Source organism: Planococcus citri, chromosome 5, assembly GCF_950023065.1.
Source record: "Planococcus citri chromosome 5, ihPlaCitr1.1, whole genome shotgun sequence".
NCBI classification, from domain to species: Eukaryota; Metazoa; Arthropoda; class Insecta; order Hemiptera; family Pseudococcidae; genus Planococcus; species Planococcus citri.
The window spans coordinates 14,903,657-15,192,014 of NC_088681.1; the positions used below are offsets into that span (position 1 = coordinate 14,903,657).

At 35.2% G+C, this 288,358-nt stretch overlaps 2 protein-coding genes across 5 annotated transcripts in view; both read right to left on the bottom strand.

Annotated features, from left to right (window-relative positions):
- LOC135848525 (phenoloxidase subunit 1-like) overlaps nt 1-9,282 on the bottom strand; it is a 9,362-nt gene extending 80 nt beyond the window's left edge. Inside the window, exons 1-13 of the mRNA XM_065368447.1 lie at nt 9,231-9,282; nt 8,812-8,887; nt 8,495-8,675; nt 8,170-8,408; nt 3,549-3,751; nt 3,312-3,462; nt 3,124-3,228; nt 2,874-3,047; nt 2,629-2,757; nt 1,789-2,031; nt 1,119-1,257; nt 593-855; nt 1-383 (exon numbers count right to left, since the gene is read on the bottom strand). The exon at nt 1-383 is cut by the window's left edge and continues 80 nt beyond it. Of these exons, the coding sequence (XP_065224519.1) occupies nt 57-383; nt 593-855; nt 1,119-1,257; nt 1,789-2,031; nt 2,629-2,757; nt 2,874-3,047; nt 3,124-3,228; nt 3,312-3,462; nt 3,549-3,751; nt 8,170-8,408; nt 8,495-8,675; nt 8,812-8,886 (2,229 nt within the window). The 5' untranslated portion in view covers nt 8,887; nt 9,231-9,282 and the 3' untranslated portion in view covers nt 1-56. The remainder of the gene's footprint in view (nt 384-592; nt 856-1,118; nt 1,258-1,788; nt 2,032-2,628; nt 2,758-2,873; nt 3,048-3,123; nt 3,229-3,311; nt 3,463-3,548; nt 3,752-8,169; nt 8,409-8,494; nt 8,676-8,811; nt 8,888-9,230) is intronic.
- A 16,370-nt stretch (nt 9,283-25,652) lies between these two features.
- Nucleotides 25,653-238,156, bottom strand: LOC135848818 (zinc finger protein basonuclin-2-like). 4 transcript variants are annotated; one of them, XM_065368850.1, is made up of 6 exons: nt 237,151-238,156; nt 210,487-210,590; nt 180,994-181,167; nt 117,386-117,488; nt 43,841-44,076; nt 25,653-33,099 (listed from the first exon to the last, which is right to left on the bottom strand). In XM_065368850.1, the coding sequence occupies exons 1-6, from the start codon at nt 237,200-237,202 to the stop codon at nt 29,506-29,508; spliced, it is 4,263 nt and encodes a 1,420-aa protein (XP_065224922.1). In that variant the 5' UTR covers nt 237,203-238,156; the 3' UTR covers nt 25,653-29,505. The 4 variants fall into 4 exon arrangements, with proteins under 4 accessions (XP_065224922.1, XP_065224921.1, XP_065224920.1 ...); XM_065368849.1 differs by having other exon boundaries at nt 210,484-210,590; XM_065368848.1 differs by lacking the exon at nt 237,151-238,156 and adding an exon at nt 228,660-229,887.
- Between the last annotated feature and the right edge of the window lie 50,202 nt (nt 238,157-288,358).

Below are 288,358 nucleotides of genomic sequence, written 5' to 3' on the forward strand. Positions count from 1 at the left end.
TGAACAATAATCGGAGCTAAGGGATCCTCATTCGGACGGCAGTTTTAAAAAACTGTTTACACGAAAATTTCTTCGTTAAATCCGGCATCCTTCAAGGTCTTGCCATATTTAGGATGGCCATCTTCATGTTTAACTCGAACTGGAACAACTATCATGTTAGATAATCTACCAGGAATTTCCATTTCAGGATCTTCCTTTTTCTGTCTTTCAAAATCTTCTTGTTTTTCAGTCATGAAATCGTTTATGGTGGCGTGTAAATTGGGGATAGCACGATCGAATGGGAATCCCATGGGTTTCTTGTCTGGGTACTTCTTGTTACGTACTCCACAATAGCTGAGGGATGCCTTGTCGCAACATTTCTGATGTAGTGGGCTTTCATCAACCTGCATTAGGGTTCAAAAAATTGTACATTTATTATGGGATGAAATCAAGAACTCGGCACCTACTTGATGGAGAAAATCATCAATTTTTTAAAAAATATTACCCACTCGATCAAATTCTGTACCTACTTTATGATTTTATTATTTGTTTTTTTTTTCAATTTACTTAATTTTACGCATAAGGTAAGAATTCCAAAATGTTACACACTCACTCGATCGTCTTCGTAATTCGTTATCATTACGAACAAATCACACTCGAGTCCTTTCCCAGGAAGTCCCTTTCCAACCAACAAATGATGCGGCCAACCGCAACCGCAGTACCCGTTCAGCGTTTTATTCCATTCATTGTTGGGTTTCTTATCATTTTTCGCCAGTTGTTGGACATCAGATAAAGTCATGAAAGTCTTTTCGAATGGAATTGTCACCGACGATTCGATGGATTTACGCTTGATATTGGTAATTTCTTTTGCAGGCACTGTGGGGGAGAAAAAGTCAGTAGATAGGTAGATAGATATGTGTCACTTTTTTCAGAAATTCAAACAGTTGAAAATTAATTTCTGTTCTATTTGAAATTTGCACAATTGACTTCGTCTCGTCTGAAACGTTACCTCCAAAATCTGAATTTGGACATTTTGAGTAATTCTGAGATCTTTGGTGGGATTTTGAATTTCCACAGAATTTTTAAATTTCTACAGCAAAAAGTGTTGACCTGATTTTTGAAGATCTGAATATACTTACATTTGGCTGTAAACTTGTCCATTTCCATGAACATTCTTCGTTGACCATTGAAAGTATCTTGAGATCCACTTTCATCGGCATGCGGAGCCAAGAAAATTCTCACAGTTCCAATCACATCGTGGGGGAGGGTGTTTTCAACCTGGAAATATGTATTACTTATAAATAAAACAACCGAGAGTCCGGGTCTCCGGGTAGGTGAATTTTTTGGTCGTTATCTGAGGGAAACAATTTTTCATTCTGGTTTTCTGTGATTTCAAGTAGATAGGTACACTTTTCACAGTAATTTAGAATAACTTTTGTAAGTAGGTATCTATTCATTCTGGGATTTTTTTTTTTTTCGGTAGCATAAAACTTGATTTTTTGCCACAAGTTTTGGTAAATTTTTTTTAGCCATTTTTCGATCAAATTTTTCGACAGTGATTCGCCTACTGACAATTTTATGTCTAATTCAGTGTTGAATTTTTTTGTAGTGGTATTGAATGAGTTTTTTCATATCAACATGTTTCAGTGTGGTGACTTCAAATTCAATGTTTTAGTTTTGATTTCTATCGAATCTTGTTTAGAAATTCTATTTTTTTTTTGTGTCAGTTTTCTGTCTCTATTTGCAAATATCCCCACCATGTGTACCAACTCACGTGATATATTTTTTTAAAAAGTAGGTAACACTTACTTTGATTTCGTATTCAAATTCTCTATGTTGTAAATGGGTGAAAACTGCGTAAATACGTTCATTTGTTTCATTCACATTTAGGCTGAGCAAACCTTGAGTAATATCAACTGCATCGTATTCCCAGTATGTTCTGAGGACATTGCTCACATGATGATGATCCACTTCATTTTCATTGTCATTGTCTGGCTTGGGTTCTTGGGATCGAATTTTTACGTCTTTGATTTCGATACCTTTAAATTGTCTCTGTAAACATTTCACCATGTTATACCCATACGTTTATTTACAGTACCTCAACATGCATTTTCATGTCAGTTCTAGTCAAAATAAAATCGACTATGATAAGTTGAAGACGATGAAAAAATGGTTTATAAAATATCGGATTTTGTCATAATAGGCTAGGAATATTAATGTTCTCTTAATTGCCAGAGTGGAAGATCAAGTATAGATGTGGATAAGTACATAAGTCATGTGTGATATCTATTTATGTGCATATTATGTAAGAAATTAAAATTTATAAGGGTTCTCTAAAATTTGGTTCAATGCCAACAAAAAAAAAATCAAAATCCCATAACATTGGAAAATACTCTGATAGTAACCTTCTAAATTTCTTGATAAAATTTTAATTTTCTGGATCAATGAAAGCAGACGAAAATTTCTTCAAAACTTTGATTCCCTCAATTCTCTATTCTATTCAATTCAAATTTGTTTGCTGTAATGTAAGGTAACCTAATAAATTTGATGAACTCATGTTTGTGACATTATTCTGCATATCATCAACTTTCAGAGGATACAACACTTAAAATTACTCCGAATGTACTTCAAACATAAATATCTGACAACCTGTTCAATGGTGTAAGGTGGAAGTGTTCTTTTATAATGTTGAAAAATATTGTCGATGAATGCGTGCCAACGATAAAATACAGGATCCCTCATAGAAGTCTCAGTAGTGGCCATAACACCGCTCTCTTCCTGTAAATGAAAAGTTCACTAACAAGAGTATGGCCATTGCTTATGCATACAGTCTCAGTCTGAGCATGATGGCTCTTGCAGAACTACAAATATTTAGGTCTATTTTAGATGTTAACCTGGAATCGGTGATCCGGATCGTGCACATATCCAAAGAATAAATGCCCTCTGTTGTGCAAATTACCGTAGTATTGATAATTCCAACTTAAACTTTCTACAGCTTCAACAGTGTTTGCTAATTCATCGATTCCAGTTTCGTCATCTATTTTCTTTATAATCTCGTTTTTGGTATGCTGGAAAAAGAATTCTCCGATAATTTTATTGAAATGGGAGAGAATATTGGATGAAAAAGTATAGGTATGTACCTACCGGATCTATGGCATTTGCGTATCCTAGATCAATAGCATCAAAAATTCTGTCCCTCCAACGCTCCATGGTGGAAATCTTAATGTAATAGATATCTCTATGAAGATTCTGTGGTGAAAAATGACAGATGAAAATAAGTCATTGTGTTATCTATAAAAGGAAAGATAACATAGCTCTCCAGTCTGACATACATCCCACTTGGAATTTGCTGGTCTGGAACTAAATAAGTTGGATCTAGCCGTTTGGTTCAATTTGGGGAAATAAGCTTCTTTTATGAGTCCCCTGAAATCTTCAAACGGTTCAACTCGAGGTAAACCGTTGCTGAATCTTTCAAAATTGTATCTATAAAGATACGAGTGAGATAAATAATCTATGAAAATTCTCAATTCATAGTGTATGATGTTGAGATGAAAATAAACATCATCTACCTGGCTTGAATCTGTTGGTGCATGTAATAGAACAATTCCCCTCGCCGATCTTTTTTCACGATGTAATCTGCTGCGTCGAAAGAATAAGCTTCATACCAGTGACGACGATGCAAATTTAATCCAATGTCTTCTCTGAAGTAGGCTACTTTATTTTCAGGATCAAGATTGGTGGCGGTGAAATTGTTAGTCATGTTTACAAATCTCTACAAAAAATAAAACAATGGAAATGCTGAATATTGCTAAGTTGTAATTAAACTGTAAAATTAAGTAAAATGAATCACATCCTTCCCAAAAAAAACAAAAACTCCCTCTCAGAGCTGTAGGACCGAAACAATCCAATACCACCTATAGTAGAAGGCCTGAGTGCTGAATTGTTATCTATCACCTTCTGACGTCACACCTAGTAGGGACTCCATTGTGTTTATCATTTGAATCTTAACGTATATTCAAATGGCGAGTTCGTGAAATTGAATAAAACTTTCGTTTAAAAAGTTATTAAAGTTATGATATTTTAATTAATATTCATTCTAAAATGTGGTATAGTGACGAAATATTGTTGTTTTCAACTATTGGCGGTGTTGGTTTACTTTCTTTTTGTATAAAAGTGAATTTTTTGCAATCTGTTTGTGTTGTGACTAATATGTGATTTGAATGTGTAGATCTACATAGGGTACTCTTATGAAGTGAATTAAAAAATGAAAACTGATGTGTACTAGTACCTGTGTTTTACTGGAATAACGTTGCAGTGAAATGAATAGTGAACCATATGTATAATCTACATTATCTACAATGCTTTTTGAATCTGCATCATGAATACAACCATCCAACTACAATGGATATCTAATCAAGAAACCATCAACATCTCAAACCAATTAGCTGAAAGTGTTCGAGTCATTAATTCATCACTTAAGTTGGTCAGTAAAATCAGAGAAATTGTTTTTATCAATCACATTGCTGCTGAAGAAACTAAACACCTGTCATATGTATGGTTTTTATAGAATACATACCTATATTGGAATAGAGTTTATATCAATTTATTTTAGTAGGATTTTGACAAGTTAACGAATATTCGACGATTATTTTATCACCAGTGAGTGTTGTGATTTCCTCCAGAAGGTATAATTTTGTCAAGTTTATGTATAACTTTCGTCTTTAATGTTGAAAAACAGTGTTGTTTATAACCTAATTTTTTCATTTTTAAATCATTCCTACGTGATCATAAATTTATTATTCATGTAAATAAAATATGAAAAATAAAATTTTCGCAGGATTTAATTCGTTTGAGTGCATTTTTCATTCATTTCTATAGTGTATTATGCATGATATGTTAGGTATGTAAGTATTAGCGAAGATGTCACAAAACAGCGCTCAGGCCTTCTACTATAGGTGGTATTGAACGATCCCGTAACTGGAACCAATTAAATCCAGATTCAAATCCAATCCCAAAACAAATCCCGAAACCGAAATCGTTATTTTTCTTGATCCCAAAACCAAAAAAATCCTGGAACTGATATAATTTTGAACCAGGAACAATCCCGAATTTGGGATTTAGATTTTTGCCTTTTTTCCTCGACTTTCTTTCGATAAATTGTCATTTTACATCATTTATCATCATTCATTCGGATTATAAGTATATAACCATCAGGTTCCCTACGTCGCATCGTATCCCATCTTCTTGATGTCCCATTTTTTAGATCCCTTGCAGGGTCCATTAAATAGTCAATTTGGGCTAAAAATTGGTTGAAATGAAAATCCCGAAACTGGAACTGATTTATCCCGGAACCAAAACAATTGTTTCAATCCCTAAACCAATCTCAAAACTTGAATAAATGTTTAAAAGAATAGAACCAAAACAAATCCAATTGTGGAGGGAGAAATCATCAATAAATTCGAAAATAAATTTAAAAACACCAAAAATTAAAACATTTTAGAGTTTTTGAATTTTGATTTCTTCGAAAGTGTAGAAATATGAACTAATCTACACCAACTTTGCCGTTCTGGATATCTGGTTATGCACTGGGTATTGGAATGATGAAATTGATATCTCTCTCCCGATCGATATGCTAGCTCATGAACTTCTCTGGGTCGCGCACAGTGGGACCTGAGCAAAATTCAGGAGGAAAAAAGTCAAATTGACGGATTCATCAGAAACCACTGTTTTCTACTTGAAAATACTTCAGAGTAACACATACAATCATTAAAAACTCGCCCACCCACTTTTCCTGGAATTACAGATAGGGGCACTTCAATATTCTAGGAATGTGAAAAATGGTGAAGGTAATGTTGATAAGTGCGCGGTGTTGTACATTTCATCAAGTTTGCATGTGTTAAATAGTAGGTAGGAAAATTCTGAAACATGGAAATGAAAGCTGAAGGGATGTATGTAGATTCTATTAATGTACTTAATTTTGAATTTACAATTATTTATAATGTGATTATAAGCTGTTGAAGTTGGAGGAAAAATTTGTAATTTTGAAATTTTCAAAAAAATAGTAAACTTGGCTTTCAAAAATTGGGGTGTAAGTTAAACAAATTTCAAATGCAAGAAAATGTGACACCAAATATAGGCTCGAAAATTTTTTACAACTGAGCTTTAGTTGGTTTGCAATATTTTTGGTTTTAGCAGCCAAAAACGTAGAAATATTGCAAAAAAAGGTGTTAAATGTAGAAATTTTTTTTTCTATCTAAAAATTTTTTCAGAAAAATGGTTTTGGGCTCAAAAGACGCAAAATTTCATGCTGTTTCCAAATCACCTCTTGTATACTTGATTTTTTCCATAAGTGTCCAAAAATCGTTTTTTTCTAGAGATTACATCAAAATTAGTGATTTTTTAAGTACCTGAATTTTCTAATTTCAAATTTTTTAGGGTGAATTCCGGCCGGGGTGTAATGATTTTGGTTTTGAAAGATGCTAAATTTGATACCTTCTCATAATTTGTTTCAACCAATGAGATAAGTTTGCAACTTCCCCCCTACGGTGGAATCAGAATGAAATGGAGGGGGTAGGAAACCTTTTTCTATGGTAATCCAGATTTTGAGGGGTACAAATTGTTTTTTTTTGTGCTGAATGCAAATTTCATGTCCGATTTGAAACATCGTACCCCTAAGGTAGTGATCTGCCACCCCCGCCCCTTTATGATCCAAAATTGAAAAAAAAATTATAATACCATGTGACGTGTGGTTTGTTATGTTTTTGGGGGCGCTGAGTCCGAATATCGACTTGGTTTTTTGATCTGGCTTTCTCTACCCTCTCCACCCCCTCCCCCCACTCTTTATGGTCCAAAATTTAAAAAATAATACCATGTGACATATCGTTTGTTATGTTTTTGGGGACGCTGAGTCCGAAGATGGACTTAGTTTTTCGATCTGGCCTTCTCTACCCTTTCCACCCCCTCCCCCACCCTTTATGATCCAAAATTGAAAAAAAAATAATACCATGTGACGTATCGTTTGTAATGTTGTTGGGGACGTTGAATCCGAATATGGGCTTAGTTTTTCGATTTGGGCTGCTCTATCCGTTCCACCTCCTCCCTTGTCCCTTCTTCAGTCAAAATTCAAAAAAAAAATTATAATAGCATGGAACATCCGATTACCATGGACAAAACCTAATATCGGATTCGGATTCAGCGCCTCAAAAAACGGATATGAGGATACCCATATTGGTTTATAAACTCATTTCATGATTTTGCCCCTTTCCTCCCCCTCTTTCCCACTCTCAAATGACCATAGACAAAAAAAAAACTAATATTGGATTCGGATTCAGCGCCTCAAAAAACGTATATGAGGATACCCATATTAGTTTTTAAACCCATTTCGTGATTTTACTCCCTCCCTCCCCCTCTCCCCCACCCCCTGATGACCATAGATAAAAAATACTATCGAATTCGGATTCAGCGCCTCAAAAAACATAAATGAGGATACCCATATTGGTTTTTAAGCCTATTTTCATGATTTCACCCCCTCCCGCCCCCTCTCCCCACCCCCTGATGACCATAGATAAAAACTACCATTGAATTCGGATTCAGCGCCTCAAAAAACATATATGAGGATACCCATATTGGTTATTAAGCCAATTTTCATGATTTTACCCCCTCCCCCACCCCCCTAATGCCCATAGTCAAAAATTGATATCATATTCAGATTAAGCGCTAAAAAATACTTCTAGTCAGACATATTCCAAAATTACTACATTCAAAGAGACTTTTTTCCTCCTAAATTCTGCTCAGGTCACACTGTGGGTCGTTATGATCGCGGACAAAATGAAGGGCTCCCTCTCCATGTTTAAAAAGTTATAATGTCGGTTGGAATGTCGAAGATTAACACAGCGGAATTGTTGAAATATTAATGAAAATCGACTATCTTCACAATATTAAATCGTAATTTCGAAATAATGATAACGTGAATATTCGATAATTAATGGTCGAAAGCTGGGTAATTTTCTCCCATCTACACAATCCCGAAATGAATAATTTTTATCCCGAAATCAAAACGCAATCCCAAAATCGTTTCAGACCCACAGCTCATGGTTTCCACAGTATACTAAGTATACTTATTATATAAATTTTAAAACAGAAGTGTTTTAGATTTTAGGATGTTTTGGTAGAAAAATTAGTCAAAATTACCTTTGGAACTTCGCCAGGCATAACTTGGTTTGCTTTTGAATTGAGCATATCATATTTAACGTTTTCCATATCGAAGTACATCCCAGGCTCTGTAGTTAGATGAGACGGCAGTTGGATATTGGCTTCGACGGCATCGTCACGATGGAGAAGTGCTACCGAAAGAGCATAATTCAATAATGAAATATTCACCTGCGTTTGAGCATATTCGACAGCTTCTTTTAATTTGTGTAACGGAATTCCTGCAAATAGACGCATTTTATGAGATTATAGTTGGTAGCCTGTATCCTCTGCATGTGAATTTCAGTCAGGAATTTCTTCAACATACCGTAGAAGATGTTGATCAAATATGAGGCGCATTTCTGATGAATAGGATTGAATGTTTCCATATGTACCCCTTTCCGTAACTTTGATGCAAACTTTACCGCCTCAAAGTACTGGTCTCTGAGTGGCCTGGTTAGTGGTGCTTTGACTGGTTCCGGTTCTTGCAAATTTTCAAATTGTGGCTTCTGTTTGCCAAACGAGAAGGATATTTTTAAATTCAAATTGCAGATAAAAGGGCAATCAAATGCAGTATTTTGAATTTTAGACTAAGTAAGTAAATTCTTTTCTTTCGCCATATTATTGCAGAGAGAAAACACTTACTTGGACATTTTGTCGAGCTGCAGTTTGTAACAAGCAGACTACATCCAATAATTGATCTGGAACGTTGGCAGACATTCTGTGAACATGAATTCGATATAGCCAAGTACCAATGAATTCATTTTTGATGGCGGACATTCGTATGTTTTTTAAAATATAATTCCAAAAAATAAGTATTGGCCTTGTGTCTTTGACGGTATACTACTTTTGAGAAGCCCTTCCATCCAAGAAAAGAAATCAATTGACTAAAGAATTCCAGCTTTTGCGATAAAATGTTTAAAAAAGAAGCTCATTTTAAAGGAAACTCTATAGGTAAGAACGATTTATAAAATTCAGAATGAAACCGATAAGGATATGTACATATTACATTAAACTCGATTGCGATTCATTTGAAAATAAAAGTAGCAAAGGATGGTACTTACTTGAGGTAGAAAATCGGTGCTTTGAAGCGTAGAATAACTCTGCAATGCACGATACTCGTATGTTCACATATGACGATGCTCAATGCTTATATAGGTATAGGTAATTACTAATTAGTTACGTAATTGCATGGTGTCAACTCTTTCTTGTTTCACGATCCGAATTTACTTCGTAAATGACAAAATTCTTACGAATCGTTAATAATTTCTTGATTCACTATCCGAATTTACTTCGTAAATGACAAAATTCTTACGAATCGTTGATAATTTTCAGATTCACGAGCGGTAATTATGAGTTATCAAGTGTTTGAAAATTTGATAACGTTTTCTCCTTTCCTAGAGGACGATGAATGCGTTTTTCTAACCAAATTTCTATGCATACATTACTATATTATTCCAGGTATAGATAATACAAGCAATATTATAGGTGTTTGAAAATTTCACAACTTTTTAAGGCAATCTACATAGGCCCCAAATGAAATTATTTGTGCTGAAGTTGATTTTTAGCCGGTCTACAGCAATTTCAAGTTTCTGGAGAAATGATAAAAAATCGCTGGAGGCTCCAGAATGACTGGAATTGAGGTTTTACGAATTTCGATAGTCGTATATGAGTTAGGGATGCCATCTGAACCACTTCCCGAGAAAGTTCTATTTTTCATCAATACCTATAGGTACATATTTTCTATTTTTGGTATTACTTAATTGATCATTTTTCGGATTTGTCAATTTTCAAAAATTCACCAAAAATCGATAAATCAACTACAGCACTTGAAATCTTGGGTTTGGGGTCCTGAGGTGGTCCCCTTTCGATCTAGATTTGATTCGTTCATTTTCGTTTCTGCCGGTTCAGGTACATAGTTCCCTTGTCAGTTGCATGAACTCAGATACTTACTGACATTATATTAAGTTACTTTTGATAACTTCTTCAAAATTTTACTTAATAAAAGTTACTTTTTTTTAAAAAATTTTTAAACATTCAATTTTTCCAAATCTTGGCCTTATATGTTTTGAAGGAAATAAAAAAGTTGAAAATACCACAAGTGAATAATTTATGTAACGTAAGTATTCACTTTATTATTCTTTTCGAACTAGGTACACTGCCTTTTCAGCGTTGCAGTTACAAAGCTTTGCTTTTAGCTAATGTTTCCCAAGTTTCGCTTTTTTGCTAAAACAGCAAAAAATCTCGGCTTTCGTCAAAATTTTCAAAAAGTGCTTATTTTTTCGAAAAGTTACTAAGAGTTGTTGCTTGCTTGCAAAAAATTCCAAATGTCACTTCCTTTCCAAAAATTGCCAAAAATTATTGAAAGTTTCAACTTTTTTGACAAAAGTTCCAAAAAGTCTTTATTTTTCAAAATTGTTCAACAGTCTCGCTTTTTTGACAAAAATTTCAAAAAGTTTATTTTTTTGAAAAATTGTTCAAAAGTCTTGCTTTTTTGGCAAAAATTATCAAAAATTCTCACTTCTATTACAAAAATTGGCGAATAGTCTTGCTTTGTTACCAAGAAAATGCAAAATAGTCTCTTTCCTGCGAAAAATTCAGAAAAAGTATCACTTTTCGCCAGTAAACGCTGAAAAGCCCTGCTTTTTGCTAAAATTGTCAATGTTTCGATCAAATTTCATAATTTCATGTCGACTTATTTTTTCGTTTTTTTTTACATTTGGTAATTGAAATGTTCCGGCTTTTTTTTATATATATATAATTATATTTTTGCATTGAAATGCTTTGGGAGGTCTAAAATAGTCCATAAACAAAATTTCAGGTTTCTATATTTGCGCATCAATCATCAAAAGTTTGAAATCTGTGCCAAAATCGTTTCGATTTTTGGTGAATTTTTGAAAATCGAATTTAGGCCAAAAATGAGGGAAAAAATCAAAATTTTACCAAATTGACCAAGAAAGCTGAAATTTGGGATATACCCTATTTTCGACATGCCAAATCGATTGGAAACGGTTTCAACCCGTTTAGAGCAGTTCTGGAGCCTCCAGCAGATTTTTGAAACTCGAAATTCCCATAAAATTCCATCAAATTGGAGCTGTAAAGCTAAAATTTATTCTAAAAACTAATTTCAATACGCTACGAAGTACTGCAGGTGAATTTCAAGTCGTTTTGAAGCCTCCAGCGACTTTTTAAAAATTCCTGATGCCTCCAGCAGATTTTTGAAACTTTAAATTTTCACAAAATTTCATCAAATAGAGATGGAAAGCTGAAATTTACTCTACGCTCCAATTTTAACACCCTCTGAAAACGACTTCTGGTGGGTTTCAAGTCATTTTAGAGCCTCCAACGACTTTTTTGAAAATTACTGGAGCCTCCAGTACATTTTTGAAACTAGAAATTTCCCTAAAATTTCATCAAACCAAGACATGCCAAATCGATTGGAAACTGTTTCAAACCGTTCTGAGCAGTTCTGGAGCCTCCAGCAGATTTTTGAAACTCGAAATTCTCACAAAATTTCACCAAAATGAAGTTGGAAAGCTGAAATTTATTCTGCAAACTAATTTCAATACGCTACGAAGTCAACTGCAGGGAAATTTCAAGTCGTTTTGGAGCATCCAGCGATTTTTTGAAAATTACTGGAGCCTCCAGTGGATTTTTGAACCTTTAAATTTTCACAAAATTTCATCAAACGGAGATGGAAAGTCAAAATTCATTCTGCAAGCTAATTTTAATACGCCACGAAGTCGTCTGCTGGGATTTTAAGTTGTTTTGGAGCCTCCAGCCACTTTTTGAGAGGTCGTATGGTGTTTTTTGGAAAATTGAAATTTCCAAGAAGCAGCTGGAAGCTTCAAAACCATTTGAAACCATTTGAAACCACCATGTAGTCGGCTTCATATCGAATTGAAATTAGTTTGCGAAGTAAATTTTAGCTTGTCAACTCCATTTGGTAAAATGTTCCAGGAATTTCAAGTTTCAAAAATCTACTAGAGACTCCAGTAATTTTCAAAAAGTCGCTGGAGGCTCCGAAATGACTTGAACCCACCTGAAGTCGTCTTCAGAGGGTGTTAAAATCGAAGTGTAAAGTAAATTTCAGCTTTCCATCTCCATTTCATGAAATTTTGTGAAAATTCAAAGTTTCAAAAATCTACTGGAGGCTCCAGTAATTTTCGAAAAATCGCTGGATGCTCCAAATCGACTTGAAATTCCCCTGCAGTTGACTTCGTAGCGTATTGAAATTAGTTTGCAGAATAAATTTCAGCTTTCCAACTTCATTTTGGTGAAATTTTGTGGGAATTTCGAGTTTCAAAAATCTGCTGGAGGCTCCAGAACTGCTCAAAACGGTTTGAAACAGTTTCCAATCGATTTGGCATGTCGAAAATAGGGTGTATCCCAAATTTCAGCTTTCTTGGTCAATTTGGTAACATTTTGATTTTTTCCCTCATTTTAAGCCTAAATTATTTGATTTTCAAAAATTCACCAAATGACCGAAAAAAGCACTTTAGCACTTGAAATTTTGACAGGTGATCAATTTTTGCTTGATCTTTTGATCTACCTTTGTACAGTTTGAAAAATGTTGTGCAAGTCCTATGTTGAAACGCAAAATCTGCGATTTCAGCTGACCTGTCAATCAAAATGGCCGCCATTTTGTAAGTAGGGCCACTTTTTTTTTTTGAGTACAAGGGCTAGAAATGTTCCTTAGGACTCCCCCTTAAAAAAAAATTGTCCCGGAGGATCGACGGGGGGGGGGGGTGCAATTTATCCTTAAGTGGGCTCCCTGACTAAGGAATTGCGGCGTCCTTCTTCAGCAAGTTCAGCTCCCTCCTCTCCCTGAGGCATTCTTATGATTTCTCTGTACATATTTCAAAAAATAAATGAGTAAATTCATTACTTCTTTATTTCTCTTCCCAAAGATAATTTTCAGGAAATTTTTCCATCGATAAAATCTTACGATAAAACATCGGTTTCTGTCGGTTCAGGTAGTTCCCTCGTGAGTTTGAGTCATGCAAATGTTCCCACAAACTTTGCATGAAGTACGAAACAAATTAAATTTCATTTCAAAAATGGATTTTATCTACATTTCGATGCACTTGAAAAGACATCGAAAATTCGAACGCAAGCTCAAAATAACATGGGATCCCCCCCCCCCCTCACAAACAATAAATAAAGAAAATACAAGCTGAAACATCCCAACCGAATAAGCAAGTACTCCTGAATTCCACCCATTGATCCGGGATCACCACAATTTTCCAATCTGACAATCTCGAGAAAGATGAAGGCAACACAAGATCCTCGTTATTGAACGATATTGGTCAGCATTTAGGTAGAAGCTGCCGGCGCTACAAGTATACAAGTAAGGTACAGTGGTCGGTATAATACAGCTTCAGTATGCGCGTCAAGTTGCTGTCCGACGAAGCTGATAGATAGGTACGGAGCATCCGGACTAGGAAGGTCGCGGAGATCAAGGAGAAAACAATCCAATTACCGGCCAGTTCATATATCTAATGTCTTTTACGAGAGGGAACCTGTCTCAGTCAGTATTACTGGCCGCGACCCGCGACTTTTTCTATCCGTATGTAATGTACAAATGTTTGTTTTAATGGCGACTGCTGCTGTGGCGAGCATAATTATCATCAGTATACGTATATTTTGAGTTATAGACGAGTATGGGTATTATTTTTTTCACGTACGAGTACATAACGATCGGTAACCTGGGGTGGGTGAATTTATCGATTATCAGCTGTCGTATGGGGTCCATTTTCGAAAGGCTGATTTCTGGATTAAATATATGTAGGTATTCGAGAGATGCGTACGAAAGGACGAATAAATTTTGTCGAGAGCAGATTTTGGAAAAGGATTGAGGAAATTGGAATCAGTGAACTATGGATGCTTCTCAAGATTTCCTACTCAATTGGTGGCAATTTTGCACCGTTCTGGAGCCTCCAGCTAATTTTCTAATTCTCCAGTTTTTGAAAAAACACTGTAATCAGGGTGTAAAGTTGGATTTACCATCTTTGTGACCGTTTCGATCGATTATGGCACATTTTCCAAGTCCTTTTGTGTCGATTTAAATCCAAAATTTCCAAATTTTATCAATTTTTTTTTCAAAATGTTCGTTGGAGAAAATTTTGAATTTTAGCAGCCCTAAAAAGAAGGTCCAAGCGAGAAAATTCACCGTTACATGAAACATTGTTCAACAAAAGCAACAGAGACGGGCAAAGAATGCACCAGGAATCTGAAAGAAGAAACCCCATAATTGTATGTCCACATATAGACCCCTCCACCCACGATCGTAGAACGAAAGGACACGTGTCGGGTACGGTGCGATTAGACCTTTGATATATACCCACAGACAACCCGCCTAGTGGCCGGGATCGGTATGCGGTATCTTCTCAAAAATTAGGTCGAAAATCGAAGCATTCTACGAGATGGAGGTGGTGCAAAGAAGAGGCATCAGTGCAGCGCCATCCCAAGACAGGGGGACGAGAGAAGGCGAAGCGGAAAAACGCACGGATCAATTATGAAAAGACAATGATGTATAGTGGTCATCTATTACGAGGAAAGGACGAGAGCGTTGCTATCTGCGGATATGACAAGAAGTTAATTTACTGTGTTTCGGATTGCGTTGCTTTGTACAGCCCACAAAAATATTGACTTACGACAACCGCTTAGCAAAGACGAGAGAGGCGGCCGACCAAAGAAGGGTATTTTCTTGTTGTTGTTGTTGTTTCTTCGGTGATAAGAAGATATTTGTTATTTTTTTCCCGATGTTGCTGCGGGTTGTGATTTATCCGTTGAATTATTACGTCGTCTAGTCGTACCACTGCTCGTGGTGATGATGGTGGTGAAATTAAAAGTACACTCGGACCACGAGCACGACAACCGACAACGTATTTATTATTTTTAAGCCGAAGAATGCGATTTTTCTTCTATTTATAGACGATGGTATTAGATGACATGGGACAATAAGAGAAACATAATACGTGTGAAAGTGTGGTTATAAAAAGGAAACCAGCCATGTTACTTCGCGAAACAGCAATTAAATCGTAAATTTTATTTGGGAAAAGGATACTTATAAATACCCACTGCCCAATATTGTGTATCTGTATACCTTCTAGCATGGTATAAGTTTCGTTTCGTTTTCGTTTAGTTATTAACGCATACTAGGTATATAAGATGGGTACCTCCTTATTATGGTTTTATTTTAATGGATGTTGAAAAGATGGAAAATAAAAGGGGTGAAGAGAACGGTTCATTTGTTATGTACACCCAAATGCCACAAGTCTGTGTAGCGCCAGCAATCCAGCATCGTGAGTTACACTCACATAATATACACGTAGACTGACCCTCTGGCAATAACACCATAACGTCGTTACGTCTTTTGCGAGAGAATGTTCGCCTCCTTCCCCTATATTACTAATCTGTGAGACTGATACAGTTTACAAGTTTACTTTTTTTTTCCAAGTCTTCCTTCGAGTTTGGCTAAAAGGTGGATGGTACTCCTCAAACCATATTTAAGGAATAGACACAGAAGTGGAAATATCGTACGTAATCGACGAGCTATTACTTTTCACTGGCTGATTGTGAACATTTATAGGACCTTGTGACTTATGAGATGATTAGAAAAATGGTTTCTTGGTGCTCGATTTTTTCGAGAAAAAAAAATGCTTCCAAAATTCAATTTTAATTACACATTTAAATTTTAATCATGTTTTTGAGTCCAGTATTATAACATATTTGGAGAACTGAGGGACGAGTCAATGACCTTAAAAAGACAAGGCAAACAGCCAGATAGACGACCTTGGAAAGCTAGACACTAGACAGGTACGCAGAACATCTTGAGAGACTAGACAGACGGGCAATCATGGGAGGCTAGACAGGAAGGTCATTAACCCTAAGAGGCCAGACAGGCAGACAGATCAATGACCTTAATAGGCCAGACAGGCAGACAGACGACCTTGAGAGACTAGATAGGTAGGTCAGTGACTTTGAGAGCCTAGACCCACGGGTCAATGACCCTGAGTGGACGGACATACATGCAAACGACATGAGAAAATCAAGACATATGGGTCAATGACCTTTTAAACGGCTCAACGGGAGACCTTGGAAAGTCTGCAGTGTCAGGCACGCAGAAAAACTTGAGATGTTAACAGACAGACATGAGAGGCTACTCAGTGACCTCATGAAGATGCCAGTCAGACGTATCAGTGACCTTAAGAAGACAAGACAAATAGCCAGATAGACGACCTTGGAAAGCTAAACAGGTACGCAGAACATCTTGAGAGGCTAGACAGACAGACAATCATGGGAGGCTAGACAGGAAGGTCATTGACTCTAAGAAGCCAGACATACAGACAGATCAATGACCTTAAGAGACCAGACAGGCAGACAGACGACCTTGAGAGACTAGATAGGTAGGTCAGTGACTTTGAGAGCCTAGACCCACGGGTCAATGACCTTGAGTGGACGGACAGACATGCAGACGACATGAAAAAATCAAGACATATGGTCAATGACCTTGAACGGCTCAACGGACGACCTTGGAAAGTCTGCAGTGTCAGGCACGCAGAAAATCTTGAGATGTTAACAGACAGACATGAGAGGCGAGAGGCTACTCAGTGACCTCATGAAGAGGCCAGGCAGACGTGTCAATGACCTTAAGAAGACAAGACAAATAGCCAGATAGACGACCTTGGAAAGCTAAACAGGTACGCAGAACATCTTGAGAGGCTAGACAGACAGACAATCATTGGAGGCTAGAGAGGAAGGTCATTGACCCTAGGAAGCCAGACATGCAGACAGATCAATGACCTTAAGAGGCCAGACAGGCAGATATACGACCTTGAGAGACTAGATAGGTAGGTCAGTGACTTTGAGAGCCTAGACCCACGGGTCAAAGACCTTGAGTGGACGGACAGACATGCAGACGACATGAGGAAGTCAAGACATGGGTCAATGACCTTAAGAGGCTCAACAGACGACATGAGGAAGTCAAGACATGGGTCAATGACCTTAAGAGGCTGAACAGACGACCTTGGAAAGTCTGACAGGTACGCAGAAAATCTTTAGATGTCAACAGACAAACATGAGAGGCTATTCAGTGACCTCATGAAGAGGTCAGGCAGACAAGTCCAGACCAGCAGACAAACGACATTGGAAAGACACATTGACGGGCCAATTACCTTGAAAGACCAGCTAAGCAAACAGACGACCTTAGCAGGCTGGAAAGGTAGGCCAGTGACCTTGAATGGCTAGATAGAAGAACCATGGGAAGCCATATTGACGGGCCAGTGTCCTTAATTTTGAAGCCAGACAGACGGGTCAATAACCTCAAGAGGTCAGACCTACGAGTCAATGACCTTAAGAAGACAGACAAACAGTTTTGGAAAATTGGATAAGTATCATGAAAAAAGTGGAAAAGAAATTCAATTTTGTTGCCTTTGTGACCTTTTCGACTGCGATATTATAAAATTTTCATAATCCATTTTTGCAGCAGACTCAAATCCAAAATTTTCTGTAGCGATCATTTTTGAAAAAAATGAAGAATTCCTTGCTTACGAAAGCATTAACTCAAGAAACTAAAGTTAGTTTTACATCCTATGTATTTTTGACCTTCAGAATCAAAAGCATTCGAAGTCTTCAATGCATTCTTGAAATTTCTGGTCGATACTTATCAAAATACAATAAAAAATGAAAAAAAAAGACTGAAAATATGGATTTCAATTTATGAAAACAGATTTTGAAAATTTGAACCCAAACTGGCTTGAGAAGTCAAAAAGGATGGTACATATATTTAAGTTTGAAAGCGCTGAATTTCATTTTGTCTCTTTTTACGCCAATTTTTCCTAAATTGGAAATCTAAAAATCTTTATAGGCTTCAAAATAACTTGAAACCATCACCAATCGTTTTGGTTATTTTCTGGTTACTTTTTTAAACTTTTTTGATTTTAAAAATAGTTGGAATTGAACTACTTACAAAAAAAAAAGAAACTTCCATTTTTTTTTGGAAAATTCTCTGATTTTGGTAAAATTCAGGCTTCTGTCTAAATTGAGATTAGAGCTGTAGTTTCCAAAATTTGCACTGGCAACTTGTCGTTACACTATCTCAAGGATACCCCCCCCCCTTCCAGCTCCTCCACAAGCCTTGGAAACTATGCAAAAATGATGGATTGTCTCCAAGTAAATATTTTAGTACGGATGATAATTTGCGATAAGTTCCCAATTAATTCAAAGAAAATAACGCCCCTCATTCGGTTCTCTTTTGCGCTCAGTCAGCGTTCAAAAATATCGCACAGTGAATGATGCGCCGACGATGACACTACAGTTTTCTTTTTTTCCTTCTCGTATTCACAATCCAACATCACTCTCGTACTATGTTGTACTATATGCTCTTAAAATACGAAGAGCTGATATTATATTATACGTGCGTTACGTATACCTAATGTGCGCCTGCATATAAAGACGTCGAACGATGATCCAACGTAGTATAAGATCGACGACGCTACGACGACGTACTATAAATTAATTTATTCGGATTCTATGCGCGGTGATGATGATGACGATGCGGCTTCGGCTGCAGCCAGAGCCACTGAAGCTGATGACGATGATGCGACCGACGTAGTTATAGAATACGAATCTATAATAAAGAGCAGAGAAGTGTTCGAATTGGAAATAATAAGGAGGAAAAAAAAGGGGGTGCCACTCTTCATATAGCTGCCATCTTTGAAACGGGTACATACATAAGGCGGCGGCGGTGGCTGCCACACGAAAGAATACTATATCATCAAGCTTTGTCATTTATTCTTCTTGTTGGCTGCTGGGTACTTATGATGTGTACGAGTACAAGAGCAGGAGGCAAGTTTCACTCACTCGTTCGTATTCCACAGCGCCCACAGATACGACCAGAGATGATGATTATGATGATGATGAGGATAGGTACATAGCAGACGAGGAACAAGAAGAGAAGGTGAAAACTGTCAAACTTAAAAATACGACTTATGCGGTTGTGTTAGTGCTGCATGTGTGTATATAGAGGAAGAGGTTGTTGTAGAGCACATGTACCATGGCCAAGAAGAGAAGTGCAGGAGTGAAAAAAAAAACAAAATGGCGATCGGTTCGTTTGATCATGATGTCGGAAAAATAAATAAAAACGTGATGTTACGTTTTGTTGTACAAACAAGCGAACGATGGTTCATGCGGCGATGTTCGATATGCTTTTACCCAATTCGAATGTATTAAGACGTTCGAGAATACGATAAATGTGGGATTTGTGCGGAGACGATTTTTTTTCTTTTCTTAGCTCGGTATAGGAACAAATTAATTTTTGAGTTGTTGATTTCTTTTCTTTCTTTTTTTTTTTTTTTTGTAAGCCCTCAGTGAGGATGTTCACAAAGGGTAGGGTAGCAGTTCAAGAACAGTAAATTTGTGAAGCTTCGGATACAAAGTATAGTAAGATAGTGGACAATAACGAGAATTACACTGAAAGGATGAATAGTTTCTTCCAAATTGATCAATTTCAGTCACAATTTCCCTCAAAAGAAACCACGAAAGTCAATTTCTCTAGGTACGATTCTTTCCTTAATATGAAAAAGAAGCAAGCATCAGAGTAGATCTTGGGAAATGCTGTGAAAAAATTCAAACTTTTTATGAAATCAGATGTAGTTACCTAAACCTATTCACCAAATGTCAATGATTTTTGATACATTTTACGAATACTTATACTTTCTCGTCAATTTGATTTACATTTTGCTGAATTTAATTCATTTTTGGAGCCTAATCTATTCATCGATTTCAGTTTCAATTTGACGTTTTAGAAAATCCACACAATTTTTGTCCATGTTTCAACAATTTTATTTTTGTTAGATTTCGCTGAGTTTTATTTTCGTTTTTAAGTCATATTCAACGAGTTTCATTTCCATTCACCTGCCAAATTTTTTCAAGCATTTGCGCCATTTTTGTGATTTTACAAGTTTTTCCAGATTTCTCTAAACTTCATTTACCTACTTTTTGAGTCTTAATTTACAGAGTGTCTAGCAGGTTCTTCTATAGACTTTTGGTCCTTTCGGTCAGGAAAAATTCGTTTTTTCTGCCCCCTAATGAACCTCATGTTTGAAAAAAAAGTCCTTCGTTTTTGTAAATTTTCAAATTGTCATTTTTAATTGAAATTGAGAAATGAGAAATTGAGAGATTTTTCATTTCTTAAACGTTATAACTACATAAGGGTACAGGCACCAAATATGGACCACTTTTTTTTGGAGGATTGCCACTTGAAAACTATAGGAGGTAGAAACCTCCACAAAGGCTTAAAATGAAGTTCCATCCTTCCACTAACACTGTACAAAACTTCAGGGGTGAAGGTCAACTTTAAGTATGTTTTTTTTTTTATTGTTGAGTGATGAGTGTCAAAATGACAGTTCGAAATTTTGGACGCCTAATATGGACCACCTATAAAATTTCAAAATAAACATACTTTCACATTTTTCAAAAGGTCATATTTATTTGTAGAAATGAACAAAAAAACTTATTCTAAGCAGTTCAGGTTAATTTTGAATATTTTTTTTCAAATTGTTGAATGACGAGTGTCAAAATGACAGTTCAAAATTTTGGACGCCTAATATGGACCACCCAAAGAATAATTTCAAAATAAACATATTTTTACGTTTCAAAACATCATATTTATTAGTAGAAATGAACAAAAAAAAGTATTTCAAGCATTCCCCTTTTCAGCGGCTGTAAAAAATGAGTAAAAAATTCAATATCACAGGTGGTCCATATTAGCGCACCCCATAAAAAAAACTTTGTACCAAAAATTTCTGTACATACCCTCATTTTTAGCAAAAACTGATCACTCCAGCAGAAACTACATCCTTGATAAAATCTCAAATGAATTCCATAACCTGGATACAAACAGTGGTTACCCATCCAAGAAAATTATAAATAGCCTGGGGTTCCCTCCAGTGACATGTTATGAGATTCAGACTGAGGTCTCAAGTCTCCTAAACAAACCATCTACAGGACATGATCACATTCCAGCAAAACTGTTTAAGGATAATTCTATTATTTTGGCACCAGTTATCGCTGACATTTTTAACAAATCAATAAATCAAGGGAAATTCCCGAAGTCTTTGAAAAAAGCCATTGTTATTCCTGTTCATAAGAACAAGAGTAAATTACTCATGGAACATTACAGGCCAATCTCCCTCCTTTCAGTACTATCAAAAATTTTTGAAAAAGTTATAAAAAATCGAATTTTAAATTTCCTTCATTCAAAAGATTTCTTTTCAAAACAGCAATACGGATTTTTGTCTGGGAAAAGTACTAGTGATGCCCTATTTGATCATATTACTGAGGTAGTTGATGGCCTGGATGCAGGTGATAGTGTTGCGGCGGCATACCTCGATCTCAGTAAGGCATTTGACACAGTTGATGTTGGGATTCTGTTACAGAAGCTGTGGAACTGTGGGATAAGGGGCGTGCAGCATGACTGGTTTGGATCCTACCTGGAGGGAAGAACTCAAGCTGTTAAAGTTGGGAATAAAATTGGGAATTTCTTGCCTGTAGTGCATGGGGTACCACAGGGCAGCATACTAGGTCCAATTCTCTTTTTAATTTACATTAATGACATCTTTGAACTGAAATTAAATGGTACATTATATGGATTTGCAGATGATACAACTTTAGTAAATAGGGCTAAAAGTCAAGATGATCTTATTAAGTTTATTAATGAAGATTTGAAAATATTGGGAGGCTGGTTCTGGCAACACAAATTAAAACCAAATTCGTCCAAATCAAAATTGTTAAGTTTTGGCTATAGGATTTCCCCTGACCTGGGGTCTAGGTGCTACTTGCATGAAAGCCCGGATTGTGGGGCTCTGTGTGGCTGCACTCCCCTGTCCCAAGTTGAGTCAACTCGGTACCTCGGAATAATGATTGATTCCAAATTGATTTGGAAAGAACAGAGCTTATACTTACAAACTAAACTTAGAAAACTAAACTATCTGATTCGTTTCCTGGCACAACATTTTGGCACTCAACACATGGTAAAAATTTATTATGCTCTTTATCAATCTGTGCTCCAGTATGGCCTGTTCATCTGGGGGGGAGCAGCGGACTGTCAATTAGAACCTATTCATATTTTACAAAAATGGGCAGTTAGGAGCATTGTTGGTAAAAAGAGGGGGGAAAGTACAAAAAATGATTTTCAGAAACTGAAAATTCTGCCTATTCAAAAACTCTATCAAGTCCAGGCAATTGACTATATACAAAGGAATAGGTCCAAATTTGGAGTTTATGTGAATCATAGGGGGAGGAAAATTGATAACACCGTTGCTCCCCTACCTAGGTACCGAAGAGAAAGATCAGGTGCTCAGGCCCCGTGGTGTGCGCCTAAGCTGTTTAATGCAGTGATGAGTAAAGGTTTGGGCTCTCGGCTGGCACTGGTCCGATGGCTCCTGGAGAGCGAAAACACCTTATAGTCCACTGAGTAGTACTACATCACATGTCTATTTCTATTTCTATATCTATTTTTATTTTTGTCTATTTTTGTTTTCTTCATATAACGTAGGGTCCTGTTGTTCCTTGGTAGATCCATCCATTCATTTCAGTTTTCACCAATGTGTTCCTTCACAATTTTCTAAATTATCTGATGTAATTATTTATATTTTTTAGCTTTGTTTTAAATTCATTTATATACTTAATTATTTACTTATCTATTTTTGTTTTGTTGTTTTTCTTCCCTCCTCCAATTTGTAAAATTTTATTTCAATATTTACTGTCGAACATTGTTACCATGGAGGCCTCCTCGCTCGCGCAATGGCGCATTGGGGGGGATATTTTACATTTTGTAATTTGAAATACTGTTTTAATAAATATAAAATAAAAAAAAAAAAATAAAAAAATATTATAAACATCAATGACATTTAGAAAATTACACCACATATATATTTTAATAAAAGTTGAAAAACACACTAAAATTTTTTTCTGTGTCTCAAAACAGTTTTTTGTAAATTTCTCAGCGAGTTTTGACTTTACAGTTGTAATTTTTGTCTCATTCGTTTTTTTTGATGAAAAATACATCAGAATACATTTTTTCCTGACAGATTGCGCTAATTACCAACGAGAACGGGCGCTGGTCCATATTGCGGACTGGTCCATCCTTAATAGCTTTTTTTGTGTTATTTTTTAAATGAATTTTTGAATATTGAAATTTTTTGCATGCTTGTTCTGATGATTTTATACTTGAACATTATCCTTTTATGGTGTGGGGGAGGGGGGGGGGGTGAGAAGTATTTGTCCGTTTTTAATTTTGAAAATGTGTTTGTGAACGTCCTTCTGAGGCCATTTTTTAAAATGTTTTATTTTGATATTTCGTCAGACACCTTTCATTTAACAAATTTTTCCAAACATTCGCGCGATTTTCGTGATTTTTCAAGTAATTTGTGTTGGATTTTGCTGAATTGTAAAAAATCTTACGTTTTACCGGATTTTTTCAAAGATTTGCGTAATTTTCGTTACTCTTCAGTTTTTTTTTTTTTTATTTTAGCAAATTTTACTTCATATTTAGCGATTTTCACGTGAGTTCCATTCAAGTTTTCCGAAATTGATCATTATTGCTCATTATGATATTAGTAAATTTTCGTTAAATTTTAACCTAATTTCACTAATTTTCATTGCATTTTGTGTATTTCTGTATTCTAATATTTTTACAGTGTTGTCAAGTTGTTAGCTTAGCGACTTTTTTTTGTTATTTTTGGTAATTTGATACTTATTTTGAGTAATTTTTGTTCATTTTCCTTTTTTTTGGAGGAGGGGGGGGGGGCAAAATGCTCAACTTGTTTTTAATATTTTTTTTCAAATTTTTTACTAAAAAGTTTCGAAAAGTTTTCAAGCATTTCGAACAATTTTTTCCAGCTTTAACAAATTGTGTGATTTTTTTGGTATTTTTTCGGGCTTGGGGTGGGGGGGGGGGGTTTCTGTTGGAAGTTATTTTGAACCATTTTTTTGTTCATTTCTAGGTTATTTTTTTTATCAATTCCAGCACATTATTCGCCCTTTTTCAACATTTTTTGTCTGTTATTTTCCCAAAATTTATTGTCTTTTTAGGTTTTAGAGCATGTTAAACAATTTTACAGTTTTTTTAATTGTGTAATTTCAGTGTTTAGGTTAACATTTTTTTTAGTTTTTTCCTGCTTAAAAATATTTTCAATCGTTTTAAACAATTTATGACATTTTTTTCTTGATTTACTTATTGTTGCTATTTCCATTTTTGAATTTTTTCTTAAAAATTCTATGAGCAGTTGGATATTTTTTCACTCTATTTTTCATAAAATTTTGATGCTATTTATTGTACTTACTTATATTTTTTCAAGTTCAACCTACTTTTTATGCGTTTTCATCAACTTTTGAGTGTTTTTACGAAATTTGTAAATTTGTGTTTTTTTTCTGTTTTGAAAGTGTTTTGAGCAAATTTTTCTTCTATGTAACACATTTGTGTCAAATCAGAGCTTTACACAACTTTTGGGATTTTTTCATTTTTTTTTTTGAAGATTTTTACAGCAAGTTGAGCAATTTTTTAAAGAAATTTTTATGATATTTCGAACAATATTCATAACATTTTAGTTGTGTATCATTAATTCGGCGTTATAAATAATTTTTTTACATGTCAAAGTTGTTTTTGCACGTGTTTTGTGCGATAAATTTTTTGTCATTCTCATCGGTTCTTTTTCAATATTGACGCAATTATTTTATCAATTTTTAATAAATTTTACTTACAATTTTCATCTCCCACAATTTTTTTTCCAGCATATAATGTGTTGAGCATTTCGATTGGAACAACTTAACTCAGATTTTCGTACTACAATGTTTACTCACAATTCTCAATTCTTTTCGCACCAATTTAATAATTTTTCAATCTGAAATAAATTTTTTGTTCAAACTGTTGTAGATCGACATTGGCTCCAAGTTGGAGGTATATTTTGAGTGATTTCTTACTTACCATTCCTTCATGAAACAATACTCAGAATGAAGAAAATAGGTTGACTCTTCCATTTCACGTCAAGTTTTTTTTTTTTTTAAAATATGGAATGTTGTGAAATGACTTTTTATAAATTTTTGTAACCTTTCCATGCGTAAATCCCCTTCTCAAAAATCACAGAATCTCTTTCTATCCTCTTACCATACCATTTTTTCAAAACGCCTCGAGCATTTCGTGTCGTTAATTCTAACCTAGCCGAATTTAAGGATAAAATAATCACCCGTATATAATGAATTGATCACTTGACGGATTCGATGTATAACCTTCGTATCGCATTTGGTCGCTCTTGCGATGCACGTTCATTTTTATTTGAAAATTATAGAGACCCGATCATCGAGTATTTTTCGATAAATTGATACCTATAGCGACCTATACCTATAATGACGACGAGTTATGCTTAAACGTTTTTCAAGTATGGGTAGGTACATCAAACACGCAAAATAAGAACAACAAAATATATTAACAGACAGCAAATATATATTCTTTTAATTTTTTTTTCAATCTAATTAAACATCACATTTCATTGAAACACCTAAGCTATATAATAATTAGGTAAATAATAAAATAGTAATCTTACCGTACGTAATCATCAAATAAAATAACTTAAAAAGTACAATAGCATTCTCGCGTAATATTTATCATATATACCTACAGTATGTATATATTGTAATCGCATTTGTATTTATAACCATCAAAATTTATAATACAAACAAAAAAAAAAGAAAAAGAAATAATAAACAAACAAGGGAGAAAAAAATAAAACAGGGCAAGAAAAAAAAAAATCAAATCCATAAGGTACGCGTAGGTATATCATTATTCATATTACTAAAATGTAACTTCGGTTCATTTTTAAAACTACGTTTACTATTTACTACCATCTACACAAACATATACATTTTTCTTTTTTTTTTCGTAATTTATTTAAAGGTGAAAGGGGCAAAGGGAGAAAAAAAACAAGGCAATTATGTACACAATGGAACTACACAAATTTATATCGGCGAAAATTCTTGCCAAATTGTTTTTTTTTCAAATTTTTTTGGTTTCCTTACAACGTATAAAATAATTATATCAGTAAAACAAAACAAAAAATCGTTTTACAATAACCAAGCTACTAAAACGAGTATTTTGAGGTACTGTTAAACAGACACAAATAAAAAGAGAGCGTTAAGCGACACAAAATAAAATGCCAACGAGTACTTATAACACATAGAATTTCTTTTTCTCTAAACAATACGCCAACTTGTCATACGATGCTGCGAAATTAGTATATTTCGAAACACGATCGTAAAATTATTAGATATCGAATTGGCATCGTGAAAATGCTTAAGTACACAATTTCGGAGATCAAAATTTTCCTCTCAGAACCGCGCTTGAGAGCGCGTCTGTCGAAAATAAATACGTTGAAAATTTTTTTAAAACATAACAACATTTCTTAAAGAATAAAATTTCAAAAGAGAAAAAAACTACAAACGAAGCATATTACTCGTGTGATGTGTATGCTTCAATCTACATACATACATGTAAGATGCACATCAGTCTAACGTCTAAGAAAAAACAAAAACAAAACGAGAAAGTACACACGTAAAATTAATAAAGAAAGTTTTTCAACCTATTTTGATTCTTTGAGTTTTTTTTTTACAATTGTACACATTAACAAAAAAAAAAAAAAAGAGAAAAAAACAACACGTATACGATATTAAATTATTACACAAAAAAAAAATCTCGTAAATATATACTTTTCAATGAATTAATTTCGTAGGTATATACGATGTAACGTAACACGTAACGTAACAATATAACACAACAATAGGTAAAATGAACAGAAAAAATCTTTACACGAACCAAAAATACAACCAACTAGGAATTTCAAATTTTTGTTTTTTTGATTAACAATATTTTGATTATTTTATCCTATTATAAAATAATTATGTACACGAAAAAAATAGAATAGAAAATAGAGAAAAGATGTTTGGGAAGGTAAAAAAAAGGCAAAAAAATTGTTTTATTACAAAAATTATTCAACCGAGTGAATGATATGTTAAATTGTTATCGATCATATTGCAAAGATTTGATGAAGCAAATATCCCTATTTTGTTGCATTTTCAAAAAAAAAAATTCTCATGTTTAGAAGAGTAAGAGGAGAGAGAAGTGGTTGAAATTTTTTAAAATTTAATCAGCACCAGTGGGAAAGACATCCTGTATGACCAATTTCCCCCTTTAAAAAGTCCAAAAATTGGTTTTGCTGTAAATACCAGTATTTAGGTACCCAAGATTTGTTGAAATTTTGGTATGTAATTACATATGTTAGATATTCAATTTTCAAATCCCTTTCAAATTCTTGTTTTCCCAGGTCACGGTAATTACTGGTAAGTAAATGTGATTCTCCAAATTTATTATAATCATCCCTAATTCGCCCAAATTGCCCCAATCAACATGTAAATTACATAAAATTTATAAAAATCATGGTATTTACTCAAAATTTGTTAAAATATTGGTAATTACCCAAAATTTACCCAAGTTTTGGTAATTACTTGAATTTCATTAAAATTTTTGAATTTTTCTGTAATTTATCAACATTTAAGTAATTACCTTCAACTCATTTTTTTTTTTTTGAAAATTTCAGGAATCAGATAATTTTTCAAAATTTTGGTAATTACCTGTAGTTTAACCAATTTTTGGGTAATTACCTGTAATTTAACCAATTTTTGGGTAATTATCTGTAATTTAATCAATTTTTGGGTAATTACTGGTAATTTACCAAAACTTGAATGAATACCAGTGATTTACAAAAATTTGGGTAGTTACCACAACATGAGTAAATTACTGGTATTTACTAAAAAATTTGCGTAATTACTGGTAATTTACCTAAATTTGAGTAATTACCAGTAATTAACCAAAATTAGGGTAATTATCGGTAATTTACCAACATTTGGACAATTATTGGCAATTTGAAAAAAATAGGGTATTTATCATTAGTTTACCAAAATTTGAGTAATTACCAAAAATTTTAAAAAACTGGGTAATTACCGGTAATTTACCAAAAGTTGGGTAAAAACCGGTAATTTACCAAAAGTTGGGTAAAAACCGGTAATTTACCAAAAGTTGGGTAAAAACCGGTAATTTACCAAAAGTTGGGTAAAAATCGGTAATTTACCAAAATTGGGTAATCATTATAGATTTACTAAAATTTGTGTAATTACCAGTAATTTACCCAAATTTTTGGTAATTACCAGTAATTCACCAAAAATTGGGTAAAAACCGGTAATTTACCAAAATTTGGGTAATTACCTGTAATTAACTCAAGTTTGGTAATGACCCGTCATGAACTGAAATTCTGGTAAATATCTGCTATCAGTAATTACCTGTAATTTACCGAAATACCACTCAGAATGCACGGTTTAGAGTAGTAATTACGTGTAATTCAGTAAAATTACGGTAATTACTTGTCACAAACGAGAAAAAGTAGGTACAGACTTAAACCTGAGGTATAAAATTAGCTGATGAGAATGAAAAATCTATTTATCATGAGGCTCGGATCAGAATGAGTTGAATTTTCAATTTTAAAAATTGAAGTAAAATGTGCAAATGAAAGTAACCGAGGGTTTTGTTAACTCAGAAATGTGAAATAAAAATACTTTGACAGGTATAAAAATAAAAGAATCTTCTTCCAAAAAATCTACTATAAATTTCCCTACGTATAGTAAATAAATGCAACATGCGAAGTATTGCACAATGCAATACATTCGACCAAGTAGGTACGAGTAAATAAAATGAATATTGGTATTTAAGCGTTTTAAAAAATAGAAACAAGAGTCATAAAAATAAACCGTATAAGAAAGAAGAGGACAATTGAAAAGAGAGAAGGAGAGAAAAAACAAGTATATCGTAACATAAAATCGAACAAAAAAGAGAGATTAAAACCGAACAAACGATTTTCAATTAAAGAATACTACGCTTTGGTTGTATACGTATGATCGCGGTGTACATATGTGATGTAACTATGTCTACCTGTAGACCTATGAACGTACAAATAATTAACCGTATAGATTATTTATTTACGAGCTTCACGTTTCTCGATGATTTTTCTTCGGGCTATTTGTTTTAATACAACGACGATGGAGATGATGGTCGAGGATGAGGAGAGATGTATTAGGTCTTGTACAGGTATTTTCTATATACTGAGAGGGTGGTCGATTTGGATTTTCGTCAATAAGCGTAGATATATAGCAAAAGTGAAGTTACACAGAGACAGATACACACGCACGTTCTATTTACCACCATTGGGGTGGCAATAGATAATAAGCGTTGGGTCATGACGCCGTCATCATTTCCTTACCGTGTATTAGTCTGTTTTCGCTATGGATATTGCGTTTGGTACGCGAACTGAAGACTCTGAAGCAGCCGGGCACCTTACATCGGTACATTTCGTTCAGATGGTTACGTTCGTAGTGATCTTTGAGCACCACGGTCTCGGTAAACGGTTTTGAGCAAAATCTACAATGAAATACGTTATCTTGATCAGGTGTCGGCATATCCTCTTCTATGTTATAGACGAGCAGACGAGGCGATTTGGACGGACTGTGACGCGAATCGTCGCCTCCGGCTGCTCCTCCATTGCCTGATTTGCCGTTCAGAACGGGCAAGTGGGCTGCAGCAGCTGCGGCGAATGGATTCAAGCCAGGGAATGGTAACGCTCCGAGTGGTGGTATCAGTAGCGATTGGTGAGCGGCGCTGAGGAGATCGCCGTTTGTTGTGGTGGTCGGAGGTGGAGGAGGTACCGGAGGTGCTCCGCAGTCGCTGTACAGTCTGGAGAGGAAATCGTTATGGAGGCCAGGATTGGATCCTACACCAGAGCCACTGAATGGAGGACTGTCGGGCAAGAATGGAGGTGTTTTGCTGTCCGTCGTCGAGAGCAGTTTACGATGCAGGTTGGAGTTATTGCTATGCCGATCCCGGCTGCGTTTCGAGGGGAAAGCGGCGTTGCAGCCTTCGATGACGCATTTGTGCATCAGCTTGAGGTGTACGTTTTGGAAATGCGTTTTGACGCCGAAATGGTTCTGAAAGACTTTACCGCAAGCTGTGCATTTGCGGGGGTTATCTTTATCCAAAGGGATATCCATCGAATTGAGGAAAGCACCGTCGTCTTCATCGTATTGACCGTAGACATGATTCTCGCTATTCTCATCGGCTGAGTCGCAGCTGGCGGTCGATGCCGAAGACTCGTGATTCGGCGATCGGCCCGGACTAGAGGGATCTTCGGTATCCATCGCGAAATTGAGCGGTTCTCGATCGTAGTTCTCGTTTTTGTCCGGCTCATCGCAGTATTTACGTTTACCTATGAACGAATCGGACGACGAACGACGGGATGATTTATCGGTCTCTGGTGCCGGAGATTCGCGTTTTATCGTCGTATCTGCTGATTTGTGATCCGGTGATTCTTCTCGTTCCGATTTACAAGACGTATCGTCTTGAGATAGTGGTTCTTTTTTGGTTTCTTTGGATTCGGAAACGGCAGAAGCGTCGATCACTACATCGCCCGATTCTTTACGAGAGTTTTTTCGACTCAAGTTGAGACATTCTGTGCCAGCGGTAGCGTCTTCGATGTCGTCAGCTTCTGGTTCGTCGAACTCTTCTTCGTCGCCTGATTGGTGTTTAGAGTTGTTCTCGATTTTAACGTTATTGTCGTCGAATGTGGTCGAATCGGTGGTCATTTCGGTATCGATGCTGGGTCGTGACTCGACGATTTCGGCAGGTTTGACTTTGACGGACGATTTACTCAGATCCCATTCTTTTTCTTGGTCTAGTTTCGGAGCCAGAGCCGCTGCTACGGCTGCTGCAGCTGCGGCGGCGTTAGCTCCGCCGAAAATCATCTCGTTGGAGTAGTCATCGGATAACATGTCGTCGTCGCTGGGAACAGTTCGAAGCGTGCAGCGAGTTGGTTTCTGACTTTTACGTTTGTGGACGTTTTTCGATGCTAGATCGTTTTCTTCTTTGACTGGCTGGTGATCGGATAAGGTGATGGATTCGTTGCTATCCGTATTGCTGACACCGTCTTCGTCCATATCGGATTCGGACATCTTGGTGCGTTTGGATTTGGTAGATCCGGCTTTGCCGTCGACTCCGCTGTTGGTTTCGGAATCGTTTTCGTCGTCGTCGACTCCGGCGCCGTCAACGACAATGCCGTCTTCGTCGTCATCGTCCATCATGTAGTCGTCTTGGTTATCGGAGGACATTTCGAACTTCATGTCCTTCATGCTACCGAACTCGAAGCCCTGTTTGAGGTCGAGGCCGCTGAGCGAATGCCTCAAATCGGGCGGAGTCAGCAACGGGAACGTGCCGAAGGTCAACGGATTCAGGCCAGCTTGCAGCGGCGGTATGAGGATCGGATGCGCTTGAGCGCTGCGGCCGTCGTGAGGCGAGATCTTGCGACGCAGATGAGGCGAATGCAGTTTCGGATTCGGATTGGCGCTGTGACGATTGCGCGAGCGACGCGAGCTGAACATCATGTTGCATCCTTCGACGGTGCACTTGTGCATTTCGCGAAGATGCACCGCGCTGAAATGTATCTTCAGCGCGCCTTTATCACAGAACGTTTTCAAGCACACGTTGCACTGGACGCGTTTCTTGCCAGTTTGCGGATTTATAAGCTGCGTGCCCAGATTCAGCGGCAGATTCGACGATCCCCACGAACGTTTGATCGGCGTCGATGTTTTCCTCGAATGAGGGTGACGTTGACGCGGCATACGATGATGGACACCGGCAGCTACTGCGGCTGCTGCAGCAGCGGCGGCGGCCGCGTCTTTACTCAGATTGAGCGCGCTTTGCGAGCTCTCCTCTTCGTCGTCTCCATCCTCGGAGCCGAATTCGCTGCTGCCTTTGCTGAGGAAATCGCTAGTTGCCGGCGATTTACATCCGGCTAGACCGGACGAACCGTACGTCGAGTTGATTCCCATGGTCGGCGGTATCGACAGAGATGCCGCAGACACGGATGACGGAGGCGGTGGTAATAATGGTGACGGACTAGTGACGCATAAATTCAATCCGGTTTGACTAGTATCTGAAGAAGCTTCCGACGGACGCCGACGTTCGGATCCGGACGACGCCACAGATGCGGGCGGCATCGACGGTTTCGTCGACGAAGGGAACACGCCGCTGGCGATTTTACGAAAATCGAAAGGCTGCATGTTCTGCAGCTTGTTCAACGGCGACATGTTGGCAACCGCGTTGGCAGTGCTGCTGGGCGGCGAAGACGATGGACCGTTTGACGACGATATCGGCGTACAAGTGAGACCGGTTTGAGGTAATTTTACAAAATTCAAAGAAGAAGAGTGTTTCGGCTGTGGCTGATGATGGTCTCGATGATCTCGATGGTCTCGTTGATCTCCTCGTTGCTGATGATCTCCTCGATCTCGATGCTGTTGATCTCGATGATGATGGTGGTGGTGTTGCGGCGACGACGACGGATGCGGTGGCGGAGGCGGCAACAGAGGGTATTTGCCTCCGAGATGCGGAGGCGGCGGTAACAACGAAGGAGACAAATTCGACGGCGGCGACGACTGATGGTTGCGAATCTTATTGGCAGACGAAGACGACGACGAGCTATGATGGGTGTTTTGAGAAGATGAAGATTTCGAAGACGAACGACCGTCTTCGTGATGATGATGGTGGTGGTGTTTGGACGAAGAAGACGAAGAAGAGGTTAAACCTTTCGATATGCTTTTCTCGACCATTTTCTTGAAATCGGCCTCGACTCGCGGCACGTGTCGCAGATCGCCTAAACCGTGTAGCAGCAGTTGTTGAGTGATGGCGCGAGTTTCGCCGAATCTTAGGAATTGTTGCAGCACCAGTGGTTCTTCTTCTTGACTGCAGATGTTCCAGCGGTCTAGCACGGCTCCGTGGGCTTCCTGCGAATTCAGAAAAATACATGCAGGGATTAGATGAAGAAATTTCAAATGATTTTAAATCTATTCAGTTCTACATATGTTGGAAACAAATAATTGGTATAAATAAATCGATTGTTTGATTCCTTTAGGACTAATCCCCCCCCCCCCCCGATGGACAACTATTTCTCAAAGGTGACATTCTAAGGGACATTTCAAAGCAAACTTGCCAAAAAAAAAAGTTGGCCTTACCAACAAAATGGGAGCCATTTGGATCCACAGGTTAATCAAAATCACAGATTTTGCTTTTCAAAATAGGACTCGTACAAAATTTTTTGAACTGGTCAAAACTAGATCAAAAGAGCGTACAAAAATTTATAGTCAACCAAAATTTCAAGTGCAAAAGTGCATTTTTTGATTTTAGGTGAATTTTTGAAATTCAAATGTAGGCCAAAAATGAGAAAAAAAATCAAAATTTTACCAAATTGACCCAGAAAGCTGAAATTTAGGATATACCCCATTTTTGACCTGACAGATTGATTAGAAACGGTTTCAAACCGTTTTGAGCAGTTCTGGAGCCTCCAGCAGATTTTTGAAACTTGAAATTTCCCTCAAAATTTTATCGAATGAACTTGGAAATGCGAAATTCACGTTGTACTCCAACTTAAACACGCGGTCAAGTTTAATTTGGAACTCCCAGCGACTTTTTGAAAATTCTTGGAGCCTCCAGTAAATGTTTGAAACTTGAAATTTCCACAAAATTTAATTGAAGTTAGAAATCGCAGATTTTGTTTTCTAAAATAAGACTCGTACGAAAATTTTCGAACTGGTCAAAGCTAGATCGAATAAGCATGCAAAAATTCATCACCAGCCAAAGTTTCTGTGGCTAAAGTGCATTTTTCGATTTTTGGAGAAGTTTTGAAAATCAAATGTAGGCCAAAAATGAGAAAAAAAATCAAAATTTTACCAAATTGACCCAGAAAGCTAAAATTTAGGATGTATCCTATTTTTGACCTGCCAAATCGATTAGAAACGGTTTCAACCCGTTTTGAGCAGTTCTGGAGCCTCCAGCAGATTTTTGAAACATGGAATTTCCACAAAATTTCATCAAATAAAATTGGAAATCCAAAATTCACGATGCACTGCAACTTGAACACGCTATTAAGTCGACTGCTGCTTGATTTAAGCCATTTTGGAGCCTCCAGCAACTTTTTGAAAATTCTTGGAGCCTCCAGTAAATTTTTGAAACTTGAAATTTCTACAAAATTCCAGAAAATAGAGTTGGAAAACCAAACTTTTACTCTGCAAACCAATTTTAACACGCTATGAAGTCGACTGGAGGTGGTTTCAAGTCGTTTTGAAGCTTTCAAATGGTTTCATTTAGTTCAAGTTTCGAAATGGAATACTCTGGTTACAGTCTCTCTCCACATTTCTCCCATTTACCTGAATTCGAACATCTCTCCTTTTTCCATATCCTCTCAAGTTGCCTCTCTAATATAATAAAGTGAAAAGTCGTACTATTACTCGTAACATGAGGCACATTTTCAAATAATATCACATGTTCTACTTTCTTTTCAGTCAAAAGAAACAAAATACCTTCCAAATGTACATACGAACACTTCTCGATATTATATGTACGCTAGCACGTCTCGTAAAAATAAACGCAGTACTACGTTTCTGGAAGTTCAAAAATAGCCAAAGAATACGCGGAGAGGAAAGAGTTAGGTATCCCGAAACTGACCGCAATATTGCACCAAAAGATACGTATACAGAAGCTCACCTCATCACCTCACACGCATCAGTACATTAGACACAATGTACGGTTTGAGCCAAATATCAACGACGACGGTGGCTATCAAGGTGAAGGGGGACGGGGAGGGGGAGGGTTGGGCAGATTCTGCGATATATATGGTACTATGAAAACACAACAACAAACTAACACAGCAAGCACGAGAAAAGGAAAGAAAGAAAAGAAGAAGTTTGGTCAACTTAACGTGCAACCAAAACACCCTACGGACATTTGTTTCTAAATACGCGCGGCTGCGGCATCGACATCGAAAGCGCGGGCGTATAGTGTTTGGAATCTATACACATGAAAGCAGAATATAGCATATCCGAGCTCCTGTACTGTATGTGAGGAGGTACAGACCGTCCGACCGTACGTTTGGTACGCCAGAGACGTGTTAATGGATGATTGAATTACAACGCCTCGTGGGAATTTGGAAAGGAAAACTGCAAACATCGCTCGATGCGTACTTTGCTGCTCCTGCTACTGCTGCTACTGCGTTTAGACGATAAGACGTGCTTGTCATTTTTACCAAGATCATATATTTAACCCTTTTTATTGTATAAATTGAAAGAGTACCTAAGCTACGTATCGTAAGTTTACGTTTATCGAAGCGTAGTGGACGTTAAATAAGCCTTTTGGTCGATTTTTCGATACTCGATGGTACTACACCACAATATATAAACTTATAAACTCACACTGGCTCTAATTAAAGTGTATATGGTACCGACTACCGATGTGTGGTGGAAATACAAGACGCAAATCGACAATAAAAGGGGAAATTTCAAGTCGACGTGAGGGTGATAACTGACGTGCAGAAAGTGACGGCAGAAAATAATACGTGAGAGATGGTGTTTTCTTGGATGAGGTGAGGCGTTGGAGGGAGGAGGGAGAATTGCAGATGTGAGTGAGTGTGTTAGTTTTTGAAAATTTGAAGCTCGTTCCATCATTTTTTAAAATTTTGAGAGTAAAATTACCAAGGTGGGAAATTTGAGAACTTCTGAAAGTCTGATTCTTCAAAAAGCTCAACCTCGGCTTCACTAATACTTGGAGCGATTTTGAAAGTCTTGGCCAGAAAATGTTGATGAGCTCTAAAGTGCAAAATTAGTAGCTAGCCAATTTTGTATTCAAAAATTTGTACACTGAATTTTTAGGGGGCGGGAGGGGGAGGAGATGATTATTGTAAAAGTAGGTCGGTTTGCATTAAAATGAAAAAAATTCTTTTTCACGTTTTACTACTATACTTATTTCCCTTCAAACCTAAAAAAATTTTGTGATAAAAATTTTCCACCTAAAAAACTTGAAAAACCACAAGTTTCATGGTCAAAAAAAGCCTCAAATTGCCTCCAATAGCGAATGAATTCGGCAATGAGGTCGAAATTGATTTTGACTCCTTCTGGAAAATTCAAAAATTGCGCTGGAGGCTCCAGAATAGCTGAAAGTTGTAAAATCTAGATTGAGGATAGGGGTGAGTTGGTTTTTTGGAAAAATCTAATCGTTGGTACAAATTTCCAAAATTTCTTTTCAAGTAAACAATTTTTGATTTTTCGAATTTCTCGATTTATAAATGCAGGTTAAAAAATAGACACTCAAAGCTCGAGATAGCCGCTTGAATATTCTTACCAATTGCAAATAAATTCGTTCGAGAGATCGAGAATAATCCAGAATTTGATCTTTAGCTACCCAAATCAATTTCTGCGTCTTCTGGAGAAATTCAAAAATTCTGGAAAAATTGAAAATCACGCTAGGGCTCCAGAATGACCGAAAATTATGAAATTGGGCCCATGGGGAGGGAGGGGGGTTAGTTTTACAAAAGATACGGTCATTTGCAAGAATTTCAAAAATTTGTTTATCAACTGAAAATTTATGATTTTTTGAATTTTTCGTCTGAAATAATAAATGCTAGTCGAAAAAACACACTCGAGATGTCTTCCTGGAAATCACCTAAATTGCAAATAAATTTTTAAAAATAGGATGTTAATGAGTCAGAAGTCGATTTTTAGCTGCCCGAATCAATTTCTGTGCCTTCTGGAGAAATCAAAAATCACGCTGGAGCTCCAAAATTGCCAGAAATGGAAACATTTGCATCTGATGAGTTCGTTTTAGGAAAGATTAGTCATTTGCACGAGTTTCAAAATTGCTTTGTGAACAGGAAACTTTTGAAAATAGGACGGCATATGACGATAGGAACAATTGCACCTTCCCCCTCCTCTCGGAAGTCCTCTGGTACAACTTTTTTCTAATAGAGGACATCCTAAGGAACTCTTTAAAGCAACTAGCAAAATGGTGGCCATTTTGATTGACAGGTAAGCCAAAATCGCAGAACTTTTTTTTGAACTGGACTAAGCTAGATCAAAAGAGCATGCAAAAATTTATCACGAGCCAAAATTTCAGGTGCTCGAGTGCATTTTTTGATTTTTGGTGAATTTTTGAAAATCAAATTTAGATCAAAAATGAGAAAAAAATCAAAATTTTACCTAATTGACTTAGAAAGCTGAAATTTGGGATATATCCTATTTTTGATCTGTCAAATCGATTGGAATCATTTGCAAACCATTTTGAGCAGTTCTGGAGCCTCCAGCAGATTTTTCAAACTTGGAATTTCTACAAAATTTCATCAAATAAAGTTGGAAATCCGAAATTCACACTGCTCTCAAACTTAAACACGTTATTATGATGACTGCTGGTGAGCTTGAGTCATTTTGGAGCCTCCGGCAACTTTTTGAAAATTCTTGGAACCTCCAGTGGATTTTTGAAACTTGAAATTTCCACAAAATTCCATAAAATGAATTTATAAAGTCAAAATTTACTTTGCAAATTAATTCTTGAAACGAAACAATTTAGCCATTGAGTGCAGATAAACTTTTATCTCTCGAAATAAGATTCGCCTTCATCCCCCCCCCCCGATTGATCTGGTTAGCATTCGTGGATTAATTAATGAAAATCATCGCAGATATTTGGAAAGATTTGGAAAACCTGGAAAAAATGGTTTGGGAAAAACAGCGGAAAAAGTCACCTCTGAAACACTAAACACCTTCACTCTTGGAATTTTATAGTCGTGACCAAAATTGATGAATTTCCAAAAAAAAATAACTAAGCTAAAAATTCAATTTTTGCTGCATTTTTGAGTTAACCCCCCCCCCCCTCTCTTCCAATTGTAAAAGCGTGGAATCTGAAAATTCCCATGAGACCTATTTCTTATATCAAACTCGAAATTACGCAACTATAGATTTTGCCCCTTCCTCACTACTGTCTTTATGTCTTTATATACGCATAGAGAGGTACATAAGTATACCTAGAGACCTCTCTCGCATGTAATTAAATCACCGAGACGCGTTTAAATTTTATCATATAAATATACGTATTCGAAATTATAACGATCACGCGTAAATTGGAGGACTTTGAAGAAGAAGAAGCAGAAAAAACGCACACTTGGTGATTAAAACGGCCGAAAAAGACATAATAATACGTTAGTTAAAATTTCCCAAAACGATTCTTCGAGAAATGGTTTCGAATAGTAAGTATCTCTAACTAAATGTTCGAGTATACACAAGAGGAAAAATTATTAAGCTTACACACGCGTGTGTTAAGCGTACTTCGAAGTATGGCGAAGACGCTTTAAAATATAAGGATGATATTTATACTTAATAGTGCCGCGGTGAGGTCTATAATAATTGTAAAATCGTTTTAATTTTCAACCTTTAAAAAAAAAAAACACGACGAAAGGGGGAAAATTTCCAAAGGAGTCAACCAGTGTTATGATTGATAAGGCGGTACCGCGCGTTTCGCATTCCATTTTAAGATCCAGAGAGACTATAGTTGGATATTCTCGAGCTGGGGTTTTTGGTGTACGTATTATCAACAACAACAACGGGGTCCGAGATAAATAATTATAGTAATCTTTGCGCTATATAGATTCACATGGCATGTTCGATTTTTTTTTTCGGAACGAGAGAGAAAAATGTACCTGTATATATATGGTCAATTAAGTAACCATAATATAAAAATGCTAAAAATCATGGATTGGAGTATTTGACTCGATGGTTTCGTATTTTGTTAAACGTTTCGTTCGTCCCCAAACGAGCGGAGATGCGACGATAATAGGGGACAGGGGGTACTGGGCAGAAGGCAGAGCATGTAGAAAAGAACTCTATCACGATATACAAGTTATAATTATTGACTGAGAGAAAGACAGCGTGAAAGGAGCAGGGGAATTAAATCGGGGTCCTTTATATGTATAAGCTGTGGATTGGTTGATAGTTTTTTTTCTTCTTGTATGTATTTTGATGGCGCTGTGATGATCGCATGGCATGGTATAGCTTGGTAAAGCATATACATACCTATATATAAGAGGTAGACTAGATAATACCTAGGTTTTGCTCGACTAACTGATAGCGCTATTAATTTGGGCGGAGTTTTAACCAAATTTAAAGACCGACGTCTATTGCGTGACATTTCAAGGTTTTACTTTATAGTATACCATACGACGACGATTAAATTCTATCCCTATGTTTGTCTCTTACCTAGGTATCCCCTCATGTCCCTCACAATGCTGGCCCCGAGATCGTCAGCTTGATACTGCACGTAAACTATACACTGAGGTGTGTATAGGTTAATAAATAGAAAAATTACTAGTTGACGATACCCTATAATCGTTTTTCTCCTAGTATGTTGTGAGAAGATTTGTTTGTACCGTAATAGCATTGCCTTCACGATGGCATGTTTGTGTGTGATTTTACACTTATCTGTGTGTATTATTATACGATTTATAGGTATTTAGACGAATTATACGATGAGCTCGAATGATTGGATGGGCGAGGGGATAATTGTATGGTTTTTAAAAAGATGGAAAAAAATTGGAGAGGTGATTTTTCTGGTATTTTTGAACTAGGGTTATGAAATTGTCGCGATTTATGAATTTTGAATGTGATCGTTTTCGTTTCTAAAGCCACGAAATGAAAAAATTGGTAATTTTTTGTACTCAAAGACGAACTGAACACTCTGCATACCTGAGAGTTACAGTTTCTCTTCTCTGCTCACTCTTCGTATCCGAATTGTGGCGTTATTAACTTATTAACTACCTACTAATTTTAATTAATGTCGAATGTACATGTGTACGTGATCGATTGGGCAACGTAGAATGTTTGTATGTTTGTAATAAGGTAACAGAAATCATTATAATATGTATAGACTGTATTGAGAAAGAGCGAGAAATACATCGGGTATTTTGTATACCTACTTAACACACGTAAACGACAAGAAGGGAAGAAAAGAAAAAAAAAAGAAATGACGCGATAAAATATTCTAAAATGATAATTTTTAATGTCGATTTGCGATAACCTTTCCGAATATTGTGTAACCTGACTATACACTGTGATGATGGTGATGATGATACTGACGTAAAAGTCGCAGGGAAACGTGTATTTTAAAAAAAAAAAAAAACGTATGTGTATAGTTGAAGCTTTAAGTAGGTATTGACAGTTTTTTTGGGTGCTGGGTTATCGTATTGTGTAATTATCGAGTTATGTGGTCAGATGAAAGGCTCGAGTGTGAAATTTTTTTATTTTTTGGTAATAATATGTCGACGTCGCCGTCACATTGTCTTGTTACAAAGGTTACAAAATGTGTGCGAGATTGTGAAAAAGAAAAAATGCGTATTTAATGAGGTGACAGTGGACAGCGATACCAGCATGGGTTATGATAAGAAGGCGTCTTTTTTGTGGGGTCAGATCAGGTCTTCTGGTCTCGTATGACAAGAAGAAAAGATGGAATTGGAGGAGGTATAGTGAGGGGAGAGGGGTCCGACTGGACTTCAATTCCGTGTGTGTGTGTTTTTTTTTTTTTTTTTTTTTTTTTTTACTGAAGATATACAAATGAAAAGCTGGGTATAAGACAATTTTTTTGAAAATTAATGAACTAGTTCGATAAGTAGGTATAACTGTGTTGGAATTCGATTTTTTTTTTCTCTAAAATTGTCACATTCTCTTTCAATTTGAAAAACAAAAGAAAAATTTCTCCATCTGGCCTTCAAAACCATCATGTTCGACTATTTTTCACTGTGAGGCAACTTTTCTTATTCCCCCCCCCCCCCCGTCGACAAAAAATATTCCAAACATGGAGCAGCAGACAAATTTTGGATAAAATGAAAAAAAAAATCCAAAAAATACATCACTAAGTCAAATTTTAATCGCTGATTGTAATTGAAGGGTTCCTTTCCAAGTCGGCCTAAGTCCATTTTTTTCGTTTCGAGAAAAACACAAATAAGTGTTTTTCTCGCCCTTCCGCTTCAATAATAAATGATGTGATTATATGGTTGTGAAGCTTGATCTTTCTGCTTTAAAGTACCGTATTGGTATTTTTTTAATTTTGCGTATTTTCAGCTCCAGAGCGTGTCAAACAGTCAGAAAAAGTGGACTTAGGCCCATTTGGAATTATCTGATGTTAAAAATTTCGAAAAAGAGCTGAAAAACGCGTTTTTTCAAAAAAAAATTCACGAATCATTAATTTAATACATTTCTGAAACAATTTCATTCGAAGCACCTTCAAATTTCGTCTCTCGAAAATCGTTGAAAAACTTGAAAAAAAACCGGCACAACCGCACTTGTATACAAATTCTTAAAAAATGTATGATTTAGGCCACTTTGGAATAATCAGCTGTTATTTCGAGCCGGCAAAACAGCGCTCCTGAGCGAAAAAAGTAACGCCAGGTGTTGGGACAAGGTGATAAAGGTGTTAACCGACCTGTACCAGCAGATGGCGCTGCTAACTCAAAAATGATAAAAATGGACTTAGGCCGACTTGGAAAGGAACCCTTCAATTTTTAAATTTTTGGCGAATTTTCTAAAATTCCATTTATAGCCTCAATGTGCAAAAAAAAAACAATCAAAATTTGGTAAAATTTAGATATAAACTGTAGTTTTGTTGATAAATACATAATTTTTGACCCTTCCAAATCGATTAATGGTGGTGTTCGGTCCTTTTGGAGCTTCCATGCACATTGTAGATTTTTTTATATTTTAGTACGTTGGAAAGATGCTGAATTTCATTTTGATTCCTTTTGCTGTAATTTTTTCAGAACTGGGCAATTTGAAAATCCATCGAAGAGGGCTCCAAAACCAAAACCCATGCCTCAATTTTATAAAATTTTGGTGTTTTTCATGAAAAATAGACTATATTTGAATTTTTTAAAATTCGCCAAAAATCGAAAAATGAAATTCAACTTTTAAAATTTGATTTGGTGGTGTATTTTTGAATGCTCTTTCAATGAAACAATATAAGTCACAACTTGAAAGATATTTTGTCATAATTTTGTTTATTTCAAAATAAACAAATCGCCCTCTTTTCGTTTTTTTTCTTCTTTTTTTTTAGCCAAAAATTCTCAAAATGATGCTCAAGGTGTCAACAATAAGGTTATCAAAGTCATCAAAAAATCATACTTTTTGAGAATACAGGTCATCAAAGTCGTCAAAAAGTCATTCTTTTGACCAAAAATTGAACGCAATTTCCAAAAATTAATCCAACATTATTAAAATTGAATGATACATTTTGTTCAAAAGGTAGAAATTATTATGAAAATTATTGTTCAATCGATCTCCAAGTCCAAGTTATTGAAAGTTGCCATTAATTGGTGAAAAAATCAATACACGTAATTGAGCAAAATTTTTCAAAAATTGTCTCAGAATTTGTTAAAATAGGCTGAAAATTGATGAAAAATTGCAAAAAAAAATTGAGAAAAATATTGCAAAAATACTCCATTGAGAACCTATTAAAGTTCAAGTTCCAATCTGCTTAGTTTTTAAAAAATTTCGGTGATCGAAAAGTCATCAAAAAAAGATCCATTTTTATTTTTTCGGCTTATTAGACACCTTGATATAATTTTTTATTGCCTGCTTACTTTTTCTTGAAATTAACCAGTAAAGCTTTCAAAATTGTTAAAATTAGGTATTGATGAATTCGAATTTCTTACACTTCAGCAACACGAGTAGGTACAATTTTTTGGAGGAAAAAAAAACAATTTTCAGATACTAAATTTTAATTTTTGAGAAGATTTTCGAGGGAAAAATTTTTTGAACCTCTCAGAAAAATCCAAAAATGATCAATGATCCAAACTTTTGCCTGGTTAAAGGCTTTGAGCTCATGAAAAAAATCAAAGAATTGTGTATTAGTTGTCGAAATTTCCATTTTTTTCCATCTTTTACATTATCGACTTTGAATATTTTATGGACGTTTGGAGGTCTTGTAGCAAAAGTGTTGCTTTTGGCTGCAAATAAAAATTTTTCTAAAAGTTTTACATCAGGAACAGTTTCCACTTTGGAAGTTCCAAAATATTCCAAAGAAAATTGTGAAAAATGTATTTTTTTAGTTTCAATATTTTTTTGACCAACGGTGCAGCAATATTTTAAGAAAAAAAATCAATAATTTCCCTTTCAAAAAATTAACGTTTTTTCACATTTTCAACATGCAACCCCCCCCCCCTCCTCCCTCCCATAAACAAAATAATATTATTTTTGTGGGAAAAAAATACACTGTCAAATTTCAGGAATTCTTTCAGAATTGAAAAACATCAATTTTTGAACTTATGAGATACTATAATTCGGAGAAAGAAGGGGCTAGGATCAATATTTTTGAAGGCAGAAACAGGGATTTTCTGGTCCATTGAGTCATGGCACATTTCTGATCGCTTTTTTGATCAACTTGGGTCATTTTTTTGAATTTCTTCAAATTTTCTCAATGTTTTGAAAATGATTGCAATGTTGCCAGCAGTGAAGTTGGAAGATGGGGGCAGGTGTATTTTTCCAAATGGAGAAGTCTCACTTCTGTGGTTTGAAATTTTGTCATACACTAGAAGTCTGAATTCTAATTACATGCCAGCTTTCTGAGGCCATCTCCCATAGGAATGATCAATATCTCGCGTTTATTCTACACTCAAAGATTTATATACTAGGACATATAATAGGTAACTCAAAGATGGAAACTTACTTGTAAAATATATCCTCTAACGTAATCTTCATGACTCCATCCAAACCCTCTTAAAATCTGCGTGACTTCATCTTTTTGTAAAACACTGAATAATCTGTCTAATAAAATTTTCAATCTGATCGGCAACGCTTGACAACCATAAAGGACTAGGCTGGCGATATCAAATGCCACATTTGGTTGCACTGGTTCTACCGGAGTTTGGCCGAAGATTGGTTGAAATCCAAGTTTATCTAGAGCTGTAACCAAAACAAATTGAGAAAAGAATGAATATTAGAAATTGGTATATGGTACGTAAAATTTCATATACAAAGAAATATAACCATAAGGTACCGTTGAATATTTGTATTACAAATACATATGTGATATTGTGCTCGATTTAACCACAAAATACATACGTATGTTGTATCTAAACTTATGGAAAGGAGGGATAGGAGTAAATTCATGGGCTCGTGCATACCCATAATTTGCAGCCATAATCTTCGTTCATGGTTTGTACTCGTATGTATCTAAGCTGTTATGAAATGTGGTAAATGTGAACTATCAAATTAGTTTGATATGTAGGTGAGGTAGCCCACTTTATAGGAACTAGGAAGGTATATGACACCGAAATATTATACTCGTACGAGTACAAAATATATGTATCGTGTATAGAAGGGCACGATGTAAAATTAATTTCACGTTGTCAATCCGTAGCAGGCCACAGTGGTTAGGATTGAAATACGCGGAAGAAATGGGTGATACGGATGCCTCGTACATTTAGCACCGTATCATCATCATCGTTGCTCTTCTGATCGGCTGTGTACGTATTTAAACCACTGAAAATGACACCACTTATCCCTATATCGAATATACCTTTACGTTGAATGATTTTTAGGTGAACTTAGCCCGCTAGGAATAGATATACGCGTAAACGTATACCGCAAATGTTATCGTAGCTGTCATTTTGCTGTACACACCTTTCTCTCGTACGTATACCTTGCTGTATTCAATACTTGAAAACTCGACGCCGAAATTTCCACAAACTCTCGGACGTCGAGCCTCTCTCTGATTCAATTTCAACGTGTATATTTGACAAGAAAGGTATTCCTCGTGTATTTTGCTGAAAATTTCTATTATCGTGGAGTGAGATGATGTAAAGATACCCATAGAATGATGCCAGCTTGGGAGAGATTTATTACGTATGGTGAAGCTTGGTTCATATCATATGCTTTTTGTCGATCTATACTCGTACAGTTTGGACCCAATTTCTGTCATTTTTTTCCAGAATTAGGAGCATGATACGATGCATAACATGGCCAAAAATATTACATCGAGGGAGCAGGGTAATTTCGCGTTCACATTACTGCCTTTTGGGGTCTCGTGTCATAGTTGTCAACCGTATAGTCGACGTCTGGATTGCGCGAAAGGGTAGCGCGACAGTTGACTGACAAGAGGTCGAGGGTTCGAATAAACGTACACAGTATAAAACGAAGGTATATGGAGAAGTCCTAGTACTACGTCTTGTACAAGCGTAATTTCGCCAGCTCGATAACGAAATTTAAATTAAATTACCAACTTTAAATATTAATAAGGTCGTGCAGCAGTATACGTTGTTGCTTGGAGTTTATACACCGTACAAATTATACTAATGCTTGGTCGTCCTCGTCTTCATGTCGATGTCGTGGTCGTCGTTGTCATGACATGTAATGCTAATAAAAGCCAAAAGGCACCACGATATGGGGTTGTCTACACAGCTGTAAGCCTAAGGAGACGAAGAGAGAGAGAGACGATGTTGTTTTGATTTAAATTCCTATCAGTTTTGATAGCTTGGCCAGCATGAATACGAGATTGAAGGTGTATATTTTGATGAAGTATTTGTGGTTTTTTCCATAATTGAAAATTATTGGGGAAATCGATCTCTGAGGGGTTTGAGGTTGAAAAGGTATAGCGGTGAATTGAAAAATTCGTGACGTGAAATTGACTTTGTAGAGTGGAATTTACAGGTGTAGTTTGATGAATTTTTGTCGATTTTTTCAGATTGGCACATCCCCTATTGCGATGAGTAGAATTATGAGATGATTACGTTATTAAAATATACTGATCTGAATTTTAATTTGTTTTTTTTGTTTCAGGTGAGTCCCTAATTGAATCTTCCCAGCTGATCACGTCTTAGAATGAGTAAGTCATATTATTAATAAATAACGTCAGATTCAGAACACTCTCGTAGCATGCAATGCTCAGCCGGAGAGTTGGCCAGGAGTCATCTTGGTGTCAGTTTTTCAGTCCCAATTAAAAGTTTCAAAACACCCAAAAAAATGTGTAATTTTTGATTATTTTACTCGATTTTTTGAAATCTGCGAAAATGACCAAAAAATTGGCACCACTGACTCTAAAATTACAGGACTCGTGCTCAATCCCCCCTCCCCCTCTCCAAAGAAAAAATAACTTTACTAATAAAAAAAAACGACAAAACACAAACACGTTCAAGTGTAGAGAAAAATTATCAAAAAAAACTTCTGCAACTTTTTGGCAATTTTTGATAACAAAGTGAACATTTTTGCAATTCCTGGCAAAAAAATAAATGAAAACAATTTTTGGCAAAAAAGCAAGACTTTGGCAATCTTAGCAAAAAGCAGGACTTTTTGGGAATTATTATCAAAAAAGTGATACTTTTTAGCAATTTCCGGCTAAAAAAATTCAGACATTTGGGTAGTTCTCAGGAAAAAAAAATACTGCATCAATTTTGCTAAAAAGTGATAATTTTTGCAAAAAAGCAAGAACAAGAGTGCAAGATTAAAAAATTTGATATATACTTTTTCGTAATTGGGCAGTTTTTGGAAAAATGTGACTTTTTGGAATTTTCTCAAAAAAATGGCTGCTAAGAAGGAAACATTTTTGCAATTTTTGAAAAAGCGAGCATTTTTTTCAATTTTTGGCAAAAAGCAAGACTTGACAATTTTATTCAAGAGCAAAACCTTCAGTTATTAGGTAATTAAGGTCCAAAAAATAATTATTTTCCCAGTTCCTGTCAAAAAAACGAGTCTGTTGTACAATTTATGAAAAAGACTGAGACTTTTTCGAATTTTCAGCAAAAATACGACAATTTTAGCCATTTTGCTAAAGAGCAAAAATTATTGTCATTTTAAAAAAAAAGCAAGACTTTGGAAGTTTTAATAGAAGTGAAGGATTTTTTTTGACATTTCTGCCAAAAAAATTGAACTTTTAAAAAATTAAAAAAAGATTTTTTTTGGAATTTTTGGAAAAAAGTGAAATTTTTTAGCAATTTTGCTAGAAATTGAGAGTTTTTGAAAAGACTGAGACTTTTTCGAATTTTCCACAAAAATACGACAATTTTAGCAATTTTGCTAAAGAGCAAAAATTATTACCATTTTTGAAAAAAAAAAGACTGAAATAAATTTTAGTAAAAGTGAAGGATTTTTTTTGACAATTTCAGGCGAAAAATTGAACTTTTCAAAAAAAAAGTTTAAAAAAGATTTTTTGGAATTTTTGGAAAAAAGTGAAATTTTTTTAGCAGGGTTTTTGTCAATTTTTGCCAAGAAATCAAAACTTTGACAATTTCAGCAAGGGGCAGGACTTACGGGAAATTATTGGTAAAAATATACTTTTTTGTAATTTTGATCAAAAAAGCGAGAATTTATGGGCAGTTTTAGAAAAAAAAAAATGGAATTTTCTGCAAATAACAAGGATACCTTTTGAACCCATTTATGCTCCGATTTGAACGAAACTAAGCTAGATCAGATCGAAAGAATATGTCCTAAAATCTCTGTAACCAAAATTTCAAAAGCTAAAATTTATTTTGAGATTTTTGAAGAATTTTTAAAAATTTAAAAAACTTGAAAAAGCTATTATTTTACATGTTTTGAGAACAATTTTAAAAATTTTTCATAAAATATAAATTTTTTGAGCAAAGTGAACCAATATGAGTAGGTATGTAGTTTCCTCAATTCAACTCCCAACACATCAAAACTACTGGTTTTAGACCATTCTGGAGCCTCCAGTTATTTTTTAATTCTCTCCAGAAATTTCAAAACGTCCTGGAAGGGCCCAATATGAACTTATTAGCTCGTATAAGTTTGATCGGTGCTTATTGGACACCTTCTCGACCATTTTAGACGTTTTTTTGAAAACTCAGAATTTTCAAAAATTCGTTAAAAATCCAAAAATGCACTTTAGTATTTGAAATTTTGGTAACGGGAGTTTTAGGACATGCTCTTTCGATCAAGCTTGATTTTGTTAAAATCAGTGGTGCCTATGGGTACTGTGTGATCAACAATTAGACCAAATTTCCATCTAATCACAACATTTTGCAGCTTGTTTCATTGTAAAGCACATTGAATTATTATTATTCGATCGAACATAAGGTCAAGCCAATTGTTCATCATATTTCAACGTCACATAACCCTCGCAATTATTTCAACCACGTGTATATCACGCAGTTAAACGATCTCTAATATACTTAGGTGTAATATACAGATAAACGCAGATGTCTCAAAAACCATTACCTATCACACATCAGGCATACACAACCAAAAGTGAAAAAAACTACCCCCACAGGCTCACACCTCACCATATTATGAACCACATAAAGGGTACATATTATCACCACTCTACCCACACACCCACAAAGCACAGGGTGTTATTTACCTGCTGCCCAACAATCATACTATATACTCTATACTAAAACAAAGCATTGGCCATCGTCCATCTTTAGCCAGTAGGCGTACCATCGAGTCACCTATCTAGTCGCAGACATCGCTCGCCACCGTGTACTTATTTAAATTCGAATAATAATAAGGCGAACTTGAGCGGAATGGCAGCAACCATCGAGACACCAAAACCCGTGAACGAGTCCAGTCGCCTGTGAAAAAATTTCCACCGTTCGCCAATTAAATCGGACAAAACTTTTTCGTATTACCTACTGTTGTAGTATAGTGTTAGAGTTGGAGATACGAGGACGTGGCACGGCGGCGTGGCGGTTACACTTATTACATTAAAATGTAAATTATCGTCAATTACAAACTCGGTATTTACATATTTACATGGCGTTGATTCGGGTTAAAAAGGATATACGCGACGAGGCGCTAGCTCTCTTCGCCTCTCACTTGGTCACCGCTACCTCGCGCCCGCACCTTCACAATAGGATGAAATAAGAACTTGGAAAATAATGATAAAAATCTTATTTCTACCGAGCTAATTTGCATTTAATTTGTAGACTATTGTAAGAGAATCATGCGATGACAGGAAGTCGGTTAAGACACGGAAATTCAAATGCAGAAAATGAATCGCAAAACAGTGCTACTAACACGTCAAATGTGTATATATCTCTCGGCGTAAGAATACCCCCCCCCCCCCTCCTCTGCTCACCCTCTACACTCTGAAATACCAACACGGCTGCAATGGTCGTAGATTAGTATACACACAAATACACAAGCTAGTACGCAAAAACAATGGAAAAATTAGAAAACTTGACAAGAGAGGGACGCATCTAGAGAGTCAGGTTGCTGTATGTAGGAAAACGCGCGCGATGGTCTCGCAAGAGGAAACGTTGGTAGGTATATGAGCTATAAACACACAATTCAACGTCATCACACTTACGCCATACAATTGTTTTTTTGTTCAATTTTTTGCATACCTTAGTGCATAAAATGCTAATGCAATCGTTCGATTTCACTTTTCGTAAGTTAGAGTAAATTAATTCGTTCGAAAAATTATCTTCGAGACCGAAAAAATTGAAATAATTGGATTGAATGTTTTTCTAGCTTTTTACTAAAAATTGTTTTTGTTTTTTTTTTGGGGCAGGAATGGCAGAAATTCTCACTTTTTCATCAAAAATTCCCAAAAAGTTTCGTTTTTTTATCAAAAAGTTGCAGAAGTTTTTTTTGATACTTTTTCTCTACACTTAAGTGTTTGTTTTTTGTCGTTCTTTTAAGTTACGTTTTCTTTGGAGGTGGTGGGGGGGGGGGGGGGGATTGAGCACGAGTCCTATAATTGTTTACGTAAAATTAAAATTAAAAAAAAAACATGTCAGTTTATTCGAATCCTGTCAGTTTTTTCAAAAAAATTTTCAAAAGGAGATGAGAGCAATATTATTACGAGTAATTCATGCATATTTTATTTGGCTTTCTCCTCTAAGCAAATTAATATAAGTCAATGTCGTAATTAGATATCAAATGTGTTGGAAAATTTTCAGTTTTTGTTTTGGTTTCGTTTTATGCATGAAAAGAATATTCAAATAGGTAACTGGTAATGTTCTAATTAAAGCCACGTTGATAATTACCAAGCAGGGATAATAATACCTTATTTTTTTCCGCAGTTTCATTATCGCAGATCGCAAATTTTTTAATTTGTTGAAATGTGTGTTAATTTTCTCAGCATAAAAACAATTGCCCCATAAAATCAATCATTATTATAATTTTTTTTTTCATAAAGTTCGTTACAAAGCAGATTGAATAATGAGATGATGAAAATAAGGAAATAAATGTAGTAATTGAAAGTGCAAATATAGTCACTTTTGGTGCCTAAACATGAGGGGGCTCTCAATCTCCAAAAAGTGAACAGAATGCTGTTCCTGATTTTTTTGTGGTGGGAGGGAGGGGGGAGTGGGCCCTCAGCCACCAATTCACTTCAATTTTTCTCTCTTCGTAGTACATACAGAAAAGATAAACTGCTTACAATTTAGTGCACGAATGCATCATATGATTTCGTTATCATCTCAAGTGAAATGTGATGTCATTGTATGACATCGTAGTCAGACCAAGGCTTCATAATAACTATCTGAATGGATATATATTTATATACCACTATGGTGGGCATTCGATTATCGATTCATGTACACAGTATATTGACTAGTTACCTCTATCTCGTATGTATAAAGCAACATGAACTAACATTTATCATTATCGTGTGGTGTACCCGGCAGCGAGATAATCGATAAAGAAAAGCCGTCAATCGGTCAAAGAGTACATAAATTTTTTAATTACATTCCTAATTAGGTTGATAAGGTAAATTAATGTACGACATAAACGAGTTCACTAATGTTAAAACAGATAACAGACCAAATAATCTCGTGAGATGAAAAGAGAGAATTGGACGAAAAAAATACTCGGATGAGAATTTTTATTTTTCTCTTCGATATTTTTTGTGATCTGTTAACTCGGTGTTGTCGTGTAACTATGGCAACAATGTTTGATTTGATTTGAAAAAAATTATTAAAAAAATTGAAGAAATATTCAAAATGGGACATTTTTAGATATGAACAGAAATTTTTCAACCAACCCAGTGGAAAGAAAGGCGAAGTAAACATGAACATTTTTTAGGTACACTTACAGCATATGGGAAATGGTTCCAGTAAAAGTTATCAGGGTTGAAAGGGAAGGGGGGAGGGTGTTGATGACCCAAAGAAGTAAAAGCAAAGGCTCCTTGCGAAGGAAAGTATCTCATCATCGTCGTCCTTGTTCTGAGAGTCGATCGAAGAGAGTATTCGCTCAATTATATGGTGGTCTCAGCGAACGACTTGATTTGGTGGAAATTCTGCGGTCTACGCGATACTTTAGGTACCTTGGCATGTATACTAATTAACTCAGATATATCTGCGTGGTTTGTTGGCTGCATTCTGGTGGGATATTACCGCACATATTCTACTGACCCGTACATCTATCCACGTACCTATACTAAAGGATCAGGCTGCCTTATAGACTGGAAGTATGTATTCTCCGTTTACTCGCTGGGGAAAATGAATGTAATTAAACGATTCGTTTGAGCGTTCTCTGTAGATATAGCAAATAGACATAAAACGCGAGCGAGCAAATATCTTGGTCACTGCAGCAAGTCTCATGAACGGTTTTCACCACCGTGGAGATTTTTTCCGCCGATTTCTCGGGGTATGGATGGATGAAGAGGATATTTCATTAAAATAAGAGTATACAACAGCCACGCATTTGTACGTATAATAGGCTGTACTGTACTCGTACAAACAAAGTAAACGATTCGAGGCGAGATTCGTGCCAGTAACATTGGCCAGCTTGATCGCGAGTACATCACGCAGAACAGGACGCGATCGTATTAATTATTATCATTATTACTCGAGCGAGGCTGTGAGTCGAGTTTTTTTTTTATTGCCTCCTTTCGCCGCGATAGGCTGTGCCAAGTGAAGCTGCAGACCGCGAAAAAGGAAAACGCTCGGTGGAACAGTAGCGTATAATTAGATAACAGTTGTCAGCGAGGCAGAGATGACGATCAATCGATGGCTTACTTTTGAAGTATTCGAAGAAGTGGCCTGAGAGTGGATTTTGATCAGGCTGAGGTAATCAAGTGCAGGTTTATGTGGATAGCTGAAGGGAGAGGAGGGGGTCAGCTGTCTGCAGTTATCATTCAAAGGCTCAAAAAGTCACCTGTACACTGGATATATTTGTTCGAGCAGGCCAAAAAAAAAACCTGAATCTCATTTTTCAGTCGTTGAAAATGATTAGACCTCTTTTTCGAAGGATTTTGAAAATTTGTCAGGTTGTGTAAGAGACTCAGAATTACTCGAATGATATGAAAAATTCATTATAAAAATATCAACTCGTTTGTATCTGGAATTTCATTGCAAATTTTGGTCCTTCGAGCCGGACCTTGAGAAAAAATCGATGTAGATGAACGGTCAAGAAACTTAGAAACACCATCAACTACAAATGCAGATGGATAATGTGCTTTGATCAACAAGTTTCGCGAATTTCATTGCAAATTTTGGTCCTCCGAGCCGGATTTTCAGTAAAACTTGATCTAGATGAACTTTGCAAAGACTCACAGCCACCATTAACTACAAATGCGGATGGATTATGTGCTTTGAGTCTTTGATCAACAAGACTGGCAAATTTCATTGCGAATTTTGGTCCTCCAAGCCGGATTTTCAGTAAAAATTGATCTAGATGAACTTTCAAAAGTCTCAAAACCACAGCTAACTACAACAAATGCATCTGAATGATGTGCTTTGATCAACAATTCTCGCGAATTTCATCGCAAATTTTGGTCCTTCGAGCCGGATATTGAGTAAAAAAGGATGAAGATGAATTTTCAAAAGACTCAAAAACACCACCAACATACAAATGCAGAAGAATTAGTGTGCTTCGATCACCAAACGAGATATTCAAAAATTAAAACGATACATTTCCCAATCAAAAGACCAAAAAAATCGATAAGAGACAACAACGATCTACCCAATCTGTTACATATTATACTTAACAGCAACGTTATCGAGAAATATGTATCAATTAGGCGATGATATATGTGTACATAGATACAAAATGTCGATTAGTTAAAATTCCTACTTAATTGGTACAACGGTCTTGTTCAAAGACTGTTGTGTGTAAAGAAGTACATAAAATATAGTCCATATCATGACAAGTTGCAAAATCTCGAAAACAAAATAAATCATGAATGGTCAGTATAGAAGAAATACAACAGCCCCTGTGTCAGACTGCGATATCCAAGTGCAACGTGCACATATCTCGTAAAATCCGAAGTTAATTAAGTTGCATACTGCGGCGTATTTACGGCGACGACTTCGTCGACAATGTTCGTTATGAAGAACTTCTTGGTCGAGTGGATTGGGTGTGGAGGGGGAAGAGGGTAGGTAGGTTCACCAGTAGGGTTTTCCGTCGTGCTACCACTGAAATCGATATACAAAGAAAGTGCTGTGTGCCCGGTCGACCTAGTATACATACGTAATATCTACTTCCTTCTATATCAAGTATTTGTAGTGTAAACGAGAAGTGTAAGGATTGAGAAGGGACGAGAGACAATGTACGAGTACAGTCGTTTTATGAGCTCTTGTACGATTATGTCATCGGGTTTAATAGTTAATCGACGTTTATATGACCCTTGAATCGAACTGCTACAATATTTTATATCTAGATATACTCGTAAGGTAGTTTATGATGAGAGTATAGGAAGGAGTGTCGGTCAATATATTGCAAGATTAAAGGATTTTGCAGCTTTAATCGAGGGAGCTTAATTGAAGACTAGGAAGCAGGCAACTAGTGCAGCATCCCAGACTTGAGCTATTAAAGGCTATACGAAGAAGTTTTCTTTACAGTCTGTGTAAAAGTGTAGGTACCTGTAACCTCTCTCTGCTGTATAGATAATTGTATATGTAGAAATATTTATATTATAACAAGAGAGGATGATGGCTATTATGGATTTTTTTCTGCGATACATTCGGCGCTATACTGACCCTTAATCCGATTACAATTGTGCGCGGATGATGAGAAAATGAGGTAACATGCTATGGCCCCCTCTCTTCGGTTCAGCTTGTTCGTATAGGCCTATATTGTAGAATAAGAATAGAGGAAGCGGATTCATTTACTCACAAACCCGATTGAAAATCACTTCGGCGTGTATAGAATCGATATCCTATACCGAGGGGTACTTTAATTAGACACGCTTTAACCGCGCAAGGCTATAAGCAAAGGGAGACTTTATCGTACTACCTGGCGCATATTTTAATATACCGCGAAATTTCGCCAGTCATTGTCATAATACATATGTGTACACGGGATTATATAAATTGGACGCCGGGCAGGAGCCATCGCATCGTATCGTCGGTTTCACAAATTATACGAAACGTGGAGGAGGTGGTGGTGGTATTGATCAATTATAGAAGTATGAGGAAGTGTAGTTTGAATAATACTGTATACGTGTATAGGCGAGGCTGTTTTGGATTATCTGAAGGAAGGGGGGGGGGGTGAAGACAATTTTCTGGAGAGAAGGGATAAGATGCATTTTTAAGGTATAACGAGAAGAATTGACTGATTTTTTGCAGAGTCCTACATACATCCCCCTCGCTTCTCAATAATCAAGTCTTCAAGTGTCTTCAAATTTTTAAAATTCTATATTTCTACACGATTTTTTGAGACATTTTTCTATGCGTAGTTAATAGAATTTCAAGATGTAGTCCCACTCGCTCCCCTCTCCCTTCCCCTCCCTCCTGGATTAAGAGAATTGTCGACAAAAATTTCACGTTATCTCATGTACAAGATTCGTACTCCTGTGAAATCTAGAATCAGACATTTTTGTTTCGATACAAAGACCTGCATTTTGAGTTCTTTTCTCGCTCAAGATTTCGTAAAACGATGTCAATATCAGAAGCCAAAGCGAAGCAAAAACAAAAGCTTTCAAAAATTTGTGGTAAGATAATTCAAAAAAACAGAAAGTTTTTTCTCCATTTTTTTTTGGTACATATTTTTCTACTTTTGGCAAACAATTTGAGGAAATAGAGGAAAAATTTGTAATTTTGGATAGATTAAGCATCTTTTCTGAAACTTCAAAAAATTTTTCCGAAAAGAAGTTCTCTCGAATAAAATGTTTCTTTCAGAAATAAAAACCTCATTTTTTGAAATTTTTCATTTTTTAAACTTCTTTATTTTTTTAGAAATTTTATTTATTTGAAGTTTTTTATTTTCAAAGTTTTCATTTTTGAAGTTTTCAAATTTGGAGTTTTCGTTTTCGAAGTTTTTAATTTTTTGAAGTCATCAAATTCGAAGTTTTCATTTTTTTGAAGTATTTTATTTTGCAAGTTTTCAAATTCGATGTTTTCGTTTTCGAAGTAATCATTTTCAAAGTTTTCATTTTTGAAGTTTTCAAATTCAAAGTTCTCATTTTCGAAGTTTTTCATTTTTTGAAGTAAGTATTTTATTTTTGAAGTATTTTACATTCGAAGTTTTCATTTTCGAAGTATTCAATTTTTTTGAAGTATTTTATTTTCGAAGTTTTCAAATTCGATGTTTTCATTTTCGAAGTATTCATTTTCAAAGTTTTCATTTTTGAAGTATTCAAATACAAAGTTTTCATTTTCGAAGTTTTTCATTTTTTGAAGTATTTTATTTTTGAAGTTTTCAATTTCGAAGTTTTCATTTTCAAAGTATTTCATTTTTTTGAAGTATTTTATTTTCGAAGTTTTCAAATTCGATGTTTTCGTTTTCGAAGCATTCATTTTCAAAGTTTTCATTTTCGAAGTTTTTCACTTTTTGAAGTAAGTATTTTATTTTTGAAGTTTTCAAATTCGAAGTTTTTCATTTTTCGAAGTATTTTATTTTTGAAGTTTTCATTTTCAAAGTATTTCATTTTTTTGAAGTATTTTATTTTCGAAGTTTTCATTTTCGAAATTTGAGCCCTACAACAAATTTTGTTTCAGAATAAACAATGTTTGCAGAGAAGTTTTTTCTCTTGTAAAGATGTTTTTTCTTTCAATTTTTCACAAACCATCATTTTCAAAGGAGTTTGCGGGGCAAGATGTTGTTTTTTAAAACACAGCATTTCAACTAATCAACTCTAATCCACCGGATTTTTGTTTATTTAAATTTTATTAGTTTTTACAGGCGTCGAAACATCTTGCCCCCCAGGCAAAAATCATCTTACCCCCACCTTGGGGGCAAGATGGTTTTTTGGAAATTTTTTTCAAAAAATTAATTTATGTCTTTAAAGGTGGGTAGTTTGGGGCTTGGGTACGTTTTATGGGCAAACCACTCGTAAACCATCATCTTGCCCCCTCTACTCTACTTCATATTTAAATCACTGAAGCTTTTTTCAAATCAGTCTTGGAATAACATGTCACATCGTCCTAAAAAAAATAGCTCAGTTATACCAACATTTAAAAATTGAAAAAATACAAGTGTATCGAATTTTACATCTGGGATAGCAGCAAGCAGCACATAGACGTTTTCTTCGCTAGAAAAAAAAATACAAAAAATGAACCCAATTAATATAAAACAAATTCTCATCAACAAACATCTTTAGACAAACGAGTTGGATTATTCATATCTCATATCTGCCACCATACACAGACAGGAAAAAAAACTCGTCTTTATTGCTGTCACCGCCCCCTCGCAAACGTATTTGTCACTCGTGATATATTCGCCATTCAATTCGACTCGTACTCGTATAAATTCTACCTGTATGACAGGTAAGGAGAAATAATCCATAACCTAGTGCGAGTATACACGTCTGCGCTGCCAAATTCTTATACCTATCCAGTATACTAGATACACAGTTAGTTGCCAGATGGGTACATACAGAGACACCAAAGTACACATTTATATATACCTGGACACATTTGTCATGTGCCAAGCAGCGCCATTTTGTACCACTCGCACACCTTAGAAAACGTTCGCATTTGTCCTTTCCATCGACCAAGGTGTAGTACAAGTTGGTTGTGCGGTGACATTTCTATAGTGTGTCGTTGTATGTATACGACGGCGCACTACCCGCATCCGTGAACTCGTCCACCATTGGTTGACATAAATGCACATTCATCCAATGACACAGTCGCGACCACCACCATACCTCAGCTGACCCATCTGTATTGAAAAATGTGTGTCGACTGGCGTTAACAATACACCTCACAGCAGTAACCTCTTGTCTCTTTTCTTTTATTTTTTTATTTACTCGTATACCTACCTACTATATGTACTTTGAATGATGCTCGACGCGATCGTTTTTATACTATAAATACATGCCACTAGAAGACATCACCATAGCATAGTTCGTTAAAGTACATCTGCGGACAGGCGGAGTGTATTAAAAAAAAAAGGTACACTGTCATCCTTTTTAAAAAGGGGACGGCTATACAGAATACAAAAGCGGACCGCGAATTTTTAAAGGGGAGATTAAACGCACAGAGGTATAGAAAAATGACAAAAGTGTATCAGCGCCAACCCACCGAACACGTTTGTTATGAGGAGAAAAATGAAAATACTTAATCAAAGAAGGAAAAAAAAGAACCAGAAGAGATGATATAATAGGTAGAGATTCTCTTCATCGTTCCTTTCTTTATACCTATACACACATATAGGCGCATCTCTATATATGAAAACAAATTAAAGCTAAAAACGCGCATTGTTATAATAAATTGCCGTCGAACGAGAAGAAATGCTTCTTCTGCACCCAGCACAACATCACAGAATGGAAAAACTAGAACAAGTGTCTTTTTATTATCGGTCCAGGGCCTTTTTTCTTCTTTTTTTTTTCATCATCGTCATCATCTTATATTTACACACAAGTATATTATATTGAACAATGAACCGACGAATGAGCATTTTCTCTTGTCCCCTGCTTCTCTTATCTTTTTCTTCAAACATGTTGTATAGGTAATAGGTTTACCAAATACCAGAAACGAGCTCTCATCAAGATACCTAAGTAGCATCGAGAATACATAAGGTGCATTTGTGGGCTCCTTAAGAGCAGGATGAAGGACGAGTCGAATGAAAAATTAAATTTCATTATTCTTTTTTCCAATACAATATAGGACGATGTATTCGATGACAATGAATATCGAAAAAACTGGAGGATCTTTGCGATGTGCGCACATTGTGAGTCTATATGAGATGATATTTGATTAAGGAATTAGATGAAGGAAACAGAATAAGGTGCCTTGATCATCTGATACTCTGATCTAATAAAATGAGTATGATTTTCAATAAAAATACAAACTAAAGGCGAAGAAAGTCCCTTTTATAGGTTGAGAGATGAGGTGATTTTCACCAGATCAAAAGGAACAAGCATAAGCAAGGTTCAAAAGACTTGGCAAAAGGGTGCCCGAAATGGTCTGATTTTGTGACAAATAATATTCTGAAAATTATTTTATTTACACAGAGAAAAATGTATCACACTTTTTACTATAAATAATGAGATTTTGGATGATGGATTCTTTTTTATTTTTACTATTTTAACAATTTTTTTTATAAATTATAGTAATTTTTGCAATTCACTTTTAGAGAAATTACTATATATCTATTCTTTTACACAAAAAATCAAAAATTTCTATAATTTATAGTAAAAATCGTCAAATTTTCAAGAGTCCATCCAAAATCTCATGATTTATAGTACAAATTCCAATGAAAATTTCTCTCAGTGTAGAAACAAAAATAGTTGAAAAATCTCGTATACCAAACAAAAACAGGCCCGTACCCGAGATCTCCTCTTTGAGAGGAGGGAGGGGGAGGGGGATAAATGAGTCAGAAACTTCGTATAATTTCCAAGGGACAAAAATCACAAAATTTCCTACTGACTCATTTTAGAGTTCTCAAATATCAAAAATATCGAGTAGGTAGTTAGGTACCTCTACGAAAGTACAGTTTAAAAACGTGTTGGTTTGCGTTAACTTTTCAAAATTTCTCCAGTAAATTTATTTTTTACATCAAAATTCATATGGGTCTTACCAAAGCAAGGGAAATATTTTTCAATCCAAGAGTTTTAAAAAACACCATTTCTGACTGTTAAATTGATTTTCTACAAAATAATTTTTTGGGAACAATGTCGAACAACGTTAATCTTTGCCAAAATAGTCAAGGAGTGTTCAAATGTCAATATTAAGTCAAAATTGTCAAAAAGTGTCAATTTTTGTCAGAAGTGTCAATTTTTATCAAAAGTGTCAAAAAGTGTCAATTTTTGTCATGGGTGTTGATTTTTATCAGAAGTGTCAATTTTTGTCAAAATTGTCAAAAAGTGTCAATTTTTGTCAAAAGTATCAAAAAGTGTCAATTTTTGTCAAAATTGTCAAAAAGTGTCAATTTTTGTCAAAAGTAGGTATCAATAAGTGTCAATTTTTATCAAAATTGTCAAAAAGTGTCAATTTTTGTCAAAAGTATCAAAAAGTGTCAATTTTTATCAAAATTGTCGATTTTTGTCATAAGTGTCAGAAAGTGTCAATTTTTGTCAAAAGTGTTAACAAGAGTTGAATTTGATCAAAAGCGTCAATTTTTGTCAAAATTGTCAAAAAAGTGTCTATTTTTGTCAAAAGTATCAGAAAGTGTCAATTTTTATCAAAATTGTCAAGGAGGGTCAATTTTTATCAAAAGTATCAAAAAGTGTCAATTTTTGTGAAAAGTGTCAAAAAAGCACCAATTTTTATCAAAATTGTCAACAATTTCTGTCAAAAGTATCAAAAAGTGTTAATTTTTATCAAAAGTGCACTTTTTGTCAAAATTGTCAAAAAAATGCCAATTTTCGTCAAAATTGTCAAAATGTGTTGATTTCTATCAAAATTGCCAAAAAGTGTCAATTTCTGTCAAAAGTGTCAAAAAGTGTTGATTTTCATCAAAAGTTGTATACGTCAAAATTATCAAAAAACGTTAATTTTTGTGAAAAGTGTCAAAAAAGTGTCAATTTTTATCAAATTTGTCAAAAAAGTGTCAATTTTTGTCAAATTTGTCAAAAAAGTGTCAATTTTTGTCAAATTTGTCAAAAAGTGTCAATTTTTATCAAATTTGTCAAAAAAGTGTCAATTTTTTTCAAAAAGTGTCCATTCTCCTTTCAATGATTAGATAAGTATGGCATCGCTGAATTGAAAATGAATCCTTTGATTGTTCATCTGAGGCCTGAAGATAAATCCAGTTGATTTGTGGTCTCCATTCAAGCTAGTGAGTTGAAATTTTTTGTTGATTTAAATGTTTGCACTGATAGTTTGATTTTTGTGTTTTCATTTTCACAATTTTGGATTTTGATTTCACATTTTTTATGAGTTCCTGGTCTGCGGAACAACTGTAGTAATATCCACATCCACAAAAATGTGATATTTTTTCAAATTTAATTTCCAAAATCCAAGCACTTCTCCAAATTAATAATCTTTTTACCTGGATTCTTCAACATTGACAATTGATGAGAAAAAATATTACTCGGTATGGCATTATAAAACTGATCCTTACAATTGTTACTAAAATCTTTCAAAACAGAATACAGAGCTATAAAAAATACTGAACCAAAATATTATCCGAAAAATCCACAACATTCTCACTGTTAGTCTAACGTATATCCTACATATTAATCTGCAACAAAAATGAAGTCCCATTCGCGTCCATTTTCAACTCAGCCATCAAGACCGAATTTCCCATTATCATTTGTGTGCCCATCATGTATCTACCTTTACGCGGCAACATCAATTCATCGAACATGATACTTGAACACAATAACCAAACATCCAGAAGGAGGAGCCGCTGTCGCCGCCCGAATTGTGAAAAATTCATCGCTAATATGGTCATTGTAAAAAAAAAAAAAAAAAAATACACAGACTGGTCCTGTACTTGTGCTCATATACGCGGAGATAATCATATTGTAAAACTGATTTATCATCGTTCGATGGTTACAGGCTCGCTTATATTATTGTGACCCCGGTCGCGTATTGATTTACCGAAATATAATTTGAGCGAGCTATTATCAGAGAGTTGAACTTGGGAGAAGTGCATAAGGAAAGGAAAACAGCAGAGAGTGAGAGACAGAGATGAAAAAAAAAACATCGAGGACCGCTGCTGGAAACCTATAATAAAAGTAACAATAGGAAGACGATTTTTATCATCGGGGTCCTGACAAAATGGCGCTTTGCAGCTGTCTTCCTGGCAGATGGTATTATCAACAGACGGCAGGGATCTTTTTCGGGGTACCATATCTGTCCTTTGAGTTACACCAAGAGCGAGTATAGATTTATTATATAATGAAAAAAAAAAAGGAGAAAATAAAAAAACAACGGGACTAATGCCGAACAAATTAAGGCATTACTAATATCAACACGAATACAATACGTTTAATATTATATTAAACGGCTGTAAACACGAATGACGAAGATACGAGCAGGGGTACCCTGCGGAATTCCATATTCGTGATGTGATCGGTCGCGAGGTGCTTGAAAGGGGGTGAAATGGTATGAAAAGGACGTTGGGTTATGACAATATGGGTTTAGATGGTGGAAATTGGCACTGTTTCGGGTGGAATGACGTGAAGTGAAATTTTTTCTGTGGATGAGGGAGGAAGGGTGATGAAAATTTGGAGGACATTTTCAGTTAATGAGTTCTCGAAAAGGAAAATTTTTTCATGATGACTTTGAAAGAGGAAATTCTCCAGGGTTCTCGATTTTTTCAATTTGAATATAAAATTTAAAAAATGCTGCTTCAATTTTCCCCCAATTATTCCATGTATTACTTCTTACATTTTTGGACCTTTTATTCAAAATTAATTCATTTTTGAGGGGAAGAGGGGAATTAATTATTTTTTTGTACCGTTTCATTTGGCTTCAGGTATAATTTGAATGGGCCCCATTCTCAAATAACACTATTTAGATTTCATCTAACGTACTTAATATGTCAATTTAAAACCATCGTTCGATTGAAAATAAGAATTCGGTACCTGCCACTACTTTGAATTTTCTTATCTCTGATGTCATTTCCAATACCTACCAGCAGATAGGCACAACTCACATATTACACCCTTCAAGAAAACAACCCTCGCCAGTACCTACATTTCGTCGAAATATTTCCGATTATTTTCTTAATTGAGGAACGAACTCGAGTGTTGCGTTATCGTGCGTTTGTCGAATAACTACAAGCGATAAAATTGCTCTCGCTATTGCGAGTTCGAGTATACCTTATACAAATACGTTTGTAAAACCGACGAAATAAGTTAATATTTTCACAAACAACACCCCAAATATTAGTACTTGTCACGTAACGCCATGCCAAGGTGTTATATATAGGCAATGACAAAAACCATTCAAACGTTGGAACTTGGAACGAACACCCTACCACCAATGCCACCCTTCATCATCTAAGGAAAATGAATTGTTTTCTAAATTATCGCGTCGAAAACGCGCCCGCGTTATGTAGGTGGCACAAGGCAAATTATACCTCGAGTATATAAGGTGAAAGCCTTTTCAAATGTAAATAACAGTCTATATAGGCTATATAATTCCCACAAACATGGAAATGAAACGCGATTTCCCTATATTCACGCATTTTCTTATAGGGTACGTCTCCACCCTTCTCTTCATCCAGAAATCTATATCCTGAAGAAGTTTAGGTATGTGTACCTACGTGTTGAGTAGCGTGTGCATATGTAGGTATGTTCAATTTTATGTGTAAGTATTATATTAGAATAATGAAGGGGTACGTATGTTGAACTTTCAACTGAAAAAAGTGGAATAAGTCAAATTAAGTGTGTCGAAAAGTTGGATTTTATTTCGAGGTTACCAATGGTACTCAAACGTGATGAATGTTGGGGGGTTGAGGCGGCAGCTGGCTCTTTTTGGAATGGAAAAATGACGAAGGAATTTTTTGGTCACTGAGTGAAGCATTTTGGTCATGTTTTTATCACAGCATGGGTCTGATGGAATGGAGTGGCTCTAAAAAATGGTTTTCAGCCGAACGAAAAATTGAGGTCTTGTAGGCTTTCAAACTTTCCAAAAAAGGTCTAAAAATTTCATAATTCTAAAAATGAAATGATTAGTGCAGTTGTTATTCTGAAAATCTAGTTTCTGGTCATACTTGAATTGAAATATTGTTCAGAGGCCCAAATTTGACAGAAGCGAAGGAAATTATTTTTTTTAGGACAAATTCAAAAATGTGGCAAAACGTCGAGACGTAGATTTTTTTACAACTATGTTAGAAATGGAGGTGTAGAAACACCCTAGTAATTTGAAAATTACCTAAAAAGAAAATTACGAGAGTTAGATGTCCAATATGCATATTTTGAGAATTTTGAATATGAGAGGCGTTTTGCGATAAGGGCCCTTGTGGTGATATTTCGATTTTTTCAGGAGAGAGAAAACATCGAATCGCTTCGATTTTTTCGATTTTATTTTTTTTTGATTTTCGGGTGCAGTGTTGTCTTGCGCATAGGTTGGATGGGAAATTTTGACGAAATTCGTTCAACATCGCCTGATATCCGTGATTTAGAAAAGGGACCTTGTGGTGAACAGCCGAATTTACACAACGTTACAGACTACCCCGCAAAAAAATACCGAGAAATTCGGATTTGCCATGAAATTTTATGTAGGTAACAACAATAAAATAATTTTTCCATCGACTTTTTTTTTCTTTTTTTTAAAATCAAAAACAAACGAAAAACTTTGTTTTTCGATTTCCCAAAAATGTGAGTTTTTGAGTATTCATGTTCAAGTAATTTTAAAACGAGAAGTTGATGAGATAGGCGAAATCTGATTGCACCATTCGATTTCTTGTGAAAAAGTAAGTCGGAATCGCCAATAAAAAAAAAAAAACATCGAATCACCACAAGGACCCATATCGCGAAACGCCTCTCATATATATTTTTTTAATTCGGGCTCAAAGAATACCATTCTTACTTAGTGGTCTTCAACTCAGGCTCAAAATTGAAATTGTTCTCACTTAGGGATCTTCAAAACACGTATGGGGTTGAAATATGATCTAGACTGAAGATTTTTAGAAGCTGCTCGAGCTGCTCGATTACACATTTCAATGTTCTTTGGATTTTTTTTTTGGTTTGGACCCAACATGCAAATTATTCTCACTTAGGTATCTTCAAAAGATGTCTGGGGCTGGAATAGTTATGAATGTTATGATTTAGAAAATAATAAGATTCGCAAAGTTGTAGCTGTCAAATATAATGCATTTTTCAAGTTTTTAATGTTTTTTTTTTTTTTTTTTTTTTTTTTTTTTTTTTTTTAAATTGGATTTAAACAAAACACAATTTTTTCACTTTAAGAGCATCAAGTTTCAATTTCATCTCAACTGACACCTCAACTGCCACCTTCCCGTTCCTTAAAAAAATGAAAGTGTCACATTACATTTTTGAAACTTTTTGTACTTTTTTTTTCAAAATTTGTAAGCTGAGAGCGCATTGAGGGAGAACAAATGAATATTTTGACCCAGAATCTCGGTAAATGACCACATTTTTGGAATTCTACATGCTCGTATAATTATTTTCTTTTTTAAAAGTCACTTCATTCTTCAAACTTTTTTGAATTTTCGGTCAAAATTGCATGCCCTTGTCCCCCCCCCCCTCCGAACCTGATTATTTTAGGAGACCATCGAAAGGAGCCTGAAAAAAAATGAATGAAATTGGAAGACGTGATGCTTCATTTTCTGGCGTGACGAATTGGAGGAGACATTTTTGACCTTCCTCCCCACCTCAAAAAAATCGAAATATCCAAAGACCTTTTTAAACAATGAACATTGGAATTTTGCCTCTCCCTCCTGAAAATAATCGTGAACTGCTTGAAAAAATATCCTGCCAAATGTCTGGTTAAAGTAAGTACTCTTTATTTTCAAATTTGACTACACGTTTTGATTTTGAAAATTCAGAACTCCAGGCAGGACCCCTTTTTCGTTTTAGTAGCTGAAAATTTTCAAAGCTGCACTGTAGGTTCCCATTCACTTGGGGAAAAGATTATCAAACTCACAGATCGTTGAGAGGAAAGTAGCTTGAACTTCGAGATTGCATTTGAAGGATAATGACGAATTTCAGAAAGCAAGAAGTGGACATGGATCACTCATCGATCTACAAATCAGATTTCAAGTCCAGTAAACCCAAACTTATAGATTTTATACTACACGAGCTCACGTGTACCAGGTACCTATGCTTTACGCTCACGTGAGTAAGTTAGGTGATAGCCGCCATATGAGCGGCAAGGGGCAGTACGAGGGGTTAAATTAATAACTTTAAATTGATGTACACAAACGTTATACGTATCGTATACTATAAGGAGAGAGACCTCCCGTGACGTAAACTACAATTCATTTGGCTTGTTTTCTGCACAGGACACCGTTGTCTTGCGGTTGCCTTTATTACTTATTTTTAGATTGTGACCCATCTATGCGGGAGGCAGACCTTTTGTTTGTTGCGCTTACACAAAAAAAGCCGCTTAACTGGCTTTCCTCATCTCTATCCTGCTTCACTCGGCTCATTTGTTGTCATCAGCAAAGGGGCGCAGGAGGAGACGCAGAGCTGAGGTGGTGAGCGGTACATGTTGGAAATTTAATAAGATTTTGTCACCAGGCATCGACGGACAAGAACCCGAAGGCGCCGCTAGCCGATTCGTTGTAGCGTGTTTAAATCTCGTCGGACGTGAGGAGATGAGGAGAGAAGGAGGACTGGTTTCGTGTATACGAGACGATTGGGAAAGGTCGCTCTTTTGGTTACCTAAAAATGATTTTGTTTTTGAATTATTATTGTGTAAAGATTTGGGTACTATTAACTTACAATACACGCGGTCTTATTACGCTTAAATAACTTCGCTAGAGTTGGTCTTCTTCTAAACTCATTATGAACAAGTTAACCGAACGTAAATCTTTTTTATTGGCTAAATTGGCCGTATGAAATGATTTTTGGCCTACCGGAGAGATGAATATAAATTTCAACCGAGGATGAAATTTTGATAATGACCTTTGTACCTAGAGTTACCTTGTATACCTTTTCGATATGCTCCTTAACGTAAGAGAGACTCGTTTGGGTGCGGAACGAACGGCCAAATTCTATTGTATGCGAATTAGATATAGATTTATAGTATAGAGAAATGATTTATGAATAAATGAAAGTGCTGTCGGTGGCGCCATCCAGTAAGCGCCGAGCTCGTTTACGCGACGATTCGCGAATTTGAAATAAATAAAAGTAATAACTGAGCCGCCTAGATCTGCTCCCTCATCACCGAGACCTCAAAGCAGCAGATACGATCACCCATCTAATAAATTAATCTTCCGTCGAACAGAAGCAAAATGGATCAATTCTGCATCAAAATACAGCATTCTGTATAGTTCTATCAGAATTTCAAATATCTAAACTAGCAACAGTATATACCGAAAGAATTTAAATATAAGGAAACGAGACAACACCACCACCGGGAATATGAAGTAGATTAAACGGTGTCATTTACATTTCTGCGTACAAAGCCCTTAAGGCAATACTCTGTGGCGCAAAGTCCCCCTTTTTTTACCATCTACCGTAGATTCGCTATAATATGCAATCCTTTTCATGAGTAATTACGCGCCACCCTTCTCGGCCTTGTTTCAATTTTCTCTCGTATCTATCTATACTAATCAACTGTCACATTGACGCAGATGCGCAACAAGCGTCTATATTGTGGGTTAAACGAACGAAAGAGCTGAGAAGAAGATTGAGGAGTAATTTTCATTGTCAACTGGAATCTAGTATATTCAAAGTCGAGGTGCTTGCGTCTCGAAATGCCTGCCTGATTGATCGATGCGTTTAATTTCACATTCTATATCGTCTCGTGTCACCTTTTTCACCCTTTTGAAGTGGCGCAAGTTGACCCTCGAGATCGAGTAACTCGCTGGGTAGTCTGGAATGAAAGATGTAGGAGATGGAAAATGGTGTTAAGGGGTTGTTTTTTTTTTTCGAAAGGAAAATATTGAAGTTTGAGTTCTTAGGTGAATTCGTGTACCTACTTGTAAAAAAATGCTTCTAGATTGAAGAAAAAAAACCTTTCAGAGTACCTCGCAGAATTTTTTTTTTAAAAGAAGCTCCTGAATTTTTATAACAAAAAGTTGAAAAAAAAATGGAAACATTTCAAACTTTTGGAAACAACACTTTAGAAGAGCTGGCTACATGAAATCTGCATGAAAATTCTCGGAAAATTAAATTAACAGAAAGCAAATAAATACTCTGTAATTTACCGAAAAACAAAAATAACTCACAAAAAAAATTACTTATACATATTTTAACAGAAGTTACCAGTAAATTACCAGAAATGTCCAAAAACGTATTAGAAATTTGGGTAATTTACCTAAAATCACCTGAAATTCGCCAGAAATTACCCGTAATTACCTGTAATTTACCAAAAATTACCTGTAATTTACCAAAAATTACCTGTAATTTACCAGAAATTACCTGTAATTACCTGTAATTACCTGTAATTTACCAAAAATTACCCGTGATTATCTGTAATTTACCAAAAGTTAACAGCAATTTACTAGAAATTATCTGTAATTTACTAAAAATTACCTGTAATTATCTGTAATTTACCAGAAATTATCGATAATTTACTAAAATGTAAGAACTTTGTATCAAATTGAAAAACTTGCTAATGTAATCACGGGGGCTAGGAGATTAGAAAATCGATGTATTAGGAATAAGCGAGACCTGATGGACTGGAAATGGTAGAAACTGGGCAGATAAAGACTATGAAATGATTTATGCTGGGAAATGACACACATGAACTATACCAGAATTAGCGATAAAATCAGTGCCATAATTCCAAAATCAGAGAGGATACTATCTTGTGAGATTGGAGGTCAAGCCAAAACCAATTGTGATAATTCAAGTTTATGCGCCAACAGCGGAAAGCAATACAGTGGAAATCAACAACTTCTACAATGACCTAGAAGAAAGGATCCGCAGCTCGAAAAACAAGGATGTGATGTTTTTGATGGGAGACTTCAATGCCAAAGTTGGGAACAATCATGGCAGCCAAGTTGTGGGGAGGTATGCACTTGGAGAGCAGAATGAAAGAGGTGAAATGCTTGTAGAGGGAAATCATTGGTTGCTTCGTCGATTATGAGAAAGCATTTGATCGTGTCAACCATGGGGAGAATCCAAGGAAGAACAAAAAGAGGGAGGAAATGATCAGAGCTGTTGATGACAAACTCACCGGCCAACTCTCCTGGTAAGACCCTGGAAGAAACTATCAGATACGCTAGAAACTGGCTAATGTAGATGGAAATATATGCAATCTCCTGTAAAGGTACGCAACTACGACAACAACAGCTAAATACCAGAAAATACCTATAATTTACCAAAAATTACCTGTAATTTACCAAAAATTACCTGTAATTTACCAAAAATTACCTGTAATTTACCAAAAATTACCTGTAATTTACCAAAAATTACCTGTAATTTACCAAAAATTACCTTAATTTACCAAAAATTACCTGTAATTTACCAAAAATTACCTGTAATTTACCAAAAATTACCTGTAATTTACCAGAAATTACCTGTAATTAACCAGAAATTACCTGTAATTAACCAGAAATTACCTGTAATTTACCAAAAGTTACCCGTGATTTACCAGAAATTACCAGTAATCTACCATGTAATTTCAAGATTTACAAGTAATTACCAACAATTACTGGTCATTTACCAAAAATTATCAGTTAAGTAGTAATTCATTGAAAATGAAAAGTACTCGTAATTTTCTTCCGAATTACTAGTAATTTACTAAAAATTACCAGTAATTACCAAAAAATTTCAAAAATACCTCAAAAAATGCCTGTTGGTTACCAAATTTGAAATTCCAATCAAGTTTTAGTAATTTTTTAGTATTTTTCAAGTTTTTAAATCAGATTAAATTTTGAATATTGATGAATTTTTGGTTTTTGAAAGCCTGTGAAAATGTAAAGAATTCATCGACAATTTTTTTCAAGTTTTCAAAAGTTGGACTTGATATTAAAGTATTTTAAGATTTAGTGGAAGGAAAGTGATGAGTTTTTTTTTCAAGTTCAAAAAAGTCTGGTAAAATACACATAATTATTGAGAACTTTGCAGGATTTTTCCAGGTTTTTTGGAAGTCAGGATCATAAATTTGGACTTGACCAACGCCTAAAAAGTATGTTTTCATCAAAAATTGATGCCTTATAATCGCTTTCAGCATCATCATTGGTGTATACCGATCAACCACACGATATCAGACGATTTCGAGAAAATAAGATATTACTCTTCTGCTTCACGGTCAATGACGAGTATCCGTACAAATTTAATCATCTACGAATGGTCGGATCGGCCTAATTGATGAGAAAACAATCAACCGGTTGTCGCATTCGGTCCAAGGAGCATCGCATCGAACTCACCGTAACACCTTTATTATCGTAGCGATATAATTCGGAGCACAAAATGAGAAAAAACTAATACGAAGTGGAAAAAAATGAACGAGAAAAAAAAACCATCTCATCTCGAGACGACTTCTTCACTCAGCTCAGAAGAGCACGCGGAATGAAACGTCGAATAAAAAAGTAATTACATTAAAGAAACAAATTGAATAAACCGATTACTTGCACTGAATTATCATCATCATAGTGTGAAAATGCTATACACAGAGATCGTATACACAAACCCTGCCCTGCTCCGCACTGCCCATGCTTTGGCTTGCTACATCGCGAACATCGAATGAAGAACGAGGAATACGTACTCGAGATTTAATAAAGATCGAGTGAGATGGAAAAAGATCCATGTACTATGAACTCGTACCTCGTACTCTTGGACTTGGAAGTAAAGAGTATTTTCATCTAGGAGGAAGGAGGGTTGCTGGCCTGGGCAGTCGCGCGGACGACCAACGGACGCAACAAACTATACAAGAAGAGTATATTCATACTATAAAACCGTATTAATAAATAATTAAAGGGTAATTCAGTATTGGATAGTTGACTACAATGTCGGCTCTTTTTTTCCCAACAAAGCATGCGACACGCACGATTTCATAAACAAATCAACCTTCAAATCGCGCTAAGCAAGACGATAAATTAAAACATTCATGCAACTATTTAAGCCCCAGCTCTCTCTCTCTCACTCTGTCTCTCGCTGGCTCTCGGAAATAGCTCGTTATTTATTTTCTTTTATTATGATTTTTTTTCCAAACCTTTTTGTCTCTCTCTAGCTTTCTTTCGCGGTCCGTCTTGGTTAAGCGGTCGCGCTTACGTGTGTTGCGTTTTGCTGCTCTTGTAACCCTTTCTATCGCTCTGTCTCTCTCGATTGCGCTGTCTTTGCCCTGTGCCTGTGCGCTTCTTCTTCGGCACATCATCGTGATCATTTCTTTTATATAAGTAGATACTATATATTTAGTTAAGCCTGTTTAGCCAAGTTTATACACCATAATTGTCAACATACGCTGGATCGTTTACACAGTTAGTTGCAATTTAAAAGTTCGCTCATGTAGCGTAACCGGTTAGATAGATATACGTATACTCGTAGTGCATTTTTTTCGTTCATTTTTTTTCACGACCAAATGATTTTCCGCTATTTTATATCTACTATCTGATGCTATCTCGGCCAGAAAAATATACGTGAGGTTGATTCACTTCCTTCTTTATTCGACCCCTTCTGAAATGTCTTGGTGGTCAATACAAACTGCCCTGTTTATTCTACTTTTCCTGCTATGTTCTGTTTTTTTTTTGCAATTTTTCAATCTGAAAATCGACATCCTTCCTTACAGGGGTTTAGAACTTTCAGAAATAAATTTCACTTTTGACGAAAAAAATCGTTGAAATTGTATTACTTAACATCGTAAAATGTTTTTGACATAGTGAAAATTTTGTAAAAATTTCTGAAAGTGATGGAAATTGTTTAAAAATGGAAATTGTTCTTAATTGCGTGACAACGTTTGAAACAGATGCAGAAGAAGTTCCATGTCAAAAAATTTGTGAAAAACATATTGTAAAAACTGTAAAAAATATTGTAAAAGTGATTGAAATATCGCCGACGTTGTCCAAATTATTGTGAAATCCGAATTTAATAATTTCATGTCATTTTAAGCCTCTAGCGTGATTTTTGATTCTCCAGGATTTTAAAATTTTAAAAAAAGCGAGATTTCTGTATAATTTTTTGTGCTAAAAAAACAAAAATTTGACAATTTCATTTTTTCAGAATACGTAAAAATTAAATCAAGCAGCTAAAAATTGAAAAGTTTTAGATTTTTTGAATTTTTTCTTCGTGAATTTCTAGTAAAAAAAATACACACTCGAATTTTTTAAAGAAAGACAGAAATTACCAAAAATGGTTAATTTTCCAAAATTTTCAAGAAATCGTAGAATAAATTTGGGCTGCTGATTTTTTTATTAGTGGGGAGGGAGGGGAGGGGAGGTTCAGACCTTGCGCTGGAATTTTTTTCAAAAGAAAGACAAAAGATTCAAATTATCAAAAATAGTCAATTTTGAATTTTTAAAAATTCGCTAGGAATTTAAAAATGAATGTAGGCTGCTGATTTCTTTTTTTTGGGGGGGGGGGAGGAGTGGAGGTTCAGACTATGCTCTGGAATTTAATCAAAGAGACTTAAATGATGGAAAATGATCAATTTTGAATTTTAAAAAATTCGCCACGAATCAAAAAATAAATGTAGGCTGCTGATTTCTTTTTTTTGGGGGGGGGTGGAGGTTCAAACTACTCTAGAATTTTTTTAAAAAAGATTTAAATTACGTATCAAAAATGGTCAATTTCGAATTTTCAAAAATTCGCCTGGAATCTAAAAATAAATTTAGGCTGCTGATTTTTTTTGGGGGGGAGGGAGGTTTACACCATCATCTGGAATTTTTTTAAAAGAAAGACTTGAATTACAGAAAATGGTCAATTTTCTAATTTCCATAATTTTCCAGAATCAATCACAGAATAAATTTGGGCTGATTTTTTTGTGGGGGGGGGGGGGGGGGTCAGACCATGCTTTTTCAAAAATTGTTGTTTCGTATAAATCGAAGGCGGACACTTCGTGAGGTACTCTTCCCAACTGCGAAATTGTGAAAAAAAAAATGGATTTTGGAATAACGATCTAAAAATGCAGATTACATGAATATTTTTCACTTCATTCATCTCTGATTGGAGGGAGGTGGAAAAAATTAGTACTGATATTGAATCGTAGATTTTCGAAAACGCTGAAAAACATTCCCTCATCAAAATCAGAACAACGGGGGGGGGGAAGAGGTCAAAAATTTGGAGAAATGCAATATAGATGTCAAAATCCACGTTTTCAAGGCTTTTGATTGTGGTTCCGATGACCATTTGCCCTCAATTTCAAAACTAAACCAATCAGGAGGATATTAGACCCAAAATTTTGAAATATATGAAAATCCAGCATTTTGAGAATTTCAGTTATTTCAAATTTGGAGCCAAATTGTTGAATCAGCGCCGTTTGGAGCACAGATTTGGGTGATCATTTGTTTTCAAATTTTCACCTCTAAAGAACTACGTGAATTTTTTTCAATTTACACACGTTTCAATCACTCGATTCATCTCAAATTCGCGACATATTTTATCCATTTCGTAACGTACTGTAGATAAAAATCAAGCAAAATCCTACAATATCATGACTTTCGACCATTCTCATGCTCACCTCGATAACATAGTATAGCTTCTTTAGACAAGAAAATTTTCACGCCACATTTTGAATGCACACCAGACAGGCGAGCTGACACGATAGCGCAAGTCGTCAAAGAGACACAAAGTGACCATCGTCGTCGTCGTCATCTCATCTACCTATATACCAAAAAAGACAAGAGGCACGAGAAAAAATATCAAGGGGGAAAATCATATAATAATAATAAAAAATGACGAAAAACGATATGGCTCGTATATATATAGGATAAGCGGCGTATAACGACGCGTATAAAGAGTTAGGTATTTGCCCTTCATCATTACTCGTCGGTTGTCAGTAAAAAATTATCACGCTTTAATAGCCACATCTGTACCCATAATAAATAAAAAGACATTTTTGTATATCATTTTCGACAATGTGCTGTTTCATTTAACGTTCGATATTATTCTAAAATATCGATTGTCATCTTTCTTTTCATTATTCGACTCGTGTATGTGTAAGTATTCGTTCCACAAGTATCACTGTGTGTGCAGTGTAGGTCTAGGTACTGTGAGCAACCTGTACGTCAGCATAATGTGCTTATAGAGGAGTTCATATGTGTGTGTGTGTAAGTGCATAGGTAGTACCAACTGCTAACATGGTATTTGTATTTATTTAAGTACCTGTAATCTGTATAAAGAAAGGTACAGTGCATAGGAGATGCAAGTAGTCCAACTGGCCCTGGCTATGCATGTGAGATGACAGGGAGTATATACGATAGAGAGCACGTCATTTATGATAGAGACAAATATCCCAGGTACCTATACGCAGCTAAAACCTATAAATACATAGTCAACTTCCTTCTACCGATACTCGGTAATTTAATAATTATACGTTGATATAATATTTTTTAAACAGACGTGATTACAGTCCGGCTATAGGAGTCATAAACTCTCACAGATTCAGTCTATTTTTCATATCGTGATATTCCGATGAAAAAGGCAAGACGATATCGAAATTATAGAGCACATATCGAGATACCCATTAATTACCTCTGCAACGAGTTCTTCATCTTTTTGTCGATGAGATTTTTATACAAATTTCAAATCGAATACCAATAGTGATGTCGAATATGTGAGAAGACAAATCCATATCGATGCCAATTCGAACTACAGCACAACCACAAACATGTCTATGCATGTGACAGAAAATCCACACAGAGCCAGGATAGGGCAGAGTGGATTTCAAATCGTATTATACAGAACAGATCAAGTCTGTCGTTGTCGTTGGTCGAGATCATCATCGTCGTATTATGCTTGACTTTGGGAATTACACTTATTTTTAGAATTCCGATTATCTTCACTATTAAATTGAGACCGAATAGCCATCGAAGAGATAAGCTTGTGTATCTGATCTGTCGCATTGTTCACTGAGTCGGCGTGACATATTCTCTCTGTTACATAACTGGTTTATCGTACATATAGCTGACATGACATGACAGTATACCTATATATCGTAACACACACAAAATCCAACCACCTTTTCTCCTACACATAGATAAACACCAGTATACTATGACAAAAATTACAGTATAGGATTTCTCGACCACGTCCATCGTCAACCTCACCTAGGTATTCCTAAAATCACAGTAGACCTACACGAAATCTATACAGGTATAATTTTATATGATCTGTCATACTTGTGCATGGATGCGACAATACCCCCTTTTTTTTCTTTTCATTTTTATACACACTTTTTTTCTAATTTTTTTTCCTCGTTCGCGATGCTTCTTCGATGTACCTACGAGTATTTATTATACACATAGACCGAACGGGAGCGCATTTTATGAAAGAATCGTGTGAGAACGTCACTTCACCGTGAAATATAATATCGTCGAGAGTCCGTAGAAGCTCGTCGAGAACCGATTTCCCGATCGAGTTTCAAGGTTTTTTTTCTTACTCGACTTTTTTTTTCATTTCGTGTTCATTTATCGAATCCGTGTAATGTATGATAATTTCTCAAAGCTTGAGTTTTCTTGTTCATCATATGTAAGTCTCTCGTGTACTGAAAAAAATCTCAATTTTCTGCGAAATACGCCTTTTTTTCACGTATTATCTAACGTCTGGGACGTGTACAATAAAAATAAGCTAATTAAAAGTGTAATTAAGACAATATACGACGAAACTCGCGTGTACAATGACTAATCGGAAATTCCCTCAACAGGTCATATCTATATAATACTCCGTTTCGCAAGGTATTTTGCACTCATTTATACGTCCGATAATTTCGCCATAATCATTCGACAACTAAACTTTTTCTTGATAAATGAACAGACGTTAGGATAAAATTCTGACGAATTTTATTCTGACAATATTTCACAAATGATAAGAAATCGAGTCAATGAGTAAGTAGTTCGAGAGATAATTTCGATCTAAAAATTTCAATGATATTCTGTGATTTCTGGCGAATTTTGGAAATTTTAAACTGACACACTCCGACTTGAATGAAACCGAGCTAGACCGAAATAGCACATCCTAAAACCCTCATAAACCAAAATTTCATGGGCTAAAATTCATTTTAGGATTTTTGAATTTTTTTTTGAAAATTCGAAAAATTCAAAAAAAAATGTTTTAGGATGATTTTCAAACTTTTTTATGAAGTACAAATGTTTTTAGCAAAATGAATCATTGTAAATGATTTTTTTCAAATTCAACTCTCATCTATTAACAAACTAGTAGTTTTGGATCATTCTGGAGCCTCCAAAGATTTTTCAGTTATCTCCAAAATTTCAAATCGCTCTGGAAAGACCAAAAAAAAAATAAACTTGAGCACCTATAACGCTGATCAATGCTTATTTCCCCCTCCATCTAGATTGTCCTAAGTGAATACAACGAAATTCCAGAAAGGAGAGTTCAAATGTGAATTTTCGACCAAATTGTAAATTTTAGAAAAAGTAAAAAAAATGAAGTTTTCAAAGAAGATTTTACAATTTGACCTTTTCAGAGCTTCTGGCGAGGTTTCAAATCTCTCCAAAAATTTTCTAATTGCTTTGGAAGGGCTTAAAATGAACTTTAGAATGAAATTTGAAATTCCTGGAGAAATTTGAGAACATGCTGGAGGCTCCAGAAAAGTCAAATTGCGATTGTTTTCGAATTAAGCGATCTTGTAGACCCACCAGACGACATATTGTTGAAAAAACCGCTCCTCATACACCCACTTTGAAAATTTGTTTTTTTTTCACATTTTCATGGAATTTACGAAGTGGTCAAAAATTCACTTTTGATCCCACACTCCTGGAATTTTGGAGATACCCAATAAGCATCACTCAAAGTTATACGTGCCAAAGTTCATTTTTGGCTTTTCCAGAGCGATTTGAAATCTCTGGAGAAATTTGAAAACTTGCTGGAGGCTCCAGAAAAGTCAAATTGCGATTGTTTTTGAATCAGGCAATCTTGAAGTGGAAAAATAGCTCTTCATACACCTTCTTCAAACTTTTTTTTTTTTTTTAAAAAACTCCACAATTTTCAAAAATTTCAAAATTTACTTTGAAAGTTCAAAATTTGGAGAGGGAGTCAAATTTCAGCCCTATTTGAGTCGATGAGTTGTGATGATTTCATCAGCCAGAAAGTTGAGCTGTGATTAAATTTTGAAATTGGTCCTGAGTATAAAATAATGAGTTCGGATTGGGAAAGTTTTGAGTATTTTTTTTTGTTCGAAATTGTGAAAGGGAGGAAAGAGGAGGTATATGAATTTCTCTGATGTGGAAGTTGAAACTTTTTTTATGAACTATTTTCTGTCAAAAAAGTCAGTGAAACTTTGTGATCTTTTAGGGTTTTTATGATTTGTCCAAGGTGATCTGTTAACTTGTCACCTTCTACGACAAATTAGCACTCTTAGGTGCTGTCAAATGCCCTTTCGCGTACAATTTCGGAAAAAAGTACGTCACTCCAACCAACAAAGGCGAAGAAAATCAGAATCCAATATGAAAATTGATCTAATCACGTTTTCTTCTGAAGCAGAGATCCGAATACCTGCACCAGATACTGGTAGGTAAGGTACATTAAAATGCTATACGAATCAAACGAGAATACGAAGAAGCGGCCACCAAATGAATCTCGCGGAGATAATGACAGTGTGAGAGTGATGATCGCGGACACCTGATCAAAAGTAGAGATCGTGACACGACAGAAGCCGTCGACTAGAGCATGGTCATTGTCCCAGCAGCAGCAGTAGAGACGATGTACGAGTACCCGACTTTTTTACTGTATACTTACTTTGCGGTGTGCTGCAGGTATTACTACGTAATATTTTCACCACCACCGCCACCAAGGTGTATACTTATACAATATTAAGGCAGAGGTGCATACAAATGACACGTATATAGTATAATATGAATACCTACACGGACACCTATATTCTCATAAATCATTATCATTATTCGTAATCTTGCTTCTTCTTTGATTTGGATCGACTTGACCAAACCAAAGGCACAAATGCGAGCTATGGAGACCATAAGACCGCCACTGTCCAGAAATGTAGTCGATATACCGCATATTATCATCATCGTCGTCGTATAGCCTTCAGTATCATTATCATTCGTCCTCGTACCAGGTCACAAAGCATGTTATTCGATTCTGCAGCGTGATCTATATGGTATGAGTTTCTAATGATCGAAAATTGATTTTTTTTTCTTTGGTCGAGATGTGTGAAGATTGGAGAACTCATCGCATATAAGATGAAGTGAATTCTGAAATCACTGTTTTGAGGATGTGTCTGAATTTTTCTGTTGCCAATAAATCATCATTTTTGAGAATTTTTGGATCAGCAATCAGTGTTGCCAGGAATTGCAGGAGGGATGAAGGGTTATCACTCTCGCTCAATCTGTTCGGTGATCAGATCAGATGTGAAGGAAGTCACTAAAACGACATCAAAGGTCATTTTTCACCCCCTACGATGACTCTTCTCTTCCTTGTTGTCGTCATTCATTCATTCTGCTGCGTTAACATTTCACCCACCTTAGCCGAGATTTAAATACGAAATATGGCTGCGTTTATTTATATAGGTAGATGAAGTCTGCATCGTGAACTCCTACGACTAATAAAGGACCCTCGTGTATACAAGCTATTAATGTCACTTAAGTCATCGTGTAAAAAAAAATAACAATAGAATAACGAGGGCGAAAACGTACCACGATTACACTGCTTGGATAGAGAGATGTCGGCAAGAAAACGAAAAATGAAAAAAAATGAAAAAAAGAAAGGTAAACTAGCCCCAAGAGGGAATCGTTGATACGACGACGTTTAACAGGAGGGTGGTGGCGATGGTGTTGGTGTTTTGTGTGCTTTTTTTTTCTTCTCCTTCTCCTCGATCGCTGTGTTATTTTTTTCTTTGTCGCTAAATTGCGAGGAGGCGCAGCGTGTACAATTGTCTCATTCTTTTATCGAGGGGTTGAATTGTCTGCAGACTGTGGAGCGATGCTACTGGTAATCGAGTTCACTTCGGTGGTGGTGTTTTGACAAGAGCTGGTGACGAGCGACGACTTTAGCGAGGGTAAAGTGCATCAAAGTAGTTGACATTTTATATGTACGAAAGCACAGTGGTGGTGGAGGGGGGAGCTCTTATATACTTGTTGATTTTCGTGTAGCAGACGATCGGTATTATATAGGGGTTGCTGTATCTACCTATTTTTATAGTATGTACTTTAAGACATCCCTTATTATTATACAGTTTATAAGCCAGTGTTTTTCCACGTAGGTATAGCTTGGGCAAAGATGAAGAAAAAAGGGAGGTAATAGGCAGCGTAACAAAAGACACAAGGCAGCGTGGCATGGCGTGTTCGCGATATTTTAATTTTCTTATTATTATATCGCAGAAGAAAATTACCTCTGTTTGCGATGACGCGACGAGATGAGACGTTTCGTCTCCGCTGAAAATTATTTCATAGCGTTTTCTTTGTAGCTACCACCTATATAGGAAGGAAGCAAGGTGGATTGTCTGCGGAGAATTTTCTTTCTTAGGCAAGTTTTCTTTTTTTAAGCTCGTTTATTTTGTTGCCGTGTGTCGTATAGTCGCGGCGCGTCAAAAGAGTTAATTTATTTTGAAAAACGAGGTGGGGGAGTGTTCATCGTGAAAGTTGCAGCCTTTTTATTTTTGCCAGAGAGGGTTTTATACACGTAAAAGAGGCTTTCTTCGTCAGACAGACGAAAGGATTAACGAATTTCGAGCTTTTACGAAGAGTACGTACTTGAAGGAAAATTTTTCTTTGAATTTTAATATGTACTGTATTTTTGTGATAGACTTTGCTATTTAATTTTCCTAGGTCCTTTCCTCTTCCTGTAATCTTTCAGGTTAACCTTTTTGAATCCTTCTGCAGGTTTAAAATGCACGAAACTGGCTCTGAGAGTCGTCTGCAAAAAAACTCATTTTCTCGAGCTTTCTGAAATGTTGCTTCAGAATGACGAAAAGTGCAGATCAAATATGCTTACGAGGGTACTTTTTAAACCTAAGTTCTCCGATTTGAAAGAAACCAAGCTATATTGAAAAAGCATATCCTAAAACCTCGGAGACCGAAATTTCAAACGCTGGAGTTCATTTTTAGATTTTTTGGAGAATTTTTGAAAATTTAAAAAATCTGTTTCAAGGAAGATTTTGATACGCTTATTATATTTTTTTTAAAGCAAAGTGAACCACTGTGAATAATTTCTTCGATTCAGCTCCCATCCATGAACAAATGATTAGTTTTTGATCATTCTGGAGCCTCCAGAGATTTTTCAGTTTTCTCCAGAAATTTAAAATCGCTCTGGAAAGGCCAAAAATTAACTTTGGCACGTATAACTTTCGATGTTGCTTATTGGGCATCCCCTCAATCGTTTAAGGTGGTTAGCACAAAATTCCAGGAGCGTGGGTTCAAAAGTGAATTTTTGATCACTTAAAAATTCCAGAAAAAGTTTTTTTTTTGAAAAAAATCAAATTTTTAAATAAGGTATATGAGGAGCTATTTTTTCTACTTCAAGATTGCCTGATTCGAAAATAATTGCAATTTGACTTTTCTGGAGCCTCCAGCAAGTTTTCAAATTTCTCCAGAGATTTCAAATCGCTCTGGAAAGGCCAAAAATGGAATTTTGGCACGTATAACTTTGAGTGATGCTTATTGGGCATCCCCTCAACCGTTTAAGGTGGTTAGCATACAATTTCAGGAGTGTGAGTTCAAAAGTGAATTTTTGACCACTTTGTAAATTTCATGAAAATGTTAAAAAAATCATATTTTCAAAGTGGGTGTGTGAGAAGCGATTTTTTCGACAAGATATAGTTTGGTGTGTTCACAAGATCATCTGATTTGAAAACGATTGCAATTTGACTTTTCTGGAGCCTTCAGAAATTTCTCAAATTTCTCCAGAAATTTCAAATTGCATTCTTAAGTTCATTTTTGGTCCTTCCAAAGCGATTTGAAATTTCTGGAGAAATTTGAAACCTCGCCGGAAGCTCTGAAAAGGTCAAATTGTGATACCATTTTTAAAATGTTATCCCCCCCTGAAATTTACAGATTAGTCGAAAATTTAAATTTGATCTCGATTTTCTGAAATTTTGCTGTAACTATTCACCTAAAACAATCAAGAGGAGGGCTCAATAAGCATCGGTCAACTTTATAAGTGTTCAAGTTCATTTCTGGTCTTTCCAGAGGGATTTTAAATTTCTGGAGAAAACCAAAAAATATCTGGAGGCTCCAGAATGATCTAAAACTAGCAGTTTGTTGATAGATGGGAGCTGAATTTAAAGAAATTATTTACAATGGTTTTCATATAGGTAAAAGTTTAAAAGTCACCCTTGAAACTATTTTTTTCAAATTTTTCAAATTTTCAAAAAAAATTTCAAAAATTCAAAAATTAATTTTGGCACATGAAATGTTGGAAGCTCTAGAGCAGTTTAATACTGTGAAAGATAACTCATCCCAGGTTTTGAAATCATCCAGAAGGCAATTTTGTATAAATTTCTGTTGAAAAAGTCCCAGATTTCTAATATTTTGAAATTTTTGTCATTTTTGATCAAGCTTAATTCAAATTCTAAAATTTTCAAAAATTTTCTAAAAATTAAAAAATAAATTTGAGAATTTAAAAATTTGCTATTTCAGCATTTATGACTCACTCTATTTTTGAAATTTAGATTCCACGCGTTTAGTTGAACCCCAAATTCTCATTACAAGTTTTTTCATACTTGATGACTTGAAAATTACTTCAAAGTTTTGGATTTATTTCAAACCAGATATCGTGAGTATACGTCTAGGATTGATGCTGCGAGATACACCGAGGTCTGGACGGTAGATAGAGGCAACTAATTTAGTGGCAGCGATAGAATTTAATAAATAAACAAAGTACACGTCTCGGCGTGACGTCTTTGGTCGCTGCCTTCTCTAGTATATGTACGATACATAATGATAGTATTGCAGCGGTTCGTCATTATCGTCATATATATACGCGCCGGTATCGTCGATGTCATGATAGTTAGTTGATCTTCTTCCATCGCGTAGTCTGGCTGCTGCTTTGGAGAGTCATTAACGTGAACTTCTGAGGTATTCTCGCCTCATCTATAGTCGGATGACGATGAGAGTAGTCCTAAGGTCGTCACAAGTAGTCAAAGACGTGCAGGTATCAGAAATATAATATGTATGTTCAATGTACCTGTAATATACCTATGGCAGTAGTGATCCCCTCCCCCTTTCATTCCTAGTTCATTTGAAAGTACGAATTTTTCACGATTTCATCCTATAGGTTATCTTATAAGTATATGGGGAACAATAGTTCATGATATCGCGAATGTCCAATTGTCTACGTCTGTCTTGATCACGAATTTAGTGGTGTTGGTTTTCTCAGGTGAAGAGGATTGTATCGCGAGGTGATTGATACTGATTATGTGATCGGTACGATCTGTTCGAAGAATTCGGCGAAGTGTTAGTTGGCGAAATTTGTACACGGTGAGAAAAATGTGTAACCAGTTGGTGAGACAGAGACGAATATGGAGGATCGAAATGGGTTGTAGGATACAAAAATGGTGATATGTGCGAGTAACCAGTTCAATGTCTGGATGTTTGCGGATAGTCTAATACTCTTGGAAGTCAATTAGAATTTTTTAGAATTTTTTTTTGTTTTTGAAGTTTCCAGGGTATCTAACAGGTAGTGCAAGTAGTGAAAGTAGTGAAAAAGTAGTGATTTTTAAAATGGGTAGTGAAAGTAGTGAAAAAGTAGTGAATTTTGTTAAAAAGGTAGTGAAAAAATGAAAAAATTCAAATTCGTTCCTTTTTCTCGATCTATATTCCGTAGAAAAGAGCTCATTTGTCCACTTTTTTAGAGCTTCAATTACACATTTTTGAGAGCTTTTGCCCTCGCTTCGCTCGGGCTGTTTACTCTTTTTTCCCATGAAAATTGTCCAAATTCAAGAAATGTTCAAAGTCTGAATCAGAAAAATAAACTCGTCCCTGCATGAAAAAATTTCTTTTCACTTCTCGAAACATGAATTTTTGAAAGCTTTTGTCCTCGTTTCGCTCGGGCACGTTTGCTTTTTTTTTCAATTTTGAATTTTTCAAAAAAAAATCATTTGAATTTTAAAATTTTGAAGCAAAGTATTAAACTTTTTATAACTAACCAAATTCATCACACTAAAAATCATCGTTTTTTTACCTAATATGTATCTCCCTCTTGAAATTAAAAATTTGGTTTGTTAAAAAAAAGTTTTTTATCCGCCCAATTTCATTACATGAGCAAGAACCTTTAACGTGAAAAAAATCAAAAATAGAAATGATAAAATTGTATTTTCGACCTGCTAAAGTCCTGATTTTTTATTTTGAAATTTTGTTTGACACCTTGTCTTATAAAGTTATAACGAATGTAATAAGCTCGTTTATTTATATTGGTTTTTTCAATAATTTTGATTGAAATTACAAATTTTCTTCCAGTTTCAATTTTTTTTTAAATTTTCATGTGAAAACTTCAACTTTGTTAATTTTTTTTTTGGGGGGGGGGGTTGAGTGGATGGCATTCTGAAAATTTGTTTGAAAAAAGGTAGTGAAAAAAGTAGTGAAAAAGTAGTGATTTTTTCACAAAAAAATCCGTTAGATACCCTGGTTTCGAATAGGTGGCTAAAATTTTCACCTCAGCCTCTAAAATTTTCACCTCAGCCTCTAAAATTTTTATTTCAGCCCATTTGCACTCTGATAATAAGCTATATTTTAGTATTTTTTGAGAAGATTGTTCGAAAAGTTTTATGATGAATTTATAAACTAGAATTTCTTACTTACTATTGGACTGTTTTTATCTTAATATATTTTCCAGAAACTCACCTGTAACAAAAAGAAAAATAGCAAATTAATAATAAGTCATTGTTAATGACCACAAACAATACGAGTAAATAGTGCTAAACATAAATCATTATTCGCGATAAAAAAAAAACTAAAAAAAAAAAAAGACCCACGTACATCTAAAAGGAGACGAGCATTCCGCTGAAAGCGAAACCTACCCTTATCCACTCCCTTCACCTCTCCTTTACCTCGTAAAAAGTTACATGTTTGTTTACATGCACGTGACAGGCGATACGACCAGAAATACCATACGAGAATCCTTCTGCACGATGCCACCACCGTCGTCGTCGTCGTCGACCTTGTAATTATATTAAAACGATTATAAAAGAGCTCGAATTTTCCACCCCCCTCCCCCTTACTCTTCCCTTCACCCAGCAAACTATTTCGTTTAAATCTTGCAAACTTGGCTATACTGCAGCAAGTTCATCGCTGACGGCCTCTCACCACCCTTTGCAAGTTCCAGGCAGACGAGAAATACGTATACGTACAACAGAGAGACCTGGTAAAATACGCCAAAAAAGGGCACTCGGTATGTAATCAAGCAACATGTAATCATTTGCATGATTACGTTTCCGCATGACCGATCAAGAAACATTAAATTTCGCTACTAGATATACACGGTTTCTCTCTATCTCTTTGTCATATCGTCGTCATCGTCGTAAGCACCCTTCCCACCCCCCCCTCATCGGTGCGTCTCTAGGTACCACAATATACAAAGAATTTTAAAACGTTTTCATTCTGTTGAGTTGAGCTATGCAAACGACGATCCTCTAAAACAAAGTACTCGTACACAGAGTAAAAACCTTTATTTTGGGGAGGAAAAAAATCACCAGCAGAGGCTGCTGCGGTGACGATAACAACTGAAAGGATGCCGCGAGCTTTATTGGAGTTTTTTTCGAGTGGTTTGGTTTGCTTTATATACGTAGCTTTAATTGATTCATTTTTCGAAGTTGCTGACTGGGCTGGGGCGAGGGGGAAGAGAGAGGGGGTTTTGGGTGGAATTTGATTACTTTTTTTTTGGAACGATAGAGGATTTCTTCGATGAACAGAATTTTTTAGTTGTGTGTTTTTTTTTGCAGGAAAAAGGGAAATCCGGGATTCAGAGTTCTAGAAAATTTTCGAGTCAACTTGGTTTTTTTGGGGGGGAGGGGGATTAACAACTAATGGGTAATTTTTGCCCCAAAAATAAAATGTTTTCTCAGTATATTGACAAATAAATTGGATTTATCAATTTTGACTACAAATGAAGGACTTTTCAGTGATTTTGAAGTGAAAGTAAATCTTAAATTTGCAGTGTTGATGTTGGTGTAAAATGCAGGACTACCTTATCTCTCAATTTTCGTCAAAAAATAGAACTCTTCTGCAATTTTGGCAACAAAATAAAGCACCTTCTAGCAATATTGAGAAAAAAGCACAAATTTAGCTGTCTGGATTTTAGTACATAACATGAACGAGTACCCCAACCCATTCATTCAATCCATCTCAGCCTACAAAATACGGATCTGGTTATACTCTTACATTGTATATTCCCTCCTCCCCCCTCGCCATCTTCCCACATGAGTTTATTTACACGTTAAAATGGTCACGGGAACGTATACATATATTGAGAGAGACGTGGAGAAAAATTAACCCAATAAAACCGGAAACTTAGTTACGCTTACACACGAGATATAGATCTCACAATTCAATAACGAGTCTCTACTCAACCCCCCCCCCCCGCCATCCTCATGCATTTTGGCCCGTTTAAATAGATGTATAGTAAGTCGCGTTAATTGTCAACGCGAAACAATGTTCTTTAATTACCCAGATCGTTGTGTAGTTATCGCTCTTCTTCTTCTTACCCTCTCTCCTCCTGCGTGTGATTTAATAACCGTGTTATTATTTCGAGTAGTCGAGTATTTTTCGAGCAGATTTCTCATTTTTTTTTTTCATTCATCATCCCCCCCCCCTGTTTTGTGTTATTTCCACCCACACAAATGTATAATCTTTCACATGTTCGTAGTCATCTGTTTACTTTACCTGCACTGCAGACCGCTAAATAACTTTTTAATTACATTTTGAAAGTCTTGGACAATTTTAATTATATACGTGCTGGGTGCTCTAATGTATCACCTGTTCATTCTAACGCCACTGCTGCTGCTGCATGTGTTGGTTTTTTTCGCACCAAAAACCATGACCATCACTCGGGTGACGATGAACGTGAAATAGGAATAATGAGAAATTTTATACTCTAGATCGTGATAATGTGTAAGATTACATCGTGTCATCGTCCATTCGATATTCTTGCTGCGACGATGCAGCAGCAAACACTAGTAACGCAGGGCTGCCTCAAGTCAGATGGACCCTGCTACTCATTCTACCGGTTAAATAAACTCGTGAATCGTTTACTATAAGTATATAAAAACGATTAAAAAATAATAATTCTCGCGCGCGAATCTACTCTTCTGATACATATTTACTATAAATACTGGATGCACAATAACATAATGCAAGCATATAGGTAAGAGAGGTAATCCATACACACAGACACACTCGTAGTACAAGTTTATATGCGATAACAGGTAAATACGTGTGCTGCGATGGTTGTGTATACTACACGAGGCTTTAGTATACCGCTGGCGGATAATATTGGTTTCATAATCGCAGCAAGAGGCCGCCAAGACCCCTCGCTGAGTTTTTACTTCTCATCGACGGACGATATTTCAACTCGTCGAGTACCCGAGTCGAGATACGTGCCCCGTGTGCGTACGATATGTCCACGTATAATATAAATATGTATCGTATAGCTCAACATTCGATCTATACGAAGAGTATGTTGCTGCTGCTGTTAAACATAAGGACATTGGAAATACTCATAGTCGAATACGACTCATTTTCTCATTATAAATCGAGTGACAATCACCGTAGGAAATAGCGATCTCGTCTTGCTCCTTGGCTGGTGCAGGGTCTGAAGTCATATAGTCGACTAATTCTGTTACGTCGTGTTGTCATTTTTATGCAGCAGTCAACTCTTCTCTGCTGCGGCAAAGCTGCTGATGCTGATGGTGTTCTCGCCTCGACTTCGAGGCTGGATATAAATATTTCATTTGGTGTTCGATCGCGGATACCGAATGTTTCGTAAGGTGATCTCTGGTTGTAGGGGAACGTCGTGTCAACGTGGTTTGTGTAATTGAAGAGAAGACTCGTATGGGAGAAGGCTAACCAGAGAGGAAGTCAATGAAAATTGATGATATGAAATTTGAATCTCATCAAATTTAGGCATTAGGAAATCTCAAGTTATTTTTGTCAAAAACAGCAGCAGTTCTCAAAATATTTGTTTTTTTTCTCTCTTCAAAATACAATAATTTTGTGACTTAATTTCTACAGCCAAAGAAAAATAAAGAAGAGACTTCGCAACAATTGAATTTTTTCAAAATACAAGCTCCAATTTAAGAGGAGGTTACTCATTGCCCTGAAAATTTGAAGATTTTTCCACCTCTCACGTTTCATAATTTTTTGCAATGCTTCATCAAAACAAAAAAAAAACAAAAAAAAAAACTGAGCTCCTCTGGTAGCCATATTTTTCAAGTCAGTCAAAAATTGGCAATTTTATGAAAGAAGTAGGTTTTTTTCATGTTTAGGGGTTGCCTAAAAAAAGGGCGATAGATTTCAAGAAGAGCCTCAATTTCCCAAAAATCAATGTTAGCCCATTCAAATTCAGACAATTTTTTTCTACGATTAATTATTGCAGAAAATTGCGATTAAACTGGTTCTGGTATGAAAATTTTTTGGAAATTTTTTCCCAAATTTATAGAAGGGATTACAACTTTCAGAATTTGCAGGGCTGACAAAAATATGACTCTATTCGAGCAATTTTTTTTTTTTTTTTTTACAGAACTCTAAATTCGGAAATTCACTGGAGGCTTGAAGGAGGTAGCTCAAATCCACCCTAGTCAATCTCGAAGGGGTTGAAAATGGAAATAGAATACAAATTCATCAAACATCAGCTTTCTACTTCAATTGGATCAATTTCCATATTTTCATAAGCCTAATTTTGAATTTTTCAAAATTTGCTAAAATTGAAAAAAATAAAACCCAGCTTTTGAAATCCATTTCCGAATTTCTTAAAATATTATTTTCAGAGCAAAATTTTCAAAAATGATGTCCTTTGCCACCTTTAGCTCTCTTCTTTTCGTATTATTCGTTCTTGAATTCGAATTATCATACAAGTTGGACCTCTACCCTCTCCTAAAATTATCAAAAATTTCCTGTTGCGTAGAAAAAAGGTCACTGACCCAGTGACATTATCACGAGAGTTTCAATTATGAGGCGATGTTCGATCTTTTGAGATCAATAATGCCATTAATATTAAATGCAAAAAATTTCTCATTTTTTTTTTTTTTTTGAAAAAATGGCAAAAGTGAAATAATTGGAATAATAATATTAGGTAGGTACTTGATAATTGAAAACAGAAAAAAGCTGAAACAGATCCAAAAACGAAAAAATTATGACAATTTCCCCAAATGTAAGCAATGTCGCCGCCGAGGGGGGGGGGGTAAGTGAGGCAATCTGCTATAGGAGAAAAAATGAATTTTGTCATTTCTGAAAATACACAATTCATTTTTGAACAGAAAATTTTTTGGAAGAAAAAAAATAAGTGAAAACCGATTTTAGTTTTGAAGGAAAAATTGAAATTCCAGAACTTCATCGAAAAAAAAAACTAATAAACTTTGCTTGTAAAAAAAACTCTTTGGTGAAAAACCTTCAATGAAAAAAATTTCTCTAAACAAGAGGGGGAAAAAACCTCTTCAAAAATGCGAAAACAAAATATGTATTTTGTTCTAGACCCAAACTTTCAAAAATGAAACTTCTCATTTGAGAAAGTTTTTTTTGAAAACATTTTTTCAAAAGTTACTTCTCAAATGAACTCTTTTTTTTGAGAGCGAAATTGTCATTTTTGGGTGGTGGGGGGAGGGGGGAGGGGTGATGGAGAGAAGGACCTCTTCTTCATCGTTGAAAAGTTGTTGAAAAATTCTGTTTTGTAAACTTTGTACGTAAACAACTCATTTTTGACCTCATTTTGAAAAAAATTCTTGATTTAGAGGAGGGGCAGAGGGTGGGGGTGAGAGTGGGGGTGTGCGAAAAATTTTCGTATTGCATTTTTTTTGCCCTGGGCTCAAATTATCTCTTGATAGCGCTGTATGGAGGTCAATGGGCCATTTGAAAAAAAAAAGTAAAAAATGAAAAAGAAAGACTGACTTACAAAGCAGTTTGTTTCTTTTCTAAGAAATCAGTTTTTTTTCTCAACAATTTCTATCTATCATTTTTTTTCAATATGCAGATACATTAATTGAAGTGAAAACTGATAGAAGAGAAGCGAGGGAAGATGGGGCCCATTTTTTCTGAAGACGTATTTTCAAAGATGGATCGATTAAGGAGCGGAGTGGAGGAGAGGATGAGCTCTTCCTAGTTTTTCTTGATGGAAAAATTGACAAAAAATCTTCATTGATTGAGAAGAAACGAATTTTAAAATCAAGATTTACTGTCACGTATGGTGGCGGAACAAATTCTTCTTGAAGTGGTTAAGCTATCGAAGAATTGACATGAAAATGAGATTCAAACTGCAAAGAAAGAGCTGAGGGGTAGAGAGAGAGAGAGAGAGAGAGAGTGAGAAATTTTGATCTGAAGTTCGTCAATTAAAATGCATATTGAGGTTTAACACAGAAAAAAGTGTTACAGCAAATCGTACCCCCCCCCTCCCTCCTCATCGACTTCTTCCACTTGTGCTTTCATCACCATCCGTTTCAATGACACCTTGGTTCTTTTGACACAGCAACAGCAGCCTCGCTGATATCTTTAGTTCTTCAGAATTACCCACGACTATAGAACTATCAATGATCCGACCAGCTCATCTACTCGTAATACCCTTTTAATCGCTTCAATACAACCGACATCTTCATCTTGATCGCATTGTCGCGTAGGCAGATATATCGTGTACTTTCGCACCGTGAGTGAGTGAGCGAGCCGCGATACTTATCGATCACCCTGTGAATCTCAGCATTATAATCGGATTATCGCGCGTTTTATAATCCATAGATATTTGATTTACGACAGATTTAAATATTTCTCTACACGATTGCCTATAGTAGTGTGACGACGACTTACGCGAAGTTGCGGTTTAACACGCAGCATACTATACTCGTACATTCGTGTACATGGAGCTTGTATAGATCGGCGTTGGGCATAGAAATAGAAGAAGGTGACGACACTTGGATGAAAAAAAAATTATTTCCACTTATAGTTTCTTTTTTTATAAAACGATTTCAATTTTTCAATATATAAAAATAGGTAGATTCTACTCGTACAATTCATCGGGTCCATAGGACTCGAGACTTTTAACCGATTCTTCGACTGTTTGGTCATAATACGCGATAAATTTATTTATAAGCTTCTTGCATCTTACATGCGTTGCCGCAGTACGGACCACGACATCGACGACGACCGGACCAGAGAGTCTGCAGCACGCACACATATCATCATCAGCCTGAGATACTCGTTCGTATGTACAAGGATACCGCGTTCGATAGACGATAGATCGCCTTAAGCGTGAGATTTCATCATTTTCATTTGGTCTGCTACGCGTCGACACCGCTGGCCGCATAATATACTGTATAATACACTACGTAACCATCATTCATGTCATTGAAAAAGGGTCACGATTTTAAATCATTTACCATTGCGCGTCACTATACAGTACACTGGGTTGCCATCGCGCCTACCAAAATTAACCTTTCATACATGACAAAATGGAAAACGTGAAAAATAGCTTTGATTGCGTTTAATGATTCAACGAGCACTGAGCAGTCTCCTCGATCGCGAAGAAGACGCGCGCGATGACAATCACCACCAGTCCACCACGCAATGACAATCTATACTCGTATACAATGACAATGCTCCGTTTAAAACCAAATTCAAAGTCCATCTATATTCCAAAGGAGGTATTGGAAAATGCAGTTTTTTAATGCTGACTGTACTACGAGTAGAAGCACGAGGTCTCTTCGTCGTCACGCTGCTATGCCAACATCTCCTCATCTATCTTTAGACGACATTTTGAAGTATCTGTCTTTCTGGCTCTGCACTCGCTCGTTCCAAGATCTATAGCTGTAGATCGCGTCTATCGGTCTCGCACACGCAGGTATTGGTCGTCCGATGGACGTAATATATCGCCTCAGTGTCGATGATGGTATATTAATAATCCATTATTGCGGGAGATGTCATTGTATAATATGAGACATCATTTTTTTTCGTTTCTTTTTCGAAAATAGGTATACCTACTCGTATTATGCGTTTACCATCGAGTTCCTGGAACAAGCTGCTGATTGATTGCTCTTTGAATGAGTGAGGATTGTACGTAAGTACGCATTTTGGTGTAGTAGACAGTTTGCTGAAGATTGGTTGTACTCGTAACTCGAATACTACTGATGTGACCATATAGAAATGACCGTTGGAAAATTATTGAAAATTAGGAGGAATATTACGATAGGTGTTTTCTGACAATTTGACCACCCCCCCCCCCCTCAGCTAGAAAAATTCATGTGAAAAGTTGGGAATTCAGCTTTTTTCATCAGTCACTGTACTTTTCAAATTATCAATTTTTTCAATTCTACTGCACAATTTTTCAAAAGTTTACAGAATGAAAAATTCATTTCAGAAATTCCAGAAACACAAGCAAATTGATAGATTCTAATTTTGTATTAAAACATCGTTTTTGAAAATTTGAAAATTATTCAACATTTTTGTTTCCAACTCTCCCTTCCAAAATTTGTTCGAATCACATCCGCTGAATAAGCTGAAAAATCCTAGAGGGGGAAGCTGGGGTAAAAAATTGAGAAAATCTGGCGGGAAAAGTTGAGAAAATTTTCCACCCCCCCCCCCACTCACATGACACATGACTTCGTCACGCCTGTGAGCAAAATTTTAATAAAATTGAAACTTTCAAAAATCTGCTGGAGACTGCAGAACTGCTCAAAACAATTCAAAACTGTTTCCAATCGATTCAGGAGGTCAAAAATAGGGTTCATACCAAATTTCAGCTTTCCAAATCAATTTGATAAAATTTTGATTTTTTCCTCATTTTTAGCACAAATTTTATCTTGAAAAATTCATCAAAAATCGAAAAATACATTTTATCAGCTAAAATTTTGGGTATAATAATGTATTTTTGCATACCTACTCTTTTGATTTAGCTTCACCCAGTTTTCAACATTTTTCTGTGACTTAGAAACGCTCTCTCCTCCCACCTTCTGATGGACTTTTTGTTTCAATAAAGTGGATAGGTATAAAATCCAACTCTTGACAAAAGGCTAAAAAAGGCCCTGAAAAATTGCGAATTTTTGATTTTTGATTTCAGTACCAACCTTGCAAAAATATAATATGTGACCGTCCGCAATAAAACCGACCATCCGTCGCAAAAAATCGAAAAAAATTTCTTCGCGAATTTTTGTTCCCTAAACCATTAAGGCCCAAAAATAGGCGAAAAAACATTTTCAATTTTTTGCGACGGATGGTCGGTTTTATCGCGAACGGTCACATATGGTATCTATCAGGTATATCATCAGGGTAGCACATAACAAAATCAAAATCTCTCAAAATCATGTCCATGAAGCGTTGATAAGTGCTAGGAGCATTCTTGTGGCCAAAAGGCATACGTAGATACTATAGACACTGTACCTGTGCCCTCCGGGTAAGACATCGAACTGCAGGTAACGGGGAAAAGGGACGGTAGTAAAATCTTGTGTCATGCCAATTTCTCCCGCTGGGTGATTTTGGCTGCGCTGTACGTCAGTTTGCAGGCAACGGGGAAGAGAGATGGTAGTGATGCTCTTGGCTGCGCGCGCTGTACTTTGCAGTTCGCATGGTACTTCGTTCAAGAATTCGACACCAGCGCAGCCAAAAGCACCCAGCGGGATAAATTGGCATGACACACGTAATTCAGCCAAGATGGCTGCCAGTTCGTTGTCTTCCTGCAGGTACAGTGTCTATAGTAGATACTCAAAAAGCCGGAATGGAGTAGTTACAGCTGTTTTTTCAATGTCATCTTCATGGACAGGAATGTAATGAGAAGCTTTAACAAGGTTGACGACTGAGAAGATTTTGCAGCCTACTAGTTTTGGAGGAACATCGCTCATGTGAGGCAGAGGGTATTGATCAGCTTTGGAGATGGAGTTGAGTTGACAATAATCTCCACATGGTCAAAGTTTGCCATCTGACTTTGGGCGCAAGAGTAGAGGTGAAGCCCATGGTGATTTTGAGCGTCTTACAATGCCATTGAAACTTCTGGTCCTCCTGTATTTTCAAAACCAAGACATCTGTGACTAGTTATGTATAAACGAGCCAAGGTAGAATTTAACAATATGTTACGCTTGGGCATTGTTAGGAGCTCAGAATCACCATGGGCTTCACCGCTACTCCTGCGTCCAAAATCAGATGGCGAACTTCAATTTTTTTTTTGAAAATTTTGACTTTGTTGGTTTTTTTGCGTATGATTTGTGGGAGGTGGCGAGTCGAGTGGAGAGCTTTCTGAAAATTTGCTTGAAAAAAAGCAGTGAAAGAAGTAGTGATTTTTTCAAAAAAAAAATTCCGTTAGATATGTACCATGAAATAGTTGAGAAAATCAGGTGAAAAAAGTTGGAAAAATATCAGTCTCAGTCACCCTCTTCCCCATTCCCCTTGACGCATCACTTCGTCACGCCTCTAATTTCGACTCATTCTCTGAAGATTTTCGATTTTGATCTCCACTCACTCGATGAACATAGAAGTACACATCTTTGATCCTACATCTTTGTGATCATGTGATGACCATAGAATCAGGTACACCGACGAAGAGGATGCGAGAATACGTACGTACGCGCGAAGATGAGAAAGACTCGTACGAGGGAAAGAAAAAGGGGAGGAGGGAAACCACAAAAAGAATCGTTGACCGAAAGTCATCTTTCATTTCGATAATTATACAGTTAGACAAACATACATTACATATACATCGTATAGCTCGGACCGAATAAATGTATATTGCTGGGTACCTAGACTCACCTACCTACCTAGCTTAGGGCCTTGTTCATATTCGAAGGTAATTTTGTCACTGAACTCTAAATAAGGAGAACGTCTATAAAAACGTTGTCGACTCCGCCGCCGCTGCTTGGCGCATCAGGCCACATTGGTAGGTATTCTCAATTCTCATCTGTAGAGGATGGGCGGGTATGTAGCAGTGGCAATACTATGAACTGTGTAAGGGCGGCCAGCAACAACGACCGCGAGTAATTAACTATATGACTATGACAAATAGTGTCGAACGTCAGCAGCAGCGACGACCAGGCGAAGAGAGAGGTGGGCAGGGGATGAGAGGCAATGTAGTACGTACTCTCGCGGTATATGCAGAGTAGATGGCTGCCGAACCGGAGGCAATTCACTGTTGGAATTCCATTAGCTAACTAGTGCGCCGCCTTGCTTGCTTGTGCGCCCAAGAGATCGACAAAACAACAACTGCACTATAACAGATTAATGCTTCTTCCAGTAGTTTTGGAGAGAAAATTGCGCTGGATGTGATTTTTATACGGGGTGTCCCAGTAGAGGTCTTTGACATCTTCATAGGTTGGGTTTGAAGGGGTGGCATGTTGCAGAAATGTCCACAGAATGCAAAATTCAGCATAATATGAGATTTTTTGGCATAATGTGGATGGCAAGGAGCATGAAAAATGAGGATTTGGATTATGGAATATTCTGACACCAAGTTTTCTATATTCCTTGTATCAGGATTTGTTCCAAAAAATCCGAATATCATAGTTGGCATTTTATGGGACACCCTGTATAATGTAGTATTTTGACTATACTACACAATGAATCTGTGGAACAAGGCGACGACGACGATCAGGACCAGATTTTGGCCACAGAGTGCGGAGTTAATTAATTTTCTCGAGTCATATTTTTTTCTAATTTTTTTTTTCATTTTACGTGCTCGTGCTTTCATATACACATATTATAAATGTATACAAAACATTATAAATGTATTTCCCACACGGCGAATGGTCCCTAGTACATGTTGTATAACGCGGCGATATATTATTTATTTGTATTTGGTCGGTGCCTGGTCGTTAAATTACTTTGAGGAATGACAAACGAGCTCGAGAAGTCTGGATGTTGCTATTTTACCTTTGATAATAACCTATACTCGTGTAGCATAGGTATTATCACAGAGTAATATAAATTTTCAACCAGTTTGCTTGTACTACGCTGCGGAATCGATTATGGTGCGCGGTAGGCGGATGATTTGGTCAGGTTGGATATCGTGGTGCTGGGATGTTTCTTCATTCATACATTTTTGAGGTTTTACCGAGAGTGTAATTGAATAAAATCACGGATGAAGAGAAGACCAAGACGTACTGGCGATAACGAGATAATATGACGTTGTTGGGGGTACCATGAGCTTACGTATACTAGAAGATGTGATGATGACTCGATGACTATAGAGGTATGTGCTTGCAATTTGATGCTGCTGGTGGATTTGTAAGTACGTAAGTATGTAGGTAATTTGTTCTCGTAGCAACGAGCATAGTGTTTTTTTTTTTTTCTTAATACCTACTCTTGAGTCTTCAGATGATGGACGATTCGCTAATGGCATTTTTGGCATAATCTACAGGTTAGGTAGATTGGTGATGTACTATGGGCTCATTTCATCGCGAGCATATCTGGGTACTTGTCGCCGAGACCAAACGACCGCCACGATGTCCGGTAATTATAGAAGGTATTTTTGGCTACGAGTTTTGAGTTATTACCGGAAGAAAGAAAGGTGCCTGATATGAGGGATAACGGGGGAGATAATTTTTATAAGAACGTGTGCATGCCTCGCGTCGTTATGCGCCAGATACAGCTAACAGAATGGTTATTTTTTTTGTTTTTGTCAGTACTGAAAGGATGATTAGGTTTCAGTGGGTATTAAATTGGGTGGTACGCGCGTCTTCGAAGTAGTTGAATGTGTAGGTTTGTGAGAATATGACAAGGAAGTGAGGGGGCTGAGGTGATGGTTTGGAGATCTTGGAAAGAGCAAGACTGTTTGACAATTTCAGCTAAAAATTGGCGCTGTTTTTCAGTTTTACTAAAAATGCGCTTTTTTTGACAATTGTACCAAAAATGGACACTTTTTGACTATTTTGCAAAAATTGATGCTTTCTGACATTTTTTTTTTCAAAAATTGACAACTTTGATTAAAAAAACGGATATTTTGACGATTTTGGCCAAAACAAGAAGAAGACTGTTTGACAATTTTAGCAAAAAATTGGCTCTTTTGTCAGTTTTACTAAATATGGACACTTTTTGACAATTGTGCTAGAAATGGACACTTTTTGACTATTTTGCAAAAAATTAATGCTTTTTGAATTTTTTCCCCTCCAAAATTGACACTTTGAAAACAGTACAATTTTTCGTCAACTCTCCAAAAATTGACACTATCTGATAATTTTGACAACAAATAGGAATTTTTTGACGATTTTAGCAAAACCAGGATTTTTTAGGAAATCTTGGAGAGAGCAAGAATGTTTATCAATTTTAGCCAAATTTAGCCTTTTTTTTTGTCAGTTTTACAAAAAATGGACACTTTTTGACTATTGTGCCAGAAATTCTTGACTATTTTGTCAAAAATTGACGCTTTTCGACATTTTTTTTTTCTAAATTGATAGTTTTTGACTTTGGAAAATTTGGCAAAAAAACAAAAACAAAAAACAGGACATCTTTTGTTTGACAATAAAGAAGTGGCAAAATGTAAGGCCCGCATGTTATATGAACATTGCATTGAAATAATGAAAAGAAAAACTAGAATCAAATCTTGAAAGCTACCTATTCTATTAAGTTCTTGTTCTGAAATTCTTTGGAAACCATTGTAGCAGCAGAATCGATGGAAATAGGTAGCTGGACCATTTCAAACCAGCCACCATCAATTGAAATGGTTTTGGAATTCCAGGAACCACTACCAGAAGAACATGAAAAAAAAAAAACAAATTCAATTGACAACTGGGGACCCTCAGAACCAATGGAGTTTGGCACCATGATTTCGAATTGTATGATGAAAACGAACCACATATCTTTGCCTCATGCACAGAAAACAAAACGAATCATCGGAAGTATCAAATTAAATGAATGAAAATACGATACTGAACGAACTCGAGGTAATTCAACCCATTCTGCTCGTCTTCGGTGTATTTTTTGGCAGATACCGTATCGACTCGAGGCATTGTCGCGGATATCATCTTTTATGTCAACACACACACCAGCACATCGTACCGTATCAAGTTGACATCGAAAAAATGCAAACAGATTGGATAAATGGATGGATGAAGGGTTTCTGTGAATCTGGGTGAAGAATTGACAGAGATAGCAGAACCACAACTTGTCATCCTCGGAATCAAACTCGAGTAGGTATTCGAATTACTCAAGACTCCTGGAACCTGGAGATGAAGAAGGGCCACTCCTATACCAGGGTACGGTCATACTTTGGGTATTCGTGCTGCCGAAGTAAAAATATACATAAAAAGTATCGAATATGTAACCGCGATGACTACAAAGAGAAGCTGCCGAAACACGTGGGTTGGTCGAAAATGCGGTGACGACGAGTCCAAGACGAAAATGAGATGCGACACTACCGATGATGATGATGGTTTTCACGAATAGAACAGTGTAACGGGTGTTTACTTTTTATTCCATCTCTGTCTCGTGTGTGTATTTCTGTTTCCATGCGATATGTGTGAAGACCACTCCTGCTTTCCTCAGCTTCATCGCCGCTGTCGAGCGTGTTTTCGCGGGCTCCTGTGGACTTATCCGTTCCGCCACATCTCGGTATGATTTACAAAGTAAACAAACCAGAGTCTCTATACGCGATTGTGATATGTGTATTTGTACTTGTAGTACCATTTTTACCATTACTTTCTATACCTCTTTGCGTCTCTCAACCAACCGACGAAGTAGTCGTACTGCGAGGTAATTTGTTTTTTCAATTGTCACTCGTTGCCACCGTCGTCGTCGTGGTTCGTGTCCACCTCACCAAATAGTCATTAAGGCGGCGAAACTTCAATGGGAAATGGGTAATAGACTCTTTGGAGTTTAAATATTGTCTTTTCGCGGGTCGAATTGTGTACAACTAAAGCAACTATCTATACTGATGCCTGAGATGCTGTAGAACTTGTCGTAGGTACTGATGATTGTTCGTGTACTTTGGGTGTATCATATCGTGAGTATTTGGCTTTTACAGTGATTCGAGTAGTTTGTCAGCAATTAGCACAGGAAATTGTGGGATGAGGAATTCGAGTGCCTGCGATATTCAGGTGGTACTTCCGGGTAAAATATTTACATCTGACGAAAGAAGTATCCCAAATGGCAAAACAATTTCTGAATCAGACAAAACTGAATGAAAAGAGAATGCAAGAATATATCAGTAATCAAAATTTCAAATGCTGAGTGCATTCCCCCTTTTTAGGTGAATTTTTGAAAATTAAATTTTTGGCCAAAAATGGGATAAAGTCGAAATTTTTCCAAATTCATTTAGAAAGCGGAAATTTGACATGTGCCCTGTTCTAGACCACCGGAATCGATTGGAAACTGGTCCAAACCTTTTTGACCATTTCTGAAGCCTCCAACAGATTTTTGAAAAATGAAATTTCTACAAAATTTTTCCCAAATGAAATTGGAAAGGTTAAATTTACTCTGCGCCTTAATTTCAACATGCTGAGTGATCTGGAGTGGGTTTCAAGTCGTTTTGAAGCCTCCAGCAAATTTTTGGAAATTCCAATTTTCCAAAAAAACGCCATAAAATCTGTTCAAATAAACTTTCATCACGTATATGCTCAAGATTGGTGCTTGTTGGTGACCCACTTGACCAATTTTTACGTACTGAAGTTAATTTGATCTGCTTTCATGGCCTTTTTTACAAATTTGAATTTTCCCAATAATTATGACTGAAGGCTTCAGAAACCACCTTCAATAGATTTGACCAGCCACAATCAGAGTATGAAGCAGATTTTAGCTTTTCAACATCATCGGGTAACATTTTGTGGAAGTTTCAACTTTCAAAAATCTGCCTGAGGGTCCCGGTTCGAAACCAGTTTTATTCGTTTGGGAGGCACAAAAATATGATCCTTGCCAAATATCAGATTTCCAAGTCAATTAGATAAAATTTTGCTTTTTTCATATTATGTACCAAATTTCAATTTTTAAAAATAATTTAGGCCAACTTTGGATTTTTTCATAATTTAGCCCAAATTTGAATTTTATTTCGTAATTTAGCTCTTTGGATTTTCTTATAATTTGTTCCAAATTTGTTTTTTGTTCATAATTTAGCACAAATTTGGATTTTTTAAATGGATTTTCTCATAAATTGGCCCAAATTTGGATTTTTGTTCGTAATTTAGCTCAAATTTAGATTTTCTCATAATTAGGTCAAAATTTCGATTTTTTGTTCATAATTTAGCCCAAATTTTGATTTTTTTATAATTTAGCCCAAATTTGGAGTTTTTAAATAATTTAGCCCAAATTTGGATTTTTTTCATAATTTGGCCCAATTTTGAATTTTTAAAAATAATTTAGCCCAAATTTGGATTTTCTCATAATTTGGCCCAAATTTGGATTTTTAAAAATAATTTTGCCCAAATTTGGACTTTTTTTCATAATTTGAATTTTTTAAATAATTTGGCCCAAATTTGGATTTTTTAAAATAATTTTGCCCAAATTTAGACTTTTTTCATAATTTGAATTTTTAAAATAATTTACCCCAAATTTGAATTTTTTTCATAATTTGGCCCAAATCTGGATTTTTAAAAATAATTTTGCCCAAATTTGGACTTTTTTTCATAATTTGGCCAAAATGTTGACTTTTAAAAATTTTCCAAAAATCGTGAAATGCACGTGGGAGCCTGAAATTTTAGGTGATGTATTTTTGTCTGCTCTTTCGATTCAACTTTGTCTGGTTCAAAAATCGTTCTGTATAAGTTGGGTTACTTCAATCGTGAGTAATACGATTTTAGATATCCAGAACGATGATGGCATTTGATATGAATCGCTGCTCATTGTGGAAAAATTTTGGCACGAGATGGAAAAAAATTTTAAAAAATTTTAAAAAATTTGAAAGTAGTTAGTCACCAAGATGACGTTTTTGATGCTGGAATTTGATTTTTCGATTTTCAGTGAATTTTTCAGCATTTTAGTTATTACCTTATTAGGAAAGCTGAAATTTAGTCTGTGCCATATTTTTTACTTTTGAAATCAAGTTTTGGTGGTTTTTGAGAAAAATTTTAGAGCCTTCTGCAAATTTCTGAACTTTTCAATTTTCCTAAACCCCGTCGCAGGATCTACTAGACACCCTATGCTTACATCAAATCGATTCTTTCACATATATATGTCCAAAATTGAGCAATATTTGGCAGTATTATTCGACTATTCGCGATTCCAAAAGTGAACAATTGATATTTTGTTTGTTTTGATGGGTGATGCGGCAGCGGCAGTGCATCGAGGGTGGCTGCGGAAACGAGAGAGACCCTGAGAGAAATTTAAAACCGCTAAAGAAAGGGTTGAAATTACACTACACTACACATATATACTACAAAGGGCGCGCGGCTTATGCAACGAGAGGCAGACGGCGGGGAGGGAAAGGAGGGTTCAGAAGGAAGGATAGAGCGTGGCGCGGAGGTAATTTAATAAGAACAACGATAATAGCTCGCCCCGTTTTTCTTTCGTTAAATTATTATAAACCCTCTCTCTTTTATCCCTGGAGTTATGCTCGAAAACAAATCCCTTAATTTTAAAGGAGTTAACGAAATTTTCCCTCGACCTTTTTTGACCTAACATAAGTTGGACGGGGTGCGACGGCAATTTGTAACTCGTCCCTGATGTGCCCTCTCACCCCCACCTACGTTGTCGGCCAACAGCATAGCTCTAGGTAGGATCTACCTAGCTGCTGTTGCTGCCATCGCCGTCGCCTCCTCTGACTTAGCTTAACAATTTATAATACTCGGTGACAGAAATATAGCCGAGTTTTTCCACGCTCCAGTTCGAGCCCAACTTCCTGTATAAATATCTTTTGTTTTTTAATCGAATTATTTAGCAATTAAGAGCGCCGTGTACGAGAAACATAGTCGAGTACTGTACGTCTATAGAGTGGATACCTTTACGCTTGGCCTTTTTATAGTGTTATAGTTGTTGGTTAATGTATAGTAAACTTTCTATACTTTTCCTGCGATCTTTTTCTCCACGATCCCTTTCATCATCGCCGAGGATACGAGCGAGAATTAAAAATTCATCGAAAATTTTGCCATCTTTTTCTCACTATTCTATAAAGGATTGCCAAGGGTGAGGACTGAGGAGGTACCTGCTGCTGTTGTGATTTAAAACTACGCTCGTAACTGTTTTTAACTTCTCGAGCAACGAATTTAATTACATAGTAGCTAACTTATGGGCATTCGTGGGTCATAAGTCTTTTGCAAGTGACTTCTGGAGAGATTCGCTGGCTGTGCAGGTTTTCTTTCATTTGTTCGGCACTTGTTTGCGAGTATATCGTTTAAATTCCACCTTAATGATACCTGTATAGGTCTAGTCTGCTATGATATACTACATAGTAGCGTGTATAGGAGATAAAGATATATGAAATTCGCGAGACCCACAATAAAGTAATTCGTTAGCATGAATGCGATATTAACCGGACTATTATAGCGTAATAAATTAGAACTCTGGTAATCCTGTTTGTTACGTATGAGTATGCTCGTCATTTCTATGCTCCTTTCTATTTATTTTAATACTAATACATGATCAATTTATTCATTGTATGGTTGTTCGGATGACCGCGAAAAGATACCTAGAGTTAGGGGAAAAGGTCACAGGAAGGAAGAGAAAAAATTAGGATATGACAATGTGGAGTTTATTGGATTAGGATGTCCCTTTTTTCGATAATCCTTACGATGAAATTTCATTGCATTATTTGATGATCTTGAAACTTGAATATTTTAGAATCAAAAATTGGAAAAAAAATTATCAAACATTGTTTCAATTTTATATACCCGTTCGAAATTTCCAATCCCTTCGACCCCTTCGCCTTCTCGATGCTCACCACAGAATCGTTTATGCACATTTACCTACGTTTATTTACAACGCCTGAGATTGTCTACAATATTGCTTCTTTACACTGAAATGCACCAAGCTCTGCCGACAAAAGAACGGATATGGTACGATATATGCAGCTATAGCTACCTCTCGCGTAATACCATTCTATACCTTCATGCCACCCCCGACGATATCTTCTCCTTTTTACGTAACCATCAAATAAAATGATAGTTTAACTTATTGCTCATAACTGTGGAAATATACGAGGCGCTGTATACGTTTACGTATCCTATATATATGTACGAGTATCGTAGTATATTGCCAACTACGTGGCAATTTTTCAAACAGAACTTTACCATGCTGTAGGCGAATCAGTGATATCTAATTTTGAAGTCGTGTTTCAGGGGCAGAATTATGGAATGGATACTGGAAGTTTCCAAATTGTATTCGAATGGTACTGAAGAAGAGGTCGAGAAACAAGAATCCTGAACGAAGCTAAGGAGATGAATCTATCTACCTGTGAGGTGAGTTGAACTTTGAACGACATTTTTATCGTATTTTAGGAACCATTTTTTTGTTGTTTTATTCCTTTTTATGAACGGGTCTCATGCCAATGAAATAAGGTTTCAATATTACGTGCCAAAGCGTATGTATATTTTTCGGTATTAATTTTTTACCCTGTGTAATATTGTCTTTTTTTGCAAGCCCCTTCGGTGAAATGATCCGAGATGCGTTGAAGGGATTTGCAGATACATACGCCCCTTTTCGCTTTCCAGTCGTTGTGGGTTTGAAGAAATGAGGTTATTTTTTTCCCACAAATTCGTGGGTATGTCTTTGGATGTGTTATGAAAGAATCATTTTGGAAAAATAACGCTGAAAATTTAATATTCGTCGAGTTGATAAGAAAAGAATCAGTAATTGAAAAAAAAAAATGGTTTTTCCCAGAATTCAAAAAAGTGGTGTCAAGAGCGAGCTTCTTACCTTGTAGTTGAAAAATAAACACGATAAAATAATTTTTTTTTTTCAAAAGTTCTAAATTTTTACGACAGAATTCTTCTAATGACCAAAACACTTCCTTGAACTCCAAGTGAGGTTGCTCTCTCACCATAAAGTCCCCTTACGTTGAGGAATTCAAAAAAAAAAAGTTGGTGGAAATTTTTCAAAAATATTTCTTTGAAATTTCATCTGTTTTATAAGAAATACCATGTCGTGGTCCTTAGAATAATGTTAATTTATCTCTCCTTGCTCAGCCACCAAAATTGAAAAAAAGATCCAGCTAAGGAAAAGTAATGGAGTATTTTTCAAATATTTTCTATACCTATCTGTGTTAAAATTCCCTTAAATAATCCCATTTTCAAGAAAAACCTCCCTTCGCCCCTCTTCCATTATTGTCCATCTTCCTGCCACAGTCTCATAAAATTGAAAATCAGCAAACAAATACGATTAAAATTAAATTGAATTTTTTCAGAGATGTTTTATACTTATTCGTCACAGTTTGCTCCAAGTTGGGTCAGGTTCCTTCCCCCTTCCCCTTCCCCTTCCCCTTCCCCTTCCCCCTCCCCCATTCACAACAAAAATGCAGGTTTCGTACTGATTACAAAAGTTGGATACTTTTTTCCGGAAAAAAAAAAATGCTTTTTGTCAAATTTTTTAAAATCTTGTTTCTAGTCAAAAATTGCTAAAATCTGTCTTTTTGGGGGAGGGAGGGGGGAGATGATGAAGAATTCTCACTTTTTTGCCAAAAGCTGCCTGAAAATCTCGTTTGTTGACAAAAAAATGTGAATTAGTTTCTTTTTTTTTAACAAAGATTCTGGAAATGCGTCAATTTCCAAAAACTTATAATTTTTTCCAAAAATGAAAATTTTTCTCTTCACCAGGATTTCTAAAAAGTCTCACCTTCTTATAAAAGCCTTATCTCTTGCTAAAACCTTGATATTCTCGCGTTTGACCAAAACCACTCACAATTGCCATAAAGTCTCGTTTTTTGGTGAAAGTTTTCAGTTTTCTGCAAAAAATTCCAAAAAGTTTGATCTCCTCCCCCCCAAAAAAAAATCAAAAAGTTTGATCTCCTCCCCCCAAAAAAAATCCAAAAAGTTTGATTCCCCCACCCCCCAAAAAAACAAAAAATTTAGCGTTTTTTCAAAAAGTTGCGAAGTAGTTTCTTTTTTGACAAAAATTGTGTGAAAATCTATCATTTTTTTGCTAAAATTGTCGAAGTTTCGATTGAGTTTCATTATCTGATTTAATTGGAAGTTTTATTTCGTAATTTTTTTCATATTGAATTTAATACAGATTTTTTCTATTTTTATTGTGATATTTTTTTGCATTAAAACATTTTGCACACGTTTTACAAGTGTTTTGGTTACCTTTTTCAACTTTTTTAGTTACTAAAGTTATTTATTAATTTTTTATTGTTTTTTTTTTGGGGGGGGGGGGGAGGATTGAGTACGAGCCCTGAAATTGGTCTACCAGTGTGGAGTACTTTAATTAGCAGTAAAAAAATGGAACTAGGTACAAAAAAAATTGGTGAGGTATCTTTGTAAGAAAATAATTATTTTGTGGTTTTTCTACTTTTAAATTGTTGCAGTTCGTTTTGAAAAGTGGACATATCAAGAACAACCTGTGGTTGGAGGATTAGGGGTGGATTTTTCTCAAAACTGGAGTTTTCAAGAAAATTCTAGACCAAAAAATTGAGAAATTTTAATAAAAAAATGTGATCAAGATTATTTTTATTTTCATCCATTTGGGGAGAAGGGCTCTTAGCATGACTTGAGTTTCAGATGACGAGAAGGAGGGAGGACAAATTTTCTTGGTATTTGTTTCCAAAAAACCCTTCAACGTTAAAAAATGGGGGAGAGTGGGAAGGGGGAGACGAGTAATTCATTATTATTATGAATACGTTTAAATGAATCTGTTCATCTTTTGAAAAAAGGAATATCATTCGAAATCAGAAATTTTCGAAACATTCGAGGTTCATCTTACAGTTGACACCAAAAACCATAACTTCGAACCAATAAAATATGATTTTTTTTTAAAATTATTTTTTCATTCTCATGCATACGAAGCCTGAAATCATCTCGTAGAAATTGCAGAATGAAAAAAAAAGACACCCAGTGCTCAATTATGCTCTTGTATTATTACTCGATCTACACGTATATTTACCTATGTACAATTCGTACGCAGCAGAGACTGGCGAAAGATTTGTTCAATGCGATGAGAAAAGAGGCAGGGGGTTGAATACCCCTTCGACGGTATAGATGGTCGGAGGCATTCAGGGACGATGAAGAGGAAACACGACGAAACAGAAGAAGTCGGTTCTTAGATTAAGCAAAGTTGGCGAATTTGTACGGTAAATATTAATTCGTGAATATTTCAACCGGCAAAGAGGGAGTCTACGAGAAGGAGGGAATTTAAAGAAAGATTAAACCCTTAAGGAGAGTTTGGGTAAAGTTGATCTTTTCTCGTGATGTTACATGCGTCGCACTCGCACATCGCCGCACTCAACATATACTACTCGTATTAAGATGAGACGTCGATGTGCAAAAAGCGAACGAAAATACACGTATTATTTTGCAAATATACGTGTGTTTCTCTCGTTAATGGGGTACGATGTATTATTTTGTTTGCATTATAATATGCGAATACAAAATCTTCGCCACGTATATTATACTGTTTGTCGTAGTAATGTTAGATATACACACGTCGTCGACGAGGAGAGATATTTATTATATAAGACTTCGTTACAGAGAGCTTCGCGAATACACATCGAGACTCGTCTTTTATATAGCGAATAAGAAGATACATCGAAAGCGAAACCAAACCCTTTTCTCAGTGTGTAACTAAACGTCTGTAAACGAAGTAAAACGAGCGTAAAAAAAAAATAATTCGCGAGTCGTTTAAGTAATCGACGATATGGAAGGGTAAGGTACTTACTCGCTGCATGAGGCAAAAATATAGGGATTATATTCTGAAAATTCCTCGTAGCTTTTTGCAAAAGCGAAAAAAAAGAGAAAAATTTCTTCAAATTATTTCTCAGCGAGTTGTGGCATAGGCCGCAGAAAATTATTATCTTATAGGCTACCTCTATACTTAATAACGATGCCGAGATGTAATAAAGTTAAGCAATATCGACGAGTAAAGTCGTTAATTTTTTTTCTCCTTAGATACTCACTGCGATGTTCTCTAAGATGATGAGAAAAAAAAAGAAGCACGAAGAAGCTTTCGCATATTGCAACGGTATCTAAAAGGGTTACAAAATAAAATATACGCTTCGGATATCCACAGTCGCTTTCTTTGTACATTTTTTTTGGCGTTGGCGAGATGCTCGAACCACGTTAAAAATGCACAGCAAACAAATATTTATCATTATTAAAAACATCCGTTATATTAAAATTCTTCTTTTCAAAAATATACTGTCTGACGAATGTTGTCTTGTACAATATTTTGAAAGGGTTGAAAAGTCAGGCTCATCACAGCCACCGCCGAACCAAACGATAAAAACGTTAAACAAAAGAATTTTCCTCACCGAGGAAATTTCCATCCGCTAAGAAGTGAGAGAGAGAGAAGAGATAGCGGTGGGTTTCTTTTTATAACAATAACGCGCGACGATGTAATAATAATAATAATAATGTAAAAAATGGTAAAAGTAAAGGATACAGAAGAAGAAAATAACGCGAGTAATGCGTTTAAAAATTTTCAAAAGCTCATCACGCATTCTTCGTCTCTTTTATTCTATGTACTAAATATATATAAAGTATATATAAGTCGAGTAAAGTATCCCGTCTTATACTATAGTAAGTTTTTCGCCGCATATTGTTGTTTTTTTTTTTTATTTCTTCATTGACTGGGAAGTTTTGTTATTTCAACGCAGACACTGTGTTGTGCGCAGTGGTTTTTTTTTCATTTTTTTTCTCTTCTTCTTTTATTACGGATGAGAGAAAACATGAAAAATGGATAAATTATCTCGACGTTGTGCCGAGATATCATCAACTCGCCATAGATTTAATTAAGTTGTAGAAGGGGGGAAATGCTTGGGAGGATGAAACGTTGCGTGTTGTTTAAAGAAGACGAACCTTTTTTTAAAAAAGAAGTGAGGTAATCTAATTTTAAGTATTTTAAAAGTGCTGTCATTTTTTTTTTTTTTTTGAAGGTGGGTTCAGTGCAGATAGTTTTGGAGTTTGGTGTATAAGGTGGGCATTTTTTCATGGTGAGGTGAAGTTCAGTCTGGAAGAAAATTTTGAATGAGGGAAATCGAGAAAATTCAATTGAAACTTCATGGAATTGCAGTGAACATTTTTTTCCAAGGTGAAATTAATGATCAAAACATTTCTGGAAAATTTTCAAAATTTCCAGTGTTTTTCCCTATGCTTAAATAGTTTTTCAATGATTCAAAGTTGAAAGAGTCAGAGAGCAAGAAAATAAATAGCTAGTCAATTGTTTCTGGAGTTGAATTGGGTGATTTTTTTCAATTTCCAGGAAATTTTTGGAGTCGATAGAAGCGTTAGAGAGGCCGAATCAAAAAAATGAGTTGATATTCATATTTAGCGATTTCAAAAACCAAATAATCCACGTGTCAGTCGAACGATTTTTTCAATTTTCAGCAAATTTGTATCAGGTTTAGAGGATTGGAGAGATCGGATCAAAAATTAAGTTGATATTCGTATTCAGTGCTTTCAAAAACGTTGTAGAAATTGACGATATTTTTAAAAAAAAATCATTTTCGAAGGAGAGGAGCACCTCCTCCCCAAATTTGGGGCTAACAATTTGAAAAAATATTCAAGTCATGCGATATATCAAATTGTATGTTTTTAAGGGTTCTGAAGACGAATATAGCCTTATTTTTTCGATTCGACCTTTTCCACATCTCAATATCGTCACGCTTCAGGTTATTCTAAAAAAGTCCGGTTTTCAATTAAGTACGAGTATAGGTATGTTAATGCATCAAGAAATTGTTTAGATGAAAAAGGAAAATGGATTGAAGAAGGAGAGGAGAGCGGGGGATGTTTCAAACAGAAATACTAAAATTTAAATTTGAAATTGTTTTGAAGGCATCCCTTTTTGTCGGGCCTGCAGCTAGATCCCCCCCCCCACCAATGCAAAAGATGCCATGGAAAATTGCAATCAAATCAAACATTGGAAAATGAAAAATAATTCCCCAAGTTCCTTGCAGCCTACCCGAATTTCTCAATTTATTTTTTTCAAAAAAAAACATGGAATGCCCATTGTAAAACTTAAATGATTTCAAAGATCCTAAAATATGTGGTTGGAATTCTTTCAGAGCAAAAAGTTTTGTTTTTTGCCAAAAAGTGTCATTTTTTTGTCAGTAATTGTCATTTTTTTTTATTTTTGAAAATTTTAGCTATTTTTTTGAGCTTTTTAGGTTATTAAATTTTTTTTTGGGAATAATTTTTAAAACCCCCAAAACCAAAATTTCAAGTGCTTAGATAAGTTCGTTTTTGAGTTTTAGTAAATTTTTGAAAATTGAAAAAAAAATGAAAAGTTCTGTTTTAAAAACGATTTTTAAACAATTCAAAGTTACTGCATACTTGACTTGAAAAGTTTTCGTATCTGGATAAAAATTCTTTCAAATAACTTCCTTTTTGAGATTATATCTTCCTTAATTTCTCAAACAATGTTGATGCCCTAAATAAAAAATTGACATCTGCTAACATTTTTTTCTAAAATTTTTTATTTTGGGATGATATCTTTTTTATTATTACCTAACACTGCCAAAATTAGAATGTAAAAATGTAAAATTTCAATTTTTTAAAAATTTTCTTATTTTTTTGAGAAGCTAGGGGCAAGTGCAAATACCACTATTCTATCACTCCGAAATGTCAAATCCGTCAAAGTACTCTTCTGTTGAAAAAATAAACCAAATTCAAAGATCAAAATACAAAAAATTCATTTTTTTTTTTTTTTGATATTATGGAAATTTTTTCAAATTTAAAGGCTATTTCTCATCATATAAAAGCCAACAAATTGAGAGGGTGTGAACAAAAAAAAATCACAAATATAAATAGAAAAGCGTCACCTCGATCCCTGAGTCTTCGAATGCTCATTTCTTTCAATCAAACCCGCTTCAAATTGTTCCTATTTCGTTTCGAATATGCCCATTAAACCACAAGTATCTTCCTAAAGGCCGATCAATTAATATCCATACGACATAGATTTCCGGTCCGTCAGCGATTACCATCTACAAATCGAACCGGATAAACGTATTCTTCTTAGTCGTTAAAAAAATTATTACTCAAATAAGAATTAATATTTCGTGTATTTAGCCAAGACGTACGAATGCATACGCGGATGATGAAGTAGGTTTGTTGTCAGAACGCCCGAAAGAGTTGAAAAAAAAACCACAGGGAGAGAAAGAGATGCGAAGATACACTATCTATGAACACACACCTTTATAACGATCACAACAGCAACCTGCTGCAGAGAGCGTAATGCCAGTATATACATATGAGGAAACGAAGACGACGACTATACGACGATGATGATGACGATGGAAAATTAAAAAGAAGAAAAAAAAAAGAACAAGAAAACCTCTAAAACTCATTTAAAAAGCCTGCCAGGCAATACCTACCTAATACCTATAGCAGATCGTACCAGCAGTCAAAGAAGAGAAATGTCCAAGCCAAGTAATTAGTACATTGGTATATGGCATAGGGAAGATGACTGGAGTGAGAGACAGAGAGGCGTGTTGCTTTGCTCAAAGTGTACGAATATTTATAGTACGAGCAGCTTTGGGTTTACCTTTATAGTACGAGCATTATTACGAGATACGAAGATGGTCGAGGATGAAGGAAGATATATTCTTTGTTTATAGGTTGCAGGCGACGTCGTCGTATAGTTTTCCCAAAGACGAAGTGCGAGAATGCTGCAGTCTCTGTTACTCTGCTATGGATACATCATAAGTCGCGTCTAACTGCAGCACAGCACAGCACAGGAAAGAGCAACCAAAGAACGAGCGAGAACGAATCCAGAAGACATTAAAACTAACCAATAATAATTCAGGGAATGGCCGTGGTCGCATATAAATTGGATCGTTAAGTCGGATAGCAAAGCGATACCGACCTGGAAACTTTGGACGCACGCTGCTCCGCTACGCCATTACGGTTATAATAAAAATGACAATACGCTCGGTTGGGAAGTAAAGCCCCCGTGGGCTGAGTACAACTACGTGTATATCTAGCCCGAGTCTTGGTCTCTGTGCGCCGCTCGCGCTGCCGTCGTTGATGGGATCTTTCACTGTATGAAATCGGCGGCCAGTTCTGTGGAAAAGCGCGCCTTCTTCTTCATTCATCGTTTAAAGATTTAATTAACCTTTGAACGGACGTACACGTACAGGCACAGGCACAGCTGACCATGAGGAGCACCGAACACGTGAGGGGGCGAGCGGTCTCGCGTATTCAATTCGCCCGCCAGTCGGCTATCTTTATATTGTCACATTTATGAATAATTATGATTATTTTCTTCTCTCTTGGATTTTTTTCTTCTTTTTCGTATGTTTACGCTGCACTACGGTGTGGTGCTGGGTTTGGGTATATAACGATGCGCGAAACGCGAACGAGGCGTTTATTTATTCGATCGTAAATGACCATTAAGTATACACAACTTATAGATTACCTATGGACTTGTATGTACCATACCTACAACTGGCAAAGATACATATGACGATTGCTATGGCCCTGGCCATGGCGATGGCGTGTTTGACTACAGCGATGAAAAAAAACGCGTTCGGGGTGATTAACGCAGAGATACCTGCGACGATATGGTCGTTTTCGATAATCTACGATAGTGGTTTTTCTCCATTCCCATGATGCTTTTTCAATTTTAAACAAATTTACGCCGATTGAACCCGCGGCGAGGTATCGAGATGAATGTCCAGTGTCCAGCTCCAGGTTCAGGTTGGCTTTCTAGTACAATTCACAGCCTCTGGATGGTTGTCATCGTGTTGTTGTAACTTTCCAACGACGACGTGTGGTCCTCGAACACTTGGTTATGGTGTTGAGAGTGATGTTTATAGGCAGTTTTTGGTGGAAGTACATTTTTATGAGCAGAATAATTGAGAGTAGTTTTAAAACTATTTGCTGAAAATGTCAAAATGTCAAAGTTTAGGTTTTTTCGAAAGCTCAATTTTCAAAATTTTGCCAAATTCCGAAGCTATAATTTTGAAAATTTGAAGAAAAAAAACATTACCTATTTTTTATGGTAACAAAACCACGAGTAGAAAGGGGGACAAACCACCAAAATAAAGGTCAAAATGTACAAAAAAAAGTCACTCGTTTCTGCAGCCGTCATTTCGAGGTAACTTCAACCTTGAAAAAACAACTAAAAAATAGCCAAAATAGTAATGACAATGAGAAATGGGAGCAAATATTTTAATGAAGAAAAAAATCACAAAAAAAAACAAATCATTAGAGAATTTTTACAATTTCTGACAAAAAACAAATTTTTTGAAAAACTAAACAAGATTTTTCTATTATTATAACAAAAGAAAATGATTTTGTCAATTTCAGGCAAAAAAGGGATACTTAAGGGCAATTTTTTAAACAAAGTTATTTTTTTTGATTTTTTTTTTTTGAAAAACCCCTAAAATTGTTGACAAAAATCAAGTCTTTTTGGCAATTATTGGTAAAAAAATGATACTTTTTCGGCAGTTTTTAGCCAAGAAGGGAGACTCAGATAATTTTTGAAAAAAAAGTAAAAATATTCAGCAATTGGGAGAATTTTTTCAAAAACAAAAAAAATTTGACAATTTTAACAAATATATTACGTAGCAATTTTTGAGAATTATTGGCAAAGGAAACGATACATTTTTTTGAAACTTTGCTCTAAAAAGTAACTTTTTTAGATATATATTTTTAAGCAAAGGAACGAATTTCTTTGTAATTTTTGGCAAAAAGCAAGATTTTTGGAAGTTTTTTTAAAAAAAAGTTTAACCTTTTTTTGAATTTTTTGCAACAAACCGAGAATTTTCGAATATTTTTCGCGAAAAGCAAGGTTGAAAGTTTAGCAAAAATTAGGACTTTTTAGCAATTATTAACAAAAAAATGATGTTTTTTGGCAATTTGTGGTAAAAAGCAAGGCTTCTTGGTAATTTTTAGAGGAAAAAAGGAAAAATCTTTGGTTATTACGAGAAATTTTTCAACAAGCAAAAATTTGACAATACTAGAAGAAATTAGCAACGATTGGGAATGTCGATGAAATTCCATTTTTTCCACAATTTCTTTTGAAGAAGTGAGGTTTTTTTGGAATTTTTGGGAGTAAAAGAACCACACTTCGTTGTAATTTTGAGATTTTTTGACAAAAAGCAAAACTTTTAGACAATTTTTGAAAAAAATGAGACTTTTTAGGAGTTTTTTTCATTTTTTTTTTCCGTAAAAATTGTGTAATTATTTTCAACAATTTTTGGAAAAAAATCAAAATTGTCAATTTTAGCAAAAAGCAGTAACTATGTACTTTGTGGCAATTATTTGCCAAAAATTTACCTTTTTTCGCAATCTTTGTTAAAAATGCAAGATTTTTTGGTTTAATGAGGGAGACTTTTTGGCATTTTTTTTTTTGGCAATTGGTCACTTAAAAGGTAACCTAGTACGAGCCTTCTTTAGCAATTGCCCTCTCGATCTGGCTTGATTTCATTTAATTCGGAGAGTGGGAGTTCCAAAAGTTTCTTATTAGTTAGAACTGAAAAATTCCAAAATTACTTTTTTTTCAAAATTGAAATATTTAATAAAGATTCAACTCTACAAAATTGAGGAAAAATATCGCGAAAGGCATATTACATTATACGTAAGATGTAAACATAAATACACGAATCTTGATACGTGACGGTCCAAAAAAAAAAGTAAGGAATAGGCAAATATCACACCATAATCATAAAATAAAACATGGAAAAGTGAATCGTGTAATACAGAGTAAATTCAACTTGACCACTCTCGAGTCGAGAGCCCACGCCTTGTACCTCGAATCTACCTATAATAATTCGCTGCACGAATTCCAGCTATACGTAGATATAGATGTACCCAAAGTCGTAACATAATTTGACCAAAGAGATATTACAGGTGAAGAGAGAGAGAGAGAACGAGACCGAGGCAGAGGCAAAAAAACACGCCGGTAAAAAAAGCATAATTTTCCATTTTACGCGTGGAAAAAAGATAATAAATTTCCATATTTTTCTCGAAAGGCCAGCAGGCAAATGGTTTTCGTATGATAATTCGCGCGTATAAAATTATAAATAAAATTAGGATCGTTGGCAGTGTGGGGAAAATGGTCGGTTGTCCGAAGGGTTGGCAACTTATGACATGCCACTACACCATACATACTCGTACAACGATATTAACCTCTTTCTTTTCACATACGTATACGAGACTATACGAGTATATTCGTATCGTATCCTTATATTGGTCAGATCAAAAGTGAATATTATTGTACGAGCAGTCCATAAACTAGTTTAAAACATACCATACGAATTCGTACTATATTTACTTTAGATGAAAAAAAAAAGATCGAGATGTATCGAACCAGTATTATAAGGGTAGAAATTGAGAGAAAAAAATTCCTAACCTAAGCTACCCCCGTACACCATTCTTCGTTCAAATCGCCCTGAGCCAATATTTATACTTTTCGAAGAAGACAGAGGAGAATAGAACGACGATGAAGGGAAAAAATTAGAAATTATATTATTTAAACGTCAACGAGATGGATGTCCTTATGGTCGATAAAGGCTAAAGGCGCGTTTATCGTTTAGGTTCTAGCGCACATGGTAATTAATTCGACTATAGTAGGATACCTTTTGGAATAGTCGGATTCGGATCACCTGCGTATATTACATCATTTTGCGCGCGTTTTCTATACTGCAGTATAAGTAGTTTATATAGACGTAGGCTACCTTCCAATTTACACGCCATAGAAAAAGGTAAAGGAAGAAGGGAGGTATCGCGGATCCAACGTGGGTAATTTTTTTAATAAATAATTGGAGGAGTTTTTGCGCATCCGTCGATGATTTATTAACCAGCTAAGAATACCTGTAACACTTCGTCGTCGTCCGATATATTTCGCAGCTTAATTGATACGTACCTCAATTTGGCTGCCCGTATCTGGATTGTGAAATTTTAAATGTACGAGGTTTGTATCCTTATAGACGAGCTGAACGTAGTGATAGGTACCTATGCTTTCAAAATATCGGGGCATCGATTAATTTTTTTGGAATGTCGCGAAGAACCTTGTAAAAAAATGATTGATTTTTTTTGGAATTCTAGAGGTGGGGGGGCTGGGGAGGTTACATTTTCACTCGGAAGTTAGTTCAAATAGAGATCCAGTTTCTAGACAGTACAGGAATCTGTATGCTTATCTACAATAAAAGCAATTTGTGCTCGTCCAGTCAACTAATTCTTTTCTTAAATCTAATTACCTACGTTTATTTTACAGAAAAGGAAAGAAAAAAAGTAACAACAGTGTATCTGATACCTTTGTTCTTGTACATTTCGAGTACCCAAACCTATACCTTTCTAAGTACATTCCCTCACTCTCTGTTTATAAATACTGACGCATCTCATCTACCTCTACAAGAACACACAGACGTAATAATCTGTAAAAAATCTAGAGATACTACATAGATACCTATATAGAGCTACGTTTTCACGCGCAATTATAGGGAGTCGGGAATATAGTAGCCGGATAATTATAAAGTCTTTAACGATGTCGTAGGCAATTATGTGAGAAAAGGAACTGGTGTGGTATTAGCACAGAGAGCGATGAAAAAAAGAAAATGTCCATCTGGATACCGAACAAGTGCGTATACGTATAGGTAGGCTCTGGAGAGAGCCAGAGAGGTACGTAAATAACAATCCTCAATGTCCATCTGCATTCATTACACGATAATAATATCCTACACTTAACACTATCTCATCTTTGTCGTTGTACATACCTATAGGACCTAATTTCCAACTCGACTACACCACCCTTGCTCGAATTGTCGTTCTCTTAAGCGATTTCATGTTAGTCACACGCATGAGAAATGGTCAATAAAAATAATCACCAGCTGAATTACCCACTCCGTATTATTGGTCATCTCTGGGAAGATTTTCGATAATCTCACCACCAGAATATTGCTGTGGTCTACTCTACACATATGGTATACGTCGATAATGCTACGTATCTATTTCATTATTATGATGAACGATCCAGTCCACAGTCATCATCTAAATACTTCCAGACAGTGGTCTATACTTTATAATATAAGACGACAACTCGTAATTAATGCTCACGTATACGAGTATTATTATTGTACTATTTAGACTTGAAGATCTCTTGGACGTTGTTGTTGTTGTTGTTGTTATGGTGCTAATTGAGACACCGCAGCATGTTAATTAGATGAGTGCATTGCGCTGCGACTGAGAGACTTTTTATTCTGTGTCACAATTGTCACACGAACTCATTTCACACGGAAATGTTTTCCATAATGATGATATTTTCTTCGAATACCGACCGACCTACCTACCAATTTATCAGTAATTGAGTTGTCTATGCTGATGAGACATAGGTTTACAACTTGGCAGCAGTTGGATAAGGTATGTCATATTTTTAGAGGTTAACCAAAGAGTCAATTTTGCCCAAGTATTTACTTTTTTATTTTTTTCCAAATGGCTACAGTGCATTTTAAGAAGCTCTGCCTTTTGCTATAATTGTCCCAAGTTTCGTTTTCATCTACCAAAAATAGCAAAAAATCTTATAATTTGTCAAAATTTCCAAAATAGTCTCGTATCTAGCTAAATATTGTCGTTTTCTTGCCAAAAAAAAATTCACAAAATGTTGAATTTTTTTGCCAATTATTGCCAAAAGTTTTTCCTTGTATTAAAATTGTAAAGTCTTGTTTCATTTTGCAAAAAAATTTGATTTCTTGTCAGAAATTGTAAAAAATCTCACTTCAATATTGTTGTCAAAAATTGTCAAAAAGTCTGGCTTTTTTATCAAAAAGTTTCAAAATAGTTCGATTTTCGATTTTTCAAAATTACGAGTATACTGTAGAACATTTCAATTTGTAATGTTCTGTTTTTTATTTTTTTGTAATTTTAAATCACACTTCAAATTGTTGCCAAAAATTGTCAAAAAGTTTCAAAATAGTTCAATTTTCCAAAATTATACTGTAAAACATTTCAATTTTCAATTTGTGATGTTTTTTTTTTGTAATTTTAATTCTCACTTTCAGTTGTCAAAAATTGTCATAAGTTTCAAAATAGTTCAATTTTTCAAAATTATGATGTAGAACATTTTAGTTTGTAATGTTCTGTTTTTTTTTTTTGCAATTATTTTAAATCTCACTTGAATTGTTGCCAAAAATTGTCAAGAAGATTCACTTTATGCTTCTGATGCATCTGAGTGTCAACACGTGGTTCTGACAAGTTCAAAACTTCAGATGTGGTTACATGGACAACGAGTTCATGTGAGATCAAACCTTTTACCAATCATAAATCGATTCCGTGAAATACTGAGAGGTGGCATACTGGATAACCGTTTTGAACTGCTATGATATTATTTATGATATGAACTTTTCCAATAAGACCCTGTACAAAATAAGGGCACCTGAATTGGACGTTCATAATGTTGAAGTTTCTGACGACCCAGAATCAACAGAGTCTGAGCCATCTGAACTGCAACCGCAAGAATTTGAGAGGGGGATTGAACCCCTGGAAGTCAAATTTCTTGCTGAAAATATTCCTGAGCACCACAAACGTCTCAGAAATATTTCATCATATCAGCAGTCAGACACAACATGCAAAAAACTCATCGCAATTCTTGAAGAAAAAATTCCAGCAAATAATAAAAAGCAAAGAGATACTCAAAAGAATAAACTTTCAAAATTCGAGATATTTAAAAACACCAAAGGCAAAAAAATCCTTCTAAAGAAAAGAAAACGGTTCGAAAGTTCCATGCCTGCCCAATGAGCTTTTCTATGACACCATTGACTACCTACATTAGCGACAAAACTCGATGTAATATTTCGCAGAATATTTTACCACATCAATTCATTGGCAGATATTTGCGAAATTTGCAACGTATGCATAGTCTGCAAAGTCAACAAAAACTATGCAAATCACAAGACCATCGAGTACACACAAATCAAAGCGTATTCACTCTGAGATGTTTTATTGGTTGATTTGCTAGGACCTTTACCAGCTATGAAACATGACCCACAATATCTTTTAGTTGTAAAAGATGTTTTTACTAACCAAACGTGGCTACAAACACTCTTCAATATCAAGAAAAAGTCAGTTTGTCAACAAATGGCTACGGTGATTTGCTCAAAAAGTTTCAAAATAGTTCAATTTTTCGAAATTATATTGTAGAACATTTCAATTTGTAATGTTCTGTTGTTTTTTTTTCTGTACATAATTATTTTCTTCATTAAAATGTTTTGCTCTTGTTTTGTCACTTTTTTGAGCTAAACATTATTTTTTTCTGAATAAATTGAGGACGAGATCTGGATTTCATGAAAAACTTTAAAATGGTCCTTGAAATTTTTTTTTCAATTTTTAAAATTTTCAAAAATTTGTCAAAAATTTAAAAATGACTTTGAGCTCTTGAAATTTTGAGTACAGGAGTTTTAGGACATGTTCTTTCAATTCAGTTTGGTTTCGTTCGCTTCAAAGAGTGTGAGTTCAAAAGATTCTCTTGTGAGAAGAAATAATGAATAATTTCGCCCCAACTGGAGTGATTTGGAAGGAGTTCAGTTGTGCTGCATTTACTTTTTTTTTTTTTTAAGAATAATAATTAATTTTAATTTAGAATTTTTGATAAATTGTAATTTTTGGATTACTAAAATTCATCCTAAAACCACATCCCCATATTACCTATACCATCATATCCCATCAACCCCGCATTCACAAGGGGTGAAAAATTGCAGCAAACGAGAGGAAAGAAGGGAAAAAACGTGTCAGAGCAATGAGCTGGAACCCACGGTATCGATGAAGCGACTGCTGGTCAGACTATATCAGCGGTATGTGTATTATATATATTGGCCTTATGAATAAATTTACATTAATTTGTCATTTCTATTGGCACTTAGGGGTAACGGACCGTATAGGTCATTTATATTTCATGGAAAAACGATATAACGAGAAACAGGGAACCGGAGTGGTGAAAAAAATGAAATAAAATAAGAATATTATAACTCGTGTTTTGAGCCAATAAAGCTACATAGTGAAAAAAAAAAGAAGGCCTTATGTGGTGTAGCTTGTTACATGCAAGTTTGCTAAATATAATGACGAGAAAAGAAAACACAAAAAGGTGTAAAAACACTTACCATGAGGAACCCATCCGTGCGAACAGCTTTCACAATATCGTATGTGCAATTTACCCGGAGTAAAACATTCGCAATTGCAGCCTGGTACAGTGCATCTGATAGCCTGTAACATGAAAAACAAAATACAGAGATATGATTAAAAAGGGTTGAAGATAATTTTTAATCCTGCGATAATTAAAACTGTAAATAAACTAGACATATGAGAAGACTTGAACGTAGCCTACAATATGCTTTTATATCGGTATATCGGTTTCGATATAGGCAATTGTAGCGAGTGGATAAGAAACCAATTTGAAAAACCTTGTTTTCTCCAATAAGGAAAAGGAGAAGAACGAAAAATAAGAAGCAGAACAGAAGAAAAAAAATGTATAAATCATGCAAAAGGGCGCCCCCACGCGAGTAAAATATAATAACGTCGGATGACATCATATAACTTGACACCCTTTTTACAAAGGGGTTGTTGTCAGTCTTTCCCCGGAGAGTCATTTTAATCTGTCAAAATTTCCTTAGCCGGTGCTTTTATCTTCTTTATAGTTTTTACTGTCTCGTTTCTCGTACTGCAGTCGTCGTCGTTGTCGTAATTTCGAGGTAAAGACGTTATACGTTTGCCAGTACAGGGTCGTTGTTGAGGTTCGTGATGCTGCTGAACTCTCTCCGCAAAACATAGGGCAGCATGGGCTGATAAATCATGTACGTGTTATGTGATGGACGTTACTACTGGTACCTTTTGTATAGACGATTGCTCGTGCTCGGTTTTGTAAAATGTTTCTCTGAGGACGACTTATGGGTGGGATTTCAATTACAATGTTGGATAAATTATACGAGGAGGATTACTGGAGGTGATGGACGATAGAGGGGGGGAGAGGTGTTTTGGTAGTTTTGTCGATTGAAATGAGGATAGGATTGGTTTGGAGGTGTATTTGTAGTGTTTTGAGATGATGTTATGATAAGTAATGGATTGGTGAGGTTCTTTTGTCTTCTCCTCTATTCCTCTCCTATCGTGTTCTGATGTTTCGAAATACATATCAATCGTGAATTACTTTTTAAAGAGGACTCGATTAGTTAATGATTCTGTTCTCTAAATTTTTTGAAGTACATAGGTAACTAAAAACAGGAAAAAAATGATAGGTCGGGAGAAAGCATCAAGGCAAACGAGGCGATTGCTCTGGTTAGCTGTAGGTAGGCTTGACTCTTTTTGGAAAAAATTGTGAAGTTTTCTTTTTTTTTTTAATTTTTGAAAGAAACATTCGCGAATGAATTGATCAATTCCTCAATTTATGAATCAATTCGTTCACGAATAATTCATCAATAATCAAGTAAATAAATCGATTCGTTCGCGAACGAGACACTTATTATGCGAATCACTTCGTTCTCGAATGATTCGCCAAAAATCAAGTGAATGAATGGATTCGTTCGCGAACGAGTCACTTATACGAATCACTTCGTTCGCGAATGACTCATCGAAAATTATTTAATTCATTCGCGAATGATTCACTAAAAATTATTCAATTCGTTCGTGAATGATTCAATAAAAAATTCAATTCGTTCGCGAATGATTTACCAAAAATCAAGTAAATGGATCGATTCGTTCGCGAACGAGTCACTTGTACAAATCAATTTGTTCGCGAATGATTCATCAAAAATTAAATAAATGAATCGATTCGTTCGCGAATGATTCACCAAAAATCAAGCAAATGGATCGATTCGTTCGCGAACGAGTCACTTGTATAAATCAATTCGTTCGCGAATGATTCACCAAAAATCAAGCAAATGGATCGACTCGTTCGCGAACGAGTCACTTGTACAAATCAATTCGTTCGCGAATGATTCACCAAAAATCAAATAAATGAATCGATTCGTTCGCGAATGATTCACCAAAAATTATTCAATTCGTTCGCGAATGATTCACCAAAAATTATTCAATTTGTTCATGAATGATTCACTAAAAAATTCAATTCGTTCGCGAATGATTCACCAAAAATTATTCAATTCGTTCGCGAATGATTCACCAAAAATTATTCAATTCGTTCGTGAATGATTCACTAAAAAATTCAATTCGTTCGCGAATGATTCGCCAACTAATAATCAATTCGTTCGCGAGTGATTCACCTAGAGATCAATCAATTTGTTCAATCGCCAATCAGGTGTTTTTTTCATCTATAATTAAAAATACTAAAAAAATTGACGAATTGAACCCCCTGAATCCGTTACCAACACTTATAAAACCTCAACCAGTCCAAGTCTAGCAGCATATTCGCGTACCATCTCAGCAAAAGTACCCCAGGCAACCACGAACCTACCAATACCACGATCAAATTTCAAACTTTGCACGATTCCATGAAAAATGTGCCAAAAACCGTCAAAATCAATTCCATATATGCCACACTACGAACACGTCTGTCTCCACAAATTCTATCAAAACGTTAAAAATTCAACTCGCGATCATCTTTAGTATACCTTTTACACGGCGGTAAATCTGAAAAACAATACTCGAAAATCGTCGAATCTTTAACCATTAACTTCGTAGATATAAAAATTTCCATATTTTTGATTAATTACGCCTCGACTCGAATATATCTCTAGCCTGTCATCGAATACCTGCGTACCTATAGATTCGAAAGGGGGAAAAAAATAATAATAATAAAACGCGAGAATATAAAATAAAAAACACACGGAACCGGTTAAACATTCTAATTCTTCGGTCCCATTCATAAAAATGGCCCGTATGGCGAGAGCTATAGTGACGGGCGTGCGCGTGCTCATCGTGTATGTGTGCCAATTCATTCAACATTTCACACACGTACTTATACATATGTGAAGAACTATCTCTCTATGTATCTTGTACCTTGTATCTTGTTCGCCGCTGCAGCGAATCAAACGATTAATTCGTAATATTTACGACTATTCTACTGATAGAGCCCACCTCGTCGTCGTCGTTGCTCGTACGTATACGATAGGTATATAAGGGTCTTCTTCATCTTGGAAAAACTAACAACCAAAATGCATACTTATCGCATATAAGAAGAATATACGAGAGAAAGACAGATAGAAAAAAAAAGGGGAAAAAGCTCGCTGACGCGAAAAAAAGCAGCGTGAAAATAACACGTTGGTCGGCCAGCACAGCTATAATACAAGTATAGCGCCGGAAGGTGCTGGTGAAACATTTGAGGTCAGCGAGACGATCAAATGTGTCCTTTGAGAGAACTCTTAACAAGGGTGTAGACCTTTCGATTTGCATGGCAGTTAGTAGACCTGAGTCCAATTTGAATATGACAAGATTTAAACATAGTAGGAGGTAACGTTATTACGTAATATAGCGCCCTTGTGTATTGCTTCGCTCGTTCCTGACTACCCAGTGGTCTTTGCTGGTGGTGTTTCTTTTGAATCTTCGCTCATATTTTGGATCCTTTAATACCTCTACCAACCTATATTCTGGCATAAATGGTTGGAAAAAAGATGCAATGAGGGGGTGAGGGGGAAGAGGGTGGACGAATCTTTCTCTCGAAGTACGTATATAAGATGCATTTTTTTTCTTCCTCTATGAGCAATTTTTTTTTTACTTCAAGAGCATGATGCAGAAAATTTCTCCACCAATTGGAAAAAATATCGAATACAAGGTCTATTTATGAGAAAAATCAACATATCGTTATTTATCGACGAAGAGGAGTACTTCTAATTTTGTCAGCATCGAGATACGTATAGGAACGAAGGCAATAATTAATATAATTGCGGTCATTTTTCTATAGTTTTTGTGTTCGGTTTTTATGGCACAAAAATCGTGACGTTCGCTAATAATGTCTCCTTTCGTAGTCATAAATGCAGAGAGTGTTGTTACAACCAGGTATTGAAAAACACAACACGCAATAAGTGTCGTCATCGGATTACAAAATCATAGACTGAATTCGATCGCACCTCAACTTGGTCTTGTATAAACGTAAAATGGTTTAAATGATCAAGAACTGAGAGACAGTTTGCCTAGAGGAGGGTGGAAGGGGTTAGATTAGGAAAATCATATCACATTCGTATGAGACACCTCTGAAAACACACAATCAATACACTTATCCCATCACTTGGTCACTTTTTTCAAAATTACCTAAATGGAAGGGGCATTGGGGGGTGTGGAAGCAGTCGAATCAAAAAAATAAGGTCATATTCGCGTTCAGCACCTTCAAAAACATACTATTCGATATGTCGCAAGAATTGAGTATTTTTTCATAATGTTGACCCCAATTTGTGGAGGGGAGGGTGGTGCTAAATGGATTTTCCAAAAATATACGATACTTCAATCTGCCATGAAAAGTCACCGATCTACAATTTTTTCAGAATATTTCAAACCATGGGGATTTTTTGGCAGTGTTGACAAAAGGGAGTTTTTTGTCATTTTTGCCTCCCCCCCCCCAAAATGATTTTTTTCACAATTTTGAAAGTTCTGCAGTTTTGGCAACGAAATGAAGAGATTTTCAGCGAATTTGAAGAAAAAGTGAATCAAAATCTATGTAGCACTTTCTCTCACAATTTCGCTAAAAAAATAAAACTCTTCTGCAATAATTTACACAACAATTGAAGGATCTTCTAGTAATTTTTGGAAAAAGGTACCTAAGGTGTTTTTTGCAATTTTGGAAGAAAAATAAGTTTTTTTTCAAGCTCAAGTAGGGCTTTTTTGCAATATAGACAAAGAAGTAAGACTTTCGAAACTGTATGGTAGAAAAATTGAACTTTTTTCCTTTAATTTCAAAAAATGCACCACTTTCATGAAAAAGCCAGACTAAAGCATAATAGCAGAGCACTAGGATGATTCTTATATTTTATACTTGGTGGAAATTTTGTTTTTCGATTTTTTTTCTGCCTCCCCCTCCCCTAAATGGTTGAGTAGTTCCATTTGATGAAAAAATTGAGCCTGTAAAGTTTCAACCTCCTAAGTGAAAAAAAATGATGCCAGATCCCCCTCCTCCCAATTTTTGAAAATGAAGCAAAATTTATCAATTTTTGTTTTTTTTTTCATTCTGCTTCCTCCCAATATTCTCCATTTTGAATCAAAACAGCTCCTGAATTTTTTTTATTCCTCTATGGTTAAGATGTGATATATATATTCACCTATTTCTAAGCAATTTTATAAAATGATGCATAAAGGCACATTAGGTAATTAATTACTCTACATTCTTATAGAATAACGTATATGATACACATAGTTATCACTATTTTCATGGTCCTTCTGGCCAGATAAAATTTGTAGCAATGTCTAAATCCGCTGAAATACACAGCAATTCTCCCAATGACAACGACAATGACGATGTTTTTTTCGATGATGAAATTTCAACCAATGATGATGGTACAAGTAGCTCCTCGACTTCGATTTCAACAAATACAAATAATCAAAATGTATTGAACATCTTACTCAGTGATCTTCGAAGGCTTGACATTGATTCAGTAATACCAATTCTGGAAATCATCGACGTGGAACTGAGCGATACACACGACTTAAAAATCAAATTCGATGATGTCGCCAGAAATTTATTAGCACGCTTTGGAGAAGACGATAACATTGAAAATATTTGATCCAACTTCAATGCATTATATCAAAATTTAAGAAATTTGTTAATTCAGAAAAAACATGACCATCTTCAAGACTTAAAATTACCAAAGCTCAATATACCGTTACCCAAATTTAATGGTGATAGTAAAGATTAGTTAAATTTCTGAAACGTCTATGTGAAGAACATCCATAATAATACCAAGATTCCGCCTGAGAGAAAACACAGTTATTTGTCAACCCTATAATTAAAACAAGAAGCACTCTAGTAGGATAAAAGTGAGGGATTGAACGGGTTCAAATTTAAAATTGTGGTGGTTGTTTTGGTTCAAAGGGGGAATATTGGGATTGAGTAGCATGAAAATCAAAAATTAAAAAATTTTGCTTTTTCATTTTTCAATTTTTTGGAAAAGAGGGGGGGGGGGGGGATCAAAATTTGGGAATTATTTTCTCACTTAATGGAACAATTGGGGGGGGGGGGGTTGCAAAAAATCTCCAACTTGAAAATAAGAGCCACTCACAGGGCATATAAGCTTTGATACCTTTGATCTAACAAGTAATTACTTAGAGGTACTTTACATTCTAATGCACCAAAAAGTGAAATACCATAATATATCCGCGCATTGCTCTTTTCACAAAGATACACAGCTCGTAATACACATATGTATACGATAATATACTCGCTCGTAGTAAGAGCAATAAGAGCCTAGTCATCGCATTGAATTGCATACAGTAGGTATATGTAGTGTACTATACAACTTCGCATCTTTCATATCACTATTATGTATACCGAGTGTCGAACAGAGTGTACTGTACCTACTCCAGAAACGAGAGAGAGAGAGAGAGACGGAGAGAAAAACAGCACAGACAAACATCTTCGAATAATACAAATTCTAGTACCTATATTTGGAAGCAGAGTGAGAAAGAAGGCGAATCTGCTTCTCCATCCAGCATCATTTCGCAGCTTCAACATGATTTTTACTATATTATGTATATAGATGTAGATTCTCTTTCGAGTGGCTTGGCTCACGTGAGGGGGGGTCGAGGGGGGCTCTGCTGACAACATTATACTACATACGTGTAGTACCTACCAGAAAAACCTCGTCCTCTTCTGTGCTTCGGTGTACGAATACAAGCCCTCCCTCATTGTCGAATATGCCTTTGCTCTCTGATGCAGGATGAGACGAGCAAAGGGAGACGAACGACGTCGATATCAAAACTTGAGAGGTTCCCATCAGCAGCGGCAACATTGTTGGTTCGCCGCCTCGCTGATGGAGTCTTCTCTCTCGGCATCGTCGTGCATGAATAACGTCAAAATGAAATGCGCCTTTTTATCTACTAATTAATGATCTCCACGCTACTATATTATTTTGTTTACTTTTTCACTTATCGAGCACAGACTGTATAATACGATACGTCGGTTGGTTGGTTGGGTCGTCTTTTTCTCTCTCTTCTTTTTTTTGGTATCCTTTCGTAAGCCGCAAGTTGTTGAGTTTTTTCTCCTTTCTAATTTTTTTTTTCGCGATGCACCGCCATTTTCCGGAATATAAAGAGACCCGAGATCGTTTTATGTCGAGGTTTTTTCAATTTCATCGTGTCCCCTTTTTTATACTCGTGTTCGGGCTTTTTCTTCTTTTTTTGACGAAATTGAATGATGCGAGGTTATCTCGCGAATGAAAAGAGAATGAGTAGGTGCAAAAAAAAACAGACGTCTCAATTAATAAAATGAGGGTAGAAAAAAGCTGCATTTTTCAGATAAATATATCACACTAATCAGAGTTTGGGACATCGTTTTGGGTGTCCCGAGAAGTGTTTGATGACTGATGAGCCTACACACATCGTGTAGAGGTGGGTGGATATAATGATACAGCACAGTATAAGATCCGAGCCACTCAACATACCAGACGTTGAGCAAGGTGTCACAAGTGGACATTCGAGTACTTGTGACGTGTGAAAAAGACGACGACGAGGACGATTCTCGAGTTTATTCGATCGAGTGTCGTCTCTCTCGTCGACGCGAGAAATAAAAGAAAAAGTGACAATCATCCCGACGACTTTTATAACGAGCATTGAAACTGCAGCAGGCGAAAAAGAAACAGAGACGTTTTATTGACATAAACGTGCTGTTGTCGTGGAGCATTCGAGTTTAATCGGTCCACTTATCGATTATCGCATTTTTATCTTACGTTACGTGTGTGTATTGTAGACCTACATGTGTATTGTGTATTATATGGCTAGAGCTACTCGATCTCCAAGATAAAGACAGACTTTTATAACCTTTTCACGCGTTGGTATTTCAATATTTATGTATTAAAGTCGTTAAGTCATTATTCTATTATTCGCGAGGAACACAGTACTACGTCATCATCCTTGGGTTATTACCAAGTATTGGCGATCCCTCCTCACTCCTGTGTGTGCCCTCGAGTGTACATCGATCCATGGTCAGGGTGCAGGGTGGAATTTGGAAACGAGATGTGCAGCGTGTGTGACTTATCAAATAGCATGATTAGCATCTTCGCCAAGAGGATCGAATATGTGACTGGATTTCAAATAATCGGTGGGTTTTTGAAGAGTATTACTCGATGGATTTTTTTCGTTTCGGTGGCTTGAGATGACTTGACGCGGGTGAAGAGGAGGAGACGGTGGCATGGTTCGAGTGATGGGATGAGATGGATAAGGGTTGTTGAAATTATGATATTTGGGTGATTCGAGAAACACTTAGGAAGATTGAGGAATTTGAAACATTTTTGGACAATGGTCAGTGTGCTCATTAGAGGAGATGTAAATCGACGATTGGTGTTGATGGGAGGGAGGGATCGGAGCAGTGATTTTTATACTCGATGATGTAGCAAATAAAAATAATCAGGCAACGAGACCGAACAACTGCCTCCCAATCATGTTGGCCAAATTTTAAAAAGCAGAATTCCCCACATTTTTTCGCCTAACATTAGAATTTGCAAATATGTGTCTACCTTTCCTTCGCCCTTTGCAAAAAAATAATGAGCGTTTGAAAAGTTAATTGCCAAATAATAATTTTGAAACTGTCTAAAAAATGTGTGCAGATGAAACAAAATGAAATAAGGGCACAGTTATTGAAAAATTAGATTTTGAAAGGTGGGCCATTCCACGTCAATTCGACCAAGAAGTGGTAAGGGGGGGGGGTCGCCGATTTTTTTGAAATTTTGCCTGTGGAAAGACTTTTCGAGGGGACGATCAAAATGGCGCAAATCGCAACCCTCTAGCCCTTATTCAAATGCTGCTAGGGGGTGTCAAAGTTTTTGGTCAACTTAAAATATCATCCATTTCAGAAGTAGATTACTCTATGATCGCGATACTTACCAAAATGGAACTTTATCCAATAATTAGAGGGTTTGAAAGGCTTTTCGGTGATATCATAAAAATCAGTGTTGCCACTTTTTTTCGTACGGGAGATGCCGGAGATGCACTAATCGATCGCAGCCACCCCACAAAACAAAGACATAAGTTGTAAATTAAAACTCAAACATTAATTACGAGGGGCAATCAATAAGTGCGTGCACTTTTGCTATAACTTTTGAACGGGCAGATATTTTTTGATGAAATTTGAAGAAAACATTCTTCAGACCTTTGAGAAGGTCTTGCGATAGTTGGTTTTGAATTTAGTTCCAGTGTTGATAAATTACAGCGTTATCCGTAAAGTGAGTTTTCAAAAATGCCGTCCACGAAGGAAATTTGTTCAAATATTCATTTCCTGTGGTTACAAGAAAAATCTGCCACCTAAATGAATAAAAAAATAATTAAAACCTATCCTGCTAATGTTATCTTGAAACAGATTGTGTTCAATCAGAGTAATTCTTCAGTAACAGTCGCGATTGTTCATTTGATGAAAGGTGCAGTGAAAAAACCAACTTTTTTGCTTCACTGCTGCATTTCTTATGAGCTAAGCTTTCACGACCATTACTGAACAAATTACTCCGATTGAACACAATCTGTTTTAAGATAGCATTAGCACGATACGTTTTAATTATTTTTTTATTCATTTAGGTGGCAGATTTTTCTTGTAACCACAGAAAATGAATATTTGAACAAATTTCCTTCTTGGACGGCATTTTTGAAAACTCACTTTACGGATAACGCTGTAATTTATCAACACCGGGACCAAATTCAAAACCAACTATCACAAGACCTTCTCAAAGGTCTGAAGAATGTTTTCTCCAAATTTCATCAAAAAATATCTGCCCGTTCAAAAGTTATAGCAAAAGTGCACGCACTTATTGATTGCCCCTCGTATCTTGGACGAAAACGAGTTGTTTTTTTTTCAAACCCAAACCGCCATTTCGACCCGCTGCCAGTGCCGCATCTCCTTCGGCAGTTGTTCGGAACAGGGAGAGAGCCAGTGGCAACGACAGCCACTGGCATCGCATGGGCACAAAAAAAAACACCTAGTATCGTATACTAGGTATCTGGTATACACATAGAAGTATAGCTTGATGGACATTAAAAAGTCCAGTGTAAATTTATAATCGTATTATACAAATATTTGTGCTGTACGTGTCCGTTGATTAATTACGTTTTGGTGCGCGTCTGAAAAAGAAAACAATGGCACATTAACCCTTTCGCGTGTAATGTGGACAGTAATAGACTTTTCGTTGTCTGACAAGCACTCGGGGCCGTCGCTCGCTGCTACTAATGCCGCATATGCAATATACTAGTACGATGACCAAAGTCAAATATTACATAGCGTATCCGCGCGTCAGTGTCCGCGTCCGCTCCTCGTATATACCTTCTTAATGAGTTCAAAACATTAAAAAAAAAAATGCATCCAGTCGATGTTGTTTTTCCCTCCGTAAGTCTCCTTCTCTGGGATATCTCATCTGTGTAATGTGTGTAGTATTTCTTTTAGCTGGATGCTACATTGACTGCTTTGGCTCATCGATACTTTTTTTACATGAGCCTACAACGTTTTTCAAGTGCCTGATATTTTTGAGCCAAAAAAGGACGAAACTCGATGCTGGAAGAAGCATGGGTGGATAAAGTTGTGAATTTCTTTGAATTCCACTTCTTGTACCCTTGTTTTTGGATCGAGATTCGAAAATTTTTCAATTTCAATCTCCAGATTTCATCAATCAGGATCACATCAGACGACTCCCCCTCTCCTCTCACCCATCCAATCAACCCTCCGCTGAAAATTAAAATTAAAACAAACCAACTTCGTTGGCTGCATGGCGTACTACTAGGAAGGTAGTCGAAGCTAAAAATTAAAACCCCTTTAAGCAAACTATAAACTTTTCAAGTCGAAAAGTCATCGAGTGAAGAAGCCGACGCGGTACTTAATCGTTGTCGGCCATATTATTACGTCTACCTATACTCTACACAAGGGTACCTCTACTTTTCTGTAAACGTTCGCCAGGCTTTTTCACTCTCTCTCTCTCTCACACTCTCTCCTAATTCGCACGCGGTCGGTATTTATAAAGCTCTCGAATCGGTTCGAGCAGCTTAATCCAGTGACATTCTCAAGTACTTATACCCTCGATCGTACGATGAGAGCAGAGCACCATGTTGTATACCTAGACCTAGTAATATAGTATAGTGGACTCGTGATGATGAAATTCCACAAACATTGTACAGAATTCTTGGTCGTCGTCCACAGCCAAGCAACGCCATCAATAGCACTTCTGTCGATACCGCCATCTTAAGCTGTTTCAATTGCTGCTCGCTTGGTATAATTAACGCGTTGATCATTCCTGTTACTACGATATGGTGCAATGATCCCGTAGTTCATTATTCATATTATATATGCACCCTCCAACTTCCAAAAAAATCTTAGAATGTCCAAAAATCGTAAATTTTTTTTGAAAAATGTCCTGCTTTTTCATTTTGAAATTTTGCGAGTCTTTTTGTTTTTGGCGAATTTATTTTAAAAATTCAAAATTGGTCATTTTTGGCAATATTTGCATTTTTTTTTGACAGATGTACGCTTATTCAGCAAAAATGTTGGAAATTGGTCCTGATATTAGTATTGACCCCCCCCCCCCCCCCCGAACCAAATTTCACCATTTTTGGCCATTCTGAAGGCTCTAGCGTGATTTTGGATTCCTCCAGAATTTGAAAATTTCTCTAGAAGGCGTGAAAATCAACTAAGGAAGCTAAAAATCGAGTTGTGGCTCATTCTCGACTAGTTCAAAGGGGTTATTAGGGTGGTTCAAGAATCACTTTTTTCAAATTCAATGCGATCACCCCCTAATGTTGTTCCTTTTGGTTAAAAAAAATACCTTTTAAAGCATTTTTCAAAAAAGTACAGGGTCATCCAAAAAAGACTTTACCATTTCAAACGCACGTACATAAGACAACAGTGCATTTTAGCGCCGATCTCTTGGCAGCACTGAATTCCTTGAAGAATTCCATTTTTAAAACACTCCCCACAAAGTCAGTTTGGTATAAACGTTCGGCTGCCAGAGCAATTTTTGTAAAAAAGTACATTTTTACACAAAAGCTCATTTTTATTATGTCATAACTTTTGAAAATCGAAAGCTTGGGTACTGAGCAAGAAAGTTTTATGAAAAATTTCAACTGTGCGCGTGGAAAGAAGCCAGAGAGACTAAAAATAAACACCCTCTCCATAAAATTCAACAAAAAATGAATTTTGGTGACGTGCTCAATAATCAGTTCAGTGCAGTAAAGTTGAACTGAAAAAAAAGTCGAGCACGACTTGCACGATTTGAAATTCGTGATGAAACAAGAGGAATATCGGTGATGTTCTGCGCAGCACATCATTCTATGAAGAAATTCATATTTTCCAAAGCATTCCCCAATCTACTACAATATATCACAGATATTCCTCTTGTTTCATCACAAATTTCAAATCGTGCAAGTTGTGCTCGACTTTTTTTTCAGTTCAACTTTACTGCACTGAACTGATTATTGAGCACGTCGCCAAAATTCATTTTTTGTTGAATTTTATGGAGAGGGTGTTTATTTTGAGTCTCTCTGGCTTCTTTCCACGCGGTCAAATGAACTTTTTCATAAAACTTTCTTGCTCAGTACCCAAGCTTTCGATTTTCAAAAGTTGTGATATGATAAGAATGAGCTTTTGTGTAAAAATGTACTTTTTTACAAAAATCGCTCTGGCAGCCGAACGTTTATACCAAACTGACTTTGTGGGGAGTGTTTTAAAAATGGAATTCTTCAAGGAATTCAGTGCTGCCAAGAGATCGGCGCTAAAATGCACTGTTGTCTTACATACGTGCGTTTGAAATGGTATAGATTTGTAACTCGGAGCGCGCGAGGCTGGCGTTCCTCCACGACGTACTCGTGGCGCGGAACCGTGTTCGCCCGGGCGAACTCGTTTTTCTTATCAACTCGAGTAAAATGTTCGTTGCATTGCGATTGGCGTACGATTTTAGTTTTCTGTTATGCTTCTGTTTAATTTTCTACATCACAGAAGTATTATTCAATAAATACCACGCAAAAGAATTTACAATTAACCCGGAAAAAAATCCTCACTGAGACGAAACAGTACTTTGGAAAAGCGGAAACAAGTACTTTGCAACGCACTGACACGGCACATTGCTGAAGAGTCTACGTCTAGAGCTTCTTTTATACCTATCTAGTGTGGTCTGTACCTAGACTGAGGACTGACTATATAGAATAGTATAAGGCAATTATAACGCATTACTGTATTACCAAGATAATTATATAGTTGTAAAACGACGCGTTATTAAACCGCTAATACACTTTTCTAATACAATATAAAATGTATGTGGACGATTATTATAGCGTCGTGCTAGCTCCTTTTCTATTTCCATTTTAGAGACTAGGTAGGTGGGTAGGTGGTGTGATCCAGTGACAGAAAAATAATTGCTGCCGTTCGTTTCTCATTTCGTAGTCATATTTTTTTTTTCAACAACAACCACGTTAATTATAGGTCTGTACAATGAGCGTCGAGAAACAGTCCAGAGGACCTATTAGCATGATGGACATTTTCAATCTGCGCCATCGTAAGTCCATTATAATATGGATTAAGAGACGTGAGAAGGCCATGCGGCAGGATTGCGACTGCTGGGTTCGATCGTGAGCATGTTCAACAGCAAAGCTAACTGCTTGCGATTTATACGTACGTATATCTAGTGGGGAAACATTGCCCTTTTTTTTTTACGTCTACCTAATCGGTCAGTCAGGCAATGCCAGGGCATCTGTGCTCGCTGTTGCTGGTTTATAGATTAGGGAGCTCAGTTTACCAGAGAGTAAGAGAGAGAAAAATGAGAAGACAACGACGACAACTATCTTATAAAGTTGCATCAATCTATCAAACTGTGATTTGCATATGAAGTATTTCCCGAGAGTGTGTAGTATGTGCTCTTCTCTCTCTCGGATACATTTACCAAGCAGGCAGGAAAGCTAAACGGTCGCTCGCTCTGTGAGATTGACGAGAGATGCAGATGGAGAAGAAAACAGCCCGGCAATATCCCAGCAATCCGACCCATAGCGAACGTGATCGCGCCGCCAGTTTATAAATAATGATTCGTTATCAATCTTCAAAAATGCGTCTCTTTTTAACCATACAGTACATCTTCCTGCCCCTTCGGCTATCCCCGGCGCCTATACTCTATATCGGGAAAAATATTGACACGTTTCAAAGTAACGAAATAAAAAATACATAGACGTGTACACATATCTGAATATCGTGTGGTATCTGCAGCAGTAGTAGTAGTAGTGAAGTGTATATGAAAGCATCTCAAATTTATGTAGAAAAAAAAATATCGTCGTGCTCCTTTCCATTCGGCGATATTCGTCCATAGGCAATACGCGGAGATGTAAAGATGGAGAAACCTAGCCATTTTTTATGGTTTTATACATAATTGAAGGAAATGTCGGAGGGACTTGGCGTTAAGATTTGGGTGCGACGTCGTTTATATGGTATGGGATGGCGGTTCCATGGCTCACAATGCGGTACATACCGACTCTGATGGAATGTTTCTCTCTATATATAATCCGTACTATGTCTATATGCTATAGTATAAGATTCATTCGGTTAAGACATTTTTCATTTTTATGACGCTGTCGTCAGATTTACAGTTTATTTTTATTTACTCTCGTATTATCTCTGTGTATACACATTCAGCAGCACCCTTCTCCTGTCCTACTATTTTGCATTTTTTTTTTCATCTTTATTTATTTATACCTTCAGCTCCTTCCACGCTTACTTTGTCTCTTTATTTTTCATTCTCACCCACGTCTTTTCATATTCTACATTTATTCATCGTTTGACTAAAAAAAGAGGGACCCGCAGATTAATTTGAATGGAGTGAAAATGCTCAACATTGAAGTCGCATGAAAATTTTGTTTTTTGTGCACATGGGACCTGCATTCTTGTCTCAAAAGTGCATGCACTTGGAAGCAATTGCTACATGCTAAAAAATGTAGCAGATCCAACTGATGAACAAATTGTAAACATTAGGCAGATGACATTTTATCTGAATAAAAACCAGTTAGAAGAATTGAAAAATGATCTCAAACAAAAGTTGAAATTCGATAAAGGAGATCTAGTCCAAAAAATCAAGGATTATTCAAAACAAAAAAAGATCCAATGTGCGGAGGAGTTCGAAGAGGAAGAAGACGATGACGACGACGAGGTCAATGACCCCAATAACCCAGAGTATGTACCGTGACAGCATTGAAAACAGCCAGAGAAAATTTTGTGGTCATTGACCAAGGCAGAAGCAAAAAAATCCACTCTAGGTACGGGACGAAAGACCCGATAAAAGAACGACCTGTGATGAAAGAGAAATCTGCTTTTTTACTTTTAAAACACAAATTTTCAAAAACTTTTGCCCTCATTTTGCTCGGGTTTGTTTTCTTTTATTTTTCAAAATTGAAATTCCTAAAAAAAATGAACTTTCTGAAATGAAAAAATGAGCCTCTCGAAGTATAAATTTTCATGAGCTTTCACCCTCTTTTATGTTTGTTCTCTGTTATTTTTCAAAATTAACATTGTAAAAAATAACTTCCAAATTTTGACATTTTAAAAGCCAAAAAAAGTTTTTGTCTTTGTTTTGCTAGGGCCTGTCTCTTTTTTTTCAAAATCAACTTCCTATAAAAAAAACATCATTTTTAGACTGCTTGAAATTAAATTTTCAAAAACTTCCTCCCTTGATTTGTTCGAGCTAATTTGTTTCTTGTTTTGAAATTCAAAAATTCACATTTAGTATTAGGCCCTTAAAAATCCAAAACAGAAATTGAAATTTTTTTATGAGTCATGTGAACATAATATTATTTGTTAAAATTGATATTTTTTCCCTATGTCAGTCGGAAAGTTTTCAGTCGAACCCCCCTCCCCCTTTCCTTCTCCCTCTCAAAAACCTTCTACATATTAGTTTCGTCACTAGAAAATGGCGCCCAATTATATTCGCCCTGGGCTCGCATTGGCTCTCGTAGACCCTGAATTGGAAATGACACTTTACCAATTTCTGGAAGGAAAATGAAAACCAGCTATAGATAGATAAATCAACACAATGAATCATTAAAATTTGATGAGAATTTCCAACTGATTAAAATGCTTGAAAATGCCAACCAAAGACTTGAGTGAAAATTTTCAAAAAAAAATTGAAGAATTGACATCAAAATACAGCAAATTATATCATTTTAACAACTTGAGTGAAATTTTACAAAAAATTGGCAAATTTCATGACTGTAACGGTTACTATCTGAAAATTGTTCAAAAAATTTTTTAAATTTTCAAATTTTAAGATTTTGAGAAAATTATAAAAAATTATACAAAAGTAGGTATTGAAGAAAGTTGAAAAATAAAAGTCAATTCAAAAAATTCAACAAATGTTGAATCAGAAAAATCTATATGCATTTGAATTTTTTTAAATTCCACAGAAAAAAAATTGGCCTTTAAAAAAAAAAATTCATGATGTTTTACTTCTTGAATTATTCAATTTTTGAAAACTTATGCCCTCGCTTCGTTTGGGCTAATTTGCTTTCTTGTATCGATATCAAATTGAAATTTCTAAAAAACTGTCATTCAGACTCAAAATCGATTTTTTACTTCTCGAAACACGACTCTTCAAAAGCTTTTATCATCTTTTCGCTCGAACCGGTTCAATTTTCTGTTTTAGAATTGAAATTTCTAAGGAAGAAAAACACAATTGAAGTTTTAAAATTCTAAAGCCAAAAAAATGTAGGAAACTTCTTCATAAAAACACAGAAAACACAGTTTTTTTTTTACTTCTCGAAATAAGAATTTTCAAAATGTTTTGCCCTCGCTTTCTGTTTCAAAATTTCAATTTCTAAAAAAAAATCGAATTCCAAAATTTTGAAGCTAAAAAAATATCAGACTAAAATTCTCAGATGAAAACCCAGTTGACCAAATGCTAGCAAATTTAACGCTAGCACGAGGCTAGCATTTTGCTAGCGCAGGAAAAGTTTGATTATCAGGAAAATTATTTTTACTAATTAACTTTTAAAAATACTAGGAGGTGTTTTCAATCAGGTCAAGGTAGTTCTCCAATATCCAAAAATAGGCAACTGACCTCCTACGCTAGCTCACCGCTAGCATAGCGCTAGTGAGGTGTGCCAGAGTAAGTAGAGTGATAGCACTCTTCTTACTATCATACAAAATACTACCTTGAGCTTATATTCAGATTGACTACATACTTTATCTAAGAGTAGCAAAGTATACCATGAGAGAGAACAACGCTAGCAATTTGCTAGCATTAAGCTAGCGCTTGGGTTAGAAGGCTCTTTATTGAAAAATAAAGTTTTTTTTTTTAAATTAAAAAATTGCCAAAATTTAAAATTTGAAAATGAAATATCAAACAAACTAAAAATAAGAAATTTCAAAAACATTTGAACAACATTTTTAATGAACAAACTATACATTATAAAAAATGAAATAATTACAAGAATGATTTTTCAATAATGGAATTTTCTTCAAAATTATTGTTCAAAGTTGAAAAGTAGCTAAAATGGAAAGGAAAAAAACCTACCTGTTAAAATGAAAAGCATTAACAAATTTGAAATTTTTTTTAAAATGAAAATAAAAAAATCATTGAGAAACGAAAAATTACGTAGGTATTTAGGTATCTGTTAAAAATATTTAAAAATTCCATTTAAAAAATGAAGAAATGGAAGTATTTTTCTGAAAAATGGGTGAAAGAGATTCACTGAAGTTTTTCTGTACTTGCATGAGTAGGCTATGAAGGAAATGCCAGTGAAAAACATGCTAGAAAAAAAATGCCACATACTTGCTCGCATTTTGCTAGAATCTAATTCCATACAGAAAGCTAGCTGAAAAGTGAGGGCAATCAGCTAGCGTTTTTCTATTGCTAGATTGCAAAGTAAAAGCTAGATGAGAGAGACTAGAGATCTGCTCGCATTTTGCTAGCATTAGATTGCTAGATAAATGTAAGCAGATAAATGCAAGCGTATTGCTAGTGTAGAAAAGCAAGCAATTATCCGCTAGTAAAACGCTAGCATTAAGCAAGCACAATTATTGTGATACAAATGCTAGCTGAAAAAAGCGAGAGAATTGCTAAAGAATTGTTAGAACATAATTTGCCAGAAAAAAAGTGCTAGCAAATTGCTAGCTTTTTGCGAAAGATTTAATGCTAGCTACAAAAAGCTAGAAAAATGCTAGCACTTTCCCAAAACGTGAGTAAAATGCTAGCAATCCGCTAGCACTTGGTCAACTGGGAAATATCGTTTTTTTTTTTTTTTTTAAATCTAGCTCGAAACACGAATTTTTAAAAACTTCTGTTCTCGCTTCCCTGAGGCTTGTTTGTTCGCTTTCCATATTAAAAATTTCAAAAAAAGTTGATCATTCAAATTTTAAATTTTGAATCCAAAAAAATGTAGGCTGAACTACTCACAAAAAAAGTAGTTCTTTTTTTTCAAAATACGAATTTTCAGACATTTTTGACATTTTTACCCTGGCTTTGCTGTGGTCAACTCGTTGCTCTTTTCTAAAATTAAAAACCAAAAATCTAAAAATATTTTACATTGTTCTCAAGTTCATGAAGCCAAAAAAAAACATAAAATTTTTATATGGGTGAAGTTGGAAATATTCGCCACAAGAGTAGGAATTTTTAGCGACCCCCCCCCCTCCTCCTCCAGAGAACCCTCTTCGGCTCGTCTCCGCAGATATATATCACAATTCCAAACCATTTTCACCGAAATGAAGGGACAAAACTTGGACAGAGAAGCTTACAAAACCGAAAATGAAAACAGGGACGAAGAAAACTAAAACTCGACTACACATAATATTATACATCGTAGTATAGTACAGCGGATTATTACGTATTTCACGCTTATCCGCCCACGAACGTCGAATCGTCGAGATGAATTCGCAATGATGTAATATAAAAGCACGACCATCATCGCGAGCACAACAACTACTATAGGTAGGATAGGGGAAGACCACCGATAGTATCGTGGATGGTGAAGGCCGAAAAGCACGATACGTACAGCGATGGTTACAGCAAAAAAAAAAAGGGGGCATTAGGGGCTCGTCGGTTTTCTAAATCACAACGGCGCTGCTCCAGCTCCGCCCGCTGCCAGAGCCGATGAAAGGGGCTAATGGATTAATGGTATGCGAAATGCTCTCTCGTTCGTTCACTCTTCTCTGTGCTTAGAAGCTCTCTACAGCACACGTTGTATTACTATATTATTATATCGTAGTGTGTATTTTGGGTACGCCGAGCAGAGCCGAGCATTATATTGACCTGTCAACTAGGCTAAAGGGGTACACAGCCTAAGTAGTAAGCATGTTAATAGCCTCCATCTCTTTTCTCTCGTCGTTGCTCGTCGTGCCATTTAAATACGCGTATATAACCCTTTCACCCCAATCTGTGCAGTATGGCTAAGTGGGTACAGGGTCGTCGTCGTAGTTGTTGTCGTCGTCATCATCATCATCGTTGTGTACAGCTGCTGCCTCCTTTTACCCCCTAGTTTTGGTTTGGGCTCAGTTTATCCGCCATATTTGCCATGTTGCTGTAATCCCTCGAACTTCGATGTGAAACTTGCTATATCTGATGGTGTATTTTTAAATTTTGAACTGACTTTCGTGCATTTGCAGTCTCTTTTTAGGAATTGTCGACTTGATCAATGATGAGTCAAAAAGGAAGGGTTGCTTTGACGAAATTTTCATCCCAATTTTTTGATTGAATGATGCCTGTATAATTTAATAGGGCTGCTTGAAAGTGCAGGGATTTTGGATTTTCTGAAAGGTTTGAGGTTGAAAGAACTGATTTATGCTCAGGTGGAAATTTGTTCAATTTTGCTCCGAATTTCGAACGAGAGCTGCGAGGATATCTGTGGAATTTGCAAACTCGAATTTTTCGAATTTATTCCAACTTTAATCAGATATTGATGCTGATGATTAATACACACGCGCGTCATATCACCTCAATTACAAATTAATTACACCAAAATATCGAAAATTATTCGGTCTAACGCGCGCGGCGCAAATATCCCATCTCTGTGTGTCTTATAGAGTTAGCCATACTCATATTTCAATATCCTTGATAGATTCTATAAATATTATTATATCGATGACGACATAAATATGTTCTCTCTCTCTGGCACAGACCACAACACAGTATTAGGCTCGTTCGCCGCGAACGTAGATGCGGTCAATTGCAGGTTACGTACACGTACATTTATACGAATACCATGCTTATAATATGTGTAGATTTACTCTCACAAACCTATACCTACTATACTCGTATAGTCGTATCACAATTTGACGCAGCACGTTGATAATTTTTAAATTACCTAGTCCGAGTTATATAAACTTCTAATTAACGGTCGATAATTATTTTAGATTAGCGTGTGGTTCCACATCCACCACACGTTTCCCTCCTCTTTACCCTGGCACCCTCCATTTCGCCGCCGAAACGCTTCCATACCCGTAATTACACGTCGTCTTATTCAAGGTTCCTACAGTATGCTGCACACTACTTAAACGTTTCGAGATTTTGTTTTTTCTACATAATAAGAGTGGTGGATTTCTTGGGCGACGACAAAATTGACGGACACGATTGATCGCTCGAGGCGATTTTTTTGGCGAATTTTTGATATGAGATAGCTGGTTGGTCGTAAGGAAATCATTGACGAAACGTGCGCTCGATTAGGTTGTCGAGGAAGTTCCAAGGAGCAAGGTGAAGGGGAGGATATTTCAAGGGCAGTGGAGAAAAAATGGAGGTTGGGCCATTATAAGCTCGTGTGAAAAAACTAAAAAGTATAGGTGGATTTCGATGATTAGATATTGTAAAGGTGTTTTGCGATAGCTTACAATTTTCTGCTGGTAAGATTCGTGGATGGGCATGTCACGAGAAGACAATGTTGACGATGTGATCTCATCCCTTTGACGGTATAAGAGCTTTTTTCGCACGAGGTGACCCACCTTGTCTCATTTGCATTCAATCCCAGGTGTTGTGGAAAATTTTTTAAAATTATGGAGAAATCGAAAGTCGCGTTGGAGGTTTCAGAATGACTCATAATTTTGAAAATCCGATTCGAGGGGGTGGTTTTAGACAAGACATGTCTATTCGTGCAAATTTCAATAAAATTTCCCACGAATAGAAGAATTTTGATTTTTTGAATTTTTTTCATGACTTATTCTGGTTAAAAAATTGCACTTGAAGCATACCTATGCCTGAAAATTGACTCAAATATATAGGCTACCTAAATAAACCCATTGGACTAGTTGAGAATGAACCATATTAAGAGCCGGTAGCACAATGCAGGTTTAAATTTTGGTTTAGCTGAACTTAGTTTAAATCTTGAACCAGCTTCAACTTCTGTAGCGTTGCACAACATTGGTTCAGGTTAAGATTAACTAATCCTTTGATTAACGCGTCATTCAACCAAATTTTGTTGCAATTATTGTTGGTTATGTCCGTGATATCACTGATATCAATGTTTTGGAGTGATTTTTGATTACATATTTTTAATGATTAGAAATATCTTACAACTGGAAACAAAGTTCTAATTTTTGAATAAATTAAATAAATATTCTAGAACGAACAGTTGACTAGATTCAATTTTTTTCCTGCAGAAAATTAATTTGTTTGAGGTAAAACGTCCAATTTTGAACAATAGTCATCAAATTTTTCAGTGTGGTGGTGATGTGATTCGAAATTTTACATTCAACAATATTATTCTTGTTTTTTGTCATTCAATGTAAGTAATTATACTTCGTCTTTTTTGAAAGTTGGTATTATCTGAAGTTATCGGTTTCCATTTGCAAAATAATCAGTAATCACACAACTTGAAACAACCAATGAACACGCGCCAATTTGTTAATCCTAGGTTAACCTCCATAAATTGGGGAGTTAAGTAAAACCTGGTTTAAGCTGTAAAACAAGTTTAATCGTCCATTGCGCTACACTGCATTTTAGTTAAACCAGAGTTAACCTACAACTCTGGTTTAAATCTGCATTGTGCTACTGGCCCTAAATAATCATTTTGACAAAATGTTAAAATCTGGGGAAATCGCAGAAAAGTCTGGCTCATGGAATGCTATTTTTGAATTTTCAACACATCATTTCAGAAAATTCATCAATTTTTTCCAAGTTCTTTAAGTCAGAAGTCCACTTTAGTAAATAAAAATTTAAGAAATTGGCCATATTTTTTTTCAAAGTTTTTTGACAGTCTTGCATAATGTCAGAAATTCATATTAATTTTTTCCAAGTTTTTAAAAGTCAGAGAGAACATTTTGAAATCAGATTAAAATCAACAAACTTCTTAAAAATTTTTCAAGAGTCTGATAGGTAACATTAAAATTTTAGAAATTGTTCCTTTCTTTTCAAAGTCTAGAAAAGTTTGGCTTGAAGTCATCAAGAATTTATCAAAAAAAAATTTGTTTCTAAACATCAAACAAAATATTGTAATGACCTCAATATTTTTTCAAAATTGATTGCACGTTTTTTCAGTTTTCAAGATTCAAGCAGAATTTCCATAGAAATATTTCAAAAATATGAGCCTAAGCCTCGCCGAGGGCACAGGTTGTTGTTGCTAGAGGTAGTTCTCTAGGTAGTAGTCCAGATCATCAAGAGGAGCCAGTCCCAAAGGACAGACAACACCAGGGGTATTCTGTGCATCCATGTTGTGCGGGGTGGTAACATGTTGCTGTTTGATGGACTTGGAATTGATAAACATGGAAAAAGCAGAATTCTCCAGTTGGGGGAATGATGGGGAGGAATGGAAAGCCGAAGGCCAAGCCTCTTCATAAATACAGATTACAAATAAGAATGCATAAGAGCTGTAGAACACCAACAACTCACTTGTTCCAGCCCCAGGGAAGCTCAAGAGCTTCAGAGTGAGAAGGTGAATAACAGCGCCTAAAAACTGGCAAATTTGGTTAAAGGAGTAAACCCCAACAGAAAATCATGGTGGAAGGCAACGGGAAACCACAACCACTCTGACCACAACTACCACAAACTATTGGCTGCAAAATGCCGGATAGTCTTGAAGACCCAGAAGAAGAGCCAAGAACGATACCAACAACTCATTAAAACACATGCAAAAGAAATTCCAATAAGAACTAGAATAACAAAAGGAAGACAAGTTGGAAGAAGAACAAGGTATCGAAGAAAAGTTACTATGACAACGATGGGCCTAAAGGGTCACAAAGACAGTATAGATCAGAGTTCAGCTGAATTTCATTTTAAACCTATCTTGTGCAGCGTTTCTTCGAGAACTGGAGAATCCATAAATCTGTCGATGGCTCAAGACCAGTTTGGAACAATTACCAGTCAACTCGGTAAGTCGAAAATGGAGTACAAACCAAATTCCAGCTTGTTATGCCAATTTCTTGAAATTTTGATTTTTTTTCGTAAGAAAAATGAACCAAATCAAATTTTTGTGTTGGTTAGGATACTTTACAACGACTTTTACGCAAATATTGCTAATATCGGCCATTTTATGTCAACCCCCCTTCTTTCCTCTCTCTCAGTAAAATTCTTAAGGGCGTTTATGAGTTTATGACGCGACAATCACCGCACTGTCTCTTCTAAAAATATGTTATGCGATAAAACAGGGGAAAAAATTCTCTCAAATCAACCAATCCACAGCATAGAGGTGATAGTCGTTAGTCGGTACTAACTGGCAGAGGGAATCGGCGTATAAATGTGCACAAGTCGACACGACTATATATATAAAGTGCGTGGTATGTATGTAATTGTGTATCTAAGTGTCGTTTTATATACTGGTACCTCTGCCTACACCTACCTGCCTATGTACACATAGTCGCAATCGCATTGTCGATAACAACGTGCCAGCGTGCGAAAGGGTTAATTTGTAATGTTCACGCTATTACACGGTTTAAACATACATATACGAGGTATATGTAAGCGTTCTGTATGTACCCTGCCCTCGCCCTTCGCCCTTTAGCGTCCTTCTATCGCTCGTAACCCTTTTCCTCCAGGGACAACTTTCAAAGATATTATCATTTAAGTAATAATAACGAATTGTGTGCCGATTGCGTGGTACTGTATACGTATTACCCTTTCGTTTGCATGGGTTTTTTGTTGCCTAGCCTTTTAATATACGTGGTTTAATATGGTACATGATGGCAGAACATATATTACGAGCGATTATTAAAAGCTCGTCGTCGCTTTTCTCTATGTCTATGGTGTGTGGTGAATTTTATGAGCGGTGCTTTTCGTCACCTTTGTTAGCTTTGGGATGATTTATGTAGAATGAACGATGGCGCATTTTGATATCGTTTCTGGGTGATTTTTTTTTCAAATTTCAATTTTAGAGAAGGAGAGTCATTTTCATGATTTTATGAAACTATCTAGATCGTGTTTGGATTTCGAGTAGACATTATTTTGTCTGAATTTCGTAAAGATGAGTCAATTTTGACATAAAATGGAGTAATATCGAGGGCAGTGAGTTGAAAATCGATAATTATTTATATTATAGTATTTCCCATACCCCAATAAATTTATTGACAGGTGCCAAGATCTGCCATTTTTTCAAGACTACAATCCGCAATAAAAATAATTTCCTGGTAAACTGGCGAACTCATCAGCTCGAAATGTCATCGAACCTACGATTCCCGATGTTCTCGATATGAAAGGTGAACGATCCTCGAACCTGACGGACTTTCCAACCCCTTACAATGTGAAATGATCGAGCAAAAGGGAGTGTAAGCTATAACGTCAGCGTCACCTTCTCTCTAAGCTAGAATTTCTTACAAAGCTGTGAAAAATTCTACTCATTGTTGAGTATAATAGAAAGTTGAATGGTGTCACAGGGTACCATGGTACTTATAACCGGGTGACATAGCTGAGGCTATTCGTCGTATACACTTTGTACCATAAGGGAGCTCACACATGTGTACTTGATGTACGTATAGGTAATTTAAAAGCTATCGCAACAGCCGTTGTCCTTCCCATGGATATACACTCGAACACGATCAACGTGTTTTCTACATTTGAGCTATTTTAAGAACTTTTTGCTGCGTTGGTAGGTAACACGTCGAATGTGTAATTGATATCGATTCCAAGTATCTGCTCAACCCGCCATTGATGGGGTTTCCTTCAACCAAGTCGTACTTTTTACACGCGATTATAAGTTTTAAAGCTGCTGAAAAAGGATCCTCCTCGTTGCGGTGTTGTCATCGTCAAATCAAGTGCCCAATACCCATAGATATCGATGTGCTATTATTATATGTATGTACAAAGGTGCCTCTACAATTAAATACCTTGTTTGGTACGAAAACGACCCCGACAACGAGAAGATCTAGACACTCCGATATTAATATTACGTATCTTATCTATCACGTTTTTCACTCTCATAGTAAAGTCTGTGGTACTGGTAAATTACTTCTTGTCCTCATGAGTACCTAGACCTATCTATATACCTACAGTCTATAATTTATAGAAATTATTCGAGATAACGAATTTAACCATCGATTTGTACTATAGGTAGGTACTAGGTAGGTATGTCGGTGTAGTAAAAGAAGCAATGCAAACGAGGCAGAGAGGAGAAGTGTGATTTAAATAAGTATTAGTTCCTGGTTTGTATATAGGTATTGGGATATTAACAAACGAGTACGTGCGTTCGATAGTTTTGAAAATTACATTATTGTTTGCCAGTTCGTGAGAGAAGGACTTACCAATGGTCGTATAGTGATCTATTTACTAATCGATGGTCATCTTGGTCTTGGTCTCGGTCTCTAGATTGACTTGAAAGTCATTTTGGTTCATTTGGAGTGACTGTATCGTGCCAAAAGTTGATCAACAGTGAAGAGAAAGGAGTATTTGGTGATGGGATTTGAGGATTTCGTGTTTTTTGATAGCTGAATGTGATTTTGAATGGAAACTGGGGACGTATTTTGGAACGCATTGGTGTCAATTTCTTGGGGTTATTATTGCAAACTTGGAAAACTTGAAGAAATTTCATTAATTTTTGGCTATATTTTTCTCGATTTTTTGAAATTGGTAAGAATGGCCAAAAAATTGGCAACGCTACTGCGTTCCAAAATATTTCACCAGTTTTGAGAAATAATATCTTTCAATATTTTTAATTTAATTATGTAATGCGAAATATTTGCGAAGAAAAAATTGAAACAAGTTAAACTTATTTTTGGTAGTTCATTTTTTCCAATAAATTTCCAAAATATTACGAATTTGATGGGGAAAAAAAGATGGAACTAAACCGTAAACTGAAAAAAATTGAAACTAAAACTGATGAAAGCGAAAACTGATTTTTGGTAGTTCATTTTTTCTAATAAATTTTCAAAATATTACGAATTTAACGAAGAAAAAAATGGATCTAAAACTTGAACTGAAAAACAACTGAAACTAAAAACTGACAACTGGAACTGAAAATCAACGTTAATTTTTGGTAGTTCATTTTTTCCAATAATATTACGAATTTGATGAGAAAAAAAAGTGAAACTAAAACTTGCACTGAAAAAAAAAAAAAAACTGAAATTGAAAACTGAAAATGAAACTGAAATGAGCAAAACTGATTTTTGGTGGTTCATTTTTATACTAATAAATTTCCAAAATGCAGGTTACGAATTTGATGAAAAAATAAGTGGAATTAAAACTTAAACTGGAAAAAACTGAAAGTGAAATGAGCAAAACTGAATTTAAAAACTGAAATTGAAATGCAAAAATTTTGCCATCACTGGTCGAAAGTGAAAATTTTTTTTCACTTTTCAGAAAATACTCATCAATGAAAATAGCTGTTTCACTCAGCAAGGATTTCTGTAAATTTTGTAATAGGTATTTTATTTTTCATGTTACTCTCAAAGTTTCCCCAAATTATGTGTAATGCATTAGAATTTATCCAAAGAACATTTTGTCAATCCATTAATTAATTATTTGTTGTTTTTTGTTTTGTTTCAGGTAAGTTCCTATTTTTTGTGGTCAGAGTAAAAGAAAAGAGAATAATAAGTGAGTCGAATATTAATTATTTATTTGGTATGGGATACTTCGTTCCTCATTGGTAGATCAATATTCCATTGTTTCCAATTCCATTGAAAAAAAAAATGGGTGCCTACTTTTCTTTTTTACTCTAAAAATCTAAAACAGTTCGTGTAACTGCATTCAATGACTTTTTTTGTCGTATTATTACGAGTATCATTTTCCAGAGAATTTTGATCAGTTTTGTTTTGCTTTAACAAAATTTATTTTCATAATGTTTTCACCCCTCCCCCTCCCCTTACAAAAGCTCGCGAGTAGCACCAAAATTATAAATTTCATACGCTTCTGAAATCCATTATAAGGCCTTCCAATTCCTACCTAGACCTACCTACTTTGTGTACTGTCGATGATGAAAATTGGAATAAAATTATACGTACACGTACACGAATATGCGACCAAATACACATAATACCCACACAAGTATACGAGAAGTACCTATTTTGATAAGGAGAGGAAAAAAATTATACTAAAAAATTATACACCTCGTTCGGAGACGACCTCTCATTCTGTCTCTTTCTGAAACGTGAAGGTACACCAAAGTCATATTTATATCCGGGGTCGCGTCTCTTTATATACAATCTAAATAAGTTTCTCAAACGGGGAAGGACCCAAATCAAATGGAAAAAATACACCTTTAATGTCGAAGATGGGTAGGTAAACCTATACATTACGTACATGTACATTATACCTATCGTCAGGCACTGGCAGCAGCACCCAGCGCAAACAATCATTACCTATAGCCAGGTACCTATACGAGTATTTGGACACGGTGTTATTCGTCATCTTCGTCAACGGCAATAATTTCAAAGACACGACGACGATGAAGAGCAAGAAGGGCGAACTTTTCAAGAGATACCTACATACTAGGTACATATTATAAGTACGTGTTCCAGAAGGAGGAACTTGTTGGCTGCTACATAGCTCGATCGTGCACAATTTTTTTCTCCATCTTTGTCTCTCTCTCTTCGCTCTTCATCTCTCGTATGGTACTTGAAGAACACAGCAACGATGATGGTAATACTATGTTTATGGTGCCTTCTGGTGATCACCGATATTCGCCGCTGCTGCAAGGTTGTCACAATCAAGCTACCCTATAATCAAAAATCTTCTCTCTTCTGGTCGCCATGTTCCTAAAACTAGGTTTTTTTCTTATAGTCGTATAAAGCTGCGGCGTTCAGTTCGGTGTGTCGATGTTGTTGGATGTATATACATATGCCCTTGTCTTTTGCCGTGCAATCTTATCATTGTAATTATACGCTGCTGGTATGATTTACTGCCGCTGCTCCAATTACATGTACCTATATACTATCGACAAGTCCCCCCGGTATACCTGTTATTTACTAGTATACATGTATATACGACGTCTTACAATATTTTTAACCTTCCGCTCGACTCGACTTATGCGGCAGGGCAGCGACCACGAAGGCTTTCGATTGGTGTATGGATGGTGGGGCCCCCAATCCTGGCTTATTGGCCATCGAAGTGTTTTTTTTTTTCATCTATATTGGATTGAAATAGCTTCGACATATTTTCAATCCTGTATTCGTAGAATTTACTCACTCATATATAGATGTATTTTCCTCTTGTATTTTGAGTATGGAAATAAGTACACGATACTCGAATGACGTCATAGAAACGACTACCGACGCACTTGAGCTAATTTAGAGATGAAATTTTCATCCAAGTTGAAAAAAAGCTTGGAGGCAAAAGCGATGTCCACGTAGGTAAATGTAAAGTAGACGAGTTATATTGTACGTAATTAAAGCAGCAGAATAATTTTCCTGCACACGAGTCCATCAAATCGAGGGGAAAAGCGGAGAACGAGCGTGTACTATAATTTAACTCGAGGCCCGGTTCCACTAATATTTTTTTATTCTCCTTCATCATTTCGGAATATACTCGAAGTCTCGAAGAGCAGATACAAAATAGCTACAAGTATCGGCCAAACGAAATTAAATTATCGTTATGTAGGATTTATAAAAAAAAAAAAGTGAATCGAATAGAGCTAATTTCAGCTGATGAGGAGGAGAGACGAAGGGTGCAGAAAAAAGGTAATTCGATTAATATGTAAATGCGTGCGCGAACGTATATTATCACAAATGTGTGGATACCTACGAGAGAAGGTAGAAGTGAGACCATCACAGTGTGTTAAATGTATAATGACGATAAGCTCTGGGACACTTTTCTCGAAGAGATGGTGTCATCGTGCGGTGGTTTTAATGCGATTAGGCGACGATGCGATGTCGTGGTCAGTGCCTGGTGTCACTATTTTATCTATATAGGTAGGTAGGTACTACAGAACGTTTAAAATGTCATATCGATATCTGCGGCCGCTTTAGAAGTACCTACTGGGCTGTAAATCGTTTGACAAGTTGTCGTATACATGCCACCGACAGCCACCAGCATCACCAATGTCGTTGTACCGTTGGCAAGGTATATAGCGGAGAATTCCAACTATTTGCCGAGTATAGGTAATATTGTCGTGTAACTAGTTGAGATATAAACTTGTCAAAGCTTTGCAGAACTTGAGTACCATAGTATGATGATGCCAATAAAGAGTATTGAAAAAGTGACATTGATAGGATGTACGTGAGAAAGGGGGGGGGGGGGAGAAAGTCGGATTAGATTTTGGAATTTATGTCTAATTGAAATATCATAGACGTATATTTGTGATGATTTGCATATTGCGTAGCTTAATGTACTTTCAATCAGTATTGGTGAAAACGACTCAGTCGAAACTCACTTCCTTTTTGGGGCATTTTTTTCCAATAAATGAGGTCATCGAATTGAACTGGAGTGATTGTATAGTGTAGCCAAAGAGTGACTTTTTGGCCTCACAGATGACTAAAATGATTTTTTTTCAGTCACCTGTGCTCTCTTTATTGATCCAAGGGGCTCCACTGAATTAGTTTACTGGTGAAAAAATGGTATTCTGTCTTTTAAGTCACATTATATAATTTTTAGGCCACATGCAACTCTTCAGGTCACTCGAGATGTCATTTGATTGAAATCGCAAATAGCGAAATTTTTTTTAACAATCTTGGTAGAAACGAGAATTTGAGAATTTATCCAATTTTTGTCGAAAAGCGAGACTTTTTTTTGAACAAAAATGATTTTTAGGCAGTTTTTAGAAAAAAAAAGTGAGAATTTTATGGAATTTTTCTCCACAAAAAAGGCAAAAAGTGAGACTTGACAATTTAAATTAATTTAAAAAAGAAAAGTAACTATGGTAACCAAAATTTTGAAAATTTTGAAAAACTGTAAAGATGGGAGTGATGAAAGGGGAAGGGGAGAGGGGTAGAATGAGACATTTTCATCAGTTTCTAGTCCTCTGTCTTCTCTTTATTTCTTTCATGAAACTTTTTTTGCTCATTCGAGAAAAATATTTTATCAAGTTTTCGTGTTTTTTCAATATTTTTCTCCCTTTGATTTAAAAATTTGGACTTTTTGATACTTCTAAAAATAGGCTTTCAGTTTGAACTTCGCAATGTTCTCATTTTTGAATTTTTTTCAACCATTTTTTGACTTTTTTGCTCTTACTCGTGTACTGTAGGTACCTGCATAAAAATATGAACCAATTTTTGGTATTTTTTTCAAAATATGTATTATCTAAATATTTTGAAAATTTTCTTCAATTTTCGTTTTCAAAATTGAAAGAAAAATCTTTTTTTTTTGGGGTTTTTTATTCGACTTTTCAAAAAAAAAAAAATAAGCTTTTCCATTTTATGTGTCTCGATTTCTGTAGCCAGCAAAATTTATGCCAAAATCATGACAAAGAGTCAGAAAAAAAAATTGAACCTGATGTCGTATGAAATAATAGGCAGGTTCTATCCAAAACGATGTATTCAGTATAATGCACAATATTCAACTGTTAAACTGTCTCAGTACATACTTATGGTCTAGCTGGCTATGTACTAAATTAATAAACGATATAGAATCGTCATGTTTGAGTGTCCTACTTTTCATTCTCTCACTCCTCAACCTATTCCTCGAATTCTGACTCATCCAACTAGCTCACTCTCTGTACACACCTATTACTCATACAACACCTGATAAAATTGTCGTTTTTTAAAAAAAAATTCCAGCGAGGATTTTTGTTCTTTGTGGAAAATTTCGAATTTCTACCTACTTTTTTCTCAAAATTGTTCAATTCTCACTTTTTTGATTGAAATTGCGAAAAAAAATTTTCTTGAGTTTTTCATTTGACTTTTCAAAAAAAAAAAAAGCTCTTCCATTTTATGTGTCTCGATTTCTGTAGACAGCAAAATTTATGCCAAAATCATGACAAAGAGTCAGAAAAAAACTTGAACCTGATAAAATTGTCATTTTTTTAAAAAAAAATTCCAGCGAGGATTTTTGTTCTTTGTGGAAAATTTCCAATTTATACCTACTTTTTTCTCAAAATTGTTCAATTCTCACTTTTTTGTCCGAAATTGCGAAAAAAAAGTATATTTTTTCCATTAATCACCATCAAGTCCTGCTTCTTGCTAAAATTCTCAGTTTTTTGTTCGTCAAAATTCACAAAAACTCGCATTCTAGCAAAATTACTGAAAATTTTCAATTTTAGTCTCCATTAAAAAAAAATTGTCCAAAAGTTCAGCTTTTTTGGCAGAAATTACCAAAAAACATTTTCCTCTGCTAAAATTGTCAAAACCTTTCATTTCGCCACAAATTCTCAAAAAATTTCGTTTTTTCAAAAATGACAAAATGAAAATGGAATTTCGTAATCAAAAACTTGCAAACATTGCGAAAAAAAAGTATATTTTTTCCGATAATTTTCATCAAGTCCAGCTCCTTGTTATAAAATTCTCAAAATCTTGCTTTTTGCCAAAAATTAAGAAAAACTCGCATTCCCTATCGACCAAACTTGGCGTTTTTATGCCACATAGATATCTGAATAGCATTTCACGATTTGCAAACGATTTATGCGATTCAGTTTCTTATAATGATATCGTATGTATGTCTGACTATATCAACCATGTCACAGGTATATCTATCGATATCTGCAACAACGTATTTCTCATCATAACTTTTCTAGATATCGTTTCGATATTGTGGAAAGGATATGGGTTTGGTGATATCTCTAGGATATCTGTAGAATATCGTTTCTACACGAGGTGGTTTATGTAAAAGTAGCGATATCCTGCAGATTTCCAAGATATAGAACGATATCTTCAACACGTTTTTTTGTATTCAGTAAGGAGTGCAATGTGTGTAGAGTATCAGTCAAGTCAAGATGGCTGAAAAGTGAAATTAATGGTTTGTTATCTCTACTAAAGTGTTTTCTGGAATGTTTCATAACTTTGTTCATTTTTTGTTTTTTAAGGATGGTCAAGTTTTTTTGAAACATTTTATAAATCAGTGTATGTGTTTGTGTTGGATGATATTTCCGAAGTCTTGAGAATTGAGCATTTTTAAATGGAATGATGAAGCTACCAATACAAATTCCATTAGACTGTGATTTCATTTTCATTGAGGTACTTTGTTTTATTATTTCAACTCATTTTTTGAAAATATATACATGCCTTTTTTTTTCCACAAAAACATGGTTCAAAACGTTTCAAAAACGTAATTTTAAAAATTTGAATTCTTTTCGAAACTTTGTTGTGACCAATTTTACTATCAAAACTCCAAAATAAAGTGATATCTCAAAAAGTAACACATCATAATCATTCTTTTGTTAAATGTATGTACCTTATATGATCATTAGGCCAGATATTGTGGTTGTTACCACACAAGAGATAACAATAAATAAACGATTTGCCCTGGCACCTCCTCCCTGGGCCAGTGGTGCCCCTGTGTGAGGTTCCCTAGTTAGTGGCTTGTGAGCTTTGAGAGTGAGGCATTCTCCATATTTGAGTGAGGTTATTGATCTTACTCAGAATTTTTGAATTGTATTGATGTGAAATGTATGTTTTGAAGCTAATACTGTGAGTCATAGAGAGTAATTTTGTACCTACTTATAGGTATTGAAAAACAAGAGAAGTGAAAATTTTTACATTACCTACTGGTGTAAAAAATTGACTTTTTTTGTTTTACAATGCAAAATTATTCTTTGTGACTTGTTGTATTTTCTTCATGTCTTAGATTTTACATCAATGTGGTTCGAAAACTCTATATCAAAATTCACCAGAAGAAAGATATACATACGATATAGATGGGTACCTATTTCACAGAAATCGGATGATATCTACAGATATAGGCTAGATATCTAGCGATATAGCAAACGATATCCTCTGGATATCGAAAATATATTCCTCAGATATCTATGTGATATATACTATAGCAGTGCTATATCTTGCAGATATCGTTGGTCAGATTTCTGAATATCCCTGAATATCGCTGAGATATCATCAGATTTACAACGATTTAGCGATATAGGCGGACATTTTCGCTATTGTATGGATATAGCACAGACATGATACAGACTTGTATGAGATATGAAAAGATATCGTTTGGTCGCTAGGGTTTTGACGAAATTGCTAGAAAATTTCACCTTCTTTTCCAAATATTCCAAGAAGTCTTCATTTTTTTTACAAAAATTGTTTAAAAATTTAGCCTTTTTGGCAGAAATTGCAAAAAAATGTCTTATGCTGAAATTGTCAATATTTTTCATTTTGCCAAAAATTCTCAAAAAATTTTCGTTTTTTTAAAAATGACAAAATGACAATATAATTTCATCAAAAACTAGCCACTTCGGAACATGACTTGAAGATGATTGATTTTGTTCATTGAAAATGACTTTTAGTCACTCAATCAATTTTCACTCTCAAAAATCACTAAAAAAAATCTCCATTCAGATTAAGTTACACCATTCCAGTCCCAAAGATAATTTTTTTCCAAATTCATCAAATCATGATTTTTTTTTCCAAAGAGACAACTGTTCTAATATTCAATACTTTTTATCGCTTCCCCTTTCCTTATTTGTTGTTTCTCACTCAATAGATCAACTTTTATTCCCGGAAATCCTTCTAAAAAAAAAGCAATAAAGAAGCAATTACTATAGCACAACGGAGAACGGCTTTGAAAAAACATCTCGTATAGTAAATGGTGCTCGGCAGCAAATAAATCTATACTCGGACCGATTATAACCACATATCTGTTGGGAAACTGAGGCAGCAACGACAGCAGCAAAGGCAATAATGGGTATTCGTTAAAATAAACACCATCGCCTAAAGAACTGATATCTAATTCCAAACCATGGAGTCGGGTCGTTTTGTCTTCGAACGAGTTAACATTGACAGTTATTTATTTCGGGGGGCTTTACTGGCGCAGATGCCGTAGAGGTGGGCGTGATACAACCGAACTGAACCGCGCCGCGAAATGGTGAGCTTAATTATTATTCGTGGCCAAGTCTTTGTCTCTTTCTGGCTGCCTTGTGTTTTAATCTTGAACACTCGAACATGTGCATATAGAGCTCTCGATCTCATCTTTAGATGATGAGACGAAGCTGAGCTGAAAATCAACATCGGAGTGGAAAGTTTGGTCATCTTTGATGTCGTGATGATGACGAATCTCTCTCCTCTCTGGTCCCCGATATGAAAGTCGCGAGATGTGTAAACATCGCCGCCATTGTATGGTACCTTCTCTTTGCATTTTGATTCATGAAGTGCATCATTCGCCAAGGATGAGAAGATATGATGATGACAACGTGACAACGACACGACAAAAACGCAAATTCCATCATCTCGAAGTAGCCCAACAACGCTATATATCGAGAGAGCACGAAGATGAAATACAGAATGGTGGTTTGGTGGCTCGACAAGGCACGAAAAGCAGACGCCCAGCAATGATTTTAGAAATCGTGATAGGGCATACTGGACGACGAGTGGTGGCGGTGAACCGACGAAAATTGTCTCTCCTCCTTCACGTGGTCCTCGAGGTGATCCGAAGAAGAAACAAAATCGGCGTACCAAAAGCAAGAGGTGAAAAAAACCAAAGGGTATACGAGACGTAGCCCGTTTTCATTTTAACAATGATCCATGACCGAAGACCAAAGCAGTGGTTGGCGATCGAATCGAGATTACGAGGATAAAAATCAAGCAGCTTTTACCGCGCGACTGGCGACTTGGACTTCACGAATCGTGACGTCATAAATTATGCGCCATAATATACACCTTCGATTGTTTCCGAATCGATAGAATTGTGTGCGGAGAGAGAGACGAGAGAGTTCGAAGGAGAAAAAACTAGTTATCAATATTCGCCTGGAAGCGAGATTATCGACGACAAAATGACCTTAATATGTTGAATTAGGAGGTATCGCTGATCTGCTATAGCTATAGAGAGATTCTCTGATCCTAAGTCAGCCATCATGGAAAAAAAAATTATTACGTTGTCGTTACGACGATATGTCTGCGAACACCGGCTCTGGCATCTATCTTTGCCCTTCTGTGGCTTTGATCGAAGCACAAGAGAGAGAAATACTGAAAATCTAATCAGGAGAAGGGATACGTGAAGAGTTTGAAATAATAGGTGTGCTGGAGAATGAAGAATTATCACCTTTTCCAAAGCGACTGGATGCTCGAGTAAGTCCAGAGAGATGTGAAAAATCATCGATAAGGTCACCTCGTTTCGATACAAGCTCTGGAATGGTATGTCATGTTCGTAGGTACAATATCGATGAGAAGAGATAAATGCCCAACAACTATGAATTATATTTTGTACCCAGCTCGGTATATGTGTACTTTCAATACACAAGCTCGAATTATTAGATATTTTTTTTTCGATGAGCTAAGCAGTGAGCCGCCCAAGACTGAATTACACGTTGCTGCGGTCAAGAGTCGATGTATTTTTTAATTTCACCCAGCCAAGTCATCTCATTCTCAACTCTACCTTGTCTGCAGATTGCTATTGCTCTGGTCGTCGTATTCGTATCGGTAATTCCATCACATACTTCGGATATAAAATCCGCTTCCACTGGTCTGATTATATAGTGCCAACGTCGATATCCAGAGCTGATTTTATGTATTATGACCAAGACCAAGGTGTTCTAAATTACCGGCGCGAAATTTAGCTCTTCTGCTGAATAAGTATATTCTATACGCAGATCCATTTCAAGCACCCAATAACCGCAGCTTGGCGTTTGGTAAATTACATAGGTTATCGCGTACCGTACCTATTTCGAGTGATGGCACGTATTCGTAATAATGCGAAACATCTCATGTAACAGATACCGTAATTCTGCGGGTAAATATCAAATCCTGAAGTGTTGACCGGAAGTATATTTTGTTATGAGATGGATCATGATGGAGAATTTGGATCTCGAGCTCGACTGAGTGAGGATTGTTGATCGGGTGTTTGGGAGTGATTCGAGTCAAATCGATTGATTTTAGATTGGAACCAGCTTATATTTTTGGATGGGAAACGAGAGGGTCTGAGGGGGGGGGGCTCACGAATTCAAAATTTTTCGGCGGAATCGGTTCAAAACAAAATTTATTTGGGGACGTGTCTGCTAGATTCAGATCTGCAAGTTTCTGTGATTTTCAATTTGAAATGAATATTTTTTTTTTTGGAAAGTCGAATAAAAAACAAACTTGAAAAAAGTCTTTTTTTAAAATTTTTATGCCAAAAATTGAATCATTTTACAACATACTCGTACATGAGTAAGGGCAAAAAATCAAAAAAATGTAAAAAAAATGGCTGAAAAAAATTAAAAAATTGAAAACAGAGCGAAGTTCAAATTGAACGTCCATTTATAGATGTACCTACATTAGAAAATCTCGAAGAAGGATTGCGATTGAATTTAAAAAACAATCGCAAATGGAAAAAAAATCATTAACAAGTTGGACTCGATTGGAGAAAAAAATTTTATGAAAATTTCTCAAACTAGCCCCTTACCTTCCTCTTCCACCATTCCCATATTTACAGTTTCGCCAAATTTCAACGAATAACCAAACTCTACTTTAAAACAAATTCATTCCACCAGTCTCATCATTTCATTATGCTAGCTTGCATTTCAAAACTAGAGCACTTCAGATCATTCCCTTGAACAATGTTCGATTTTGCTCGATTTTTATTGGTTGAGGGAAATTTCAAGTCTTTGTTATTGAAGTAAACTTTTCGTTAATTTTTTAAAATTTCGATTACCAAAGTTGACTTTTTTTTAAAAAAAAATAATAGGTACCTAATTCAAAAATTTAAATTGTCAAAGATTTACTTTCTGCTGAAAATTGCAAAAAGTATCGCCGTTTGTCAAATTTGCCTAAAAGTTTTGTTTTCTGCCAAAAATTGTTAAAAATTGTCGTCTTTTTAGAGAAAAATTGCAAAAAATTTTCATACTTTTTTTAGTTGTTTGTTTACAAAAAATTGTAAAAAATTGTCGCTTCTTCGACAAAAATTAGATAAATTCTCAAATTCTCGTTTCTACCAAGATTGCTGAAAAATCTCGCTATTTGCCTAAAATTGCAAAACAATTTCATTTTCTTCCACAAATGGCCAACTTTTTTGCTAAAAAGTTTGGCTATTCTGCCAATACTTTCTGAAAAAATTTAATTTTTGCTTATATTGTCCGTCTCGTGTTTAGCTAAAGTACCATAAAGTATATAGTTTTTTACTTTTCTGCAAAAAATTCCATAATTTGACTTTCCTCCAAAAATTGCCTCAAAAGCTGGCTTTTTTGGTAGAAAATTACGAAATAAGCCTCACTTTTTTGACAAAAATTGTAAGATGTGTTTGTGTTACTGTTTTGCTAATATATTGAAGAATTCTTGCTTTTTGCCAAAATTGCCTAAATCCTGATTGAGTTTCATGATCAGATTTTAATTAAACTGAGATTTTTTCTGTGATAAAATGAGCACACTTTTTATGAGTCTTTCGGTTACGTTTTAATTGATCTATGGGTTACTTTTTTTTGGAATTTTTCGGTTCCATTGAACTACTTTTTTTTGGGCCTGGGAATTCCAAAATTTTCCCTCAGTTTTTTTTTGCCATCTTCACTTTCTAAAATTCTAAAAAATCTACATTCCAGACTGATGAAAAAAATTATTGAAGGCTGATTTTGGAAGAGCGAGGGTAGGGGGGGGGTTCCTTCGTACAAATTCATGTATCATGTCATTGATCTTTAGTAATACTTGAAAAATAATTACTTACTTATTTTCGTTATTTTATTTCGTTATTTCAGTAGATATTCAAATCAAAACTCACCTGGAACAAAACAATAAAACAAAGAAAATTAATTCATTGCAAATTTAAAATTTTAAAAATAATATTGAAGAAAATTTGTCTGAATGAAAGTGTTTAGAGCATTGAATGCAGACTCATAGAAAAATTCAAATTCGACCATTTGAACTTGTGCTGAGCTTGACAAAATTCTCGCCTACTTCTTCAACTGTGAAATATGTACATGTTTGTGTGTGTCTATTGGGGGGGGAGGGGGGGGGGGTAGATGAAAGATGAAAAACACATTCACCCACGAACTCCTTGATCACGTCAATTAATTAGAAATACCAATTGACACACCGAAGAGAGAAACTCGACGTATGCATTCGCGAATCATTTGAAATGCCACGAATACAAATGCTAAGGTACCTAACTCTTCACCTATATCGTGCCATTGTATTAAAACACAGTCAGACGATGATGACGCTAGACCCAGCAGACCAACAGACGAAGAGAGGAACAACATCATAACAGAACAGAACCAACTAGACACAGAGAGAAAGAGAGAGAGAGAACGAGGCATAGCACTTAATAATTTATCGAAAACCTATGGTTATTTCATTATACACCTGTGTACCTGTTCGCTATATACGTTCATCGAGGTTCTGATTTTGACAACTGTACGACCACTGCTATCGTCACTTTTCAGTTAACCCTGCAGGGTTTTACGACGATGGCAGCAGGTCAAGCCAAACTATAGGGTGTAGGTGGAGGTGCAGGTAGATTATCAAAACGCCACCGCAACATGTACGAGTATCACAAAATCGTAGACGTGCGACGTGCACAATTGACAATCGAATCGGTATTGCGTGCTTGGCCATTACCTTTGGCATGTGAGCATGTAAGTACTCGACGTGTATCTACAAGTACATACACAAACAAAAGCACACAAGCTCGAGTTTGCCAAAGCGGAGGATATCTATTTCTACTATACGAACACCAAGTTACATATGTACGAGTAGACAGAAGGAAAAGAAACGACAAGGAGAAAGAGATGGAATAAAAAAAATTTCTTTATGAATTATAAATAATATACCTCACGACTTTTTTTTCATTTCTTTTTTTCTTCATCGACGCCAACGATAGTAGTATTACGCCGCGAGTGTATGTACCTAGATATAGGTACCTCTATACATGATGTATACATACAACACTATAACGAGAAAAAAATATATACACCAGACGAAGAAGGAAAACCGTAATGTCGATGTTGTCATATCATTTTGTCCAATATTTTATTTAAGACTGGTAGGTGTGTCATGACGTCACGTCAGCTTGACTGGCACATCACGATGGTATTCTTATATGTAGAGTATATAGCGAGCAGCATTTCACGTAGTACTTACATTTATGTAGCTAGCTGTATATGTACTTTAAGGTATACACAGGCAATATGCCTTTAGACAGAAAGAGACAGAGAGAGAGCTGAGCGTTCATTTGAAAGAGGTCGGTCTAAGCACGCTCTGCCACTCAAAACATATGACATATGACACATGACACATCGGATAAGATCTTTTTATGCTCGTATTTTTTTTTACTCCTCTCTCTCACTTTGGCTGCGATGCGATGTTTTCTTATTCTGTTTTTTCGCCTTTTTTCTTCTTCATCGTCGCTCGCGCTTATCTCGACGCCGACGCCGACGCCGTCGCGATGCGCGTCTTCTCGACCAAAGTGCGTACTACGTCGTGCCATTTATTTCCACCAATGCTATTGTAGCCTTCAAAGGCGTCATAATACTCGTTTTTTGATGAAAATTTCCTCAAATATCATCGAAGAATGTACAATATTTTCGAATATTTAGTCCCTAAACGATATCAGATTTTAACGTTGAGTAATTTAGGTCCAATTAATTGAAAAAATCGACAACTACGTAAATTGAAACGCCAAATCACGAGTGAATGAAGAATTGTGAAATTCAACTGATAAGGAGATGGATTTATGCCTCACTATTGTGATTTATTGAAAAAACGTGCAAATGAAGAGAAATTTCGTCAAATCAAATCAAACGAAAAGTTGTGAAATTTGAATGATAAGGAGACCGATTCGATCTTACTTTACACTAAATTGGAAAGTTCCCAGTGAACTTTTTTTTAAAAAAAAAAGACTACCTAATTTTAATTTGATTGGCGAATTTCGACTAGAAAAAAAACTGGCTCAAATTGGCATAAATTGAGGAAATTGAAGAAATTTGGCAGAATGAGGTGCTTTTTTGATGACCGAAGGGGAAAATCACAAATGGAACTTCAACATGGCTTTGTACCAATTTTTTTGAATGAATGAATGAATGAAAATCTGAAAATTGGTCAAAAAATCAACTTTAATGCCCTTTTTTTCCCCAAGGGATCTAAAAAAAAAATACTTGAATCGAAGAAAAATGCTCGAATTATTTTTTGATAAAATTCTGATATAAAAATTGTCTTTAAAAATCTCGAAAAAATGAGCAAATTTTTCAAACAAAAATTTCAGAATAGGGAACTATGCCTCAAGGATTTGGATTCAAAGTTCAAAATACCGTGAGTACTTATGCACTTCAGTACCTACTTCAAAAGTTCTGGAAATTCCAAAATAATATTCTTAAAAAAATTCTAATCGAACTTATTTTTTAATAATTCAAAAAAAAAACATTTAATAAATTTTTTAAATCAAAATTCGTTCAGAATTGCTTTTTACCCCCCCCCCCCGCCTTTCAAAATAAGCACCCAAAATTTGCGTGTAACTCCCCCCCCCCCCCCCTACAACTTATCCAATGACTCCAGTAGATGTAAACAACAAGATATTTTCCTAAAATTTGTCCTTGGTTCACTGAACTTGTTTTTTTTTTCACAGCTTTCTTACAATTAATATCATAAAATCAAATTTTCATTTTCACTTTGGACAGTCATAAAAAAACTTGTTCGAGAAATTCAAAAATTCCGTTTAAGAAGATCAATTTTAGTAAACATTTCGAATGGTTTTGTCCAGTTTTTTGCTAATGAATCTTAATGCTCTGATTTTATTTTGTGTACTATTTTTTTTTAATTTTTAAAATTTTTCAGAAGTCTTTTTGTGAACAATTTTGAAAAATTACATTTCGAAATCCTCAATTTGCTAAACTTTTTAGAATTCTCCATTTCAGCCAATAGAAAATCACTAAAATTTTCTCAATTTTTTCCATGCATTCTTTCATTTTTCAGAGCTCCTACTCGGTTAAACCAAGTTACTAAAAATCACTTTTGGTTACCTTTTTGATGTTTTATTTACTAAAATTACGTTTTTTTCACAAATTTTCAAAAATTCAATTTCTTCCTTCACATTGAAGAGAAAAAAAGTTAAATAATGAATAAGTACTTATCAATAATATTATACACTTTTATTATTAATTTCCAGCAGGCTATGTTATCTTTTGAACGTACGGTTGCAAAACCTTGCGCCTTTTGGCTTTTGCTAAAATAGTCAAGGTCTTGTTTTCTGCCAAAAATTTCAAAAAATCTCACCTTTTGTCAAAATTGCCAAAAAAACTCATTTTCTTGCTTAAAATTGACACATTTTCAAAATCAAATTTTTAGAAGTGTATTTTTTTTCAAAAATTATCCAAAATTTTATTTTTTTACCAAAAGTATATTTTTTTTCAACTATTTCCATAAGGTTCTACTTTTTGCTAAAATCATCAAAAAAATACATACCTAATTATTATTGCTTTTTCAAAAATTGAAAAAAAAATAGTTTTTCAGCAAAATTGCTAAAAAGGTTCATTTCATGGCATTCTTCTTTTTGTCTGAATGATCAAAAAAATTCGTTCTCTTTGCCAAAAATCGCTTAAAATTGTCGTTTTGCAACAAAAATTTTTCCCAAAAAAATATGTATGTAGGTAGTCTAAAATTTTTGCTTTTTGCCAAAAATTGCCAAAAAGTGTCCTTTTTTTCAAAAATTTCCATAAAGTCCTGCTTTTTACCAAAATTATCAAAAAAATTTCACGTTTTCAAAAATTGTAAAAAAAGCTCGTTTCTTACCAAGATTGCTGAAAAGATTCATTTTATGCAAAGATACCATGAAGTCTTTCTTTCTGTCTAAATGGTCAAAAATTTGTTTTTTTTTCGCCAAAAATTGGTAAAAATTATCGTTTTTTGCAAAAAATTATATTTTTTTCCCAAAAAATTATCCAAGTTTTGCTTTTTGCCACAAATTGCCAAACAGCATTTTTTCAAGAATTTTTTTACTTGAAATGGCAAAATTCTCTTTTTCATCAAAAAGTTGAAAAACGATTCAATTTTTCGACAAAAATAATTGTGAAAAAGTTATAAGTATTATTTTTCAGTTTTTTACCAAACGAAAAAATTGAAATAGTAGAGATATTTTTGACACTCCTCTTCGCCCCCCCCCCATTTGGAAAAAAATCTGGAAATATTCGATGAAATGGCTCTGAGAATGCAAAAATTTGAATCAAGATAGGCTTACCTAAGCATGCAATTTTTTTCTTACAAGAGAATCTTTTCAATTGACACCTTCAGACAGGACGTCCAGTACATCTACACTATACTCGATTATTGATTGGCGATCGTGACTTTCATTCACAGTCTAGAGACTAGAATGAGTTGCTCGCCATCAACCTTATATCACATCGGACCATCAATTCCGTGAATTTGCTTCCCAATCGACAAAAGACATCCGCTTTGGCTCCGGTGAAAGGGAAATATACTGTGTAAATTGCCGAAATACCTTCTTACTCGTATCTGTTGACTGACAACATGTTGTTCAAGCAGCTGCAGCCTCGTGATAACTCAACTCCAAGAGATAGCTGTGTTCTCTTCTTGTTTTTTTTTTTGCAAAGCTCGACGAACTAAAAAATAAACTCGGAGCAGCAAAAAGAAAAAAAACCAAAGTAATCGCGGCGCGATAATAATATAACGAAGAATAATAAGAAGAAAAACGCTACGTTGCAGTCTAAATTATGGCTGTGTGATCGAAGGCGATAATAAAAGCCACGCAAATCCTCGGTAAATGTTCCGAGTCACGTAATGTCACCATGTCCATTTGATAACGTTCGCAGAACCGAGAGAGTCGACTTGACAAACACTGGCACGAAGATGACCATCAGTGGATCTGTCTAAGTAAGTCTATGGTACAGTTAAATGCATTAAATACCCGAGTTTTTTTTTCCTCTATTGTCGATGTTCTTAAATAATACATTAAGACCTTTTTCGTTGGTGACCTTTCCTGCTCTGATTTTTATTGTCAATGTGTTGTAAATTACGTATGTGGGTCTGGTGTAATGTCATTTTTATGGGTTCTGTTTCTGTTTGATGTCATCGATGATATCTAATTTAACTCGAGCCGCGCTATGTCATCGAAATCCTTTTTTTTTTTTTTACTCGAAGGATTGCAGTATCTGTTTCACCAGACCAGACGATCGTGGAACCTTTGTGAGAGGGATTAAGAGAATAGCATACGTCAAAAATCACGTGTACCAACAAAACAACTTCATTACGTGTTCTCTACGACGACCGATGAGAGACACAGTGGTTGAAAAAAAAACCTCGAACTGAATCGTTTATCGAGAGGGTGGTTTTGATGAATGTCAGCACGACATTAAGGTGTGGTGCCACTTAATGTAATAAATTGAAACAGAGGGTTATAAATATGTGTGTGTGTAGTGTTTTTTTAGTAGAAAAAGACCGCCAAAATAAAGCAGAGTAAAAAACCCATACTGGAAGAGTTTTAAACGATACGTTTGCCTTTGCCTTTCACACCGACCAGCCGACCGATATACCTTCGTATTACACACTTATATTATTCTCGTATGTACACAAAAACAATAATTAATAGTTCGTTATCCGGGTTAGAATTGTGTACAGATTGCATTTTGCTGTTCGTCTCTCTCACACACACACACACATACACAGACACACATATAAGAGGGTGCAAAGAAAGCAGTATTTTTGGGGAAAAGGAAGGCAGACGAAGAGAGACGTACGTACGACGAGCACAGGTCGCCAGGGAACGTAGTGCAGTAATTTCCAATTTCGTTCGTCGGTTTAGGGGCATCGTTTATTCTTTTTAAAGAGGAGTTGTCACGAGACCTTTTGGACATGGTCACGCAACGGACAAATACTCACCAGCACAACGAATACTATGTGTATGTGGAATAAGTGTTGGTACACTGTATACTGTCTTCTCTCAGCAGAGCATCGGAGTCTTGAGCGAATTCTACTAGGTAAGTACTCGAGTATGGTATACTGACGATGACTATACGAGTATAATACTACGGTGACTACGGCGACGATGGCGTGTTACATGCGAACCGATTTTTACATCACTATTTTTCCATCATCGTCGTTGCCCCTGCTCCCTCTTTGGATTGGCCTTCTTCCCTGTCAAGCGTCTGAACGCGATATCTTATCTGTTGGGTTGTTCGTAGTATAGGTATGGTTTGGGACGAAAATACGAAAAATGTAAACAGAGTGTCGAAAGATTTTGCCCTTTTTTTCCAAATTGAATTTTCTGGAAAAGTTACATCCTTTAAATCTGAAAAATTGAAGTGTATTCGTCCAAAATTGCGAATTTTTCCTCCGAGTTTACCAAATTTTTAGCCAATAATGGTTCGAGAAAATGCAAAAAAAAAAAAATGTTTCAAATCACAAGGTTTCTTTTGCCCTCGATTTGTTTGGGGCACTTGGCTTTTTTTCAATTTTTTTTTTAATGTTCAAAGACAACGAGATAGTTTTACAAAATCTTGAGTTAGAAAAGAAATGAAAATTTTGCGGATCATTGCATCGATTTTTTTTTTTAATTCAAAAAATTAGTCCAAAAAATCACAAAAATATCTCGACTCTGAATTTTAATGAACTGTACAAATGTTTTGGTGGATCCTTGAAAGGAGGAGAGGAGTTGCGATAAGGCCAATTTTTGGGCCCGGACAGTTATCCACTCGACCACTCTTAAAACCTTGTAATAAATATCCCAAATACGAGTACGTGGTTAGCCAACCCAAAATTACAATTTTTGGGCTCAAGGGGTTCCCAAAATTGCGAATAAAAAATAATGTTAGGAACCACTGAATACCTACTTATTATTTTCAAAATATCTGTTTGAACCCGGTAAACCTTATGCGAGGGAATTTTTCTTATTGAGGACCCTCTGGGCGAAAATGAGGGGGGGTAATTTTTGGGAAATTTTGTACCTACCACTATTTTTCACCAATCCCTTTGAACCCCGCTAAAATGCTTTCTACAGTTTATTAGTATCTGAAATACCTACTTCCATTTTACCAAATTTTGAGCTCAATAAAATTTTGCGCTCTAGTAGAGTACTAAAAAATCTAATTTATCCATTTTTCGTAATTTCGATATTTTGGGAACCCCTCAAAAACCAGAAACCTGCAATTTGCGCCTAACATAACGTTTTGAGGTTTATATTCAATCATCTAGAAGAAACTCACCCTGTATTCTTAATTTTGAACGTTTTTTTAGAGCTCCCCTCCCCCACTTTAGGCGTTTATGCATATTTTTTCAAAGAAAATTTGAGAGTTTACATTTGAAACATCACACTAGCGAGTGCTAGATAATTTTTCATTCAAATTTCCTTGTAACATTCATTATTGAGCATTTTTGGGTCATATTCTAGTTTTTTGTAAATTTTATGCCCCAAAAAATCGAGTTTTTTCGTAAATTGGCCATAAATTGAACTTTTCTGCTATTTTGGCTCCAAATGAAGAACTTTTCTGCAATTTTGAAGAAAAAGTAAATTTCAATTTTGCGATGTTGGTGTCGAAAAAAAAACACGAATTTAGCTTTCTGAATTTTAGTTAACACCCATAAAAATGCTAAAAATTTGCGAAAAACCAGAATTTTTGAGTTAAATGTTTCTCCTCATGCTTTGAATTGAACATTTTGAAATATTATTCAAACTATACCAGGATGTGAACGAAATCGACAAAAGTGGTTGAAAATCATTAAAAATGAAATAAAATTCACGATTTTTCTGTTTTTCCGGGGGGGGAGGGAGTTTGGTAAAATGAAACTCACGACTCAAAATTATGCATTTTTCGGTGTCAAGGGTCTCTGTTGATTTGCATTTCTTTTCCCTTCTCAATTTGAGCGAAACCAAGCCGAATCGAAAGAAGATGCCCTTTTTTGGGACTTCCTTCCTCCCTCCTTCCCTCTCTTCCTTCCAATCAAAAATGCATTTCGATCTGTTTTCAATTTTTTTTTTCAATTTTGGAGGATAGAGTTTTTTTTTTTTTTTGTAGAATATGGTTCTATCTCAATCTAAAGTATATAGCTATCCACTTATCGAACACCCTGTACACAAGCATGATGGTAATGATGCGATTCTGCTGATAACTTATCACGTATTAATCACTTATATAGCTTCAATATTCAGCTAGGATGTAACTATTTGTAAGCGAATTAATTAATATACACGATTTGATAATACCTTAAGAATTTTCTGAAACGTGAATGGCCTGAATTTAATCTAAAGAGTGAGTGAGAGAAAACACTAGTGATTCGAATGTTTCTGATTTTATGACGAAGTTTGAATTGTCGGAGAAAAGTTGAAAAAACAGCGAGAAAATTTTATTACTCGAATGCTCAGTTTTACAGCATGTGCTGAGGGGGGAAATTTTGCATTTCAAAAACCAAAAACCTCGAATTTTTTCCAAGTGATAATTTTCCTCTCCCCTCTTCTATTGCACGCTACAAATTTATGGGAAGAAAGAGGAGGAATTGGAGGGGAGGAAGGGGTTGAATTTCAAAAATCGAAAACCTTGAATTTTTTCCTGAATTTTTTTTCCAATTGATCATCTCCCTCCCCAGCAGAGAAGTTTGTTTTTTGAGTTGAAATTCACATAAAACAAACCAAATTACTGATTTGAACTGCAGTGTATCTCTATATCATTATGGAGATTTCTAGATGAATTCACTGTAATCAAATACACGTAGAAGTACGAATAGATTCTGCCAACTGCCATCAACATCTTCGATTAATCTCCAGGTACAAACTATACACTACGCGAAGCAACACGTCACTAGATTACGATGATATACGATCCCTCCGTCACATGTGAACCTCTCCTTCTGCAGGTTTTGATTAACTACATCTTTACAATGTGTTTGCCAAATGAATCCCATATACCTGTATCTATACGTATTTCTTTCTACCTGTCCTCGCGATCCAATATCTTGGCGAATTTCAATCGGACGTGTGAATTAATGAAAACAAGTGCTTCGTATATGTTGTAAGGCGACACGCAGCGGCGCTAAAACATACCGACAACGGTACCGTAAGCCCTCCTCTTGTGTCGCACTGATTTAAGATCGATGATGGTTCATTATACCTAAATGTACCTATTCGATGTAAAGGTACCTGTAAAAGGTGGAAGAGGTCTCCAAAAAACATCGAGGGTGATTAAAATCGAGTAAAAATATCGAAATCGTTGAATCAATTTTGTCATTGTCATTAACCAGGGTAAGTTTGGTTCCATTTTTCTGGGGGGGGGGGATTTTTTTTTAATCTATGAAATCGATTGATGGTCTTTTCAGACTGCAGATTTTCTCAGTTTTCATTTCTCGAAAAAAACGATTAAAATATATGGAGTTGAATGGGCAGAAATATTTTTTTCTAATTCGCCACAAAACTGGCCGAAAAAGTCACAAATGCATTAATTAAATTTAAACTCATCGGCGATGAATTTCTTTTTAACCCATTTTGAGGCATTTTCTCCAAAACTGGAAAACCAAAAAATCCTCGGAGGCTCCAGAACAACTAAAAGCCACCAAAAATCGATTATGTTTGTTAAAAATGAAGTATCGAATGATTTACAATTTCTATCTCAGTTTGATTTTTTTCTAATGGATAATTGATCTCTGATTTTTTTTAAGCTGAACTCCTAAAATTTACCTGGTGACGTATTTTCGGATGCTCTCTCGATTTTTCTTTGTCTAGTTGAAAACTTTTCTCTCAGTCAAGATACTTTTTCCTGAGGAGTGATATTTTTCGTCAATTTTTCCCCATTTTGCAACATTTTTGAATTCCAATGGTTTTTACTGTCTCTAAGAAAAGAGTTCAATTCTCTAAAATTTGAGCTCAACTTTGTAATTTTTGAACTTTTTGTTCAATTTTTTCGAATTTTTGTCGAAATTTTCACAATTTTAAAATTGGTACTTTCATTTTGCCCTTTACTTAACATCAGCGTCAATTTTAAATACTCTACAGAATCTCTTCATCTATGCAATGGAATCCATGCAGCATCCAAGTCAGCTATATAGGTAAAAATACCTATCTGAGGAAAAAATACCTTCTTGTACGATTACATTACATGGAACCAATATGGTCTCAGTTCTGCTGCATCCTCCACCAAGACCATCGTATGTACATCGGTGGTGTGGTTTTTAATTTAGAAAGAGGCGTATCCCGTTTTAAATGACCTCTATACTTTCCACTTTTAATTTAAATTAAATGATAGAAGAAAACGATGCTGCTGATGACGACGATGTCGTTTTTATGCGCTCATCTCGAGACTCGAGCGAGGTGCCGTATAGCTACATATTTTTTTCAACTTCTCTCCCTGCGGTATGTATTATAAAGCTTCTCGTTGCCCGAGCCCGTGTGCCTTTACCTTACAGTTCGCCACCGTGGCCTGGCCATGTAATATTCACGTCACGAACTAGTCGCGATCAATGGTGAACACACGATAGTGTAGTCAATTTTGAACAGATATCTCCTCTTCGGTAATTAAACGTTGTGCTGGCGAGCAAATGAATTTTTTTCGCCGCATCCAATACCTATCTCATCGGTATACCTATAGGTATACATCTAATAACGTCACGAAAACATTTACAAATTGGTTATATGTTCGCGGTCGTTGGAGTATCTACCAGAAAGAGGTGGGACTGATGTGAAAGACAATGGCAGAGAGTCGACGAGCTGCTGTAATCTCGTACCTTCGTGTCGTGTGTGATCGTCTCTGCCCATCTCAAGCTCAGCAGACCTGAGTTATTGCATTTTTTCCCTCACCAAATCGTCGTCGTATAATTACTTGGTTGGAAATCGTAAATCGTTTTAATTATTTTTCTCAAAGCTGGTCTCTCGATGGACTGTGTCCCTTTCTCGCACCTAGACTTCTCAATTGACCCTTTTCATCACCCTCTCGCTGCAGAGTCAGACGTCCACTCGAGGTGACGGCGATTATTATTATAGTTATTTCGATTCCACGAACCGTTACAATTTTTACGCCCTCTCTAGTCTCTGGTGGTGGTAACTGGTAAGGTGTAAGTACATATGGAAAACACGGGTGACAAACACGGGTGGCGCCTACAACAACACACTCGTGTACGCGGAAATGTTCAACATATTTTGAAACGTGTCACGCGAACGCTTAAACTAAACAACCCAATTACACGCTATTCGAGTTAACGTTGTAACCGTTTATTCTATTTTTTTTTTATTATTATTCCAAGTCGCTTTTTTATTAAAACACACCGGTCCCTTCGCCTTGCGTTGTTCTCCTACGTGTGTTTTTTTCCTCTCTTCTCTATTCATTAAATGGGCACCCAATATATACGATTGCTTTGCGCGTCTTATAATGCACTTGGCGTATTCTTTCTCCGATGGGTTCTTTATTTAAAACCAGCTCGCGTTCACACGCCATAAAGTTATTTTGTATCTATTAACCGGGTACTGTAATTTATAATTTAAATTGAAAAAACAAATCTTCGATTTTGGGGTTGATTTTTTTTATTAACCGAGTTGTGTGCAGGGATAATGATAGTGCATTATTATCGTTTATATAATATGTAGTATAATGGTCGTTTGTGATTGTTTAAGAGGTGACGCGACCAGATGCGTGATTTCTTCGTATAATATCGATAATTGAAAAATAAATATTCCGAGTGGTTTTTTAAATGGATTTGTGCTCTTTAGATTACCGCTGTGCTTGTTTACCTTTTTGGGAGTGTGAAAAATTATAAAATGCATTTGTAGTCTAGGATGCACTGAGAAAAATTGCTCGGAAGTTGATCTATCGATTTTTCGGAGGGGGGGATTTGATGTCTCTGAGACCTTCGCAACGTTTAGTTCATAATTTTCTGATAGAAAGAACTGCATCCCAGAATTTGATTACCAAAGGAGTTGGGAATCAAATTATCAGCTGCGCTCTTGTCGATTTTAAAACCTTTATCTATAATCGGAATTGGAAAATCACTGAAAAATATAAGAATCTCGTAGAAGGCTCCAAATCTGCTTGAAATGATGAAATTCGGTGTTGGTCAGAAACTGATTTTTAAAAAAAGTGGAAGTACAGTCTCTTTTGAAAGGAGAATTCAGAATCATGGATGTGTTTTTTACTTGAAAGTTTGATAAAATCATTGAAAAATTAGCGAAAAATGACAAAAAAAGATCAGAAACGAATCACTGGAAAATTGATTCAAAAACAATTCAAAACTTATTGAAAAATCGCCAGAAAGTAATTAGAGAAAAGATGACAGAAAATTGGTGTTTGAAAAAAAGTTACTGGGAGAAATCAAAAATTGATGGAAAAAGTTGCTAGAAAATTGGAAGGAATTACCAGACAATTATAGAAAGGTCTCTAGAAATTTGCTTTGAGAATCCCTAGAAATTCTACTTGAAAAATTACTAGAGAATTAGTAAAAAAAAAACAACAAAATGATTACAAAAATCGGTGTCCATGAATTAACAATGTTTTGTTTTGAAACCGGTTCATTGATTTGTAACCAGTTATCAAAAATTACCTGAAAATTGGAGGTAGAAAAAAAGCTCAAAACAAAAATTATAGGGTGTGAAAAATTGAATGACACAATTCTGTAGAATCACATTTTGAAACCGGTTCATTGGTTTTGGTTCACATTTAGCAACCAGTTTTTGACAATCACCTTGAAATTCGAGGTAGAAAGAAAAGCTGGAAACAAAAGTTGTAGAGCGTGAAAAATTGAACTATTTTCGCCAATTGAGTTTTGAAACCGGTTCATTAATTCGCAACCAGTTGTCAAAAATTACCTAAAAATCGAAGATATAGAAAAAAGCTTGAAATGAAAGTTGCAGAGGCAGCGTGAAAAATTAAACCACATATTTTCGCCTATATTGGATTTTGAAACCTGTTCATTAAGTAATTTGAAACCAGTTATCGAAATTTACCTAGTTGCGAATTGATGAACCGGTTTTAAAATGTGATTAAACAGAATTGTGTAATTTTTCAAGCCCTACAACTTTTGTATTAAGCTTTTATCTCTATTTTCAATTTTTGGGTAATTTTTGATGACTGGTTGCAAATTACTAAACATGGTTTCAAATTAGTGAACCGGTTTCAAGATTCGATTAGCAAAAATAGTTCCATTATTCACGTTCTGCAACTTTTGTTTCAAGTTTTTTTTCTCTATCCCCAATTTTTAGGCGATTGTGAAAAACTGGTTGCTAAATGGGAACCAATGAACCGGTTTCAAAATGTGATTAGACAGAATTGTGTAATTTTTCAAGCCTTACAACTTTTGTATCAAGCTTTTATCTCTACCTATTTCCAATTTTTGGGTAATTTTTAATGACTGGTTGCAAATTACTAAACTGGTTTCAAATTTGTGAACCGGTTTCAAGATTCGATTAGTGAAAACAGTTCAATTTTTCACGCTCTGCAACTTTTGTTTCAAGTTTTTTTTCTCTTTTTTCAAGTTTTAGATGATTGTCAAAAACTGGTTGCTAAATGCGAACCAATGAACCAGTTTCAAAATGTGATTAGACAGATTTGTGTAATTTTTCATGCCCTACAACTTTTGTACCAAGCTTTTTTCTCTATTTCCAATTTTTGGGTAATTTTTGATAACCGGTTGCAAATTGGTGAACCGGTTTCAAGTTTCGATTAGCAAAAATAGTTCAATTGTTCACGCTCTGCAACTGTTGTTTCAAGTTTTTTTCTCTATCGCCAATTTTTAGGCGATTGTGAAAAACTGGTTGCCAAATGGGAACCAATGAACCGGTTTCAAAATGTGATTAGACAGAATTGTGTAATTTTTCAAGCCCCACAACTTCTTTATCAAGTTTTTTTCTCTATTTCCAATTTTTAGGCGATTGTGAAAAACTGGTTGCCAAATGGGAACCAATGAACCGGTTTCAAAATGTGATTAGACAGAATTGTGTAATTTTTCAAGCCCTACAACTTCTGTATCAAGCTTTTTTCTCTATTTCCAATTTTTGGGTAATTTTTGTTAACTGCTTGCAAATTAATGAACCGGTTTCAAAAAATTCACATCACGTTTTGGTCGCCTTGGTGTGTAGGATACATTGCGCTAATAAAAACCGGATCAAATTTTTTGACCAACCCGGTTTTTCAATAGCATGAGCCTGAAATTTTCAAGGTCGTTTTTGAAAGCCCAAATCACCGTGCACTACTTTCTTGACATACTGTCTATGATTCAAAAACTTCTTTGAAAAGCAGACTTCACCTCCCCGCTTCCTCCCCTCCACCAGTCTTGTTGAGGAATCGAATTGAATAGAATTTTGTCAGTATTCGCAGCAAACCATTACCTATAGCTCATTCGAATCATGAAAAATGTACTCCAGAATCGAAATCTGACCCGTATGATAAATCACAACTTCGGATCAAGGTCCACATTGATCAATTCGCACTGTCCACTCGTACACTCCCAGCAAAGAGACAAGGAAACACGATCAACTATAGACAAATCTACAATACATGTAGACGACAACGATAACCAGCAAGATGCATATGTGGGAGCAAGGCGACAGGGGACACTGGCAGATAACTTCTTCTTGCGCAGAGCTGATTACGTTCCATCTATTATGTTCGGTTTAACGCTGCTGCACGTCAATTTTGATCTATACGGTTAATCTGTGGACTGCTGTGGCTGCGGTCGCCGTGCAACATAGGTACAGTCGCGATAACCTTGTATTACTCGTATATACAGTACGAGTATAAAGGTGTAGGTACACCATGGCTGCAGCAGTAGTGAGTATATATAGTGAGTGAGTGCACGTAACACGTTAAAGGTATTGCGGTTAATTGAGTAGTATTTGCGGTATACTTCTAAGCAGCCAGCGCACATACACTCGTATATAGTATTTGTATCTACGAGTACTATAGACCATAGTATTCTTGCGGTGGCGAAGCGAATAGCCCATGGGTGTTGCGGTGGAACGTGAAATCACGCGTACTTGTCGTCTTCGCGTCCGTCCAGTCCCAGTCCAGCATCTCATACTAGTACTTATTGTATACAGCTATTACTATATTGCAAGTGCTTAATGCTCTTCCGCGATTAACGAGCCAGTTTGCAATAATAAAGAATGCGTCAACGTCGTCGTCGTCATCTTCTCTTCGTCTTTCATCTCCTTCAGCTGCTGTGATGCTGATGGTGATGATGATGGAAAGAACAACATTCGTCGTCGTGCATGGTGACATAGCAGAAAACTACGTTGGCGGCGTGTCATCGTAATTCCAAATCTACGACCACCGACTACATACATAAAGATGAAAAAGCAACGAAATTTTTTTTTCATTATACATGCTACGAAAGTATAAGTTTTCCGCCCTCCGTGCATGCTACGAAAATGCTCTATGTTTACCCGGCCCGAAAATGAACATCTTTTAACTTTTAAAGCGCTCTGGAGGCGGAAAAAAGCATTTTACGGAAATATAAAGTCGAGGAAAATTGTAGAGAATTAAATTTCCAATCGACATAATGTCTTTAGTTTTTTTCTATGAGGCTTAGTATTCGATATATTTACCATGCAAAAAAGGGGTCATACTCATCACTTCAACCAAAAACGGGCGTAAAACTTATTTTCGTAGCATGAATAATGAAAAATATGTTACAATGCAAGAAGCGACGTGAAGAATGTTTGGTCTCGTGCTTTAACTCCCCTCGCCTTCGGCTCGGCGAGTCAAATTGCACTTGACCAAACATACTTCACTTTCGCTCCTTGTATTGTAATATACTATTTCCAACGCAAATGAACGGCCGCAGGAGTACAATTAGCGACTTGATTCAAGGTTAAGGCGAAGGTCATCTATGTAATACACATTAACGAGCCATTGTGTGTATGTAAGTCTCAGGTACCTTACCTATGCTCGTATCTCCGACACTGGCAGAGAGTCTTATTACCTCATCAGCCACATGCCTATATGATACTTAAAGTACTACAAATAGATTCGTATATGAGTATTTGTACTTACAGTGTATCCACCTTTTGCTCTTGGTACATGGGGCACATGTGTCGCCGCCGCAATCTAGATGCCACAGCGTTACTGCCGCCATATCCCGCTGCAGTTATTGATTAGCCTTATTATTCATCGTCTTAACAATCGACCATACGCCTTCGCCGCCACCGCAGCAGCACCGGCAGCCGCAGCCGTCGCGCGTGTAATTCATTGTGTCACCTCGCGGCTAGAATTGTCTCTTTTGTACCCACATTTCGTATTTAGAGCCGAAGACGCGGACACCGCCTGCGTCGTCGGTATTGTCATAGATATAGTCTTCGTCGTCGTCGTCGTCATCAACAGCATCATCATCATCATTATCATCATCTTATGGGCTCGTATACCGGCGCGAAATTTACTTATCGTTGGAATGCTCGTCCTCTTTTATTGATAGAAATAACTCGTCTCGTATTGGCAAATCATCGATCATTCTATTTGATCCACATCCAGCTCCCAATTCCGATCCAATCTTCATCCAGGGCCTCTACCAAGTATCCCTTCTGATACAAAGTATATGAGGCGAAGGTGGTCTCAAATTACACACTGTAGCAGACAGCACGGCTTTCATAAACCTATCTTGGTCCGATAGTAATTAAAAAGAAGGGAAAAAATGTTCAACTTTATTATAATTACGATTACGGTAAAAGATCTAATTAACCAGGTCGTTCCTCCTCGTCCAGCACGCATATCTACACCGTCTACACAAAATCTCGCAGAACCACTAACACGCCTACTACACAGCTCCGCATCCACAACACTATACCTATCCATATCTCAAACACACACAAAATCGTCTTCACGAAATTTCACACACTGCCACTCTCTCGGAATACTTTATACTTATATGTACTTAAACCATACTATAATTTCCACTCGCACGAAACAGCCAATTTACACACCACGTAGTCGAACGTATCCTCAGCAGCATACCTCATACTATGTTGAGCATGTACCTGTGTTCTTTTCCCTTTCATTGATGATGCAGCTAGTCCACTACGAGGACCAGTGTGTGTGAGTACGATTAATTAAAAAAATTTCGAATAAACTCGTTTGCATGGAAGAACGCGAATGTGAAAAAAACACTTTGTACATGGGAGGATGGTACACGACCGATCGGGAATTAATTTTTTTCGACACGATTTCAATGAGTATACCGAAAATTTTACCTCTTATCGATTTGTGTCTTTAATTTTATAGTAGGTGTGGTTTCGTACTCGCGTGTTGCTATGCGGCTTTAGTATATAGAAGAAACGATGTAATTTGAAGGTATACCACTGTAGATATACAATATGAACGTGAAAAAGCCCTGTATAGGTATCATAATTATAGGTAAATTGGGTTTCTGACGTGAGATGAACCAAAACAGAGCTGAAATTCTGACCAATAATACCTATACTTTGAAGTTACAAGATTTGATTTTAATCAAAGCACCCCCCCCCACCCAAATCGGTAAATTATTCGAAATTTTTGGTAAATCACTGATTGTGCCTTAATTCACAAATATTATGTTGACAGAATTATTAGTAATTCTTTGGTAAACTATTGGTAATTTTTTTTGGGTAATTACCTATTGTTTTTTTAGAGAGGGGAAGGGGAGGGAGGTTTTCAGCACTTTTTTTGGTCAATCATTGGCAATTTTTTAGTAAATTACTGGTATTTTTTTTTTTTTTTTTTGGTAAACTACTGAAATCTTTTTTGTTTTTTAGTTTTTTTTTGGAGAGAGGGAGGGAGGGAGGGAGGGGGGGAATCACAAGTAATGTTTTGGTAAATTTCCAGTAATTTTTTGATCCCTACTAGTATTTTTTTTATGAATAAGTAGTTTTTTTTTGATAAATTACCAACCAGTATTTTAAAAAAATAATTTCTTTGATTTTTTTTTGTAAATTACCTACTAATTAGTGATTTTTTTGGAAAATTACTTGTAATTTTTTTGGTTTAAGGGTAGAGGCACCAAATATGGACCACTTTTTTGGAGGATTGCCACTTGAAAACTATAGGGGATAGAAACCTCCACAAAGGCTTAAAATAAAGTTCCATCCTTCCCTTAACACTGTACAAAACTTCAGGGGTGAAGGTCAACTTTAAGTACATATGTTGTTTTTATTGTTGAGTGATGAGTGTCAAAATGACAGTTTGAAATTTTGGACGCCTAATATACTAGACCACCTATAAAATTTTAAAATAAACATACTTTTACATTTTTCAAAAGGTCATATCATATTTATTTGTAGAAAATGGAAATGAACAAAAAAACATATTCTAAGCAGTTCAGGTTAATTTTGAATATATTTTTTTAAATTGTTGAATGACGAGTGTCAAAATAACCATTCAAAATTTTGGACACCTAATATGAACTACCTAAAGGGATGGCACCCGGTGGTTTTTTTTGGTGGTCTATGCAAGGTTAAAATAATTGTGTTGAATGACCACTTTATTTTCTATCCCTGCAGATGATTCTTTATATTGCACGATACGTCTCATGCGATATTGGCGCCCAACGTGGGGTACGAACCCACGACCCTGGTACGCTCTGCGTTAAGTGATTATGGCCTGTCTTGTCTGGTCCAGACCAGAATCAGGGCAATGAAGCAGTAGCATACAGCAGAATCGCCTTTCGCCATCACGAGACTACGATGGCACTCGCCATTCCTAGAAAAGTAGGTTGTTTAATTGAGAATTCATTCTCGAATGTGTAGTTTTAAGTCTGTCTGTTCTTTCATTTTCTTAGCTTGTAAGAGTATAGATGTTTTTATACTTCTTATAATAAAATAATTGTGTTAAATGACCACTTTATTTTCTATCCCTGCAGATAATTCTTTATATTGCACGATACGTCTCATGCAACACCAAGATCACTTGTGATCTGTCAAAATGACTAATAATTGACCAAAAATGACTAGTAATCCACCAATGTTACTATACCCATATGTATAGTACTTTACCAAAAATTACTAAAAATTTGCCAAAGATTAGGTACCTACTACAAAATTTTCAATAATTTATCAAAAAATTCCCAATGACATAACAAAAATAAAATGAATAGGTACCTGTTCATCACTCATCACAGAAATTGACCTATTTTTTCCAAGTTTTCAAAAGTCTGACGAAATAGATTTTCTTTTTTTTGGGGAGGGGGAGGAAGGGGGGATCAAACGTGAAGTTTGAAAAAAAAGTCGGTTTAAGGTGTGAGGTGTGGTCATTGAGTATGAGTACGAATCCGATTCTGGGTTCTGTATGAATTTTGGGATCGTGTACTCCAGGATTCTGTAACTGATTATGAAACCCTTTATTATGAAGGTGAAGGTCTATTTTTGTTCCTTCTTCCTTGGATTCATTTTGTATGAATTTGGAAGCTGCGAGCACCAGGATTCATGAATCTTTTTTTGGATAATCTTATACTCGTGTTTTAATCGAGATTTGTCAATTCTGGAGCACTCCTTCAGTTTCTAAATTTTGAGTACATTCTGGTATCAAATTCTGAAATTAATTTCTTCTTGAAATTTTTCGCTTTATTATTCAATTTTTGAGTTCAATATGAATTCTGAAATCACATTCTAGAAGTTTCATTTTTTTTTACGATGAAAAAAAGATTTGGCAATTTGTACTTAGGTTAAAATTTGAGAAAAATTCTGGGATATTCGACTATGTTACACCTGAACTTGGTCCATTCTTGTTTAAAATTTGAGATGTCACAGAAAAATGCTTCGATTGAATCATGAAAAAACGTGAGTGAATTATTGCCAGAGATTTATCTTCGAATCAGATGCAAATGCAGTAAGCTTAAAAGTTTTTTAATGCAGTTTTTTCACATCATCTAAATCAAACCATCAAAAATCTTTAGCCAAATCTTCAACCTGCTAAATACCTATTATGCTATATGGTGTGAATAACTAATTTTTTCGTATCATTATTGGCCTATACACTCTCTTAGCTCAGCTACACATGCAAGTGCATCCATTCGAAATCTCGATTAAATTGGCCATATCGAGTTCTGCTCTATACTTAATTTACGATGTATTTTACTTCGGTACCTACAACAACTGGAAGTTCGATCTTTCGGAAAATTCACGCAGTGCTAATGCAGGCAGGCACCAACGATTTCGCGCGAAGAAAAAAAATATAACAAGAGAACTGGCACGCGACTGGTTGTCAAGCCGCTCTCTCTACAGCATTTAGCATGGAAAACAGCATCGATAATATTGTGCGGAGTTATCTCGCTGATGTCTATTTAGTCTTCTGTGTGACTGATTATGCAGCAGCTAATTTCACGCGTGGGTTTTCAAATGCTATGCTTCTCCTAAGTCGAAGATACTCATCGCGATGTTTTACATGTACCATATTTATAAAAATAGGTACCCAATACCTATACTATAATGTACAATTGTACATGTTTTCAGGTACTGGTACAAGTACAAGTACATGCTTCGTAAACATATTTTCATGTGTTATTATTAGAGAAAAATTCGACTAATTACGATGAGAAAATCATATTGTGCGTATTTTTTACACGAATGCATATCCAGAAGAGAGTTTGTGTTCGCGGATACCTACTCAAGGAGCTATAGGCTGTGGATAATTACTCCATGCTCGTGCAAAGACCTATACGAGTACGCAGCACATGGGCGATTATTCGCGGACAAACGTTGTTCATCGTTGTCGTCGCCTTGGTCAGTTATTATTTCTTTAGATGAGCTGCGAGGTGAAAGTTCCATATGACTGAGAGGTCCAAGTGAACCACGATGCTCCATATTTAAAGAAGAGAATTCATATATGTGAGGAGACAGAGACAATACATGGCAGGCACAAGCACAGGCTCAGGTACCACAGTCATGTGGTGTTTACATTCGTATCCAATGTAGGTAGTTGTGGATACGAGTACGTGTAATATTATGCATAATATAGACGAGCATGTACTTAAGATTTGTTTTAGAGAACTTCTCGTCGTCCATCCGGTAACTTTGAGAAAAAATTTCGCCAATTATTAGAGTTCTACATATACGTTGTACGTATAAATAGACGTATGTACATCAAAAGAAGTCCAGTGATGTAGAGAAATTATTATACTAACGTATCTTTCTCATTCTTGTATATGTTTCAGGACACGAAATTGTGCTAATGAGGTGCTCGCGTATGTTTTCAATCCAGTTGCTCGAGAGACGATTTGTGGACAAATGGTGAGAAACTACGTATTATTATTTACCTAGGTGGATATGATACGAGTATGTTATAATAATGAGTATAAATACAAGTAGATAAAAAATGGGAGAGCCTATATATATACAGTATTATGCTTTCAAATATAATGATATCTCTATAAGATCTTGATGATGGTCACATTCTCCGCAGAAAAAGTAAGGCAATAATAGTGTCCTCGGAATTTGAAGAAAAAAAAATCCACATCTACGAGCAGATACTAAATCTTCGATCGTGAAATTTCCATCACGCTTCGAGACGCGATTTAGATAACAGAAATAAAGGCGATCGATCGAAACGCGGGCACGCGCGACAATTACATAACGTAGGAGGGGACCGAAGAGGGGGCAAGGTGCCGCAGGTGCGAAACCGCAATGACAAACGGACAGTCACAAGGACATGGATTTTATTCCAAGTCAAATTATCTATGTCTGTATTATTATTATACCTACATAAACGTGTACAATAAAAAAGATCGAGTCGAGTTTGACAGTGGAAAACAAAAAAGGACACGAGGAGCTGAGAAAAAAAATCGTAAAAAATACGAATACTACGACGACATCGTGAGACAGGCTGCGGATTTGATGGTTTGACGGATGCTGAGACAATAAGGTACAGTGTGTTTGGTAAATCTTAATCCTCGCGTCGTGGTTTTCGCGTTTTTTACTGGATGAAGATAAGATAAGATAACGAGGTAATTATTTCAGACGTGATAGATTGGGATTTGTCGAAGTATAGATTTTTTCGAAATCGTATGCAGAAGAGTATTGGTGAAAATTTGAGATTTCTGTGGCCAGGATTTAACCTCCTCTCGTATTCATCACAGAAACTTTAATCTGAATTTCAAAATTTTTGCATTATTGAAAATCAGTAATGATATATATATTTTTTTACTTTAAAAATTATTTGTTTTCGATTCGTCTTCATTCTGACTTTTTTTTAGGCTGCTTTGAAAGCAATTATTTTTAAACAATTTTTCCCTCAAATTCCAGAAATCACGAAGATGATTTTTTTTGGAAAATTTCGAGAGGTTTGATTCTAGTTCAGTTGTTTTTACCCTCTTCCCCCCTCTTCTTCTTTTCCAAATTCTCCCATTTTTTTCACGAAAATGAAATGAAATTTTGTTTTGGTCACACATCTGAATGAGACGGATGTAGGAGGGAATTGGATGGATGAAAGGGGGGGAGTTCATTGAACTTTTGAATTTTTTTCAAAGTTCGTTGAAAAATTGCAAAATTTTGAAAGATTTGTCAAATTTAAAAAAAAAAAATGAATTAAATCGATTCAACTACGAGACCATCATGTTTGATAATTTGAAAAAAATTCAGAATTTCGTAAAATTCTAGCCCAAAAGCTCGAAAAACCCTGGTCAAAATTTTGTACAGGATGTCTCATGTCCTGAATTTGAAAAAATTCAACTAAAAATTGAAAAAATGCTCGAAAAATGGTAAATTTTTCATTGAAAATTCGTTAAAAAATTAATTTTTTCCAATTCATTATGCAAAGTGAGAAAAATGGAGTTTTGAGCTGGAAATTCTCGTTTTTTGATTTAATTTATTCACTTTCATTATTTAATTTCTTGTTCAGAATATTGCATTTGACTAGATTTTAGCGACATTGAAAACGTTGCCACATTTTGAGATCAGTGAGTGGTGCTGTGGGAGGGGGGGAATAATCAGTGAAACATTATGTTCGAAGTCGTATCAAAATTTTGAAAAGCCCTCCAGAGGTGTTAATTTTCATGTTGGGAGGGGGGGGGGTGATTTCGATAAAAATTCTGTCTAGAAAAACACCTGAGTTTTCGTGAAAAAAATTTGAGGAGTAAAATTCAAGCTGCCCAAACAGTCTCGTTAACTTATCGTCCTAATTCAATTTTTATCCTGTTTTTTTCTCATGTCCTATAACTCTTGGTTTTTTTGCCAGTGGTGCCAAAAAATCTTACTTTTTAATACCATTTTCTAATCAAATTTTTAAATTTTCCGTTCATTTTCTCCTTCATAAAAATTGAAAAATGTTGTCCTAGAAATTTAGTGGTTTGACGCCCTTTTTCATTAAAAATTTCCAAAAGTGAAAATTTTGAGTCGCCTTTTCATGTTGTCTTGTTTGTTTGACACTTTGTTTTGTTTTGTTTTTTTTTTAATAGGTAATGAACTTTTTATTTAGGTATTTTTGTCGATTTGATCTAGGGTGAGATAGAATCGAAAGAAAAAAATTTTTAAATCCTGACAGCCCCCTCCTTTTTACCCCTAAAAATTTCAAAATTGTTAGTAACTTGAAAAAATGCCTTAATTTTTGTTTGAAATTTTTCATGTAAGTACATATTTGTTCCTTTTTTTAGAGTTTTTCATGTTTTTCAATTTTTTTATGGATCTATATAATAAATTTGATTGGCAAAATTTTTGACCTTCCCCTCATCCAAAAAATTTTAAAAACCAAATTTTTCCATTCATAACTTTTTTCACAATTATAAAAAAAAATGTTGCCTGATAGTTATAAAAAACTTGAATTTTTTAAAAAATCTGAAGATTTCATAATGTTGAATATTGACAAAAATTGAAAAAAAAACTTCCCCCTCCCTCTCCAATTGAATATTTGAAGTGTCCTATCTCAGATTTTTCGTGCTATGCCTTAAATTTTTTTGAATTTTTCCCTCCATTTAAAAGAAAACTTTCCTCAGTTTTGGAAACCAGAATGATCTGCTCCAAAATATCTCTTCAATTTTTAATCATGCAAAAAATAATTCAAACTTCCTTGAGCTGTAACTTTTTTTCCAAAAATTCTTTGTCAAGCTATGAAGAACATTCTGTGTATAGAACCAAAAATTTCCCCAGCTTATTTGGGGGAACCTTCAACAAAAAAAATGCAATAATTCTTCACTAAGTACCTCTTCATGTTATGGTAAAAATTGAAAGACATTAATCAGAACTTGTCAGACATACTGTATTACCTATACTAAGTTAAGGTACCTAGACCTACACGTGACGGAACGTTCATCGGGGGAAGAGGGTTGGGGGGGGGTTGATGCATAGAATAATTGTCATTTTTCTCTATTTTTTTTTTTTTTTAAATGTTTTTCTTCCTGACCATCAACCATCATAATGTGTAACACGTAGGTTAATAGTCTAATCAATATGACACGATTATGACGACTTTGAAGACTGTGAGGCGTATGACTGCTTCGACCAAGACGACGACGACAACAGCGACAACGACGACTAATAATATCAACCATATAAAAAGGTAGCCGAGTCTAATTCTTTTGTGTGCGCGCTTCTGACACCGAAGGTCGTTGCATAACACCCACAATAGTCTTATTCTTCTAACACATCGAAAAGGCAATTTAAAACCTATACCGCAAGTAATAACTGTGACGGCGGGACGCCAAACCGAATCGTATATTAACTATTTTTTTTTTTTTTACCTCTTCATAATATAACTGGTTTACCATCTTTGTCGCGCACATATCGCGCAATAGTCTTATACCTGGATGATATTAGCGAGAGAAACAGAGACACGAGAAAAAAGCACACGATGGTCGTCTCTCATCTCATATTTGATTGCTGTGTGTACGAGAGTATCGGCATAGTGAGGTTTTTTTTTCTCCTCTCGTGCCTTGTGCAGTGATGTGATTATTTTTGTCGTCTGTCTCTGTCACCAAAATTACCCATCTCGAATGCCTCCTCCTCCCTCCTCTCTCTTTCGTCTAAGATTGCGGTAATCCGCTGAGCTCTGCGTTGAAGATTATCTAGATAATGCGATTTTTTTCCTTCTCTCTCACTGGTATAGTGTTGTTAGATTTGTGGAATTTTTCGATGATGCTGCATGGCCAGAGCATGTCGCGAATAATTTTCCCTTAAATGATATGGTCTACGAATCGTGACGTGTAAAAAATTCTTTTCGTAAACGAAAATGAAAAAAAAAACGTGCTGAATATGCGACAGCAGCAGTAGCTAGATTCGTAATCTGTGCGGTATTTCTGTGTGTCTTGTTTCGCATGTACCTCGTCGTAGTCTATACCCATCCTCGTGTGTGTGTGTGTGTGTGTGTGTGTGTGTGATAGTGATTTGATAGTATATTATGAATATCGAAATAGTCGGAAGCTTACCGTGCAAATTGTCGGTCCGAACGATAGCGGAAGATCTGACGAAATTCTGCAATTGCTGCTGTTCTTGACGTTATTGCTGACTGTGGAATTGGTAACATTGCTGTTGGAGGAACAAGTCGTTGACAGCAGATTATTCGCTTCCGGTTTGAGAAACCACGATGCCACTGAGGCCCACTGAAACATGAGACGAAACAAATGCTAAATTTAGTCAAAAAGGTCGAGTGTAAGAAAAGTTTGCTAAGCATGTATTGTAAAGAAAATTAAGGCGAGTTTAGATGGTGATGTGAGGGCCTGAGGGGGAGGAGAGATTATTCTATGCAAGGTATTCCAACTGGTAGAAAAATTATGTTGGTTTTTTGGAGGAAGGAAAGAGTTGATTTGCACGATCGATTCCTCAAAAATGCAAGTAACTCGTCTACTTGTTGAATTTTAGTATTTTGCATGAATTTTCAGGAGAGGGGGGGGGGAGGTGAAAGTGGAGTTGAATTTTCAAAATCGTCACTGAAATTTTGAATTTTTCTGATTTTTTGAAAATTTTTACGAAAGTGAAAAAGTGAATTGATGCCTCGAAAATTCAAGTTATTCATCTATTTGGTAACTAAAGTCAATTTTTTTTAATTTTAAGAAATTAAATTTTTCCAAATCTTGACCACAAATCCCTGCCTTAGGCTACTGCCAAAAATGGCAGAAAAGTCTCAGCTATCATCAAAATTGAAAAAAGTGTTGTTTCTTGCTAAAAATTACTAGAAAAAATGTCGTTTCTTTGCAAAAATTTCAAATGGGTTACTTTTTTTCCAGAAATTGTCCAAAAGCCTCGCTTTGTTGCCAAAAATTGTCAAAACGTCTTGATTTTCCGCCAAAAATTGGCAAAAATTTTCGTTTTTTACAAAATTGCTCAAAATTCTGTTTTTTTACCAAATAAAAATTCTCAATTTTCACGAAATTTTTTTATAAAGTTACACGTCTTCTTTTTCAAAAATTACTGGAAATTGACTCTTTTTTCGCAAAAAAATTACAAAAAATCACAAATTATTTCAAAAAAAATTGCTGAAAATTATCTCTTCTTTCGCAAAAAAATTACAAAAAATCTCAAATTATTTCAAAAAAAAAAATTACTGAAAATTATCTCTTTTTTCGCAAAAAAAATTCCAAAAAATCCCAAATTATTTCAAAAAATTGCAAGTATTGCTTTTTTTTCAAAAACTGCCAAAAAAAGCTCAGCTTCTTTTTTAAAATTGTTAAAACCTTCTTTTTTACCTGGAATTGTCAAAAATCACAAAAGGTCTTGTTTTATTGCCAGAAAATCTCAAAAATAGTCTCACGTCTCATTTTTGTGGCAAAAAATTGGATGAAGTATCATTTTTGTGGCAAAAATTTGGATAAAGTATCATTTTTGTGGCAAAAATTTGGATAAAGTATCATTTTTGTGGCAAAAATTTGGATAAAGTATCATTTCTTGGGCAGTAAAATTGACAATTATTTTTTCAATGGCATTTTTTCAAGTTTTTGAGATTTTTTTCTTGCATTAAAATTTTTTGCTCATGGCCAATTTTTTTGATTGCTTTTTAAAACTTTTTTGAGCTCTTTTTTTTTTTGAAAAAAAAAATAGTACGAAATTACGAACCCTACTTTCCAAATTCAATGAGTAAAATTTTGTGAAAATTTCAATTTTCTAAAATTTTCTAAAAGCTTTAAAACTGCTCAAAACGGTTTAAAACTGTTTCTAATAGATTTGGGAATACAAAAATAGGGTATTCGCCAAATTTCAGCTTTCTAGGTCAGTTTCGTTTAACTTTGATTCTTCACATTTTTGGTCCAGATTTTCAACTATTTTTAAAAAATTCATTAAAATCCAAAAACGTTCTTTAGCACTTGAAATCCGGTTCAATTTTTTTTCAGTATTATATGGTGAAGCAAAAAAAAACCTTGATTTTGACGAAAATTGGTGAGGAAATTTACTTTGAGTGAAAAACTACTTCGAAAAAATATCGAGCTTTCCATTCGCACGTAAAGCTGAGCTATCCAGGGGTCCCTAAAGTAATACCATTTTTGAAGAAAAAAACTGCTTCAGAGTTAAAAAGGCATTGAATTTCAAACTCAACGAGTGAAGGGATAGATTCAGAAATGCAAATGGGAATTTCAGTGGAGGAGGAAAAATCAAAAATGCGATCAAGGCACTGCAAAGGCACCACTACACCTAAAAGTGGCCAAAAATTAATTTTTTGAAAAATTACCTTACATTAGGGGATCTCTGGCTCAGACTCTGTGCGGATAGGAAGCTCAAAAATTTTTCTGAGTGGTCTCCTTATTGGTGTAAACATTTTCAATTTTTTTTTCTGAATTCAAAATGGTTTTTCTGCTCACCCCCCTCCCCCCTCTGACGAGCCCACATCTGAGATTTTTTTCTACTTTCGAAAATTCGAAGGAATTTTCCCATTCAGTTCAACACGTAATTTGATCCTCTCCTCCATCTAATTTCACAACCCTTCATCATCTCACAATTTCTCTATATTAATGTTCACCTACATACGTCATTCGCCCACAACCTTCATCTCGATAGGAAACCCCTGCGGTACGTCTAAAATCCAAAATAACCAATCAATCGTGGTATTTTATATCGTTCGACTATAACCATATTACACCAGCACACTGCACTTCTCTCATTCCTCCATTATAGACAATAAATCGAGAGACTGTGTATCTCGCAATCGTACAAATTACACCATCCGTATTACTTGTAGTTGTTGTTGTTGTTGTTGTTGTTGCGGGTATCCGCAATCCACATATCTACCATCTTTTTCAATAATAACATAAACTCGTCTACGCGTAATAATAATTCTTTATAAAGGTGTTTTTCGACCCAAACGCAAACCGTATAGTAGGCCTTATCGTGTTAATTCGGCTACTGCTTCTGCTGATGCGGCAACCAAAGTATTAAAAATTCAACGAGACGTAATGTGTAAGTTGCGATAAAATAACACATTTTTCAAACACGACGACGACGCTTTGCGATGGCCAAACAATCGATTTTTATCGTCGTAATGAAATTAAAAACACGACGAATAATAATTCTCTGGCTGGTTCACGATATCGTTGGCATCGGGCAACGAGACCTCTGCAGGCCGGGGGTCGGGTTATTTATATTGTCCGACCTCGTTATCTGTTATTGTCACAAAATCCGGAACCATATCGTTTAAAATGTTATCATAACCGTTCAATCAGCAATAAACGGCAAAACTCCGGTCTTTGGACGTGCAGGACACGGTGCGAAAGCATCAGCATTGGCAAGCTTTTAGTATAATGAAAGTTTTAGTATACCGTTTGAGATCCACTATACCCTTCCTTCATTGTGGAGGATTGCAAGAGGGATAAGGTGAGACGTGTGGCGGATTGCTTGTCGTGGTGTATTTTTATAAACGACTGTACGCGACCGACGACTACGACCACCGATTTCTTCCTCACTTTCTATGTCTGTCTGTCGACTATGGTGTATTGGTTATGAAATCCCCTTTTTCGTCTTACAAGACGTCGTACTACTATAGTTCAAAGTGTCATTTTACTATTGCGATAGTAATCTTTGATAATGTACTGCTCTCTCTATACTCACTCTGTTCTATATTTTATTCGTTTAATCCTCGCATCGTATCGTGTACGCCATCGAGAAGTGTCTGATCCGTGTACTGTCGTACTGTAATGGTATTTTATCCTACTAGTAAAATAAAGTGATTTTTGACGATTTTTGAGGTTTATTTCCCGAGCAAAGCGAGGGAAGTAATTAAAAATCGTCGAAAATCACTTTATTTCACTAGTTGAATAACATATTTTATCTAAACGTGGGAAGAAAACGCGCATTTGATCACTCGAGCGAACAGCGAGAGTGAATAAAGTAGCGTTTTATTCTACTAGTAGGATAAATAAATTATTAAATACTCCGAATTCTTCGATCGTGTATTTTAATACGAGTATCTAGGCATATGCCACGTAACCGTACTTACATTAATGGGGTCAATTTACATTTTTCAACCCCTTGCGAAGACTCTTCAGATCGCAAATTGTAGCCTAAACTACCCTTATGAAGAACTTATGGACTTTCACCAACACTTGTCATGTGCCTACCTGTATATTTATCAGATCCCCCTCCTTCTTTGCCGACCTTTTCCCGGTCAAAATCAACTGCAAGGAGGTATCATTTTCTATGATGCATATCGATGCATCCTCTTATCAATTTTTTTAGTCTTACACCTTCCAGATTGCTCTGAAACTAATGTTACAATATTTTTCACCCCCTTGACAATCTGATCAAGTCCTTATAGAGATCCACTAGGGGGGGGGGGGTCTTTTGAGCCAATTTGCGATAATTTTCTCATTCTGAAAAAATCCCAAGTCTCAACCACCCCCCCCCCCCAAAAAAAAAAATTCCAAACACTTTCAACTTTTTGAAAATTTACGAACAGTTGATTTTTTTGACACCTCCCCTCCCCTCATGAGGAAGCAAAAAAAAAAATGAAAAATCTTAACAAAATGGTTTTCTAGAATAAAATCATAGGGATCACAATTCCCCCCTCTATCCATTCATAAAAAATAGTCAACTTTTAACTGCCTTCCTCCTTCAAATTCCTTTTTTTCGACTTCCAAATCTATTTTTCCAACGTCAAAGCCCCCAAAAATTGAAAAAACAGAATCCCACCAGACTCGCAACATTATGAAAGAATATTCCACCGTGTAGTATTTAAAAAGAATAAAACCCAATTTGACCACACATTCAAACACCCATCACTCCTCTCACTTTTGTCAGCAAAAATACTGGAAGCCGGAAAATACTCCACAGGTGACCTTGAGCTCCCCTTCACCTCTACAGCAACAATCACCGGAGCACACTACGCGATAATTTGCATTAATTTTTCGTAATCGTTTTTTACTATCTTCATGCATTGGTGACAAATCTCCTCCGCATTTCATTGTATTCGAATACGATATTATGATGAATGTAGATACCCACGAAAACGACCCGCTTATTTAGCATTATGTGTATAGTGATCGTGGCTGGTAACATTAATTGTAAAAATCTCGTATCTATATACGATACGCGGCACGGTGACTATTGATGTCGTCGTTGATGCTGACGCTGCTGATGCGGTGTTATTAATTATACGATAGTTAGAGAGGAAAGGGGTTCCTAAATTACGTTTTAATTGAATACGGGCATCACGGATAATGTCATTAGCGTATTATACCGCAGTCGAATATCTAGATTAATACCATTGATACATACCTCGACTCGAGACTATTCAAGGTAGCAGGGGTTCTTCACGTGTACTGAAATAATGGTGGAAAAAATGTAGATCGGGTCGTTGATTAGCTTCAGAATTAAACTTCGATAGTTGCGATTCCATTTTATAATATTGTGTTTTTGAACAGAGGAAGAGGGGAGGGGGGTGAGATTGCTCTTGGAAAATTCATTTAAAACGCAAAAATCAATTTGACTTTATCACAACCCCCCCTCCCCCAGGATTTTAAGTGCAGAAGAGCGTTTTTGGATTTTAAGGAATTTTCGAAAAATACTTAAAAATCTGGGCCAAAAAAATATTATGAAAATATCAAAATTTCGCCAAATTGACCTAGAAGGCTGAAATTTGGTGAATACCCTATTTTTGTATCTCTAAATCTATTGGAAACAAGTTTTGGGCAGTTTTAGAGCGTTAAGAAAATTTTTGAAAATTTGAATTATCACAAAATTTTATGGCCTACTCGATTGAATTTGAAAAGTTGAAATTGAATGAATACCTCAATTGCAACATGACGAGTCGACTTGAAGTGGTTTCAAGCCGTTCTGGAGCCTCCAGCGTGGTTTTTATGGTAGGTACCTTTTGAAAATCTAGAATTTTTAAAACCAGGATAGAAGCTCCAAAACTGCTTGAAACCACTTCCAATCGATTCAAAATGTTGAAATCGGGGTCCAAGGTCAAGTTTTATAGGGCGAAATTTTGAAGTACTCGAGACGATTTGAAACAGTTTCAAATCGATTCAGATGATCGAAATTGCAATGCATACTAAATTTCAACTTTCTGGCCAATTTCGTAAAATGAAGATTTATCCCCATTTTTGACCCGAATTTGATTTTCAAAAATTCATCAAAAATCGAAAAATACACTTTAACGCTAGAAATTTGGCTTTGTCTAATTTTCAAACATCCATATCTCAAAAATGGAGCCCTTAAAAAATAATTGCACTGTAGTGTTGGAAAATTTTATGCTGTGCAAATTTATTTCTCTTCATTTTTTTCGTAATATCCTTAGTTTTGCCCAAAAATCTATTTTTTGTATAAAATTACCAAGTTACTCATCGTCATGAAAATTGATTTCATGAAAAATGGAGAGTTCGAAAAGAAATAAAATCTTAGAGAATTAAATTTTCCATCGTTATGTGATTTTTTTTCTATTGAGCTTCGGTTTTAAGATTCAACTTTTCGTTTTTGTTTTTTTTTTTCAATAATTTCCAGGAATATTAGTATTTAATATGGCACCTGAAAATGTAATTTTTCCTACCATTTTCAGGGCATTCAACCCAAAAAGTCGTATTTTCAGTAAATCCCAGCTTAAGATCTCTTGGGGGGGGGGGGGGGGGGCATCTCACTCGAAAATAACAAACATCAAAAAAATCTCACGTATCACAATGTTATTTGACCAAATAAGTATAATCAGCCCAATGAGGAATTCCAATCCCTGCCGCAATCATCATCACCATGGCTTGACAATTGCCAGTATTTTTAATTTAATGGAAAAACACCGGAAACGGTATATTTTTTCACGTATTATCTCTGGACCATCTGCCTTAATTAGCTCCATTTACAATTTAATTCACCGCGAGGTTGGCACGGTTATCAGAGAGGCAAGTACAACGTGTACAGGAGATTACTTCTTTCTGAATTTTTTTCTCGAAATTTTCGTCGATAAACTAGACGTCCTGGTGAGCCGTTAAATGAATGAGTAATCCTCACCTTCCCGTCCCCTCTTGCCCTTGGCAAGATGTCCTTTTCGTTCAACTTCTCTCGTCTCGTCTTACGTGTTAATAATTGGTATCACTGATCAATGATCATCACGTAGACGATATTACGAATACTACACACACACGTTATCTGTTCTTTTTTTTTCAAATCAGAGTAGTTCAGTTTTTATTTAACGTAGGGACTGTACTGTTCTGTATTTTTAATTTCTTGTTTCCCATCACTATCTCCTCTCTCTCTCTCTGTCTTACATTATCGTTGGCAATATATTGTGACAACCTTTATCTGGCGGTTTAATTTGCTTATCGGAAGAATTTTATCTTATACTCGTTTACGTTTTAATCGCGTGCTGACGTTTCGTTCTCTATATCGTGTGTAGGTTCATTCTTATTCGTAAAGGTCTACAGGGTGTCTCAGAATAAGGGCTGATGGGTTTTGAATTTTTTTACAGGTCGTTTTCGCATTCAGAAGCAATGCAATCATTTTATATTTAGGAAGAAGTGTAAGGGAGGGAGGGAGGGAGTACAATTTTTTTGAAATTACTCTACAAAAAAGGAATCGATTTTTGAAACTTGTAGATAGTGAATTATACAGCAAGCAGAAACATGGAATTGGTTTGATAAAAAATGCTAATGGTCTAATGAAGGAAAAAATTACCTTGCTGTTTGAGTCTGTAGAATTGAGCAATTTTTAATGTAGCCTCAAGTAGGGATTAGTGTGCATTTTATAGAATTTTTTTCCATACCATTCAGGGTATTAGGTACTCAATGTGTAAAACACAAGCTTAAGAGTTAAACTTGAGCAAAAAAATTAATGCATATTACGACTTAAGATGTATTTCGTCACCTTTGGGCACGTCAAATGTGTGGTAAAGATGTGTCGTCGAAGCATTACCGATCTATACGATTCGATGGCTATCGAGCACTGAGCAGATTTACAGCACAGGTCAGGGGGGAAGGTGAAGGGGAGGTGGAATCCCGTTACAGCAGGTTGATAAATCGTACGATCAGACTGGTATCTAATAGTAGTAAGTCGTCGTCGTCGTGTTCATGAAACACTTTGTAAATCCCTAGCCACGGGATACGTTTCACCTTGACGAACAATTTAATATCGATATATGTGCTATGGACATAGACGATGAGGGGAATCGCGAATGCGACTGCGGACTGCAACCACGACCACGAGACGTTGTTTTACATTAGTGTTCTCGCTGCCTACGCTCCTCGAGCTCGAGCTCAAAAATGAATGACGAGACTCACACAAGATGCTGCCGGCGACTTAGTCGAGAAGTCTTTAACAGAAGTACGAGTACATTCGATAAATACGACAAAATAATTATTCCGTCGTAGTTCACGACTACCTAAACGTTGTACAAGTAGATAAAGGTGTGTAATTGTATGTATTAGGTATGTACAAGGTGTTCAATGAGAAATTACTGTGGACGATCAGTAGGTATGTACTTCAGTGTGGAGCTGAAGCAGGAACGTGGGAGTTGAAATTCTGCGATGTTGTGTCGATTGTCGATGTGGTTGTGTTGTCTTTTACTACCTATAGTTCTGTATGTTGCGAATGAGATGCAGATATTAAACGATTACGATTAGTCGAAGATATAAATTTGGGTACAATTTCATTTAAAAATGACAATTCAGCGTTTTTGATCCAAAATCTCAGGAAACGTTTTCTCTCACCTTTCATTATAGTTCTTGAACCGAAAATAGAGAAATCGAAGAAGGGCCCAAAAATATACCACGTACGGAAACAGATGCTAAAATTCATTTTTAGATTTTTGGCGAATTTTTAAAAATTCAAATTTGGTAGTTTTCATGAAAAAAATCAAAATTTGATCAAATTGACAAAGAAAACTGAAATTTGGTTCGAGACCTATTTTTTGATCTTCCGAGTCGATTTTTGATGGTTTCAAACCTTTTAGGACCCTATACAGTAACCAAATTCAAATTTTTAAAAATACCCCAAAAATCAAAAAAATATGAATTTCATTAACTGAATTTTTTGCTGGTGTATTTTTGGGCCCTCTTTCCATTCATCTTTGTCCAGTTGAAAAGTTTTGATGCTGGTTGGGATACTTTTTTAGTCACTTATTGATCGAGACACCTTACTATAAGTCTTAGGAGTAGATATATTATGTGTAAAATTGTAAAAAATACTTGGACATTACGTAACACCAACATGCACTTCACCTATGCGATTTGCGGAAGTAGATTATCGCAGCTTTATACCTCCAATATACTTAGAGGTGTCCGGCAGCAGTCTGATGACGATTGAATACCACATTACCAGTTACCTTTAGCGAAGAATTTACATGCATAAATTTACGAGCAGATTATAATATATGTTTACTCGTATAGCTCGCGTCCGTCCTCCGTCGTCGTATATCATAGGATTTTTTTCGATTTCGATTTACCTACGTACTACACATCGCGCCGGAATCGTGTCGATGTCGACGCTCAACAACGGTGGCATAAAAGGACAACGGTACGCGGCGTGATATTGAATTACACACGTATCAAGTCGTCATCATCATCATCGTAATCGTAATCGTATGTAATTCGAAATAATAACGTGTTTGAAAAAAAAAAAGGTAAAAAAAAAAATGAAAAACGTCCTCGCCGAAGCATACTTATCTACCAAATACACAGGTGCGATGGCTCGCCATGGATGGAGGTGAATCGAGGTAGTATAACGCATATTTATAATGTAAATGAACATCGTTGGTCAACGGCGCGAGAGATGATAGCCGAGATAAGATTTGTCCACACTGGTTTATATAGGTATATAATACGTGGTGTGATATCGAGGGAGGTATCATTATACAGATATATGGCCACTGTACCATATTTGACTATATCCATCTGCACTTGCACAGGTCAAATCGCATCGTGATGCGAGCTGGTTGGCAGGTTGGTGGCACATGAGGCTGGATGTCCAGTCGTATATAGCGTAATATGCCATATGTCTGGGGGCACGAGAGAGCACTGAGCATCCGCGAATAGAGGTGTAATTATCTCATACACACAAGTCGTGTATTTTTAAATAAATCAGTATTATGATAGGTTCACTCTGCCTAAAAAAAAAACATACACGACGCGACGGGTCCGAAAGTAACACTTCCTGATCTGACACATACTACGACGAGGGCATGAAGGAGAGAATATTTAAGCTTATGGTGAAATTCAATACACACGTCAACTCGCTAATATAAAAAAGCATACAAGATGAAGAAGAAGAAGACGTGTTGTACATTGAGAATGCTAGTTTGCTAGATAGATACGCAGTACTATAGATATAGAGTGATATTCTATCTAGATGCATGTGCTTATAAGAGAAGAAATGTTGAACAAACCGATCTAGCCGAATTTGACATTATACGAGAACCTACACGTCTTCCTTGTCCCATCTCACGTTCAATAGAAGTTTACAAGTCGGTAGTTGTGTTTTGGAGAATTCTCTGCACTTCTTCTCCTCCATCGTTGCAAGTCTACTTGTCTCGTGTGCGGTATTCAGATATGTTTCACGCTTCGAAAAACACATATTTAATGTCGAATATGTATATAGTACTCGTGTACAAAATATACAAATGTATTTCATTTCGAATGTGTTTTTCGATCTCGTGCTCTCCCTATCCACTTTTTGTCCTCGTCTCTAGGTGTATTTTTCGTTCTAGTCTTATGGAAGAATTAGATATTTGATGACTGAAAGCGGTGTATTGTGGGCTAGAAATGAGAAAATTTGTTTTCGAATAAATTGAGGTTTCTGCATGCCTCGTACTATGTTTTGCATTCGCTTCATGTATCGTATTGACTATGTCTTTACTTCAATGTTCAACTTACAGGGTCAGAAATTGGTGATTTTTTTCAAAAGATTTTCAAAATCTGCCTACCTAACTGCTGTTACGAACCTCGCAAATAGCACGTTAAACATCTTCAATTTTGATCAAAAGCATTGAAAAGAGGAAATTCTAACGTGGTCGGATCGAAAAAATGAGCCAATATTTTGAACTTTGTCTCTTGAAATCAGTGAAAATCGACATGCTACTTGAATATATATATGTACTTTTTTAAAATTTTGATCAAAATTAGAAGCACCGATGCCCCCCCCCCACCTGGCCCTTCTGGGTGTTGAGATTCCATTTTGAAAATAATTAATTGTTAAGAAAGGACTTACAGGGGTTTTCGCTTTGATTTTTTTTTTAATTTTTTCAATTTCATATTCAAATTTTGTAGTCATATCTTGAAAAGTTAAGCTTCGAAATTGTAACTTCATTTGTGAAGTTTTCGAATTTTCAGCACATTGTAATTTCCCAGAAGTCCTTGAGAGGTATGAGCTTTCAAAGTTGATATTTCACAAAAAATTGCCGATTAGTGAAAATTGCAAAGCTCACAGAGCACCTACGCACCCCCTCCCTCCCTCCCTCCAAAAAAATTAAGCCGTATTGTTACTTCGACAGGGTGTCTACTGGCAAGGAAAACAAGGAAAACAAGGAAATAGCAAGGATTTCACTCGAGGTAGCAAGGAAGCAGGAAAATAGCAGGGATTTTGACAATTTCTGTGTAATAGCAAGGACTTTTCAAAAAAGTTCCTCGTAAATTTTCAAAATCTTTCGCCCTCGCATCGCTCGGGCTGAATCATTTTATTTTTCCTAATGTTTTGTTTGACAAATCTTGAATTAAACAAGTCAAAAGTGAAAAGTGAAAAAAACATTCAAATAGAAAATAATGGTCTTATACTTCTTGAATTATTATCAATTTTCAAAAGCTTTTGCTCTCACTTAGCTTTGAAATCGAAAGTTATAAAATTTCAGGGTTGTACCTCAAAAAACGTAAAATTGTTGAAAAAAGTCTAGAAATTCCCTACAAAACGAGTACCTACACACAAGGGGGGGGGGTCGTATTTTTAAACTCAAATTTGAAGCAAGGAAAATGGCAAGGAAAAACAAGGAAATAGCAAGGAATTTGATTTTTCAAATCCTGTAGACACCCTGTTCGAAGTTTGAAATAACGACTGGTATTAGCAGGGTGTATAACGGTCATGAAAGTCATCAAAAAGTCAAGAATTTTGGTAGGTGGCCATAAGAGTCATGAAAAGTCGTGAAACAAAAATCAGAAAAATGAAGCCTCGCCGTTTCAAGTTATTTATTTTTTTTGTGGGGGAGGGGGGATTTTCATCCGGTAAAAGTGTGAAAAATGGGTCATGAAAAAATCATGAAGAAGTCATGATTTTTTTGTCTTGGGAGTTTTGTTTGACATCCTGTAAAAAGTAGTGAAATCTTGGTTAAATTGAACAAAATCCAGCAAAAATTGCATTAAACGGCGTTAAAATTTAATAAAGTGACATAAAAGCAAATAAAAACGACTAAAAATTTGATCAAATATCTCAGAATTTAAGCAAAAATGATAAAATTTGGCAACAACTGAAAATTGATGTACGAGTATGTACATTTGGCAACAATAATTTCTTGAAACATCATTCAAAGTTGACGAAGTAGGTACCTCAAATTTCGACTAATTTGTTGAAGAAAATCAAAGTAATATTGCCATGCAATGAAGAGAAAAGATTCATGGATCATGATTGTTAATTTCTTATGAATCACAAATCAGTGCAAAAAAAGTTGATTCGAATCACGGATCATGAATCACGTTCAAAAATATTAATTCTAATCACGAGTCAAATCATGACATTTTTGATCTGAATCAAAATTATCTGACAATCCTGATTTTATTTTTTGCTGAATTACCTATAGAAAAAGTCCTGCTTTTTGTCAAAATTTCAAAAACTTCCTGTTTTCTCCCAGAGTTTTTAATCAATTTTTGAGATCTTCCATCTATTTTCTTTTCTTTCCAAATTTTCAATTTTTTAATCCAATTTTTCGAGTTTTGTCTAAAAATTGAAAAAATTCTTAGTGCCTTATATTAGCAGAATCTCTGCATCTCAAAAATCTCGATCAATGATCCAAATGCTCAAAAAAATGTTCTAATTTTATGATTGGTTAAATGCTCCCTTTCCTTCTTCAGATTTCATCACTGCATATTACTTAGGAAAAAATTATTCTGATGCTATCGAACTTCTTTCTTTTCAGAACACTTCAAATGAGTCTTCGGCTGACCTCCTCCCTCCCTCTTCTTCACCAACGTCAACGAATTAGAAATTTGAAAACAGGCTTGACCATATAATCAGTAGGTATCTACACTTTATTAATAGAAATTGGGCAGAGGACCCATCTAAACTCGTATTTTCTTCCATCGAAACCGATATCTATACTCGTGAAATTTGGCAATATTTTATGGTCAAACACGGATACAGATTTATCCCGAAGGTGCGAAAACCAGAAAATAAGTGAATTTTTTGTATACATTGTCGTATCACAGTGCACTGTGCACACCCATTCATCATCAAGATGATGTTTATCATCATCATAATTTGCGATACGATGACATTATACATTGTGTGCTTATCTACGATAGGTACGTCTACGTATCGTATTTGAAGAGTAAAGATAAAGAGGAAGGATAGAGGCGTTAAAATACACTCTTCATCACGACAACAGGTCTACACAGCACCGTACGATCTGCGAGACCTCCTCTCATCTCTTCCTAAGCCAGGGCAAATCGTGCAAACACCGTTGGTTATGCAGTAAAAGCTACAATTACCCGCGTGACCGCTCTTCGCTCTTGTAGTATTCGTCTCATCTCTCATCGTCTTGGTAAAAGTATTTTTGTAGATATAGAGGTTTAGGTACACAACAATTTATACACATATACTAAGAATATGTATCACTGCTGCTGCTGTCACGCCAAGTAACTGAAGAAGAAGAAGAAGGCAAAAAACAACAGGTGAAAGTTACGTATAGTAAAAGTCGATGACCATAGTCGCCCATCCATGGACCATGGATTTGGTTTGACCATCTCTACAGAGTGTTGGAGTCGAAGACCAGGAGATGAATTTTTTTCTTCCAAATAACGATGAACGGTGTGGAGCAAAACGTCGTAAAAAATTTAACGATCGGTGGCAGGAATTCTGCAGCTTTTGAGCAGTAGTTGCGGGAGAGTATACAAAGTTTGAAGATGATGATAGCCCGAGCTCTCGAAAAATGCGAAAATATTCGTGTACCAAGCCCTATTACTTACAACTATGTATGTTTATGTGAATATTGCAATCGATCGTTAAAACTTTTATACAGCGTCGAAAATGTCTTTCGTATGCTGCAGGGCACTTCGGAGGATGATTTTATCAACCAGTCGTTGCGATTTATTTCCGATTGTATCAGCTCAGCTCTCTTCATTCGTTTATGTGGAATATTCATCTTGCCAGTGTTATCTGGCAGTGTGCTGGATTTCGCCTCAGTTCGTCAAAAAGCTAACGACATTTTTTATCTTTGCTGTCCGAGGCCTTGTGACGGTGTAAAAGGCTTATCGACTTATCGTGCTCTAAATATCCGTCGAAAAATACCTACCTGGGTATGTAAATCGAGAAGGGAGAGGCTAAGATGACCACGACTAGGGCATCAGATGGATATCTGCATATTCTGCAGAACGATACAGCGTCCTAGTGCAACCTTGCCGCATTCTTTGGCTGGAACTCGAGCATTTCTCGAATAGTTTTCCCCTCTGTAATAAATTCAACGAGCCGGAGACTCGATCGTTGCTGGGAAATTTCGTTTGGCTTGTATTTTTACATCGAATAAAAAACTCGAACCGATCCCTTATGAAAGTGGTATTTTATGAATCGAGAGGTGTGGGGCAAAAAGACACTTTTGTGGCAGAAGCAGCTACAATGTCTCGACTGTCGAGTTGAAATTTTTATTATTAATGAAAATTTGCCAATATCCGGACGTATTTTATGTATCAAAATTTGCATTGATTTACGATTTAGTACAGTTTACCTAACTACTCTCTGTGCCCCCCTCCCTCTCACGAGACAAAAAAATATTATTATGTACAACGAGATGTGACGTATGGAACTTGGCATCGATTTTTGTATTGCAAGATTTTAATAATTTAATGGACCCTGAAGATATTGTGTAAACTATTCGCTCGTTGCATGTGATGAAAAGCCAACTGAGGTGGGTCTCAGCTGCCAGATGTAAGACTTGGATGTTTAAAATTTGGAAATATTTCCATCATAATTAATTTGAAAGTTTGAATTTGAGCTCGAGTGAGTTGATAAGGGACATTTTGGGGCGATTGATTCTGTCTTTGACTCAATTTTTGATCACTTTTGAGCAAAATTCTCAACTTTTGACCAAAACTAAGAATATTGTCAACAGCCTCGAGTGATGAGCACTCTGATTTTTCTGCATCACTATTTGCTTGTTTCACGGGCTAAGCGATTAGCAAGAGGAGAAGAATGGAAAAAGGAGTAGTCTACTCTGCACAGTGATACTTTAGTATAATATTATCCATTAGTCTGCGAACATACCACCATCGTGTACTCGAAGCCATTAAGTGGTCTGTTCTGCGTTGATTTGCATTTACTCCATAAATACACATCTCGAATAAATATTTCAATTTGAGCCGAGAAAAGGATGAAGGAACGGAGACAACAAACTCATTCTATCTCATCCTGGTAAGGGTTGTGAGTTTGAGACGCAAGCGAAGAGAAAACTCATCGTATCGAGAGGAAATGCACTCTGTTTCTTTTACTTACTATAATTTTGCAGCTCAGCAGACATGGCGAGGTTGGCGTTCGACGTTTTAAATATTCATCGTTTTCGAAATCACGAAGAAAATGCTCCGGCTAAAAAGTTATCTCTGCTCGTATACTCGTCATCTTCAATATGCTAAATATGTATATAGGTATAATAATAATTTCACCACTCTGTTAGGAAGAAAAAAGGCCTCGACGTTGGTTCGTCGAGCCGCGCGAGATGATGATGAAGACACAGCAACTGTGTGAGAAAGGGAGAGAAATGCTTGATGAACTCAACTTTTCGAGAAAAGGGTTATTATATAGTGGGATGCGAAGCAGAAGTTGAGGTGGAGAGACATAGGGTGAATATTAATTACAATGGCGTGCGGAGGTTTGAAATACCTCGACCTCTCGCGTCGTCCTGCACAACTCAGCAGCACAAATAGTTACTTAGCGTGTAGTTGATATTTTCGTTATGTAGAAGAGACCTTTAACTAACTCCTTCGTCGTCGTTATCATCATCATTCGAGAAGATACTCGTACTATCGTGAGGTACCTGTGAATATGCGGTGGAAGAGAGGGGGAGGTGAATTAAGGGCAGCATCGTGTATAAGAAAGATACCTAGCAGATTTGCGCTGTATAAGTGTTGAAAAACGAACTAGACTGACGAATAACTCTGGAGATGAAAATAAAAGGACCACCCCCCTCTTCGTTGCTCCTTGAACCCCTTGCTGAATAAAACAAAATTAGGGGTTCAATAAGAACATGGAGCACTATCAGCTTAAGCTTTAGAAATAATTTTTACTTGAAATCTAACATAAATGGATGGTTATGTTTTTTGCACGTAGGAGCTGCTGAGATTTCAGAGAATTAAGTTTGACTTTTGACTAGATAACTTCGAAAAAAAATTTATCTGATTTTTATTACTTTTGGTCAAAATTGCGATGATGAAAATAGGAAATATAGTCTTTTGGAAAAAAATTACCAATAATTGACATTTTGAGTATAGCCGTATAGGTAACAATGAAGTAGACTTTCAGACACATCTCCAACCATGTTAGTAAAAATAAGTCGTGCTGGGTAATTCTCAAAAAAAGTTGAAATTTCAATACTAAAATTTTTCGAAAATGAAAACCTTTTTTTGAATTTTTTTCAAAAGGGACTTGATTCTACCTAGGCATACCCAGGACTCCAAATGACTTCAGGCCCAAGTCATCTTCAATAGGGGCGGGGGAGGGGCTTTAAAAAAATTGCTGTCACATGTTGAAAAAAAAGGCTGTTTACTACTTTTGGGTAGGTATAGGTATAACTGGAGCAGTTATTAGTAGCTTAAGCTCACAGAAAGTTCATCAAGTAGGTACCAGGTACATTTTAATGGGAGTATTCAAACATGATAAGGTAGGTACTTTCCTTCGCCATGGACAAAAAAATCATGATAGCCACGACAAAATACCAAACTGTACTATCCACGACGTAAGAAAAAAAGAACTAACATTGGTTTTACCGGTAATAGAATCAATAATTTTTCAATTTTCAAAGTTGTGGTCATCAAGTAGGTACTTACTATTTGAATATTTTTTGTTTATTTTCAAGAAAAAAAATGTCTCTTTTAAACGTGAGAATGATAAGTCGCCGGCGATGGATCTGAAAAATGGTAATATGTACAATTTTTACAGATTACAAGTTCGGAGAACGGGTTACTGTATTTGATTGATGGTTGTGAAATGGGCACTGTACTGCTATCACTGAAACAATACAGTGTAGCCATTTCACCGCAAAAAAAGTCGAATTAGGAGAGCCAGGAAAAAATAAACAAAAATTGGCCACGGCGATGGACAAAAAACTGGTTACATCACTTTATGACCTCGGTTTCAGGGTATAAGTATCATTCCAAAAATTTATATCAGTTCTGTCATTTACTCTCATATCATATAATAATATGTACCATTTTTTTTTTTTCAGAAAAAGTGATAGTGTAATTCATTTTTGAAGATGAAGTTGAAAAATTTAAGTGGTTACAGGCCACAACGATGGAGTTTTCAGGGTTTGGAGGGACTTGACCCATAGTGGAGAGGGGGGGGGGGGGGTTGGGGGTCGTTAAAACTATATGCACGTGATGCCTGAGTTGGTATGTACACAATACCACTGAAAAAAATTTCAATTGTCAATAGTATTCAAGTAAACCACCTGTTACATGGTTTTAAATTTTTTTTTTGAGAATTACCCTGCTAGGAAGCTCCCCATTCCCCCCCCCTCACACAAAATATCTATAAGAAATCCAAAAAAATTAAATTCTTGCTTTTTTCACCTTCTAATCTCGAATTTGGCCCATTTTTATTATAAATACTGTTAAATGTTTTTAACCACTTTGGCGGATCGAAGTGTATATCCCAAATTTAGGCTTTCTAGGTCAAATTGGTGAAATTTTGATTTTTTCCCCTCGTTTTTGCCCCATAATTTCATTTTCCAAAAACAACAACGAAAAAATGCTTTTTAGCATTTGAAATAATTTAGAATTTGGTATTTATTTTGTCCATACTCTTTAGATCTAGCTTTGTCCGGTCTAAAAAAATTTTTACGAGTTGAGATACTTTTCTTGTTAAAATTACAACTTTAAGCCAATTTGCCAAAAACTGACTCTCTCTGGCAATTTTTGACTAAAACAGGAATTTTTTGACGATTTTGGCAAAAACTGGATTTTTTTGAGCAATTTGAGCAAGAACATACAGTTTGACAATTTTGGTAAAAATTTAACAATTTTTGACAAAATTGTACCATACACATTTTCCAGTCAATTTATACCCCTTCAAAACGACGATTACGATATTTTCAATCTAAACACTCTCAATATTATACATATTCTGTGATCCAGTTCATTGTCCTCATCATTTCGCGATCCGCGCAATCGACGACAATTTTCCCTCAAAACATGAACATCTCTCTCATCTTCACCATCATCATTATTATTACCTTGATCGGCAGCGATATGACGACGAGAAAAGATACATCGAGATATGACGGCGGCGGTTCAACTCTTTGTAGCCAGCCAACACCTTAATGATACTCTAATCCGGATTAATCTGCGCGTCGAATCGAATTGTTACGACAACAAACTGCCCTTATCAAAGCATAACGTGTATTGAAATACATAGATTTACACCAATACAATAATAGTAGGTACAAGCACATCGACGAACAAACACTTGTGCTGTGTGAGAGCTGCAAAGCGAATGTGACAGTATGATCGCTCGAAGCGCATAACGTGCATGTGTGCAAGACCGACAGACGCACTCGTACCGCCATATTGTCTGCAATGTTTACACATACATACGTGTACCTGCAGTGCACAGTGGCAACAGTATATATGTACATGATCTACGTGATCTATAAGTTGGTATACTGTATAATACATCAGTGAAGGCTCGAAGAGATGGTCTATAGTGATCGTATAGATCTGAGATGTCCGTAGCATGTACGTATATAAAAGATCAATCAAACGTACGCGGCTCTATACACAGATAAGTACATAATGTAAGTATAACAGATCAATAAAACCATGCAAATCGATAACCACGGCGAATTTTAATACGGTAGATCATCTTTCCACTTTATAGATCATTCTGCAGTGCGCTTTGCGACTGTGTTTTCTTTTTCTTTTTCTCCACTACATCCATCAGCATCATTGTACAATGCTTTGCATGTGCACAGTACACCGATCGTTATATGGCCCCACAATCTATTGCAAATAAACTATAACATAATTCGGCGTGTATTTGGTCTTTACTTCGCAACAATACTCACGAGTGAGATGACGCTGACGAAGAAGCGGTAGCGTATAGCTGGTTGTTTCATACTTTGTACGATGTGTCTTATTCGCTGCTGTTGATCTTTTAGCATTGTATATGGTTGATCTTTATTGATAATGGATGAAAAAAAAATCCGCGTCGTGGTATATTCTTTATCTTCTTTTACCGATCACAATACGATTATACGATAGCGCAGCAATCACACATACTATACATAGTATGTACACAGATGATGACCGTTTTAAAATAATAACGTGGCTGTGTATAGATGATCTCCAGCAAAGAGGTGTAAAAAAAGAGGAATACGTGAACAGACAGATCATTGGCGCGAGAAATAGCACATGATAGGTGAGTAATTTTTGCTCGCTATGTTTATTTTTTCTCCAAACGTACATGGTGTTTTTTTTTTTTTTTTGGGAAAAACTCTCAGACCTGTGTTCGCCTCTCCATATTAGTATTACCGCTATAATCCATTATCCGCGGCATATCCTAAGTACCGATAATCCAAAGCCGATCTACCCCTGGCACCCATCACCGGCACATCGAAAATTATATTTTCATGTACGAGTACAGGTCTTGGAGGAGTAATTTAATCGGCGAGCTATCATTTTTAGGAAATTTTCATTGCTATTGTCCTCATCGTCGTGGTCGCATCGCATCTCACACGGTGACGCTTCAGACGTGATTTCTTCTCTTCTCTTTGACGACGTTGAAATGCCCGCTCTGTCCATCTCGATCTCTCTATTGTTTGACGTTTGTGCAGATCGCGCCAACGAACGCGGAAATTTCACAAATCTTTTGCGACCAAGATGTACGTATAAGAGCACGATGATGCGATCGTGTCGCAATTACGCGATTATATAGAGCGATTTCCCCCTCCCCCTGTACTATTTCTGTGTTATAATATTAATAGATAGCTGTATTCTTTGATGTGGCGATCGTTGATGACCGTGTAGTTACCGAAGATCGCGGATAATCACTGATGTACACGTCGTCGTCATCACTGAAGCGACTGCAGTAGCGCGAATATGGATAATATGGGTTTTGTTCACGTACCTATACCTACCAGTATCTTTATAATACCGTAATCACTTCCGTATCGTGGTCAATTGTTGATCATCTGCATGAAGTTCTGCACATAATATGGAACTTGGATGAACATATGATTTTAAGAAGTCATCTCACTTGAGATATGCATCGGATGTTCTAAGAAACCGGCCCCTAGCTCGAATAATCAAGTACTTAACTATTTTCTAAAGTGTAGAAAAATGCACTTCGTAGAATCCGCTAATTCAATATTTACAAATATTCGGAACGAAGTCCAAGTCCATCTTCGACGATGTTTTTCGCGAAAGTTTTAAAATAGCGTATTCCAGCTACCTAATCGTCTTTTATCGATAGAAATATCAAAGTAGGTTGTTGATGACCGGTCAAAGGTTGATTCATCTCCAATGTGGACATTTATCGCATTTTCGACTTTTTTTGCTTATTACAAAAATCATTTGAAATTTCAAGAATTTCATTCAAACGAGTTGATCTTAAATTGACTTCACTTCAAGAACAGTGATTCTGCTAAAACGACATTTCTGAGCGCAGATCTCAAGAAGTGAGACATTTTAAACCAAAATAATTAAATTTTTGAATGGATTCGATCTATTTTAATTTTTCTGTTATGTAATGATATGTATTATCCACCTTGAGTGAATTGGGCACTTTTAATCTTAAGTCAATTTTTGGCGAATTGACCAAAAGTTGTGACTTTTTTGGTCAAAAATCTCGGAAAGTTTTTTATTAATGAATATACATATAATGAAGTACATGTGTTCAAATTCACCCCTATAGTAAGGAGCCAGTTAAAATTGAAAAAATCACGAAAAATGACAATAAATCAGAATCGAGGAAAAATGTTTGAAAATATCATATTTCCACATTGGAATTGTTCTACTGAAGCCCCTTTTCAAAAAAAAACCTCCGTTGGAGCCCTAAATTATGTAGGCTCTTTTGTATGGATTCTCCCAAATTTGAAAAAAAAGACAGCAAATTGATGCTACAGAAATTTTTTGGAAATTTTTCAATAGGCAGAATTTTTCTAATTACCTAAGCACATTTTCAAGAAAAACACATCCTTGGTCCTCCAAATCATGAAATTAAAAAATATAAAAAAAGATGTAAAACTGATGTCTCCAGATACCTCTACAAATTATGAGTGGGTACTTGAAAATTTTTCATCTGTGATCAGAATACTTCTAAACAGGATTTTTATCCAAGGGGGAAGGAATAGGGGCACACTAATTCTCGAAAATTTCAAGTCCATAATTTTTTGTACGCTCCCTCCCACCACAAACAATGAAAAATAATTGATTTTCGCATTATCTGTTTAAAAAGTCTTCTTTTTGTTCCAAAAATTCTCTTTTTTGCCAAAATTGCTTGTAATGTTCTGTTTTTTTTCTGCCAAAGCCCAAGTCAAATGTCAAAAACTGTCAATTTTTGGCAAAATAGTCAAGAAGAGTCCATTTTTGATAAAATTGTCAAAAGGGGTAAATTTTTGCCAAAAATGTCAAAGGGCCCTGGTCTTGCCAAAACTGCCCAAAATACCTCTGTTTTTACCAAAATTGCCAAAAAAATTCTCGTATTTCGTCAAAATTGTCGGAGAAAGTCAATTTTTGGCGAGTTGACGAAAAGTTGAATCATTTTTTCGTCAAAATTCTCAGGAAATAATTTTTTAATAAAATAGTCAAATGTTCGTAATTTGTGCCGAAATTGATCAGAAATTTTTCCTTTTTTGCCAAAACCTTCAAAAGACGATAGACATTGATTTTTTGCTTTACCCATCTCAAAAGTCCTCTTTTTGTTTCCAAGTTTGCCAAACAAAAGTCCTGTTTTTTACAAACTTGCTTAAAAGCTCCTTTTTTCTTGTCAAATTTCATTCTCTTCTCCCCCCCCCCCAAAAAAAAAAATCTTTCATTTTTTAAGTTCTTATGGCAATTTGTTGATAGGTATTTTTGAAATTTGTTTTGGGCCCTTATATGTAACAAAAGCCCTGCTTACTACCATCAGCGAGCTTTCATTCTCAAATTTTTATTTTACATTGAAATAAATTGAAAATAAAAAAAAATACTACCCTACCTCGAGAAAAGTGTTGCTAAAAAATATGCAGAAAAAAATCAAAAATTCAATAAATTTATAAACAAAAAAAACTGAAAACAAAATCATTGAAAACGGATCGTTTTCAGTTTTATTTTTGGTTTTGGTAAATTCATCTTTGTTTCCAGTTCTCATTTTCGTTTTCGTTTTAGTTTTCAGATTTTTTTGTTTTACGTATGTTATCGGTTTTTTTTTGGAAACTCACTTTTCACAGTGTTTTTTTCGTTTTATTTTTTTCAGTTTTCTCAACCCTGATTTTTCAAAGAGTCGCTGGAGGCTCCCAAACGACTTGAAACGTGTCTTCTGTTGACTCAGAATGTTGACATTAAAGTGCAGAGTGAATTTTATGAAAATTTCAAGACACAAAAATCTACAGGAGGCTTTAAAACTGCTTGAAATGGTTCAAAACCATCTCCAATAGATTTGGCAGGTCAAGAATATAGCTTTCTAGGTCAATTTGGTAGCACTTTTATTTTTCCCCTCATGTTTGGCCCAAGTTCGATTTTCTAAAATCTACCAAAAATTGAAAAATTCATTCGAGCCTCTGACATTTTTGCCAGGGATGTATTCGTTGGAGGCTCCAAAACTGCTCAAAATGGTTCTAAGTCGTTTCCAATAGATTTGGCGGGTCGAGAGTACAGCTTTTTTAATCAATTTGGTAAAATTTTGATTTTTTTTCTCATGCTTGGCCTAATAAGTTTGATTTTCCAAAATTGACCAAAAATCGAAAAATTCATTTTGAGGTCTTGAAATTTTTGATGGAGATATATTTTTGCACTTGTCTGATTCAAAATTTTTGTGGGTGTTGGGAATTGTATTTTTTTGTAAATAGTCAATTAATTGATGTTCGAGGAGATGCTATAGTCGACGTTTATTCCAAATAACAATTTCCTAATCACCATGAAGATGCTTAGCACTAATCGCTCAGAAAGTTTTCAGCAAATTCATCTAAGTATGCAGTTCCCCTTCAAAATACTCATATTTCATACACGCTAAGGTGTGTATTTTCATCCCCCTGGTGTATTGTCCTTCTACTCTTGGTACAATATTTAACTATAATGTTTAGCTTCACATAATATTAGAAAGAGAGAGAGAGAGAGAGAGAGAGAGAGAGAGAGAGAGAATTAAAACTCGTAGGAGGAAGTAAAGAAGGGGATGTTTTGTTCTCATCATGGTGTACAAATGTACATATAAAGCCTCGGTATACATAAGATGACGAAAAGAGCAGAGACGCAGACAATAAAGCCAAGTTTACCATACTGCTAATGCTATAAGAAGAAAAGAGGGCAAACAACCCGACCATCGGATTACTTCTTATTGGCTAATTAGCTGGTTAATTAGAGGGGTGATCGTATAGCAAGTTGACGCGTCATGTATGTAAGTTCGTAGTATATAAATAAATAGCGAAGAAATAAAAAGGCCAACTCTTTCGCGAGAGTCACAACGCAACGTGAGGGCAAAGATTAAATACAAAAACATGGGAACCACTATAGCGCGTGAGGGAGTTAACCCTCTCACGACCCCTTATTATATAATCGCGTCTGTGTATGTGTGTATTTATGCAGAGCTAAAAAATATACGAGAAACCGAGTGAGAGAGCTTTTTATAAAAATGCTGCGAGTATTTCGGTATTCGTTCTTTCTTTTTCATAGAGTATTTTTTTTTCATTTTTTCGTATACGTAATCGAACCGTAATGCGGTATGTATAATGAAGAAAGCTGAAAGGGGTACGGTCGTTGGGTTTTTTGAAGCGTATTGTAAATAGCGACGATTGGGGCGCGTTATTTCTTCGTTAATCAATATACAAGCCTCGTTTAAAAGGGTTGAGTTTGGTGGCAGCTTCAGCCGCCACAACGTTGCATTCAGAGAAGAGTCGATATCTATGTCCGCACGTTAATTCGTCGTGATAAATGATTCGAAACTATATAGAAAATATAGCGAGAGCGACCGTCGTCGTCTCCTTCATTCCCGTCCTCCGCGTCCCCCTCCCCCTCCCCCCACCCCTCGGTCATCATCCGGATGTTTAATTAAGCCGCCCTTTTGGAAAGCTTTATCAATATACGCGTACTTATTTATTCATGCCGACGTTGATGGGGGTGTACGGTTGTGATTTGTCGTATTATTTTGTATAGGTACCTATAGAGAGTGATGCACGCCTATCGTATAATATCGTGTGTGCTAAATTAGCCTGCTGCAGTTGTCAATAAATTGACTCGTTCGTTTGGTTTGGGTTGAAATTTAATCAGCTCAGTTGAAAATGAACGAAAAGTCGAGAATATTATTGATTGATTTGGTGCCAATTTTCAACCCCCCCTCCCCCTCCTCCTTGCTCACAAAAAAAGCTCTCGATTTTTTCTCTGTAAATAAATGATGATTTTATGTAATTGTAGAATTTTTCGATTTTTTTTCAGACATATTTTAACCTAGGTAATAATAATTTTGATTTTTTTTAAAAATCTGATTTCAGAAGCTTTTGAGATGATATTTTTGGAGACCGGAAGCAGAAAAAATGTGGGTAAGTCAAAATGAATACTACATAATAATATAATATGAAATTATAGGTAACTAAAATAGTGTTTGAGTCTCATCGAACAGTCACTTAGACTCAAAATTGAGTTCCCTTTGGGATGCAATTTCTATTAAAGTGCCTTTCGAGACATTCAGCCAAAGTGAATCTGGACTCGAATCAAAATAATTGAAACAGGAATAAGAGAAGTGAAGAAAATGGAACAAGGGAGCTGACTGAGAAGTATACAGAAAAAAGTACGAGGTAGGTATATTTAATCCAAGATGGAAGAATGTGAATGTACGTGAAATGGATATATGGTGGTGTATAGTGCTCCATGTAGTAAATCTGTTAACAAGCTAGATGACTCGAACGCATTTGCGTTACGTTTAGGTGAGAGGAGGCTGGCAGGGGTCCTAAAAAAACTCTCGGGCACGTGTTTAATGTAAACTAACAAATGTAACGTAACAGATCACACACATTATCGCGCCATTTATAATTTGTACTCGTCGTATATGTATGTGTGTTGTGTGTGTGAGGATCAGAAGGATGTAATGTACTACTCGTATATATGTACGGTTTTATACCTATAAAGTGTAAGGCTTATGTGTACAGATTGTTGTACCATTACACGTGAATGTGAACCGCCAACATGGTTCAATATACTCGCCTATAACAGTCGATTGGAATAGCTTTTGAAGGCTCCCCCCCCCCCAATGGTAGATGTTTCCTGTGGTGTTGTGTTTGAGAGATATGTTTTAGTGCTCGTGAATATTTAGACCTTTTTCTCCATCATTGATCATTATAAGGTATCACCTGACACGTGTTAATGTATCTATATTGCTGCGAATATATTTCTAAATGAGTATTACATTCGTATTCGAAAATTTGATTTTAGAAAAGACAAAATGAAGAAAAATGTTGAGAAATTTCTTCGTTACAAAATTATGTAATTTTTATGGTATTTTTATGCGACCACATTTTAAGCTCGTGTCAAAATTTACTCAAGGAGTGAAAAAAAATGGTATGAAATTTTTTGCTCGAAGACTGAAGAGTAACGAGATCGGGTATACTTTAACATTGTCAAAAACTGAACTAGAATCTCATAAAAAAAAATTGAAAATTGACTTACTTAGTGAAAAAACTTACGGTCAAATCTGCAAACCAATCTGATAGCTTTTTTTTTGGAATATTTCAGAAATCAAAAATTAAATAATAGATACTTATTGGTCAAAATGGTTCATAAATGAGGAAAAAAAAATTAAAGATTCGAAAAAATATAAAAATTAAAAAAATTATGACATTTTGACAAAATGATATATTCAACCTGAACATTAAATAAGTACCTAATTGAAGTATTTTTTGGTGAACAATTTACAGAAGGGTCGTTTCATATTATCAAATCTTCTCAGTTTTGGGTTCGAAATCTCCAATTTTTTGCAACATTTTTTTGTGTTGTGTTCCTTACATTGGAAAAAAGTGGTTATCATAAGCATCCTTAACCCCTCCCCCCTGCCACCGCTCTTGAAGCAGGCGATGAGGAGTTTGTTTGTTTTTTAGCAATTGAAATTTCTTGTCATTATGTCCAATTTTGGGAAATTATTTTCAACAGTGATTGAATTAAGTAGTTTCTGAAATATTTGCAAAAAATTTTCAAAGTTTAGGTTAAAATATTGTTTTGAAACCAGAATTTTTAAAAACTTGCAAAATTTCGAATTTTTGAAGCTTTGATTAAAATGTTTTTCAAAAATGCTGCAGGAAGCGTGTATTTTTATGATATTAACAACTGCATAAGCCAAAAATTGACATTCGGATCATTTTTTTCAAAAATAGACACTTTTTGACAATTATATCAAAAATTGACACTTTTGAGGATTTTTTCAAAAATTGACATTTAGACAATTATTTTTCCAAAAATTGAGATTTTTTACAATTTCTCCAAAGATTAACATTTTTGACAATTTTTTCAAAAATAGATATCTACTTTTTGACAATTATTTCAGAAATTGACATTTTTGAAGATTTTTTCAAAAATTGACATTTAGACAATTATTTTTCCAAAAATTGAGATTTTTTACAATTTCTTCAAAAATTGACATTTTTCAAAAATAAACACTTTTTGACAATTAGGTTTTTCAGAAATTTACACTTTTGAGGATTTTTTCAAAAATTAACATTTTTGACAATTTCTTCAAAAATCGACTTTTTTTGACAATTTTTTTTAAAATTGGCATTTTTGCGATTACTTTTCCAAAAATTTACACTTTTTGATTTGGTCAAATACGAGTAAAAAAAAAAAACAGAAAACTGAAAACTAAAATTTTGATCAAAATGTAAAAAATATCAAGAATATCGAGTGACATATCGTTTTATTCGCTTTCTAAAACGTCGAATACAGAATATCAACTTATTTTCCCAATTCCTCCCCTTCAAAGCTACCATTGGTGCCCAAAATTTCCTAAAAATTCAAAAAATCGTGTCACGTATGGTTTATTAGGTTTTTGGGAGCGCTGAATACGAATATCGAGTTATTTTTTTGATTGGGTCTCTTAAACGCCCTCTTAGGTCTCGATATTTGACTGAAAATTGAAAAAAATGCAGACACATCTGGTTTGTGAGGTGTTGGGAGTGTTCGCTAAAAGACCTATAATTTCGTAATTTGCTTCGATGGAGAATTTTCCTCATCCTAGAGCAAAATTACGAGTAAATTTCATCAAAAATCACGTTCGAAAATCCCCAACTCTTTTTTTATTTATTTATTTTTTTGCCATTTTACACATTAGTTGAAAAATATACCACGATTTTTGACAATTTCCAACTCGAAATTTTAGGACCCAGAGAAGGAGGGCATGGGGGACACTTCCTCCTCCGGCCCTTGATTTTTGTAGAACCTGATAAATAATGGGTTTGGCATAAATACAAATAATTATGAACTAATTGTTGACTTTCAGAATATTTTGACGAATCAATTTTTATGAGGGGGTGGGGGGTGGGATTTGGTCTGAGTCCGATTTAGTTCTCGACGATTCAAGCTAATTTTTAACGTTTTTTTTCGTACCTATTTTATTTGATCTTTTTGGTGTTATAATTTTTTCAATTTTTTTTTCAAAATCAGTGGTATTGATAAATATAACATCATCAAAGTTTCCTCAAAATAGTCAAAATCCAAAATTCTACATCGAGCCGTAATTTCGCGAAGGTGCTGAAAATTAATTTTATTTGATCGATATCAATGTAGATGTTGCGATTTTGACTGATAAATTATCTACGTATTAAAAGAGAGAAAATGAACGATTTTTTTCATTTTTATTTTTGGAATAACGTAAGTATAGAATCTGTGATTATTATTTCAATTTTAAAGTTTTGAAGTGACTTAGATTCGTTCTGATTTTGTTTTTTTTTCGTTTTAAAATGTATTTATTTTTCGAACTTTTTTCAATTTTTGGTTTTTTAGTTCATCTTTAAGCCTTTTTTAGTGTGAGGTAGATAGGTATTTTTTTCTATCAGTAAAATTTTCAATTTGACAACAAATTTTTCTCTTTTCTTTTTGCCAAGTAATTAATTTTTTTATTTAATTCAATAACTACCCAAGTGTCAAAAACCCCCTATCCCCCCCCAAAAAAAACAAAATTGGAAGCTCGATTTTTGAAAATTAGAAAAAAAACATGCAGATGTGACTAAAAGGTATATTTTTGCCAAGCTGTTTCTTTATACGTATGTACTTTCCTTCGTAATTCTCTCTCTCCCCCTCCCCTCCCTTCCACCTCGTCCTGATTTCGTTCATCATCAATTAAAACTATGACTCAGTTTTGAAAAACTGAGCTTTTCTGACTGAAAAATGGTCAACTTTTCTGTTCTGTTTGTGAAATATTGATCATTTTTTTCGAAGGCATGAAACTGTTGTAAGAAAATTTGAATGATCAATGCCAGAAAACGAATGCAGCTGCCCTTTTATTTTTTTAGACGAGTTTTTTCAAAAAAAAAGTTGATTCGACACTCGAGTACCTACTATACGTGTAGTTGTGGCAGAGTTGGGAGGTTAATATATGTACTAGAATTCGTAACATTTCAATGGAGAATGAGAGTTTGCGAAAGATAACTCATTATATTGACTTCAAGTGTAGGCATACCTCAGTATATTATTGCTTCAAATCCCCCCTCCCCACTTTCCTCTTCTTCTCATTACGATGCCAGTTGAAAAAATATTTTTTGGAACTCTCGAGTTCCCCTCCTACTTGTGCACCTGGTCACGTGACCACATAATATCGTACACGAAAAAAAATCTTCCTGAATTATATTTACATATATGTAGAGGTATAAATTTGTACGATAATAGAATGTATGTATATAGGGTTTATATTAATATTTTCAAATACAAATATCTTACCACCTCCATCATTAGTCCAGCAGTTGCTGACTGGTCCTCCGGTCTGCGCATGCGTGGAATGTTCATCCCGCCACCTCTTGCCCAATCATCTTTCACGCGATTATCACCTGTTGAGAAAGAGAAAAAAAAGAAAAAGAATATAAATAAGCGTACTTTTATAATATTATAAAGTTTGTTATCTTAATTAACGGCGCGTTTGACGTCATCGTTATTAGGCACGAATTATCCGAAAACAAGGTTTCTTTTTGTATTTTGATTATATTTTTTCGTTTCTTCGCGCGATTTTTTTTTTGTTTTCGGGTTTATTCGTTTTGTCTGCGCAGATGTTTGTCTGCAGATTTATATTTTTGTTTCAGTTTTTTTTTTTTAATGACATTTGGGGTTACACTGTGTCTTGGAATAGACATCAGAGTCTGCGTGTGAGAGACAAATTTTACGTATAGGTAAATTATTTCTCGAAAGTTCGACTTGAACGAGGAAACGTCCAAATTGGATTTGAAAATAGAACAGACGTTCGTATATTATGTTATCGATACGTGTACGTGGAATTATCTTATGTTATTTGTATTACACAGGATAAGAGAGATAATTACTCGTAGCCCCAGCAGCCGGTCTGCGAGATTAGTCGGATGAAAAAGATAAAAAAGATTAAGAAGACCAATCGGCGGCCGAAAAGATCCGATAAATCGAATTCTCATTTTCGTACACATCATTTCCTTGTGAATTTTCAAAATTTATATCTTCTATGGTGCAATGACCACTACGATTGTCATCATCGTTGTGATCCACCATGTCAAACGTGTCGCGCATATTTACGGCGTTCCAGTTATGCAATTTTATCAACACGGTTCCCGAATACCCCCCCGCACCTGGCTATAGTATCTCGATCTACGACATATTGTGTACATTGGCACGTACGGAAGAAAATGATAAAAAAAAATTCGAAATGACGACGTTGTTGCTATGAAAGGATAAATGAAAGACGAGCTCGCAAAAAGTCGCGTTAATTAGTCCACTTCTTTTTCTTTAATCTAAATAAATCAGCGAATTCGATGCGAGAAAAAAAGGTGATTTTTATGTACTCGTATATGTGTGACGATGGAGAGTTTATCGCTGTATAATATGGCGAGCGCGGACGCAGAAAATGTAATAATAATTAATTATATTTGAAAGAAAAAAAAGAGAAAAAAAACGACGTCGTAATAAACTTAATAAAGTTGTTTACCACGAATATACGTGAAAAGAAATGAGCAAAGTGGAGAAGAAAAAGCACCTATATTTTTCAATGGTTTATCTGTTTTTAAATTATTGAATGAATATAATCGCGTATGAGATGTGTGATGCTGCAGCGTATCGTTTTGCTTTTGCTTTTTTATACGTGTGAAATAGATATCGCGATGTTGAGTGTAGGTATCGAAGAAGAAAAATGATACGGAGGTGTTAGAAAATATTGAAATATTATTCGTATATAGCTGTATTTTTGAGAAATTTTCTGAATAATGTGAGAATAGGTTTTTTTTGGAAAATATTAGTAGTGGGGTTACTTGTTTTGGAAGAGGAGAAGAGAGGAGGGGGAGACAGTAGTGAGAAAGAAGTATTTTATCATTAGGTAATGCATTAGTTAGGTATTGAAATATTCGTGTTATTTTGATTTGTGATTAGAGAAGTTGGAGGGGGGGGGGAGGGAGTACTTGAAATGATTATTGGGCTAATGATCTTTTTGCTTTCTTCGATTACGAGCTTGTAAACTCGAAAATTAGATAATGAAATTGAAATTTATTCTGTGAAACATTGAGAATTTTGTGAGTCACTTTGGAAGCTAAAAACTCTATAAACTGAGAAGATTAGGGAAATCAAATAATTATTCAAAATTGGAAAATATTTATGAGGTTAGATTAGGTTAATTGGTAGAATTTGTTTTTTTCCTTCAATTTTCTGGTTTAAATTACGTATTCTGCTGTCTATGGTGAAAAATGAAAAAATTCCAAATTAATTATTCTGTTGATTATTTTGTCTGATGATATCGTCAATATATTTTCATTCTTTTGGCACATCCAACGCGATTTTTCATTTCCGTCTGCATAAGGAGGTGCAAGGGGAGGGGGAGGGTTTTCAAAAATCACCTCGATTCAATTTCTGCACATTTTGGAAAGAATACAAAATGATAGATGCTGAGAATTTTAATTTGGAGAGCGCAGAAAAAAAAGAGTTCTGGAAAATCGCATTCGATGGTTGTGTTGGCTCGAAGGAATTATTTTACAATTTTTTTTCAATAATTATTCATTTCATTTTTTTTTTTTTTACGATTTGGGGGGAAAAAATTTTTAAGTTTCTTGAGGACTGAAAATGACTGTTGATTTTTAAAAAAATCAATTTTTTATAAATTCGAACGCCTCTTTAAGTGAATTCGAAAAATTTTTTTAGTGTCGAGTTGAAAAATTCATAAAAATTAGATTTTATTCCACCATTTTTGAGGAAAAATGCAGCCAAAGTCCTCTGAACATTTTAACGTTCAATTTTTCTAATTTCTTATTTCATTCTGTTCTGTTTGATGTCTGGTTTAAATAAACGTATTTTAAGGAATGATGAGAACTTCACTTTGAACATGTGCTCCCTCCCCCCTCCTCCAAAAACAATTTTTGATCTATGAATAGAGAAACGAATATTATAGAATGCAGTCCAAGTCCATTTAAATATCAAAAAGTTGTCATCTTGATTGAGAAAAACGTACGAAAAATTATTGTATTTGTTAAGGTGAAAAAATTCCATTATCGTTTACAAATTCAAGATTATGATGAGAAAAAATCGTCGAATTGACGTTTTTTTTTTTTTAGAAGAAATTCTTGATTTGAAATCGTTGAATTGACGTTTTTTCAGAAAAAATTGTCGATTTGAATTTGAATTGAGATTCCGAGGGTTATGGAAATCGAGAATTCTGCTTTGTTGCTCTTGTCTTCTTACACACCCTTCCCCTCTTCTTGAATTTTTTGTCGAAGCGAAACCCTAAACTCATAGCTTTGTCAAGACATGGAGTCTAATGGTGATGAAAGTCATGAATTTTGCTCGAAACACACTTGAAATTTTTTTAAAAAGCCCAATAAATGAAAAAAAATCGGAAAAATTGAAAATCTGTTCAAAAAATTGGAAAAATTAAAAAACTGAAGACCTACTTGCCTACTATACAAATTTTTAATTTTTTTTCCAGTTTCAAGTGATTTATAATTTTTTGGGGGATGGGGGGGTGTGGGGGGTTATTTTCATGAGGTGAACATATGAAAAATAGGTTATGAAAAAGGTCACGATTTATTGTCTGTGAGTCAGGAATAAATTCCAGAATTTGGCTTGGAATTGGGAGGGGGAAGGTCGATTAGTTATTGCAAAATTTGAAACAAAAGCTGTAACATTTGAGATTTTTTCATGAAGAAGTTCATTTCCTTTAAAAAAAATCATAAGGTATTGCGAAAAAAAAATTCTAAATGCATCTTGAAAAATGCCAAAAAAAATGAAAGGAAAAAAAGGGCAAAAAATGAGAAATTATTATAGTTTTTGGAACCGATTTTTTTTTTTACAATGTTATGGTACTCTCCTTTATAAATTGTGGGTAGGTGGTTCTATTTTCATTTTTTTTTTTTTTTTTTTTTTTGAAAAATCAAAGGCGAGTTTTACACGAAGGATGCTTATCTTATTCTTGTAACACGATGGTATTTTCTCTACTTCGTACATATTTTGATAAACCACGTACACATTTCTGTCTTCTTGATATCTGAGGCGGTCTTGACGTCGTCGTCATGCCCCACACGTCAATTCGATTCCGCGATCTGGCTGACTAATTCACACCGAATCATCCAATCAGATCGCTTCATTGCTCTATGATGAAGATGAGACGATCGACTATTCCATGTAATACTCGTATAACAATCCTTTGTTTCTATTTTAATTGCATTTCCATTTGACGAAACGAGACGTCCGTCCACGTCGATCAAAATGGCATACACGAGCTCGAACTATATAAACTCGTCATAAAGTCATCTTCTCATCCGAATACCAGATCATGATTCCATTGCGAGATAAAATAATACGATATATTTTCGATGCATTTAGAACACTCATCACAGCACAGACGTATACTCGTATGTACGAAAAAGCAAAATAAATAAACAATAAAATCCAGCGATGCCATAATAGCGCGACATCGCTCTCTATGATGGCTGACACGACGATGGTGTGATCGTACAGGTCGTAAAAGAATAGGAGAAAAAAACACGAAGATGCGAATTACATACATGTGTGATGTAGGAAAAAAAAAACAAAAACCGTCGAGATAAATTATAACCACCGACGAACCATCGTCATCAATAAAATAACATTATCGCGGGCCATTAAAGCTCCGATGACTTTGGATATATTAGCTCGTGTTTTTATTCAAATTGACATCGGTATATTAAACTCTCTGTGTAGAGGATGGAATTTCGAATATGGTGCTCTGCCATGTCCATGTTGGAGATGGAAAAAACACTATAGAATCGTAAAATTAACGCCATAGATGTGTTTTAAATGCACGATTAAGTGTCCATTGCAATAAGGGATTTTTCGAAGCTGTTTTATTATCTGCTGGGCTTGTAATATAGTCACACTATATACGAGGGTTTTCACGACGACGACGATGATGATGATGATGATGAGGGAATTTTGCATCAAGGTGAAGTCGTCGATGAAGGATTTTCCAAAATGGTACCCTTTTTTTATACGTGGACGATGGACGAATAATTTGAACAGAAGGGAGCTTAAGGAGCATTTAAATTAGAAGAAATTGATTTGATATTTTACTCGATGAACATATTGACTAAATTTTGCAATTCAGACTAAGTGAAAATAATTCATTATTTTTTCCCATAAATAAGAGAAAAAAATTGATTTATTGATACGTTTTTAAAAAAATTATAAAATTCAACCAGTATAATTTTGAGCAAACACGTATAAAATGTGAACAAAACTGTGGTAACAGCCACATCGTCGAGTGAACACGATAAGCAACACGCTGTGGAACGTTTCAATTTCACTGATACCAAAATGCGATTATGTCAGTAGAGAAATAAATTTATTTAAAAAAATTAATTATCCGTTAATTAAATAGGTATAATACCACGAATAGCGTCCCGTACTCGTATATAGCATGCATGGCACACTACTACATGGAAAATCTGAGTATGTAAAATATACGAGCTACGAGCACAGATAGATACGAGAGTATGTTGTTTAGAGGTGTTTTGCTGTGCTGATGATGTACTATGGTTGGTTGTGTGAGGCAAAGCGAGGACGAGTTAATTAACATTTGACAGTTGTTCGCGCACGCTGAGCTATGGCGTATCGCCCGCCGTTATGATAAAAGGCCAATTAGTATGCGGTGTGCCTTTTCAATATTATTAAGTGTACGATAATATAGTGTACTCTCACACACACACATGTAGTAGATAGGTATAAAGATGTTTAACTAACCCACTAAGTCGTATAATAAATATGTATTGAAGATACCTATACGAAGTCTTCGGTTTTTTTCAAGTGCTAAAATCTGCACGAGCTCGAGCTCGTGAGCAGGTTTTTCAATTTTGCAAAATGGACCCAATACGAGTATTTTACTATCGTATGGCAAATAAAAAAAAAAAATATGTATTGAGGGAATTTCGAATATATGTTCATCTAGATAAGCATCGCCGGCCAACAGAAATACATCAATTTATGACCGAATATGACTCACGTCCGTTTTTCCAAGACTTCTGTGGTTTTTCTTTTAATTGCTTACTTAGGTACTACGAAATTTTAATTATCTCAAGTTACAGGTAGGAAATCATTCGGAAAAAAATTACATCGAAAATGAATTCGTCGAAGTTTACTCGTATACTGATGTAGGTACATTTGTACATAATGGCGATAAATACCTACCTATTTAAAGAAGTGACAGTGTAGGTAATAAAGTATGTTTTTTGTTTGATTGAAAAAAAAATCAGGTCGATTGTTTCTGATGAAAATTTGAAAGTTACCAACATTGAGCCGAAAAGGCTACACATTTTTTTCAAAAATTGATGAGGCCAACGGGGTGGGGGGGCATGAATTTTAGAAAATTGTTTCTAAATTGATGGAAAACTTCAGGAGTGAAATTAATCCGAATTTGTGAACTTAGCTAGAATTTTATTTAGGTCATTTGAAAGAAATATTACACCCAAACTGTAAATTCAGGTATTCAGCACTCCCATTCAATCCTCTCCCCCCCCCCAAAAAAAAAAACTCTCAAGCAACCAAAAAAGTTACGAAACGCGAGCAAAACATTTTAATGCAGAACGTATAGATTACAAAAAAAAGCGAGATTCAACTAAATTCAAAGTAAAAAATATTACGAAACAAAAAATTCCAAATTCGATCAAGATTTTCGACTGTTCTAGCAAAAAGTAGAGCTTTTTCGTGATTTCTTCCAAAAAAAATTTGGACTACTATTTCATAACATTTTTAGTTAGAGAGCAAAACTTCAACAATTTTAGCAATAACAATAACTTTTTGGCAATTTTTGGCAAAAAATGACACTTTTGAGCACTTGTAAAACAGTAAAACTTTTAGGAATTTTTTCTGAAAAAAAGCAACATGAAAAAAACCTTCCAGTAATTTTGTTCAGACTGAAGGCGAAACTTTCGACTATAACTATTTTTGCAGAAAGCAAGGCTTGAAGAATTTAGTGAAAGATACTCGGGACTTTCGGGGAAGAGGGGGATGAAACTTTTGAGAAATTTTAGTCAAAATCGAAATGGTCAACTTTTCAAAGCAGTGTTTTTTGGAAATTTATGAAAAAAATCAAGATTTTAGAAAAATGTTTGCAAAAAATTGAAACTTTGGAATTGTTTGCAAAAATTTGGCGATTTTTTGAACATTTTTAGCAAAAAACGATTTTTTGCCAAAAAAATTTTTTTTAGCGAAAAAACGAAAATTTTCAACAATTTATGCTTACTAGCCAAAAAAATGAGGTTTTTTGGTTGGAAATTTTAGATACAATCAAGGCATTTTTTGTGGGGGAGGCGGGGAGGGGAGAATCAGTCCCTCCAAAGAGAAGTTTGAAAATATCAAAAAATTGCCATAAAAAGCTAAAAAAAATGAAAAAAATTTAGTGCCAAACTTTTAAAAAAAATTTTTCGATTTTTTTTTAGGTCAAAATTTTTATTTGAATAGATACCAGATCTATCAAGGAGCCACATTGAAATTTTCGAAAAATGGAACATTAATAAATAAATATTGAAGAGCAAAAAAAAAAAGGTGATCAAATTTTAAACAATAAAAAAATCATTTAAGCACTTCGATTTGTTTCTCAAAAACACAATGTTGAGAGGAGGGGGGGGGGTATGAAAATTAGGGACTTGCAACTTCAATTTAGCGTTCCCTCCCCCCCAGGAAGGAAATTCAAAAAAAGGCCGGGATACAATTTTAGATAAAATAGGTAATTACTTAGTAAAAATTTTAATCAATTTTATGGCAAAAAGTGAGACATTGACAATTTTAACAAATCTTCTAACCATCACGAAGTTTTTTTTCGAGATTTCACATTCGTATATCTACTTACTAATTCCCTATCTCCCCTCTCCACCCCCCCCAAATGTTGAACTTAATATTTTCATTCTTTTCAAGTTAAAAGGGTAAAAAAGTGTTGGATTTTTTTTCCAATTCACTGCATTTCCTCGTTTGTTTGAGCCACTATTTTTTCTTTTTTGCATAAAAAAAACAATATCAAGTTACGTGAAAAAAAATTAAATCAATATCTAAAATTGGAAATTTATTCGGAAATCAGTCCTGTATTCATGGTCTCTGATATGATACCTAATTTTTCAAGATCAAAAACTCAAACTTAAGTCAAACACGTACCTACTTTCATTTCAAAACTGATATCTTAATTTCATTTTTTTTATATGCTAATTCCCTTAGAAAAATTCAGATTGCTCAAATTGAAATTTTACTGCACTTTTTCTTTCAAATTTTTCCAAAAATTGTTTCTAATTTCGAAACGATTTCAATACCTACTTTAATAGACACCTATACGTAAATCAAACCTCGAAATCTTCAACACAATTTAGTATGGCACAATTAAATCCAAACAATTCAAATTTTGATCATTTTTTCCGCAAAATTTGAAAAATTCCCAGAAACTCGAACTCGAGCATTGAAATTTAGCATCGAAACGTTCATCATCAGCGCATTAAAAAACATCATCGGAGCATTCTAAACAAAAATCACAGCATTTGACATCATTCTTACGAATAATTTCTTATCTTTTAAGTACATACATTCGTACATGGGAAAATCAGAGTATAAAAAAATCTCCACCATAAACATCTGGTCGCGCAACATTTCCACACACTATTGCCATTTATTTATTCGAAATGCGATACCATGCACCTATTACGCGTACACTAATCATGTCGTGATGCTTTCATATTATCTAGTTGAGAATTTTTTTCCTTCTTTTTGAACGTATCGTATATTTTCTCTAATAATATTCGATAAAATAGAACTGTAAGAAGTACAAAAATGAGAACACATTATAGCCAAAGATACGCGTAGATTGTATACGATAATATTCAAAAAGCGAGTCATTTCTTATCGAGTAAATACCTAAACAGCTATCGTGTCTTTTTCCCTCAGATTTTGTCCATTTATACCAAATTAGTAAAAAAAATTTCGCCGCTAGAGTCCCTCATAATTACTCGAAACTTATAAAAATATCTCTACTGGTACATTTATCTCTCTATTTACGAATCTATACTCGTATATCCGCTCGAATCTCTTATCACGTAGTGATTTTTCTCTTCTCTTTAACAACTACTCGAGCTTTCTTCAATGACGAGAGAGGAGAGATTAATTGATCCGGGCGAACTAATTATATATGAGGACGTTACTGACTGCTGATGATGATGATGATGAAAATACACATGTATTTTTAATAATTGTTAATTGATACACGATAACGAATGTACATAGATTATACGTACTTTTGAATCAACATATGTCTTTTTCTTTTATCTATCAGCCTTTTTTCCTCTGCTTCGTTTTGTTTCTAGTTGTTTCCAAGAAACGGTGTAAAAATCAAAGTTTATTATGAATTATGATTTTATATTTTTCATTCATTGTTTTATTTCATTGATTTATTCGGAAAAAATGAAAAAAACATCGATGACCAGTTGATTACCGCTTAAAGTTCGTAGGTGATCAGGAAGTTTCTACTGATAAGAGCGATTTTCATTCTAGAGAAAAAAAAAACAATACCTAGTCCGAGTCTCGTTTCTTACCCCTTTGTCCCCTTGTCATCTATATTTACTTTCATATATTGCTGTTTTTGTTATCAATACGTCGTTATTTTCAAAGCCATCGCTCACTTTATAATACGTTGATTAAACTACTCTTATCATCATCTCACTTATAGACATCTCTGTTTCATCCTTCAAACACTCTCACAGCATCACCATCACCATACAAATATCGAAAATAATGAAATAAAAATGGCGACCTCCATCCACAAATATATGATAACCCCACCTGACACAATCGTTCAGACCGGACGTTGCGTATATTCATAAAATTTATAGACTCACCTCACCTCGCACAAATCAAGCAAAACCTCGTCATTCGTATAAGGGGCAAGGGCGGGGAAAACAGCGTTAAAATTTTTCCAAGAAATCTCTTCTTTCTCGCGAGCTTTTTTTTATCAACAACAATGGCGCGTATCGCGCTCTCGGCTAATTAATGTGGCATCTCTACTACGTTTTATATAGGTATACTTGTGTGTGTGTGTCTACGAGTATATCTCTATCTGTAGCTGTATACGGTTCACTCTTCTTCTCGCAGTTCTCGCTCGCATAAGTATCGATTATTGTGAAAACGGGAAGTGACCTGTATCGACGTTTAGACATTTACCGTTATGTATATATTTCTCGCTGCTGCTCCACTGTGTATATATCTTCTATAGTACATAGGTACTATGAGCGCATTCGTCCATCTTTGTCGCTCTCTCCCCATTATCTACACGCATCTATGATGGCTAAAGCTATAAATGAAGATCGAGATACAGATACAAAGATATGAAGATAATGATACAATCTCGTAAAACTTCGCGCAAGATGAACATCCGTAGTATCGTACCCTTTCAATATGAAGTTCATTCACGTATAGGTGAGGAATTTACAAGAAGAGTGGTGAGATTGATTGATGGATGACCAGGAAAGGGGTGAGGGGGGAGGGGCGTACAAAAAAGCTATGGTAATAATCGAAGACAATCGCCATTTTCGAAAATGCCTCTCAGGGTGTCCAACAAAATGTCAAAATCAAAAAGAAAGTCCTTTGGAAAGACATTTTCAAAATGAAAAAATTCCAACACCCCCCCCCCCCCCGTAATATGTTCACAAAATCACCAAAACGAATATTTCGAGAACTTATAATTTTCCTAAATTTATTTTTTTAAATACCTATCAAAAAAAAGAAGTTACTTCAACATTCAAAAACGTGAAAAATTGAGATTTTTCATTGCTCAACTTCAATTTTTTTTTTTTTTTTTTTTTTTTTTGGGTGTTTCTAATTACAAGATTATTACACCCGTGAGGGGGGGGGGGCTAGATTTGGTTTGTGAGGCCGATGTTTTCTACTAGGGAGATGAATTTTTGTATTTCTGAGGGTTCGTCAGGGATAGTAGGTGGGTTTTCTTTTATCTGTAGTGTAAGTCTGTTTTGTTTTAGTTGGGGACAGTTGAAAAGTATGTGTTGGATGGATATGGGTTCGTTTCTGCAAAATTGGCATGAGGGTTTTGGTTCTTTTTGGTATAAGTGGTTATGTGTAATTTTTGTGTGGCCTATTCTTAGTCTAGTAATCAGGATTTCTTCTTTTCTGTTCAGGTGGCCTAGATTTTTCCAGGGGAGAGTAGTTTTTTTATGTTGGAAGAGTTTGTTTGAAGTTTGTTGTGACCAAAAGTTCTGCCAGTTAGTAAATGTGTTGTGAGTGATTAGAGATTTAACGTCATCAGGAGTGAGAGTGGTGAGAGGGGAGGGGGTAGCGGCTGTTTTTACTAATCTATCAACAGTTTCGTTTCCAGTAATACCTGTGTGGCTGGGAACATACATGAAGCTAATTGAGTAATCATAATATTGGAGGTTAAAAAGGGACTTATGTATGTCTTGGACTATGGGATGGTCAGAAAAAATGTTTTGAATGGATAGCAGTGAACTTAGTGAGTCGCTTTGGATTAAGAATTTTTTATTTTCTGATTGAATGGAAATTATATCTATTAGGCAATGTTTTATGGCAGTGAGTTCAGCAGTAAAAATTGAGGCACAGTTGTGAATTTTGAAACTGAGAACTTTGTCATTAATTGAGTAAGCATAACCAGTATGAATATTAGAAATTTTTGAACCATCTGTGAAGCATAAGTTATATTCAGTATAGTTTGATAACAGTTCTAAGTAATGACTCTTGATTAATAATAGGGAGTGATCATGTTTTGGGTAGTTTCTTAAGTAAAATTCCATCTGTATAGGTTTGAGAGACCAAGGGGGATAAGATATTGGTTGATGTATTAGGTTTTTTAGGTTAATTTGTAGGTTGTTCATATTTTTGATAAATTCTGGGATTGGACCTGAAGTATGGAGGAAATGCTGAGAGCTGTAGACATTGAGTGACCTTTGAAGAGGGTGAGATGGATTATTTGCAACAGTTGTTAAGAATTTGTTTGTCATGAGAATTTTCCTAAAATCAGGAGGAAGCTCTGCAGCTTCACAATAAATACTATCAATTGGAGACGAATAGAGAGCACCTATGCAGATGCGCAAGGAGGAATTTTGAACAGTTTTGAGAATGTTAGTAGTTTTATTTGACAGGTTTGTAAAGCATGGACTTCCATGTTCAATTTTACTACGTATCAGAGCTTTGTACAAGTGAAGTAATAGTTGGCGTGATGGGTTATACTTTGGATTTTTAACAATTTTTAGTAAATTTAGACGTTTGTTAAGTTGAGCTTTTATGTTGAGAAATGAGGCGTCCAAGTAAGTTTTTTATCAAAAGTAAGTCCAAGGAATTTAGTGGTTGGTTTAAAAACTAAAGGATGTCCTTTGAATTCAAGGATAGGTTCTGGGTAGGTTTTATTTCTCTTGGTAAAAAGTATACAGTGAGTTTTAGATTCAGAAAATGTTAGTCCATTTGTTTCAGCCCATTTTTCAATACAATTTAGAGTTTTTTGGATCATTTCTGAGGCTAGTTTGATGTTATTTGAACGTATTGAAATGTTTATATCATCTGCAAAAATTCTTAAGGAAAGAGGTTGAGGAATAATACTACAGATATCATCAATTAGGAGTATAAATAGTATGGTGCTAAGCACAGAGCCTTGAGGGACTCCATTTTCAATATCAAAAAGTTCAGAGTATGTATTTTCAATTCTGACTCTAAAGGTACGATTTGATAAAAAGTTTTGAATAAAGTAAGCTAAATGCCCTCGAATCCCTATAGAATGTATTTTTCGAAGTATTTTGTATCTCCATGCTTTGTCAAAAGCTTTTTCAAGATCAAAGAAGACTGAGAGTACAAATTCTTTATTTTGAAAGGCAGTATTGATTTCCTGTGTAAGACTAAAAAGATGGTCCAGAGTAGATCTTTTTTTCCAAAAGCCACTTTGAAAAGAACTGAGGGAATTTGTAGAGTCAATATACCAAGTAAGACGTTTCATAACCATTTTTTCTAGAATTTTACATGGGACAGAAGTTAAAGAAATAGGGCTGTAACTGGAGGGAAGGTGGACATTTTTCTCAGGTTTAAGTATGGGAATGACAGTTGCAGTTTTCCATGTTTGAGGGAAGGAATATGAAGACCAGATTATATTATAGAGGTTTAGTAAGTCATTTTTACTGGTGTCAGAAAGATGTTTCAGCATGTATGGATGAATATCATCTGGTCCAGGTGATGAATTTTTGATGTTGTGGTTTAAACAGTACAGTAGTTCGTTTATAGAGAAAGGTGCATTGTATGGTTCAAGGTTATCAGATGAAAAATCAAGTACTAAATTTTCAGTTTGGTTTTTGATTGTTTGAAAAGCTTCACTATAGGAACTTGTTGCTGAGACTTTAGAAAAAGATTGAGCCATGGTGTTAGTTATGTTATCTAATGAAGTAATAATGTCATTGTTGTGGAGAAGATATGAAATGTCAGATGGGACATAGCAGCCTTTTAATAAATGAAAATTTGAAAAAAATTGAAAAAACGAGGATTTTTGGATACCTATTTAAATTTCAGAGTTACCTACTGGCATACCTAATTTTCCAAAAATTTGAAACAAATTCGTCAAAAAATTGGTTTAGGAAGATGCAATTTCAATTTTATTGGCGAATTTCTTTAAAAAATCCAATCTGACGAAATCAAAGAGTAGGTAAAATTTTCAAAATCACCTCATTAAATTAGAAAAATTTGAATTGAAAAATTTTCATCTGACGAAATCAATGAGTACAATAATTTTCAAAATCACCTAAATTAGAAAAATTTGGATTAAAAAAATTATCATCTCGTGAAAAATATTCAAGCGAATCAACTTCGAATTTATTTCAAATTTTCGACTTGGAAGTCTTTTCATATCAAACTCTTCTGGCCCTCCGAAATGGAAACATTTATTACTCTTGTTAAAAAACACGACCTGACAAATTCAATATAATCTGACGTAGGGTGTAATAATCTAATAGATAATTATAACCCCCCCCCCAATTTTTTTTGTGTAATTCACTGAGATTTTCAAATGTCTAGCGACGATGAAGATGGTCCCATTCACATTAAAGTAGGCTACTTTTTGGTATCGTTATAGTATTGAATTGATAAGACAACAAAAATTGAAACTCGAGCAAATACTTCCAAAGAGTATAATATTTGCAAATACGCGCCTATTTGATACTCGTGCTACCTACGCAACTCCTCACAACTCGATTCAATTTTCCATCTAGGTTTTTTTTTTCGCCTTTCGTTCGCGTTTAACGCCCATGTCCACATCGTGTACCTACGGAGACCTACGGCTACTGCTTAGTACAGGTCGTTAAAAAGTTTTAAAACTTATTCGAAAACAAGATTTTACAGTCGTTAAACAAAATTTACGCGCTTCTAAATGGAATTTTTAATTTTACGACACTTTAAATATAGATTTAGATAATTTAACCGCGTATATCTATTATAATACAATCCGATCCGCGCGCTTCTATACTATAATCGCGACCATCAGCCTAGCTCAGCTGCCTTATAGGTATATGCGTCCAAAGACTGTGAAGAGCCAAAATTTGACTGCAGTGAACAGAGCAGGGGACATTGTTGTGTGCGATGATTTTTAATTATTCATACCTATACCAAATTTATATTAGTCACGTAGGCATATAAATTAATAATATGTCGTTGTTATAATAAAATGAAAAAAAAAACGACTCTTATGGTGGATTTTTATGTATTATTCCACCTATATGTGACTAGAGACAGTGAGAAGGTGAAGGGGAGGGTGTCCGTGTCTTGTCGTAAACTATAGCGCCAAGTTGTCCAGCTCATAAGCGAAGATGGAATTGAAAACTTCATTTATGAGATGACCCCTGTTCACTCCACTCTTTCTATTCTCTATATTTTCTATATAGGCAGTTCATTTGCGTATGCGTATAAAAGTGTAGGTACCTTTACTATCGTAAATCGTCGAAATATAGCGCCTTGATTTTTTATTACCTCGAAATGGCCGTATACACGAGTAACGCGACATATAAGATGACCAAGAATATAACGTCATAGATAAGAATAGGTAGATATATACTTGGAGATAGAGAGGTAAATTTTGTGCGTAATTCTTTATGTACAAGGAATTGTTCAATGATTTTTCTTGAAAACAAGACGTATAGATGAACGAAAGAATCGTATTAAATCATAAATTATGACTTATGAGACTGATGGTAGGTAAATGGCTAAAGTACGAGTTGAAATCAGAATTTAATACGATTAAAAAAATAAAAGTTTTGCAGAAGACATTATCAAGGTGCAGGGTATAATTTTCTCAAAGAATTAAAGTTGAGGTTTACACCTTTGGCAGTTTTTTTTCCCTAATTCATTATTATATTTTTTTCACTGTAGGTTTCATTCAACTGGATTAAACTTTGCACCCCTTTTTTCGTTTTTTTAGTTTAAATACTAATTTTTTTGATAGTTTGACGAGACCTAGAATTAAAATTATAGCTTTACTTTCCGAGCTGCGAGCTCTTGAATGCATTTTGCATATTTTCGTACATTTCGTATGCATGTGAAACAGCTACACGAATTATGAAGTTGCTAAAAATCTGTATTGTGATATTCGCACATAATAAAGGGATGGTTGTTGCATTCGCTGCATTTTTGTGCATATTTAGCATCACGATAAAATGCATAATATACGTTGCAACGAATGCATATTTGAATTTTTTTCCGTAATGTGGTAATAAGCAGCGCGTGCAGCGTAGTAAATTTTCATTAAATTGATGTACCTAATTATAACGATGATGTCATGTACAAAATTGGCAGTCTATTTGCATAAACAGTTATCCGGCGACGAACCGAAGACAAAATTAACTAAGGAGCACAAGAGTGGAAATGAGTAACACTTTGTCTCGATTTTCACACCGGAAATGTAACCTTTTCGACTCGAAAAAATTCTCTATTTGGCGTAGAATTTATTTTAGTTTTTTTTTTTTTTTGATCTTCGTAAATGGTAATTTTTAAGTCAAATGGATGATTTTTCGAATATTTTTTTAGTTTGCTTTTTTTTGGTTGGTCCACAGAAGCGATTTTTGGAGATGGGGTGAAAATCAGTGTTGCCAATTTCTTAAGCACCAAAAATGGGCTGGAAAAGTCGAAAGATGATATTTCTTTTCTCTATTACGTCTATGCTCAAAAATTCTGAAAAAATCACCTCAAGTACAATTTTTTATTCTGATTAGCGTATCGAAAAATTTAAGGTGATGTTTTTTCATTATTCTCGATTTATAAAATTTCAAAGGTTACGAAGAAATATAATTTTTTATGTTGAAATGTCTAAATTGCGGAAAATGACGTATTTTCATCAATTTTACTCCACATTGGAATGAAAAATCGATAAAATAAGTTCAGCTTCGTGTTGACACTTTTGATAGTTGACTTTTCATACAGACTTTTCATAGTTTTTTTAAATCCTTTTTTGTGTATCTAACTATTACTCAAAAATTGATTCCTCCCCCCCCCCCCCAGAAAAAAATTAATGAAACCAAAATCGGAGGAAATTAAATTTAGAGTCTTTTAGAAGTCATCAAATTTCCTATGGGATGTGAAAAAACAAAAAATCGAAACCGAAATTGAGGAGAACATAAAACGCTTTTATGACAATTTTTTTTTTAAAAATATGGTGTGAAAATAATGAAAAACAATTTGTTCATTTTCTCGAGAAATTGATTTTTCAAAATCGAGAATGCGAAGAAAAACTTTAGCCCAGTTTTTTGGTATGTTGATCAGAAAAAAAATTGTATTTGGGGTAATTTTTTCACAATTTTCGAGCATGGATTCGATGGAGAAATATCATTTTTCGAATTTCCCAAATAATTCGTGAAAAGAACCTAAACTGATGGCAACACTGATTTTTACCAAATCTCAAAAAAAAAAACACTTTCATGGACCCACAAAGTAACTATAGCGAAAACTTCAAATTCGCTGCACTATTTCTAGTTTTGAAAAAACACTGCCTCACTCGGACTTTACAATCTCCCAATTTTTTCTTCAATATTTTGAGCACCCCTATTTGTCCTGAAAATACACTTTGAGAACTGCGGTTTGCTCCATTTTTCATCTCCCTGATCGAGGTTTATCCATAGTCCACGTCAAAAAAAATAAAGCTCGACTATTTGACATGAAATAACCTTAAACAAAATTTTGAAAAAATAAGAGAGCTCATCTCTGGAGATTTTTTTTGGTAAAAATTTCATAAGTTGGCTGACTCAAGAGAATGCTCTTTCATCTCATGATTTTGGGTTGTTAGGTCAATTTTTCAGAGTTGAAGATTTAAGGGCCCTGCTCAGAATGGTAGATACATCGAGTGCTCCAAGCCCAAATAACATTTGTTTTTCAAGTACCTATTCATTTTAAAAAATGAAAAATACTAAAAAAAATAATAATGAAATAAATTGCAAAAATTTGAAAAAAGAGACGATTATTTATTTAAAAAAAAAAAAAATTCTAAGTATCTGAATGTAAACGATTAAATTTTTATTTAAGGGTGCAAAGAATTCAGATATCAACCAAAATAAATACATATTTCAACTCTCGGTGTAAAGTTTTGAAGAATGAAAAAAAAATCATTATTGTGAAATCTCAGTACCTAAGTAACAACTTTTTTTTGTGCACCTACTTATCATATTTATATTCAAAGTAGGTACCTACCTATTTTTTTAAATACCTTTTAGATCATTTTCAACAGGTTATTGTTTCAAACAATTTGATAAGGCTGATGAATGGAATGAAAAAATATTTGTAATGTTTTCAATTCGAGATGATCTTGATTCTTAGAGAAGATTATTCGAACAAATTTCATTTTTTAAATTAAAAATCTTCAAAGTTTCAATATGTGGCCCGATGGCTCATTCGTAAAATGCTTACATACCTATTATAACCTATCATAAATTTATAAAAGATGCGGATGGATGAATTTTCTTCAGAGTTCCAGCTGAATGTGAAATTTTGGACTTATTGTTTGACCTAATAAATTTTATTTCTGAATTTTTGAAGTCATTTTTTTTCTTCAAAATCCATGTTTTTTAATCTGAATTTTCTGAGATTTTCAAACGTTGCAACACTGTTTTTTTTTCTTTTTTTTTTCATAAAAAAAATCGCTATGTGTATTTATTCATTGAGAGATTCTCAAGCTTTGACGATTTTTGTGACATATTTTCAATTTTTGAACCTGTTAGGCAGCTGATAAACTTTGCTTTTTATGCCAGTATTGCCGGTGATCGTAGATGTTGTTTAGAATCTATTTCAGAGTTAGGATCAGGAAGGGAAAGACAAGAATATGAGGTAACATTTGCAAGATATGTATACCTAATCTACCCGAATAAAACCGAATCGAGGCATTTGCGATCATAGCATCAACTAATACTTACTATAAAACGGCTCTAGATAATGCTTCATTGTAGCATCGGATAATTTGACAGCATTTTCCAGCATCGAGACTGTATTGTAAAAATCTACTCGCGTTTAATCTGTGTGACAACGTCACAAACCAATATAGGACTAACTAATTGACGATATCTTGAGCTTCATAATATTGACGAATGCATCACTACAGGTGTACGACATTTCCCATTCCTTCTGATCCGTAGCTGGATAAAGTTCTAGCATAATCCATTATGGATTTCGCATCATCGATTCGAGTCAAGAAAAAAATCGGAATTGGAATCGAGAAGAATTTTCACGCGAACGATTATGTGCATGGGTCGCAACAGCGTGCTGTGTGAGGAGGATATTTTTAGTAGGTCAATCGATACGTGCGACGTCGACGACGACGATGACGATGGAATGGCACAATAGGGCGCGCGAATTTGGTATCGAATGATTTGGATATGATATCGTAGGTATAGGTAGGTATCTATAGCATTAGCAGGTTAACGGTGATTGGGCGAAAAAAACGACACAACATCACATGGTATAATCGCGCAAATAATATTAATATTTTTGTACAGGTGACATTGGTGGACATCAGCACGACACTAGAAAGCCATCACAATCGAAGCATTGGACGAAAGAAAAATTAAAAAAGAGCCACTCGCGATGACACTGTCAACTGTGAAAAAAAGAAAACTTGCACCAGCACAGCAAAGTGGCACTCGAGCACCTTCTAAACTTTGTGTGCGCCGCCAACAGCAGCACCAACCACGACGAAGAAGATGAACGCGACAGTATGAAGAAGTCGTGCCGCGGCATCTGCGACGCTGCGGACAATGGGAGGACACAGCGACATCAGCAATACCAGTAGCTGACTATGGCGGAGGTATCAAGCGGAGAACGCGCGCAACTATAGCTATAACGCTGCTGGAGAAAATTGGTGGCGATCCCTTATAGTATAGTAAAATGATAGGTACACGACGAGTAGCGAATTTCACAGAGAAGACGAAGGAAAAGACGTACTAAAAGTGGAAGAAGAAGGCCAACAAACCGAACGGGATGTCACACGGAAACTGGCCGGCTCTGGCTCATGTTGGTTCGAGCGTAGATTTTGTGTATCGCGTAGATATAGGGGGTTACGACGATATATCTGTGCTGCTGGGTACAAACACACACACACCCAGAGTATACTCACGCACACAGAGCAGAGCAAAAAATAGGGGGACGCGCACACACACAAACAGAAGAGTCGATCTACAACGACGGTGAGAAACAGCGAGAGAGAGCAGACGACGAGGATGAGATAGACTGCGGATGCGGCAGCATCCACAACAGCCAGCGTCAGCGTCGATAGAAGAGAGCTCAGAATAGGCGACCGTGCGCCACTCTCTCTTCGCACCCCTGTGCGAAACAGAAACGGATAGATGGAGAGGAAAAACGACAACAACGACGACGACGTCGACAACGAGAACGAGGACGGTGGTGAGATGCAGGGTGTTAGGGTTCGGGCTGCGGCAGCGACGACGACGGTGGCGGCGGTAGCGGCGGCGGAGACAGCAGGGACTGTCCCATGCGACGCTGCAACTCCGGCACCGGCAGGTAGAGAAACGTAAAGGGTTGCGAAGAGTGAAGAGAGGCCGACGAAGCAGAGAGATGGGACAAGCCACGATGCTGATGGTGATGGCGCACTCGGTCATGCGCCCTTTTTGTCAACCTCTCTTCGTGTTCTCTAATCCCTTTTGTCGTCGCCCCGCCGCTAATCGACAGCCTGTACCTTCCTTCTTTTTCAAAGCGGACCAAGTCGACGTCGACGTCGTCGTCGATGCTGCTGTAGCAGCTTAAGCGACCCCCCTCGATTCTCGCAGCCAAGTAAGCCAATGACATACATACGAATGACATTATATGCAGGGTGCGCAGTGTCGAAGTGTCGCCCTTTGTATGGAGTAAAGGCGGTGACAAAAGTTTTCCTCCTTCAGGTTGGAAAATGATACTACCTTTGCTGTTACTGTCATTGGGAAATTATGCGGGAACAAACTGCAGCAGCGCACTCTGCAGTGGAAATTTTGTTGGGTTTTTTTCAAAGCAGGTGAGTGCTTTAATTTGGTATATAAAAATCTAAACATGATGAAACCTGTCAAAAGGGATATCATTTCACATACTTCCACCTATTTGGGATTATTATTTCACCAATATTTAATTTTGTTAGGTTGAGTGTCATTGCTATGTTGTGTGTTTTTACAAAAAGATCCTGATGTCACAGCAAAAATTAATTGTGTCATCACAATTCAAATCTAGTAAGTAAGTTATGAAATACCAGTTGGAAGGGTTATTGTGTTACAGATTATTATAGTTTATCAAATTATTGTCAATTTGATATTGATATGTTCAAGTACCATTGTGACAAATCATTAAAAACCGTGCTCTCACAATTTAAAACTATCAATAGGTAAGTACATTTTGCATAAGTTATTAATCATGTTATACAGGGTGACCAACAAATAGTTAAAGTAAAAATCAGCATTTTCGTTTCTGAGAGTAATAAGCACTGTGAGAAGCTCGGAGGGTTGCATAAATGCAGTACATTTAGGAGCTACACAAGCAACGTCTTTGGTTTCTCCGAAGCAAGGCTTGTTTTGGGAACGCAGTGCTGCCAACTTGAAAACTTGATAATTTAGCGAATTTCGCGGAATTTTAAAATAATAAAATACTTCAGGAGTAGTCCATGGAACTGGTAGAGGTTAACAAAAGAAACAAAAACCGCATGTAAAGTTTTTGCCTAACTTGAAATTTGAAGGGGCAATGATTCGGATTTCAATGTTCAAATTAATGAGTAAATTATTGTCTCACTATAAATTTTAAAACAACAGAAATTTTTTAAGATGGTAGGTGTTTGAACAGTAATGGACCAAGGGTGACATAGCAATTTGAATTTTTTGGATAACTTAATTAGGGAATTTTTGGCAAGCATTTTTCTACTTAAACTACTTTTTGGTCACCCTGTAGGATGATATTGTGGTGATGTTGGGTTATTGAAAAAATTTTGCTTGATATTGCTGATAGGTATTTCAATATCTTCAAAATTGATTGAAAAGTATGTACCAATTTTTTCCATTTTTATACTCATTATTCGCTTTTTTTTTCAGAAAAGTAACAACTGTGGAAAAAAATAAGAATGTATAGAAATTTGTTTTCATTTTGAGAACAAAAATTAAAAATTTTTTATAATGCAATTTTTTGAATTTCAAATTTCATCCATATTGCTGGTTGTTTTCACACTTATTTTCTCATTTCTTATGATATGATGATATTGTCAATATTGAATTGCTACATTGATATTTCCGTATGACAATGTTGTCGATATTAAATTTCTGTATGGATATTTCAATATGATAAATTGATAACATCCTCAATATTAAAATTTCTGCATCGATATTTCAATACAATAATTTTGTCGCTATCAAATAATTTCAATATTGATATCTTGAAATTAGATATTTGGATCTTGTTTCAATATATTGTTCTAGATATCAATATATCAACATCACCAGGTGTACTTACTTAAATATTGATTCATTTTCAGATCTACTATGTACATACCTACATTGTTGAATGCTCGATTTGAGAGTATTCATTTCAAAGTATCGATGAATACCAATCAATATTAGAGAATTGACACTTTTGGGTGTTATTGACAATTCCTGCTGAATATCAATACAATGATTTTGATACCTAATATTTATTCATAGTATTGATACCTACTTTTTCGATTGCCAATTTTATATGTCTAATATTGAGCACCTAATCTGTGTGACAACTCAACAAAAATTGTGTCATCACAGTTTAAAACTAGTAAGTATCTCTATCTACCCTTTATAGGTATGACTTATAATATTAATTAAGATAATTATGATTAGTTCATCAATTGCCAATTTGATATGCTATGATGATGAATGTGTTTATGACAACTTGATAAAAATGTTGCCATCACATTATCACAATCCACTCCAAAAAAAAAAAAAAAAAAACATATGATCTGAAGAAACACTCAAATGAAGATTTGCCAAGAAGATGCAATCTTGAAAATGAAACACAATTGAGCAGTGATTTGTCCAGGGCTTCAAACTAATACCCATACCCAAATAACCAACCAAAAATAAATAAATTTCTGTACCCAAACCCGTACCCAATAAAACCATTTTAAACCCGAATACCGGATACCTATATCAAGCACTACATTCAGGAATTCACCAATATTGTATCCAAAATAGTTAAAAATAAAATAAAATCTAATACCCATACCCATACCCAAAAAATTTTGGAATCTGATACCTGTACCCATACTCAAAAAGTGTTGAAATACTGTACCCAATCCTCTGAAAAAAAATTCTGCACCTGTACCAGATACCCATACATAAAACTGTTCTGGTACAAAGCCCTGGACCCTGGATTTGTACAATAGAAGCAATCTGAAGAGGAATTTAATCACTGATTTGTCTAATTGATGCAAATGATGCAATCTTAAAATCATTCACTGTGATCAACTGCAACATTTAGCAGAGATTCTGCACACCCTGTAATATGTATGTGGTTATTCTTTTTTTTGTTTTGTTTTGGTTTTTTTTTTGTATTCTATCAAGTGTTAATTTGCTACATGCAATAATGCCATTGCGACATTCCAACAATTTTTTTTTATTCTATCAAGTGTTAATTTGCTACATGCATTAATGCCATTGTGGCACTCCAACATTTTTTTTTTTTTTATTCTATCAAGGGGTAATCAACAAAAGTTCACAGTTTCACAATTCACACACCACAAGAAGAATCCTGCTGAAACAATCAAACCTTAAAACATACTTATCCCAATTTCCACAACCAACTACCAAGAATCCCCCCCCTAAATGTAGGTACCTCTATATAGGTAAGAAACAGTGTCACAATCACTTCCAATTTCACATCTTTCTTCATCGATTTTCACCCAGAATGAAAATTTCTGTACATTGCATACATTTTATTACAGGGACGTTTTGTTAGTGTATGCCACCAGCTTCAACGACACCGCAGCACAAAGACCCCCTATCGAGCGTAGAAAACGCAACCCGCCATACGTGGTACTGTTACTGTATAGAGAATCGAGTTAGAGAAATGGCGAATGCGCGATACGAACGCGAACGGCGAACCCAAGCGCGGTGACAATATTTCCGAGTACTCAGGTGTGTCATCTCGCCAATGCCGATCACACGAACCGCCTTCTTTGTCCGAATTTCTCGGGGAGTGTCGTCGGAGCTACGATACCATTCGTACCCCCAGTTTTCGAATTGCAACTTTAAAATAGAAAGGGGCGTTTCCTCATTTTCTATGGTACTTGAAAACTGGACGATTTTTATACACTTGTGTGCTTAGTTTTGGGAGATTTTTTTTATATGCTTATTTTTTTATGTTTGTGAGATTCGGTTTTAGTGATATAAATAGGTAATACTTATTTTGAGGGTGTATAAATACAGCTAAATGAAGTCTCAATCGATATGTCTCAAGAAGACTATAGTCTATTGACTTCATTAGATATTATTAATGAAGCAATGAAGCTGTTATCAGAAATACTTTCAGAATGTATCACTACAGTGAGAGTTGAATTGAAAAAAAAAGTGATCAAAATAATGATCTTATACCTACTTGTACATTTTTTAATTTTAAAATTTCAGAGCTACTGAGATCACTGCATATTTCTTTATGTAGGTGAACTAAATTCTGTACAGTAGGTACTTCACAATAATTATCATTAATGAGTTCATCAACATGCCATAATCTCATGATGATTTTTCATCTCATTTTCAATTTTTCCCTCCCTATCTCCCTATTTTATCACAAATCCCTTCCCTCAACCCTGCTTGTTTTTTTATTACATCTCACGCCACAATTTGACCTACATGAACTAAAAAGAAAAAAAAGGAGCATGTATGATGGTAAAACTATGTATACCAAATAGGTACTCTTATCTGAATGTCTTGAACATATAGCATAACTAAGCTAATACTATACAATTAGGTACCTATGTATGTATGGATGGATGGATGGATGAACATTTTGAAAATTGTTTTCACTGCCCAAAAAAAATGCCTATGAAAATGAGAGAACAAAATTACTGAATAATTTTTCAAAACAATGTTTTGGAGTTTTTTTTCCTATCTCAAAAAACTATATAATTTTAGATTTTCTCATCATGTCTCTTAGGAATAATGACTGAAGACAAAACACTAAAATTTGTCTCTACTTAAAAAAAATTTTTTCTTTTTTCAAAAAATTTTTTTTTTGATTGTCAAGCTAGATACTTATTCTACCTGCAAAAGTTTTTTTTTTTTTTTTTTTCATGAAAAAATAAAAGTTTTGGAACAGGGAAAATCATTAAGTAGGTAACCAAGATTAACATTATGAAAATAATGACCAAAAATTTTGAAGAGATTTTCTGTTCTACCTACACAATGTTGATTCAAAACCAATTGAATACTTTTTTTTTTGAATTATTACATATCTATGATTACACTTCAACAAAGTAGACTTGCCTACATTAGTTGAGATGGAAAGATGAAAAGAGTTCTCAGATCTTATAGTTAGGCGACCTATTGTAGAGCAGAGTGTAAAATATGTAGTTGATATTCATTTTTAAAAATACTCATTACATGAGGTTTTGATGAATTCTTCTCAGAAAATCAGTAGGTAGGTAGTGTTATTTTTCAAAATAGTCAGTGCAGGCACTTTAGCTTTTAAAGAAAATAACCCTCAATGCTTAAGGATATAATATTCAACAAATTTTGTCTTCTGCTATTTCTCCTATAATTTATAATTATATTTTCCAATATCAAAATGAAAAAAAAAAAATTGGATACCTACTATAAGTACCTACCTATACCTCTCAATTGGGAACGTTTTTCACAAAAAAAAAAAAATTAAAAACATTTTTCAACTGATTTTTTTTCGTGGAAAAATAGACCTTAGATATTTGGAAATTATTTATTTTCAAGACTTCATCAAAGTATATTCTAGTGCTTAAAATAGCAAAATCCTGCATACAAATAACTTCTTCACAAGTTCTCATGGGATGTAACAAAATTTCATTTTTGAAACGAATTTTACAAAATGAGATCTAGCAATGCCAATTGTTTTCAATACAATTTATTTTTCATAAAATAAGTAAGTTCCAACTGGCAAAAAAAATCACCATACTTGAAATTTTTCAAACATCTAGGTAGGTAGGTACTTTTGAAAATGAATTTACAAACAAGTTCTATTGATTCAAATCTGTTTAAAAATATTAAGTAATAAGTAATTATTTTTTTAATAGTCACATATTTCATCAGGAAATGAAAAATCTGAATGTGTAAAAAACCACTTTTAAGAACAAAATATGAAAATTCCTCATTTCTTTTGGGTTCAGTTAGCAAGTCAAATGTTCACATTATTTGCCCACTACAAGTTATTTTTATTCTTTGAAAATTAGCAAAATACATATACCTAACTAGTCATCAAAACCAAGATTTGGTATATTTTATGCAGAAATATTTGGGCATCCACAACTGGAATTTAAGTAAGGTATAGGTACCTATTTTTAAAATGTTTTTTAAAAGTAAAATTTTGTCATAGGTATGAAGGGGTTTATTCTTTACTCAGTTTGTAAAGTAGTTCACTATCATAGCAGCAAAATTTAGCATTTCATACTGAGATAGACATTTATCAAAGGATCATACTTATTCTGATTATTTTTTTTTAGATCCTTTTTGCCAATTTGAAAACGTTTTTAAAATTAGTGAAATAGTAGGTGGTTATCAAAAAAAAAAAAATCATCCCATCATATTTTATTTAAATTTTTGGTATTGTTGAAACTTATTTGCAAAATTATTATCATGAGTCAAGTTTTATCACTTTTAATGGTGATCTTTTTTGCTAATTGGCCATTGGGACTGACATTGTGAAAATATTTTGTATTAAAAACAAGATTTACCTACTCATCACATTTCATGTAAATTTTTTGAATTACAAGAATTTATTTTGAAAATAATTTTTATCCTTTGGAACTTATTTTGTGAAGTTATTTTAGTGTCAAGAACATGATTTACCTATCATTTTTTTAATGATATGCCTTTAAAATTATTTTGTGAAGAAATTATTGCAATAAAAATTGTTATTTAGGTATTTTATGCAGTTTTTGTTATTTTGTACTTTGGATTTGGAAGCTTGGAACTTTTTTTTGTGTAGATTCAAGAGAGTTTTTAAAAATAAAACTAGGTAGTTTTTAGCTTTAAGTGGCTTTCTTCAACCAAAAAAATAAAAAAAAAAAAAAAACTTACAAGATCACAAGATTTTGAAATAGGGCACTAGAGAAGCACAATAAATAAGCCACAAATCAATACCTCAGAATCCATTCGAATTTATCAACACAGAATACTCAAGTATTAAAATAAAAACATGAAAAAAAGCACAATGTAACGCACAACTCACCGATTCTGACATCCTTTTCCGAGCAATAAGCTTCCTCTACTTTTGTCACCATGAAAATAGCTTCAACAATAGATTCAAACGCAACAAATTTTCAATAACTTGAGCTAGAAGCAATTTCCAAACAACAATAACGTTGACGACAACGACGACGACGTGGACTTGGACGACAACAACAACAACACCAACAACTGAGACAACTGACAAATATCGGACGTCTTGAACTGGCAAACAGGGTCGCAAAGGTATTCGCATCTGTATCATGGGACAAGATGGCACAGAGATGGTCATGAACCTCGCAGCGATTTTCATGCACTTACAATCCATTCAAACAAAATATATGTCACAGCAAAAAATAAAACAAAAGCACTCGATCAAAAACAATACAGCGATATAATAATAAAATCGCGCAAAAAATCGATAATTTTTAAACACGAGACACGTTTTTTAAAATATGCGATAACTGCAACGGATATCGTATATATTTAAAATATACGATATATTTAAATACAAAATATATGGGAAATATCGCGATCAAAATAACGATATAAACGAACGAAAAATAAAACAAAATCGCATTATACGACACGTTAAAATAGACAGCGGCATAAAAACGAAAAAAAAACAAAAAACGATAATTGAAAAAAAAAAGACAGATAAAAACGTAAATATACCGGGCAAAAAAACGAACGAATATCAACTTGCCTACTACACACGTTAACGATCGGAGGCGAGACACATACTAAAGGCGCAATATAATGTCCTATGTCGTACGGTTGTCCTTTAGGCGACTTATCACTCCCGCTCGTCACCTCGCGCCTATCCCCACCACCGACGGTATACCTAGTGTCGGAAGTTTTGTCATTTGTCGTTGAATTGGAAAGAGGCGGTCTCTACAATGTCACCGAGTACCATCTCTCCTTTACCAAGCTACAGCATTCGGCTAATCATGGTACATTTGGCGGAGCTATAATAACGTTTAGGTCACCAGTTTTTTTGCTGCTGACTTGTACGACTTGTAGGAGACTCACTTAGGAGTAGAAAATTTGCTCGATATTGCGCTTATACTTATCGTGATAACGTTTTCGCAATTGTAATTCGTTATTTTGTTTTTTTTTTAAATTTAAATTTGCGATGACGTTTGCACGATATATTTCCCTGTATACGAATATTGCTAATTTGATATCGTTTTTCCTCGTTTTCATTGTTGTTGTGGGAGGTGTATAGATAGGTAAATACGCAGGGATGTGGTATATTATTTTCCATATACTTGAATATTGAATATTATTCACAAAGGAAGGTAGTAAAGTTAAAGGGTTATATCGATCATGACGTTTCCTTTTTTCCTCTTATATGTTTTGAAAATTTCAATTCGTATAGAGTAACGAAAGTGGCTACAGTACAGACTGATATTTCTGCTGCTGTATTTCATCTCACAACTGAAAAGCTTATACTGTATTTTTTTTTATTCGGTGTGAGTCTGACTGAACGATGAAGGCCGTGGGAGAGGGAGGATTATATGTACCTAGTGTACGTTGATGAGTGATGGTAGGGAGCGTTGGCGTATGTATAAAATTTAATAAATCCAGTTTAATTCTTCGTTTAGCTTAGATATACGGTATAAGTCTCATATCTTGATTATTTATGAAATTAATTTATTTCTAATCGCTGCTGTGTATAAGATTATCTTACGTATGCGGTTCTTAAATATCATTCGTGGTATTATAAATTGGCTCGAGTGGGAAGATGATCTTTGCGGAGATGGAATTGGAGTAGTTTTTATGGGTTGTGTTTTTTTTTTTTTTTTTTTTTTAAATGATATGAATAATATTTGATATAATATTTAGGTAGCATGGTAGAGGTGGACGAGAAAATGTGGTATATAACTGTGCTGCTGAATTTTGCTTGGAGGAATTTTTTGAATGGTTAATTAAGAGATGTTTTTATTTTAAATTTTAATATAAAAATAAGGTTATAGCTACTTTGAATAACCTTATATATCTTAGTTTGCTGATTGAAGATATTAAATAAAAAATTCGTGACTTCGAATTCCATAGATTGAAATAAAACTTGCCTTGGAAAACCCTCTGTTTTGGGAGGTAAAACGAATTTGAGGAAAAATTCCTCAAATGAGCTTATTTCGAAAATTGAGATTTTTATGCCCTGCCCCCTCCTCCCCCCAAAGTGCTTTCGTATCAGAAATTAGAATTTCTAAATTGCGTTCTGGATCCTGTGGAATTGATTTTCCCATCCTTATAACCGTTTTAACTTGATTATACTTACCTATAGTTACTCATGCTGGTAATCTCATAACTCAAATTTGAAAATTTTGAATAATAGGTACCTACTTTTCTAGAAATTTCCATTTTGGAAGTCAAACCCTAAGTAGATAATAATTGACATGAGCAAACTGCCAAACGAGGGCAAATGCTCCAAAATTTTCTCATCTAATTTTTGTTGTGAAAAGTATGGAAAGAATTTTTGAACAAAAATGTTGAACAATTATTTGCCAAAATAAACACTGCAACTCAACAAATGAAATTCAAATACATGAAAAAATTTTAAAAGTTGGTCAGAGATACTTATTTAAGCTTTCTAATTTTTGTTGTGAAAAGTATGAACGGGATCTCTGAACAAAAATGTTAAACAATGATTTGCCAAAATAAACACTGCAACTCAACAAATAAAATTCAAATACATGAAAAAGTTTTAAAAGTTGGTCAGAGATATTTAAAATCACTTTAAAAAACAAACAAACAAAAAAAATCGAAAAACGCCAAAAAAATAATTTAAAAAATGCAATTGCTGAAACTCAACAAAACATGTGAAAATTTGAGTGAGAATTTAAAAAAACAAACAAACAAACAAAATCGAAAAACGCCAAAAAATGATTTAAAAAAATGCAATTATTGGAAATCAACAAAACATGTCAAAATTTGAGTGAGAATTTAAAAAAACAAACAAACAAAAAAATCGAAAAACGCCAAAAAAATGATTTTAAAAAATGCAATTGTTGAAAATAAACAAAACATGTCAAAATTTGAGTGAAAATGGTCAAAAATGTGTTCCAAAAGTAAAAATCGCAAAAAAAAGTGGTAAAACTTTTATAAAATTGGTCAAAATTTCAAAAAAAAAAAAAAAAAAAAAATGTTCAAAACGTCTTCAAATCACCAGTACGAGGAAAAGCATTGAAAACCTTGAAAATCATCGAAAGTGATGAAATTGCAATAAAATTAGCTACCTAAATTTATTATTTGGATAAAATTCAATAATTTTGAAACATTTTTGACAATTTAATCATGGTGTTAACTCATTTTTAAAAAATTTTGGTACATTTTCATTAAATTTTGTATTTTCTTAGATTATCTAGTTTTTAATAATTTAATCGCTTTTTTTGTGTTTTTACATCGTTTTAACCAATTTTAACACATTTTTACCGCATTTCTATTCATTTTTGCCAACTTTCATTAAAATTTTAGCAGTTTTTGGAAATTTTCAGTAATTTTTATGGTTTTTTAAAATGTTTTTTACGTTATTTCAACATGTTTTGAATATTTTTTCGTTCATTTTGGGAAAATATTCCAAAAATTCCTGTTTTTTGGGTGATTTTTAGTGATTTTTTTCACATTTTTGGGTGTTTTTATAGCATATTGAAAATTTTTCGACTCTGTTTCATGCATTTTTTTTTTTTTTGGAAAATGCAGAAATTTCAATTCTTCTTAGTGACTTGCATTGATATTGGTATTTTTTATTTTTATTTTTATTTTTTTTAGTGTTTTTACATAATTTGAAAGTTACTTATACCATAACACTTCTTTTTCGCAAATTTTTCCAACATTTTATTTGTTTACAATTTCTTATTACCTGATTTTAATTCTATTTTTGCATAAATTTGACACTTTTTTTGTAAATTTTTACAAGTTTTGCGAGAATTTCGTGTTTATAGATAGATACTTACCTATTTTTTGTTTTTTTTTCAATTTTTTGTGATTCTTTTAATGTTTTTTTTTTGAATTTACATTTGTATCATTTCAACGCTTTTCAATACATTTTTGTGCATTTTTAATCAATTTTACTGAAATTTACTATTTTTTTGTAATTTTCAGGGGTATTAACGTTTGTTTTCTCTTCTGTGTCTTTACATTGTTTTAACGCATTTTCAACACTTTTTCAAGCGTTTGAGGCAACTTTTGTTAAAATTTTAGCATTTTTTAAAAAACAGTTTTTGAAAATTTTTAGTGATTTTTAAAGGTTATTTTTCAGCGTTATTGAATCGTTTGATTGCATTTTCAATTTAATACTTTTTCGTGCATTTCAAGCAACTTCAGTTGAAATTTCATTATACTTTTTGGTAATTTTTGGTGATTTTTTGGTACTGCTTTTTTTGAGCGTTTAAAAATCCTTTTAGCTTATGTTATTTTGTGAAAATTTTACTGCAATTTGATCATGTTTTGGTAATTTTCCAGTGATTTTGATGCTTACTTATCTATCTCGTGTTTCTATAAATGTTTCAAAGATGTTTGTGCTTTCTATACGCAGTTTTTCAATTTTTAAACACATTTTTTAGCAACACTGTTTTAATGCAATTTTCGCTAATATATTTGGTCAAAGTCTTCTTTTTTTGATGAATTTGAGTGATTCTGAATTCTGATTTCTGATGCTTTTTAAGTGTTTTATTTGTCACTTTCAACATGTTTCAACAACGTTTTGTGCAAGTTTCAATGAATTTCACCAAATTTCCTTTAAATTTTTTCTAAAATTTCATCAGTTTTTTGTTCCCATTTTTAATTTCTGCCATTTTAATGCAATTCTTCTCTCAAGTAGATATTTTCATTTCATTTTGGATTATTTTCTTAGAAAATCTTGAAAAATTGCCAAAATGAGGAAGCTGTTGAGTGTGGAGAATCAAAGAGACAGTTTCTCTGTTCTCTGATTTTTTTATGGAGGGCTTTATCACTCGACTTAGATGCAAACTTCAAATTCTGAGAATTCGTTGAGAAATTTCAACTTTTTTTAGTTGTGGGAGGGGGGACATGGTGTTTTTAATTGCTAGATTATTACACCCTTCGTAAGGAGGTTATTTTGAATCGAGAATAAATTTTTGTGGATTTGCTCTTAGTCTATTTTGTAATTTCACTGCTCTTTCTGTTTCTGGCATCTGAAATGCCAAGTTGGCAACACTTCTTAGTTTTTTTTATCAAATGCCATAGAATTTTGATATTAATTTATAAATGTGGTATCTTTTTCAATGTGATGATTTTTTCCACTTGCTAAATGATGAATTATTATTAGATATTTTTTTATTCGAGTGAGGAATTTTAAAGTTCCAAAATTATATGTAAGATGAAATTACAGGTGGAGCTCGCTCACTATTTCAACGTTGGAAAATATTTCTCCAAATTGAAAAGATTCAGTTACCTATAGTTAGTCAATGTTTTTTTCGAAGAATTCTTAATTTTCTCAAAAGAAATATCGAATGAATTTCTCCACTCTGGATTGCAAAACTATATTACATAAATAAAATAACTTTCAGATTTAAAAAAAATGCCAGCTGGACACTGTCTCCCTCATCCCTTTACCTCGTAGTTTTTTTCGGTTCATTTGTATGTAGTTGAAATTGAGAGTCCTGCTCTGCAAATAATTCCTTCTTGAAACAACGTTATGAAAAAGTACCCAAATGCGAATTTTTACAGATCTGATTACAAATGTTGACAATTTATGATCGCTGTAAAATATTTATCGATTCTACTCGTAATATTGCTAGGAAAAATTAAATCGTATCGATTATAATGTTTCTAATAAATGTATTCATTTTGAATTTGTTCGTAGGTGTGCATCTTATTCGAATAAGGAAAGACTTTCGAAGAGTGGGCAGATTTTTCACCAAAGATCAAGGTGATACAATTAACTATTCGATCCCCGGAATAAGAATTCATGTGCAGCAGATATCACCGCAGCAGATGTTCGATTTCGACTCGAAAAATTGATAATCCTCCAAGTTACCTACTTCAGCAAGGATTCGAAGACAGGAAAATAATTCCTCGTGAGTATAATTTTTCACAATTCGTATTCATTGTGTGACATGAAACTAGTACATAGGTATAGGTAAATGAAAATGATTCGTGTACTTTAATAGAATCAAAACGCGGAAACTCGATGAAGTGGATAATTCAAATAGGTAAAGATACACGTGTTTACATCTTACCTACCACAGAAGTACCTAGACGTCTCTCACATCTTCAGATACACAGTCACATATACCTATGCAGACGTAGATATACAGGTAAGGGTTTATATGTAATATTTGTTAATACTGATGTGGTATAAATAATGGGTATTTCTTCTTAATCTGTGTTGTACAGCTCGATGATGGTTGAGTCTTTATTATAATATAAGAGTACTACGTGTACTATTTGGCTAGTGGGTCTCTTACACAGTATACATTATAAATGATAAAAGGTTCTTATGTATTATGTTCATATAGTATATTTTTTGAGGTCTCTAATCGTCTTATAATGTAAGTTTTCATTCGAACAAATAAATAGCCCATCTTCGCGTATATATATAATATCGTATTTAATAACAGTTATATTCGAGGTAAAGGTAGGTATAAAATTAAATGAGCGTAAACATTTTGTATATATTAATGTCGCCCCAGAGTACTTACACTTATACCTTTACCCATAGAGCAGACATCATATAACTGGAATTACATCATCGTAGGTTATATGCCTATCGCGTTATGTCTTGGCCTATCTACGAGCTAAAGAGACTTTTCAACAAATCGTCTCTATGCCTATTATATTATGTAACCAAATCATAACAAAATAGCGGAATTACGATCGACTAAATTGAAATAGGCATAGGTAGGTAACGTCTTTGTAGAGACTACATAGATAGAGAGCTATATTAGTGGCGTGCGCCCTGTGTCAGTGTCTATAATGACAATGACACCGTGGGTCATAGTACTTGACGTTCGGGTCACCATTTTTATTGTCACGGTCGGCAGAAATTAATAAAAAGGTATGATTAGTTATTTGGAGATGATGTTTATGAAGTGTGAAATTCGCGTCGTTTAAGAGGAGATCACTGTGATTTCTTGGCTTGGGCTGTGTCTGTTTCCAGTTTTCTTGAGTGTTGTTTGGGGTGTGATATTTTTATTTGATCTATCTGTGTACTTGAATTATTTTTTAAAAAAAAGGTATTAAGACATAGAATTGCTCAGATTCAATGAAAGTGTACTCACAACCTGAATTGAAGAGAAGAGCTAAAAATTAAAATCTTTCTGTTCATTAGAATCAAGTTTTTCTGAATTTCAAGTTGAAGATATAAGAAGGAAACGATAGGACTATAGATAAATCGTGAAACAAAGTGCACAGTTTGTCCCAGAATTTGATTTTCAAAAATGTTCAAAAAATGAATGACCATGGGATATAAGCTTTTATAAATTATTCAGACTTCAATTTTCAAAATTTTGAATGAGTAATTGGTCAAAAAAATGTCCTCTCTTCTCGCTTAAAGTCTATAACAATTTATTAGAAGGGAATAGGAGAAGTAGGAGGGGTACTTACATTTGCTCTGGCCACAACGCGACGTTCCAATTGGATTTGAAGTTGATTTTGAATTTTTTTCATCAGTACGAGAGTATTTTGGAAGGAAACTTTGAGTTGTTTTTAAATTCTTGATGATTTTATTTGAGTAGCATCTACTTACCTACCTACTTGAGAGAAATGCTTTCCCAATTTCGTTTTTTTAAAATATGTATTTTCAATGATCTGAAAGAAAAAAAAATTGATTAAAAAAATGTTCATAATTTGCTGCATTTTTTTTTTTTTTTTTTTTTTTTAGTAAAAAATTGTCAACATTGTTGTTAAATATGATTCTTCCATTTTTTTTGTTTTTTTTTCATTTTATTATTGTTCTTGCAGTTTTCAACTGTTTCATTTATTTATCAATTTATTCATTCTTCTGCCTCCTTTTTTTCCAATTTATTTCAGATTTTTTTGTAAAAATCTATATCAGAAATGTATTTGAAAAATGAAATCCAACGAAATATCTCCCCTCCTCCCCCTCCTTTCATTTTCAAGAAAAATCTGTCAATTTTTTGACATTTGTATTTGGTTGACGTTATTCAAATTTTCACCTTGGTTTCATCTCAATTTTTTTTACTTATTGGAAACACTTTCTTCAACAGTAGAATTTTTTTTGTGTTTTTTTGAATTACTTACTAGAAAAATATATACTTTTGTATCATTTTTTTCAATTTTTTGAAAATTATTGCCGTTGAAATGGTTTCACATTTTTGAAAAATTTTCGAACTTGTCATATTTTCTTGTTATTTTGATCTGAGTAAATTGTAGTTCATTTTTTTTTCAATTTTCTACATTGTTTTTAGGTACGATTCATCCCATTTTTAAAAAAATTTTATTAATATTTTCATTGTTATGAACTGTTTTATTAATTATTAATTAATTTGTTCATCCTTTCTCCTTCCTTTCTTTCATCTTTTCAATTTTTTTGTAAAAATATACCTAGACATCAGACATGTATTTGAAATGAAATCCATGAAAATATCTCCAGTTCCCCCCCCCCTCCTCACCCTCCTCCTCCTCTCCCATTTTCAAGAAAAATCTGACAATTTCGTAACATTTTCTATTTGGTTAGAGTTATTCAATTTTTCAATTTAAGTTTTGAAAACTCTCAATTTTTTTTTTACTTCTTGGAAACACGTTCTTCAACAGTATAGGATTTTTTTCATGTTTTTTTGAATCATTAAAAAAATATTTCATATCATTTTTTTCAATTTTTCAAAAATTATTGCCGTTGAAATAGTTTTACATTTTTTCCTTGTTTGATGAGAGAAAATTGTATGTAGTACTTTTTTTTTTCAATTTTCAACATTGTTTTTAGGTAAGTACAATTCTCCCATTTTTTTTCATTTTATCAATATTTTCACTGCTTTTAACACTGTTCAGTGTTCTGTTTATTTATTTATTAATTAATTTGTTCGTCCTTTCTCTTTCCTTTTTTTTTTCATCTTTCGATTTTTTGTAAAAACTGGCATCAGAGATGTAAGGTACGTTATTTGCAAAATGAAATCCATGAAAATAGCTCTCCTCCCCCCCCCCTCAGTTCTCCCTGGAAACACCAATTGTGGACTCGAGAGAGGGAGGTGAGACTTCGTTAAAAATTTGAGTAAAGACGACATAAAATTAAAAATGTTTCTACGTTTTGAAATTTTCAAACACACAATTTTCATGTTTTTTTCGTGATTATTTTTGTTTTGGTTTTTTGAAATTTTAATATAGGTAATTAAGTATTCGTGGAAGGCGTAGGTACTGTTTTTTCAAAATAGCTTCATCAGACATATCCATAATACTGAAAGTAAGTACGAATTTCATTTTTTCAGAACCAGTGAAAAATTTGAAAAAAAAGGGCTATCGAGAGGGGTGCAAAGGGGGCAAAAGATGAGCTTGTGATGAAGGAAAATCTTGGTTTTTTTACTTCTCAAAACACAAGTTTTCAAAAGCTTTTTCGCCCATTTCTCTCAGGCTTGTATTCTATTTTTTTTCAAGATTGAAATTTCTAAAAAAAAAATTCAATTCTTGAAGTTTTAAAGTGAGTTCTCTTTTATTTTTCAAAAATTAACATCCTAAAAAAATTCTTCAAATTCTAAAATTTTGAAATCCAAAAAACAAACTCCTTTCATTAAAAAAACATTGTTAGTTCTCTCAAAGTACATTTTTCAAAAATTGTCGCCCTCCTTTCGCTCTGGCCTGTCCTTTTTTTTCAAAATCAATTACCCTCCCCCCCCCCCAAACATCGTTTTTAGGGCTCTCGAAATCAAAATTTCAAAAACTTTTGTCCTTGGTTCACTTGGGCTTATTTTTTTCTTGTTTTGAAATTGCAAATCACATTTGGGCCCCCAAAAATCCAAAGTCAAGTAGAAAATGAAAATTTTTATGAGTCATTATGAAGACGTATGATATCAATCGGCAAAATACAAATAGGTATTTTTTCCCTATGTCAGTCGGTAAATTTTTAGTTAAACTCTCTCCTTCCTCCTTCCTCCTCCCCCCTCCACCCCCTAAAATGACTGAAGAATGATTAGAAGGCTTATCGAATGTGGATTCTAAAAACGTATGCAAAATTTGACAGCTTTAGTTAGAAAGTTTCTAGCTTTATGGCTAAGAATTCTTCTTTCTTTCTTCGTTTCGTGACTTTTTATTTCATTTTTTCAATTTCAGCCCCTTTGATCAAATTAAGTTACGACTTTCCTGTACGTATACCTACCTGTTCCAAAAACTATCTAGATTCAATTTCAATCACCTTCCACATTCTTGGAATTTTCCCTCTCCTTTTCCCTTTCGTCATTCTTGAAATTGAATTCGATCAATTTCCTCCTATACGATGCTCGATTATCGATCGGTGAACTTGAAAAGTAGTCAAGTCGTAACTTACCCACTAATGAATAGCTTCCAGTGATCATCTCGTTACGAGTAGTTAAAGATTCGTATGAATTTTCTCGCGTTTTTTTTCCTGCCATTCTTTTCATACCTTCGTACACAATATACTATACTATTGCCTGCACATATATCGAATCCGATCCATGTGTATAAAGCTCGGACACAGGTCACGAATATGAAATCGGTTAACTAGACACGAGCATGCTATCAATTTTCTCATCAGTTGATACTTTCTTATGGTACATAGTATACGTATAGAGTAGTGAATATGGTGTTCAATAAGTCGTCGTTTGGGTTTTAGTAGATATAGGTATAGGTAAAGGTACATACAATATCTATAGATTCGGTTCTCATATGCTATAGAAAGCTCTTTTACGTGTATGTAGATGGTCATGTATATACCAATGTATACGAATATGACCGCCCTATAGACAATTTTGTGCCTTAATCAACCGGTTACTTACAAGTGTACACAAGTGTTTTTTTATTTTAACTTCTCACATATAAAGGAGCCGCTTTTTTACCATATAGAAATGGAAAAAAAAGAAAGAGAGAAAGATGGACATGGGCTATAGTATAAGTACGCACGCAGCATCAACATTCAACAGTTCAACACATTCAACAATCCCACTTGAGAGAATGAAATGATGATGTGGGAAAACGATAATAGTTTCGCGATGTCAATTTTTTCCTAACATATAAATAACGGGTCAAATAAGTATTAGGTATAGGTATTTTTATACACAATACGAGACATATTAAATATGTACGTACGTGGCCACAACAAACCCGGCTGATTAAATATTCCAAACACAGGCGTGAAAATAAAAATGAAAAAAAAAAATAGCAAGAAAAATAATAATAATAAAGAAAAGTACCTATATAGTATATTATCTATTTGTACGTACAAGTAAGAGAAAGAGAATATTAAAAAGGAAGAAAAAAATCCAGCACCAAAGCTAATTCACCAATTACTTGGAAATAAACGCGTGTAATAAATCATCGAAATAAGTGGCCCGGGTTATCCTACGTTTACGCATATAGCCGCGCATTTGTGTCCCGCAAACTAATACACGCGCGTGATTTACTTTTTTTAATTTACACTTTAATTACCAAAAGCGCGTGTGTAAGTGCGACGATGAGTCGGTGAGCAGGGACGAAGGGAGAGGGAGACGATGGCGGGTGTTTTTTATGTGTTTTGGCTTCGGTTGGATCTTTTTGTAGGAACAAAAAATTAGTGCATTTTTTCGCGTAACGTTGTTGCGGATAGCTATATGTATAGAGTATTATAGTACATCTACGTTGCCTAAACACAACGTACTACTCTACCTATCTGTACATTGTATGTATACAGGGTGTCCTGATGAAAGTTTGGTGCTTTCATTTTGGAATATTTCGATGATATTTGTGTACACTGAAAGAAATAAATAGTAATAGTTACATTAAAACGATGCACTCAGTGCATTAAAACGCGGTAATTTTGGTATAGGAATGAAACGCATTAATCAGTACACATTTAGAGAAGTAACTATTACACAGAAGTGCAGTAACCATTCCATCGTTTTTATTCAACAGTATTTAAAAAGTGGGGTTAGGTAATTTTTTTTTTTTTTTTTTATCAATTTCAAGTTTCTCCGCATAAGTATTTAAATGATTTTCACTGCAACGAATTTTTCAAGACCTAATTTCCCTACGAAAATTTTCCTACCTAACCGGGATTCGAACCTGCGACCTCTCGTTCTAACTGCCTGCACTTAACGACATGGCTGTGAGTAGAATGTTTAATTTAGACCCTCGAAGTATTTATAAGTTTTTCACTGTTTGGGAATGTTTACCACTGACGATGTACTCAGTACATCGTTTACTGTATTCAGTAAATCAACACATGGTTCTCAGCCATGTTTAAGGAATGTAATCATTGCTTACTATACGATGTAACTATTACCCACCAAATGATGTTCTGAATACCATGTCTGCAGGACTGAGTCCCCAAAGAAATGTACTGAGAACATAGAAAAGAATTTTGGAAGGTGATGCAATAAATCCATCCTGGCGATGTACTCATTCCATTATTTGATGCATTCTCTGATTTGAACTATGTAATCATTACATCAAAATGAGGTAATTTGAAAATTACTGTACTGTGCAGTAACCATTGCATCAATTTCGGGACTGAATACAGCGTTTCGAAAATCATTTCTTTCAGTGTAAGTATGAAGACAGTGACGAATGTTTTTTTGGTTTTCAAAATTTTAGGGCCCCTTGCTCTCCATTTGGGACCTCCTGGAATCGAAATTCTTGTCTTAAGTTCCTTTCTGTGAATGCTGAAAAGAACAATGCAAGTGTTTTGAAAATGAATGAAATGAACGTTTTTCAAATTTTGAGACATTTCAATTTTCACCCTCCTTTCCCTCAACCAGCCACTGGTCCCTTGAACCCAAACTGTCTTTATTCATTTAAACTTTTTTGATTGAAAACATTCTTTAATGAGTAAGATACATTTTTGCAATTTTCAAATATTTTGGGGCCCATTATCCTCCCTCTTGTCTCATCCTGGCAAAAAGTCAGTTCTGGCATTTTTTTGAGGAAAAAAACTTTTTGTCGTGAACTAAGTCAAAAGTTGGGCTAGGTCAAATTTAATTCATGGTGTCAAATTTTCATCATAACGCGTCCTTCTCTCAGAAATGGACGTTTTTGTGTTCATATGTACTACGTAGACGGGGCAATGACCTTCAGAGGGCAGATAGGACTTCTGATGTCACTCAAATGCTAGACAGACAGGCCAATCAACTTCGGAGCCAAGACAGACAAGTCAATTTGACTTGAGAAAACTAGCCATGACTCCAAATGACCCTCAAAAATCAGACAGGCAGGTCAATGACCTTTCAAGGCCCGATTAGATGCCAGGCAGCCTTAAGAAGCCAGACAGACAGGTCAATGACCTTATGAAACCAGACAGGATTCAGAAGGCCTCCAAAACACAGACAGACAGGCCAATGACCCTATGAAGTCCAATTGAACGCCAGACAGCATTTTTTAGAAGCCAGACAGACAGGTAGACAGACAGGTCAATGACCTTACAAGGACATACTCGAAGCCAGACAGCTTTCAAAACCCAGACAGACAGGTCAATGACCTGGCAAGCCAGCCCAGACAGAATGCCAGTTGACGTTTTAAAGTTAGACATCTAGATAGGTTAATGACCCTATGAGGTCCAATTGAACACCAGACAGGTCAATGACCTTAAGACGCCACGCAGGGCTTCAGACAGCCTTAAGAAGCCAGATATACAAGTAGGTCAATGACCTTAAGAAACCATACAGGAATCAGAAGGCCTTCAATACACAGACAGACAGGCCAATGACCCTATGAGGTCCAATTGAACGCCAGACGACCAGGACCTTTTTTAGAAGCTAGACAGACAGGTCAATGGCCTTACGAGGACACATTTGAAATCAAACAACTTTCAAAACCCAGACAGACAGACAGACAGACAGGCAGACAGACAGACGGGTCAATGACCTGTCAAGGACATACACGAAGCTAGACAGCTTTCAAAGCCCAGACAGAATGCCAGTAGACATTCTAAAATTAGACATCCAGATAGGTCAATGACCCTATGAGAACCAAGTGACCGCCAGACAGGTCAATGACCTTACGAGGACATACTCAAAGCTGGACGGTCATGTCAATGACCTCAAGACGCCAGACATGGCTTCAGACAGCCTTAAAAAGCTAGACAAACAGGTCAATAACCTTACGAGGACATACTGGAAACGAGACAGTCTTCAAAACTCTGACAGAGAGGTCAATGACCTTGCAATCCCAGACAGAATGCCAGTTGGGTTTCAATACTCAACGAGCCAGACAGGTGAATGACCTTGAAGGCGATACAAGTGGCAGTCGGCCTTCAATACCCAGACAGACAGGTTAATGACCTTCGCAGGTCAGACAGGATACACCAGACGGCCTTCTCAAGCTAGACAGACGGGTCAATGACCTTGCAAGGCCTGGCAGGACGTCAGACACCCCTCAAAATTCAGCCAGACAAAGCAATTACGTACTTTAGAAGGCCAGACAGGAGACAGGACTCCAGATCGACTTCTCTTCAAAAACCAGACAGGCACCCTCAAAACTCAGCTAGACTAAGCAATTAAATACTTTAGAAGGCCAGACAGGAGACAGGACTCCAGACTTCTCTTCAAAAGCCAGACAAGCAGGTCAATGACCTTAGAAAACCAGACCGGATGCTAGACGACCTTCAAAAGCCAGATAGGCTATTGATTTTTTGGATATCTTCATACCAAAAGATTGATTTCAAAGAGAAATAAAGGGAAGCAAAGTTGTACAGGAATGAGGATTAAATTTTCATTCAATGAAATGTAATTATTTCATTTCTAAGAGTACGTGTTTTCCTGATATTTTGAGTTGATATTGGAGCGTTTACCTTTGATTTTATTCATTTATTTTATTGTTTGAAGCTCAATTTCTTTTCTGAAAACATCAACCCTTGAATAAAGTGGAAGTGAACTAAATTAAAATGAAATCCAAACGAAATCCCACTATCATTATTGAAAGAATGAAAAATGTTCATTTTTGAAAAGATATGACATTTCAATTAATTTGAAATTGTTGTGGGAAAGGAACTATGAAGAGGATAGAGTTTGAAAATTTTGAAAGTATTATTTGAGTTATTTTTGTGATGTGGGTGGGGGGGGGGGATTTTTTGAAAATTTGGTAAAATGAACAGATTGTGAAAAATGAAAAATATCAATTCAGTGCTTATACGTACTTTTTAAAAATAATTTTCATTTTTGTTTGTAATGATATACTAAGGAGGAGGTGGGGGGATGCGAAAAATGTATTTTTGAAAGTCTGTGAAGAAATATTTTGAAGGAGTGTTCTGATTTTCAATTCTGAAATTTTGTCAACCATCCTGGTAAAAAAGTAGTTTTTTTCTGTGGATATTTTGGCCAAAATAAAAAAAAAAAACAATTTTTGTCTGTGTTTTTAACAAAATTTGCCAAAGAAATGGAGTTTTCGCGAGTTTGGCTTAAGGACTTTTTTTCTTAATATTTTGCAAAAACAGTAAAGCAGGACTTTTTTCTGCAACTTTGGCACCAATATCAAGAGGACTTTTCTTTTTGAATTTGAAACTAATTTTTACCAAAAAAAAGGACTTTACAGTTTCGTCAACTATGTATTTGTCAAAATGGGACTTTTTTTTCTGAAATTTTGGTTAAAAATGGGGTTCTTTCTGAAATTTGGGCAAAAATAGAAAATATTTGGCCATAGAAGTAGGTTTCTTTCTGCATTTCGACAAAAAAGAGTCGTTTTTGCTATTTTGGAAAAAACAAGATCCTTTTGTATTTTCATTAAAATTGAGGCAAAATGGAGGCTTGAAATTTTTTCGACCACTCTGTTAAATTTTATGTCTTGATTTTCTTCTAATAGAGCTATTGAAACAAGAAAAAATTTCCCCCCTCTCTCCATGTAAAAAAAATGAAAAAATAAAATAAAATCACGTATTTGAAAATGGAAATTATGCACAAAAAAATCAAAAAAAAATCAGAAAAGTGGACACAATGAACTGTTTTAAAATACTTGCATGTAGGAGAAAAAAGTTGTTCCTTGAATCAAATTAATACCTACTCAACTAAATTTTTATAATTTTTTCCCCTGAATTTTTACTAAATTTATCTGAAATTTTTTACAAGAATCTCAGAAACATCATTGAAATCATATCCATTTGGAAGGAGAATAATTGCTTGGGTCTTCATTATTTATTTCTGTTACAACCATATAGTTAAATTTAGGTACCCAAATTCGAATTTGACAGGACACCTTGTATATTAAACGGGACGATAAATTTGTTATAATGTGTACTGATACTTTCGTGTGTTTTGCAGCAATGGTTATTTACTCGTGTGTCTGGTGTTTATTCGCAGCTAAAAGCTAAAGTGTTACGATAATAATCGAAACCAGCATGTTTTTTTCATCGTATAGTTAACTATACACACTCGCTTATTATATCGACACATCGGCATCGTCGGACCTATGTGCGGTGTGTAGATGTGTGTATATTCGCTATTGTGATTACCAAATTGACCCCTGTAACACCCCTGCCGAGCCGGCCAATGAGTTTTATTTGAACTCTGTTTCGCACTTTTTTTTTTCTTTCTATTTCAATAATCGCTTGGCGAGTTGGATGTATAATGATAATATTTGGTTTTTCGAAGAGTACTTCTGCTTTTACCTACAAAAATACATACGTATATCTTTGCTTATTCATATGAGTTTTTTATTACTTGTAAGTATACGTACCTATAGGTACTTTAATAAGAATTAGTAGATGTGCCCAATGTGCGTAATATATTTTCTCTTTACAGGAATAATAAACCGATGAGTGTGATTTTGATTCCAAAACTAATACAATCGAGTGTAAGATTTTTGTTAAGAGGAATTGTTAAAATAATAAATGTACGCGAAATTAGGTATGAATAATAGCATATAAGTTAACTCGAGTCAAACGCGATGTTCCGGTAATTGAGGCTGACTTATCTCGAAAAAATAAATATAGACTTGTGATTTTCTCTATTACAACGTATGATCTGGTTCAGTTCCGTTAGAAGGTATTCATTTCTTGGGATTATTGTTTTGTTGAATGTTGACGCGTTAGTTATTTGCCAGGAATATGAATATCATTAATATGCTAAGAATTGTATGAGATGTGTGTATTGAATACAGAATCATATCAGTTTACTCGAGAGCATTTTTGATAATATTTTTTATCAACTTGTTTTCCGAGTATCTGGGTAAGTAATCGTATATGGATTGGGAAGAAGTGAAAAGAGGGAAGATGGATGAATAATGAATAAAAAAATACGTTCATACTTACTTCGAATCACTCGAGTAAATGGTAAAATGCGTCATTTTTTGTCCCGTTTGTGGCAACTTTCATCTTGGAAAAAAATGAGGACTTATGAAGGTTGTTTTTTTTTTAAAAAAAAAAAGGTGGCTGAAACAATATGTGCGAGATGAAATGGAGAGATTAAAAATGAGTTTTTGGACCTACAACTTTGATCAGGTCTTCTCGATTCTATTAGATGGTTGCCATGAATTTCCGGAGGTGCTAGTTCAAAAGTGAATTTTTGACTAATTTTCAGATTCTAGGAAGCTTTAAAAAATTCAAATCAGTTCCTATTTTTGCCAAATTTGCTCAGCGATTCCAACCAATTTGCTTAAACGTCCAAAAAGTATTGATTTTTTCATGTTCTCTTACAGAATAATGTAAAAAAAAACACCAGTTTTTTGCCTAAATTTCCAAAAAAGTTCGTTACTCTGCCAAAATTTCAAAAAACGTAAGTATATTTTTCACTATATTGACGAAAAAGGTCTCGGGGGGGGGAGGGGGGGTAGAGCTGACCGAAAGTTTTATTTTTGCTAAAATAGTCAGAAAGTCTCATTTTTGCCAAAATTGTCAAAAGTTTTAATTGTTGCCAAAATTTTAAGAAATTCCTGTATTTTTATTCAAAATGTATTAGTTTTTGCCTCAGTTATCCAAAAATTCTATTTTTTTCAAAATTATCAAGCAAGTCTCGTTTTTTGATAAATGTGCAAAAAAAAAATTTTCTTTTAGAAAAATCCAGTGTTCTCGCAAGATTTCTAAAAACGTAGTTTTTCGCTAAAATTTCCGAAAAAATCTCGTTTTTTATCACAATTCTTAGGAAAGTTCTTGTTTTTTTTTTTGCCAAAATTGACGGAAAGTCTCATTAGCTAAAGTTATCAAAAAGTCTCGATTTTTCCAATATTATTGAGAGATTTTTGATTTTTTGCTTGAGCTTGAGCATCCAAAAAATACTGATTTTTGTCAAAAGGTTTCGTTTTTTGGCAAAAGTGCAAAAAAATGCTGTTTTTTGCCAACATTTCCAAAAAAATTCCGTCTTTTGCGATTTTTTGTAAATTGTCGAAAAAAGTTTTCTTTTCTGTTAAAATTGTCTCGAAGTCTCATTTCTTGCCAAAATTGTAAAAAAAAAAGTCCTAACTTTTGTCAGAATGACCAGAAGTTCTGTTTTTGGCAAAAATATCCAAAAAGTCGTCATCCTTGCTAAAATCTTCAAAAAGTGTCAATTTTTTAAATATTCTGGTTTTTTTTAAACTGCCAAAGAAAAATCCTGGTTTTTTTTTAAATTGCCAAAAAAGAGTTCTATTTATTGGGTCAGAATTTTCAGAAAGTTCCAATAATGAAGTTTGAAAGCTTAGCATGAAGCTCCTGATCTCAATCTGGATTTCAATTAAGATTTTTTTCAGATTTTTGAATTTTGAAATTCAATTGTAGAAAATAGTGGTTCGTGATTTTTGATTCTGAAGCTCCAAATCTTCTCTCTTTGATTTTAATTGTAGGTAATTCTCGTGTTTCTGAAGTTCAATTAAAAATTGAAATTGATCTTTCCAATTGAAAAAAAATTAATTTTTTTTAGTTATTTAAAATGAAAATACATAAGTAGATACATGCTGCAAAAAAAAAAAATGATCACAATGCAGTTTTTAAAGGTGAAAATTTCTCAATGACATATCCATCATGAGCGACGTGGCCCTGTACAAGGTTGGGCAGTCAATCCTCAGTCGTATTAAGATCACGTGGAATTCGCGACGGGCACGATGCTCGCCCATCAATGATATTATAATTTAGTAATATTATCAGTGACGATATTTTGGCATTCTAAGAATTGCGATAGGTATGTCAGTTGCGTCGTTATAATGTACATTTACTTAGTTTTACACCAAGCTCAATGGCTCTCTCTCTCTTTCGTCTCCTCCTCCCACGTTCCACTCTGTTCTTTCTTGCTGTTTTCTTGTTAAGTGTAGGTATTGATAACCTTCAACGTGTTAGTAATCTGTTCATTGATTAGTTTCTATCACAATTAGTGATGAGAGCTCTCTTGCTTTTGCTCTCTCTTTAATAAATTTTTCTAGTGTCCAAAATTCAGGAATTAGGGGAAAAAGAGCAATATCAATAAAATTGCTGTTTTCTCCCTGTATCAACCCCGACCATACTTCTGTTTTCAATTTCATTTGCTCGACTTAAAATGTAATCGAACTTCGTAAAAAATTGTCTCAACTATATGCCCTCCCTCCCACTCGCCTCCCAATAAGGAACCATAAGTGCACTGAGAATCAAATTTTAAAAAATGAGGAAAAAAATCAAAATTTTACTAAATTGACCTAGAAAGCTGAAATTTTACGTGTACCCTATTTTCGACCACTCAAATCGATTGGAGATGGTTTCATAATGTTTTGAACAGTTCTGGAGCCTCCAGCAGATTTTTGAAACTGGAAATTTCCACAAAATTTTATCAATCGAAGTTGGAAATCCGACATTTACACTGCACTCCAACTTAAACACCCCATTAAGTCGACTGCTGGTGAGTTTTAGTTATTTTGGGGACTCCAGCGAATTTTTGAAAATTCTTGGAGCCTCCAGTAGATTTTTGAAACTTGAAATTTCCACAAAATTTCATTAAATACAGTTGAAAAGTCGGAATACATTCTGTAAACTGATTCCAATACGCTATGAAGTCGTTTTTGAGCCTCCAGCGACTTTTTGGAAATTCCTGGAGCCTCCAGCAGATTTTTCAATGCTAAAAATTTCCATCAAATACCAAACAGAGCTGGAAATCCAACATTCACTCTGCACTTCAATTTCAACACGCTGATTTCAAGTCGTTCTGGAGCCTCCAGCGACGTTTTGAAATTTACTGGAGCCTTCAGCAGATTTTTGATACTTAAACTTTCTACAAAATTTCATCAAATTAAATTGAAATGCCGGAATTAAATTTTGTAGAATTTTTTGAAAAACAGAAGTTTCTAAAAGGCTGCTGGAGGCTCCAAGAATTTTCAATAAGTCGCTGGAGGCTCCGAAATGACTTTAATTCACCAGCAATTGACTTAATAGCGTGTTGAAATTGCAGTGAAGAATGAATGTTGGATTTCCAACTTCATTTGATAAAATTTTGTGGAAATTTCAAGTTTCAAAAATCTACTGGAGGCTCCAGAACTGCTTCAAAACGGTTTGAAACCGTTTCCAATCGATTTGGCAAGTCGATAATATGTTATATCCTAAATTGTAGCTTTCTAGGTCAATTTGGTGAAATTTTGATTTTTTTTCTCATTTTTGGCTCAAGTTTTGTTTTATTTTCAAAAATTCACCAAAAATCGGAAAATGCACTTCAGCGCTTGAAATCTTGGCTGGTTGCATACTCTTTCAGTCGAGCTTTGTCCAGTTCAATAAATTTCGTGGGAGTCCTTATGACCTTCTGTAAACTTCTAGTTCAAGAAATTTGAAGACAAAACTTAAATCGTTGACAATGAATTTATTTTCATCGCAAAAAAATTGAATGAGGGGGAGGGATGGGATGAAATACGCACAAAAATATATTCTGCACAAGGTTCAAATACTTACAAACACTTGAACTCAAAATTCAACTCCAAAAAACAATGATTTTACCTTCTAGGTACCTAGAATATCGAAAACTATTCCTTATCGCGATCGCTACCGTAAACCATCATCAGGGTCAACTCGTCACTCATGCATATATGAGACACGGTCACACAACTATTAAAGCGTAGGCTTCTCTTTTCTTGCTTTTATTTTGGCCCACAAAGCACTTAAATTTTCCCCGAGATAATTTTACGTAAAACGTAAATTCAGGTATTTATATACATTTTTTTTCCATATAATAGTATAAAAATCGTATATACCTCTACAATTCGTATTATATAAAAGATACGGTTTATATTAAAAATCAAGTATTTGGAAGTTGTTTAATGTTTTTCTGACATTTTTACTGTCGACCTGATAAAATTGGTTTTAATGATGTCATAAAACTAAAACATTAAAACGACATCAAGTTGACAAATATTTATGCGAAATAAAAATATCTTCTTCTTCGTTTTTATATTTAACGAGCGTCTCTTCTTCTCTCTGAATAAACCACAACGGTGAAAAAGCGCATAGGTAGGTACGTATAAAAGGAGCGAAGGAATACGAAAAGTAACAAAAAAAAAAAAACAACTTGAAATTTCATAATATACCCAAACTAGATACCTTTACCTACCTTCTATACAGACGAATAGCTCGCGGAAAAAACCTGTATTATAAATAATCGCGTTTTATATATTACCCTTACGTATGGTGATGAGAAGAGCTCGAGTAAAGTGAGTGAAAAAAAAATCAAAATCATTCCGATGGACACGTTTTATTGCGTCAAATAAAATAGAAATTTCGTTACGATTGCACGAAAAAAATAACAGATGAAAAAAAAACCATCCAAACAACGGTTTTTCTTCTTCACCCGAGTACCTTGATGTGTGAAGAGTTCCGACTACGTCGAGTGATGACGTCTCTAAGACGATTGTCATCGTGTCATAGTTCAGACACAATCTCGAGATTTTTTTTCTTAATTTCTTATAGGGTGCTAATTGCTAAACATTGTGAAGAAATGTTAGAAGCTCGATATGGGAGAAAGACGTGAAAAGGGACTTGTGTACCTATCTATACCTAACCTAACTTACCTATAATTGACCAAGTACTACGTTATCAAAAATAGAGCTTTGCACGTTTATTATGAGGTGTTTATACCATGATCATTTCCCATCATTATACATCATTTTCGTCTTATATACTCGTACAGTAATAAATCAACGAGATAAAAATTAAATTAGTTTATATTTTTTCGACGCTTGGTTTAATTTTAACGTGGTATAAAAGATAAGAATTTTTTCTTATTTTTTGGACTGGACAATTATCTGTACTTGATACATTTTTTGCGTAATTCTTTTTTTATTTTTTGTACCGAGTAAAATCAGTCAAATGTGATAACAAGAGCACACCGAGATAAAGTAAAAACCCAATATACAATTTATTTTACTGATGCGTTAACTATACCAAATAAAATTTATCATGTGTCCAGTTTCAATGTGCAACTCTCGTCATTATCGTCTTTTTTATTTTCAAAAACTTGTATCATTATAGTTTAAATTGTACGTAATCTCCAAGTTAGGTACCTATATTTTATCTTATTTTCGTTGAAAAAAAATTGGGAATCGATATATTTAGAGGGGAAAGATAAATAGTGGGACTTCGTGAAGTTTTATTTTTAGATCCAGAAGTTGTTTACGTCATTTTCTACAATTATTAATCATAGTTTCCAGAACGTGATTGTGAAAAAAAGAGCCATCCGCAAACCAAAGACCGTAGGGTCCCACCAAACTCGAAATTTTTTAGAATTCTGAGTTCTGTGCCCTCCTCTCTGAGCATTTTTTTCATTTTGGCTCGAAAATTTTATCTTTTAGAAGTAAATCTGAAGTGTTCAAAAACATTATTTTGATGCTTAACGAAAAAAAAAATTGAAATCTTGAATTTTGCACCTCTCTCCCAGGATTTATTTTTAATTTTGGCGTGAAAAAGACTTTTTCTGTTTATTTCCCTTTTTTTGAGAATTTTTTTAAAAATTTTGTTGTCTTTCCCACCTGACTGAGGAAAAAATTTTGCGTACCTAGAAATATTCTTTAGAAAATGGGAAAACACAAAGATTTTCAGAGAATGTATTATCAATAAATCGTAGAAAGGTATTTTCGACACCTTCCCCTCCCTCCGAAAAATCTTCAAAGATATTGAGAAAGCGAAAAATTGACGTTGAAATGTTAAACCTCTTCCTCCTCCTCCTCCTCCTTTGTATTGACGAAAGTCTTGCTTTTCAATTTTAGAATGTTATGTCTTGTTTTACATTTTTTCGATTCAATTTTGAGAGAGTCCATTATTCTTCATCCTGAATTTTGATTTTGATTATCTACATGCTATCTATTGTTTTTAGCACTGTTTAAAAATTGAATAAGAGTTACCTAAAAAATATTGTATTGATTTACATAAATAAATTTTGACATCTCGGCCTCTTCTTTGAAACATTTGTAAATCATTTTTGCTGAGAGTCTTGGAGGCTATCCCTTTCAGCTTTCTTTGTCAATTTAGTTTTTGAGGACAAGGGCTAGAAAATGTTCCTTAGGACTCCTCCCCCTTTATGAAAAAAGCTGTCCCCGGAGGATCGACGGGGGGGGGGAGTGCAATAGATCCTTATGCGGGCTCCCCGCGACTATAATTATTTTATAAAATCAGGTATGATTCGAGTTGTAAACGTTTGGGTTTCTCCTCGATTGATTTTGAAAAATGAGGTCTTTTTTATTCCCTCATAACCCCATTTTCCAAAAAATATTTTGGATAGATTTGAATTATGAATTTTTACTACGAAAAGCGATCATAAATTTTTCAGGAATTAAGCATATGGTAGATGAAAAACAAAGGGTATTCCCGGATAAGATAGGTGAAATGCCCCTGTCCTCGGATTTTTGATTTTTTGATTGAACATTGTTGGGTACCTCTAAAAAAATTGTAGACCCAAAAATTTGTCCCCCATCCCACCCCCTTGTCCACAATGACGAAAAAACGTTTTTTTCGTAAAAAAATTGCACTTTTCAACGAGTTTGATTTTACCCAAAATATGTACAGGAAGTATGGGTCTATCTACATGAATTTTTTCGAAATTTTTCTGCCCCCCCGGGGGGGGAGATATTGACAAAAGAGAATTTGAAACCGCCATATCTCTGAACATAATTCTTGTGCCCAACATTTTTTTTTTTCTGAAAATATGTTCAGGTAAGTAAGTACTATTTTTGGAAATTTTTTCTCCAGGTGGGTCATCTTTAAAAACTCTAAAAAAAAACTCAACAAAATGTGCTTTTTCTGGCATAATAGCACGGCTAATCTAAAAAATACTCATAGTAAAGTTCTGAAGCTTTGCACGTGAACCTTGAAAAACTGCAGAAGATGCAACAATTCCTCTAAAGGCTCATTTTGGGCCCATGGACACCTCCCCACCCAATTTTGAGTCTGAAAAATGTTGGCAATATGGATGTCGTTTTCATATGAATCGAACCCCCTGAACACGATTATGAAGTTGGATTTACAGTTGGACCCTTCCAAGGGCCCTTTAAGTAACGGTAAAATAAACAATTCTTTACAAAAAACTCATTTTTGGGGCACTGTGCCCTCCAAACGGGGTCCATGCTTCCTGTACATATTTTGTGTAAAATCAAAATTTTTTATCCAAAACTCGTTGAAGTGCAATTTTTCCCTCCCCGAAAAAAACGTTTTTTCGTCATTGTGGGCAAGGGGGGTGGGGCGAGGGACAAATTTTCGGGTCTACAATTTTTTTAGAGGTACCCAACAATGTTCAATCAAAAAATCAAAAATCCGAAGACAGGGGCATTTCATCTATCTTATCCGGGAATACCCTTTCACATTAACAGCAGAAAATTTGATTTTGGTGACCAAAGGAGGGCATGGGTTGGACAATCAATTTCTCAACCAAATTTCCGCTCAAATTCGAGATGACAAAGACCAATGAAGATTCTACAAAAGAAGGTCAAAGGCATAGTTGAAATTCAACTGAAAATTGCTGACTGCTTGTTTTCTGGAAACATTTGAAATTGAAACTGATACGAATTTTGTCACAAAATCTCGATTCGACATCATCAAAACAGAGAAAAGGTTATAGAAAATATTCCATTTCACCACACACAATCAGTAAAGAACAGACGAGAAGACCACCTCGTAAAACCATCTCTACGTGGTCGATAATTTATTCCAACACCAAGTCGCAAGTATAATTCTTGCGACACTGTCACCCACAAAACATCTAGGACAAAAATACTCGACCTGCTGCCGAATCGTCGCTGCTGGTTTTCAAATACTTACCTACAGCTACCTTGACTTAGCTTCAGCTTCGGTAAAGTATAAAATAAAAAATACAGTAATTGAACATTAAAAGTCCGAAACGACTGGTCGCCGCGTAGTATTAGTAAGGTGGTACACGTCGTCGCGATGATGTTTCTACGAAACATAAAAATTCTTCCGTCTCATAGTCGCAGTCGCATTCGTTAGGCAATAAAGCCAAGATTACAGGTGTCCGGCGATAACTTTCTAAAGTAGGATGACCAAAAATTGAACTACCCGTAAAGGTGTCATTTAGTAATAAAAAAAAGAGACACGACGATATATATGTACCTATACGAACAAACACACAGAATGAAACAACGTGTATCTAGACTCACTCATACGATGAGGATGAGGAGTCGAGTGATGATGATGATGAGCACCAAAAGGAGAAAGGGGGTAAGAGGGTCGACACACACCGCATTAAATGATAGAGCCTCGAGATGACCTGTCATAATACCGCTTATAAGCATAAAATGAAAAGAGTCCGCGCGTTCGGCTTCGACACAGCGCAGCAAGAGAGGAGGAGAGGACTAAAAAGGATGCTAGATCGTCATCGTCGTCGTCGTTGTGCTGAGGTCTTCTTAGCACATACGAAGTACAACTACGATGCTCAGATGTGAGCTTGCGCGTTTATTCGTATGGCCAGAGGCGATTGTAATGACTGAAGAACATTTATGACCATACGAAGCGGTTTCTATCAAAGACATAGATGACGATGGCCCCGGACCAGACAACATTTCAACTGTCTCTTTGTCATCCTCATCGCACATCCAACCACAGCACCTACAACTACTCCTCGAAGTACATAAGTGCTGCGATGTGTTTCACGATTTTCGACGATGACGAGCACACGTTGCTCTCAACTCATAGCTCACGATATTGTACTCATACTCACTCACACACGTGGCTCCATCTGTCTTTCTCTCAAGCATTTCTTCCGGGTACTCGTACTCGTCTCAAACACTGGATGCAGGATTTTGAACGATTTTTTATCATCCGAAATACTTATATATCAAGATATTCCAACCACCATCACACATACACACACCATAACACCCCGATGAGAAACGAACTCTTAAATTACGTCAATAAAACCCAGAGTTGCTTTTAAAAGACATAAAATCTATCATTATGGTTAATCTACAGACGAGCATATCTCTATATATAAGTTTTAGATGTGGTATACTACTACGATAAAGAAGGAGAAGAAGAAGAAGAAGAAGAAGGACCTGCTGATGATTATGATGCTGCTGCTCATCGCGCATATGTGACTTTACACCACGTAAGATCTATTCTTCTTCGACTGATGGCCTTTCCCCCTTCCTGATCTTCTCCGCGAGTAGCAGCAAGTGACGATTACCGAGATGAGATTACAAGATACGAGATACAGGTACGAAATGTACCTTACTCGTACCTGTAGATACGTACGTCTACATGTATAATACCAGTGTAACTGTAAAGTATATACTAAATCGGCGTGTAAAGCGCACGTACATGCCAACGGTGATGACTTTCAGAAGTTTCAGTGTCTTAATTGTGTAATAGCCGGTATCATCCAACCATGCATCTCATAATGGATCATACATATATAGCATAATACCTTCAAGAGTAGGTATAGTACACGAAATACGTATACCTACGAGAGTGTACAGAAGCTGAGCTATGAGAGAATCAATATATGTAGCTAGTCATTAGTCAACTCTTCATCCTCAAAATAAGGCTGCAGTATCAAAAAATAAATATTACTTATCTACGCAAAATTGTTCAAAAAAAAAAAAAAAAAAATAGAAAAATTGACTGAAAGTTGGCAAATTTTATGATGTTGAAAAAATTATGAAAAATAGTACAAACGTTTGGAAGAAAGTTTAAAAATTAACTGAATTCGAAAAATTCGTCTAGTGTCAAAGCGAAAAAAATTGTACGTATGAATGTTGAAGTTTTAAAAATTCCAAGGGTGGAAAAATTGACTTTTTATTTTTTAAAAATACATAATCGTGTTCCAAATTGAAATTTCTGAAAAGAGCCATTCAGATTCAAAATAAACTTACATTAAAAAAAATCGTTTTTTTACTTCTCAAAACACGAATTTTCAACTCGAGATGAAGTATTTCAATCTTCATGGTCTCGTCCCAAGTTCAAATAAACTCAAAAGCATCAAAAACACCACATCTTTATGGAAAACTTCTGAGCAACATCAATGTAAATCTGAGGTTCTTCTCACCCGACTCAGGACTGGCCACTCCCTTCTCACTCATCAATTCATATTCCTCAAACAGCCTCCTCCGTTATGCCCAGAATGCAACAACATCCCCCTAAACATTGCTGATTTACTAATAGACTGCCCTTCCTACCAGAATGAACGCTCCAGGCACCTAAGTTCTAACCAACTAAGGTCCTCCTCTCTGACAACCCTTCTCCCACAGACGAAGTTATTAAATTTCTAATCCCAACAAAATTAGATAAAAAATTTAAAATTGTATGGACATACTTATCTTTATTTCCTGTATAACTTAATTTTAAGCTTTTCACTCGTAAATACGAGCCTCTAGCCGATAAGTTGCTGTATATGGCTCATTAACTGAAATAAATAATAAAACAAATAAAAAAATATCGATCACATCCATGATTTAGAATTTTCCTTGGGAGAGGGGGGGGGGGACTTTACATCCATTTTTGATAAGTTTATTGACAATATACAGTAAATTACGGGTATTTTAGTGCCTTTTGGAATATTACAAGTATAATGGTGGTAATTTTAGGCAAGTTCTAGTAATTTTTGATAAATACTGAATTCTGATAAGTTTTGGTAAATTCTGGTAATTGTGGCAAATTACGGTAATTTTTAGTAAATTCTTGTAATTTTGGTTAATTCTGTTAATTTTTGATAAATTCTGGTAATTTTTGGTGGATTTTGGTAATTATGGTAAATTTTGGTAATTTTGGTAAATTTTGATAATTTTGGTAAATTCTGGTAATTGTGGCAAATTGAGGTAAATTTTAGTAATTTTGGTTAATTCTGTTAATTTTTGATGAATTTTGGTAATTTTGGTAAATTTTGGTAATTTTTGAAAAATACTAAATTTTGATAATTTTCGGTAAATTCTCATACTTTTTGGTAAATTTGGGTAATTGTGGCAAATCAAGGCAATTTTTAGTAAATTCTGGTAATTTTGGTCAATTCTGGTAATTTTTGGTAAATTCTGATAATTTTGGGTAAATTCTGATAATTTTGGGTAAATTTTGATAATTGTGGTAAATTTTGGTAATTTTTGGTAAAAACAGGTAATTTTGGTAAATTCTAGTAATGGTTAGTAAACATGAAATTCTGATAAGTTTCGGTGAATTCTGGTATTTTTTGGTAAATTCTAGTAATTGGGGCAAATTGAGGTAATTTTTAGTAAATTTTGGTAATTTTGATTATTTCTGATAATTTTTAATAAATTAATTTCTGAGGATTTTTGGTAAATTTTGGTGTTAGGTAATTTTGGTAAGTTTTGGTAATTCTTAAAAAAACTGAATTTTGATCATTTTTGGTAAATTTTTGTATTTTTTGGTAAATTTGGGCAATTGTGGCAAATCAAGGTAATTTTTAGTAAATTCTGGTAATTTTGGTCAATTCTGGTAATTTTTGGTAATATTTAGTAAGTTCTGATAATTTTCGGTAAATTTTGATAATTGAAGGGCCTGATGAAAGAAGGACCTCCTCGGCCGGAGGCCCTTTTTCCGCCTTTTGGTGATTTGAGTTCCTTGAAGTCTTTACTACCTTTGGTGTGAGTTTCAGTTCATGATCTTGTTCCTAGAGCAAGCTACGTGATGTTTTATTCATAACTCTTTGAATAAAACATCTCAATCGGCGTACCGCCATACTGTAGGTACCTGTTACAGTTTCATAAAAATTGATCTGGAGGCGAAAGGAAGCATCCTACAAAAATTTCAATTAAACAAAGTTGTAGAGAATTAAATTTCCAATCGACATACTGTCGTTAGTTTTTTCCTAAAATGCTTAGTTTTTGATTTATATCACGTAAAAGATGAATTTGAATGAAAATCAAAATCAGCTTATAGAAAAAAATTGATCTGGAGGTGAAAGGAAGCATCCTACGAAAACTTCAAGTAGTCAAAGTTGTAAGAGAATTAAATTTCCAATCGACATAATGTCATTAGTTTTTTTCTAAAATGCTTAGTTTTCGATTTAATCACGTTAAAAGATGAAGTTAATGAAAATCAAAATCAACTTATGGAAGAAGGGCCTCCGACGCGAGTTTTTAAATCTCATTTTTTTCGAAGATGTGGATAAATTATTTGGCAGGTGATGGTCAATACTTGTTACTGACACTTCAAATAAAAAAAAAAAAAACACCAACCACAAATCAATACGTTGAGTAGTTTTTAATTGGCAACAAAAGTAAAACTTTAAACGCGTTTTTCTCAAAACTATGTTTTTCCGAGGAGGCCCTTCTTCCATCAGGCCCTTCAATTGTGGTGAATTTTGGTAATTTTTGGTAAATACAGGTAATTTTGGTAAATTCTAGTAATTGTTGGTAAATACTAAATTCTGATAATTTTTGGTAAATTCTGGTAATTGTGGCAAATTAAGTTGAATTTTAGTAAATTCTGGTAATTTTGGTTAATTCTGGTAATTTTTGGTAAATTCTGATGATTTTTGATAAATTAGGTAGGTACCTACTTGTATGTTTTGGTAATTTATTGGTGATTTTTAGTAAATTTCTGTCAATTCTGAGTAAATTAATCGTAATTTGGTAGATAAGGGTGAATTGCTGATATTTTCAATTTTCAACATAGATAAGAATGTTTTTTGTCGGTATGAGTTCCTGAAATTCATGTACATAGAGTGCCAATCAATAACATATCATGCTTCAGTTTTAAACAACAAGCACACGAGAACCTTACTCAGCATTCATATAGTGACCCAAACATTACTAGCTCAATTTTGAGGTAATAAAATGAGAGATTTGTCGAGGATTTCTTGTTTCAAATCAATGATCGAGGTGTCCTGGTTCTGGCAAGTGGAATTGACCAGAAGATCGGTAACACATGAAAACTTTCAATTTTTGAAAATGACCACACTTTTAGAATTCTCAGCTTCATATTTCTATGAACAAGAGGGCTCAGATTTTCCTCGGGTAACTGAAAATTCAGAGTGAACTTTCTCCGAAAATTCAGCTAAAATCGAAGATTTGATTTAATTCAATTTAGCTCCTTAGATGTACTGCAGTACTATACAATCTATTACATAATGACACGCCTTTTAATGAGGGTACCTTCATCATGTCATCATGTGGTATGCGCGATGAGAAACATCGTCAATTCGATTCGGTCGCTGTGCCAAAAAAAAACCACTCACCATACCCACCTTGATCTTTGAATATGTTCCGATTTACTCTACATTATAAATGAATATACAAACAAACACGCCGAGACTATCGGCAGAGAGAGAACGAGATAGGCGAGGTAAAAGTAATACATAACAGTGGGACCTCCGTCTGTGTGCCGATAATCGAACGATTATATTCGGTAGAATACACGAACACACACTCTTTATAGTCCTTCCTATAGATCGTTGAGAAACGCCACGATCTGTATGTCTATGTACCATATAATACAAATGTATAACCATGCAAAGTACACCAAACCAATAGGTAGACACAGAGAGGTACCACAGAGTATACTACATTAAATCAACGAATAATTGAATCGTTAAAAATGAACATCCACAGAATTATGTGTAGGTGAGAGAATATTTCAGAATATGCTATGTTTATGGATTCGTAGTACCGGTAAACAAGTCGTCGGAGTCGTCGGTCTGTTTGTCTATATTCTCTCTGTATAAATGTACGTGGTGTGAGAGTTTGGAAAACGCTCATCCGATGATAGCTTTATTATAATATTCGTGTATGTGTATAAATATAGGTCTGTGAAATTATTATTATACGATGGTTTTTGCGCGAAAGCGGTAGAAAGAAGAGAGAGGGAAGGAGGGTAGGTATGTATACCAAGCTACAGTCCACGCAGTTCATAAATTAGTCGAGTGCGGGTTTATTTTGGGCGTACATATGAAAATTTTTTTTCCTCTGGCCCTATGGGTTACTTGGAGATGTGATGGTCTGTGTGTGTGAGAGGGACGAAAATGAGCAAAAACACGCCTTAGAATGTGTTTTTGTTTTAGTTTTTTTTGGTTTTAAGCTTCTAATCCAGATATACGTAGGTATTTACGTACGAATCTCGAGTATTTTAGACGGACCTCTAATTAATAAAATTAAATTCGTGTACATCTACATTCAGAAGTGTAAACTGGTTTATGTTTTTGCACATTTGGTATGTATTTTGTACTCGTAGGTACCTAGACCTGTGGGCAACGTAAAACACTAATCATAGATGAAATGTACCTAGGTACTTCTGTGCATGTACATACTTTTATATGTTTTAACGTGTAAATTAGTACATTGCTGTGTGACCATAGTATCCTCGTATATACGATGACGACTGCGAGTCGTATAGTCAGTACCTCGTACATACTTACGCAGCAGGTATTTCTTGGAAATGGAAAATCTACGTACACTGGTTAAATAAATGCGAAAATTGAAGAAAACCTAGGCCATGTACTATAACGAACAATTAAGTAACTCGTCGACTCGACTCGTATAGGTATAAAACGAAGACGATTATACGCGGTTGGCTCGCATACCGGTAATTACCCAACTTCCTCCACTCCCTCTTCTCCTATTTCATGTGAATTGCGAGTACATTTACAGACTTACACGGATATGAGGCATACGACGTATTTGACCAATGCATAAATGGTATGTACCAACGTCACATGTACCTACAATAATGAGAGGTAGATTTCAAGTGGAAGGGGGGCACAGAACGCGAACAATGCGATGGCTGGATGCGAATTTTGTGATGTTTTTCACCATTTTACCAGTCGTTATGAGAAAGAAGAGGGGGAAGTGTCAATTACATTTTTTTAAATCGCGAGATGGTTTGTTTAAACGTGCTTTATAGTCTGGCGTAATTATGACGATAGGATTGATTGAACACCCCCCCCCCCCTCCAATCCTCCGGGACAACTTTGAATATTTTGAAGTAAACTTGCCAAAAAAAATTGACCATTCTAACAAAATGACGACCATCTTGATTGATAGGTCAGCCGAAATAGCAAATTTTGCTTTCCAGAGTAAGACTCGTACAAAATTTTTCTAACTGGACAAAGCTAGATCAAAAGAGCATGCAAAAATTTATCACCAGTAAAAATTTCAAATTTTGAAGTGTATGCTACAAAATTTAGTTCCAGCATTTCAACTCCATTTGATAAAATTTTGTAGAAAGTTTAAGTTTCAAAAATCTGCTGAAGGCTCCAGTAATTTCCAAAAATTGACTGGAGGCTCTAAAACAACTTGAAATATACCTGCAGTCGACCTGATAACGTGTTGGTGGAATTGGAGTGCAGAAAGAATGTTGGATTTTCAGCTCTGTTTGGTATTTTATTGAAATTTCGAGCATTGAAAACTCTGCTGGAGGCTCCAGTAATTTCCAAAAATTCGCTGGAGGCTCAAAAATGTCTTTAAATCTACCTGCGGTCAACTTCATAGCGTATTGATCTATTGAAGTTAGTTTATAGAATGAATTTTGACTTCACAACTGCGTTGGATGAAATTTTGTGTGAATGTCAAGTTTCAAAAATCCACTGGAGGCTCCAAGAATTTTTTCAAAAAGTCACTGGAGCCTCCAAAATGACTTAAACTCACCAGCAGTTGACATTAGCGTGTTTAAGTTGGAGTGCAGTGTGAATTTCACATTTCTAACTTCATTTAATGAAATTTTGTGGTATTTTCAAGTTTGGTATTCCAGTCTCCTACAAAAATTGCAGAATACTCAAGTACCTTGTTACTTATTTGATATTATCAAATCGTTCTTATCAGACTGTTACTTCCAGATTTGCATCAACAATTCACTTTTGGACCCTAAACCCATCATCAGAGGCATACCTCAAGGAGCAGTTTCAAGCCCTATGCTTTTCAACATTTACTGCAACAACATCACAACTTCATAAAATGGTAAAATTCTTCAATTTGCAGATGATACCTGCTTATGCACCCAAAGTAGTAATCTCTCCAGTGCAATTGACAAACTCGAACAAAGTATCAACACTACTAACTCCTGGCTAAAATCCTGGAAACTTGAACTCAATCCAAACAAAACAGTTACAAAAATCTTCACGCTGAGACATCACTAAACACTACTCATACAATAGAATGGAGTGATGATGCCATTAAATACAGTAAAAGCTCGTTATAACACTCTTCAAGGGACCGAAAAAAAAGAGCGTTATAAGCCGAAACGCGCTATAAGCAAAAGTCTCGTTTTAACGCTGATGAGCGTAATACCGCGAACTCTTGTTTTAAAACAAAAAAAGCGTAATAAAAGGAAGTTGAAACGTGAACTTTATTTTGAAAATCTTAAATTTTACTTTGATTTTGATGCGTAGTTTTACAAAACTGTTTTCTTTGGTTAAAATTTTCAGAAAGCCTAGCTTTTTTGTTCCAAATTTTCCAAAAAGTAATCAGTTTCTTACCAAAATTATGAAAAATTTTATTAAGGTGCACCGGGGGAAGTTGGAATTTGGGGTAAGTTAGAAAACTTGCTGTAGCGCCTAGAGGTTTATATCTGGCGAAGTGCCACTAAAGGTGACTTGAGGGTACTACCCCTACTTCATCACGACATAAAAATTTTCGCGATTCAGTTTCATTTTAGATGTCTTTGGTTCAATTGTATTTTGTTGTTGTTTTGAACTTATTTTGAATTTGGTCTAAAATACAGACTTTCTATTTCTTAGTTTTTCGCATATAGCGGACGAACCGTGCGTCCTAGTGAAAATCTGATGAGAGTGATCTCAAAGAGAATTAAATTCTCTACAATTTTGTTTTCATGCAATTTTTCTAGGACACTCGGTTTGTGATCTACGCCTCTGCAAAGTTTAGCCTGTTCTGACTTCCCCCAATTGGGGTAAGTCAGGACAGTTTATGTTTTATTCCACTGAGCAAAAGCTACTGTGTCAATCGCGCTCAAATTTTTACCATAGGTTAAGAACCCTTATGGGAACCTACATAATAAATTTGATCCATATTGGTTCATTAGAAGGGGAGTAACAGCTGGTCAAAGTTGAAATTGCGAAAAATCATTCTGACTTGCCCCGGTGCACCTTACAGTTTTCTTTTCTACGCAGGCAAAAAATTTAGAACTCTACTCTTCTATAAAAACTGTAGATATCTGCCTTTTTTTGTAAGAATTTTAATCAAGCTTGTATTATAAAGTTTGATTTTTTAAAAAAAAATACTTTTCTTGGCGAAAATCGAAAATAATTTTACTTGTTTGTACATGAACTTAAACTATTGAAAGCTAAAAAACAGATTTTTTGGCAAAATTTTGCCAACAATTTTTTTACTTTTTTTTAAAATCAAAAGTGCAAAAAAAAACTGTTGATGCGGCCAAAATGTTCTGAAATCTTGCTTTTTTGTCGCAAAAATGGGTTTTTGTTGTCAAGATTGTGAAAAAAATGCAATTTTTTCAGAATTTTAGAGCGTTAAAACGCGATTTATAATCGTTCATGAGTGTTATATCGCGATTAATTTTACATTGGTTTAAATATGACTCACTTTCACAAGTCACATATCACAGAAAATGAAAGCTACCTACTTCAAACTCAAAACACTTTTCCTGCTAATCAACAGAAGTTCACACTCAAAAATCCAAACAGCATTACCAATCTACAAGACTATTCTTCGTCCTACATTTACATATGCGGCTCCAGTGTGGTACGGTACCTCCAAAACAAACAAGAAAAAACTTCAAATGTTCCAAAATAAATTTTGTTAAATCCTCACCAACACTCCGTGGTTTTACCGGAATACCTAAATACAACGCGAGCTCAAAATTGAAACAATCGACGACTTTCTGAAAACTGTACCTGAAAAATACCTGAACAGATTATCTGAAAACACCCTTGCTTGCTGCTTCAATATCAGGCATAAGAGCACTTCAAGACTCAAACCAAAACTTCCTCAAAATTTCTTTTAGGTTTCTTAGCCTTAACTCTTTTCTTTCATACGTTTTTTTTAAGTATCCAATTTGTAAAATTTGTGAATAACACTAAATTGTGCTGAACCAAATAATAATAAAATTTTCATTCATTCATTCATTCATTCAAAAAATGCTACAAAATTTAGTTCCAGCATTTCAACTCCATTTGATGTAGAAAGTTGACGTTTCAAAAATCTACTGAAGGCTCCAGTAATTTCCAAAAAGTCGCTGGAGGCTCCAAAACTACTTGAAATCTACCATGTAGTCGTCTTGATAGCCCGTTGAAATTAGAGTGCAGAGTGAATTTTGGATTTCCAACTCCGTTTGGTATTTTATGGAAATTTCGAGCATCGAAAAATTTGCTAGAGGCCCCAGTAATTTCCAAAAAGTCGCTGGAGGCTCGAAAATGTCTTTAAATGTACCTACGGTCGACCTCATAGTGTATTAAAATTAATTTACAGAATGAATTTTTAATTTACTCATACAACTGCATTCGATGATATTTTGTGTAAATTTCAAGTTACAAAAATTCACTGAAGGCTCCAAAATGACTTAAACTCACCAGCAGTCGACTTAGCGTGTTCAACTTGTAATGCAGTGTGAATTTAGGTTTTCTAACTTCATTTGATAACATTTTGATGGTAATTTCAAGTTTCAAAAATCTGCTACAATCGATTTGGCAGGTCGAAAATAGGATATTTGCCAAATTTCAGCTTCCCAAGTATATTTGGTAAAATTTTTATTTTTTTTCTTATTTTTTACTTGAAGGTTTTCAAAAATTCACCAAAAATCAAAAAATGCATTTTAGCACTAGAAATTTTGGCTGGTGATGAATTTTATCATGCTCTTTTAATCTGGCTTCATCCAGTTCAAAAAATTTCGGGTAAATTCTCTGTGGGAAGGAAAATTTGTCATCTCAGGTGACCTTGTCGATCAAAATGGCCGTCATTTTGTTAGTACGAGTAAAACCAACTTTTTTTTTTGTAAAATTTGCTTTAAAATGTTCCTAAGGATGTGCCCTTTAAGAAAAAAGTTTTTTTTTTAAGGGGAGGGGGTGTAATTATTCCTATTGTCATATGCCAAATTATTAATGAGGAGGATATTTGAGAAAGTGAGGAGGTCATATTTTCCATCAAGTTTTCAAAATTCAACCAAATGATCCCAAAATACGTAAGAAAAATGTCAAGTTTTTATAGGTCACTGTTTAAGTTTGAATTTGAATTGTTTTAGCCAAGTTTTTTTTTGGGGGGGGGGGCTCAAGAGGTTTTTTTTACCTTATAAAGACATCTTGAAAATCTGAAAAAATTGCACGTATTTTTGAATATTTCAACTCAGGCAAATTTTTTTACAAAACTAAAAATTCCTATACCATAGAATTGTACTTATCCTACACTCAATAACCTATCCGATGAAACTGCACTTTCTAATTTCGTCGTGTCATTTTTTTTTTCTCTAAATGATCAACGTCCAACATCCCATAGTATACGATATATACGATAATACTCGTACTTTGATTTCATTTAACACCCTCTTTACGACATTAATTTCTTTAATGGATTCGGCGGCTACGGCAATCGTCGTCGTTGATGATGAAGAAAGAATGCGACACAAAGTGTACCGCTTCAGAAGGGAGAGTAGACTCTTTGATCCGTATAAATGACTCGAATATGGATATGTGACAGCGTGATGGAATAGGAATGACATGACTTCGTTGATGGTTTTCCGATTTGTTGGCGTTGTTGGGGAAAGAGAAATATGAGGAGAGAGACAGATTAAACGAAAATCTATATAATTATGGTGTAGTCGAAAGATTATAGATATTTTCAATATTTTTATTAAATGTTGAGGAGCAACTTGTTTGGTATTTTTAATTTTTGGGGAGAACGGTGAAAAAACTAGGAGAGGAAGAAATCTGCAGAGACACCTTCCAACTCAAAGGAAAATTCCAAGAGCTTTGGTCATTTTCCAAATCAGGAGTCAGGAGTCTTCCTTCCAATTCTCAAAGCAAAAAGTTCATCAATTTTTAAATTTCAGAGACTGGCGTTTAATTTTGTATGGGTTTGAAAAACCAACCCTTTCAACTCCCTCCTCCTTTCCTGTTTGCCAGATGGTGACAGAAACGCTCTCGATATAACTCATCGAAAAAAACAACTCAAATATCCAGTCTTTTGATTAGTATTTTCCCCAACACAGTCCGCATAACAATCTTGAACCCATCATTCTTCTTTTAATAGCACCTATCTACTCCAATCCACGTATTTCTACAACGTCTTCGAGCTTCATTTACATAAATACCACTATTTTACAACTTAATTTGATCTCACCGACAGTAAATTCGTTCATTTTAAACGACTTAGGGTATCGGAAGACAAATCGATGAAAAACCAAGACTTCAGAAGAACACGGTGACAAAAAACGAACCCTGATCCTACAAAACAGAGAACCAAAAGAAAAAAAAACACAAAAAAACGAAAATTACGTTGAAAAATAAATTTTACATAAACGATAACGAAAACTGATTCCCCTCCAAAAAAATAGTCCAACGTGAATTTTCACCAAATAAAGATGTACCTATTTAATCTCCATAAATGTTCTATAAAAAATTGTCGCACGTTTCGGTATTTTGAAACATTTGTTCTGAAAAAAATGGCGTTTCCAAAAATTTTATGATCTTGGCTACAGAAAAGTTGGTCCTACCAACAAAATGGCGGTCTTTTTGATTGACAAGCCAGCTAGAAAGAGCATGCAAAATTTTATCTTCAGCCAAAATTTCCAGTGCTAAAAGTGCAGTTTTCGATTTTTAATAAATTTAAAAAAATCAAATTCAGGTCAAAAATGAAAAAAAAATTGAAATTTCACTTAATTGACCTAGAAAGCTAAAATTTTGCATATACCCTATTATCAACCTGCCAAATAGATAGGAAACGGATCTGAACTGTTTTGAGCAGTTCTGGAGCCTCCAGAAGATTTTTGAACCCCGAAATTTCCCCAAAATCTCATCAAATGCCTCTCCCCCCCAAAAAAAAAACTTGGCTAAAACAATTCAAATTTTTCAAACTTTAAGCGTTCGCCGGGCAGGTTAAACAGTGACCTACATATAAAAACTAGACATTTTTCTTACGTATTTTGGGATCATTTGGTTGAATTTTGAAAACTTGATGGAAAATATGACCTCCTCCCTTTCTTCAATATCCTCTTCATTAATAATTTGGCATATGACAATAGGCATAATTACACCCCCATCCCCTTAAAAAAAACTTTTTTCTTAAAGGGAACATCCTTAGGAGCATTTTAAAGCAAATTTTACAAAAAAAAAGTTGGTTTTACTAACAACATGACGGCCATTTTGATCGACAAGGTCACCTGAGAAGGCAAATTTTCCTTCCCACAGAGAATTTGCACGAAATTTTTTGAACTGGATAAAGCCAGATTAGAAGAGCTTGATAAAATCAATCACCAGACAAAATTTCTAGTGCTGAAATGCATTTTTTGATTTTTGGTGAATTTTTGAAAATCAAAAAGTCAACAAATAAGAAAAAAAAATCAAAATTTTACCAAATTGACTTAGAACGCTGAAATTTGGCATATACCCTATTTTCAACCTGCCAAATCGATTGAAAACAGTTTCAAGCTGTTTCGAGAAATTCTGGAGCCTCCAGCAGATTTTTGAAACTTGAAATTACCACAAAATTATATCAAATGAAGTTGGAAATGTGAAATTCACACTGCACTCAACTTGAACACGCCAAGTCGACTGCTGGTAAGTTCAAGTCATTTTGGAGGCTCCAGTGACTTTTTGAAAAATTCTTGGAGCCTCCAGTGGATTTTTGAAACTTAATATTTACACAAAATTTCATCCAATGCAGTTGTGAAGTCAAAATTCAAATGTAAACTAACTTCAATACGCTATGAAGTCGATTGCTGGTGGGTTTAAGTCATTTCCAGCCTCCAGCGACTTTTTGAAAATTCTTGGAGCCTCCAGTGGTTTTTTGAAACATGAAATTTCTAGTAGTCGTAGAATTGTAAAGCTGAAATTCACTCTGCACAGTACGTCCGCAAGTTAATTCGTATATAGAGGAGCATCCATCGACTTCTTGGAACTACTGGAGCCTCCAGCAGATTTTCAATGCTCGAAATTTCCATAAAAGTGTACCAAACAGAGTTGGAAATCCGAAATTAACCCTACAGTGTAGGTGGGTTAAAGTCATCTTGGAGCATCTCCAGCGACTTTTTGAAAATTCCTGCAGCCTTCAGTAGATTTTCGAAACTTGAGGATATGTTTTTTTTTCACTTCACCCTTATGACCATTCCTTCAATTCCATGAAATGACAACGGTCAGAAAATATTCTCACTCTCATCTCCCCCACGTAACTGATCATTTCTGAAAACTGCACGTTCAAATTGATTCCAATACGCTCGCATGACCTCAAAACATCCGTACATAATTTAATTTCTATCGAAATCTCGAAATCAATAAACACGTGACATATTTATCCATGTGCCAAAAAAGTCCTCCCAATCTCGACTACTCTCCAGTCTCCACACACTCGTGAATACTTTACAGGCAAATATGCAACACATCACACACTAGAAAGAGATAGAAGAATCATCTTGAAGAGACGTCTATGAGTATAGCAGGTTACCTAGTAGTGTAGTCTATTGACGATGACGTAATTACTCGTCGGCCGGGGTCAACAATTACCAATAAATTATTTATCGAATACCTCTGAAAATGTAAATTACACACGCAAGATTGTAATGTAAATTAAGCGATTAAATTATTAACGCGCGGCGATTGGACGAAAAACGAGTTTGCATTACGGGTTCGTTCCTTCGTTCGTTCGTTCGTTCTTCTTGTACTATGCAGTATTTGTAGTATTAAGAACCTCATCATCTCTCTTACTCTCTTCCTCATTCTCTACGCACAGGTATACCTCTCTCTACAGATCATGTGTGTAATATGTAGGTGCCTTATTCTTATTGCGAGTACTACACCATAAACCGTAAAAATATCTTCACCAAAGGACTTGCGGATACAGACACAATAGGTACCTATACGAAATCATACATCCACCATACAGCACAGCCTGCTTCCCAAACGATCGCGAACGATAATCAACTAAACGCCGACCAAAACGAACATTATTTCTTAGTTAATAAAAAAAAAAAAGCCAACCGATGTACTCATCTACGAAGCTGGGTATACAATTTGAATTCTGAATACGATAATGGCCGCATTTACAGCTTGACACATCTCGCCGTTTATGATATGTCGTATATACGTGCATGGCTAAGAGTAAGATACCGTACCGGACTCCGAACCCGAATGCAACGTGTAATAAAAAGTAGCTGTAGGGCCGCTAGCCTAGTGTCGGCTCGCATGTCATAAAAGTCGGTAAAGTGAAGTATATAAAGTCGAACAAGAGGAAGCAGCAAGAGGAAAAATCCTTAGCATAATTAACACACTCGACCGTGCCGCATCATCCGATCACTAAGCTTTGAATACAAATAAGTTATCGATAGGTAGAGGTATACGCGAGATCACCGTAGATTGTACATATATACCGTGACCATCGTCTCATTTCGTACGCAGATTGTTGTATACAGATGACTCCGACACTGATGCGTAGAACATGCGACAGCTACTTAATGAAAAGGCGTAATGTAAGGTATTGATCTTTGATACCAATATGCATAAGTCTCTATATAGGTACCAGATATTCGTGCTGAGAGTATATGGGACACATATACTTAACCCTGATTCGTCTCCTTGGATATTCGGAGTTGGACGATGCGCGACGTGTATCCCACGTCACTCCAAAGACAGAGAAACCGCGATAAAAATGTCAGATAGTATCACCTCAACGTTCTGCTCTTTCGCAGTTATTATAATTATAGATGTATAGGTAGGTAAAGGAGCTATAAGACGTAGAAGTACATACTACCTATCTAAGTATAAATATGGATCACCTCAGCTCGCAATAAGACATTTCAAATGTCATCATACTTTTTCTCTGCCCCTGCTCTTGTCCTCCAGTCACTCTTTTTTCCAAATCATCATTCTCGCACATCCGAATTCGCTGTGTTCGATTTACAGGCAAGATGGCTGCTTGTAATGCCATTAATTTTGATCGAGTTGGCGTTGTATAACGTTTTTCATAAGTGTATCAAAACATAGACATGGAATAATGATTTTCTCTATGGTATAGATACGTAAATGAACAGGTCTGATGACTTGAGACCTTTTGAAAATGAGTGTACATATGTTTTGGGTAAGGTAATACCTAAGTTTTTCAAAAATAAAATAGTAAAGAGGAGGGTAAAGTTTTCCCTGCGAAAAAGCTTTGAATTATGAGTATGGTTTTCGATTCAAATTCAATGATGAATTGATGAAATATCATTGTCAGACAAAATATGTATCAGAATGTCATTTTTGAAAGTTTGATAATTTTTTAGCGATTTTTTGATTTTTTTCACAAGTTGGGTGTTATGGCAGAAAATCAGCAGAATTTTCTTCATAATCATTTTAATAATCTGACATATGGTCAGAAAGTCAAAAATTTTTTTTCAATTTTTCGCTTTGTGTTGACATAATATTATACCCGCAATAACAATTTTTCTCAAATTTTCAAAAGTCGTCAGGGTCTTGGGAAATCAGCGTAGAAAAAATTCTAACAATAAGAGGGGAAAAAATTGAAATACCAAAATCACCAAGCTACAAAATAATAATACAAAAAAATTGAGTAAAAACAACAAAACAAATCACTTGAAATCAACCAATACAAATAATTCATTCAGATTCGCCATTCATCCATAAATATTTCACCACAAAAGATTTGAAAAAAACAAGAGGAAAATAGTGTTTTCAACGAATGTAAAGAGCAAAATTTGCTGGTAATTTACTAGGGATTACCCGTTATTTACCAGAGATAACCAGAAATTACCAGTAATTTACCTAATTCACTTGAAATTCACTAAAAATTATCAGTCATTTACTAAAAATTCACCGAAAACCAAAAATGTATCAGAAATTACCAGTAATTTACCGAAAATTACCATTAATTTACTTAAAATTCACTAAAGATTATTGGTGATTTACAAACAATTTATCAGAAATTACCAGTAATTTACCAGAAAATTACCACAAATAACCAGAAATTTACCAGAAATTACCACTGGTTTACCAGAAATTACCACTGGTTTACCAGAAAATTACCTGAAATTACCAGTAATTTACTTGAAATTTACCAGTAATTTACTTGAAATTCACCAGAAATTACCAGTAATTTACCAAAAAATTACCAGTATCTAATTTACCAAAAAATTACCACAAATTTCCGGAAATTTACCAGAAGTTTGCCAGAAATTACCAGTAATTTTCCGTAAATTATCAGTATTTACCAAAAATTACCAGTATGTAATTTACCAAAAAATTACTACAAATAACCAGAAATTTACCAGAAGTTTGCCAGAAATTACCAGAAACTACCAGTAATTTACCAGAAATTACCAGTAATTTACCAGAAATTTACCAGAAATTACCAGTAATTTACCAGAAATTTACCAGAAATTACCAGTAATTTACCAGAAATTACCAGAAATTTACCAGAAATTACCAGCAATTTACCAGAAATTACCAGTAATTTACCAGAAATTACCAGTAATTTACCAGAAATTACCAGTAATTTACCAGAAATTACCAGTAATTTACCAGAAATTACCAGTAATTTACCAGAAATTACCAGTAATTTACCAGAAATTACCAGTAATTCACCAGAAATTACCAGTAATTTACCAGAAATTACCAGTAATTTACCAGAAATTATTAGTAATTCAACAAAAATTACCAGCAAATTACCAGTAATTTACCAAAAATTATCAATAGTTTACAAAAATACAATCATATTTAGTAATAGAGAAAATCTGATTAAGGTACACTTACTACTTAGTAGTCAATCCTAATCAAATTACCTCTGTTCAGACCTAAGTAATTAAATTCCAGCTTTTCCCTCCTGGTTCATTGAATAGGTATTAATTGTGAGTGATTTGAGGAGTAACTTCTTACTTGGCATTTTTTCTGTTTTCCATTATTTTTGTTGTTATTTTTTTTCAAATTGGTTACCAAAACGTAGGTACTCATTTAGTTTCTTGTGCTAAAAAGCAGCTTCAAAATGTTGCAAAAGTGTATAGGTAATCCTATAGAAAATACGATTTGTGAAAGGACCTATGTCTTTTTGAATTTCCCGTATTTTTTGTAATTTTCTGCGAGAAATGTAGCCTAATGAGAATAATTCCCAAAAATATCAAAGCCAAATTTTGAACATTTTTTGAAAGTTCTGTAGGGTATTCGAGTTGAATTTCACGATGAGTTGCTGTTATTTTTTTCACCCTAAGAACCCTCAACACTCCCTGATTTTTACTCTGCGAAGATTTTACTGTTGGGTGACGAGTGGAGAATGAATTGAAAAGTCTTATCCGAAAATTGAGCCTCTTCACTACTTCCCCTCACCTCTCCTATTTCAACTTCGCAATTTTCTGATCAATTAAAATTAGTATTCTTCAAAATGTAATAGCTGTTACATTTTCAGTCCACAAAAACTCACAAGTTCTGGTTTTGTTTTATTTGTTTCAGTGACATACCTTAGCACTACTTCCTCTTCTCGTGGCCTCCATCGGATCACTCGTAGTGATATGTACACCTAAATCTATCGCTAAATGGTTTCTTAATGGAAAATTTGTTACCCTATGGAATAATATCAACGAATACGTCAAGCTATACGGAATAATACGAGATGAAAATCGTTCACACAAATAGGTTCATCTATACCTACTGTAGATATACATAGGTATGTACGCAGGCACCGCGTGATACTGTTGTAAATCATCGCAAACGGATAAGATAAAGCCGACGAGAAGTGAAGTTAATGAAGAGATAAGCGAGACGGCACAGTACGGTGAGTACAACTAATTTTTCATACTATTCTGTATCTGTACCTATTAAAAAACAACAAATTCTCTCAATGATACGTTGACGAAAAATATTCTTTAAAAAAAACATCACTTTTATTTGAGATAACCTACTTTGCGTAAAATATCACTATATTTGAACCAATCGCTGATATACCTGTATAAGAATGAGTGAAAGAAACAGACGAGGGTGTGAGGTGTATGTGTGGAAGAGATCATACAGGCATACAGTTGTTATTATACGAGAAAGATATTATGCTGATTTACATGAAACCGAATAATTTAGTAATGGGCCGCGTCTCACTCGATGCTTCGTCGATGATGGTAGCTCAAAATACAGGCCACTAAACAATACACTATTCATTATAATCGCGTACACAGAGTCCGCTGATGTATACTATTTGGTAGGCAGGTCCTCCTCTTTTTGGTAGTACAAACGTTCGCGTATAGTTATCTGCGTTTAATCGTTACTTTATTATATATTTTGTGCTGCACATAAGTATAAGAGATTTACACGCTGGCGAGTTGTCTATATCCATGTCCCCTTGCCCAGTTTCGTCCTCTCCGTGAGCTGAGATACCGTGTTGTTAATGACCAAAAACGGAGAAAGATATGGCATTGGTGAAAGCGTTATGGATAGACACGTGATTCGCGCAAGCATACGAGATATTGTACTTATAGGCTTTTCACTGACAGCGTTAACAATACAGTAAGGTGTATTTTGTAAAAGCACAGAATACGCAGGAGGAAGGATAGTAGGTATGTGTGGAAGTGGAATGGAGGAGGTTTGAGATGGATGGTGATAGGGAATTGAGTGAGATGGGGTATTGTAGCAGAGCATGGTTCAGGTGAGGATGGAACATGGTAGCAGAGCATGGCTGAAATTGAAAATAATGAGAGATATGGTAGCGGAGTGTGGTTGTGCTGATGATGGGATATGGTAGCAGAGCATGGTTGAGATTAAAATGGAACATGGTAGCAGAGCGTGGTTGAGATTAAGATGGCACATGGTAGCAGAGCATGGTTGAAATTGAAAATGACATGAGATATGATGGCAAAACAGGGTTGAGGTTGAGATGGGATATGGTAGCAGAGCATGGTTGAGATTAAGATGGAACATGGTAGCAGAGCGTGGTGGAAAATAATATGGAATATGGTAGCAGAGCGTGGTTAAGATTAAGAGGGCACATGGTAGCAGAGCATGGTTGAAATTGAAAATAACATGAGATATGATAGCAGAGCAGGGTTGAGGTTGAGATGGGATATGGTAGCAGAGTGTGGATGAGATTAAGATGGAACATGGTAGCAGAGCGTGGTGGAAAATAATATGGAATATGGTAGCAGAGCGTGGTTAAGATTGAGACAGGATGGTAGCAGAGCGTGGTTGATGAAGAATTTTTCTCGACATGCCAATGATCCTCCAGCCTGGCTATTTTGAAAAAATTCAAAAATATCGAAAATATCGTGTTACATATCGATTTCTACTAATTCGAGGTCTCCGAGTTCGAATATCTATTCATTTCTTCGATTTGACCTCTCAGGGTCGACAAATTCCCTCATTCATCGATTTCCAAGTCCTTTGAACCGACTAAAACCTACCTCGATCTACATCGTATCTACAATTTCGACGAATTAGCCAAGCTTCTGCGGACACGTTTGCTTCGGTCGCATCATCTGGCTCATATTTTCGCTCGGGCATGGCTTCCACGATGCAAATATACATACTACTCGCGCATATAGATTCATTGAACCATTTTTCTGACTACTCGAAGATTGGTTGAGAGAAAAAAAAATCAACATATTGATTTAACGAGCATCCGATGAAAAATCTTCGCTAAGGATTTTTTTCTGCTGCAGTCTACCTATTGCGTAGAGCAGATACAGGGTAAACAACTGAAACGTTGAATGACTGTGTAACTTGTAACTTTTCGTAGCTCGTAGGTATATTAGAGATACTGAAAACAACTGTCGCGCAACGGTAAACGTAAACGTAATTACCCATAACGACGAAACTGTTAAAATTCAAAGGTAAGGAAAAAAAACAATTTCAACATTTCGTCCGGCTATACCTACCTTATAGTTGTTTAGAAGTTAACAAAGCGTTTAATCAATTCAATATAATATGGAGAGCTGCATGAAGTTAATAGTTGGTCACAAGAACGAAGAACGAACGCAACGAAGCCATATCGCTTTAATTACGCCTGGCATGCGTTAAACTCCGTTGACGACGTCGCCATCGCTCTGCACACAGAGATATACCCTGAACAGAAAGAGGAGGAGATGTGGTTAAAAGTCCATCGACATCGGAGTGAAAAAAATTAGCGTAATAATTATATCTTTGTTCACAATGTTGAACAAATTTCCCATGCTTACACAACTTCTTCCCAACTTTTCCCGAAAAATGCCAAATTCTACCAGCATTTTTCTGTGGGGGATGGGGGTTCGATCGATCCCCCCTCACGGTCCCCCACTGGATATTTTTTTTCTGCAATAATTTTTTTAACAAAATTGTGGGTAAGCCTGATTTTAATCAATTTTTACAAAACTGAACTCTTCTCAAGTAAAATTTCATCCTACATTTCTTGAAAATTGCAAAAAATTGATACCTGGTTCCATTCCAAGGTTGTCAGATCGACCTTGTTTAGTTGGGAAACTTTTGAAAAGTTTGATTCGATCTCACGATGAATGTATTTTTTGTAGTCAAATGCAGAGCTGTCTAGAGTCAAAACACAGGTCCAGAGCAAATGTCATTTTGCCTCCCCCCCCCTCCAACCCAATCATGATGGCAGTTATTACAAATTGTAATCTTTCTTCATTTCTCGAATTGTATTATAAAATCAACCTCTGAGGTAAATTGCTCCTGTTGCCTTTCCATCGCATCGCCCTGATCAAAATGTATTTGAAAAAAAAAATAGAATTGAGTGAAAAGTGAATTATCATTCGAAAATTCCTCCACACAACAGAAAAAATGAAACAAAACAATTTGTTGCAATTTTTATGAACTTTACTCAATTTTTAATAATATTTTATCATTTTTTAATGCCAATTTCAGTGACTGTCGTTTCAATCAACTAGTCGAGAATTTTGAGCAAATTTTATCACATTCTGGGCAATTTTTGCATAATTTGGATCATTTTTGTCAATTTATTTTGATTTTCACTGAATCTTGACCAGTTTTCATAATAAGTCTTTGAAATAATTCTTTCAGTATTTTTCTCGATTTTCGTAAGATTTCGTCACATTTCAACTTCCCTGTTTCTTGAGTAATTTTTGTTACCTACGTTTTAAAGCATTTTTTTAAAATTTTGCTCAATTTTTATCATTTTTTTGCACTAATTTTAGATATTTTTTATGTTGATTCAAATTTTGAGCAATTTTCATCATATTTTGAGCAATTTCGCAGACTTTTATTGAATTTTACAAGCAGCTTGAAATTATATCGTATTTAATTAGGTAACTACAAATAGTTTTTAATTTCTTTTTGATAAATCTTGAGCAAGTTTTATTTAATTTTGAACAATTTTCTCAATTTGTCGCTTGATTTGCACGAAATTTCACCAATTTTCAATTTTGATTTTTAATTAATCTGGAGTGATTTTCATAATATTTCAAATTCCGAGCGACTTTTTAAGGACCCTGTTAGATTTTAAAGATACGTATTCGATTGTTTTTCAAGTCAGTGTCAAGTACTTCTGCATCAATTCAATCAATTTTTCCTTAATTTCGAGCAATTTTCATAATTTTTCATTTCCAAGACTTTCTTATAAATGGGTGGGAAGGGGGGAGGATTTTGTTTGATTTTTTTGATATCAGATTATTTTGAGCAATTTTTCTTACCCTTCAAATTAATTATGTCAAATTTTGTCAAATTTTCCAACACAATTCATCATTTCTGTCAATTCATTTGATTTTTAATTAATCTGGAGCGATTTTAATAATATTTCATATTTCAAACGATTTTTTCAAAGATCCTGTTAGATTTTTAAGATAGGTGCGTAATCGATTGTTTTTCAAAATCGATTTCAGGAACTTCTATTTTTTTTCAAATTTTGCATCACTATGTACCTAATTTTTTAGCCTGATTTTCCGCAAGAAAATTTCATGGAACAAAAAAAATCGAAATTAGGAAATATGCAGTAATTAATTTTTTCTGATTTTGTGAGATTTCTTGGCGAATTTTTGCAATTTTTTTTTTCGAGTTTTTCGGTGTTTTCAAGGAGCGTTTGGACATCTTTGAGTATCCATGTGAAAAATGGTCGTTCAATTTTTTGATTTTTTTTCAAATTTTTTGTTTACTTAATAAAAATGTTTCGATTGGTATTGGAGTGTTAAGTCCTCGTATTTTTTATTTCTTCAATGTTGAATGACCTAAGACTTGGCCAAAATCCAACCCTCTCCCCTCAGCATCTCAATTTTTAGCCATTTCCACATAATATCGTCATGTCACGGTTCCTAATCCACGTATAAGCCCATCCAAGTACCAATAAACTGCCATAACATTGCTCGTACACCTCTTTCCCTTCCCTCTCCAGTCCATAGCACAAGATACGTTCACCTGAGCGTGCAAAAAATTCATCAACCTTGCCACATAACACGATGAAGCCGAAGCAATAAGCAACCTGCAAAGCGACCGAATTCGCACCTGCGTCCCCAACCCCTCCGGGGTAAAAATCACTTTATCGCGTCCGCTTTTAACAACCTATTAGCGTGCGCCGTTATCACGATCCTATATCTACACATATTACACGTGATCTGGAGAGAGAGAGGTGCGTATCTCTGGCAATAAGCAAGAATATACGAGCAATGACGAGCACTTTTTTTCGTCGCTTCAGCCGTCTTCAATGTCGCATTTATCACCCTAATATGTGTGACTCTTCCTCGTCTCCTGCTCTGTAGACTATTCAGAGACACCAGAACAGACGCATACCGCAACACACATGTTTATCATCAAGTTACATCGTACAGGTTCATCGAGCCGCTAAAAAGCCTCAGCAATTTCAAGTCGAACCCTTCCGGGCCTTCGGAGTTCATTTTAGTTAAATGGATCGTGATCAACAGGTCTCTGCGGTGTGGAAGTGTTTTATTAAAAAGTCACAGTGTCACTTCACGTGCAAGTGTATAATATCTATACAGACAGATCCGTGATGAGACAAGGATGAGATGACGAGCTAAATTAGTTACTCGTAACTAAGTACATTGTATGTTTTTTTTTTAATGCTCTTCGGGAAGAACATCACTTTGTACCCTATAACGAAAAAAAAAATGAAGAAAAAAACAACAATTGAATCGTTTGATCGATTCGTAGATATACAAAGTCTACAAACCAGAAACACACACGAACATAAATTGTCGATTAAACTGAAAATTTATTACAATTTTTTTTCGCTTCGAGTTTTCCAAATGCGCAGCACAAGTACATCCAAACCAACAGGTAGATAGTAAGTCTTGAATTATTACAGCATAGAAGGATCAAGCATAAGTAGCCGGCAGCGTATTAAATGAAATAGCTAGACGACGCGATGATTAATCGCCACCTGCCTGAACCCCTCCTGTCTGCGCTGGATTGGCGCGAATTTCGACGAAATGACATACTCGTAATACGTAATTACTGGTTGGCCACGCATCGAACTTGAATTACGTTTTTTCTTTTTTTGTTCACCGGGTGTAGGTAATTATTTTCGCGATATATTTCGGGAGATGTTGATAGTACTTATAAACCTTGCGATGTTGAGGAAGGTACCGACTACCGACAGTATTGCGATGAAAGTACATAGTATTAAACGTATGTAGATGGTTATTAGCATTCTATTAAATATACACATCTAGGTAGTTGTAATGATATGTTGATATTCGCGAAACCTTGATTTGTGGTGTGAATTGTTGATGAAAAACATATGTAACATTGCACGTCTGGTAGGTTGTTTTCGTAAATTTTTTGGGGGATTTTTGAAAAAGTGGTGAGGATAAGTGGTTAATGGCGATTAAATGGACTCAAAAATTACCGAAAATTTCAAACCTTGGGATTTATAGTTTTAAAATTTTTCAAAAATGGGTCATTTTCAATGCTTCCACACAATTTTTTTTCTTTTGTTAAAAAAATTATGTTTATAAAGATTTTTTACAAAATTAAAAAAAAAAATAATTTATGAGTCTTGAATAAAAGAATTGCTAATCGAAAGTATACAGGTATACACTTTTTCATTCTTTCGGAGTCCATGATGTTTGAAGAGTGCAAACATTATAATCAGTGTTACCATTCGACCATTTCTTCTCAAATACTCAATTTTTAAAAATTCAATTTGTAAAAAGAAAATCACTTTTTCCAAATTTTCACTAGGTACTTTTCAGTCATCACTTTTTCACTACTTTGAAAAGCACTACTCCTGAAAAAAATCTAGTTGAATAAAAAAGTTTTCAAAGATCACAAAATTTTAAAAACGTTAAAAAATGGAAGGTCATATTTTATCCACTGGTGAATTTTGGGTGAGAGATTAACCAAGCGGTGGTAATATTTGAGAGATTTTGTACATATGGTGATTTCTGGTGAATCTTGGTGGCTGCTTCGTCAGAAGCCACCAGGATTCACCAGAACATAGAAAAGTCATATTTTATACTGTGGTGACTTTTTGGAGACAAATTAACCAAGCAGTGATCATATTTGAGCGATTTTGTACACCTGGTGACTTCTGGTGAATCTTGGTGACTGATTCACCAGAAGTCACCAGGATTCACCAGAACATAGAAAAGTCATATTTTATACCCTGGTGACTTTTTGGAGACAGATTCCACCTTATTTGAGCGATTTTGAACACCTGGTGACTTCTGGTGAATCTGGGTGACTGAT

Excerpts from the sequence above, each read along its gene's own strand:
- LOC135848818 (XM_065368846.1), bottom strand. The coding sequence starts at position 228,723 with ATGCTGGAAAATGCTGTCAAATTATCCGATGCTACAATGAAGCATTAT. Across the intron at positions 210,591-228,659 it reads TTATCTAGAGCCGTTTTATA|GTGATAATCGCGTGAAAGAT; the intron begins GTAAGTATTAGT and ends CTTTCTCAACAG. Across the intron at positions 117,489-180,993 it reads TCGGACCGACAATTTGCACG|GCTATCAGATGCACTGTACC; the intron begins GTAAGCTTCCGA and ends TTCATGTTACAG.